Source organism: Saccopteryx bilineata, chromosome 1, assembly GCF_036850765.1.
Source record: "Saccopteryx bilineata isolate mSacBil1 chromosome 1, mSacBil1_pri_phased_curated, whole genome shotgun sequence".
Lineage (NCBI taxonomy): Eukaryota > Metazoa > Chordata > Mammalia > Chiroptera > Emballonuridae > Saccopteryx > Saccopteryx bilineata.
This window is the reverse complement of record NC_089490.1, coordinates 228,766,292-229,016,640: the sequence shown is the minus strand read 5'-3', so window position 1 is coordinate 229,016,640 and position 250,349 is coordinate 228,766,292. Positions and strand designations below refer to the sequence as shown.

The 250,349-nt window shown below is 40.3% G+C and overlaps 2 protein-coding genes across 10 annotated transcripts; one reads left to right on the top strand and one right to left on the bottom strand.

Annotated features, from left to right (window-relative positions):
* Positions 1-30,098: 30,098 nt before the first annotated feature.
* On the top strand, positions 30,099-223,986 carry DISP1 (dispatched RND transporter family member 1). Of its 9 annotated transcripts, XM_066237617.1 has the most exons (10): positions 30,099-30,316; positions 148,505-148,652; positions 153,527-153,618; positions 163,105-163,630; positions 197,149-197,178; positions 209,746-209,869; positions 210,686-210,813; positions 211,151-211,248; positions 212,955-213,052; positions 220,357-223,986. In XM_066237617.1, exons 4-10 carry the CDS (start codon positions 163,122-163,124, stop codon positions 223,969-223,971), a joined length of 4,602 nt encoding a protein of 1,533 aa, XP_066093714.1. In that variant the 5' UTR covers positions 30,099-30,316; positions 148,505-148,652; positions 153,527-153,618; positions 163,105-163,121; the 3' UTR covers positions 223,972-223,986. The 9 variants fall into 9 exon arrangements, with proteins under 9 accessions (XP_066093714.1, XP_066093757.1, XP_066093724.1 ...); XM_066237660.1 differs by lacking the exon at positions 148,505-148,652 and having other exon boundaries at positions 163,105-163,268; XM_066237627.1 differs by lacking the exon at positions 148,505-148,652.
* On the bottom strand, positions 106,552-107,167 carry LOC136320321 (adenylate kinase isoenzyme 6). The gene has a single exon (XM_066253509.1). It carries the CDS (start codon positions 107,127-107,129, stop codon positions 106,632-106,634), a length of 498 nt encoding a protein of 165 aa, XP_066109606.1. The 5' UTR covers positions 107,130-107,167; the 3' UTR covers positions 106,552-106,631.
* Positions 223,987-250,349: the final 26,363 nt, after the last annotated feature.

Below are 250,349 nucleotides of genomic sequence, written 5' to 3'. Positions count from 1 at the left end.
CGTGATGTCCCCAAATAGTTGGGAGTGACTCCTGTTTGGGGTTGGCAGCAAAACAAGATGGAATAGGAGCCTCCAGCCAAAGTTTTCTCTTTCCCCTTGGGGCCTCAGTGAGGGTGGGGGTGGGGTGGGGGTAGGAGGGCTGTAGCGACAGGTGGAGCAGGAAAGAGACAGAGAAATCTTGGGAATGTAAGGAAAGCTAGCAGAGAGGACTAAGCCATCTGGACTCTCACCAGGATAAGTTGCTAAAATGCAGAGAGATCTGATTTGTCACCCCAGGCAGCCTTGGTATCTGGACAGAGAAGGAACTGGCACAAGTCTTCGATCTGATTTGGACAATTTACGAATCTCATAAACTGTCTTCCCAGAGTGTCAGGGATAGGAGGAGGGTTAAGCATCTAATGGCCACACTCGGTGAAGTCTGTACCAGGGTACAAGGCTCCAGATGTCTCCAGAACAGAGGGAGAAAAGGCTGTAAAGCAATACATCAGAATGTTACTGGCTAGATGCTAATTTCCAGATCTTTGCAGAATTCAATGAAGACCAGGGGATGGTTAATTCCTTCCTGCTCTTGAAAATCAAGGGAAGACTCCGTCTCTAGGTTTATAAACCAACAGATTTTTAAAAAAATATATTTCAAATCTCTGTTCTATGATCCTTGAGTGTGTGAAGAGAAAAGGATAGAACCAGAACAAAGATACCTCCTATGGTGATACCTAACAACAGCAGTTGAGAGGAGAGACCAGGAATGCTGATTGATAAACTGGCTCTTGTGAAGTGCCTACTGTACGCAGGCAGAATGGCCCGGAGCCAGGAGCTATCACTGTGGAATCACCACAGTGTCCCACTAGAATCCTTTGCCCTAACCTCGACGGTGCAAACAACATACAAGTGTCCTGTTTCCTTCCATGTCAGCATCTCATTTCTCCATTAGGAGATGCATCTGAAAAGGGAGTTATCAATTTCACAGTTCTTTGGCATCATGGTCAAGACCCATTAAGTTCTGAAATTGATTCCATGAGTCTCAAACATTAATTTTTTAAAAAATGAAGTGGCACAGAAAAGAAAATATAAAAGTCGGGAGTAAAGATAGGTCGTGACATTTTTGTTTCAGTTTTATAGGTGTTTATGGTGGGTCTCCATGGTGAATATATATATTTCTTTCTCCAGGACAAGGTTACAAAGTTTGAAGAACACTGACCTATTTCATTGCACTGGAGTGTGCAATGGTTTCCATCTCATGGATGTATTGAGAGTGAATTATGAATGATAAAATCTCGTTAAAAGAAGGGATTGTTGGCTGTGTTTCTTTAGGCATACTGTCAAACATGCTCACAGAACAAATAGATGGCAGAGGATAAGTAGACTGAGAGGCTTGTGATCAGAGAGTTTTCCTGAATAATCACTTCCATGAACTGGGCATATCACGTGGCAGTTGTTGAAGCTCAGAGTAATCTTTTTTCAAGCGTGTAGCTTCCCATCACTAATTACACCCATCCTCATGTCATTTATTACATTCACCAGCTATAAATCATTTTCTCCCTCTTCTCTCAAGACATCCTCTCTACATTTCTTAAGCCCACATGCAATCATCAGAAAACACATTTTATAAGTCTCTGGAGTAAGGAATGTAGTGGTAACAGATGATGAAGTGGTATTATGAATTATTTAAGGCAGCATACATCATGAGTGCTTGAAATGAGAATTCAATTTTTGAATGGTATAGTTCAGAATCAAAATCCCCAGAAAGGTAAAACCTAAAGTACGATACAATTCCTGTATGTGTATTTTTGAATATAATGCTGACTAGGTTATTTGTATAAATCATTTTCCAACCCAGGAAGGCAACAGAATCTTGCAGTGTGTGCAAAGCAATTTCTTAGTCTTTTGGCATGTGCCATTTGATTTTGAAGAATGATATTTTTATAACTTCAAAGCAGTGTTTCAGATCTGATATACTCTGGGAGCTCAAAGATGCTTAAGTGAAGAGGCCATCCATGTGCAGTGGTAGTCAACCTGGTCCCTACCGCCCACTAGTGGGCATCCCAGCTTTCATGGTGGGCGGTAGCAGAGCAACCAAAATATAAATAAAAAGATAGATTTAACTATAGTAAGTTGTTTTATAAAGACTTATTTTGCCAAATTTAGCGAAAATCCGACATAAAGTATTAGGTAAGTAATTATTATTATTATATGCTTTAACTTGCTGTAACTCTGCTTTATAAATTTTATAAAGTAAAGTTACTTCCCTACTGGCAATTAAGGGCTAAAACTTCATAAGGTAGAGGAGTCACGGATAAGACCTCCCCACTTTCAGTGCCTTTGTGTGAATGAGAGAAAGACGCCCCTTGCAAAGGATGCTGCCCGCGGTGCTTGGCCTGAAGAGCGGAGGCTGCACTTTTGCTTCTGCTTGCCCTGGCTGGATGCTTGTAGCAGGCACAACCTACACACACAGACACAGTAGCCCTGGTCACAGTGAGACAAGAGGAACATAAGAGAGGCACAATGTCAATGGAGTTTGAAGAGGGTGGGGTGAAAAGAACCACTTCTTTTCATGGACCATTTCTGTGACAGAGAGCAAAGGGTATTCAACTCTGCCAACAGCCTAGACCCTCTGTTCTCCATCTGCCTCAATTTCATTCAACAATACTTGTCTCTGTTACCAAATGACACATGGCATAGGAGAGTATTTTGTAAATTATTAAGTACCATACAAATATTAGTCATCATTGTCACTCCCACCAGCGGAACTGGTCCATTTCTATAACTTTCTTTCCTTGCATACCAGACTGCTGTGAAATCCTCACAAAGACACTCATTGAACAATCCCCATGTTGTTGTTGGAACTGATCACTAGGTGTAGCTCTTTGTCAAGATAACATGTTATTAACATTTCCCCTGGCTCCAATATGCTTTTAATTTTTTGTAGAGTGGCTGAGATTGTTTTTTCTCTGTTTGATTTTAAGAATTACCCATTGTGTTTCCAATAACAAACAGTGAGATAATTCAGAGTCAAGAAAGGGAGGTCTCTCCTCAATTCCTATTTCATCCATTCAGCAAATATTTATTTAGTGTTATATCTGAGCCAGGCACTGGATTAGGGACTGCAGATACAACAGTGAAGAAAACAGACAAAGGCGTCATCCGTTATATACCACTTACTCTGATAGCTCTTTCTCGAACAACAGACCTACATTAATAACTTCCGGTTGGGGAATTAGCTAAACAAACTCACTTGTCTTTCTGTTTCCCACATTGAAATTCTCCCAAGGTAGCATCCATGTAGCTCACCTGCTTTTCAACCTCATCATATTTATATTGAGACCCACATCTTGACTTGAATGGAACCATCACTCATTCTCTTGGGTTACCAAATCAAAAGCCTCACGTTCCTTGAACTGCTCTCCGCCCTTTCCTTCCCCTCCCAACTGATTGTCACATTTAAGCTTTCAAACAGGTCTTCCCCATCATCTTCTTCCCCAAAGCCACCACTCTCATTCAGATTTCTTGCCTGGGCCATGGTAAGATTCCTAATTCCCTTTGCTGACTACTTTTCCTCTTGCTTCCAACAAATCCTCTACACGTGTTGACAAAGTGATTCTTTTGAACAGTACATTTCATCATATGACTCCCATCTCTATTCTTTATTCTAAAAATAGTTAAACCTCTCTTTAGCATCTAAAGCTCTTTCCATCATTTGTTCCAACCTTAATAATCTGCATTCTACTTTAAATTAACAAAAAGTGAGTCAAGAAATATTTATGTGTCAGACATTGGGCTGAGGCATGTGGAATAGAAAGATACAAAGTAAACCAGACTTCTTCTCCCATGATAAGCTGAAGAAGGTTATTAAATAAAGTGTTATGAACTGAATTGTGTCCCACCCCCTCACTCCTCCGCTTGGGTACCTTCTAATGTGACTGTATTCAGAGACAGGGTTTTTAAAGAGGCAATTAAAACCCTGGCCAGAGCCCTGTCCCCATATGTCAAGGTTACAGGTTTGATCCCTGGTCAAGGCAACATACAAGAATCTACCAATGAATGCATAAACAAGTGGAACAACAAATTGATGTTTCTCTCTCTCTCTCTCTCTCTTTCTCTCTCTTCCTTTCTTTCTCTCTAAAATAAAATAAAAATTAAAAAAATACGGAGGTTCCCTGGCTGGTTGGCTCAGTGGTAGAGTGTTGGCCTGGTGTGTGGAAGTCCTGGGTTTGATTCCTGGCCAGGGTACACAGGAGAGGCATCCATCAGCTTCTCCACCCTTCCCCCTTCTCCTTTCTCTCTATCTCTCTCTTCCCCTCCCGCAGCCAAGTCTCCATTGGAGCAAAGTGGGCCCGGGCGCTGAGGATGGCTCCATGGCCTCTGCCTCAGGTGCTAGAATGGCTCTGGTTGCAACAGAGCAATGCCCCAGATGGGCAGAGCATTGCCCCCTAGTGGGCTTGCCAGGTGGATCCTGGTTGGGCACATGTGGGAGTCTATCTTTCTGCCTCCCAGCTTCTCACTTCAGAACAATACAAAAAATAAAAATAAAATAAAAATAAAGAGGCAATTAAGGTTAGTTGAGGCATATATAGGTGGGCCCTGATCTAATATGACAGGTGTCTTTATAAGAAGAAGGAGTGACACCAGGGAGGTGCTCATACAAAGAAAAGGCGATGTGAGGACATAGCAAGAAGGCTGCTCTCTGCAAGTCAAGGAGTAGAAAGGACAGAACACAGTAGGCTTTCTTTTTATTAACAGAAAAGAACAAATAATATATTCTTATTAAAAGTTCAAGCAAAAATGTATAATTGCTTTTATTCTAGCAGAATTTCCCCCTTGTTCAAATTAAGTAAATATTTTCCAAGCATCTCCTGTATGCAAGTCCCTGTAATTCGTGCCCAAGGGAATATAAAAATAAGTGAGAGACAGTTCCTTCTATTGAGGTGCTTTCAATTGGAAAAAAAATAGATAACTTAAAAATACAAAGATTCCTAAATGTATCTGGGGGAGAATGGAATATCAGAAAGGCATGTGCCCCCCAAAATGGCATGGGAGCCAAGAGGAAAGATAAATCAAATCAAGTTTGGAACAGAAGTTGGTAATGACATTGGCCTTGGAGAATAGGTAGAATTTTGATACTAGAAATAGGATGAAGAAAAGCAGCAAGGGCAAAGCCATGGAGACTGGACAGAACTGAACACAGTAAGAGAACAATCAATAATACAGCAATAATAATGCACCATCAGGTTCACAAAAGAGAAAGATGTTAACTACCCCCTCCTGTGGCTCCGGTATACAGCCCAGCACCCTTTCTCCAAAATTTTTTTTGTATTTACTTGTTGCATTCATTTGCTAGGGTTGCCATAATAAAATGCCTCAGAATGGGTGTCTTAAACAATAGCAGTTTATTTTCTCACAGTTCTAAGGATTGGAAGTCCAAGATCAAGGTGTTGGCAGGTTTGGTTTCTCCTGCAACCTTGGTGTATCTGGATATCACTCTAACCAACTGAGATACCCAGTCAGGGTCTGAGGACCTTTTCTCTATTTCTTGCTAAATGGGCCTGACCTGTGGTGGCGCAGTGGATCAAGTGTCAACCTGGAGTGCTGACATCGCCGGTTCAAAATCCTGGGCTTGCCCAGTCAAGGTACATGTGGGAGTTGACGCTTCCTGCTCCTCCCCCCCTCCTCTCTCTCTCTCTCTCTCTCTCTTCTCTAACATGAATAAATAAATAAAAATAATTAAAAAAAAAAAAGATCTAGGCTCTGCTTTAAAACTCCAGGGCTTCTAGAGGACAGCTTCAGAATCCCTATACTTCCTCTCCAACACAAACAAGTAATCTTAACCCTAAAAGTTCTTCTTTTCTATTTTTCAGCTAAACCTTAACTTTAAAAGTGTAATTAAAATATCCTTAAAGAACTTTCCAGTATTAACTCCAGCTTCAGTAATTCTGGAATTAAATAGGGGGGAAAAAAGCTACCTGTTTTGCTGTGTTGTCCTGTTAACACAATAGTCTTCACATAAAGCTAAGCTGGGAAATTTTGTTATTAGCTCAATGGAATTCTATGCCACAGTAAAAGAGGATGAACTGCAGTCACTCCCCAACAGTTGAGATAAATCTCACAGATGTAATGTTGAGTTTAAAAAAAACTCCTCAAAAGAGTGCATACTATCTTATTGCATTATCACAAAGTTCAAGAATAGGCAAAATTCTAGTTATTGTTAGGATTAAATGAATAGACACCTGCAAAGTCTTTGGAGGAGTAGATTAATTGAAACTAATCAATAAATGTAAGCCACTTCTTTTATGATAGGGGGCAGTTACTAAAACCCCTTCTGAAATAAATTGGACTCATTAAATGGTCTTAACGAAGAACCCTCGGTGCCCTGAGGAAAGCATGACAAATGAGCCTCTACTAAGGTTGACTCAACCAGAGAAGTAGAGTGCCAGGTCTTGCAGGCAGAGGTGATATTGGAAGTAAAATGAGGCTCCCTGCAGGGCAGGAGGTAGAGAAGGGGTGGGCAATGATGATCAATACTGACTCCAGGAAGGGTGGGAGTTGGGGGAGCCTAGGAAGTTATTTCGGAGAGGAGAATGAATGGCAGGGTAGGAGAAGCAGGAAGGCATGTGTAGTCAATGCTCCAGAGAGGGACTTAGGGGACACCCCCACACCATAGCTCCATCAGTCTTCCTCACATTATCCCAAATAAATAATGCTAGGGCCATCACCTCTTAGAGTTTAAGATAAAAAACTACAGGTTTGCTTTGGAAACAGCTTCAGAAACAGTCCCTTGTCCCATTCTAAGCCCAATCACTGCCAGCATGTTCCTCCTCCCTTATGTGGAATCGGAGCAGTCCCTGGGTCTTTGATCCCTTGTTCCCTAAGGCACTGGCCCCTCCTTTCTGTCTTACTTAGATGCTCTATGAGGCTGATGTGATGGATAGGACTGCATCCCTTCATCTGGTTCCAGAGTTATGTCTCCCAATGCAGCTGTTGGCTGCATTGTACTCAGTCTGGCTGTGTACTGAGACCGCAGATACACTGTGAATGCTTGGGTCTCTTCGTGATCTCTAGTAAGAATGTATGCTCAGAAGTGTTGAATAACAAAAAATATCATTAAAAATAGTTGGATCATTCTTTTCTACTTATGGTTCTCCTTTCCACTACTCTCCTTTTACTCAGGAATTTTTAGATTCAAAGCAACTGAAATAGTTTGGTGGTTTATAATAGATATTATCACGAAGGCTTTGAAAGTGCTTTCTAAAGTACTGTCTTCCTTATACTTATATTTCAACATATAAATGTAAAAATATCCCCATAGAGTGCTAACTGCACTTAAACTGTCATTGTCAAATTAATGGACAATCATCATCCCAAAGTAATTCTAATCCACAGCAATTATAATGGCACCATTAACTTTTTTTTCAAGATTTATTCTACATGAGAAGAATTGTAACTTGATCATACTTCAACAATTTGGCTCATTACATAATCGCACTCTGAAACTCGTGACTGGTGACACCATAGATATTTAACAAATACTATTTGATTTTCTTATCCTGATCATGTTTCCTTCTTCCTCATCTTTAAAATAAAAAAGTACGATGCAGTGAAGATGTGGGCGTGTAAAAGGAAGTATAAACTATGCATTACATTTTATATAGGAAAGGATTAATTCAAAGTATGTTTTGGAATAGAAAAAAATGCAACCTTAGGACAAATTTGGCTGGCATTCTTCTAGCTAAAATAAGCAAGGCCTGACTCTTACACTCTGTAGACCTTGCAAATGGCCTAAGGTGAGAAGACATTTTGAGTTGGCCTGGATAGTGTGGGTTTCGAAGGACTAGTCTCACAAGTTTGCCCATTGATAAACTGATCTATACAGGGTATACAGTAGTCCCCCCTTATCCATGGGGGACTTATTCTAAGACCCTCAGTTGGTGCCTAAAACTGAAGATAGTACCATACCTTACATGTACTGTATATACATACCTATGATAAAGTTTAATTTATAAATTAAATGCAGTAAGAGATTGCCTTCAATAACTAATCATAGAATGAAACAATTATAACAATACCCTGTAATAAAAGTTATATGAATATGGTCTCTCTCTCAAAATACTTTCTTGATGTGAGATGATCAAATGTCAAACCTATTCCTGGATCTGCAGGACCATCCCTTAGTTGCAGATGTCACTGGCCAGATGTCACTCGTTTCAGGGGGTTCTTTACTGAAGCCTTCCTATAGGCTCAATACTTTCTGGCACAACATGTTGCCATCAATTGAAACATATCTTCTGGCCCTGGCCAGTTTGCTCAGTAGTAGAGCATTGGCCCAGTGTCTGAATGTCTCGGGTTCAATTTCTGGTCAGGGCACATAGGAGAAGTGACTATCTGCTTCTTCACCCCTCCTCTTCCCCCTTTTCTCTCTCACTCTTTCTCTCTCCTTCTTCCCCTCCCTCAACCATGGCTTGATTGGTTTGAGCAAATTGGCCCTGGGCTCTGAGGATGGCTCCATGGAACCCCCTCTCAGGTGCTAAAAATAGCTTGGTTGTGAGCACGGCTCCAGATGGGCAGAGCATTGGCTCTAGACTGGTAGTGGATCCCAGTCCAGGCACATGTGGGAATCTGTCTCTTTATCTCCCCTCTTTTCACTTGGAAAAGAATAGAAATTAAAAAAAAAAACATGTCTTCTATCCACAAATTTAATGCCTTTCTGCCTTAACTGAGTACTTATCGTGCACTGTGGCTATAGTTTTTGCGGTCTGAGATGCAACAGCAAAACTAGCATGGACTTCTTTTTGTTTCTTCACAGTTTCCAAGGTAGAAGGTTCATTCTTACCGTAGATCTTCAGAATCTCAGAGAGATTTTTTTTTCTTTCCTAAATCAAGAGCTTTCACCTTTTCATGTAAAGGAAGCCTTTTATGGCTTCTCCTTGGCACATACGAGTTGCCAGCATTGCCACTCTTTCACTTTGGGGCCATTAGTCAGTAAAATAAGGGTGACTTAACACAAGCGCTGAAATATCTCAACAGTCCATCGGATAACCAAGATGGCTAGTGGGTGACTAATGGATAGCATTATACAACATGTAGACATTGGACAGAGGCATTATTTATGTCCCAGGCAGTTTGGAGCAGGACCGTGCGAGATTTCATCATGCTGCTCAGGTTGGCACAGAATTGAAAACTTAGAAGTTTTCCACTTAGTGTTTTTGGACCAGGGTTGACTGCAGGTAACTGAAATTGTGCAAAGTAAAATTGAGGAGAAAGGGTAGAGTATCTCTATGCTTCTCTATTAGGTTAACTTGGTCTATATAGTTAATATTTTCTAAAAAAAAAAAAAAAAAAAGATTCAGGGAGCCAAACCACAGTATTGTCCATAAGCATACCAAAATTGTATGTGAAATTGTGTGTATGTGGTAGTGGTGGGGGGTATGTGCATGTGTGCATGCTTTTTCTTGGGGGAATAGGTATATATTTTTATCATGTGCTCAGAAGGGGCCATAACAGATAAGGGTAAGAATCACTGACCTCTGGATAAGGTCCAGAAAAGACAATGAACTTGAGAGCAAACCCTAATAATGCTTGTTCAAGGACAGCCCAAGGGGACTGGGATGGGGGGACTAACACAATTGTGCGAGAGTATTCAACTAGGAATGCTGCCCAGGAGCAGACTGAGCCTATGTCCCCAAAAGACAGGGTTAGTTTATTACCAATACTCCCAGCTCAATTTGCCAAAATATATTTATATATGTATGTATGATATGTATGTATGTATGTTTGTATGTATTGTCAAGCTCGCACAAATCATTCAGGTTCAGGCTCTCCACCCAAGCCTTTTGGAGAAAGGAAAATGCCTTCTGTGTCCCTTAGGCGGGGAGATGCTTCATCAAACAGCAGAGGGTTGATGAGAGGAAGCAGCCTGGCTGAGCTCACAAGCCGAACTAAGGTGGGATCAGTGGCCCATTGTTTAGAATGATGGTTTCAGCTCTTCTCTGTTTATGATTTGGCCAGAGCTCATTCTTTTCCAAAGTGGCACATCATTTTTTTTTTTAATGCACCCAATTTGGTGACATTGTAGCAGCTGTGGGGACATGGTGGAGTCAGGGACAGAGGGAGAAGGGGAAGTGAACAGAGGGACATTGTAGTTCCCTGGGCTTCAGACCAAGCTTCACGCTTCCCACTGGGAAGGGTGGAAAGGCTGGGCTCTAGCAGTGGCCTGGTAAACTGAGGACCTCCTGTTCCAGTATACCTGTCCACTGTTATGGCTTCATTTAATTAATTCTTGAAGACCATTTTCTTTTAAAAGGAATATTTCTCAGGGAATGAAACCCCCTCCTAGAGGTTCGATGCTAGAGACCTCTTCAGCTAACACTTCCATTATTAGTTAATACTGTAACAAGGCTTGAGAAGGCTGATGATTATGTTTCATAATTTTGCCTGAGGACTCCATTTCTCTCAGAAGACTGTTCCAGCAGCATTACAAGTTATTAGTGGCCTAAATGTCAAAGGTTTGATGATCATATTTTTCGAAATAAAAATGTCCTTAAGTGATCTGACAAGTCTAAGTGTACTTACATGGATAATGGGATAAGCTATTTGAGATCACAGTGAACTTTAGCCAAAGGTGGCTGATTCTCATTTAGTTTACAGGGTTACACCCTTCCCAGCTGCAATTAGATCTGCTGGCTGGATGCCACGTGAACTGTGAGCCAGGACTGATTCTTCCCCTTGAAGAATGTGGAAAAATCGCTGCTTTGAAAATTGGGTATTGTTATACTTTTTATTTGTTGACTTACCTTTTTAAATTAATTTTGTATTTCATTTTCATAAATGTTAATTTCAAGAGAAAGTTATTATTGGCCATGATAAATTCATTGGAGCCATGAGAGATGAACTCTTTAAAAAAAGCTCACAGCAGCCCTGGTCAGATAGCTCAGTTGGTTAGAGCATTGTCCCGATATGCAGAGGTTGCTGGTTTGATCCTTGGTCAGGGCACATATTGGGATAGATTGATGTTTCTCTCTCTCTCTCTCTCTCTCTCTCTCTCTCTCTCTCTCTTCCTTTCTCTCTAAAATCACTCAATGAATTTTAAAAATTATTTTTAAAAAAAGCTCACAGCAGACTGTCCTTGGTGTTTTGGAAGGGCATGTGAGTGCCTGGAATTCTGGAACAGAGTCCAACTTTTCATAGAAATTGATGCTTTCAAAGTTATAGAAATGATGCTATCTACCTCTGCATTTGTGATGTCTTTGGAACCTTAGAAATAAAAGCAAGAAAACTTAGCTTTCTCCGGTAGAGCGTCGGCCTAGCGTGCGGAGGACCCGGGTTCGATTCCCGGCCAGGGCACACAGGAGAAGCGCCCATTTGCTTCTCCACCCCTCCGCCGCGCTTTCCTCTCTGTCTCTCTCTTCCCCTCCCGCAGCCAAGGCTCCATTGGAGCAAAGATGGCCCGGGCGCTGGGGATGGCTCTGTGGCCTCTACCTCAGGCGCTAGAGTGGCTCTGGTCGCAACATGGCGACGCCCAGGATGGGCAGAGCATCGCCCCCTGGTGGGCAGAGTGTCGCCCCTGGTGGGCGTGCCGGGTGGATCCTGGTCGGGCGCATGCGGGAGTCTGTCTGACTGTCTCTCCCCGTTTCCAGCTTCAGAAAAATGAAAAAAAAAAAAAAGAAAACTTAGCTTTCTCTTTAGTCTATGAGTAAGCAGGAAGAGGAAGGTAAAAACCGAGTAAGCCAGGGAACACAATATTTTAATTATTTCAAACTGCTTTGGCAGAACAGTTATTTTTGTTAATTAAAAAATGATATCTAAATAAATAAATAAATAATTTTAAAAAGAAAATGACATTTTGTATCACGAGTGAATGATTTTAATCTTCTAAGCACGGATGTTCTTGTTTTGTTAAGGTGACAAGGAGCAATTTTATTTTGGAGCTCTTTGTTGCATATCTGCTCTGACAAGAAGTTTCACATCCCACTTACATGTGAAAAGAAGAAACTTTTTAATGAAAGGAGGTCATTCTCAAGCTCTGGATGCTGTATAATTTGTAAAACTGCGAGTGTTTTTTTTACTACTTGGCTGTTTTCATTTTATGTATTAGTTAAGTAAACACGTTCATTTGAACTCTGAGACTGTTTGGACAGTGAGCTTTTCCAAGTCAGCTAGAACTACTCACTGTTCATCTTACTGTTGACCATCTAGTCCTTTCTCCTGGTCCAACAGGAACCTCCATCACTCTCTCCTATGGCTCCTCCTGTGTTGTCCTTCTTCTGCTGCTGTACTTGACTTTCTTAAGTAATAAGAGTAGACTAAATTTGCCTTTTTCAGATCTTCCAGCTGGAAGAATGACCCCTCGTGTACAACACAAGTAAACTGAGCTCTTCCTTTTGTGAACTTTCACAAATTCCATTAGCTGCAAAATCAAGTTTTGCTATGTCCTAGGTATATACCCATGTTTTTTTAGTTGAAAAGTTGAAGGGAAGGATGAAACAATAACAATTGGAGTCTGACTTGAGTTCATTTATGTTAAACAAAATATATTAACTCACAGACTATTTTTCTGGATTTAACCTGGAATCACAGAGAAATTAGGTTATTGGACAAAAGCAGCTTTGGAAAAATAACAAAGAGCAATGTGGAATGTGCTTCAGAAGTACTGGTAAGAAGCCCAGACTGGAGGCTATTACAATAATCCAAAAAAAGGGAGTTTGTATTGAGATAGTGGCTGGGATATAAAAGTATATTGTGTCAAAATTTCACCTCTCCTATGCTTGTGAAGGGACCCAAAGCAGTCAGAGTTCTCTATGATGACTTTATAATGATGATAGATGAACTCTGATAAAAGGTGTCAACAGCAGAATTTAACACCAATTTATTACATGTTCACCTCGTACAGGCCCTGAGCCACACTGCTTTACTTTCAGGTACCATTCGCTTCATTTTTTTTTTTTCTTTTTTAAAAAAATTAAAAAAAATTTTTCTTAAGTGAGAATCGGGGAGGCAGAGAGACAAACTCCCACATATGCCCCATGGGATCCACCCTGGCAAGCCCCCTATGGGGTGATGTTCTGCCCATCTAGGGCGTTTTTCGTTGCTTGGCAACTGAGCTATTTTAGCCCTTGAGGCTAGGCCATGAAGCCATCTTCAGTGCCCGGGGGCCAACTTGCTCCAACAGAGCCAGAGCAATGGCTGTGGGAGGAGAAGAGAGATAGAGAAAAAGAAGGGAGAGGGGGAGGGATGAAGAAACAGTTGGTCACTTCTCTTTTGTGCTTTGACCAGTAATTGAAACCAGGACATCCATATGCCAGGCCAACACTCTATCACAGAGCCAGCCAGCAGAGGGCCTCATTTTTAATTACACCTAAATTTCCTTGAAGGAATGCAGCCTAGTACTGAAAAGCAGTGTGGTATTTCCTTAGTACCTGAGTGTCCCCAGAGAGATGTTCTTTTCTATTTTCCAACCAAACTAAACTAAGTTGCTAAGTGTCTTGCTAGAAATCCCCATCATAAGTGGCCAGTGTTCTGGCCAAGTTTTGGTGGGGAGTGGGCCAAATGCTAATGATTTTAGTAAATAAGTCTCACCCAAACAACTCTGGTCTGGTTTCAAAATCTCCATGGTCTGATGGTAGCGTTCTCCATGTGTGCCTCTTCATGCAGCACAAACTCCCTCTGTGTGGTGGGTGGGGGCCAAGGTGGGAGCCACCCATCACATTAAGACCTTGCATGTAGTTTACTGGGACTAGGAACCCAAGGCAGTTTTCTGAATACTTAATGAGAACACTGGGCTTGGGTGTCACACATACAGGCATTGGTCTCGGTTTCCTTTGCCAGTGAGTGGGTGTGATATTTGTCTGTTATTCATCCCACAAACCTTGATTGACACTCTTAGGTTTTCTACTAAGTGCCTGGAGTCAGAATGAATAAAATATGGCTGGTGACAGCAAGAGTTACATGCTAGCTTGCTCATTAGCCGAGTTCTGTCCAGAAAAAAGAAGCCACACTTATTATCTTAGTAGAGAGAATTTAATTTGGGGAACTGGTTAAATGGATAATGGACAGCTGGAAAGACAAAAATAAGGTGACCAACTTTTTTACAATGAAAAGGAGGACAAAAATAAATAGAATAAAACAATATTATAAATAAAAGAAACATTTTATTCATTGCAACAATAATACACTATAATATGATAAATGCATAATAAAACATTTGTAATATTTTATATTGTAATTATGCTTACATGCCTATTAATTTTTAATAATAGTTGTAAGAAAAAAGTACTCATTTAGATACAAATACGTCACATCACACGCAATGGATTGACTCTGCATCAATCAAATATGGACATTTACAGTTTAGTCTTCCAATATCAAAAAGGAGGACACGTAGGAGGATAGTTTTCAAGGGAGGATGGAACTTACAAAAGAATGACTGTCCTCCCTAAAGGAAGACGATTGGTCACCTCAATAGCAAGGCAGGAGGTGCAGGAAGCAGCCTATGCCTTTAGGGCTGTGGAAAGCAGGGAAGCCCAGGGTCTGCAGAAATGGGACCTGGGACTCTGAGGTGAGGCTGCATCTCTGTAGCAGATACTCTGAGGGACCTGATGTGGTTGGTTTCAGGAATAAAAGCCAGTAATTGTCCCCAAGAAGAAGAACCATCTGTAGGTGATACTGACAGGAAACAGGAAGTAGGCAGGAAGGAGTAAGTCCTTTCTCTGCCTCCAGGCTCCCAATCTCCCTCTAACACTCCTGCTGGAGGAGCCTAACAGGGAGCAATGGGCAGAGAAAAAATGTCTGCAAGACTGATATGGGACGTAGAAATGCAAGCAGATCAGTTCTAGCAGGGAGTCCAGTCTGAGCCTAAGCTGGAATCAAGACATGTTAGAGCATTTGCAAGCTTGGAAACTGGGTATGTAGAATCTTATATGCATATTGCTGCCTCAGGGCTATTCCTTCTGTCTTAGAACACTTTTCCCCAGACTTGCCCCTTTTTCACAGTTTTCTCAAGCCTCAGCCCCAGTGTCACTTCCTAATTATTGTAATTGCAACCCCCAGCCCTGCCCCCTGCTCTTCTGTCGTTCCCTATTTTTTTCTAATGTATTTCTCATCAGTTAAATAAACATGTTCCATTATAAACAAACATCGCCATGTTAAACAAATCATAACGTATTTAACATATTTGTCTATTGTTTTGTTTATTTTCTGTCCCCCTCCCCAGCCATTAGACTACAAACTGCAAGATTAAGAATTGTTGTCTCTTTGGCTTACTAGTGGCTTTAGTCACTTCTTACTAACTAATTAGGGGTTTTTGTAGAAAAAGCTCTCTGGATATTTGTTGAGTAAACAGATGAAAAGAGGTTTATGCTTAGTTGAGGGAGAAAAAGCAAGTTGTTTGGGGCAAAAAGCTAATAAGACTAATAAAAAAGACTAATAAAGGATGACGTCAGAGTAATGGCGGGGTAGGAAGTGATACCGATAAATCTCCCCCAAAACTCAACAAGATCTTCAACCAGAAACAGAAAACCTATCCTTGGAGCCTCCAGATGTTTTACAATACACCCGAAGGTATGGTCGAGCAAAAAATTGGCTAAATATATAATCAAACCCCAAAGGAAATAGGGAGTAAGAAATGCTCCGCCTTCCTCACTAACCTAAACAGGGCGGCTTTCACTGGGAACTGAGAATATAGAAACTAAGGCGGGCAAAGGGGGTGAATAGATACAGGCTGCGGCACAAACAGCAGAACCAGGCTGTGGCATGGAGATCGAAGCCAAGGAAAAACTGTTCCTGTGGCAACTCGGGCAATACAAGCTAACACTCGCGCCAAACCCAAACAAAGAAAGACAAGCGGGGCAGCCATTTTCCCCAATCCCCTGGTCGGCGCTCGCAGATAGTGAGCGAGAGATTCCTTCCAAAGCCGCGGGAGTGGGCGCCCGTGTTATCCCACAGAGAGGCAGAGTCAGAGGCCTTTGTGTGTGCCGAAAGTGGAATCTCCAGACCGCCCCAGCGCCCTTAAAAAGCCACGCATGGGGAGGGAGTGAGAACTAATTCCAATGCTGGAACTTTTCCGTGCGGGTGGGGGTTTCACTCAGAGGGTGAGGCGTCTGGCCTGATATCCTGGTCTGCACGCACAGATAGTGAGCGAGAGATTCCTCCGAGTGCCTCGGCAGTGTGCGCCCGTGTTATCCCACAGAGGAGCAGAGTCAGGGGCCTTTGAGTGGGCCAAAAGCGGAATCTCGGGCTGCCCCAGTGCCTTGAAAAAGCTGCGCACCAGGACGGAGCGAGAGCCAATTCCAACGCTGGAACTTTTCCATGCAGGTGGGAGTTTCACTCAGAGTGTGAGACTGCCGGCCTGATATCCTGGTCTGTGCGCACAGATAGTGAGCGAGAGTTTCCTCCAAGCGCCCCGGGAGTGGGAGCCCGCCCGTGTTACCAGACAGAGTGGCAGAGCCAGAGGTCTTTGAGTGGGCGGAAGCCCCGCCTGATTATGCTAGCAGCTCTGACTGACTGAGCCTTACCCAGAGCCCTGTGCTGAGTGGGAATAGAGTGGGGAGTTGCCAGCTCTTTGAGCCTCTTACTATCCAGACAGAGGCAGCACCAACCCCATAGCTGGATTATCAGGCTACTAATTGAGGAAGGAAACACTAGGAGAAAGGCTCCAGGAACACGGACTCTCTCACTGGCGGAGCCTATAAATGCTAATGAGCCTCAACTGGCAACGAGACTAAAGCACAATACATGACATCTCCATAGAGACTTATCAACTGCAAACCTCTACCTGAGCGTGCCAAAGGGGCAGAACCCGGGGTACAGAGTCACTGACCAGGAAGAGGGAGAGAAAAGAAAAAGCAAGAGGATAACCTCTCAAAATCAAGAAAAATCCACAAAGACTTTATAACCTATCCCATTTTATTATATTTGTTCATTTGTTTCTCTTATCTTCATTCTTGATATTTTTTTTTCCTCCTCCAATTTGGTCGATTAACTCTCTGCTGGTCTTACTCTCTCCTCTCCTTGAACTACACTACGTATAAGTGTTACATCTCCCATTATCTTTTCTTTCCTCTTCCTTTCTCTTTATGAGGGTTGCACTCCAAAACCCTTAACTCTCTCTCTCTCTCTCTCCTCTTTTTTCTTTTTTCTTCTTTTAGTGGTTTCCTCTTTTTTTCTCTCTCTCTCTCTTTCTTTTCTCCCTCTATATTAGTTTCTTCCTTTCTCCTTTATGTCTCCTCTCATTCAAACCTCAATAATGAACAAATTATCTTATCTGGGACTCAAACTTATGTTTGTGGCATTTTGGGGTTTTTTTACTTCATCTTTTTAACTCACTAGCAGTGCTCCCATCCCTGGCTCTCCGTTTTATCTAGTTCTTGTTCCACTAAATACAATAGTAATTTTTTAATTTGACCCCCCATTTTCCTGTTTCCCTCTTATTCCTCTCATCATAACTCTTAGTCAACCAACACCTAAAAGCAAATCATTTTATTCTTTTTTTTTTTTAATTTTATTTATTCATTTTTAGAGAAGGGAGAGAGAGAGACAGAGAGAGAGAAGGGGGGAGAGGCTGGAAGCATCAACTCCCATATGTGCTCCGACCAGGCAAGCCCAGGTTTTCGAACCGGCGACCTCAGCATTTCCAGGTTGATGCTTTATCCACTGCGCCACCACAGGTCAGGCAATCATTTTATTCTTGACCCAAATTTTTTCCTTATTTGCTTTTTGTGGGTCCATACCCCCTTCCTTTTTTTTTCTTTTTCTTTTGCCCCTTTATTACTTCTCCCCAATTCAGGCCCTCCATTACAGGCATTGTTTGTTCTATTTAATACAATATAATTCACAGTTCACCACAAGATTTTCTCAAGAAAGAGGGGAGAGGAGAGGAGAGGAAAAAAGGAGAGGGGGGAATAATTTCCTTTTTAAAAAAATTTTTATTTTATTTTTCTTTATTTCATTATTAATTTTTTTTAAAAAAAACAACTCTTCAATTTTTTATTTTTTAACTTTTTATTCTTTATTAAATCTCATTAATACTATCAACAAAACCACCCTCAGATGCCATTAAGGAAGAGAAAATCGAATATCATGGATACAAAAGAAAGAGAGGTAACACAGCTAGATGAGAAAAAATCTATGGAGAAAAAATTTAATATATTGGAAACCTTGGAGCTAAATGACAGAGAATTCAAGATAGAAATCCTAAAAATCCTCCGAGATATACAAGAAAACACAGAAAGGAAATTTAGGGAGCTCAGAAAACAACTCAATAAACACAAAGAATATATTTCCAAGGAAATTGAAACTATAAAAACAAATCAAACAGAGATGAAAAACTCAATTCACGAGCTGAAAAACGAGGTAACAAGCTTAGCTAATAGAGCAGGCCAGATAGAAGAGAGGATTAGTGAAATAGAAGACAAGCAACTTGAGGCACAACAGAGAGAAGAAAGAGACTCAAAAATTAAAAAAAATGAGATAGCCCTACAAGAATTATCTGACTCCATCAGAAAGAATAACATAAGAATAATAGGTATATCAGAGGGAGAAGAGAGAGAAAATGGAATGGAGAACATACTCAAACAAATAATAGATGAGAATTTCCCAAGCCTGTGGAAAGAACTAAAACCTCAAATTCAAGAAGCAAACAGAACTCCAAGTTTTCTTAACCCCAACAAACCTACTCCAAGGCACATCATAATGAAATTGGCACAAACCAATGGCAAAGAAAAAATTCTCAAGGCAGCCAGGGAAAAGAAAAATACAACATATAAAGGAAGGTCCATTAGATTATCATCAGATTTCTCAGCAGAAACTCTACAAGCTAGAAGAGAGTGGACCCCAATATTTAAAGTCCTGAAAGAGAGGAACTTTCAGCCACGAATACTATACCCATCAAATCTATCCTTCAAATATGAAGGAGAAATAAAAACATTCACAGATACAGAAAAGATGAGGGAATTTATCATCAGAAAACCCCCACTCCAGGAATTACTAAAGGGGGTTCTCCAATCAGATACAAAGAACAAAAAAAACCCACAAAGCCACAGTAAAAGCTCCAAGAAGAACACAATAAAACCAAATTTAAACTGTGACAACAAAAAGAAAGGGGGGAAGAGGATGGAGATTAACAGTAGCAAAGGACGATGGAGTGCAAAAGTACTCACAAAATAGTGCACTACAATGAACAGGGTAGGGACCCTTTTCATTACTTAAAGGTAACCACCATTGAAAAAACCACCACAGAAGCACATGAGATAAAAAAGATAGCAACAGAGGAAAGATGTATGGAATACAACCAAATAAAAACAAAAGATAGAAAAGTGAACGAGAAGGATCAAACAAGACACAAAACTAACAGAAAGCAATCTATAAAATGGCAATAGGGAACTCACAAGTGTCAATAATTACACTAAATGTAAACGGATTAAACTCACCAATAAAAAGGCACAAAGTAGCAGAATGGATTTAAAAAGAAAATCCAACTGTATGCTGCCTACAGGAAACTCATCTAAGTAACAAGGATAAAAACAAATTCAAAGTGAAAAGCTGGAAAACAATACTCCAAGCAAATAACATCCAAAAAAAAGCAGGTGTAGCAATACTCATATCTGATAATGCTGACTACAAGACAGTAAAAGTACTCAGAGACAAAAATTGCCATTTCATAATGGCTAAGGGGACACTAAATCAAGAAGACATAACAATTCTTAATATATATGCACCAAACCAAGGAGCACCAAAATATATAAGACAGCTACTTATTGACCTTAAAACAAAAACTGACAAAAATACAATCATACTTGGAGGCCTCAATACACCGCTGATGGCTCTAGATCGGTCATCCAAACAGAGAATCAACAAAGATATAGTGGCCTTAAACAAAACACTAGAGCACCTGGATATGATAGACATCTACAGGACATTTCATCCCAAAGTGACTGAGTATACTTTTTTCTCCAGTGTACATGGATCATTCTCAAGAATTGACCATATGTTGGGCCACAAAAACAACATCAACAAATTCAGAAAAATCAAAGTTGTACCAAGCATATTTTCTGATCATAAAGCCTTGAAACTAGAATTCAACTGCAAAAAAGAGGAAAAAAATCCCACAAAAATGTGGAAACTAAACAACATACTTTTAAAAAATGAATGGGTCAAAGAAGAAATAAGTGCAGAGATCAAAAGATATATACAGACTAATGAAAATGACGATATGACATATCAGAATCTATGGGATGCAGCAAAAGCAGTGATAAGAGGGAAGTTCATATCACTTCAGGCATATATGAACAAACAAGAGAGAGCCCAAGTGAACCACTTAACTTCACACCTTAAGGAACTAGAAAAAGAAGAACAAAGACAACCCAAAACCAGCCGAAGAAAGGAAATAATAAAAATCAGAGCAGAAATAAATGAAATAGAGAACAGAAAAACTATAGAAAAAATTAATAGAACAAGGAGCTGGTTATTTGAAAAGATCAACAAAATTGACAAATCCTTGGCAAGACTTACCAAGGAAAAAAGAAAAAGAACTCATATAAACAAAATCCAAAATGAAAGAGGAGAAATCACCACAGACACCGTAGATATACAAAGAATTATTGTAGAATACTATGAAAAACTTTATGCCACTAAATTCAACAACCTAGAAGAAATGGATAAATTCCTAGAACAATACAACCTTCCTAGACTGAGTCAAGAAGAAGCAGAAAGCCTAACCAGACCTATTAGTAGAGAAGAAATAGATAAAACCATTAAAAACCTCCCCCAAAATAAAAGTCCAGGCCCTGATGGCTATACCAGCGAATTTTATCAAACATCCAAAAAAGACTTGGTTCCTATTCTACTGAATGTCTTCCAAAAAATTGAAGAAGAAGCAATACTTTCAAACACATTTTATGAGGCCAACATAACCCTATACCAAAACCAGGCAAGGATGGCACAAAAAAAGAAAACTACAGACCAATATCTCTAATGAATACAGATGCTAAAATACTAAACAAAATACTAGCAAATCGAATACAACAACATATCAAAAAAATAATACATCATGATCAAGTGGGATTCATCCCAGAATCTCAAGGATGGTTTAACATATGTAAAACAGTTAACGTAATACACCATATCAAGAAAACAAAGAACAAAAACCACATGATCTTATCAATAGATGCAGAAAAGGCTTTTGATAAAATACAACACAATTTTATGTTTAAGACTCTCAACAAAATGGGTATAGAAGGAAAATATCTCAACATGATAAAGGCCATATATGATAAACCATCAGCTAACATCATATTAAATGGCACTAAACTGAAGGCTTTCCCCCTTAAATCAGGAACAAGACAGGGTTGTCCACTCTCTCCACTCTTATTTAATGTGGTACTAGAGGTTCTAGCCAGAGCAATCAGAGAAGACAAAGAAATAAAAGGCATCCATATCGGAAAAGAAGAAGTAAAGGTATCACTTTTTGCAGATGATATGATCCTATACATTGAAGACCCCAAAGAATCCACAAAAAGACTACTAGAAACAATAAGCCAATACAGTAAGGTCGCAGGATACAAAATTAACACACAGAAGTCAATAGCCTTTCTATATGCCAACAATGAAACAATTGAGAATGAACTCAAAAGAATAATCCCCTTCACAATTGCAACAACAACAAAAATAAAATACTTAAGAATAAACATAACAAAGAATGTAAAGGACTTATATAATGAAAACTATAAACCATTGTTAAGGGAAATCGAAAAAGATATAATGAGATGGAAGAATATACCTTGTTCTTGGTTAGGAAGAATAAATATAATCAAGATTTCTATATTACCCAAAGCAATATACAAATTTAATGCAATTCCCATCAAAATTCCAATGACATTTTTTAAAGAAATAGAGCAAAAAATCATCAAATTTATATGGAACTATAAAAAAATCCCAAATAGCCAAAGCAATCCTAAAGAAAAAGAATGAAGCTGGGGGCATTACAATACCTGACTTCAAACTATATTATAGGGCCACGACAATCAAAACAGCATGGTATTGGCAGAAAAATAGACACTCAGACCAATGGAACAGAATAGAAAGTCCAGAAATAAAACCACATATATATAGTCAAATAATTTTTGATAAAGGGGTCAACAACACACAATAGAGAAAATAAAGCCTCTTCAATAAATGGTGCTGGGAAAACTGGAAAGTCACATGCAAAAGAATGAAACTGGACTACAGTTTGTCCCCCTGTACTAAAATTAACTCAAAATGGATCAAAGATCTAAACATAAGACCTGAAACAATAAAGTACATAGAAGAAAACATAGGTACTCAACTCATGGACCTGGGTTTTAAAGAGCATTTTATGAATTTGACTCCAAAGGCAAGAGAAATGAAGGCAAAAATTAATGACTGGGCCTGACCAGGTGGTGGCGCAGTGGATAGAGCGTCGGACTGGGATGCGGAAGGACCCAGGTTCGAGACCCCGAGGTCGCCAGCTTGAGCGTGGGCTCATCTGGCTTGAGCAAAGAGCTCACCAGCTTGGACCCAAGGTCGCTGGCTCCAGCAGGGGGTTACTCGGTCTGCTGAAGGCCCATGGTCAAGGCACATGTGAGAAAGCAATCAATGAACAACTAAGAAGTCGCAACGCGAAACGAGAAACTGATGGTTGATGCTTCTCATCTCTCTCCGTTCCTGTCTGTCTGTCCCTGTCTATCTCTGCCTCTGTAAAAAAATTAAAAAAATTAAAAAAAAAATTAATGACTGGGACTACTACATCAGACTAAGAAGTTTTTGCTCAGCAAGAGAAACTGATAACAAAATAAACAGCCAACTAAACAGGAAATGATATTTTCAAACAACTGCTCAGATAAGGGCCTAATATCCAAAATATACAAAGAACTCATAAAACTCAACAACAAACAAACAAACAAACAAACAATCCAATAAAAAAATGGGAAGAGGACATGAACAGACACTTCTCCCAGGAAGAAATACAAATGGCCAACAGATATATGAAAGATGCTCATCTTCTTTAGTTATTAGAGAAATGCAAATCAAAACTGCAATGAGATACCACCTCACACCTGTTAGATTAGCTATTATTAACAAGACAGGTAATAGCAAATGTTGGAGAGGCTGTGGAGAAAAAGGACAACCCTCATTCACTGTTGGTGGGAATGTAAAGTAGTACAACCATTATGGAAGAAAGTATGGTGGTTCCTCAAAAAACTGAAAATAGAACTACCTTATGACCCAGCAATCCCTCTACTGGGTATATACCCCCAGAACTCAGAAACATTGATACGTAAAGATACTTGCAGCCCCATGTTCATTGCAGCATTGTTCACAGTGGACAGGACATGGAAACAACCAAAAAGCCCGTCAATAGATGACTGGATAAAGAAGATGTGGCACATATACACTATGGAATACTACTCAGCCATAAGAAATGATGACATCGGATCATTTACAGCAAAATGGTGGGATCTTGATAACATGATATGAAGTGAAATAAGTAAATCAGAAAAAACCAGGAACTGCATTATTACATATGTAGGTGGGACATAAAAGTGAAACTAAGAGACATTGATAAGAGTGTGGTGGTTATGGGGGGAGGGGTAAAGGGGGAAGGGGAGGGGCACAAAGAAAACAAGATAGAAGGTGACAGAGGACAATCTGACTTTGGGTGATGGGTATGCAACATAATTGAACGACAAGATAACCTGGACTTGTTATCTTTGAATATATGTATCCTGATTTATTGATGTCGCCCCATTAAAAAAATAAAATTATTAAAAAAAAAGACTAATAAGGACAGTATGGTGTCTTAGATATTACTGATCTCTCTTCCATGTAGTGAGAGGAGCTTCAGGAGGAACCGGAAGGAGGCGGGTTTACAAACAGTATTTGCAAGATGGGTTTTGAATATGCTCCTTTGTGCTAAGGTGAGAAAGCAAGACCTGAGTGGGGGAGAGTATTGACCTGAGATGCTGAGAACCCAGGTTCAAAACCCCAAAGTCACTGGCTTGAGCGTGGAATATTAAACATGACCTCATGTTCGCTGGCTTGAGCCCAAAGGTCATTGGCTTGAGCAAGGGGTCATTGGCTCCGCTGGAGCCCCCTGGTCAAAGCGCATATGAAAAAACAATCAACGAACAACTAAGATGCTGCAACAAAAAATTGATGCTTCTCATCTCTCTCCCTTCCTGTCTGTCTGTCCCTGTTTTTCCCTCTCTCTCTCTCTCTCACTAAATCTATATATAGAACATGACTTAAAAAAAAAAAACTAAGAAAAGTACTTCAACAGTAACTACAGTGAAGAGACTTATCTGATTTGATAGCACTTGCTTAATCTTTTTGGATTGGAAATTTGCTGTATGAAAATTAGATCAATTTCTCTAATTTAGTTTTACATACTTTCCATTTAATTCCTAATAATACTCATCACAGATCTTTGATTTTCTGTTTTTTATTATAAAGTGTTAAGAACATATACAAAAATGGATAGATTTTTATACAGTATATTGACAGTCCAATGTTCAATTCATACTTTTGTGGGAGAAAAGGTATCTAAGGAATCTTTCCTTTAGGAATATTTAAGGAATCTTGTTTGTGTGTAATAGGGTTGCCAGATTTTACAAATCAAAGTACAGAATGCTGAGTTAAATTTGAATTTTAGATAAATAATCAATACTTTTTTGTTATGAGTATGTCCCATGCAATATCCGGGACATACTTATACTAAAACATAATCTGAGATTCAAATTTAACTGGGCATTCTGCATTTTATCTGGAATCTCTGTGTGCAGGCTATTTTTCTGGACAGTGAGTATTTGTAATGTGGAGAAGGTGCATCTCTGGACAAAAATACAGAGAAATCAGAAATAATTGTCTCATATCTATTCTGTCATGTCTACTCAAGGAAGTTATAACCAATCGGTACTGTATTGTTTGATTTTAAAAGTATTCAAGAGACTGCTATAAATATAGGAAGTCACTTCTTACCAACTCATCAGGGTTTTTTGTAGAAAAAGCATATTCCTCTTTAAGGCATACATGCATTGTTTTTACAGGGAAAGTTTTGCCTCAACCTTCCCAGACTGTAGCTCATTTTCTTCTTAGGAAATAAGTTTGTATTATTGAGACTCAAAGCTAAAAATTCATTCTCTCACTTACCTAGTGGTGAGAGTTTTTTCAAGTTAGGAGTAGAGCTGTGTGTCTATTTCAGTTACCAAACCATGGTATGAAATTTTTATTGAAAGGTCTTGGTTTACTAGTTATGTTGGAATTTAGCAGGCAAAGCTTTCTTTGATAGGAGTGTTTCTGCTTAGTTTTGATTTTGTTGAGAACCCTGAAAAATGAGGCTTTTGAATCAATCAGAGATGTGGAATGCCCAATGTTCTTGCAGAAAGACAAACAAAGATCGGAGTTTAAAATTATTAACTTGCATACAAGTCCTTGGGAACACACGCAGCCAAACTTCCAGTTAATGGGTATCATGCCAAGTTTGCCTGCTGCATTTCTCGTTTACATATGGAATTTCCATTGGGGTAGGTCTTAAAGAAGTCTGAAGTAGAAATATCTGATTGTAATACAATGTGTCCCTGTGGAAGTCATGTTTCATTTGGATTCCACAGGAGAAAAGAGGTGAATGAGGCCCTATTTTAGTTCTATTTATAAATATGTTTATTTCAAGAGGATTTGAATTCCTGTTGACAATAGTTTTATAGGATGTTCAAACCTATAAAATTAGACTAAAATTAAACTTAGGGGAGGGGAGAAATGGGAAGTTACTGTTTAAAGGGTACAGAGTTTCAGTTTGGGAAGACGAGAAAACTCTTGAGAGAGAGGTGGTGATAATGGTTACACAACTTTATGAATACATTTAATGCCACTGAAGGGGGCACTTAAAAGTGGCTAAAATGGTCAATTTTTTGTTTTTTATATTTGACTACAATAAAATATAATAAACCAAAATATCAAAAGTCATGTTTTTATTAGAAACATTTCTTTTAGGAAGGAAACACCACTCTAAATGTATTAAGAGTCATCTTCTACTTTAGTCTAAGGGGAACAGTTGAATCACGGAAGACTGAGAGCATCATATAAGATAACTCTACAGTAGAGTTGGGAATTAATAATTCTCAACTAGTTCACCTTAATTATCTCTCTCTCTCTCTCTTTTGTATTTTTTTTGAAGTGAGAAGTGGGGAGTCAGAGAGACAGATTCCCATATGTGCCTGACCAGGTTCCACCCAGCATGCCCACAGGAGGTGATGCTCTGCCCATCTGGGGCATTGCTCTTTTGCAGCTGGAGCCATTCTAGTGCCTGAGGTGGAGGCCAGGGAGCCATCCTCAGCGCCTGGGCCAACTTTGCTCCAATCGAGCCTTGGCTGTGGGAGGGAAAGAAAGAGATAGAGAGAAAGGAGGGGGGTGGAGAAGCACATGGGTGCTTCTCCTGTGTGCCCTGGCTGGTAATCGAACCTGGGACTTCCACATGCCAGGCCAACACTCTACCACTAAGCCAACCAGCCAGGGCTAATTATCTCTTAATTCACAATCTTTAATTAATATAATTTCCAGCAAACTGTTAATATTCCAGGGATTATGCTGTTATGACTGCCTCCAACTATAGACTAGTAATAGTTTATTTTGCCACAAGTCACTAAATTTTAGCACATGCAAAGGGAAGAAAGATAATGTTAGATATAATTGCTGATCATGTTGATGTTTATGTTGGTGAAAAGAATATATAAGGATACATATTGAAAAGAATAAATAAGCATAAATTGAAAGAAATAAATAAGGATAGGCTTGGCTGGGTAGCTCAGTCGGTTAGAGCATTGTTGCTATATGCTAAGGTGTGAGTTCAATCCCCAGTCAGGGCACATAAAAGAATCAACCAATAAATGCATAAATAAGAGAGACAAAAAAATCAATGTTTCTCCATCTCTCCCTTCCTCTCTTTCTACATCAATTAAAAAAATAAGGATAAGAAAACACCCATGTATGAATGAAAGAGGATATAAAAAGTGTAAATAAACTGTTTAAAGAACTAACCTTATTGCCTCTGTTAATTAACCCATCTAGCCGTGTGAGCCAGCTGGTGTGTACTGGACAAAAAATGTAGGAAATTTTCCCTTAAAATGTTCCCTCCTGGTTCAGAGTAACATGCCTATTACCTGTGGTCACTCATAGGCATCTCCTGAATAGTTGTCATGGTCCTGTAGTCAAGCTGATGCCCTTATATAGATATGGGTAAACTCCAAAGGGTGGGGGTAGGTAGAAAACAGATGAGTAGTACACTTTTAAGTGCTTCACAGCAGCTGCCTTGGGGTATTGCATTCTCATCACCAGACTATCAGGTGACTGAATAGACTGAGAGAGAGGGGATTTTGAACTAGTCCTGTCTCTGGGACTATTGAACTGTTTGACCTGAGGAAAACCACTATGTTTAGTTGGACTTTAGTTCCCTCTTCTGTATAATGAAGAATTGACTATACATGGTTTCCAAAGTCTCCCTCCAGACTTAGTACATGTTGATTGTACCATTTGCCCCACACATCAAATCCCATGGTAACTGACAGTTTTTTGGAAGGGACTAGGTCTGGTGAGAGGAGATTTATGCTATAAAGTGAGCCAGCAATATTTCCTATGTCTTGTGAATTGTTGGCTTGGTGTTTCATTGCTAGGAATCTAAACCTACCGAAGACAACCCAAGTAAAATGGGAAATTTACTGGAAAGACACAGAATTTTCATAGAATTTAAGGATAGGAAGTTTAGTTGGTCCTCACAGGGTACTGGGAATCAAAAACTGGGAAAATGGGAGCTAAGATAACCACCTCTCAGTTAATTGTCTTCTCTTTTCCCTTCTTTCTCTCCTCCTAATTCCTTCTTCCTTCTTCCTCCTCTTCCCTTGGGTTCCTTTCCCCCTTTTTCCATTAGCTTTGAACATCTTTCTCATGGCTAATCCAATCTGAGGTTTACATGGGATTTCTATATCAACATGAAAACGGGACAACTTGGGCCCTGGCCGGTTGGCTCAGCGGTAGAGCGTCGGCCTAGCGTGCGGAGGACCCGGGCCAGGGCACACAGGAGAAGCGCCCATTTGCTTCTCCACCCCTCCGCCGCGCTTTCCTCTCTGTCTCTCTCTTCCCCTCCCGCAGCCAAGGCTCCATTGGAGCAGAGATGGCCCGGGCGCTGGGCATGGCTCTGTGGCCTCTGCCTCAGGCGCTAGAGTGGCTCTGGTCGCAATATGGCGACGCCCAGGATGGGCAGAGCATCGCCCCCTGGGGGGCAGAGCACCGCCCCTGGTGGGCGGGCCGGGTGGATCCCGGTCGGGGCGCATGCGGGAGTCTGTCTGACTGTCTCTCCCTGTTTCCAGCTTCAGAAAAATGAAAAAAAAAAAAAAGAAAAAGGGACAAGTTGAAGCTCTGTATGTGAACTCCAAAATCTATGCAGGAGAGACCTCTTAACCTGTTTGGGTAGTGTCAATGTCTACTCCAGTAGGCTGTGACAATGAATATGAATCATTTGGCTCAGTACCCATTTAGCAGGGACTCTGGGAGCAGATTATCTTAAACAAGGTTGTAATGTAGGTATGGTGTACTCCTTAAGATTATTGTGTTGTCAAAAATCAGAAGCCTTCCTTGGCTAGTCAAACAAAAAATGTGTTTTGGAAATACACAGGGATATCGCCTGCAATCAAAGGCAACAGGACAGGTCCTGGATCCTTGGCAAATAGTATCAGTACTTCTTAGGGCACTGCCATTTATATGATTTAGCTAATAGATATCTTCTCTTGATGTTTCCCTATGCCATATTTAAAATTCCTAGGGTTGGGTGGGGGTAGTCTAAGTAGCCAAGTTCAAGATATGTCTGTTTCTGGATTACTGTTATACAGGGAACATGACAGTGTGGCCAACTTGTCCAGTTTTCTCAGTTTAAGCATCAAAAATCCAGTTCCTGAGGTTCCCTTCAATCCTGGGCAAATCAGGATGGTTGGTCATCATAGAACATGATCACTTGTGCATGCGTATATGGTCTGTAAGGGATTTCCCTGTGTATTGGGGCCATTCCTAGAAAAAGTAATGAAGTTTCTGTCTCCTTGGCCCATTTCATGGTTCTCTGTGACTTCAGCTGGCATCTCAGTTGATTGGGGTGGTTTTCCCAATGGAACAACTTGAGGGCTATGAGCTTTGGCGACCCTACTTTTATAGTGTTGTAGTAGTCATCTGATCTGTTGCTTTTACATGTGGGTATAGCAGTTTGAAAATGCACCCTCAAAGGTAAAATGTTCTATCCATGATCTTTCAAGTTCTTATTTTTCCTTGATGACTACTAGGTCAGCCATCCAAGTCAACTCCATAATTCATATTTTGCATATTTCCCTAGAGAATCCTCACCTTCCTGTTGCATGGCATCTACAGTCCAGATTCCTTAGTCTAATGCACAACAGTCTTCATGAGCTGGCCCTGCCTCCTCTCCCTGTGCTTGCTCTTGCCTCTATAACCTCAGATGTTGCTAAATTAACTGGGTGCCCCTCTAGCGCCCTGAGCAAGCTAAGCTCTTGCTCTCTGACAGCACGCCCTTCCCCTTCTTGTCTGACCTTTCACTCTTACTCATCACTTTTGTTTCGACTGAAGAGCATTATCTCTTGAGAGTCTTTCTCGGCCCAATTCCCTACACTCCACCATTCCCCAGAGCACTGCGTAGTTCCTTTAATGCTTGATGTTTTCATTGCCCTTGTCTGTTCACTTATGGGTTTGTCACTGTAGACTGTTTGAATTATTCTATGCCTCAGTTCACTGCTCTGAGGGGTTTTCGTCTGTTTTGGTTTGTTAAAGGAGTGCTAGCATGGTAGGTGATGAAGCAGTATCACTTCACTTGTACTGTGTAGGGTTGTGATTAACTTCTATCTTCACATCAACTTTCAACTAGATCGTGAGGGTGGAAGTCAGGGTCTGAATCACCGTGCTCTTCCACGGCGTGAGCAGACAAGATGCCTGGTCAAGCGATTGCACTGATCCCCTGGAAAGAGAAGAGAGACTGCAGTGTTCCGCAGGCAGGGAGCTGGCAGGGCGGGACTTCCGGTTCTAGTCACTAAAGCCTTCCGGCGTGAGGCGGAAGCCCGGCTCTGGTCCAGATCCGAGCTGGAGCGCTCGAGGCACTTGTGTCCTCAGTGGATGTTCATCCGCCCCGCTGCCGCGCCTGGCACTGCTGGACGGGGAGACCGGGTAGGGACGGGAGAGTCGGGATCCTCCACACCGGTGGAGGAAGAATCGGGACCCCCGATTTCAGGGAGGGGACCATGATTCCAGACCACGGAGAGCCCTAAGGGCAGAGGTAAGGAGCTAGGGAGGGAGGCACCGGGACCCTAAGGCTGAAGAGGCTGGGGGACGGGGAGTTGCGGGCAACACTGGGTAGGGATGCATCTCGGAGGAGAGTCGTCCCGTGTGGGGGAGTGTCCTGGGACTTGGCTGATTGGGAGGGTAGCACGAGATAGCAAAGGTTGGCTTACAAGGGAAGGTTCCAGAGGAGGGGTCAGTCCTCTGATGGTCGTTGATGAGAAGGACGTCTTGACCTAACGGATCAGAAAGATGATCAGCTACCTATTGGATGCTGATCTCCTATTGCTTCCTTTTCAGTTAGTGCTGGCAGTGCATGCGTGGTGTGTATGTGTGTGTGTGTGCAGGCGCGCGCTTGCGCTTGTGCTTCTGCTTCTCCATGTGGATTTCAGGAAAATATTTTACATTCCTCAGGAACCTGAACTCTTCCTCACTCAGGTTCCAACTTATGCTGCATGTATATATTTATTAAACAGATCTAGTTCTTTAAAGTTGTTTCATACAAGCAAGCCAACCAAAATTTTCCCTTTGGAGTCTTCTCTACCCTGCAGAGTTCGGGCTTATGCTTATTTCCTTTGTCGTGGAATGAATTTTCAAGTGCATTAGGATTTATGGTGATAATTACATGGAAAGCCAGCTATCAACATTTGCGTTTACAATTCATTGTTTTCCTGCCTAATTTTCAAACACAAAATATTAGACGTTGCCCTGTTGGGTTTGGTTTTTGAGTTTAACCAGTAAGAGCAATTTAGATTAGGGTACAGTCAATTACTAAATTACAAAGAACTTTTCTTTTTTTTTTAAGTGAGAGAGAGAGACAGACAGGAAGGGAGAAAGATGAGAAGCATCAACCTGGTACTTGCGGCACCCTAGTTGTTCATTGATTGCTTTCTCATACCTGCCTTGATGGGGGGAAGAGGGGCCCTCTAGCGAGCCAGTGACCCCTTGCTCAAGCCAGTAACCTTGGGGCTTCAAGCTAGTGACCTTTGGGTTCAAGCCAGCGACCATGAGATCATGTTAATGATCCCACGCTGAAGCCAGCAACCCTGCGCTCAAGCTGGTGAGCCTGTGCTCAAGCCAGCTACCTCCATGCTTCAAACCTGGGTCCTCTGCACCACCACCTGGTCAGGCTAAATTACTAGGAACTTATGGTTACTTTTTATTTCTGCTACAAGGAAATAAATGTATTTGCCATTGGCAATATTTTGAAAAAAATATTGAAACCCAAGATTTGTTTTGATATACACATGAACACATTTAGTTTTCCTTAATGGCCAATGTGTAATATATCAGTGGTCCCCAACCCCTGGGCCATGGACCGGTACCGGTCCGCAGAGAAAGAATAAATAACTTACATTATTTCCGTTTTATTTATATTTAAGTCTGAACGATGTTTTATTTTTAAAAAATGACCAGATTCCCTCTCTTACATCCGTCTAAGACTCACTCTTGACGCTTGTCTCGGTCACGTGATACATTTATCCGTCCCATCCTAAAGGCCAGTCCGTGAAAATATTTTCTGACATTAAACCAGTCCATGGCCCAAAAAAGGTTGGGGACCACTGTAATATATGGGCTTGTTGTTAATCATTAGTGGAGCTAATTATAAATAGTTATTGTATAGTCTACTTATGTTGATGCAGTGGCTGAAGCATCAACCTGGAATGGTGAGGTTACCTGTTCAAAACCCTGGGCTTGCTGGGTCAAGGCACATATGAGAAATAATGACCAGGAGTTGATATTTCTCAATCCTCTACAGCACCCCTCTCCCTTCGCTCTAAAAATCAATAAAAAAATTAATAAGAAATAGTTACTGTATACATTGTATTTATGTTTTATTGGATGCAATTAATATGTACTTCCTAATCAGCATCATATAGTGTCTCACTTCAGTGTGATAAAGAAAAACTCTCCAGCCCTGACCGGTTGGCTCAGCGGTAGAGCGACGGCCTGGCGTGCAGAAGTCCCGGGTTCGATTCCCAGCCAGCGCACACAGGAGAGGTGCCCATCTGCTTCTCCACCCCTCCCCCTCTCCTTCCTCTCTGTCTCTCTCTTCCCCTACCGCAGCCGAGGCTCCATTGGAGCAAAAGATGGCCCGGGCGCTGGGGATGGCTCCTTGGCCTCTGCCCCAGGCGCTAGAGTGGCTCTGGTCACGACAGAGCGACACCCCGGATGGGCAGGGCATCGCCCCCTGGTGGGCATGCCGGGTAGATCCCGGTCGGGCGCATGCGGAAGTCTGACTGCCTCCCCGTTTCCAGCTTCAGAAAAATACAAAAAAACCCCCAAAAACAAAAAACTCTCATAGCTTTAATTAGATGATAAGTGAATCGTTTGTTGGCCACAAACTGAGCAAAGCAGCTAGGGGAACCATAACATTGTCATTGGTGGAGGGTGATATCTGATGATTCTTTTGCTTGTTTTCGGTGTTTCATGTTTCAAGTGTTAAATTTCATTATTTTAAAAAATTACTCTATTGGTACAGGTAATTTTTAGATCTGATTTGGTGCCCTGACTTTGCACTGATTCACATAAACTAAAACATTTTATGTTTACTGGTGCCTTGGTGTCTTGCTAGCTTATAAATTCTTCTTTTCCCAGCTTTTTGATGTACAATTGACAAATGAGAATTGTATATATTTAACGCATAGAATGTGATGGTTTGATATACATATGAATTGTGAAATGATTACCACAATCAAGCTAATTAACAGATCACAACCTCACATTGCTACCATTTTATTTATTTTTGTGTGGTGAAAATACTTAAGATCTACTTTCTTCCAAATTTCAAATGTACAATATTAACTATAGCTTATAAACTCTTGAAAAAAGATCTGTGTTTGAGATTGAGATGTATAATTTCCTTATGTTTAGTAGCATGGCTGATATTTATCAGTGGAAAGCAGTGTCTAAACAAACAATGCCTTAACATGTAAATGAGTATATTGAATAGTGTTCAAATTAGGAAATGAAAAGATGACATTGGTTTTTAGTTATTGAATTAACTGCTATGTAGATATCTATATATTTCATTTCTATAATTTAATCTTGTCTTTCAATGAGAAAATATTGTTTTTCCGATAAGGTTTGTTCTGAGTTTTCCACATATTGGTTTTAAAAAAATGTAGTCTTCCTCCTCTCCCTTGGTATTTGGGAGATAAAGCTTTATATATGAAGGTCTTTGGTCTAGTTCTTGGTAGAGGACCCGTTTCTCTTTGACACACGAGAACCCTGCCCTTTGTGGCAAGTTTCTAGTTATATGTCTGAATGGTATGTTTGAAATTTGAGTGCCTTGTGTTCTGGATAATCTCTGGGATTTTTATTCTTTGTTCTATCTGTAGCATAAATTTCTTAGCTTTAAATTCTATGTGTTATTCTGTAGGATTTAGATGTATTTTATAGTTTAACCAATTGTGGCAAATTTTTTTATTATGGTGCAGCAAATTACTAGTCATTCTTATAGATGCATTTCTGCTACAGCGAAAGATCTATATCGGTGTTTCCCAACGTGGGGCCCACGCCCCACAGGGGGGCAGTTCGATAGTTAAGGGGGGCAATTTGAAAATGGACTCCACATGATTTTAACTCTTTCGCCCTGGGCCATGTAAATGCAATGCTAGATATTGGTGCCAAATTTAACAAAAAATGCAATTCTTAAATAATTGCGGTAAATAATTTTAAGTATAATTTCGTTTGACGAGACCAAAATATCAGCTGGGTGATTGGCGTCGTCAAGTAAACTTCGTCCTGGGTTCACCGCGGAGCGTGCCGTCTGCCGGGGGGAACCCCGGACGTTTTAAAAACTCGCTAAACAACGCAGTTATTCTCACCTAATTGCCCATCGCAACTTCTGTAGTGTTTCACATCATTCAGTTGGTGTTAATTTGAAATAAGTGTCAGTCAAAACTGTTGTAAAAGCTCGTTGATTTAATAAATATACATATATATATATTGTATAGATATAATTGGTATTTGATTTTATTTTTATCAATATTAAACTCTTTATTAAGTACTTCTTGCATCGGGGCTAGAAAGCAATAATATTTTATAAATATTATTGGGGCTATAATAGTGCATGCACAACAATTTTAATTTTAGAAGCATAACTTTTCAGAAAATTTTGTCAAGTGGAAAAAATATAGACACCTTTTGATTTGCAGTGGTAGTGTAGTAAATGTGTTATATACATTTAAATAAATATGAATTTTTAGTATACATTTACTCTATGTCACATTGAATATATTTTAACACATATTTTAATATTAGTTTTTAATTGATCTTATTTTTATTATAGCCCATAGTAAAATGAGTGGTGCAAGCAAGAAAAAAACTCGTCAATATTCGGAGGAATATTTAAAATTTGGGTTCATACCCGCTGTTCACGATGAGCAGATTCCTTTTTGTCTTTTATGCCAGCAATGCTTGACCAACGAATCAATGAAACGAGGTCGTCTTGAGGCGCATTTGAAGGCGAAACATAGTGCTCATATTAATTCAGATTTGAGTTACTTTAAAACTTTAAAGAAAAATTTTGAAAAAAGAACATTAAAGTCTCTATTTACTGCTCATACTTCAACTAATAATCGTGTTCTTGAGGCTAGTTATCAAATTTCTTTATTCATCGCTAAAACTGGAGAAAATCACTCTATAGGAGAGAATTTAATAAAACCATCAATATCAGCATTTCTTAAAACGGTTCTTGAAAAAGATGACAAAGATGTAAAAGCTATGCCACTCAGTAACAATTCTGTTAGCAGAAGAATAGATTAAATGAATGAGGATATTGAAAAACAACTTATTGAAAAGCTGAAAACAAGAAAATTCTCTTTGCAAATGGATGAATCAACTTTGAGAGACAGTGAGGCAGTATTGATAACTTACGTAAGCTATATTGATAAAGGACATTTTGCTGAAGAAATGTTGTTCTGTAAAAGATTAGAAAGCACCACTACCTCCAAAGATATATATAATAAGCTAAAAAACTACTTAGATGTCAATGATATACCAATGAAAAATATAACAGCTTGTGCTGCAGATGGTGCTCCCAATATGGTGGGCAAGAAAAATGGCTGCTTAAAATTGATGAAAGATGCGAATCCAGAAATGATTCTTGTGCATTGTGTTATTCATAGGGAAAACTTGGTAGCTAAAAACATCTCGCCTGTTCTGAATGAAGTATTACATACAGTAATGAAGTGTGTTAATGCTATTAAAGCTAGTGCCAAATGTGAGCGTCTTTTCAAGCTATTTTGTGAAGAACAAAATGAAGACCATGTGAGACTTTTACTTCATACTGAAGTAAGATGGCTATCTAAAGGAAACAGTTTGAAAAGATTTATGGAACTGTTTGATACTCTTAGTGATTTTTTAAGCAACAAACCTGAAATGAAGTATCTGTTAACAATAGATGGTAAAGCATTTGTGAGTTATTTAGCCGATATCTTTGAAAAACTAAATATATTAAATAAGCAACTTCAAGGAACAAATAAAACTCTTGTCGATGCAAAAGCAAAGATATTTGGTTTCATTACCAATATTGAGTTATGTCAGAAACATATTAACAACAAAAACTTTAAACAGTTTCATTGGCTCCAAAAATGTAAAGTAAGTGATACCGCTTTACTTGTTATTGTCAATCATTTGAATATTCTATATATTCTATTGGCTGATTTAAAAGAAAGATTTTCTGATTTAAAACAAATTGATTTCCCAACATGGATGATGCAGCCAATGTTAGTGGATTTGTCTGATATATCAAATATGCAGTATCAAGAAGAACTCGCAGAATTGCAAAGTGATGAGTCAGTTAAAGCTTTATTTAATATCAAAGGAGCGATGGCATGGCTTTGTGAGGAAACAGAAATCAAATACCCAAATTCAACCAAATGTGCAAGAAAACTATTGCTACCGTTTCCACCTTCATTTTTAGCTGAATGTGGATTTAGTGCTGTAAATGATTTACTGGTAAAATAAAGAAATCGGCTGGATATAACACAACGTGGAGACTTGAGACTAAAGCTAACAAATTGGAACCTAATATAAAATCTCTGTGCAGCAAGCATCAAGCGCAAGGATCACACTAAATTAAAATAATAAATTAATATAGAAAAATCTGTATTAAAATTATTTGGAATTTAAATTTCTGTTTTTCATTATATGTTTTGAAATTTTACTTACTGCGTTTTGTTAACAATTTCATAGTGATTTCTTCCTAGAATCTATCATTTATGTTTATTAAGTGAACAAATCAATTTTTTAATGTTAAAAATTATGTATGTTACATAGGGGGGGACATAAAAATTTTAGAAAGGTTAAGGTGGGGCATGGCACAAAAAAGGTTGGGAAACACTGAATATGCACATTGAAAGAACTATGAAAACAGTGATAACCAAAACTCTCTTCATATGTGCATACTTATACACTGTGTTTTTCTTACTTATCAGTTTGTAATATATGATGTAATTTGAACTTTTTTTTTTGGTTCTATAATGTCTTGTGATCAATTTTATAATATACAGTTCATTCTCAGTTAGCTGCATACCCTGTTAGAAAGTTATTTCCTGTCATTTGTTATGAAAGGGAGAATTTCTTAATAGCTGAGGAACACAGCTTTTGGATAGGGAGATACCAGGTGGAGTGTTTATCTCCTGCTGACTTGCAAGCATGGCCCTCAACAAGATGGGCTGAGACCCAGTGGACATTTCTTTTATTATTATTATTATTATTATTATTATTAAAGAGAGAGGTAAAGAGACAAACTCCTGCAGGCATCTGGACCTGGATCCACCCCAACAAGCCCCCTACAGGACGATGCTCTGCCCTTCTGGGACCGTTGCTCTGTTACTCAGCAATCAAGCTATTTTAGCACCTGAGGTGAGGCCACGGAGCCATCCTCAGTGCCCAGGGCCAACTTGCTCTGAACCAATGACTCATGGCAGCAGGAGGAGAAAGAGAGAAAGAGATAGAGAGGGAAGGAAAGGGGGAGAGGTGGAGAAGTAGATAGTTGCTCCTCCTATGTACCCTGGCTGGGAATTGAACCCAGGACTTCTACATGCTGGGTGACGCTCTACTGCTGAGCCAACCAGCCAGGGCCTGGATCCCTTCTTTGTAAGTTTGGAATTTTTTTTTTATTATTCATTTTAGAGAGGAGAGGGAGAGACAGAGGAGAGACGGAAGGGGGAGAAGAGCTGGAAGCATCAACTCCCATATGTGCCTTGACCAGGCAAGCCCAGGGTTTCGAACCGATGACCTCAGCATTTCCAGGTCAACGCTTTATCCACTGCGCCACCACAGGTCAGGTGTGGATCCCTTCTTTCAGTATCACTCTCTGTCCTGTTTCTTCCGCTAATTTAGACTTTTCTCAAATAGTGACTAAGATGACCTTGGCCTCATAGGAACTAAGGGTGTCAGAGCAGCCCAAATAACTGTGGTCTTATTAGTACAGCCTTGTCCAACCTGCTGAGTCCATAACTCTTGGCTGATTATCCAGCCTCCAGGCAGGTGGTTATGGTTGTGAGCCACTTGTTTACATTATTGTTGTTTGAAAATTGTTTTAAAACTAAATTGTAGTTGGTTGGATTATATAAATGAACTTGACTTAGGATTGTGTAGAGTAAGGCATCCCATGAAATCATACATGAATTTTTCTTTGAAAATGGTATGATATACCTCATAGTTACAAATACTTTAGAAAAGACAATGATTGCCCTTAGTCTTTGTTACTAGGTTTTTAATATTTTAAGGAAAAGAAAAGCTACTGGATAAAAGACTTGGCAGAGGGGAGAGAAGCTAACCAGTTCCAGTGACATATTAGGGAATCATGGTCAGAGCTGTCTGCAGTGTTTGGAAGGAGTTTCTTAGCTCTTAGGTTTTTTAGAATTTTGAATGCTTGGTGATAAGGAAAATCAGAAAGACTTTTAGTTGGTATTATTGTTGTTTTTTAAATACCAGACAGATGGCAGATGGTACAGTCCCTTATTGTCTGCAGGGGGCAGGGAGAGAAATCCCTTCCCCTCCATGAGAATGACATGGTGGAGGCTCTTAAAATTCATGTGGTCGTTAGGATCATGTAGAGAGGTTTGAGCCCAGGGTTGCAATGTGAATTTAAAAAACAACAAATATTGAGGTTTATTTTAGCACTTATCTCAGGCATGGAGATTGATGAAAACATCGCAAATATGAGAAGACCCAGCACTTTATATGAATGAACTTGTCTTAATTTAAGTGGAGGAGGGGCAGGCCCTAGAAGTGATATATAGTCTACTTCCAGACTTTCCCATAAGAACTAATGACCAAGCAGGTAAGAAATATTGTGTCAACTCCTGAAATATTAAACCTAACTGAGGAGTATTTCATAGAAATTGAATAGAGTTGCAAAAATAAAAATAGTACAAGTCACCAGTTATATATTCTTTCTTTAGATTCACCTATTTTTAAGATTTTGCCCTATTTGCTTTGTTATACAGACCACACACACTCACTCGTATGAAATACATTCTTATGATGAATTGCTAACTTTTTTTCCAAATAAACAGTTATTTATTGGCTCTAATTCGCTGAGTGCTCACTAGAAAATACCTTGGGAGAGAATCTGATTCGACTCCAGAATTTTCATAGGAACTCCTGTTAGTCTGGTCCTGTCCTCGTACAACTGATTTTTAAACCGAAACACAGGACTTGACACATTTCTTTCTGTTCAGTTGTATTCTGCCTGTGTTTCAGCAGTTCAGTATTTCACCTCTAGAGATATTTTGGTCTCAATTGTCTACTTGCTTATTTGCTATGCCTTTTGGCTTTGTCTTCTGCATTTGTAATACTTACCTCCTAAAGTTTGTGTTGAGTAGGGGCTGGCTTTGGATTGATCATAGCTAAGTAGCTAATGCTCTTGTTAGGGCGTAAAGGCAGATTGTCTACAGACTCTTTTATACAAAGTTTTCTGCAGAAAAGTATGACAAGTGATAGTTCTCTGGACTTGGTGTTATTACATGGGAGACCCAAGAATTACGTATAGGTCTTCCCAAAGCTTATAGTGAGTTTTCTGTTCCTTGACACTCACTTTTAGATCATGTCTCTGAAGAGTAGGAAAAAATTAATGGAATTAGGTTCTAATATACCTGCCTCTCTCCTAGCCCTCAAAATGAAATGTCACCACTTAAATCTAGAATATTTGAACACTTGGTTTAAAGAAAACATCTGGGACCTGCCATTTCTTATGTTTATGATTTTGCTTTGGAGTTTGGTCTTTGAACTATATATGAACCCTTATCCATACTCTAAAGACTTTTAAAAACTTCCAAGAACTATAAAAAGGCTTAATAAAAAAGACCTGTAGAGAGAAATGATAATTTTTAAAGGTTTATTTTATTGTTTTTAAAGGGGGGGGGGGAGAGAGAGACAAGAACATCATCGATCTGTTCCTATATGTGCCCTGAGTGGGGATTGAACCAGTAACCTCTGTACTTCAGGAGGATGCTCTAACCAACCAGCCTGTCTGGCCAGGGTTGAAATGATAATTAATGTTCCTGGAAACTAGGCTTGCCAATGGCCTTGGTCCATTATTATTATTATATAGATGTATAACTATACATAAATTATATATAAATAGATATAGATTGTATGTAGAAATTATTTCCATTTTTAGCCAGTGTCAAACCTTTAAACCCCAATCCAACAATTTTTATTTAGACACATTTTTCAAAGCTTTGGTTCAAATCTTAGTTCTTTATGTCCATATATATATATTTTTAGTTTATAAAAGTACATCTGTTTACTAATTTTGCTAATTATGTTACAATGTCCAACTCTTTATCTCCCTGTGGTATAATCTGGTTTAGAGGCAGAAGATTTAAAATAAAAGCTTTTGTGTTGAGCAGCCTCTTTTTTTTTAAATTATTAATTTTAATGGGGTGACATTGATAAATCAGGGTACATATGTTCAGAGAAAACATCTCCAGGTTATTTTGACATTTGATTATGTTGCATACCCATCACCCAAAGTCAAATTGCCTTCCATTACCTTCTATCTGCTTTTCTTTGTACCCCGCCCCTCCCCTCTCTTATCCCCCCTGTAACTACCACCCTCTTGTCCATGTCTCTGAGTCTCATTTTTATGTCCCACCTATGTATGGAATCATATAGTCCTTAGTTCTTTCTGATTTACTTATTTCGCTCAGTATAATGTTATCAAGGTCCATCCATGTTGTTGTAAATGATCCGATGTCATCATTTCTTATGGCTGAGTAGTATTCCATAGTATAAATGTACCAAAGCTTTTTAATCCACTCGTCCACTGACAGACACTTGGGCTGTTTCCAGATCTTCAATATTGTGAACAGTGCTGTCATAAACATGGGAGTGCATTTCTTCTTTTGAAACAGTGCTATGGTATTCTTGGGGTATATTCCTAAAAGTGGGATAGCTGGGTCAAAAGGCAGTTCGATTTTTAATTTTTTGAGGAATCTCCATACTGTTTTTCATAGTGGCTGCACCAGTCTGCATTCCCACCAGCAAATCCTTACCAGCACTTATTCTGTGATGTTTTGTTGATGAGTGCCATTCTGACTGGTGTGAGGTGGTATCTATCTCATTGTGGTTTTAATTTGCATTTCTCTAATGATTAGTGATGTTGAGCATTTTTACATATGCCTATTGGCCATCTGTATGTCCTCTTTGGAGAAGTGTCTATTCATTTCTTTTGCCCATTTTTTGATTGGATTGTTTGTCTTCCTGGTGTTGATTTTTACAAGTTTTTTATAAATTTTGGTTATTAACCCCTTATCAGATGTATTGTTGAATATGTTCTCCCATTGTGTAGTTTGTTTTTTTATTCTGTTCTTATTGTCTTTAGCTGTACAAAAGCTTTTTAGTTTGGTATAGTCCCATTTATTTATCCTGTCTTTTATTTTACTTGACTGTGGAGATAAATCGGCAAATATATTGCTGTAATAGATGTCAGAGAGCTTACTACCTATGTTTTCTTCTAAGATGCTTATGGTTTCACGGCTTACATTTAAGTCTTTTATCCATTTTGAGTTTATTTTTGTGAATAGTGTAAGTTGGTGGTCTAGTTTTATTTTTTTGCAGGTAGATGTCCAATTTTCTCAACACCATTTGTTAAAGAGGCTGTCTTTACTCCATTGTATGTTTTTACCTCCTTTGTCAAATATCAGTTGTCCATAAAAGTGTGAGTTTATTTCTGGATTCTCTGTTCTGTTCCATTGATCTAAATGCCTGTTTTTATGCCAGTACCAGGCTGTTTTGAGTACCATGGCCTTGTAATATAACTTGATATCAGGAAGTGTGATACCTCCCACTTTATTCTTCCTTTTCAAGATTGCTGAGGCTATTCATGTTCTTTTTTGGTTCCATAAATGTTTTTGGAATATTTTTTCTATATATTTGAAGTATGTCATTGGTATTTTAATTGGTATTGCATTGAATTTATAGATTGCTTTGGGTAATATAGACATTTTAATGATGTTTATTCTTCCTAATTATGGGCACAGTATATGCTTCCACTTGTTTGAATCTTCCTTGATTTCTTTTATCAGTGTTTTATAATTTTCCGAGTACAATTCTTTAATCTCCTTGATTAAATTTACTCCTAGGTACTTTATTTTTTTGGTTGCAATAGTGAAGGGATTGTTTCCTTAACTTCTCTTTCTGACAGTTCATTGTTGATGTATAAAAATGCCTCTGATTTCTGAGTATTAATTTTATATCCTGCCACCTTGCTGAATTCATTTATCAAGTCTAGTAGTTTTCTGACTGAGACTATAGGGTTTTCTATGTACAATATCATATCATCTGCAAATAATGATAGTTTTACTTCTTCTTTTCCAAATTGGATGCCTTTTATTTCTTCTTCTTGTCTGATTGCTGTGGCTAGCACCTCCAGAACTATGTTGAATAAGAGTGGTGAAAGGGAGCACCCCTGCCTTGTTCCTGATCTTAAGGGGATTGCTTTTAATTTTTGCCCATTGAGTATGATGTTGGCTGCAGGTTTGTCATAGTTGGCCTTTATCATGTTGAGGTATGTTCCCTGTGTTCCCACTTAGCTGAGAGTTTTGATCATGAATGGGTGCTGGATTTTATCAAATGCCTTTTCTGCATCCATTGAAATTATCATGTGGTTTTTCTCCTTCCTTTTGTTTATGTGATGAATCACATTGATTGATTTGCAAATATTGTACCAGCCTTGCCTCCCCAGAATAAATCCTATCTGATGATAAATGATTTTCTTCATATATTGCTGGATCTGGTTTCCTAATATTTTGTTGAGGATTTTAGCATCTAAATTTATCAGGGATATTGGCCTATAATTTTCTTTCTTTGCATTGTCTTTGCCTGGTTTTGGAATCAGAATTATGCTCGCCTCATAAAAGATGCTTGGAAGTCTTCCTTTCTCTTGAATTTTTTGAAATAGCTTGAGAAGGATAGGAGTTAGTTCTTCTTTGAATATTTGGTAGAATTCACTTGAGAAGCCATCAGGCCCAGGACTTTTCTTTGTTGGGAGTTTGATAACTGTTTCGATCTCATTTGTTGTAATTGGTCTGTTTAGGTTTTCTGATTCTCCCAGATTAATTTTTGGAAGATTATATATTTCAAGGAATTTGTCCATTTCATCTAGGTTGTCTAATTTTTTGGCATACAGTTCTTCATAGTATTTTCTTACAATATTTTGTATTTCTGTTGTTTCAGTTGTTATTTCTCCACTCTCTTTTCTAATTTTATTTATTTGAGTCTTCTTTCTTTTTTTCTTGGTGAGTCTGGTTAAAGGTTCATCGATCTTGTTTACCTTTTCAGAGTACCAGCTCCTGGTTTCATTGATCCTCTGTATTGTTTCTTTAGCCTCTGTCATTTATTTCCTCTCTGATCTTTATTATTTCCTTCCTTCTACTACCTCTGGGATTTCCTTGCTGTACTTTTTCTAGTTCTTTTAGATGCAGGGTCAAGTTGTTTATTTGAGCTTTTTCTAGCTTCTTAAGGTATGCCTGTAATGCTATGAACTTCCCTCTCAGAACTGCTTTTGCCGTGTCCCATAAATTTTGAGTTGATGTATCATTTGTTTCTAGGAATTTTTTAAATTTTTTCTTTGATCTTATTATTAACCCATTCATTATTTAATAACATGCTATTTAGTTTCCAAGTGTTTGAGTAGTTTTCAGTTTTCTGTTGTGGTTAATTTCTAGTTTCATGCCATTGTGATCAGAGAAAATGTTTGATATGATTTCAATCTTCTTAAATTTGTTGAGAGCACTTTTGTGCCCTAACATGTGGTCTATCCTAGAGAATGTACCATGAGCACTTGAAAAGAATGTATATTCTGCTGCTTTAGGGTGAAAGGTTCTGGAGATATCTATTAAATCAAGTTGATCTAGTGTGTCCTTTAAGTCTGCTGTTTCTTTATTAATTTTATTTCTTGAGGATCTATCTAGTGATGTTAGTGGGGTATTGAAATCCCCTGCTGTTATAGTATTGCTGTAGATCTCGCCCTTCATATCCATCAAAGTCTGCTTTATATATTTAGGTGCTCCTGTATTAGGTGCGTAGATATTTATAATGGTTATATCTTCCTGTTGGATTGCTCCCTTTATCATTATGTAGTGACCTTCTTTATCTCTTACTATATAGCAGGGGTCCTCAAACTTTTTACACAGGGGGCCAGTTCACTGTCCCTCAGACCGTTGGAGGGCTGCCACATACAGTGCTCCTCTCACTGACCACCAATGAAAGAGGTGCCCCTTCCTGAAGTGCGGCAGGGGCCAGATAAATGGCCTCAGGGGGCTGCATGCAGCCCGCAGGCCGTAGTTTGGGGGTGCCTGCTATATAGTCTTTGTTTTAAAGTCCATTTTGTCTGATATAAGTATTGCTACCCCAGCTTTTATTTCATTTCCATGAAATATTTTTTTCCATCCTTTTACCTTCAGTCTATGTGCATCTTTCGTTTTAAGGTATGTCTCTTGTAGACAGCATATGTATGGGTCCTGTTTTCTTTTCCACACAGCTACCCTATGTCTTTTGATCAGATCATGTAATCCATTTACCTTTAAGGTTATTATCGATATGTAGTTGTTTATTACCATTTTATTCTTTAAAGCTGTATTCCTCTTTTGCTATATTCTTTTTCTTCTTTGATCTGTTTATAACAGGCCCTTAGCATTTCTTGCAGCATTGGTTTGGTTGTAATGAATTCCTTGAGATTTTTTTTTTTGTCTGGGAAGCTTTTTATTTCTCCTTCAATTTTAAACAATAGCCTTGCTGGATAAAGTAGTGTTGGTTGTAGGCTCTTGTTCTGCATTACTTTGAATATTTCTTGCCATTTCCTTCTGGACTCAAGTGTTTCTGTTAAGAAGTCAGATGTTATTTTTATGGGGGCTCCTTTGTAGGTGATAGCCTTTTTTTTTTTCTAGCAGCTTTTAATATTTTTTCTTTATCACTTAACTTTGTTATTTTAATTATGATGTGTCTTGGTGTAGATTTCTTTGGGTTTCTCTTTAATGGAGTTCTCTGTGCTTCTTGAACTTGTGAGAGTTTTTCCTGCATTAATTTAGGGAAGTTTTCAGCTATGATATGATTGAACAAAGTCTCTATCCCTTGTTTTTTCTCTTATTCTTCAGGAACCCCTATGATGCAGTGTTATTTCTCTTCATGTTGTCACAGAGCTCTCTTAGAGTTTCCTCAGACTTTTTGAGTCTCTTTTTTTTCTGCTCTGCTTCTGTGCCTTCGTTTATCTTGTCCTCTAACTCACTGATTCAATCCTCAGCTTCATCCATCCTGCTTTTAATTCCTTCCATTGTGGTCTTCATTTCTGATATTGTATTTGTCATTTCTGACTGATTCTTTTTTATTATTTCAATGTCCTTTTTTATATATGCTATGTCTTTATTTAGGTGTTCATAATAACCATCTATTGTTGTTCTAAGATATTTCAGCATCCTAACAATTGTTATTTTAAACTCTGCATCTGGTAATTTGGTTATATCTGACTCATTCAGGTCCTTTTTCTGGGGATTTCTCTGTCTTCCCATTTTGTCTGTGTATAAGAAGGCTTTGGCCACTGGAATCCAATGAGTGTGGCCTCTGTGTTCCCTAGGTGTGGTCTATCTGCAGGCCCACCACTCCCTCTGCCACTGCTACCTAGGGCATTGGGGTATGGGCGTTGCCTGTACCAGCCCACTGGGCTGTCACTGGGATTTCCGCCTCTCCTCCACAGGAGGAACTATGATCACATGCCTGGGTCTACAAGCCTTGCCGGCTTCAGTCTTTGCCCTGCCCCCGTGTGTGGGGTTATGTGCTGCACCCAGGGGCCGCAACCCTCCGCACCACAGGCAGGGTGAGCACCTTTGCTCAGCTGCTGGTGTCCACCTGTTTCCGGTCTTTCACCCCGCCCCTGCGGGAGGAACTGGCTCCTGCGTTGGTCCGTAAGCCTTGGTTCCGTAGGCTTGAGGAGGCTGCCTGACCATGTGTCCTTGCTTAGCGGTGGGGCTCCCGCCCTTCCCCCACAGGTGGGGTTGCAGGCGGCCTGCAGCTGGGCCTGACCACTTTCGCACATCCCCTCTGCCCCTGCCAGGCAAGACTGAGCTCACACCTGGGCCTCAGTCATGGCCAGTCGGCTTCTGCCCTTGCCAAGGAAACCACTCTGTGTCACCCCCCACTGCCCGCCCTCTGGTGAGCCCTCAGCCGTGTGGGTGGGGGTGCTGCAGCTCAGACCCTAACACTCAATACTGTAGTCCTGGAAGCTCCATTCTTCTAAGCGGCTCTGCTCTGAGTGCTGCAGGAGAGCTTGTTTGGCTAGTGTCCTGCTTCCTTTTGCTGGTATTGCTGTTTCCAGGGGAAATATTTGCTTCAGAATTGGTCAGTGACTCAGCCCAGGGTTAGGATGGCTGTCCCTCAAAATTTTTCTCCCTGTGCCTCCTAGATTACACTCTCTTCCTGCTGCTCCGGTCCTCTCCTCCTGTCCTGGGAGCCCCAGGTGGGTGGTTGTGAGAGGTTTTCTGCGCAGTCCCTTTAAGAAGAATACTGGGTCTGAGAAATCTGTCTCTTTCTCACGAACAGTATCCTGACTTGTTTTGCAGCTAAATACTGTCCATACGTCTCTTCTAGGTTCTGGGGCTACAGGCTGGGGCTTTTTTCCTGGGATTCAGGACCCTCCCCTCTCTGCTAAACTCACTTCCCACCACACAAGTCTCTCCTGGCTGCCATTCGCTCCGGGGAGCTGGGCAGCCCTCTTTGTGTTTCCGCTTTTCCTACCAGTCTCAGTGTGGCTTCTTCGGTGTTCCTTGGTTAAAGAGTCCTCTTAGTTTAGTCCAAAGTTGGTTCTTCCAGATGATGGTTCTTAAAATTAAGTTGTTTATTGATTTTTTTAGAGAGAGAGGAGTGAGAGAGAGAGACAGAGAGAGAGAGAGAAGGGGGAGGAGCAGGAAGCATCAACTCCCATATGTGCCTTGACCAGGCAAGCCCAAGGTTTCGAACTGGCGACCTCAGTGTTCCAGGTCGACGCTTTATCCCACTGCGCCACCACAGGTCAGTTAAAATTAAGTTGTAATCCACTTTGGTTCTGGGAGGTGGAAGTTGGTACGTCAGCCTACTCCATCGCCATCTTTCCCAACCCTATGTTCATTTTTTTTTTTTTTTTTTGGTATTTTTCTGAAGTTGGAAATGGGGAGGCAGTCAGACAGACTCCCACATGCACCCGACCGGGGTCCACCTGGCATGCCCACCAGGGGGTGATGCTCTGCCCATCTGGGGCATTGCTCTGTTGCAACCAGGGCCATTCTAGCGCCTGAGGCAGAGGCCATGGAGCCATCCCCAGCGCCCGGACCAACTTTGCTCCAGTGGAGCCTTGGCTGCGGGAGGGGAAGAGGGAGACAGAGAGGAAGGAGAGGGGGAGGGGTGGAGAAGCAGATGGGCACTTCTCCTGTGTACCCTAGCTGGGAATTGAACCCGGGACTCCTGTACACCAGGCCGACACTCTACCACTGAGCCAACCGGCCAGGGCCGACCTATTTTCATATTTTTAAAGTTAATGTTGTTTATAGCTAAGTCTAGCTTAGAAAAAAAAATCTATTAGTTGGTGAGATTAATTCTATATTTATTATGTAGTGAATGGGAAATTATACATGCAATAATTGGGTTTTCAATCAGTTAGCAACGTACTAGTAGAAAGAGCCCTAAACTGAGTGTCAAGAAACCTGATTCTAGAAATAGTTTTGCTGCTAATGGGCTTTGATTGGATGAGGTGTTGACCTCTCAGCCTCAGCAACTTCCTATGGAAAGGGGGCTGGATTCCATCAGTGTTCTTATTTCTCTGTTTTCCCATTGTTTTGGCAACAGCCCTTCTCTCAGCAGCTGCTTCATAGTTCCAATCTGTGGGAAGTCCTTTTTCTAGACCGAGAATGGCTAAATTATGGCCCCCAGGACCCTATTCCACTCTGATAGTCTACAGCTGTGCTATCTAGTGCAGTAGGTGCAATTCCTGTGTGGCTCTTTTAATTAAAATGAAATAAAAAAATTCAGTTCTTCAGTCACATCAAGCCACATTTCAGATGCTTCAGTGCCACACGTGGTAGTGACTACCACATCAAGACAGTGAAGCTAGCAAACATTTCTGCCCTCTCGGAATGTCCTATTGGATACTGTTCTTTTGGATGCTCTTCTAGAACCTGCTCTGTATAAAGCAGGGGACAGATCTCAATAACATAATTCATGTGGAAAATGGAATCACTCAGGATGGAATATTTGTGTCTGGTGCTTAGTTACCTCACTCGGTGACACTGTTCATCACTGCCAGGTCCCTTCTCAGGAGGGACAAGTAATTGCAGAGACAGATACAATGTGAAGAAGGACTTAGAGCTCCCAAAGACTTGGTGTTCACACAGTCATTTCTTGTATATTTTATACAACAGAGGAAAGGAGATATGGAAACTGAATCTACATTGTGAGATCTAGTATTTATCTGTATAATGCCTTCAGATAGCCAGTTCAAGTTGTGTTCAAACCCTTGAAATGCATTACATTTGTTTTAAAAATGGCCAGGATTGGTGTCTGTGTTAGGGAAATTTGGCCAGAAAGGTGTGATTTGTTTAAACCAGTGGTTTTAGCCTGTTAGCTCCAATGCTCTATTTTTATAACAATATTTTATTATTCCTCCTGTACAATCCTGAAATGAATTCATAGATATACTGAAACTTATAAACCTGATTGCAAAAAAAAATGAACATAAAATTTTCAGTATAATATAAGGGAGAAATAAAAACCAAGTCATTTATAATAATTTTTAAATAAGTGTGTGATCTACACATAACAAATGGTCAACTTCTTGTACCTGTGTTTAGAATGACTGTCAGTGAGACACCTACAAATGCAGACTTAAGCAGGTAAGTTGTATATACACTGAATTATATTGCTTTTTTCTGGTGATTTTCTAAAATGGTGAATGACTTGGTAAAATTCTGGGAAAAGTTAGGTACTGTCTTGCGTTGGGAATATTTGGTGATTGTCTTGAGCATCATGTTAAGCATTCTGAGATAAAGGCCATCCTCAGTAGAAAAGAGTGTTATGATTGATTAGCCATGTCTGCCATAGGTGGAAGGGGGCATGGCTACACATTTTATCTCTGAGATAGTTCAGTGGGTCTTCCACATCCCAGTCCGACGACACTCTATCCACTGCGCCACCACCTGGTCAGGCTTCAGTGGGTCTTCATGACCAACACCCCCACCCCAGAGCAATTACGAAGTTTGTGGTTGTACAGTGATGGGTGTGTTTTTGTAGTTAGCGTTTAGTGTTTGAGAACCAGGGTTTCTAAACAACCCACAGAGTTGTGGAAAGTCCCATACAATGGGGACATATCCTATGAGCAGCTTGGTGTCCTTCATTTAGAAACATTCTCTAGCTTGGAGAAGAGTCCAATTATGGAATCTGTTCTGAACAGAATGCTCGCTGGTCTTAAACAGATACCAGATATCTGTTCATCAGGGATATTATTATAGGTATCTGGGCATTGAGTGGGAGATTATACCATGTGACCTAGAGGGGCTTTTCCAGCTCTGTGATTTCATGAGTATAAGTCAGGGGTCAGCAGACTACAACCCACAGTCCAAATTCGGCCCGTTTTAGTAAATACAGTTTTATTAGAACACAGCTACATTAATTCCTTTATATATCGTTATTGGCTGCTGGGGCTACAGTGTCAGAGTTGGGTAGTTGCTGTGAAGACCTCACATCCTGCAAAGCCTAGACACTACTGGCCCTTTACAGAAAGCATTTACAGGTACCTGGTATCAGTAATACTTTTTGAATGGAAGCAGAGTGTGAGCTGATGTTCCTAAATATGTGATTCTTATGTCCTTAGTTTTCTGTGTATACAACGATTCTATAATCTTTTCTATGTCAGTGTAGCCCTGAAGACTAACCAGTTGATAGATCATTGATAAAACTTAGAGCTGGAGAGTTCTCAGATTGATTCTTCAGATGTCACTAAGTAAAGTAGTACAAAGGTATAATGTAAAGTCTATATTGATTTTGTGTGTCTGGTTCCTCATTCTTTAAAATTGGGCTGATAGCATAACACTCCCATAGTGATATCATACTAACTGGTAGTTATGAAATACTTTGAAAGTCATGAATAAAAAATGTTGAATCTCAGAATCTTCTGAAATCTAAAAGTGAGATGATGGTATTGCTAATTTGTTGGCATTGTCTAATAAACACTAACTTACAAAATAACCTTCTGAGCACTTATTTAAAATACTTTAATACTTTAGAGAGGTTACAAGAAACAGACATCTGTTAATCCTTACTTAAAAAAGAAAATAATACCAGTTTGAACCTCTCAGTGTGTTAGAGTATCAGTGTTCTCCAGAGAAAAAGAACCATTGTCATTTGTGTGTGTGTTTAAAAAGAGATCTATTTTAAGAACTTGGCTCATGGCCCTGGCCGGTTGGCTCAGCGGTAGAGCGTCGGCCTGGCGTGTGGGGGACCCGGGTTCGATTCCCGGCCAGGGCACATAGGAGAAGCGCCCATTTGCTTCTCCACCCCCCCCCCCCTCCTTCCTCTCTGTCTCTCTCTTCCCCTCCCGCAGCCAAGGCTTCATTGGAGCAAAGATGGCTGGGGCGCTGGGGATGGCTCCTTGGCCTCTGCCCCAGGCACTAGAGTGGCTCTGGTCGAGGCAGAGCGACGCCCCGGAGGGGCAGAGCATCACCCCCTGGTGGGCAGAGCGTTACCCCTGGTGGGCGTGCCGGGTGGATCCCGGTCGGGCGCATGCGGGTATCTGTCTGACTGTCTCTCCCCATTTCCAGCTTCAGAAAAATACAAAAAAAAAAAAAAAAAGAACTTGGCTCATGAAATTGTGGAGATTGGCTAGCCCAAAATTTGTAGGGCAGGTCAGCACGCTTGGAAGGTCAGGCAGGAGTTTATGCTGCAGTCTGGAGGCGGAATTCCTTCTTAGGGAAACACAGGTTTTTGTTTTCACAGTCTACAGTTCATTTTAAGTGAGTCCCACATACGCAATTGAGGATAACCTCCTTTACTAAAGTCAACTTATTGTATTTATTAACCACATCTACAAAGTACCTTGACTGCAACACTGAGGTCAATGTTTGATTTAAAAAACTGGGTGCTGTAACCTAGCCAAGTTGACCCATAAAACTATCAAAGTTAGTATTTAAAACACATTTGGTATATTAACTAACCATGTATAAAAAATATTGCATAGACAGTAGTAAATAAGAGAGTGTCTATATTTGCTGTCTTTAAGGGATTAGTTATGTTTTCATTCGTGTGTGAAAGAATGAAAAAATGGATAATTTAATTAACCTTGTCAGCCTTTAAAACTTAAAAGCTATTCTCTTTTTTGTGTTTTTTTTTAATATGTTGTGTGTGTGTGTTTAAACCCTAGGTGCCTTACATAGTTTAAAAATTATCGTTTTATTTTTATAAGTTAATGCTCTCTTGCTGACCTTTTTGCATAAAAATTTCTAGAGCTGGGGGATTAGTTTTAATTTTATTTACTCTAATTTTCATCATTTATGATTGAGAAACTGGTCCCAGAAAGGTAGAGTGAATTGCTCAGGTGATAACAGCAAGTAGATGAACCAGGATTAGAAACAAACTCCATTGCATTCAATTGAAAGGATGCACTTACTGCAGCGCTACTTCCGGTTAATTTTATTACTCCTGCTTTGTATGTGTGTGTGTGTGGTTTTTGTTTCCCTTGGGAATATAACTGTGAAGACGGGGTTGGAAAGGGGAGTGGAAGGTACAAGATTGTGAAGTAACTTTCCTTTTTGAGGAAAACATAAAATATTTCGACAAATGCCAACTCCAAAGTAGTTCAAGACATTTTCTGTGCTAATTGCATCTTAAGATATGACAGCATTTAAGAATGTAGACTCAGGTAATCAAATAACAAACTGTTTTAGTGTATGGGCTCAAGATGACTAGATATGAGGCAGAAAGCATCTTCTTTAACTTTCTAGTGTGATTATTTCTGAACCAGACCTGGAAACCATTTTACTTGGGTTCCAAAGGTAGATAGAATTTGCATTTGCCTCAGTGACTTGGTGTGTTTAGTTATCAGTTTAAAAGACCTCTGTGATGCTTAAAGAGCTTATTAGAGTCTTTCTGGAACACTTAGGTGGAAGAGAACCCCTCTGCACAATTTTGTAAGCTAGGTTGTAAATGGAAACTGAGAAATTTGTGTATGTCTACATTTGCAAGAAAAAGGAGTTAAGAAAAGTTTGTTAGAGTCCGTTAAGGAAAAGAAATAAGTTTGAATGCTTTTTTTTAAAGTAAACTCTAACTGCTTTTTTTAAAAGATGCAATTAAATAGACATTAATATTTGAGTGATAATGATTTTCTATAGTTTGAGTATAAGGTAGAGCAGCTTCATATTTTTAGACCTCAGTGTTTCAAATTATAGAACATCTGTTCCACAATCCTATAGTTTATAAATATTGGTGACCTGTAGTAGCATTTGATTTTCATTGAAGATATAATGGCAATTATTACCTCCCAAAAGGCAGAGTAAGTGTATTGGGAGTCAGTCATTAGTGTTTGTCCTGTTGTCCTTGGTACTCACTCTCCTGCTGTCTCTTCCTTTCCCTGCTAGTCTTTCCTCCACTGGATAAGATGCTGTCTCATCTCACAAGTGCCCCATGCATTCAAATACCCATTTCTCTTTCTTCTGTTATTAAACCTTTTCCCCTAAAATGAAATCTTTATTTCTCTCATAACTGGTAGCAAATCCATTATTCGATTAAGTCAGTTCGATTAAGGTGTGGAATGACTGATAGACCTTGGGATTCTAAGATATATTATAGAAGTTATGTGTGTTGTAAAGTGAAACTTGTAAAACTACACAGAAAACTTGTTGACCTAAAGAATTAGTAGAATTAGTAAGTGGCTTAATATACAGTGTGTCTGTAAAGTCATGGTGTACTTTGACCAGTCACAGGAAAGCAACAAAAGATGATAGAAATGTGAAATCTGCACCAAATAAAAGGAAAACCCTCCAAGTTTCTGTAGGATGATGTGGCAGCATGTGCACATGTGCAGATGATGACGTAACACCGTGGATACAGCGGAGCAGCCCACGGCCATGCCAATCGAGATGTTGACGGTACAGAGGAAAGTTCAGTGTGTTCTGTGGCTCACTAAATTCAAATCCGTCACCAAAGTGCAACGTGAAATATCGGCATGTTTATAACGAAGCGCCACCACATAGGAATAACATTACTCAGTGGGATAAGCAGTTGATGGAAACTGGCAGTTTGGTGGAGAAACCCCATTCTGGTAGGCCATCAGTCAGTGATGAGTCTGTAGAGGCTATACAGGATAGCTACCTAAGGAGCCCTAAAAAATCTGTGCATGAGCCCACATCGCACTGCACTGAATAGGTTTTGAAACTGGGAGAGTTTTTCTTTTATTTGGTGCAGATTTCACATTTCTATCGTCTTTTGTTGCTTTCCTGTGACCAGTCAAAATTGCACCATGACTTTACGGACACACTGTATATAGATTGCTTGTTTACCTTGTTACTTCACACTTTCTTTTTATTTTTAGATTTTTAAAAAAATTATTGATTTTAGGCCCTGGCCGGTTGGCTCAGCGGTAGAGCGTCGGCCTGGCATGCGGGGGACCCGGGTTCGATTCCCGGCCAGGGCACATAGGAGAAGCGCCCATTTGCTTCTCCACCCCCCCTCCTTCCTCTCTGTCTCTCTCTTCCCCTCCTGCAGCCAAGGCTCCATTGGAGCAAAAGATGGCCCGGGCGCTGGGGATGGCTCCTTGGCCTCTGCCTCAGGCACTAGAGTGGCTCTGGTCGCGGCAGAACAATGCCCTGGAGGGGCAGAGCATCGCCTCTTGGTGGGCAGAGCGTTGCCCCTGGTGGCCGTGCCGGGTGGATCCCGGTCGGGCGCATGCGGGAGTCTGTCTGTCTCTCCCCGTTTCCAGCTTCAGAGAAAAAAAAATATATATTGATTTTAGAGAAAGGGAGAGAAGGCAGGGGAGGAGCAGGAAGCATCAACTCATAGTAGTTACTTCTCATGTGTGTCTTGACCAGGCAAGCCCAGGGTTTCAAACTGGCAACCTCAGTGTTCCAGGTAGTTGCTTTATCCACTGCGCCACCACAGGTCAGCCCCCCCCCCCCTCCTTTTTTGTACTTCTAATTTCTAAGAGAACATGTTCCTTCCCTAGAGGAGTTGAGAAGAGGAGAAAATAATGGGAAAGAAGGGACAGGACCTTTTTCTACTTGACAGCAAATAGGCATGGCTACTTCTTGACCTCTCCTCCAGGTCCCTCCTCTATAATTTCACTACACGTTTTTATCCGTCTGTTTGTGTTTGTTTGCATACTCGTCTTATGAAATATAGCCCACCTCTTAGTTACAGGTTCCTATCTCCTGACTTGCTGTTAGCTACATACTCCTAATTGAGGTTGTCAAGTTATGTATTCTTCCATGAAGTCTAATATTTTACTGTTTCTCAGAACAGTAATAAATTCTATTGACAGGATGAATATTTTTCCATCAAGGAGTAAAAGTCACCACTAAATGTTTCTTAAAAATATCTCTAATAATACTGCCTTATTTATTGATCATATACTATGTGCCAGGCACTGCACTGGGCATTTTATATATATTATGTTCAGGCCTTGTGGCAACTCTTATATGAAATATATATTTATATTTCCCTTTTATAGATGAGGAAACTAAAGCTTGCAGTGATTAAAAATTTTATTTAACTTTATGCTGCTTGTAAATGGTGGAGCTAATTCTAGAGCCTGTTTGCTCTTGATTATACGCTGTTTTCCACTCTATTTCAGAAGCACCTTGCATGTTTTGGTACTTACACCTAAATTACTATTTTAGAGAGTGTGAACAGCATGGTGATTCTACTTTTTTGGAGGGAGATATATCTGCATACTCCTAGAGGTGTTTGTTCTATGATCCACTTGTTCCACTTGAAACTTTTATGAAATGCAATCAGTTTATTACTGAATGTCTTTTTCCAGGTACCATATTTAATGGGGCAACTAAGGCAGCAGATGCTTATGATGTTTGCTGCACGGATAAAAAGAGTAACAAAGGGAGGTGGCAGTGGATGTAGGGACCCTTCACATAAAACTTCATTTCTTTTGGAATGTGAAGCAGAACTTTTCTCATATTACAGCTGCAGGGCAGGGCTAGGATCCAAGCTTTGATTAAAAGCACCCACACCCCTTTTTTCCTTCACTTGACAACCATGAGTTCTTTCCAGCTGAATAGGATAATGGAGAAGAATGATGAATGAATTTCCATCTGCCGAAAATATTTTTTAAGACAGTTTCATTCTTTTACACCTCGATAAAAGAGGCCGCTTTGAAATGAAGAGTAGATTATCAGCTACCAAATAGGTAGTTACTAGATCCCTGCTCTAGAAGCCAGTGTAGGTGATGCTGGTGGAGGCAGCTGCCATTCACAGCTTGGTCTGATATACTTTCTCCCCGGGGAGGGGCTTGGGGCTGTAAGAATTCAAGCATTCTTAGAGTCTTTCCTTTTCATCCTCAACTTGTTGGTTTTAGATTGGGGTGTTACTTTCCCTGAGACTTCTTAGGTTATTGGGCTGTCAAGGTCAAATGCAAACCAAACTTTTAGCATGATCTGCAGTAGATCCTTTTAGGAATCGGATCATGAGAGAACTAAGCTGTTTGGAGTAGCCTGCCCTCCTCCCCAGCTGCTTGGGCTGTGCGGGATGGGGTGTGGGGGTCACACTGAATTCCTGTGCTTCCAGAATAGTTCATGGCTCTTGATGCTATTTGACTTTATTATGGCTGCCTCGTAAGATCACTTCAGCAGCAGGATATTATAGAAAAATGTTGTTGGCCCTTTAATACTGTAACCTAGTTATTAGTTACTAGAAAGCCCGGTGGTCATACGAAATGATCGCTGTTCTAGATATTATAAATTGTAATTAAAATGATTTGTGCAAAGGTGTCTGCTAATTCAAACTGAATTACCCAGGGCAGGCGGCGAGGACACCCCTTTGCTTACTGCCCCACGGGGTTTCCCCCTTCTACTTGCTTAATTGCTTAAAGTAGAGTGCAATGAAGGAAACCACTGGTGGTACATTTCTTAAGAGCCACCGCTAGCTCAATAAATAAAGGTGATTTAAATAATAAAATGTTAATTCACATGTCAAAGATCTCTTTGTACACAACATTTCTTGTGTAGATCTTTCCATCATTTTTAAGCTCGCCTTGCAGAGGACCATCAATTATTTTTAATTTTACGTCCGTTCTTTCACGAACTCTTGAACAGGCAACATAAAGTTGACCATGTCCAAATGCAGGCTCAGGTAAAAAAATGCCAACACGCTTAAGCGTTTGGCCCTGAGACTTATTGATGGTCATAGCAAAGGCAAGTTTTACAGGAAATTGTCTACGTCTCAATTGAAACGGCAACCCTGTTTGAGATGGAGCCAAATCAATTCTTGGAATGACATGTATTTCACCTTTAGAGGAGCCAAAGACTTAGCTATTATGACATTTATTTTTCAATTGGAGAACCTCTAGTCTTGTACCATTGCAAAGACCCCTTCTGGTGTTAAGATTTCTTAACAGCATAATAATTGCTCCAATCTTTAACCTCAATTTGTGAGGTGGCATGCCAGAAGGCAGGACTATTTGAATGCCGTGGCAACTTCACCCCATTGGCTAGTACAGTTACGCAAGCAACCAATAAGCTATCGGAGACAAACAGACACTTAAGCCGCATATAATAAAGATTAGAACTCTGGCTCAAGTGTTCAGATTAGTAGTCACCTGTATGCTTTAATACTTTTTATTTATTGATTTTAATTTTAACTTTTTGATTTTAGAGAGATGGGAGGGAAAGAGAGAGAGAGAGAGAAACATTATATGTTACTCCACTTATTTATGTGTTCATTGGTGGATTCTTGTATGTGCCCTGACTGGGGATTAAATCCACAGCCCTGGTGTATCAAGATGACACTCTAACCAGCATGAGCTACTCACCCAGAGCATTTTAAATGAATTTTAATTTGTGTTAGTTTAGTATCAGACCTAGGTTATTGTATTTGCTGAATATTGGTGGGCATTAGGATTATCTACACCCATCAATGAGTAACTAAGATATAATTTATTTAACTGCTGCTTAAGATGCTATTTGACACTTGTGCTACTGTGGTGTTATACAACACTCTTAGAAAGAAGATAATAATTACATGGCTGGCTAACACTTATTAACGATTTACCATGTGCCAATTATTGTGTTAAGTGCTGTACATCTGTTATATATAATTTAATCCTCGCTATAATCCTATGAAGGGTCATTATGCCAACTTCACAGATATAGAAACTAAGGTATATGGAGGCTAAAAGGCTTGTCCAAATGAACAATAATTGGAGTTGGGATTTGAATCCAAGCAATCTGACTTCAGGGCCAGAGCCCTCAACTACTCTGCTATACATCAAACTGCTGCCTTCTGTATTATACATAATACAGCTCTGTTTAATATTTCCACTCATAAAATTCCCCCGTGTCATTTCCTATTAGAGTCTGTGTATACACGCAGGATTTTCCATTTCTATTCTAATAAAACTTTCATCTTTAGGTTTAGTGCTCGCCAATTGGTTTCTTGCAAAACCTTTTCAGCTTTTAGCATTTTTATTTCAGTTAAGAGGATTGTGCCCATTTGCTGACACTTTGGCATCCTGGCTTTACAGCTGGGGGTCATCAGATCTTTTACTGGTAGAAATGAACATTAAAAGCATTCTTTATTTTGGATTATATTCTAATTTGGGGAGGCAGAGTTGTCATTTGAACTTTATTTTAAATGCATATGGAAATTAATTTCTATTTTTTTTTTTTTCTGAAGCTGGAAACGGGGAGAGACAGTCAGACAGACTCCCGCATGCGCCCGACCGGGATCCACCCGGCACGCCCACCATGGGGCGACGCTCTGCCCACCAGGGGGCAATGCTCTGCCCATCCTGGGCGTCGCCATGTTGCGACCAGAGCCACTCCAGCGCCTGGGGCAGAGGCCAAGGAGCCATCCCCAGCGCCCGGGCCATCTTTGCTCCAATGGAGCCTTGGCTGCGGAAGGGGAAGAGAGAGACAGAGAGGAAGGTGCGGCGGAGGGGTGGAGAAGCAAATGGGCGCTTCTCCTGTGTGCCCTGGCCGGGAATCGAACCCGAGTCCTCCGCATGCTAGGCCGATGCTCTACCGCTGAGCCAACCGGCCAGGGCTAATTTCTATTTTATAAACTATGCAGGTGGGAAATTCTGGAAGCAGCCTCTAAAATATCCACTCAGAATTTAAAATTGGCCATGGAGAATTAAAAAGAGGGCTGAAGGTATGGGTAATCCATATGTGCGTTGTTCAATTAAAAGTTTTTCACCTCTTTTCTCCCTAGAGTTTACCTTATAACACTGTTATTGGCAAATAGCTGACTTTCTAAACTTCAACTGAACACTCTAAGTTTGGGAGCACAGTTTCTAAATCAGTGGTTCTCAACCTTTCTAATGCCGTGACCCCGCAGTACAGTTCCTCATGGTGTGGTGACCCCAAACCAAAAAATAATTTTGGTGGCTACTTCATAACTGTAATTTTGCTACAGTTATGATTTGGAATGTAAATACCTGATATGCATTATGTATTCTCATTGCTACAAATCAAACATAATTTAAACATAGTGATTAATCACAAAAACAGTATTTAATTATATATTGAGAAATATTTATTACTAATGGACCTCCTTACCTAGTGTATTGGGGCTACCATTCCGTAAATAGCTGCTTAACTAATGGATCTGTTTTTTCCAGGTTAGTGGCAAGTTTTCCATATAGAACAGTGTGAACTACGTCATAAGATACACTGCAGTTTCTGCACAGCATGGTATCTTTCAGGGCTCTTTCACACTATAAAGCAGCAGTTTCTGCGGTGGAATCCACATCTCATTTACTTCAATGGGAGACCCGTGGATTCCGCAGAAGAGAGATCCCCTGTACGGCAGAAATGCAGTTCCGACACATTTCTTCCTCTCCTATTCAAGTCAATGGGAGGCCGCAGCAGATTCCGCTCAAATATAGAGCATGTTGCTTAATTTTTTCGACGCTAGAACTTTTCCTAGAGCAGAAAAATTCCAAAGGTGGAACCTGCCACCCCCAATAGACTTCTATAGGAGGCAGATCTTTTACACTGCAGAATCCACATAGCAGATTCCTCAGTGTGAGGCCTCTTTCAGTCTATTGGGGGTGGCGGATTCCACCTTTGGAATTTTTCTGCTCTAGGAAAAGTTCTAGCGTCGAAAAAATTAAGCAACATGCTCTATATTTGAGCGGAATCTGCTGCGGCCTCCCATTGACTTGAATAGGAGAGGAAGAAATGTGTCGGAAACTGTCATTTCTCCGCCTCTTATTGAAATCAAAAGGAGGCTGCGGTGTATTGTGTGGTAACCCGAGATTCTCGGGAGCTCTCTTCCACAAAATCCACCGCACTCCCAATGAAATCAATAGGAGGCGGATTCAATGCCCGAAACCGCTAATTTCAGCACTTTCCTCATTCAGAATATGGGAAAATAGTGGGAGATATAGGAGATAATTATACATTGGGAAACAGTGTGAACTACATCTTATAGTGGTCTTATAGTATAAGACCGATGTAGTTCACACTGTGTAAATGTATGGTGCTTTGTGTAGGTGTAAGTTGCTTTGTGTACTGTGTAATGATTACACACAGAGCACCTTACACTTACACAGTATTGTGTGTATGGTGTGTGTACTGTTTTTATATTATTAACCTTTTTTACACCAGCAGGCTGTCTCGCAGGCTCTCTTGGCTCTCCGCCTCTTAGGCTTCTGTCCTCCGGCGCTTGCTGCACCCGCCCACTGATGACGTCAGCAAGCACTGGACACACGTAATGCACTGCTATGGACGAGCATCCGTGCTGCTATGGACTGTGGAGCGCCCCCCTTCCCCCGCCCCTTAGGCCCCGATGGATGATGCAATCACGGCTGCGCATGACCGCAGGCATTCAGTTTGGAACGCAGGTCCATAACAGCGTGCATTCAAGCTGAATAGCGCTGCTGCAGATGGTAGCGCGGCTTCTCAGTGGCTAAAGCCATCGGAAATATGTATTTTCCAATGGCTTTAGGCGACCCCTGTGTTTTGGTCATTCGACCCCCGCCGGGGTTGCGACCCACAGGTTGAGAACTGGTGTTCTAAATCTATGAAATAATCTTCCCGCAGCAAGATTTTATTTTCTTCGTACTTTGGGATTGCATGCTCGTTCCTAAATTTGACAAGTTTGAACTAACTGAAGTGAATTACACATCTTTGAGGTGACATAATTAATAGTCTTTTTCTTCTGTAAAGTTTGAAGGTGGAGGGATAGGCAGCTATCTGATAAAGCAGCAAGCAGGGTTTCTTTATGTTATTTGAGTGTTAACCTTTGCATTTTGCCATGGAAGGTTGTTTATTAAGGACTAAAAAATCTTTTCAATTATATAAATGAAACAGCTAGAAGTAATAAGGAGAAAGAAGAAAAACCCCTGTATACTAAGTATGTAAGGAAAATAGAATGTCCGCGTGATAAGGAAAATATACAAGGTATGAAGGGTGTGTTTTTGTTAGGGCAAAAAGAAAATGATTTATCCTAAAGTAGACTGACTGGCTATTCCAGTATGGGAAAGAGGAACAGAGTAGGACAAAAACTGTGTGTGTGTGTGTGTGTGTGTGTGTGTGTGTGTGTGTGTATTATATACATAAAAGTTTGTAGATTTGAAGAAAAGGGATTTTAAGCATGGTCAAGCTGCTAAGATTGAATAGATCTATTTATAAGTTAGGGAGAAAAAGATGAGCCTTTTTTTAAGTGAGAAGTGGGGAGTCAGAGAGACAGACTCCCGCATGCACCCCAGCTGGATCCACCTGACAAAGCCCCCTACTAGGTAATGCTCTGCCCATCTGGCGCTGTTGCTCCCTTGCTCAGCAACTGAGCTATTTTAGCACCTGAGGTGAGGCCATGGGGCCATCCTCAGCACCCTATGCCAACTTGCTCCAACTGAGCCATGGCTGCAGGAGGGGAAGAGAGAAAGAGAGAGAGAAGCGAGAGAGGGAGGGGTAAAGAAATAGATGGTTGCTTCTCCTGTGTGCCCTGACCGGGAATCAAACCCAGGACATCCATACGCCGGGCTGACACTCTACCACTGAGCCAATCAGACAGGGCCAAGATGAGCCTTAATACCAAAAGTATACGAATGCAAAACTAAAATGACAAGGATTGGTCTATGCTTATTAAGAAATTGTAAAAGGTTTTTCTTTATTGTTTAAGTCATCTGGCTGGGGAACCAACATTTTGTGTTGTATCAGAATGATTTACTGGACTTGATGTTATCTTTGTCACATCTTTGATTACTTAAGAAAACCAAATCTCAATACTAAAAGAGCTAAGGGTTTGTTCACAACTATGGTCACTTTGGTTAAATAGATACTGATTATTTTATAGTGAACTGTGATCCTGTTTAATCAAGTATTCAAAACTTGTGACATTTTTTGTAAACATTCCCTACTTAAATTCTAAATAAAGTCTTTTTTACTTAACTAACTTTGAGATTTCCTAGAACGTTCCTGAAAAATCTCAAAGGATTTTGTGAAGGAGAGATGTTAAATGAATTAGGTTTATTTGATGTATTAAGTTGTGTGGGAAACATGTCAAACAAGGACTGATGATAAACCTTCTTTAGGTTATATTTGTATGGATATATGTTATAGAAACATATAGACAGTTGAAAATTTATAGAAATTTGTCATACCCTTGGCATTCAGCATCATGTTATCAGTCACATGACAGTTATTATGTTAAAATATTGTATGTAACTGAAATAAATTTTCTTGTCAATTACATTATAACGACCCCATCAGATCTTTGACGGGTTGGCCATTTAAAAATCTTTTGTCATCTACAGAGTTGTTTTTACTCCTAATTCTTCTCTGAAAGTGTTTACAGTCACCCACAGGCAAAAATGCCCAATGAAGCCATCCCTGGAATAACCATCATCACTGAGACCATGCAATGGACTGAGTAATTTTCTAAACTAATGAAGTTGATGGATTCCAACAAATGCTCCCCCAAGATCAAACAGAACAAGAATTATACAAACTGATGAGGATGTTTATAATTTTTAATGACTTTTTGGTTGAAACATGGCTGGTTCTTTAATGTTTTGTTTTTCTCTTTTCTCTTACACTATCTGTAATTTATAGCAGTTTAGTAAAGTGCACCTTTGTGAACAAAGACGAAACAATTTTCTCTCTACTTGACTCCTCCAGAATTCAGAAACTCTGAGTATCTTTATTTTCATAACATTATAGTTATTTGCTTATGTCCAATAAGAATTGGTTTTCCTTGTAACAGGACATAATCAAAACCATTGGTTCTATTACCAAGGATTTGACTGGGATGTCCTATTTGAGAATGATGTATAAAATCAGATATGACTAGTTTTAAGGAACTAAGGTGGTCTTTATTGAGCTAACGTTTATAAAAAACTCTCTTGGAAAAAATAAGCTGGCCTGGTACTTGGCTTACAGTGTTCCTGAGTAAGGAAGGTCATTTCCTGGGATACCCAGGCACCTTAAAATATTTTGGGAACCATAAAAGTGAGGAATTCAGCCAAATCTCTAGGTGCCGAAGGCAAAATCTGGTGTCAGGTTTCTGGCTTGGCTTCCCAGTCTCGAGAGGCTTTTAAAACTCTTAATTTGAGATTTTTTATTAAAAGTCCCAGTAAAGAAAACTTAAGACTCTCTATGGTCAGTTCCTGTTCTTGCTGCACTTAGGTAAATAATCAGACCAAATTTAACAAGGTTAGACTAATTTTGCAAACAAATTAGTCTTCCCCTCCTTATCGTTGATAGAAATGGGGGTGCTATAAAAAGAAAAATCATGTTGCAGTAGGAAACTATAGTGCACCCCTGTGGATCTTAAGTTCTCGTCCTGTCTGTGGTATTGAAGGCTTTGTTACCTACCTGTAAATTGGACTAAGTCCTGATTTCTTCTGGTTTCCTCCTACATCTAACAACCTTCTGAATGAACATTCCAGTTTTTCTCCCACTCCTTTGACTTGGAATCATTGAGAACTAAAATCCCTGAATCACTGCAAGATAAGGCAGGATACCTTTATTTACACTTTAGAGAAATCACCACAGCAGATTGTATATGGGTACCCATCATGCCTGTTGCGTGGGCCACTTAGAAAGCTCACCAGACCACCTGGTGGCCGCAGCAGAGACATTCAGACTGCAAACCAGGGAAATCTGTCGCATTGCTGCTGCCCAAATCTTAACTGACTGTTCTCTGGACTCAGAAACTGAGCTTATAGTTTGTTCTAACCACTGACCTTGTTGTTTGTTTGTTTGTTTCTTTAGAAATGCCCCTTGTTAACTGCCTGATTGCACACACCATACAGAGACCTAGCTTAGGTGGGCGTCTGCTCCCACTTGTCCCACCACCTCCTGAAATGAGACACAACTGCTGAAATGGACTGACCCAGTCCAGCACTGAGACTGGTTCGGTGGGTTTTGGGACAGGCTAGCAGCTCAGTTTCTGGACTGTGAAATTTCTTGGGGAATTTTCAGATGGGGGAATGACAAGGGTCAGGACATGCTACCTCCAAAGAACAGCACCTTGAATATTTTAAGCTGAAGGAATTTCAGAAATGGCAGGTGCAGGAAGGACCTTTTGACCTTCCCCTGAAGCTGGTTGAAGACCCTCCTGTGAGGGGTGCCTTCCCTGTGTCTAGGGAGAGGAGCCTCCTTGTCTCCAAAGGTGGAGGACGGAACCCACAGGCCTTGCTGAGTGTCCCCAGTTTCCTACTCTCGGCTTGTAATCCTTTTCTCCGATCCTATTTTCTTATGATTCTTTACTTTCATCAACCTAAAAACACTCAGGTTTAACCATGTCTTTGGTCTTCATTTCCTTGGGAAGTCTCCTGTATCCCATAAAATTTATATTCAATAAATTTGTATGCTTTTCTCTTGTTAATCTGGCATTTGTTATAGAGGTCCTGCTGAGAACTTGGAAGGGTAGAAGGAAAAGATATTTTTCCTCCCCAAGAAGAAGCATCAAATAACTCCCCTCCAAAACTTGAAAACTCCCTTACTGGAGACTGCCCTCTGGAGGAAGAAGACATCTGCATCAGCTCTTCTAATGGGATTTTAAGTGTTGTGTTATCGTGTGTTTTATTCGGAGATAAACAGGGGCCAAGGGCCACTTGATCTGAGCATGGATTGCCATGGGTAAAGCTCAGGTAGAACCAAATACTCCTTACAGCAAGGCTGAAATTACCTTGAACACGTCCACACTCATTTCTATTGGAATTTTGCAAAGTTTGTGCCGAGGACTTCTTCAAGGGCTGTAATCCTCAGAGATGATAAACGGACTTTATCAGTTCCCTTTACATTTTAGGCTCAACAATAGTTTTTCCTTTTTTATTTAAAAAAAAATCTGATTTGCGGAGTTTTCCTTATGTTTGTTTTAATTCATTCATAAGTGCAACATTATGCATTACCAAAAACAGTCTGTGACCTATTTTTTACTTATTCTTCTTATTTAGAGTAAACATTAGGCATCTAGAAGTGGAGAATTACTTTGAGGCAGTGTTTCCTGTATCCTTTCTTTCATGTGATCTTGTCATATGATTCCCTTTGCTCATTAGAGATACACTGTTAAAAATAACATTTTAATTGAAAAGGCGCTTAACTCATATATTTTGTAATGTGTTAAGGTTAATATTTTATCAAGTTATTGTTTCTGTAGCAGGCCCTCTTAATTTAGTGGGCTTTGGCAGTGGTTTTCAGTTTGCTCTAATAAAGAGGATGAGTATCTGATGAAACAATTGCTGACTTTGTGAGTGGCGATGTTGAGTAATGACTAAGTACATTCATTTGCACAGCCAATATAAACTGCAGACAGATTTCCCCTGCCTTCTCCTGAAGTGGGCCATGTGATTGGGTGTTTATGACTGACTCGAATATTTCAAGTCTCACCAACCACACAACTTGACCATGAAATCAAGCAGCTGTTTCAAAGGACTCTTTGCAAGTGGATTTTATTTTTCATTTCTGGGGTCACTGCCGTGAAAAGAAGATTGTGCAATTTGTGTATGCATATTGGAACTTGCCCCCCCCCCCCCCCCGGCCTTCTTTAAAGAACATTCAGTGCAAAGATCTCTATAGGACTTTGGTTCGGTCGCCCCTGAATTGCCCGTCTGGCTGGCACAGTTGGCTTTGTGCTAAGGCTAATAGGCCATTACATTTAAAAAAATCAAATAGTGTGCATGTTATTTGCAACTGTCTTTTGGAGATGACAGTAAATCAGCATCTCTGAGATTGTAACTACTTTATTTAGAGCTGCTTACTCCTTTTGTTTTAGGGTTTAATGGGGCAGGAGAGTAGTCCCTAAAGAATGGTATCTGAGTTTGGGAAGAACCTACAAAGTTGCAAGGTTGGCACTATGACTGATGGGTCTTTTGGATCAAGATACCTGCGTGGTTTTCAACATATGGTTTCTGTTAAAATTGTTCTTGGACCTTTTCTTTTGCAAGATGTGTGTACATATTAGTTGTACAGAACCTTTAATAGGCTGACCTTTGGTTGTGCTAATGTGAAATGCTTCTCTGATGATTCTCCTCTTAAAAACTGGGTTGTTTCAACATTGAGAATTCCAGCGTTATTATCTGGCAAGAGCCACTCTATTTTAACTAAGTTTAGCTTTTGTGTGCCAAATGTGTGCACATGTGGAACTGTGGGTTTAAGTTAGGCAATGGCATTTTAAAAGTGGGGAGATTATTTCAGAGGCAATAAATATATTTTTGGATAATAATTTATCTTAAATTAATTTAACAAATATATGCTAAATGTCCATGATGGATATAGAACTGTGTTTGGTGCTGGAGAGAACTTGCAAAGACCTGTAAGTTTTTATCCCTTATCCTTAAAGATCTTCCATCCTAGAATCACTGATGCAATGTTGTAGTGGTTCAGATGAGAGAGATATTATCACAGGACCGAGGACAGAACACTGTGGACATCACAATCTGGGGTGATGCTTGAAGATAGGAGGCAAAGGTGTAGAGGAGGAAATGTCCAGTAGGGGGAGCCTGAGTGAAGGAGGGAAGTTGCAGGCTGTGTTTGAGGCACCAGCTGGGTTGTAATATGTGGTACAGAGTTTAGGGAGTAGGGGAAGATCAGATTGGGGCTGGGATTCATAGGACATTGAGTGCTATCCTGAGGAGCCTCCACACTTTGTGAAACAGGGAGATCCATTCACTTGTTAACCAACTGAGATGAATGGTGTGCCAGGGGCCAACTAGGTGGAGGGGTATAGTGGGTGAGACTCAGGCCCTGGAGACTCCCACGCTGAGATCCCCATCAACTACTTGATGGCTTAGTGAACCTGTGCAAATTCTCCACCAATGGGTCCAGCGGTCCCCAAACTTTTTACACAGGGGGCTAGTTCACTGTCCCTCAGACTGTTGGAGGGCCACCACATACAGTGCTCCTCTCACTGACCACCAATGAAAGAGGTGCCCCTTCCAGAAGTGTGGCGGGGGGGGGGGGGGCAGATAAATGGCCTCAGGGGGCCGTATGCAGCCCTCAGGCTGTAGTTTGGGAATGCTGGACTCTAGACTGATCAGTGATGATACATTTGTCTAATCACCAAATTCACTGGGCAACAAAATTTTTGTTGCATTCACAAAAACACTTGTTCTTACCTAATTCGAGTGTGCTGATCTCAAATCTGACATTAGTTTTTCTCTGTAGGCCACAGTTTATTTGCAATTCAAGATTTTAGGTTTTCATCTTATTGTAAAATTTTCAACATTTAGTTTAACATAATGAATTAGAATGACTTTTTGGGCATCATCTTTGTGAAAATATAATTTATATAATGCAGTAAATACACTAATACACTAAAAGATATGATTGCATCAGAATTTTCTACAATTTCAAAATAGAACATATTAAAACACATTTTAATCATAAAATTTGCGCAAAACTTATTTAAATTCTATTCAGGCTAACATTTGCGTTTGTAGCTCTTGCGTTTGTGTACTTGTTGAGGAAAATCTCGTTTGATGCTCCAGCAGTAGTCTGCTCATCACTAACAGCTCCAAGATTTTTAGGATACTTATCAAGGTGACTGTTCAGGAAGTGAATCTTAACGCTCATGTTACATCCAATGTTGCGGAAAGCCAACAGCATCCTTTGAACCAGAAGTTCATAGTTTTCTGATCTTTGTTGCCAAGGAAGTTCTTTGTAACTGCCACAAGAGACTGCCATGCTGCTTTCTCCTCCTTATTCATCTTTCTGGCAAATTATTCATCACATGTGAGGGTTCAAATTTAAGGTCCATCGAATACACCTGCTTTTATCTTCTTGAAAGACAAGGCAGGAAAAGCAGAAATAATATGCTGAAAGCATTCACTTTCTCTATTCAAAGCCTGAACAAACTGCTTCATTAAGCCAAGTTTGATGTGAAGTGGGGGAAAAATGATCCTGTCTCGATTAACTACAGGTTCATTCACAATATTTTGCATCCCTACTTCCAGAGCTTTACGTTGTGGCCACTCCTTCTGTGTCTAGTGTTTCTCCTGAGCTCAGCTGTCCCACAAACACAGAAAGCAAGGATACTTCATGAAAACTCTCTGTTGTCCTAGCAGGAAATTTACCATTTTAAGAACCACACAAATGATCCAGTTATGCTCTTCATACTTCAGAAAATCGAGGACAATTTTTATGTCATTATAATCTTTTTGCAGATGAGTTGAATAACCAATTGGAACCACTGCATAAACATTACCGTTGTGTAGGAGAACACATTTCAGACTCTGTTTAGAGCTGTCAAGAAATAGCCACTATTCTGTTGGACTGTAAGTGGTAACACTTAGCTGGCTGAGAAGACTACTGATGTCATGACAGTAAACAAAGTGTTTGTCTTTGGAAAAAAAGTCCACAAAAATTTGTTCATGCTTCCTGAAATGGGATACTTCGGCTGACCAGTGAAGTACATTCTTTTCTTGAAGCCTGGAGGCTAATAACTCAGCTGCTTTCTTTGATAGGCCCAAATCTCTTACTAAGTCATTCAATTTGGGTTGACTAAACTGCTGAGGGGTTAATGACTGCTTGGCATCAGAAGAAGAACCTTCAAATTCTACAACCATTTCCTCATGCATCTTATCAAAATATACTTGATCACCATGTTCACTTTCTTCATCCTTAGAAGAAATAAAACCATTGAAAACTGGAACCGGGAGTGTCTCAGAGTGTGGGATAGGTCGTATTGCTGAAGGAATATTAGGATATGCGATCATGTGCATTTTTTCTTGCCGATGCCCTTTGTATGGATCAGACAGAAATAAGTCACTGCTGCGGTCCTTAGGTTCACGCCAAACCATGGGAATACCTAAAGGCATTCCTTTGCGTTTTCCTTTTGTCCAGTCATGAAGCATTTCCTCACAATTATGACACACAGTATGAGGAGCCCAATTCTTGTCTTGATTGCCAAGGGGAACTTGAAAATAGGCAATATATGCACGTGTCACAAAATGATGAAATATTGCGCCTTTGACGTTGAAGTGTGTAACAGCCACATATATAACAGAAGGTGTCAGGACTATTCTTACATTTATGCCTACTTGAAGAAGCCATGATTCAGTCTTAAAACAAAACAAGAGGGTGTTTTTATCAGATAATAATTTTTTACATTTAAAAACAACTACGATTATGTAAAAGTGATGTTTGTAAAACATTAATTGCCTTGTGGTTATGTTCAATCAAGAGTCGTTGCTCTTTAACTCCAATTTAAAAACCAATGCATGCCATTAATTGTAACAAAAAGAAATTAAAATTGCATAAAAACTAGAGCATGCACCAAAAATCGAATTTTAGATTTGGAATCAGTGATGCAGAAATATATAAAAACAGTTCTAAAACCTCATGCAACAGAAAATGAAAAAAAATTCTTCCCCAGTGTTATTGATTTTTTATCAAATTTTCTAATATTTAAGTTCTTAATAAGAACTTTCATTTTTGGTTACTGATCAGAAACTAGATAGAAACTATTATTAACAAAATTTTAGTATTTTCCTTAGCAGTATTTTAGTTGAGAATCTTTTTTTTTTTTTTTTTTTTTTTTTTTTACAGAGACAGAGAGAGAGTGAGAGAGAGAGGGACAGATAGGGACAGACAGACAGGAATGGAGAGAGGTGAGAAGCATCAATCATTAGTTTTTCGTTGTGACACCTTAGTTGTTCATTGATTGCTTTCTCATATGTGCCTTGACCACGGGGCTCCAGCAGACCTTTAACCCCTTGCTCGAGCCAGCGACCTTAGGTCCAAGCTGGTGAGCTTTGCTCAAACCAGATGAGCCCACGATCAAGCTGGCGACCTCGAGGTCTCAAACCTGGGCCCTCTGCATCCCCAGTCCAGTGCTCTATCTACTGCGCCACCCCCTAGTCAGGCCAGTTGAGAATCTTTTAAGTGAAGGATTGTTTTAGCCAGTTTTTTATTTCTTTTGGATACTGTTGAGTTAACTCTAAGTTAAATTGAAAATGGAATAAAAATGAGATAGATTTAACACTTTAAGTTTAAATTTAAATAAGTTAAAAATAAAACCCAAAAGGACTCCAAAGAAATGTCAGTTAACCAGAACAGTCTTGTACCCATCCTGTGGCTGGGGGCATGGTGTGGGGGCATTAGAGTTCTGTGTATGACAATGCTTCCCACACCACAAAGAGTGGGGAATGATTTTCACAAAGACAAGATGAATGATATTTATTTGTCTGGTCACAACTGTTGTTTCCTTGATCAGAAAATGGAGTTTGGACCCTGGCTGGTTGGCTCAGCAGTAGAGCATCATCCCTTTGTGTGGAAATCCCAGGTTCGATTCCTGGCCATGGCACCCTTCCCCCTCTCCTTTTTCTCTATCTCTCTCTTCCCCTCTCGCAGCCAAGGCTCCATTGGAGCAAAGTTGGCCCAGGCGCTGAGGATGCTCTATGGCCTCCACCTCAGGCGCTAGAATAGCTCTGCTTGCAACGAACAACCCCCCAGATGGGCCGAGCATCACCCCTAGCAGGCTTGCCAGGTGGATCCTGGTCCTGTGCATGTAGGAGTCTGTCTCTTTGCCTCCCCACCTGCTTCTCACGTCAGAAAATACAAAAAGAAAAAAAAAAGAAAAGAAAATGGAGTTTGGAAAGCATGGTGGATACACAGAATTCACTTCCAGGGCCTGTTACAGATGGAGAGTGGGACAGATCCCTGACTCTGAGAGTAGACTTTGAATGGAGTGCTAAGGACAGTTGGTAACTCACAAGGACTACCTCACAGGAACTCACATCAAGGTGGCGGAAGGGTTGATATTAAGTGGGTCCTGCAAGACTTCCTACTTTTAAAAATATATATATTTTATTGCTTGATTTCAGAGAGAGAGAAGGGAGAGAGAAAGCTACAGAAACATTGATCTGTTCCTGTATGTGCCCTGATCGAGGATCGAACCAGCAACCTCTATGTGTTGGGACGATGTTCTAACCAATGGAGCCATCCAAATAGAGCCAGACTGCCTACGTTTTTGTTCAAGGATACTTCATGGGCTCTGTCTGATCTTGGCTTGATGTAATTTGCCATTTGGATATCCCTTGTCTACCCTCTAGTACTCTGCTGATTTCTTACCGTAAACTGCCGTTGGGTCTCTGACACTGTTGGGCAGTTTAGTTACATATTCAAACTGTTTGGTGAGACTTGTAATGGAGAGTGGGAAATGGGCTTGGCCTGAGGAAAAGGGACTAGGAAAGGCTCAGGGCGGCTGCTGTACCTTGTTCTTTAGAATTTATGTCCCTTTCGTTGCTGACCGCTTTCCCCATGTGACCACTGCTTTGCCATGACTGTGTGAAACTTCAATGTGATGTATGGGTTATGAAGCGTGCATTTCAGATGTTAGGAACTCAACTCTAAATTCACTTGACAGAAACCAGACTCATTTTTCCTCAGGGACCCTTGGTGCAGGAGAATCGGAGCCAGAAATTCTGGGCTGGAATCTTGGTTCCTCCCTTATTATTTGTGTCACTTTGAGCAAGAATGTTCTTAATCTGTTTTCTTTTCTAGTAAAGGAATGGATAGTTCTTCCTATTGTTGGTTCTTACAGTGAGACTTAAATAAGAAGCTAAGAGAGCATTTTACAGTATTCTGAAGAACTATTTAAATGTCAAGCGTAACATCTTTGGAGGCAGGCCACATGTCACAATTACCCACATGCTAAGGAAGGCTCAGTTTTAAAGTCGTAAGTTGTTTGAGGGCAGAACCTTGTTTGCTGCCCCAACATCATAGAACTGTGCTTATCTCATTTTCTTCATTTCTGAGTTTAAGAGCTGTTAATCTTTTTTTCTTTTTTTTAAGATGAGAGGAGGGGAGTTAGTGAGACAGACTCCCGCATACACCCTGACGGGGATCCACCCAGCAACCCCATCAGGGGTGAATGCTCAAGTACTGAGGCTGACGTGCTCCAGTGGAACTATTCTCAGTGCCCCAGGGCCACTCTTGTACCAATTGAGCCACTGGCTGTGGCGGGGAAGAGGGAGAGAAGGGCAGGGGGAGAAGCAGATGGTTGCTTCTCCTGTGTGCTCTGACTGGGAATTGAACCCAGGATGTCTATATGCTGGCCCAATGTCTATCTACTGAGCCACCCACCAGGGCCAATCTTTTTTTTTTTTTTTTTTGGTCTATTCATCTGCTTTTCTCAGAAGTTTGATCATCCCTTCCCCACCTCAATAAATGGCATAGCAAAGCATACCACGCTATTCTGTGGCTGGACAGATATGCTAACTCTGGGGGCTAATCCCTGAAAGGAAAGAGGCAAGAGATTTAGCAGCGAGGTTCTCTTTGAGTTCTCTGTCAGCCTCAAATAAAAGGTAACAAGATAGCAGATGGGGATCTGGAGGACACAATGCTGAAAAGAAAGATGTTTGGGCAAAGGCTAGACCAGGGGTCCCCAAACTTTTACACAGGGGGCCAGTTCACTGTCCCTCAAGACTGTTGGAGGGCCAGACTATAAAAAAAAACCTATGAACAAATCCCTATGCACACTGCATATATCTTATTTTAAAGTAAAAAAACAAAACAGGGACAAATACAATATTTAAAATAAAGAACAAGTAAATTTAAATCAACAAACTGACCAGTATTTCAATGGAAACTATGGGCCTGCTTTTGGCTAATGAGATGGTCAATGTCCGGTTCCATATTTGTCACTGCTAGCCGTAACAAGTGATATGACGCGCTTCCGGAGCCATGACGCGTGCATCCCGCGTCACCGGAAGTAGTACTGTACGTGAGCGACGTTGCTACATACAGTACTCCAGGAGCACAGCATATGGATGCTGACCACCAATGAAAGAGGTGCCCCTTCCAGAAGTGTGGCGGGGGCCAGATAAATGACCTCAGGGGGCCGCATGTGGCCAGCGGGCCGTAGTTTGGGGACCCCTGGGCTAGACAGACTCTCAGGAATTCAGGCTTAGAAACTGATGGAGAACCCAGCAGAGGAGTCTGGTGTGGGTCCAGGGAAAGCTAATGGAGCATGTGAGGCCTTAGCTCTGAGACATTCCATCCCAGCCCAGTAAGGTGCCCGAGCTGGCATACCTAGCATAGCATCCAGGCTGCACGCTTTCAAAATGCTACCCTGTTGATATTTCTTATGTATGTAAATCAGCATTCGTTTACTGAGAGATGGTAGTTAAGACTTAAGATATTTTAAGACAATGTCTCTATGATTCTTTGTAGTAAGAGAAATATATCCTTCAAGTTAGTTTTAAAAGTGAAGTGTTTGACTCTTGGTGCTGTTACACATGAGCTATGCAATATTGTGCAAGTTACTCAACCTCTTTTGACTATTCACTTTTTTATTAACTGCAAAATAAAATAGTACCTTGCAGAGTTGCTGGGATGAAAAATATATGTGTAAAGTACCTAGTGTAGGGCCTGGCACACAGTAAGGATCTAGTTAATGATGGGTATTAGTTTTTGATCTAGGCTTAATGTGTAACTGCTTGTATATCATTGACAATAAGTTCTTTTTTAATTTTATGTTTTGTGATAGAGACCGAGCGAGAGACAGCGAGAGGGACAGATAGGGACAAACAGACAGGAAGAGAGAGAGATGAGAAGCATCAATTCTTCATCGTAGCTCCTTAGTTGTTCATTGATTGCTTTCTCATATGTGCCTTGATGAGGAAGGGAGGCCTCCAGCTGAGCCAGTGACCCCTTGTTCAAGCCAGCGACCTTGGGTTCAAGCCAGTGATCTTGGGCTTCAAGCCAATGACCTTTGGGCTCAAGCCGGTGACCATGGGATTCATGTCTATGATCCCATGCTCAAGCCAGTGACCCTGCGCTCAAGCCGGCTGAGCCTGTGCTCAAGCTGGCAACCTTGGGTTTTGAACTTGGGTCTTTTGGGTCCTAGTCCGACACTCTATCCATTGTGCCACCACCTGGTCAGGTGACAATAAGTTCTAGTGATATAATACGATCATTCCAAATATTGTCATTCTTTTTTCCCCTAAATATTGTCATTCTTGTGTGTTTCAGTATTTGTATATTAAAATTATGTTTTTTCATAGATTCCCGAGAGAGCAGATACCATATTCTGTTGAGCTATATGCAGTAACTCAAAAGGCATTTATCAGTTTGTCAGAAACAGCTTCATTGACAAAAAGATAATTTGAAATTTTGAATGGCTCACTTATTTTTTAAATTTATTTGGGTTATATATATATATATATATATATATTTTTTTTTTTTTTTTTTTTTTTTTACAGAGACAGAGAGAGAGAGTCAGAGAGAGGGATAGATAGGGACAGACAGACAGGAACGGAGAGAGGTGAGAAGCATCAATCATTAGTTTTTCGTTTTGACACCTTAGTTGTTCATTGATTGCTTTCTCATATGTGCCTTGACCGTGGGCCTTCAGCAGACCGAGTAACCCCTTGCTCGAGCCAGTAACCTTGGGTCCAAGCTGGTGAGCTTTTTTGCTCAAACCAGATGAGCCTGCACTCAAGCTGGCGACCTTGGGGTCTCGAACCTGGGTTCTTGGCATCCCAGTCTGACGCTCTATCCACTGTGCTACTGCCTGGTCAGGCATATTTGTATTCTTGACACAAAAATTAATCATCTTCTCAAACTACACTAGAGTCAATTTTAGACTGTAGAATATACCAATTATATCATATTCACTCTGTACTGGAGTCGTCACCCTCCCCTCCCCCACACCTTCCCATCCCCCTCCCAGTCCTCTCCCTCCATCTTTGATAATACAGACAAAAATGCTAACTATGCTCCAGGAGCTGTTTCTTCCCTTCTTTGAGAAATACAACTCCTAGTCCCACCCCAAGTGTTAGCTAACCCATGAGCATCCAGCCACAGTGTATTTCCCAGCTACACGCACCTAAACAGAGCCCTGTGACTAAGTTTAGGACCCTGCAGTGGAAAAGGAAGAGATGTGGACAACTCTCTGGGTCATCTTTTTAAGACTAAGTAAGTCATTTGCCCTGATGACCTTGTTTTCTTTTTCTCTTTGACTGGAAAATGACAAGAATTAAAGCAGCAGTCTTGGTTCCAGAGATGGACACTCAGTGATGAAGATGACAGACCAACTAGAACTCTGGGCTCCCTGGACTAGAGCTGTAGATTCCCATTCTAGATTCCTCACTGACCTTTGAACTGTTATGTGAGAGAAAAATAAACTGCTATTTTATTTAAGCCCTTGTACATTTGTATTTCTTTGTTTATGCTGTTACAGTTTGTTGCATTCTACCTAGTGGCCTAAACAAAACACTACTCTAAAGTTGTGGGTTGCCTACTGAATGGGAGAAAATATTTGCAAATCATATACCTGATAAGGGGTTAATAACACAAATATATAAATTATGCATATAAATCAATAGCAAAAAAAAAACCGAATTATAAAAGAGCCAAAGAAGCTGAATAGACATTTTTCCAAAGAAGACACACAGATGGCCCAAAGGTTTGGGAGGCTTAATGTCAAGAATCACCAGATAAGTGTAAATCAAAACCAAATGATACATCACTTTACACCTGTTAGAATAGTTGTTATTCAAAAGACAGGAAATAACAAATGTTGGCGAGAATGTGGAGAAAAGGGAACACTTGTGCATTGTTGGTAGAAACGTAACTTGGTGCAGCTGCTATGAAAATTAAAAATAGAACTACCTTGTGATCTAGTAGGAAAAGTTTCCCAAACTTCTAGACTTCACCATTTTTTGCCAGATTATGCCATCAGAAAAAATTAGTTGCATGTATTTACCTTTAAATTGATTTTTTAAAATTGTGGCAAGAGACACCCATAACCATCTTAACCATTTTTAAAGAGCACAGTTCAGTATTGTTAAGTTCATTCACACTGGGTACAACCAATCTCCAGAACATTTTCATCCTGCCAGACTGAAATTCGACCCATTAACCCATTAAACAATAACCCAAGTTCTCCTTCATCCAGCCACTGGCAATTAACATTTTCTTTTTCTATTAATTTGACTGCTCTAGAAACCTCATATAAGTGGAATTACACAATTTTTGCCATTTTGTGGCTGGCTCATTTCACTTAGCATAATGTCTTCAAGGATTATCCATGTTGTATGTAGCATGTGTCAGAATTGCCTTTCTTTTTTAAGGTTGAATACTATTCCATTGTATGTGCATACCATATTTTGTTTATCCATTTATCCACTGATGGACACTTGGGATGCAACCACCTTTTGGCTGTCATGAATAATACTGCTAGGAACATAAGTGTCAATAAAATGATTCATCAGAAGTTCGTATCACCAGAATTATTCAATGATGCACATGAAAAGTTGGAAAAATACAACACGTCAAGGAAAATAAATGTTATCACTGGTTTTCTAATAAAGCATGCTACTTTCCATTCAGCAAAATAATAGAAAACAACCAAAAGCCCATTTTTTAATTTGAATTGTCACTAAGTACTATTTATTTCACAATTACATTTAAAAGTCTGTCAGTCAGGTCAATTAAACCATAACTAATTTTGATATCTACAATATATATATATATGTCAAGAATCTACCATGCAGGAATTTCCAGAAATATTTTTCTTTAACAAATACTTTTGTAGTTTTATGGGAAAGCTTAAAATAATGCCTAATTTGCTTTTTGTAAATGATCCTAACAATATTATTGACTAGGACACCTTTTCAAGCTCCATATTTCAAAGAGAAAACATACCTGTTTTTGACAAGCACTTAATCACGTAATCAATGAAAGCTACTTAAAGGTTTAAGCTATCAAGAATGGGATCTATTATTAAGTATGGTACCATATTAAGAGAAAGCTTTTCTATTTATTTAATTAATTAATTTAAAAAATTTACTGTGTTTACATAGATTCTAGTGTCTCCTCGAATACATCCTCCCCCCCCCCCGTGTTCCCCAGTACATTCCCCTTGTCCCCCTCCCTGCAACGCCCTCCCCCCTTTCCTCCAGGATTTGCTTTTCTGCTCTCATCCCATCCTATCACCCTATCATCCCCTTTCCCTCTGACCCCTTTTCTTCTGGATCCTTTGATCCCGCCTCTGTCTCTATTCCCCTCCTCAGTTCATATTGTTCGTCGATTCCTCATATGATATTTTTCTTTCTCTGCCTGGCTTATGTCACTTAACATAATAGTTTCCAGGTCCATTCATGTTGTCTTAAAAAGTAATATTTCCTTCTTTTTCATGGCCCCATAGTATTCCATTGTGTATATGTACCAGTGCTTTTTAATCCACTCGTCCACTGTCGGACACTTTGGCTGTTTCCAGATCTTTGCTATTGTAAACAATGCTGCCATATACATGGGGGTGCATTTCTCCTTTTGAATCGTTGATGTGGTGTTCTTGGGATATATTCCTAAAAGTGGGATAGCTGGGTCGAAAGGCAGTTCGATTTTTAATTTTTTGAGGAATCTCCATACTGTTTTCCACAGTGGCTACACCAGTCAGCATTCCCACCAGCAGTGCAGGAGGGTTCCCTTTTCTCCACATCCTCGCCAGCACTTATTCTGTGTTGTTTTGTTAATGAGCTCCATTCTGATTGGTGTGAGGTGATATCTCATTGAGGTTTTAATTTGCATTTCTCTAGTGATTAGTGATGTTGAGCATTTTTTCATATGCCTATTGTTCATCTGTATGTCCTCTTTGGAGAAGTGTCTATTCATTTCTTTTGCCAATTGTTTGATTGGATTGTTTATCTTCCTGGTGTTGATTTTTACAAGTTCTTTATAAATTTTGGTTATTAACCCCTTACCAGACGTATTGTTGAATATGTTCTCCCATTGTGTGGTTTGCCTTTTTATTTTGTTCATATTGTCTTTAGCTGTGCAAAAGCTTTTTAGTTTGATAGAGTCCTATTTGTTTATCCTGTCCTTTATTTCACTTGCACATGGAGATAAATCAGCAAATATATTGCTGCGAGTGATGTTGGAAAGCTTATTGCTTATGTTTTCCTCTAGGATGCTTATGGTTTTATGAGTTACATTTAAGTCTTTTATCCATTTTGAGTTTATTTTTGTGAATGGTGTAAGTTGGTGGTCTAGTTTCATTTTTTTGCAGGTAGCTGTCCAATGTTCCCAACACCGTTTGTTAAAGAGACTGTCTTTACTCCATTGTATGCTGTTATCACGCTTGTCAAAAATCAATTGTTCATAAAGGTACGGGTTTATTTCTGGGTTCTCTGTTCTATTCCATTGATCTGTATGCCTGTTCTTATGCCAGTACCAAGCTGTTTTGTGTACAATGGCCTTGTAGCATAACTTGGTATCAGGAAGTGTGATACCACACACTTTATTCTTGTTTTACAAGATTGCTGAGGCTATTAGTGTTCTTTTTTAGTCCCATATGAATTTTTGTAATATTTGTTCTATATCTTTGAGGTATGTCCTTGGTATTTTCATAGAAATTGCATTGACTTTATAAATTGAAAGCTTTTCTATTTAGGCAAGGTACTCATGAAATGAACCTAATATATATACACAAAGTGTATGTCAGAGCACTTTCTTCATCTTCTAGTTAATGAGGTGTTATTATGTGTTCAGTTCTAAAACCTTAGATTACATGTCAGTTTCCACACCAAGTGGTACTACTGTGTTGCATTAGCTACGCTGCCTTACAGTCTGCTCCTTGTCAGAGAACTGCTCCATGATGCCTTGCAGGCTTGGTCCTCCATCACAGAATAATCTCTTCCTGTAAGAGGGTTCGAGATTATTTACTCTGTTGCCACTGGAGAAATATAGCATGTCCATATGTGCTATATGGGAAGACATCTGAGAGTCATCGTTTCATAAACAGGCAAATTGCAAGACAATTCGCAGGGTTAGACTGGGAAGGTGAGTAAGAAAAAGGACTTCTCATTTTCATTTAATATCCCAAAGGAATTTTTCAAAAAAGATTTTATTTACTGATTTTTTTGAGAGAGAGAGAGAGAGAGAGAGAGAGAGAAGGGGGGAGGGTGGGAAGCATCAACTCATAGTAGTTGCTTCTTGTATGTGCCTTGACTGGATAACCCTGGGGTTTCTAAACTGAGACCTCAGCATTCCAAGTTCACGTGCTATCTACTGTGCCACCACAGGCCAGGCAGGCCCAAATACATTTTTAAAGCAATAAAACTACTGTGTATGGAACTGTAATGATGGATGTATGATATTATGCATTTATCAAAATTCATAGAATTATACAAAGAAAGTATGAAAACTACGGACTTAAGTCAACAATAATATATCAACATGGGTTCACCAATTGTAACAAATGTATACACTAATGCAAGATATTAATAATAAGGGAGAATGGGGAATTTAATAGGAGAATTCTCTGTACTTTCCACTCAGTTTTTCTGTAAACCTAAAATTGCCTTAAAAATAAGTCTATTACAGGCCCTGGCCGGTTGGCTCAGCGGTAGAGCGTCGGCCTAGCGTGCGAAGGACCCAGGTTTGATTCCCGGCCAGGGCACAAAGGAGAAGCGCCCATTTGCTTCTCCACCCCTCCGCCGCGCTTTCCTCTCTGTCTCTCTCGTCCCCTCCCGCAGCCAAGGCTCCATTGGAACAAAGATGGCCCGGGCGCTGGGGATGGCTCCTTGGCCTCTGCCCCAGGCGCTGGAGTGGCTCTGGTCGCAACATGGCGATGCCCAGGATGGGCAGAGCATCGCCCCCTGGTGGGCAGAGCGTCGCCCCATGGGGGGCGTGCCGGGTGGATCCCGGTCGGGCGCATGTGGGAGTCTGTCTGACTGTCTCTCCCTGTTTCCAGCTTCAGAAAAATGGAGAAAAAAAGAAAGTCTATTACATGAAAAAGAAAAGAAGCCTGTAATGATTTATTTTCAAGTGACACGTATAATATGTATCTCGTAATATAGAAAAACAAAATTTTAAGCTATTGAATATTAAGAACTCAAAATGTTCTAATCACACAGTTAATTCAGATTTGGGAGCTGAAACCAATATATGCCATGTCATTTCAGGACTTTCTATTCAGTATCAGATATTCTGCCATTTAAAGTAGGTTAGCACCTGGAATATAAAAATGCACAGTAGATAGGTATTAAGAGGTGATTATAGGTGGGTTTTGCCTTATACTACTTTGTACACATGAGATACCCCACTAGAAGGATCTATACTCTACATTGGTGTTTTTTTGCTGCCGGTCCATGGACTGGTCTGCCAAAAATTTTGTGAGTCTACAAAAGAGTTAAGTACTCTGATGCTGTATGGAGATTATAAACCCAAGGACCTTAGTCAAATGTGCTTATGTTCAGGGTGATTTGTACCTTAGTGGTTTCTGAAATAATTTTTCTATTTTCACTGGTCCCCAAGTATAAAAAGGTTGAAACCACTGCTCCCCAACATTGTTGCTCACCATTTTGTTATGCTGTCCCTCAGGTGCCTTCTTAGATGTTTATTCCCCAACCACACTCACCCATGAAATTTTTATTTATTTATTTATTTTAGAGAAAGAGAGAGAGAGAGAGAGAGAGAGAGAGAGAGAAAGGGGGGAGGAGCACGAAGCATCAACTCCCATATGTGCCTTGACCAGACAAGTGCAGGGTTTTGAACCAGCGACCTCAGCATTCCAGTTTGATGCTTTATCCACTGCGCCACCACAGGTTAGGCTCACCCATGAAATTTTAACACCACCAATATACTCACTATTCCTTTGTATTAGGAATGTCACCCCCTATGTAGAGATCATTTCCTTATCTCTGTCATGGGGATAATACCCCTAGCTGACAAGGATGTTAGAATAAAAAAGAATAACTCTCATAATGTGCTTCTTAGGATAGTGTCCAAAACCTTGTAAGCAATTAGTAAGTGGTACCAAGATAACTGTTGATGACAATAGGATTTTTCTTCTCTAATAATCATATGACAGTAGAAGAAATGAACAGAAACTGTTCTGTTTCTTTTAAAAAGTGAGATATTTCTCTTTATAAAAGTCAAAAACACCTATTATCACTTGGCATATTGTTCTTTCTGGGAGCTGGCTAAATAACATATATGATATATACATATATCATATATGTTATTATATTATACAGTGTGTCCGTAAAGTCATGGTGCACTTTTGACCTGTCACAGGAAAGCAACAAAAGACAATAGAAATGTGAAATCTGCACCAAATAAAAGGAAAACTCTCTCAGTTTCATACCTATTCAGTGTAGTTCGATGTGGGCTCACGCACAGATTTTTTAGGGCTCCTTAGGTAGCTATCCCATATAGCCCCTACAGACTCGTCACTGACTGATTGCCTACCAGAACGGGGTTTCTCCACCAAACTGCCGGTTTCCTTCAATTGCTTATCCCTCCGAGTAATGTTATTCCTATGTGGTGGTGCTTTGTTATAAACACACCAATATTCACATTGCACTTTGGTTACAGATTCGACTATAGCGAGCCACAGAACGCACTGAACTTTCCTCTGTACTGTCCACATCTCGAATGGCATGGCCGTGGGCTGCTCCGCTGTATACACGGTGTTACATCATCATCTGTGCATGCGCACATGCTGCCACATCATCCTACAAAACTGGGAGGGTTTTCCTTTTATTTGGTGCAGATTTCACATTTCTATCGTCTTTTGTTGCTTTCCATGACTTTATGGACACATTGTATTAATGATATATATATATATATATATATATATATATATATATATATGTTATTCCTATTTTGCCACAAAGTCTATTTGAATGAAGTAAATGAATGAATGAATCAAACAAAGAAATAAACCACTGAAATGACTTCACCCATTACTGATTACATCTCTAAAATACTGAAATATATAGTGACCTCATATATGGTTGCTACCTATAGGAGGTGAGGAGTGAGAGAGGAGTTATATTATATCTTCTCTTTGAAATGGGGAGTTTGGAAAAAGTCTCAGTCAATGAAATTATAAGGATGTTTTATAAAAAGAAATTAGGCATTGTTTAAGGGAGAGGATTGTTTTATTAATTATTGTCTGCTCTTTCAAGGATTATAGACTGGAAGCATTTACAAATTTCTGTACAAAAGTTTTCTTTTAAATACAATTTGACCATTCATTTGTATTGATTGAAGTTTTGTGGGCATGGTATATACTTGTAAGCTAGAGATTGTAAGTGGCCAAGTTAGAAAGGAGATACCTATGTTATAATACGAAGATTAGAAAGACTCAGCCTACCCACAACAGAAATTTGAGGTTGTATAAGAGCAACTGTAAATCTGCCTTTGAGAAAGGAGGCAAATTGCATGCTGTTAGTTATGTTCATTTTTCTCAGAGCAAGTTATTTGAGAACACAAAACAGTATTAGTTTCTTTCAAGATTAGTGTCCAAAGCCAGGTGATTGTTTCCAACATTCTTCAATTAGCTACTGAGTTCTGAGACAAGGGGGAAGAACAATGTGATTAGATATGCTTGTCCATCTGTATCACCAGCCGTCAGCTTTTATTTGCAGTATGTTTAGAAGGGTTCTTAATAAAGGGATTACATTGCCCTGGTGTGTAGAGGTTGCCGATTTGATCCCCAGTCAGGGCATACAGGAACAGCTTGATGTTCCTGTCTCTCTCTCTCTCTAAAATCAATCAATTAAAAAGAAGAAGAAGAAGAAAAGGAACCATCAGTTGTATTATTTATAAAGAGCTACAGCCAAAGAATTAAATACACACAGAATTAAATGTAAATATTGTCTTTTCAGGTGTTACTGTTTTAGAGAAAGTGTAACTACTTTTCTTTTTTTACCTTTCTGCTTTTACTCTTTCCCCAAATAACTAGTACTTTTACAAATACAGTGTCTGGCAAAACTTGCTTTATGTTAAAGATTAAAAATAGCAACCAATAGTGACCATATTCTAGACATATTAGTATTTTTCGAAGGATGTTCTGTGAGACTTAAGTTTTGGAAGAGATTTGCTGGAATATGGTTTTTTAATTTATGGTAATTATAATTAAAGAATAATTGTATAAATACCGCCCCTTCCAAAATACACAGACTCATGTGTCAAATACACATGCTTTGAGGAGGTACAGTAAACATTTATATATTAATGACACTAAGAAGTCCTGTAGTAATAAAAACTGGTCTAGCTTTGTGTGTTTAGCTCAACATTCCCCATTATTTGAACTTAGAACCCTTGTCCCTTGTTAATACCAGTTGATTGTCTGATGCCCTTTGTACTCACAGACTACTCTCTGGAAAATAATGCCATGTAGTTCAACAGTGTAAACAGTGTAGTATTTTGATGAGGTTTCAAAATAATGGCCCATCAAAAGCAATCATTAATATTTTCAGAGTTAAATTTATTACTATTATTATTTTTATTCAGTGAGAGGAAGGGAGGCAGAGACTCCTGCATGCACACTGACTGGGATCCACATGTGATGCTCAGCCCATCTGAGGCATTGCTCCATTGCTTAGCGACCGAGCTCTTAATGCCTGAGGTGGAGACCAGGGAGCCATCCTCAATGCCCGGGGCCAACTCACTCCAATTGAGCCATGGCTGCAGGAGATGAAGAGAGAGAGAGAGGAGATAGAGAAGAGAGATAGAGAGAGAAGGAGAGAGAGAAGCGAAAGAGAGACAAGCGAAAGGGGGAGAAGTGGAGAAGCAAATGGTCACTTCTCCTTTGTGCTCTGACTGGGAATCCAACCCGGGACAGCCACACACCAATATGATGCTCTACCACTGAGCCAACCGGCCAGGACCTATTTTCAGAGTTAATAAATGCATTTTAAGGAATAGCATTTAGAAATTGTTAGAAACTGAAGGTACAATGACCCTTTCTTAAATTTATTATATACTATAATACTTTGCATTTATAGACATAGACATATTACTTAAAAATACATTTAATCTCTCTACTTGGTATATAATGAAATAATGATGAACTTCATTAATCCCAACTAATCAATGAAATTATGCAAATCCAAGATAACATTCAAAAGCCAGAATGGTTTTTAAAGAAATGCAGTTTTATCGCTGAAAATACTTCATTTAAAATTACACTAACAGAATAGTTCTAAGTGGAAGATTCTGGGTAGAAATTCTTTAAAGACTATATAACAGTGACTTGTAATTAGTTCAAGTACAAACAAATAGATACTTCTGAACTACTTGAGATTATTTGAAAACATTTCTTTAAAAAGTTTTAGCTTTTTATCACATGAATCTTATTTATATGATTTGCTTTCTAAGCCATTTCTGTATAGATTCATCTATTGCAAATTATTAATATGGCATGCCTCATAAAACCTTATTTAGTGAGCTCTGTCCTAATTGAGACTAGAATTAGACAAAGGCAAAGGACAAATCTTCTCTACTGATGAAGATGAAAAAAGAAATCTCTTTTTAGCAGTGATAAAAATAACAAACAAGAACCAAAGACTTGACTGTTCCAGTTAAAAGGAGTGATTAATACTTGATAAACCAGGCCCTGGCCAGGTGGCTTTGTGGATAAAGCATTGTCCTAGAATGTTGAGGTTGTGGGTTCCATCTTAGGTCAGGGTACATACAAGAAGCAACCAATGAACCAATGAAGGTACAACTAAATGGAACAACTAGGTGGAACAACAATTTGATGCCTCTCTCTCTCTCATCCCTTCCCTCTCTCTTCCTTTCTCCCGTTCTCTCTCTCTCTCTCTCTCTCTCTAAAATCAATGGAAAAATTAAAAAAAAAAACAAAAATATTACAAAATAATGATAAATCAAGGAAAAGCATATGCTTGGTGAGTTCTGTAAGAGTCCAGATTGAAGGCCAAGATCACAATAGCAATAAAAATATGAGAAAAATGAAACAATGCTGGAGGAGATAGATGAGATTATTAGTGGTGGTTGTGGTAACCAAGATGGAGAGACATGGGCATGGTCTGAAAGCAGGTGCTACTCCACAGAGGAGGCAACACCAAAAGCAGAGAAGTAGTGTTACTGTCATGGTTGCCACTGAAGATACTGGTCTATTACACCTTGAGGTGTCGTGTTGGATCTAGGAAAGACACCTCGGGAATTGAAATTGTCCTTAAAGTGCTACCTTTTTACATGCTATGCATTCATCTCAGAATCTATCCCAGATAGCCCATTTTCTATTCTTTGTTTTTGTATCTTTAAAATAGCATGTACAACCTGACCTGTGGTGGCACAGTGGGATAAAGCATCGACCTGTAATACTTGAGGTCACCCGTTTGAATCCCTGGGCTTGCCCGGTCAAGGTACATATGGGGAGTTGATGATTCTTGCCCCTCCCCCCTTCTCTCTGTCTATCCTCTCTAAAAATTGAATAAACTCTTAAAAAATTAATTTAAAATTTTTTTTAAAAATAGCATGTACACATTTGTTTCCTAAAATCTTGTCATATCAGTGATTCTTTCCTGGCCTGGTATGTGGATACTTCCTTTGATACTTTATATTCTTTTGTGGCAGAAGAAAATACAGAAAAGCATAGGAGTATCACTTATTTTATAGGAGTGGAGAAATCAAGGTGAAGGTTAAGTGGCTTATACAAGGAATGAAGGGAAGGAGACTTTCAAATGTCTTTTAGAAACTAGGAGCTTGGTATTTTTATACGGAAAAAATATGATGGCTAATTGAGCAGGGTTTCTGAATTTGACTTTTTTTAATGCTTGATTCTACACTTAAGTATATTAAATCTTTCAAGTAGTATCTATATCGGTACTGACTAATCTACCTTTTCTTATATAATGGATAGCTGATCCAGCCTTTCCTTTTAAGAAAATCCTTGATGTATTAGGTCGTTAAAACAAATTCTAACATTTGGTGTTCATTAGTGTTGTAACCGAAACAAAAACATTTTAATGGTTGATCCCAGAATATTTTGAAGTTAGTGTAACTTTGCTGGAAAGGTATTTAAGCTGCGGTATCAATTGCAAATAGGCCCTGAGCCAATTTTCAAAGCTGTTTCTCAGTAAGACGTTGAGTTTTTCAGAATGCAAAAAAGTACATTATGTGGCACTGTGACATTAGGCAAAGAAACAGAATGAAACAATTAAGATGGGTTTTGTATTGATAATTGTATTTCTAAGTGAGTAGTTTAAGATATTAGGAAACACAGTTGAGAATAACTCCCCCGCGTGTACAACAGTTGCTTTATTTTAATCATAGACGATGAAAGAGGGGTTTTGAATGTAAAGAAGGATGGGAATATCTGGATGACAAAAATTCAAACTCAGTATTTAGGGTTTGTAGCTAATTGACTGGATGAAAAATGGGATGCTTCGGCTTTTTGACAGGACATTCCAAGAAAGCTGCTAACTATCGTTTATCTATTAAGGTCAAATAATGATTTTCTGCAATTTAGCGATTAAGAAGGCAAAATCACTAAGATCCCTGCTGCTTGTTTTTTGGCTGAGCCAAAGAATTTAGCAAAGAGTTTTGTTTTGTTTTTTTCAAAGAAGACTTGACTGGTAAATTCAAAAAGCAAGGCACAGTTAGGTATTACTCATGTTATATATGTGCATTCAAAATTGATTCTGCACTTCATTTGTCATCCTAAAGCAAAAAATATAAAAAGAAACGAATGACAGTAATTAGATTGATAGTAAATATGATCTAATGGTTCATATGTGTGTTTGACATTTAACCTTAAACACAGTTGTTTGCAAAAACAATAAAGATTAAAAAATAAATCTCAGGGTAAGTATGTTTTGTTCAGAGTTGTTTTAATTTGTATACTTTTCCAGTGCAAGATAGGAGACTTAAAAATTACATAAGTATTCTATTTTCAATACGTGTTCTTACAATACAAACATTTGCGGTGTTATTCACATTAACACAACAAACATTTTTTTTTTTTTTGACAGAGACAGAGAGAGAGAATCAGAGAGGGACAGACAGACAGGAAGGGAGAGAGATGAGAAACATCAATTCTTCACTGTTGCACCTAAGTTGTTCACTGATTGCTTTCTCATATTGCCTTGATCATGGGGGGGGGGAGAGGTAGGGGGGCACTACAGCAGAGCAAGTGGCTCCTTGCTCAAGCCAGTGACCTTGGGCTTCAAGCTAGTAACCATAGGGTCACGTCTATGACCCCACGCTCAAGCCAGTGACCCCGCGCTCAAACCAGCAACCTTGGGTTTTGAACCTGGGTCCTCCATGTCCCAGTCCGACACTATCCACTGTGCCACCCCCTGATCAGGCACAACAAACAATTCTTAATAGCCCTTTATGTTATTCTGGTTATTTGAACAATATGTTTAGGTTATTTTGAATGATTTTTATTACAACTGTGAGTTGATTTATTTTGTGTATGTATTTGTGTGTTTTGGCTTTATCTGGATCTTAACTAGATAGTTTAATGACAATTCTAGCACAAGATTACTTTGAAGTCTTACTCTTTTATTTTTTTTTTAATAATTTTATTTTTTTAATGGGGTGACATCAATAAATCAGGATACATATATTCAAAGATAACAAGTCCAGGTTATCTTGTCGTTCAATTATGTTGCATACCCACCACCCAAAGTCAGATTGTCCTCTGTCACCTTCTATCTTGTTTTCTTTGTGCCCCTCCCCACCCCCTATCCCTCTCCCATTCCCCCCTCCCCCCCGTAACCACCACACTCTTATCAATGTCTCTTAGTTTCACTGTTATGTCCCACCTACATATGGAATAATACAGTTCCTGGTTTTTTCTGATTTACTTATTTCGCTTCGTACCATGTTATCAAGATCCCACCATTTTGCTGTAAATGTTCCGATGTCATCATTTCTTATGGCTGAGTAGTATTCCATAGTGTATATGTGCCACATCTTCTTTATCCAGTCATCTATTGATGGGCTTTTTGGTTGTTTCCATGTCCTGGCCACTGTGAACAATGCTGCAATAAACATGGGGGCTGCATGTGTCTTTACGTATCAATGTTTCTGAGTTTTTGGGATATATACCCAGTAGAGGGATTGCTGGGTCATAAGGTAGTTCTATTTTCAGTTTTTTGAGGAACCACCATACTTTCTTCCATAATGGTTGTACTACTTTACATTCCCACCAACAGTGTATGAGGGTTCCTTTTTCTCCACAGCCTCTCCAACATTTGCTATTACCTGTCTTGTTAATAATAGCTAATCTAACAGGTGTGAGGTGGTATCTCATTGCCGTTTTGATTTGCATTTCTCTAATAGCTAAAGAAGATGAGCATCTTTTCATATATCTGTTGGCCATTTGTATTTCTTCCTGAGAGAAGTGTCTATTCATATCCTCTTCCCATTTTTTTATTGGATTGTTTGTTTGTTTGTTGTTGAGTTTTATGAGTTCTTTGTATATTTTGGATATTAGGCCCTTATCTGAGCTGTTGTTTGAAAATATCATTTCCCATTTAGTTGGCTTTCTGTTTATTTTGTTATCAGTTTCTCTTGCTGAGCAAAAACTTCTTAGTCTGATGTAGTCCCATTCATTAATTTTTGCCTTCACTTCTCTTGCCATTAGAGTCAAATTTATAAAATGCTCTTTAAAACCCAGGTCCATGAGTTGAGTACCTATGTCTTCTTCTATGTACTTAATTGTTTCAGGTCTTATGTTTAGATCTTTGATCCATTTTGAGTTAATTTTAGTACAGGGGGACAAACTGTAGTCCAGTTTCATTCTTTTGCATGTGGCTTTCCAGTTTTCCCAGCACCATTTATTGAAGAGGCTTTCTTTTCTCCATTGTGTGTTGTTGGCCCCTTTATCAAAAATTATTTGACTATATATATGTGGTTTTATTTCTGGACTTTCTATTCTGTTCCATTGGTCTGAGTGTCTATTTTTCTGCCAATACCATGTTGTTTTGATTGTCGTGGCCCTATAATATAGTTTGAAGTCAGGTATTGTAATGCCCCCAGCTTCATTCTTTTTCTTTAGGATTGCTTTGGCTATTCGGGGTTTTTTATAGTTCCATATAAATCTGATGATTTTTTGCTCTATTTCTTTAAAAAACGTCATTGGAAGTTTGATGAGAATTGCATTAAATTTGTATATTGCTTTGGGTAATATAGCCATCTTGATTATATTTATTCTTCCTAGCCAAGAACAAGGTATATTCTTCCATCTCATTATATCTTTTTCGATTTCCCTTAACAATGGTTTATAGTTTTCATTATATAAGTCCTTTACATTCTTTGTTATGTTTATTCCTAAGTATTTTATTTTTTTTGTTGCAATCGTGAAGGGGATTATTCTTTTGAGTTCCTTCTCAGTTGTTTCATTGTTGGCATATAGAAAGGCTATTATTGACTTCTGTATGTTAATTTTGTATCCTGCAACCTTACTGTATTGGCTTATTGTTTCTAGTAGTCTTTTTGTGGATTCTTTGGGGTTTTCGATGTATAGGATCATATCATCTGCAAAAAGTGATACCTTTACTTCTTCTTTTCCGATATGGATGCCTTTTATTTCTTTGTCTTCTCTGATTGCTCTGGCTAGAACCTCTAGTACCACATTAAATAGGAGTGGAGAGAGTGGACAACCCTGTCTTGTTCCTGATTTAAGGGGGAAAGCCTTCAGTTTAGTGCCATTTAATATGATGTTAGCTGATGGTTTATCATATATGGCCTTTATCATGTTGAGATATTTTCCTTCTATACCCATTTTGTTGAGAGTCTTAAACATAAAATTGTGTTGTATTTTATCGAAAGCCTTTTCTGCGTCTATTGATAAGATCATGTGGTTTTTGTTCTTTGTTTTGTTGATATGGTGTATTACGTTAACCGTTTTACGTATGTTGAACCATCCTTGAGATTCTGGGATGAATCCCACTTGATCATGATGTATTATTTTTTTAATATGTTGTTGTATTCGATTTGCTAGTATTTTGTTTAGTATTTTAGCATCTGTATTCATTAGAGATATTGGTCTGTAGTTTTCTTTTTTTGTGCCATCCTTGCCTGGTTTTGGTATGAGGGTTGTGTTGGCCTCATAAAATGTGTTTGGAAGTATTGCTTCTTCTTCAATTTTTTGGAAGACTTTGATTACTCTTTATTTTTTTACCCCTCTGTGACATACAACTTTAGGGGTAGAAACAGGTTTTAGACATAGTGTTTGGAAATGTATGAATCACTTGACATGCTTTAATATTCAGAATAATTTATGGTCAAATTGAATTTTCAGCAACTATTCAATGTCTTTGATTGAATATCTACTATTTTTACTTAAGTAAAATTAAATTTGTCAGGTTTAATTCATAGGATCATTTGAAGATATATTTTAAGTGTTGGTTACCTACCAGTTTAATTTTTAATTTGGGGAAAGTTCAATTAAAAGTAAAATTTTAGGCCCTGGCCGGTTGGCTCAGCGGTAGAGCGTCGGCCTAGCGTGCGGAGGACCCGGGTTCGATTTCCGGCCAGGGCACACAGGAGAAGCGCCCATTTGCTTCTCTACCCCTCTGCTGCGCTTTCCTCTCTGTCTCTTTCTTCCCCTCCCGCAGCCAAGGCTCCATTGGAACAAAGATGGCCCGGGCGCTGGGGATGGCTCTGTGGCCTCTACCTCAGGCGCTAGAGTGGCTCTGGTCGCAACATGGCGACGCCCAGGATGGGCAGAGCATTGCCCCTGGTGGGCAGAGCGTCGCCCCTGGTGGGCGTGCCGGGTGAATCCCGGTCGGGCGCATGCGGGAGTCTGTCTGACTGTCTCTCCCTGTTTCCAGCTTCAGAAAAATGAAAAGAAAAAAAAAAAAAGTAAAATTTTAATTTTTAGTCTATTATCTTGTTTTCTGTTTGTTTTGGTTTTTTATTTTGTTCTAGATCCACACTGTAGCATGTTGCTCATAGAATAAACTGTCATTAACTCCAAGTAAGTTCAAGTAATTTTTAAAATCCTCCTAGTAATACCTCTGTCATTTGCTGTTGTTTCTTGGCCCTGTCATTTTGGACGTGTGTTGGCCTCTGATTTTTGCTGACCGTGCTACCCAGGCATGAATGAGAGCTGTGAGTGTTCATCAGGAAGCAGAAAGGTAGGAGGTGGGGGGGGGGGGGTAGATTCATTCAGAAAGCATTTTCTTTTTTTTTTTTTTTTTTATAAATTTTTATTAATGTTGATGGGATGACATTAATAATTCAGGGTACATATATTCAAAGAAAACATGTCTAGGTTATCTTGTCATTAAATTATGTTGCATACCCCTCACCCAGAGTTAGATTGTCCTCCGTCACCCTCTGTCTAGTTTTCTCTGTGTCCCTCCCCCTTCCCCTAACTCTCTCCCTCTCTCCCTCCTGTGTCCTCCCTCCCCCCACCCCTGGTAACCACCACTCTCTTGTCCATGTCTCTTAGTCTCGTTTTTATGTTCCACCCATGTATGGAATCATGTAGTTCTTGTTTTTTTCTGATTTACTTATTTCACTTCATATCATGTTATCAAGATCCCACCATTTTGCTGTAAATGATCTGATGTCATCATTTCTTATGGCTGAGTAGTATTCCATAGTGTATATGTGCCACATCTTCTTTATCCAGTCTTCTATTGAGGGGCTTTTTGGTTGTTTCCATGTCTTGGCCACTGTGAACAGTGCTGCAATGAACATGGGGCTACATGTGTCTTTACGTATCAATGATTCTGAGGTTTTGGGGTATATACCCAGTAGAGGGATTGCTGGGTCATAAGGTAGTTCTATTTGCAGTTTTTTGAGGAACCACCATACTTTCCTCCATAATGGTTGTACTACTTTACATTCCCACCAACAGTGTATGAGGGTTCCTTTTTCTCCACAGCCTCTCCAACATTTGCTATTACCTGTCTTGTTGATATTAGCTAATCTAACAGGGGTGAGGTGGTATCTCATTGTAGTTTTGATTTGCATTTCTCTAATAACTAATGAAGCTGAGCATCTTTTCATATATCTGTTGGCCATTTGTATTTCTTCCTGGGAGAAGTGTCTGTTCATGTCCTCTTCCCATTTTTTTATTGGATTGTTTGTTTGTTTGTTGTTGAGTTTTATGAGTTCTTTGTATATTTTGGATATTAGGCCCTTATCTGAGCTGTTGTTTGAAAATATCATTTCCCATTTAGTTGGCTGTCTGTTTATTTTGTTATCAGTTTCTCTTGCTGAGCAAAAACTTTTTATTCTGATGTAGTCCCATTCATTTATCTTTGCCTTCACTTCTCTTGCCATTGGGGTCAAGTTCATAAAATGTTCTTTAAAACCCAGGTCCATGAGTTTAGTGCCTATGTCTTCTTCTATGTACTTAATTGTTTCAGATCTTATATTTAGGTCTTTGATCCATTTTTGAATTAATTTTAGTACACGGGGACAGGCTGTAGTCAAGTTTCATTCTTTTGCATGTGGCCAGAAAGCATTTTCAATGATGTAAACTGCTATATGATGACTAATAGAATCAAAACATTTTTATGATGATGAAGTATAAGTAACAAGTATATCAATAGGAGAGCTTAAGGGCTAAGTGTCAGTTTCTGACACTGTTCAAAGAGCTGGAAGTCTGTAAAGCTATAGGAGGACATCAACTCTAATTTATTTTCTAATTATGCTAAATATCTGTTTCGTGGGTAATAGCTGATCTCTAGACTAGAAAACTTTTTAGAATAGATGCTATGTGTACAGGGTATAATAACAGAGTATTAGCTTCCACCCTTGCCCTTCAGCCCCAGTACCTCTCCTGGGAGGCAACAGTGGACACTTTTAAATATTATTCCAGCTACAGCCCTGGCCAGATAGTTTGGTTGGTTAGAGCATTGTCCTGATACACAGAGGTTGATGGTTTGATCCCTGGTCAGGGCACATACAGGAGTAAATCAATGTTTCTGTACTCTCTCTCTGTCTCTCAAATCAATAAATAAAATACAGGCATATATGTTATATATGCTTATATTTTATTTTATAGTATATTATCCAAATTAAGTTGTTGCAATTCTTGAATTTTGTGAATATACTACAATAAATTATTTGTTTTCAAATCTTGTTTAAAAAATTAAAAAATAATTCTGAAGGATGTTGAAGCAGGATGACTCTTATAAGGGAGACCAGGATATGCATCCACCCTTAGCACTGCCAGACAGAATTTCCAGAAGGCCAAATACCTTTACATTGAATTGTGCGGGGGCTAGGAAAGTGTTGGAAACATTGTGTGACCTCTGTAGCCAGTGCTGAATGAACATTTTTGCATCTCTCAATTTTATTTTCTTATAAAATTAACTTTATTGAGAGGTAATTTGTGTATAATAAAATGTTTCCACTTAAAGTATATAATTTTAGGTGTTTGACAAATCTATACAGCCAGGTAACCACCAGCACAGTCAAAATTCAGAACATTTCTGTGACCTTAAAGTTCCCTGTGCCTGGTTGGACACGCCTTAGTCTCCCCTCCCCCTCCCAGCCCCAGGCCACCGCTCATCAGCTTCTGCCATTATATATTAGTTTTACCTGTTCTTGAATTTAACACAAATGTTATCACACAGTATGTCCTCTATTTTGTCTGGCTTTTATTGCTCAACATAATGTTTCTGAGACTCATCCAAGTTGTATGTATGAATAGTTTGCTCCTTTTTATTGTTGAGTTGTATTCCATTGTGTGGATAGACCACAACACATTTATTTATTTTCTATTGATGTACATTTAGGTTGCTTCTAATTTTTTTTAAATTTTGGTTATTATGAATAAAGCACCTGTGAACATTTATGTATGTCTTTTTGTTGTAATATTTCTTCATATTTCTCGGGTTAATATTTAGGAGTGGAAATGCAGGATCGTAGAGTAAGGTTATGTTTAACTTTATGAGAAACTGTTCAGCAGTTCTCAGAATTGTGCTGTTTCACATTCCCACCAATATGTGAAAGTTCCCGTTGCTCTAAGATAAACACACACACGATATCATTAGTCTTTTTAGTTTTAGCCATTGATGTGTAGTGGTATCTCATTTGGTTTGAATTTGTGTCTTTTCATGTTCTTATTTTCCATAAATGTAGCTTATTTTGTGAATGTCTATTCAAATCTTTTGCCCATTTTTAAATTGGGTTGTCTTATGATTGAATTTTAAGAGTTCTTTGTGTGTCTGGATATAAGTCCTTTGGTGCATATATGTATTGTGAATGTTTTTTCCAGTCTAATGCTTGCCTTTTCATGTTCTTTTTTTTCCCCATTGATTTTAGAGAGGACAAGAAAGAGAAAAGGAAGAGAGGTGGGGAAAAATGGGGGGAGAGAGAGAGAGAGCACGCAAAGTATCAACTTGTTGTTTCACTTAGTTCCATTTAGTTGTGCACTCATTGGTTGCTTCTTGTAGGTGCTCCGACCAGAGGGTCAAACTCACGACCTCTGGTGCACCAGGTCAATGTTTTATCCACTAAGCCATCCAGCTAGGGCCTCCTTTTCATTTTCTCAGTGGTGTTGTTAGAGGGCATACATTTTTATTTTGATGTTTAGTTTATCAATTATTCTTACATTGTTTGTGCTTTTTGTACCTAAGAAATCTTTGCTCAGCCTAAGGTTTTAAAGATTTCCTTTCAGAAGTTTTATAGTTTTTACCTTTTACTGTTATGTCTGTAATCTATTTTAACTTTTGTGTATATGAACTATGATTTGTATGTGTGTGTGTGTGTGTGTGTGTGTGTGTGGTCAGTAGAAACCCACTGAAAATGTTTGTACATAGAGACAACTTTAGTGACAGGGTCAAGGTTGCAACCCAAGAGCAAAAGACAGTGAGAGTTGAGAATGATCCGAACTAGGACAGCAATCATGCATACGGAGAGAGCAGAGAAGAGGGTAGCTTGGATGGCATTTTAGAGACAGAATAAATTGGATGGGGAGTGAGCATGAATTGCATGGGGATTAAAGATGAGGCTAAGGCTGATGGTTCCAACAGTGTGGTCTGGGCCTGGGACTGAAATACAGAACAATGAAAAGATTGACAGTGAACAGAGATGAGTTCTCTTTTCACACTATTGACTTATGTGATAGCAGGACATTTAGTTCTTGTCCCTATGCACACATGTTGGGGCACAGCCAGATTCTTAGTGAAAACATTTTTTTAATTAACCCATTGTAACCAGTTTTCTTTGTTTTTATATATAGTCTCCATTATGGTATTTTTTTATAGCTTAACAATATTAGAGTTTTGTAATGAAGCTACTATATATCTTCTATATATCTACTATATATCTTCTATGAAAGAATGATCTTCTTAAAAAAAAGATGCCACCAAAATGGTTTTCACCATATTTCTCTTCTGTTCCCATCACAGTGTAACCACTAATGAGCATTTTCTTTAATTTTCTGCCTAGCTATGCAGACATCTTATATCATACTTTTCATGTAAGGAAGATTGTATTATCCTTATTTATTTTGATGCTCAAATGATCTCATGCACGGCCAGTGAAAATTGGCTCTTCAGGCTGAGCCCTGTGTCCTTTTGACAGTGGTTGTTTGAGCACTTTCTCAAATTCTGTCACAGCAGGATAGTCTAAGCTCATCCTGTGCTTTTCCTGCCAAGCCCTGTGATCAGTCCTTTCTCCCAACGAGCTCTGTGTCTCTTTATTGGAGAAGGGTGTTTAGAAACAAAGACCTAGATGCTAGGTGTGTTCGTTGCTGCCCAGGCCTCATTGCTTTTAGGTCCTGTCAGCGGACAGAGCTTGGAAATTATATATATATATATATATATATATATATGTGTGTGTGTGTGTGTGTGTGTGTGTGTGTGTGTATACACACATACATATCAATTCTCTCTCTATAGAAAGATACATGTCTATATCCTTACTCGTAGATATATAAAGATATATCAGAAATACAGATATGTATGCTATGTATAGATATACATGTGCATATATGTATATTTGTATGTGTGTACATATATATGTATGCATGTACACATATGTATATATGTATGGTAGCTATAGATATATATCTATACTTATACATCATACATATTTATATTTACTTCTGTATCTACCTATATAAATAACTATTGGCCCTGGCCAGTAGCTCACTGGATAGAGCATTGGCAGGCATATAATAGCTTGGTATTTGAGCATCGGCCCCAGATGGGGTTGCCGGGTAGATCCTGTTTGGGGTTCATGCGGGAGTCTGCCTCACTATCATTCCTCCTCTCACCTAATAAGTAAGTAAATAAATAAATATAATAAGTTTAGACCTGTACCTCCAATTGTAATCCAATATTGTAAAGATTTATTTTTTTCCTAAGCTCTTCTCTTTTCATGTAAGGAAACCTGCCTCCCATTAACCTCAGTGTATTACTTATTTGCTCAATTACCTTGTATATAACAAACCTTCTGGCTCCAATTGACCATATTGCTGTTCCAGGACACACTGACACCCCTCTCCCCTGCAGCCTCTGCCCAGCCCAGAGGAAAGCAAAAAGGATGGAAAAGAAGGGAGAGGGAGGAAGGTCCTGCTAATGAATTTAGGCCGAATTATTCCATTGGGTGAAAAAAAATGAAGGGAAGAAAGTGCCATAATGAATTTTAAACTTGAGAATAGTCAATTTTGTCAGTATTACTTTAAAAAATTGTTTCTAGCTTTTATGTCACAAGCTAAGTTCATAAAAATATTTTTTGTAGTGCTTATTATGTCTTTGTCTTATTTTTGACATTTTTAATTTTTAGTTCCTCTGAGATTCATTTGCCGTTATTTTAGGAGCTAATTATATTTTGTTTTTCCAAGTGGATTACCAGTTATTTCTTTTCTTTTTTTTTTTTTTTTGTTTTTTTTTTCTTTTTAAAGTTACTAATTTGTTGGGTTTTTTAAATTTTTTATTTTATTTATTCATTTTTTTAGAGAGGAGAGAGAGAGGGAGGGAGAGAGAGAGAGAGAGAGAGAGAGAGACAGACAGAGAGAGAAGGGGGAGGAGCTGGAAGCATCAACTCCCATATGTGCCTTGACCAGGCATGCCTAGGGTTTTGAACCGGCGACCTCAGCATTTCCAGGTTGACGCTTTATCCACTGCGCCACCACAGGTCAGGCCTTACCAGTTATTTCAACATTAACATTGACTAATCCATCTTTTCACTGCTGATTTAAAATGCTGTCTCCATTAGATCTTGTTTTATGTTGTTCTGTTTCCATATTCTTATATTCCTTTCACCCGTTTGTCTCTCTCATTGTCTGCCTGATGGGGGCCGTGTAATATTAGCTCATAGGGTGATTGTGAGCATGAAATGAGAAATGCACATAAAATGATTAGTGCTAGCCATCTACTGTATTCAATGCATGCTATTAGCCGTGGTTAAATTAGTCAAAAAGGAATCAAGTTTTAAAACAGTAGAGAGTAAATTGAAAAAAAAAATGGTAAAAAATCTAGTAAGAAGTATTGGCATCTCTTTTTTTTTTCCATAAAAATGTAGACCTCCTAATGTTTGTACTATGCTGATAGAATGGCAAGAACTGATATTCCTTATTTATATAGATAAGTTATATTAAGTAATGCAGCCAAGATAAGATGAAGTTCAGTTATTTAGAATATTAGGTGTTCTAGATTACAGCCTCTTTACGAGTAGAGATTATGCCTTATTTCATTGAACAAGTGTTTATTGAGCACCTTAATGTCCTGGGCTCTGATCATAGAACAAGACACAACGTCTACCTGGAACACTTGGGCAGCTCACTCTAATGGGGTGACAGCATATATAGAAAGAAATATAAATAATACAAAAAGTGCTTCTCACTAATGTGTTTAGTTGTCTTCTATTGATATGGAAATATTTATATCAGAACCGTACATCATCCACCTAGACATTTTCCTAAACATGTGGATGGGATGATGAGAATATTTAAATAGTGTTTTTATGCTAGCTGTCTATGAACTATCATTCAAATTGCTCACTCATCCCCCTATCCTCTACCCTCAAATCCTTATACAATACCAATCACAAAGAAGACAAAAGGCCACATTTTTGGAATGCTTCTTTTGTACATTTTCTGCTTTTAAAGTGTGTTCCATGTTTAATTGTGACTAGGGAATGCATACGTACTGCACATTAAGAAAATGATGGTAGTTTTAGTACCTTGTACTAATAGTGTTTTCTCTGAATGCTTCCTTCTAGTTCTGTGATTAAACTTGTAATTAATTTGTATTTTTATGAGATCAAATAAATGCATTTAAAAATTCAAGCATCTGCTCTAGATATGTTCCACACCTGGGATGAGATGACTTGAACCATTCACATATTAAAGAGAAACACATTGTCAGGGGGCACCCCGGCTTTGAAGCACATGCTCTAGTTTTGCTTGGTAACCATGTGAAAAATACCAATTACTGAAACTCTGAGAAGAATGAAGTTATTTGTAAACCTAGTATTCATACCAAAAGGGCACACTAAATCAAAACCATACTGGGATGCAGTGGACCAGATATGTATAGCATAAACCTTTCAAGATCAATGTAGCCAGTCCCCCCCCCATATCCATGATTTGGGAAGGCAGCTTTAACAAAACAGAATTGTGAAAAGTCACTAAAGGGAGACAGCTGGCAGCCAGTCTGACAAACACGTGTCATGCCACGAGGCCATGCCCCTTGGTGAGGAGTCAGCGTCCGCATCAGCGGACTGTTATGGGCTGTATTTCTAGTACGGTTTTGCTACAAGTTCAAAGCATCTGAAGTCTTTTGACATGTGAAACTGTGGAATTTCTAGAAATGAAAAACATACCTAAAAGTACCGTTTCAGTTGGAATGAAAAGCACGACACACAAGGTTATATGGCAGTTAAGCTGAAAAAAAAAAATCACGACCATTTCAGCTCTCGATGAGAATAATTTAGATGCTGGTGCAGGGCCTGTAGAGGAAGATAGTGTGTCACTTTTATTAGTAGAAAACTCTTCAGGAGGAGTACAAATCTGAGGTCCAGAGATGCCACTCAGAGTCAGAGAGACAGGGCTGAGAGCTTCCTCAAAGACTCAGATGCTGGCTTTGAGATCAAACAGCAAACAGCGGGTCTTGTTTTTTTTTTCGTTTTTTTTTTCTGAAGCTGGAAATGGGGAGAGACAGTCAGACAGACTCCCGCATGTGCCCCACCGGGATCCACCCAGCACGCCCACCAGGGGCGATGCTCTGCCCACCAGGGGGCGATGCTCTGCCCCTCCAGGGCATCGCTCTGCCGCGACCAGAGCCACTCTAGCACTTGGGGCAGAGGCCAAGGAGCCATCCCCCAGCGCCCGGGCCATCTTTGCTCCAATGGAGCCTTGGCTGCGGGAGGGGAAGAGAGAGACAGAGAGGAAGGAGGGGGGCGGGGGATGGAGAAGCAAATGGGCGCTTCTCCTATGTGCCCTGGCCGGGAATTGAACCCGGGTCCCCCGCACGCCAGGCCGACGCTCTACCGCTGAGCCAACCGGCCAGGGCTGGGTCTTGTTTTAAATCCCAGCTTGGTCACTTACTAGTCTATTGAACAGTAGACATAGTCTTTCTGTGCCTCAGTTTCTTGAGCTGTGAGATGTATAAGATGGGTCTTATACACTTAAGAGGCACAAGCTTTAACTAAGTACTTGAAAAGTGCTTAGCATATCATGAGCACACGGGCAACACTTAGTAACTGCCGGCAGTGAAGGTCAATGTGAGCCCACATTTGTCCTAATGCGTTTTCCCTCTGCCTTTCTGGACTCCTCTGCTTACTCTGATTGTTCCCTTTTCTCTTTGGTTTTCTAATCTTCCCACTTCTATTTTTATTCCACTATCTCCTTTGTTCACTCTTTTCTCTCTCCTTTAACATTCTGTTTTCTCCCACTTTCCTGCACGTTTTTATTATCTTTTAAAAGTCTCAATTCCTATTATTTTGTTTGGCAGGCCCAGTGGTCATACTATCTTCTTCCCTTCATAGGCCTGTATCTCTGCCTCAGGGCCTCTCAACCTGGGATCTTTGAATGCCATTCAGAGGCCTAAATAACCCCCGAAATTATACACAAAATTTTATGATGATGTAGTGTTTTCGAGGGAAATGTTCCATAGTTCTTTATCTGGTTTCAGAGACGTTCACACATTTTCCAATGTTAAGTAAGAGCCATGGTTCAATGGGATGTAACTCCGCCTCACAGATGACTTGTTGGGCCTCTTCGCCAGTTGCCTCATTGGTATTAGGGGACCTTTCTATACATGGGAATGTGCTCACCACTCCACTGTTTATACCCAGAGAGCACATGGGATCTGTACCATTCCTATAAAGGAATTTATTTCCTAGGTAACTCATGAACTGTTGCATCATTGTGTTGTGCTTTAATATTTGCATACAATGGCTTTGTCTTTTCAAAGTTTTAGTGGTTTTGGAGAAAACAACATTATGCATTCCATAAACTTATTTCCCCCACTTTGAATCATCATGACAAATGACTAAGCTCAATTTAAAACAAAGTAAATAGTTCTCATTTTAATTTCTTTTCTATTTCTGTATGATACACCCAAGCCAACTTGGAATCAAAGCATTCAATATTTTAGAGATGAATTGGCTAGTGAAAAAAAAACAATGTATTTGGAATGAGTTATGAATTCGTTAGAAAGAAATTCCAGATTGACAGCATTTTGGGTTTCTTCTAAGCCTTTGAAGGCCAGCATGTCAACGATAACAAAACACTAATGTAGACTTCTGGTGTGTTTTTTTCTACTTGGCCAAAGAGCCAAAGTTATTTTCTTAACTAAAATTGTCATTCACATGAGTCATCATGACAGCCTGAAAAATTTAAAACTCCTCTAGGAAAAGATACCCAAGCAACACATTCTTCACTCATCTTATCATGTGTAAAACTCTAGAGAAGAAAAATATTCCTTTGAAAAGAGCATTTCTTTCATCTCTGCACTGATCATTCTGACCTCAAAAATAAAACGCCCACCACGTGATGATGTGGCTAGAAGTCAGCAGTCTGCAACTGGGAAGAGGGTCCTCACCAGAACCTGACCACTCTGGCACCCTGATCTCAGACTTCAGCCTCCAAACTGTGAGAAATAAATTTCTGTTTAAAAATCTATAAAAATAAATAAATTAATTAAAAAAAATAAAACGCCCATTCCAGACCTGGATTCTACTGGGAGTAATCAAACCAAATTAGCAAACACAAAGCCCTCCTCTCTCACCATACAAACACACACACACTTGAAATATATATATATGTAATTAATCCTGGCTTACTTAGTGTGTGGAGTTTAGCCAACACAGTGCCAGATACATATTTGTCAAAAATAAACAGCCTGGCCGATAGCTCTGTTGGTTGGAGCATCGTCCTGATATGCAAAGGCTGTGGGTTCGATCCCTGGTCAGGGCACATACAGGAACAGGTCAATGTTTCTATTTCTCTCTCTTCTTCTCTCTCTCTAAAAAAGTCAACAAATAAATGAAAAAAACCCTCAGTGCCTAGCACAGAAAACATGGCACTTAAGGTCCTTGCCCTTGAGAAAAACGTATAAATATACACACATATTAAATATACATACACATGTATATAATACATACACATATACATATATATTGTGTATGTTCATATACAAATAGTGGTAAGTACAGTAAAGAAATGAATAGGGCCTGAGGAAGAGTAAATTTTGCTTTAGTATGCCACCTACAACTATTTGGTGGAAAACAGAGCCCTTTATGCAGTCTTGATTAATGTGTTTTCTGTGTGTTAAATATGAAGCTGGTGGCAGCCCATGATCTGTGGCTGTTCCGAAAAGAAGAAGCTCTAGCCATCCAAAGGTTTTTGTACCTTGAAATGTACCATGCGCCTGGAAATGAGAACCTGCAGATGAATGTGCAGGAGGTGCTAGTCATGTTTCCCTGACCCAACGAGGCAGAATCCTAGAAGCTGATGCCCCAGAGTGCCTGTCTTAGAGATGGCTTGGGACACTGACCTCTAAGGGATACAGTTTGGACATGGCCCATCTTGGATGACCCTTTTACTTTCCAGGTGATAGAATGGAGGGCTTCAGTGCCCTTGGTTAGCTGACTAGAGCAGCAGCCTGTGGTCGAGCCTAAATATCTGAGTCTGTGTTTTGCTATTTTATTTTATTGTATTTGGTTAATACTATGCTTACCCAGAAGACTGCTTTGAAACCTTAGTATTAAGGAGATAAATGATGCTACATAGCTGCTTCCGATTATCCAGGTCTGGGTGAATAGGAGGGGCTTCTCTAGAGCACATGCAACTCTGTTTGTGTCCTGGGAAACTGAGGCAGTTAGGCCTAAACCACTTCCAAACTTGTCTAGGAAGCTTTTAGGCTCCCTTGGAGAACCCTCAGGGCCACCAGTAGGTGTAGCTTTTCAAAGAAGGGGTTCTCCACCCACCCCCCCTTTCCCTTAGCTGGAGCTACCAAAAGATTCAAAGCAAAACAAAGAACTAGAAAACAGCAAAAAAATTCTTGCTTCTGTGTCATAGAACCTTCCTGGGTGTTTTGGTACCAATCTGGAGGATTTCCTGGGGAAGGACAAGGAACCTGCTCAGGGCCTTTTCCCCTGGGCTCCCCTATTCTTTTCTCTTTCCATCATTCCTGCTCTGCCCTCTCTGTGTGGAGAGGAAAGTAGGGAAAAGAAATAGAACACAAGTTCCACACCGTGGGAATTACAGAAGACCTGCTAGCTACAACAGATTTAAGCAATTAGTTAATAGTCAAAAGCCCTGAAAGTTATGTTCTTAAATCTTCTAATCCAATGGGCAACTACATTATCCTCATTAAGAAGAATATATGGTAAATGCAAGTAATCAACACATTGAACTATTTAGAAAGCAACATATTTTAGCTTAATCATGAGTCTTAACCTTTGCAAGATTAGCACATGGAAATCGTTACTGTGAACCAGCAGATAGATCTGTGTCACCACACTTCCTAAGTCAAGGACTAAGTCTTCATTGTCCCCAGGCATTCTCATTTTCACCTTTAATCTCATTTGGTTGCTAAATCCTTTCCATGCTTAATGAAACACGTTTAAAGAGAAGACTACTTTAATCTTGCGGTGTGAAATGTTTCCTCCCTTTTATTTCAAAACATATTTTTCCTCCCTGCCTCTTGAAGATACTTTGACTATTTCAAATTTTGTGTACTGTGAAGAGTACCAAAATATTGAAGCTCTTAAAGGTATGTGATTTGAAGGCTCCCTACCTAATGCGACTGGAATTTTTCTCCAATTATAGGAGAGGCAAACCATCACTCTCCAGTTTCAAAATAAAAAAAAACCAAACAAAAAAACCCCACCAACCCAGAATGCAGCTGCTTGCAAGAGAAGGTCTAAACTAACAGGACATTTAATGTTTTGAAAAATATGTCCTGGGGGGAGAATGACTTTTCTGTTCAAGAAGATATTATTAAATTATTTAGCTTGGCAGCTCCAAGATGTGAATATTTTGAGCCCCATTTTTTTTGGAGTTCAAATGGAAAAATCCGAAAACTTTACACTGATGTGTAGCCCTTTATTAGATCTCATATATAAACCTTTGGTTGCAACTGCGTACACATTGTTGTGCTCTGCCTAGGCATGGGCTACTTTCAGCGGATCGGTGTTTCATTTTCAAAATTCTTAGCAGATAGAGCCACAGCCCCAAATCCCTTCACCGAGATTCTTTCCGGCCTAGATGAAACTAATAGTTCCAGGCTGTGCGCTGTCATTCATTACTAATCCAGGTATGGCTGCTTACTGTTTTTAATTTTCTTTCTTGGAACTTAAAGGCTGTGTTTGCCTTTTTTCCCATGAGAAGCCAGTCATAATGGGCCTGAAATTCCAGCAACTGGAGATAGTGGGTCTTTTCATACTGACATAACTAGGCTTTGTTGCAAGGCCAGTAAAGATACAAGCTTGGTGATAGACATGGTACAGTGGGGGGACAGGCATCTAATAGGGTATCAAGGAAAAATAAGGATGTAGTTGGGGTTTGCCCCGAGTTTAAAGTTGGTGTCATGGACAGCAGTTGTTTCATACCACAAGATCTTCATTGATGCCACTTGGCCAATTTGGGTCAGAATGTTGAAGTAGACGGACAATATGTTTTGATGTTGATTATAATTCTTGTTATAAAAATAATACAACAAGACTGGGATGTCCGCAAGGGTAGGAATCTGTGTTCTTCTCATCTTTGTCCGTTGCCTGAGAAGTAACAGAATCTATACTGACTGAAAGAGTGCATTTATCAATGCATGAACTAGAATGTTTTGTTTGTTTATAACTTCTCATACTTACAGAATTTCAAACTTAAAGAAGATTTACACAGTTAGTCCAAGGAAGTTCCACATATGTGTACTGTTTACTGAGATTTACCAATGGCTTACTAGATTTTTAATTTTTTATATCAGCATAATGGTTTTCTGAATCATTGGAGGGTAAGTATTCCACTTGTTGCCCAGTTACCCCTAAACACTTCAGTAGGATTTCCTAAGGAGAGCATTCTCTTATAATAAAATATAGTACACTTATCAAAATCTGGAAACTTAACCTTGATATAATACTATTTTCTAGTTGATATACAAGTTTGTCCATTGTTTCAATAATATCTTTTGTAGCTATTTTTGTCTGTCCAATCCAGGATCACACATTCCCCTGAATTTTTATGTCAAATTAGCCTCATTTAATCTGGAATAGTTCTTTTGTTCTCTGTCTTTTTTTATTTTAACATATTTTGAAGAGTAGAGGCCAATTATTTTGTAGAAGAGCCCTCAATTTGAGTTTGCCCTATTGTTAGATTGTCTGTCTGGTTATTAGATTGTTGTGATTAGGTTGAGGTTTTGTAGTTTTAGAAAGAAAGCCATAGAAGGGAGGCTGTGTCCTTCTCAGTAGCTCATATCAGTAGGCACGTGGTATTATTTTGTACAGATAGCACTGTCTTTGCACTTGGTTAACTTATATCCACCAGGTTTCTCCTCTGTAAAATTACTATTTTTCTTTTGCAATTAATATGTAATTGGTGGGGCAATACTTTGAAACTGTAAATATCTTGTTTTCTCATCAAACTTTTACTCTAGCCCTGGCTGGTGATGCAGTGGATAGAGCATCATCCCAGAGTCCTGAGGGCGCCAGCTCCATCCTGGGGTCACTAGCTCGATCCTGCAGGAGTCGGCTTGACCCCAAGGTCACCAGTTTGAACCCTGTCAGGGCACATATGAGAAGCAATCAATGGCACAACTAAATAGCACACTGAGTTGATGCTTCTCTCTCTCTCTCTCTCTCTCTCTCTTGCTCCCCCCCTCCCTCCTCCTCCTTCTATTTCTCTCTCTCTTCCTCTCTAAAAAAAACAAACAACTTTCACTTCATAGTTATAGCATCCATCATTCCATTCTTTGATTAGTTGGCATCATGCTCTAAGGAAGAGCTTCCTTTTTTATTAACTTTATTTTTAATTTATTAGTTTGAACACAAAGATTCTTGTTTTGTTCAAGGAGTTATATTCCATTCTATCACTAATTATTTTGATTCTTGAATTATTTTAGATTTGTCCTGTGGAATCCCCTATAAACTGCTCCTCTGTCCTTTTGGTATGTTTTCATCATTCTTTGAGGATTTCTTTCTGGTGTAACAAGATGTTCTAGGTCCTTCCTTGTCCCAGCTCTGGACTCAGCCCTTTCAATGGGGATGGTATTTTAAAGCCAAGATCTGGGTTTTTGTAGCTCATTGTTGCTACTGTGTTATTGGTTCTAGACTCTCTCAGGTCTCAGATCTCTCCGACTGAGCTAGGAAGTGTGTGTGTGTGTGTGTGTGTGTGTGTGTGTGTGTGTATCTAGGTCAATGTCTATATCTATGTCTAAATTAAAGTTCTGTATTTAAATTAAGAATTTATAGTAATTATTCCACTTTGAATCCAGCACCCCAGGACTCATTCCAGTCTTTCTCCATGTTTATAACTTCTGTCATGGCCTGACCTGTGGTGGCGCAGTGGATAAAGCCTTGACCTGGAATGCTGAGGTCCCCAGTTGAAATCCCTGGGCTTGCCTGGTCAAGGCACATACAAGAAGCAACTACAATGAGCTGATGCTTTCCCCCTTTCTCTCTCCTTTCTCGAAAATCAATAAATAAAATCTTAAAAATAAATTTAAAAAATAACGCCCGTCTCCAACAGTGAAAAACTTGGCTTTATGATACTGTTTTATTTCCCTCGTATCTTGTCCAAGCCTTGGCATTCAGTGATCAATATTAATGTTTTAAGAATTTAGAAGAATGAGTAAATAAAAACAGTCACAGTATTATCTCTGTAAATATCCTTGCGGCTGTATCCAATACTTAGCCTGAGTTAGATGTTGAATAAAACTTTGTTGAACAAATGGCTCTCTTCCCTCCAATATCTTCATTTTTTGCTCTCAAACTAGATGACACATCACTCCATAGGAGTACTCTTGTTTTTCTCTTTTACCACTGAAAGCATGACTTCAGATAAATTATTCAATGAACAGGAAGTCTTCTTTGCAATACTAAGAAGTTATAAATAAAAACAATCACAATGTAAGAAAAATAGTTCCTTTGTTTCATTTAAAAAAAAACACCCTTGGATATGGGCAGCTCCTTGGAAAGGTTTCAGTGTTTCTAATTACAAAAATTGTAGCTCGCAGAGTTTCTCTGGGACATCTTTCACATTTGTCAGCTCTGGCGATGTGAAATATGTTCCTCATCTGAATTCTTTCCCTATACCCCTGCTGTCAAGGCAAAAAAGAATTTCCACTTCACTGCTGCTTATTATTAAGCTGCTATAAACAAGGATGCTTGAAGATAACTTAAGAGCCAGTAACTAGAAATTTCTGATAACCTTAAGACTCGTTGCCAAATTATATTATTAACTTTGTGAGTAATCTGGGTGAAAACAGTAGGGTTTCATTCACCTATACCTTCAAAGGTTATTGATTTACAATGCAGGACAGCCATTAATGAATGATGTTCCTTCTAGAAGTGGATTTTTTTCCTTAAACCTCAGGAAATGCGGTCTATTTTTCTCTCTGATGTAATTAAAACTAACAGCTTCTTGCTCATAAACTCTTAGTTCATCTCTAGAAACTTACTTAAAAAATTACTCAATTCTTTTCTATTTTTGCTTTTTCTTTTACCGAAAGTATGTTAAATATAGCACATGCATTGTGACTTTCTAATATAGAATTCAAAGAAACAAGGTCTGTGACTAAACATAAAACAAAGCCTTAAGTTCAGTAAGACTTTTCCACAAAATTGCTTGGGAGTTAATTTTTTTAAAGATGTTTTCCTTTAACATACCTTCTTTAATTTTTTTTTTTAATTTTTTTATTCTGCAGCACAATTTTAATAAAATGTTTTACTGCTAATTGGACAATTTACATGATGTGGGCAGAGAAGTATTAAGAGTGATTATAAAGTGGCCAGTCAATGATTATGCTCTTTGATTCACTGCTCAATCCACTTCAATATGTGATTGATATTATCCTCTAGATCTTTTGGATTATTGTTGGGCAGCTGGCGCACTATTTCTTCATTATAGGCTGCTAAAGCTTCTTCATAAAGAACTTGAAAAATTTCACACTCAATATTGTCGTGTAGTTTCTTCTCATTATAACCCCTTGTTTCTAGTCTTTTGTACAATTCACTGTTATCTGTTGTTAGCACAAAAACAATATGAAACCAGCGTTCAGGGAAGAAATCACAACCATGGTAATCAATAATAACTCCACCTTCACTCATTTGGTTTTCTAACTCATCAATTACTCTATCTTCATTTAAAATGGGACAGTCATATTCTGTATCATAGCCATCATATAACTGCCCTTCTCGGGCTAAATCACCCACATTAATGTATTTCAGTCCTGATTTTGATGCAAGTTCTTTGCCTAGCGTGGTTTTTCCAACCCCTGGTGTACCGGTGATCAGAATATTCGGAAGCAACATGGTCCTCAAGGCGATGGCTCTGGAAACCTCCGCACAGGGGTCCTCCTTCTTTAATTTTTTATGGAAGCGTTTCTTTTAAAAAAATTTCCCCCCATGCTTATAAGGAGAGTTCCTGGGCTCTGCATCTTTCAAAGCACACGGAAAAATCAAGACATTTAAAGCATTTTAGTCTTGAAAGCCTTTCCTGTTTAAAGAAAACACTAAGCTTCACTTTAGATAAATCATCTTCTTTTCCATGATTAAATTTTTGAAAGCAAAATTCTGTGGCTTCATATCTTTTAAGTAGAGACATATAAAGCTAAAATCCCAAAATTGTCACTTAAATATACTTTGGGAGTGGTGATGTTGTCATAGTAGATTTCCTGCTGCCTGTTTTGTTTATTGTTCTAGCATCAGCCTAGTATTACTGATTTCACAGACAGACACCCACACGCGTGCATGCGCACATAGTGAACAAGTAGAGGCAAATATACTACTAGCCACATTTCTAAATATGTCTCTGGTACTGTTAGCCAAAGTTGTATTTGGTTTCTGTTTGAATTTTCACTGAAGGACCCCTGTTAGGTTTTTAGGGTAATGCACTATCTTCTTTGAGGAGTACAGACATCTCAGGAGCATAACCCACAGGAGATGTAGTTATCCTTCATATATATATACTTATATATGCATGCATATTTATATATAGTTGAAGGAGCATGGGGGAATAACTAGACTGTTAGCATTAATTATCTCATGGAATGGGATTTAGAAGAACTATTAACTCTTTCTTTTTCTAAGTTTTACTTTTTAATTGTTTTTATTGGGGTAACACTGATTAACATAATTATAGAGGTTTCAGGTGCTCAATTCTACACACATCTCTTTACACTGTATTGTGTGTTCACCCCCCCAAGTCAAGTCTCTGTTCATCATGTTTACTCTCTCAGACCCTCCTCCACCTCGCCCCACCCCACCCCACCCTGGGCAACCAACTTTCTTCATTTATCATTATATTGTTTAATTTGTTATAGGAAGTATCTATCACTTTTGTTATTAAAGAGATGGAATAAATAGAAATTCAGATCTGTGGCTTTGTGTATTTATGGTTCTTTTTAAAGGAACCTAAAATAATGAAGTCAGTTAATAGAATTTTTCATAGACAAATACAGATTATCTGGCTACCGAGTGGCTCAATTCTAGTCATTTCTAATACCTTCAAATTCCTCAGTTATAATATCCATACAGAAAGGAATATCTTAAAGGTAATTTTTAGATGTACTTTCCTTAAGATCAAATGTTTCAAATGCTCATCATCTTGCTTCACATAGTGTTAAGCATTTTTCTTCTAATTTTATTTCAGAAATCTTTTGTATTTAGCAAGAAATGGATTAAACTGGTATATTCCCCAATGAAAGATGAATATTGTTTCCATGTGAAACCAAGGCTAATAAATTCTCCTAATGCCTTTGATTTAATTAAGACTCCAACCTTCCTTTTGCCAAGAAATGAACTGCTTGGTGTAATTAGTTTTCTTTTTAAAAAGGACCAAAATTAATTCTTTGCGTATTTGCGTGTGTCAGCGCCCTTGTAGTTTTCCAACAGCAGGGGCGCCTCAGGCCCTAAGGGGTTGTTTGTTTGTTTGAAGTCTCAGGTACTAATAAAAGAAAAATAGTTTTGAATGTAAATATTTACCGGGAGCCTCTTAATCACAGGTTTCATGTAGCACTAACAAAGTAGCTCTTCACATAAAATACAAAAATGAGTCCATTTAAAATGTAAGAAAAATGCCAGTTACAATCTGAGTGAAAAGGTATTATATATTTAAAATTCCCAGAATAGCATCAGACATAGAACAAATCTGGTTTTGTTTTTTTGTTTTTTGTTTTTTTTTGTTTTTGAGCATGCAATATTTTTGCTTTATTCAGAATGGGAAGATTTCTAGCAGTCCCCACATAAATGTTACTTTCTATTTTATTGGTCAAAACTGGGACACAAGTCCATGCCTAAAGCAATTTTTAAATTGAATTTATTGGGGGTGAGATTGGGTGAAAAAGGTGAAGAGATTAAACTAAACAAAACAAATGAACAAACAAAAAAACTCATAGACACAGATAACAGCATGGTGATTACCAGAGGCAAAGGGGGTTGGGAGGTAGAGGAGGAAAAGGGGGGTGATAATGGTCCTGGAAGGAGACTAGAATAAATCTTTAATAAAATTTTAACTGCTATTCTTCTCTGATTTAGATATTCATTTCGTTTTATAAACATTGATTGCTTGTTCTGTGTATATGGAGAGAGGGATGTGGTTGATCTGTCATGATGGGGACAAAGGAAATAAGATTCAGCTCTGGAATATGTATGTGATATATCTTTAATTTTTAATAAGTAAATTAGACCCTGGATGGTTGGCTCAGTCATATTATAGATTGTCAGCCCAGTGTGTGGATGTCCTGGGTTTGATTCCTGGTCAGGGCACACAGGAGAAGCGACCATCTACCTCTCCCCCACTTCTCCTCCCTCAACCATGGCTTCATGGGTTCAAGCACATTATCCCTGGTGCTGAGGATGTCTCCCTGGAGCCTTTGCCTCAGGTGCTAAAAATAGCTCGGATGCGAGCATGGCCCCAGATGGACAGAACATCATCCCATAGGGGGATTGCTGGGGGATCTTGGTCAGGGCGCATGTGGGAGTCTGTCTCTGTATCTCCCCTACTCTCACTTAAAAAAATAAAATAAAATAAATTAAAAATGAAACGAGTACCAACACTTTGGTAAACAATTTTGCTTTCTCTATGCACAGATAACTTCTTTCCAGCAATTTCACTTTCTAGTTAAATACACTGGTAAGATTCCTACACATGAGCAGGAGACATGTACAAATAAGTTCATCACAGCACTGTCTATAATTGTAACATAACCATCGAAAGATTCCTTAAAAAGGAATAGGTAAATAATAAATTTTAATGTCTTCATGGTGTGGAATAAAATTTAGAAGTTCAAAAGAATGACATAGACCTGTCTGTGAATGTAAATCTAAATAGCATTGAGCAAAATGGCAACTTGCAGAATGATAGATATGAGTGCGTTTATATAAAGTTCAAAAACATGCATAACAGTACGTGTATTTCTTATGGACACATATGTAGTAATATATAAGACATGCATGGGAATGGAAACCCCCATTTCAGGATACTGGTTACCTCTTTGGAGGGGAGAAAGGAAATAGGGTCTAGAACAGTGGCCCTCAACCTTTTTTGGGCCATGGACTGGTTTAATGTCAGAAAATACATATTTTCACGGACTGGCCTTTAGGGTGGGATGGATAAATGCACAAAATAAAATTATGCGACTGGCATAAAAACTGTGGTATTTTTAAATATAATTGTTGAACTTACGATATTTATTGGGCTAAGTTAAAGGAGGAACGAACATGTCCTCATTATTCAGGCTGTATTTAAATTTGTTATTCTGATGTTTCATATCTGACATCAATATGTAATATGATAGGTTCAGGCTCGCTACTAATCATGAACCTACGACAATAAAAATAAACATGAATCCACTGTGTACTCGTATGCAACTTTATTAGAAGCATCCTCTTAACATTGCACCAACAATATAACATAAGTAACATCCTTTCTGCCTCCAAACACTTTCCAGTCGCTATGGTAACGTTTAAACATGCCTTAAAAATAAGATACAAAACAAAAAACAAAAACAAATATAAAGTGCATGAAAAATACAACTCACCATTGTTATGAATATTGTAAGTTAAGGGTTATTATAATGTTAATATAGAATGAGAGATAGTAGCCTATCTCTCAACAACCATAACGCTAAATCAGTGGGAGCCCTGAGCTTGTTTCTCTGCAACGAGATAGTCCCATCTAGGGGTAATGGGAGACAATGACGCCCGAAGTGTGTTGCTTATGTCCAGTCTATTCCGTAATTTTGTTTTGGTTGCTGTCACTGCAGAAAAACCCGCTTCACACAAATAGGATGTTGGAAATGGCAACAGGGGTTTTAGTGCTTTTGTGGCGATCTCGGGGTATTCTTTAATGACTTTAATCCAGAACACCGGCAGAATTGTAGTCTCGAACATATTTTTAAGGCTGCCATCAATTACAATCTCTAGTAGTTGATCCTCTTCTTGCATAGACATCTGGATTCACCTGGTTTGTTGACAAATGGATCGTGGATCCATTCCTTGGCAATTCGTGGGTTTTTTGTGGTTGGGAAGTAGCATTCAAACTCTTTTAAAAGCAAATACAGGTGATCGTGCACCAGCTGGGACAATGAAGGCTTGGGCTCAGTCTCTTCCAAAATTCCCACGAATGTTTGAAACATGTCAATATACCCCTGTTCACGCGTCATCCCCACAAATCCAGTTTGGCTTTAAATGCGGCTACTTTATCTGCCAACTTGAAGACAGTTGTCATTTTCCCCTGAAGTGACCGATTGAGTTCATTGAGGAGGTTAAATATGTCTCACAAGTAACCGAGTTTTTTTTTTTGTTTTTTTTGTTTTTTTTTTTTTTTTCCATTTTTCTGAAGCTGGAAACAGGGAGAGACAGTCAGACAGACTCCCGCATGCGCCCGACCGGGATCCACCCGGCACGCCCACCAGGGACGAAGCTCTGCCCACCAGGGGGCGATGCTCTGCCCATCCTGGGCGTCGCCATGTTGCGACCAGAGCCACTCTAGCGCCTGGGGCAGAGGCCACAGAGCCATCCCCAGCGCCCGGGCCATCTTTGCTCCAATGGAGCCTTGGCTGCGGGAGGGGACGAGAGAGACAGAGAGGAAAGCGCGGCGGAGGGGTGGAGATGCAAATGGGCGCTTCTCCTGTGTGCCCTGGCCGGGAATCAAACCCGGGTCCTCCGCACGCTAGGCCGACGCTCTACCGCTGAGCCAACTGGCCAGGGCAGTAACCGAGTTTTGTGACCCATTCCTTGTCACTGAAATGTGCTGCTAGCGGTGACTTTTTTTCTGAGAGAAATCTCTGCAGCAGCTCTCGTAATTCAAACACTCTGGCCAGGGACCTCCCTCGGGATAACCATCTTATTTCTGTGTATAAGAGAAGGTGTCTGTGCTCCGCATTCATTTCCTCACAAAGCTGCTCGAACAGGCGCGAGTGAAGGGCATGTGCTTTGATGTGGTTGATAACTTTAACGACATCATTCAATACACTGTTAAGCTGTTAAATTCCGGTGGTATATTTTGGCTAGCCAGCATTTCCCTATGAATGACACAATGTGTAGACTCGCATTCAGGTGCAACCTCCTTAATCCGAGTAGTTAAACCAGACATCCTTCCGGTCATGGCACAGGTCCATCTGTGCATATGCTGACACAAAAAGACCATTTCAGTTTTTCTGATATATAGTCAACCAGTGATTTAAATAGTTCTGTGGCTGTGGTTTTGGTTGGCAATGATAGTGCACATAACATATCCTCATGCACATCCTCTTGATAAAGAAAACGCACGTAAACAAGTAGCATTGCCTTGTTGTCAATATCTGTAGATTCGTCAACCTGGAGAGTGTACCACGGTGATTTATTAATCCTTTCCAACAATTGTGATTCAATGTCCTCTGCTATTTCCTCAATGCGCCGTGTGATGGTGGTAGCCAAAAGAGACATCTGTGCTATCTTTTTAGCCGCAGCCTCTCCCAGAAGTTCACGACAAATGTCTTTAGTGGCTGGAAGGATCAATTCTTCACCAATGGTGAATGGCTTCTTAGCCTTAGCAATACCATTAGCCACCAAGTATGATGCTCTCAGTGCACTCGCATTTATTGATGTAGTGGCCACCAGTAATTGTTTCTGTCCTTCTTGTTTGTGCTTTTTTCTTTTGAAATATTCAGAAGGCTTGTCTTTTAAAGTAGGGTGCTTGGTCTCCAAGAGGCGAAGCAGTTTTGAAGGCCTCATTGCCTCATTACTTAGCCGGTTGCCACATATTATGCAGAGTGGCCTTGGTGCGTGAGAATCACCAGTTGCGATAAATCCATACTTCAAGTAGGACTCCTGGTACTGTCTGTTAAATGAAGCCTTCTTTTTCTTTGAGGTCGTAGGTTCTTCTTCTGTCTCCTCACTGGCCCTTTTCCACTTTGCAAAAAACTTTTGATGGAATTTTGTTTTTCACTCATTTTGCTAGTTTATGGGTTTAATTTTAGCGGCAATGTATCACGTGACCGAGACAAGCGTCAAGAGTGAGTCTTAGATGGATGTAACAGAGAGAATCTGGTCATTTTTTAAAAAATAAAACATCGTTCAGACTTAAATATAAATAAAACGGAAATAATATAAATTATTTATTCTTTCTCTGCGGACCGGTACTGGTCTGCGGCCCGGGAGTTGGGGACCACTGGTCTAGAATGTTCCAATTGACTTGTGGAGTCCAGGGGACTCCACTTGACTGGTAATATATTATTTTTTAAAAAGGCAAGTAAGGCAAAATGTAAAGGTTTTTATAAAGCTGAAAAGCAAGTCCACGGATACTCATTATATGCCTCTTTTTTCTCTTATGTTTGCAATATTTCACATGCACACAAATTATGACAGGTACATGGAGATGTTGTAAAATCATTAAGGAGAGAAAGAATGTAGCTTCCAGAATCAGAGAGGCATGGCGTGTCCTCTCTCTGCTTCTTGCCTCTGTGGCCTTGAGCAAGTTACTTTACCTCTCTGAGCTTGTGACCTCATCTCTAAAATAGGGGGTAATGAGCTTGACCAGGTAGTGGCACAGTGGATAGAGTGTTGGACTGGGATGCGGGAGGACCCAAGTTCAAACCCCAAGATTGGCATCTTGTGCTTGGGCTCATCTGATTTGAGCAAGGCTCACTAGCTTGAGCCCAAAGTTGCTGGCTTGAGCAAGGGGTCACTCGGTCTGCTGTAGCTCCCTGGTCAAGGCACATATGAAAAAGCAATCAATGAACAACTTAGGTGCCACAATGAAGAATTGATGCTTCTCATCTCTCTCCCTTCCTGTCTTTCTGTCCCTATCTGTCCCTCTCTTTGTCTCTGTCACAAAAAAATAAATAAAATAAAATAGGGTAATGATGTTCCCATTCCCATTTATTGTGAGGAACAAAAAGCACGCCTAAAGTGCCTTTTATAGTTCTTGAGACTCAGAAGTGCCTGCACGGGATAAATTATGAGCAACAGACATTGTCCCTGTTCTTACATAACTTTAGAGTCTAGTGAGGGAGATAAACAATCATTCACCTAAACAAATGTAAATCACACCTGTAATCAGTCTTGGAATACAAGTGCAAGGCATTATTACACGTCCTTCTAATGGTGGCGGGGGTGTATTATGGACTGCATATTTGTGTTCCCCAAATTCACCTGTTGAAACCCTAATCCTCAGTGAAATTTAATTAACTTGACCCACGACCAGCTGAATAATGAGTGCTGAGGGAACACCAGAGACAGGGCGCCGAGAGGTATTTTGAGGTTTATTAGGTAACACTCCTGATGACAGGAGCGGCTGGCTGCCATAGCTGACAGTTTGCTATTAGATTGAAGTGTTCATGTGTACAGAAATGTTTATAGAGCACCTACTATGTGTTTTAAAATCATGTTGGAAAAGTCAGCAAAGCACCCAAACGTATCTTCAGACAAAGCTCCAGTGTCTGTATGAAGAGATTTAGCTTGCTCTGGTGGATAATACCTGCATTTCTTCCTTAAGGAGGATTAACTTAGTATAGGAGACAATTGAGCGTCATTGTGGCTGGCTGGGGGCCAGCTCTTTGAAGTCCTTACTCGAAGAGAAAAACCCGGTCAATTCCAAAGGTATAGGAAGCCGGAGTGTACTTTGATGTCAGAACCGCTTTGGGCGACCATCTTATGTTGCGTCGCCTTTGAAGCAGGGTTACTCAAGGCAATCTTTGCTTACATAGGGCCAACCGTTTGACCTAGGGAGCCTAGAAAGAAAGAAAAAAACAACCCTTTGCCAAAGGGACTTAAAAATAGCTACAAGTGATTTGAAAGATCACGTTTTCGGAGAGTTTCCAGAGACATCAGTTGGAGTTAATCTGGTTTACCTAAAGGCAGGGGATTAGTTGTTCAAAATGATTCCTTATGGGAATTTGTAGGTTGATGGAAGGTATTGCTCTGAATTCTTAGAGCACAGGCATGTTTAACTGCAGACATTTCTGGGAAGGACCAGTTTATTGCTAAATGCACAACTATCCATAAACACAAAGTGTGTGGTTGAGGTATTTTTAAAAGCCAGCTATAGCCTGACCTGTGGTGGCGCAGTGGATAAAGTGTCGACCTGGAATGCTGAGGTCGCCGGTTCAAAACCCTGGGCTTGCCTGGTCAAGGCACATATGGGAGTTGATGCTTCCTGCTCCTCCCCCTGTTCTCTCTCTATCTCTCCCTCTCTCTCTCTCCCCTCTCTCTCTAATAAAAATGAATAAATAAAAAAAAAAATCTAAAAAAGTAAATAAGTAAAAAAAAAAAAAAAAAAAAAAAGCCAGCTATAAAGGATTGGGGGTGGGGGTGGGGGTGGGGGGATAGTCACAGAAGCCAAAGAATCAGTTTCAGAGATAGCACGTTATCAGGTTTCTTCTGTGATGTCAGGTTAATGGGAAACTGGATGCTTAAAGCTGGTGTGTGTTACCCTCATACACCTTACATTGTTGCTTGTTAAGACAGGCACATTTTTGAAATATTTGTGTGAATACCTGAATTCCAAGCCCATATTTTCCTGGCTGCTTGTCATCCTCTGGATTGACTGTTCTGATCATAGCCAGAACATCTGGGCATTTCTCCGGCCGTTGACATTAAAAGAAGTTTGTCGAGGTGTCTTCTCCCGTGACTCTTAAATTCATAGTTCAAAATACTTGTTGGTTTCAAGCATAATAGTTTCCTGAACTAGGTAATTATTTATAAATATCATATTGTTGTTTTAAAATTTAATTCTTTTAATTTTTAAAATCTATTTATTCCCTTGTATAAACTGAAAAACACAAAATTTGTCCCATTTCACACCCCCTGCCTGTGGCAACCACAAATCTGTTCTCTGTGTTAATTTGCTTGATTTATTTATTTATTTATTTTAGAGTACCATACAAGAGAGATCATATGGTATTTGTCTTTCTCTGTCCAACTTCATTTAGTGCAGTGGTCGGCAAACTCATTAGTCAACAGAGCCAAATATCAAGAGTACAACGATTGAAATTTTGAGAGCTGAATTTTTTAAACTTAAACTATATAGGTAGATACATTTCTTATCGAGGTAGCGCCTGCACGTGGTATTTTGTGGAAGAGCCACACTCAAGGGGCCAAAGAGCCTCATGTGGCTCACGAGCTACGGTTTGCCAACCAGGGATTTAGTGTAATGTTTTCATGGTCCATCCATGTTGTCACAAATAGTAAGATTTTATTATTTTTTATGGCTGAATAATACTCCATTTTATGAATATGTGTGTGTATACATATATACCTCGATTTTTTTATCCATTCACCCATCAATGGACATTTAGGTTGTTTCCATTTCTGACTCTTGTAAATAATGCTGCATTGAACATGGGGATGCCTATTTCTTTTTTAGTTAGTATTTTCATTTTCTTGGATAAATACCCAGAAGTGCAATTGCTGGACCATATGGTAATTCAATTATTAGTTTTTGTGTGTGTGTGTGTTTTTTACAGAGACAGAGAGAGAGTCAGAGAGAGGGATAGATAGGGACAGACAGACAGGAATGGAGAGAGATGAGAAGCATCAATTATCAGTTTTTCATTGCGACACCTTAGTTGTTTATTGATTACTTTCTCATATGTGCCTTGACCGTTGGTCTACAGCAGACTGAGTAACCCCTTGCTCGAGCCAGTGACCTTGGGTCCAAGCTGGTGAGCTTTGCTCAAACCAGATGAACTCGTGCTCAAGCTGGCAACCTCAGGGTCTCGAACCTGGGTCCTCCGCATCCCACTCCGACACTGTGCCACCACCTGGTCAGGCCAATTATTAGTTTTTCAAGCAACCTCTATAATGTTTTTCATAGTGGCTGCATCAATTTACATTCCCATTAGCAGTACAAAAGAGTTCCCCTTTCTCCACATTCTTGCTAATACTTAATATCTCTTTGATAATAACCATTTTAACAAGTGTGAGGTGATACCTGTGATTTTTTTTTTTTACATTTCCTTGATAATTAGTGATGTTGAGCATATTTTCATAGGTTGGCCATCTGTAGTTATTCTTCAGATTGTTTATTTTTTTTGCTGTTGAGTTGAATGAATTCTTTATATACTTTGGATATTAGCCCCTTATCAGATATATGATTTACAAATAACAGGTTGTTTTTTTCATTTTGTTGATGGTTTTCTTTGCTTTATTATTAATAAATATCACATTAGGTTTTGTTTTTTGTTATTTTTATATTCAAAATAATGGTATCTTTAAGAATAGAAGGAGAGCTTTTGTTCTAATGTAGTAGGTTAGAATGGGATTAGAATTCATAATAACAGAGAACTGATGCTGCTGACCTATCACCATCTGATTGTTTAAGTCACTAATGTGAGTCACTAATCATAAGTTCACACTGGGACTCTCCTGGGTCCTTGGCTGCAAATCTCTGAAGTAATGACCATGAAACTTTAAGCAGTTCACCGTTTTGGGTGGATTTGAAAAGTGGATGTTAGGAGCAAGCTGACATTTCATCCCAGTTGCTTCATTTAAGATAATTTCTAGGAGATGGTTTAGCTTTATATAGATCTACCCAAAATAGTCCTAACATGGACCTCTTTGAATTTCCGCCATTCACTTCTAAGTGACGGGTGTGCAATGGAGAGAAAGGCTCTCTAGTCATTTTTTTTAGATATACTAGCCACTTATATATAATAAGTATCCCACATGAAACATAGGCTGGTTACTACCGGGACATGAATGAGACAGAGCATACATTTATACATGTTTATATTGAACAAACTAAAATGTGAGACTTTGGAGCTACTACATGTGTTGGACAAGCTAATCTTAACAAGTAAAGACTTTAAAAAGTAAAATTTTTAGTGGTATTTTTATTGAATGAAAAGAGTTAAAAGTTCTAGAGCATCGGCCTGGCGTGCAGGAGTCCCGGATTCGATTGCTGGCCAGATCACACAGGAAAAGCACCCATCTGCTTCTCCAGCCCCCCTCCTTCCCCTCTCTCTCTTCCCCTCCTGCGGCCAAGACTCCATTGGAGCAAGGTTGGCCCAGGTGCTGAGGATGGCTCCGTGGCCTCTGCCTCAGGCGCTAGAATGGCTCTGGTTGCAACAGAGCAACGCCCCAGATGGGCAGAGCATTGCCCTCCTTGTGGGCATGCTGGGTGGATCCCAGTCGAGCGCATGTGGGAGTCTGTCTGACTGCCTCCCGGTTTCCAGCTTCAGAAAAATACAAAAAAAAAAGTTCTACTTTTGGTTAATTTTATTTTTTTGGAGCAAGGGAATGCTGCAGGTGAGTCGATATAAAAAATGATAAAATAAGAATATTCAACATAATAAGAGTCTGTTTTAAATTTTGGGTTTCTCAGTGTTTTTGTTTTTGTTTTATCAGAGTGCATTCTGATAAAACAAAATAAATTCTGCTGCACAAGAGAGGTAACAGACAAACCAGAAAGTGTTTGAATAATCCTTATTTATTCCCACAAACTGGGAGAGGATAACTAAATCTTCCTAAACATCAACAGTGTGAATTTTTTTTTTTTTTTTTTTTTACATAGGCAGAGATAGACAGGGACAGACAGACAGGAACGGAGAGAGATGAGAAGCATCAATCATCAGTTTCTCGTTGCGCATTGCGACTTCTTAGTTGTTCATTGATTGCTTTCTCACATGTGCCTTGACCGTGGGCCTTCAGCAGACCTAGTAACCCACTGCTGGAGCCAGTGACCTTGGGTCCAAGCTGGTGAGCTCTTTGCTCAAGCCAGATGAGCCCGCCTCAAGCTGGCGACCTCGGGGTCTCGAACCTGGGTCCTTCCACATCCCAGTCCGACGCTCTATCCACTGCGCCATCACCTGGTCAGGCAACAGTGTGAATTTTTATTAGAACTAGGACAACTTCGGGGTTTCTTTTGTTATTGTTATTTTTGTGACAGCTTTAACTTGTAATGTTCAGTTTCCTGTGTTTGTTTTTTTTTTTTCCTGTTTGAAAAACCTTTATGAGATTTCTTATTTAGAAATTTCTACTTGTTTTTAACTCAAAACATTTAAGATCAGTACTTTTTTCTGAGATGCTAATTCATTAAAAATATATTTCATACTTTGAGTAGTGTAGGTTGTGTATTTCTGATTATAGTATAGTTTGGGAAAGTGTGGTGGCATCTACTCCCCAGTCAAGAATTTATTTTCCCAGTCAAGAATTTTTAAGTTAGGAATGAGGGAAGAAAATATCCTTAAAGTCGAAGTCCGCTAGTATTAAACAAATTGATGTTTAATCTCTTGAAAGCCAGGGTTTTGTTTGGTATCTAGTTACCTCATATGTCTTATCTTTGAACTGATTGATGATTGGGAATGTTTTCCCCAAATAGATGCTTTTCTGCAGTTCCTAAAGGAACTCATTCTAGAGACTTTCTGATTAAAGGTGAAGGAATGCCAACGACAGCACTTGGGATCTCATCTCATTTGTGATTCTGTTTTGCATCCAAATGTAAGCTTTTTGTTGGTTTATCATTTCTCCCATGTGACTACTTTTCTCCTAGACACAGCCATATATTATTACAACTATGTGAAATATCTATGCTTTGGGGTGAAAGCGACCAGAAAGGGAGAAAAAGGAAAATATCTGGTATGTTAAAGACATGGGTTAATGGGTGAAGATAATGTTTAAAAATTTTCCTGATGTTGCTTTGTCTGGATAGCTCAGTTGGTTAGAGCATTGTCCTGAAGTGCGAAGGTTGCTGGTTTGATCCCTCCCTGGTCAGGGCACATACAAAAATAAGTCAGTGTTTCTGTCTGTCTGTCCCTCTCTCACCCCTCCCCTTCCTTCTCTCTAAAATCAATAAATAAAACTTTTGAAAAATTTCTTGATGTTACTGTTATTACTTTAGCAATAATGAACAGTCAAAACAAAACAATTTTCATTTTTGACAACCTTGAAAGAAACTTTTTTGAGGCCTTTTTCATTTTGCTGGTACAGAGCAGGAACCTTCAGAGGAAAGTAACGAAAAGTTGTGTTATCTTTGTTGAAGTCATTCTGAGATCATCCTAGCTGAAAGCGGTTGCTTTTTCAGTACTTTAACTGGTAGAAAAATCAGTGGGGTTGGGGAAGGGAGATAAACATACCAATAGAAGTGTTTCCATGTGGGATTTGCTTCCTTTTCCAGATCCCAAATGATGGAGAAACAGGGAAAACTGGGAAAGTACTTTAACTTGCCTGCATTCAAGTTTAGCAATCAAGGCAGAGATCGCTGATTTGCAGCAATCCATGGATAGCAAACCCAGAGCCAGAGCAGGAAACATTGACATGGAGTTGCTGGTTCAGATGGATTATTTCTGGAAACCTGGATGGGAGCATGTGGGAGAGACTGCTTCACAATCTGTCTTGCCTGGGGCTATTGCCATATGTTAGGGTGTATTCCCTAGCCCTGTCTACTGCTAGTAGTGATTTATTCTTGCAAAAAAAAAAAGCATTAATAAATTTATTCACATAGTATACTTTGTATGGTTCCAAGGAGTGGTGTTTCAAGAAATAACAAGTTTTGACAGCAGAATGAATTCTTAAATTGGGGATTTGGACATGGATTCTGTGTAATGCTATTAATCTTGCTAGGAGATCTAAATGTTACATTACTTGAATACTACCTAATAATGTTCACTCATGGTTTGCAGTTTTTGATATTTGCTGCAGATTACAATTATTTGTACCTACCATATTTATCTATTTATATTTTTCTTAAGTGAGAAGCGGGGAGGCAGATCCTGCATGCACCCAACTGGGATCCACCCAGCATGCCCACTGGGGGGCGTTGCTCTGTTGCAACTGGAGCCATTCTAGCGCCTGAGGAGGAGGCCATGGAGCCATCCTTCAGAGCCTGGGGCAACTTTGCTTCAATGGAGCCTTGACTGTGGGAGGGGAAGAGAGACAGAGAGACAGAAAGAAAGGAGAGGGGGAAGGGTAGAGAAGCAGTTGGGCGCTTGTGTGCCCTGGCCAGGAATCAAACCTGGGACCTTCATATGCCAGGCCGATGCTCTACCACTGAGCCACCTGGTCAGGGCCTGTACCTACTTTTTTAAAAATAAAGATTTTACTTATTGGTTTTTAGAGAGAAGATATATATATAGAGAAAGGCAGGGAGTGGAGCAGGAAACATCAACTCATAGTAGTTGCTTCTCATGTGTGCCTTGACGGGGCAAGCCCAGGGTTTTTGAATCAGTGAGGGCCCTCTTCCTGTTGGAAGAATTCTCATTGTATACTCATATGGCAGAAGGGGCTAGGGATCTCTCTGGTGCTTCTTTTATAAGGGCACTAATCCCATTCATGAGAGCTCCACCCACATGATTTAGCCCCTCCTTTTAACGTCATCAGATTGGACATTAGTATCTAACACAAATTTTGGGGAGACAAACATTCAGATCATAGCAATTTCTTAGGACAAAAAAAAACTACTCAAAAGATAAAATAATGTTATGATAAATTGGACTTCAAAATAATAATACATTTTTTCTCTTCAAAAGATACTATTTAAAAGCAAGACACCAAATAGGACAAAATATTTGTAACAATGTCTGACAAAGGACTTATATCTAGAATGGTTAAAGAACTTTTACTACACAATGATAAGATAAACAATTTTTAAAAATATGGGCCAAGACATTTCCATTATTTAAAGCCTCTAATGTGATACCACTTACAACTGCCAGAATGACTAAAAATTATACTGCTCACAAAAATTAGGGGATATTTAAAAATGAATATGAAGCAATAAAATATCCCCTAATTTTTTTGAGCAGTATAAAAAACAGAATGACAAGTGTTGGCAAGAAAGCAGAACAAGTGGATTATTACTAATGAAAGTGTAAAATCGTGTAAAGTTTCCTAGTAAACATGCATTTACTTTACAATCCAACAATTCTATTCCTATATATACTGCTCACAAAAATTAAGGGATTACAGGGTAAGTGCAGATAGATAGATACTCCAGTATTTTCAGCCCTTTGTATAGTGCATTTTCACCAATGAAATAAAAGCTGGATTTGTATCTCATTTGCATAACCAACTTTCTTTGATTTGTTGTTGGCTTTTCTGATGTTCTTGTTTAATGAAAAAAAATCAAATGCTTTTTTTTTATCACTTCATATTTATTTTGAAATATCCCCTAATTTTTGTGAGCAGTATATACAATGAAAACAACCTAAATATCCATCTGTAAGAGAATGAATAAACAAATTGTGGTGTAGTCATTCAATGTAGTATTTACTCAGCAATAAAAATGAGTGAAAGACTGATACACCCAATAAAAATGAGAAAGACTGATACAACTGTGGATGAATCTCATAGACATGTTGATTAATAGAGACTCAGCACAAAAGAATACGTGTTATATGGTTCCATTTACAAAGTTCTGGAACAGATAAAACTAATCTGTAAATATGATAGAAATTAGATCAGCAGTTATGTGGAGTGGAGTACAGTGGGGAGATTGTCTACAAGGGGTACAAGAAAACCTTATATGGTGGTAGAAAGAGTCTCTATCTTGACTGGGATGCATCCACCCATTAGTCAAAACTCATTGAACTGTAAGGTTGAAATCTGTACATTTTATTGTATGTAAATTACACTTCGATAAAGTTTAAAAATAAGAACATGATGAAAATTTAAAACTCTAATTAAAATATTGTTAGTATCTAGTTTTGTATATTTTTTTAAAAAAGCATTTTCCAGTTAAATTTATGGGGAGTTGTTCTATATTTCTAGGGTGGTTTATTAAATTTTCTAGGAGGCAAGTCAGTGAACCTGTCATGAATAATTTAATTTTGCACTTAATAGTCTGGTTAAATCCAGAAATAATGAGGTAGGCCTCATTCCCTCAGGGAAACATTTCTTAAAATCTACAGCTTTCACTTTCACTTGAGTGTTTTATATTTTTAAAATAAGTACCAGTTTTATTATATTTACATTTCTGTATTTTCAGAGGCTCAATTGCTTGGTGTCTTAATTAACTTACACGTGACTTAAAAAACACGACTGTGTTCATTTTGGATTTACTTTCAAAAAAACATTCCATATCTAATCTGAATCGTAAGAATGTATCTTCTTCCATGCAAGTCTTAAATCTTCACAGTGGAGTAGTGCATTTTTCCTCTCATTTTTTTCCTTCTGGTTTGTGTCTTGATGTCTCGCAGATGAATTGTTGCCTTCTGATTTTCACTAGCCATGTTCTTTGAGAAAAACCATAAGCTTTCTTTAAATCTTATTTGGATATTCTGGTCACTTTCTCAGCGATTATCACTTAGAGTATATGGAAGAAATTTAACTGCAGGGATATAAACATTATTTTGAGTGGGAAAAGTCTGCAATAGCTGATGTCTTATACAAAGTTTAAGCCGGTATCAGAATGTCTTTAACAGAGGTGGACAGGAGAATTTTTTTTTTAAAGATGAGGTCATGTAGCAGGCTGTGGGGGAAGGGAACACAATTATTGAAGTATCAACTTTGTTTTTTGTGGCCTAGAGTATTCTTGAAAGAGCAAAAGTGATTCTGTTGAAAAACAAATAGAAACTCTTAGCTAATTTGTTCCTCTTTGAAACACTTCTTGCTGAGTTTTTAGTTTAATAATAACAAGAATATTCTTTTTTCAATTAAAGAAATACCTAATGGTTTAAAATATTTTTAAATGTGGTGGGATTGTTTCCATTTTTTAATAGATAATGTGATTAGGGCCTTTAATGCTTGGTTCTGTTACATGAGTTTTCATTCTCTTGTCTCTCCTGTATAGCTGAGCTGAGCTTTTTAACTAAGAGGAATTAAATGATCTAGTTAATATTTAGGCCCTGATCTGGTTTATCTAAGCATATGACTAAAATTGAGTTAGACTTTTGTGATGTTTAATCTTTAATGTTTTTGGAGAAAATACTTAAATATCTTTTTAGAAAATAAATTGTAGATCCCAGCTGGTTAGCTCAATCAGTAGAGCATCATCCCCAAACACCAAGGTTGTGAGTTTGATCCCCAGTCAGGGCACACATGGGAAGTGACCAATGAGTACACAACTAAATGGAACAACAAATGAATGCTTCTCTCTCCCTCCCTCCCTCACCCCCTCCCTCCCTCCCTCCCTCTCCCCCTCCCTCCCTTCCTTTTTCTTTCTTCCTTCCTTTCTTCTTTCCTTCCTCCCTCCCTCTCACTCTTTTTCTCTCTCTCTTCCCCTTCCTCTCTAGATCTCTCTGAGATCAATCAATTTTAAAAAAAGAAAAGAAATTGTAAATACGTTTACAAGTTGCTTCCATTTGAAATAACATTTATATGAATACAGTCCTTTGCTTTTTTGAGTTGATTCCTACAACAAGGCCTTGAGAAAACCAAAGTTCACAAAAATTGTGTTTAATCTAGTCTTTCCATAGCATGTCAGTGTGCTATGTTCCTGAAATTTGCAATCTGTTGGTTTTCTGGGTGGGGGGGCAAATCAAGAAAAGAAGAGTCTGAGATTCTAATGCTTTCAAAATGTTTGAAGCAGTTTTAAAAGTAATTTGCTTAGAGTATCTGCCTGCGAAAGTTAGAACATGCCTTCTGAGTGAGTGAATTATCATTTGATATTTCCAAGGTGGTGAATGGTTAAAAGTTATGAAATAATATGGGATTGAATCCCAACTTTTATGTGGATCAAGTATTCAAAATGAAATCTTTATTGTAATTATGTCCTCATTGCAATGCATGATGGTCATATTTTACATTGTCTATTTAAAGGAATAAGATAATTTAACTGGAGCAAGAGGAAATTTAATGTTGAGCAAGTACTATATAGAGCTGTCTGTTGCCTTAATACAGTTTTACAAAAAATAATTATTCGTTTTTAGCACCCCAAAAGGTTTCTGACTTGAAGAGTCCAAATAATTTTACTAAAAAGTTAAATCAAAGTTATATTTGTATATGCTATATAATTAGGTAAAATAGTAAGAAAAATTAAAGCAAGTAATATTCAGGTAGTTCAGTTCTTATAATCCTAACAGGTTCGTGTGTAACATTTCCTCATTAACATTAACTGTTAGAATTGGGATTGGTGCTCTTGACTGAGCAGGTACCTAGGTTTAAATGTAATTTTGGCAGTTTTCTCATGGTGTAACTTGGGACAACTTTTGTAAGCCTTTGTTTTCCAGTTGATACAATAACAATAATCATTGCATTTGCCTCTTTGTGTAAGAATGAACACTAAATGAAGTGATACATGTGAAGCATTATATACGTCATACATGCACAAGCACATAATACAGTTAGATTGGATCGTCAAGTATCAGTCAGCAGATGAGAGCCAGGAGAGAGAAAAGCCAATTAATTGGTGGGTGGCTTTTGTTTCCCCCACACTTCAGTTGTTGGTTTTCAGTGCTTCTGTTTTCTTTCTTCTATGGGACTTCCTACTAAGCAACCAAGTCATCAGAATATGGAAACGTGAGGTCCCTCAACAAATGTGCTCTCTTGATAATATACAATATATAATATTGGATAGTCTGAAACACTGAAACTTGGTTCTAGTTATGCTTTAAATTAAAGCAGCAACAACCAAAATAACCCAAAACATTAAAAAAACCTATATTTTTCTAGAGCAGTTTTAAGTTTACAGCGAAAGTGAGAGGAAGGTACAGAGATTTCCCATATACCCTGGGACACCGCACATGCACAGCCTTCCTTCCCCACCACCAACTTTCAGTACAGTCGATGAGCCTACAATGACCATCATCACCACCCCGGCTCCGTAGGTTATGTTACGGTTCACTCTCCTGTTACATATGCTGCGGTTTGGACAAATGTAGAATGACCTGTATCCACCATTCCAGCATCATACAGAGTGTTTTCACTGCCCTGACATCCTCTGTGCTCCACCTGTGTATCCTCCCTACCCCCTGGGCTCCTTCTGTGCAACCACAGGGCTTTTTACTGTCTCCATAGTGTCACCTTTTCATATTGGCTTCTTTCACTTAGTAATATGTATTTAAAGTTCCTTCGCATCTTTTCATGATAGCTTATTTCTTTGCAGTGCCAAATAATATTACATTGTCTGCGTGTTCTAAAGTTTATTTATCCATCTATCTACTACAAGACATCTCGGTTCTTTCCAGAACATACTTTTGAGGCAGAATAATAACTCACCTGAAAAAATAAAATAGGTCAATATGAAAGTACTGAACTATGATCTCAGTTGATTACAGTATGATCCCAATTAAGTTCACTGTGATCTCACCATAAATAAACTATGACCTCAACTAATATTATATGAACAGAGTGATGAATGAGAGCTAAAATTTGGTGCTTTGTCTGGAAATCTGGTCAGTAGTTCAAGGGAGATGTAGGAGCAAAGGGGATTTATATTTGATTCTGTCTAATTGTCATTTTTAAATGGGAAAAAGAAGAGCATATTTGTAAACTGACGGGAATGATCCATTTGGCAGGACTGGTGGGATTTTGTGAGAAGAATTGTTTGACAGTGTTCTTCAGTAGGTGAGATGGAATGGTCTCGAAGTGATGAGTGTAGTGGTTAGCCTTACAAGTGAGAACAGTTTATTTCTAGAAACAAGCCCAATGGCAGAAAATGAATCTGTGTACAGACGCTGGTATATAAGTAGCTGTGATGGCGACTAGTTGTGGAAATTCTTGTTCTAATTGTTTGTGTATTTTCCATGAAATAGACACCCAGGTCATTAGCCCAGCATGAGGATGGAGAAGGATTTGTCAGAAGTTGAAGAGTTAGAAAAAGGTATGGAATAGTCATTTAAAAGAAAAAAGAGAAAATACTAACAGTCACTAGAGACAAAAGTAGGTCTCCAACCAAGAATGAAAATTAAAACTGGCAGCAGACTTACCACTTGCCACAAAGCTGTGAAATAATATCTTCAAAGTACTGAGGGAAATAGTTGAAGAGTAAGAGTGGAAAGAAGACGTTTTGGAACCTGCAGAGACTGAGGATGTATGCTAGTATAGATTCTTGCAGAAAGAACTACAAAAGCATGTGCTTCCCCTAGAAGACAATTGAACCCAGATACAAAGTATGAGATGTAAGAATCAGGATAATCAAAGAAATGGATAAATATTTTGCTATATTAAATAAGCATTCACTGTAAAAAGTAAATATTGAAATGTAAAGTTATATATTTAAATATATCTACTAATATAATAATGGGAAGAATTTGAAATACATGCTTTAAGACAATACATTGCTTAAGTTATTGTGTTCTTCCCCCTAAGATGGTGAGAAAACCAATTGTTTAAGTGCCTTTGTGAATACTGTGACTTTATACTAAACTGGAAGATAGCAGAGATTTACTTTTTTATTTGTTTGCCAAAGGAGAAAATTTAGAAAGTCACAGAGATAGAAATAAGTGAGTCATGGCTGCGAGAACTCGGGAAGCAAGTTACAGAAACAAAGGAAGGGCCCTTGGGCTTAGGAGAAAGGCAAAGAGAACACACCTGGGGGTAAGAGTGGGGAAAAGGCATTGGCATGCTTGGGGAGTGGGAAGCATGCCCTGGGTCTCTTGCTTTATGGATTTTTAAAGGTAAGAATTTTAGGGGAGGCCTTAGAGGAGGATCTCAACAGAATATCCATTAGCTTTCCAGGTGTGTCCTTTGAAGGTCATGGTCTCTACCTGGAAAGACTGCTGTGAACCATGCCAATAAGCAAGGTACCAGGCTGTTATTCCAAGGGTTTTATTGACTTCCAAAATTGATCTTAATTTCTTAAAGCTTTCTGGTGACATCCAGAGTCTAGGCATGTCTACTTTTTTTATTTTTTATTTTTTTGCATTTTTCTGAAGTGAGAAGCAGGGAAGCAGAGAGACCAGACTCTCTCATGTACCTGACTGAGATCTACCTGGCAAGCCCACTAGGAGGCAATGCTCTGCCCATCTGGCATGTTGCTCCATTGCAACCAGAGCCGTTCTAGCACCTGAGGCAGAGGCCATGGAGCCATCCTCAGTGCCCAGGCCAACTTTGCTCCAATGAAGCCTTGGCTGTGGGAGGGGAAGAGAGAAATAGAGAGAAAGGAGAGGGGAGTGGTGGAGCAGATGGGCACTTCTCCTGTGTGCCCTGACTGGGAATCAAACCTGGGACTTCCACACAACGCCCTACCACTGAGCCAAATGGCCAAGACCTAGGCATGTCTCTTTTAAACATGACATTCCTGTCAATGTCTTGATACCAGAGACATTTGACATTACCTTCCATATATACTAAACATTATTACTTTAAATCTTTGACTTATCAGATCCCAAAGACATTCCCAGGCTCTGAGATGTTTGCTCAGAAGCTAAGGAGGAGATCTCCTGTGTGTTAATGTCTTGTGTTTGGGCGGTCCTTCAGAAAGAGACAGTTGAATGAACAAACACTGAATACTTTTTTATTACCCTTGTCTACTTCAGTGTTTGAATTTAGATCTAATAAAACCTAGTGTATAAGCTGTATACTTGTACAATTCAGACCCCTTTTATAGAAAAGAAAGAAAATTAGTCTGCTTATTCCTTTCCCTAATCAGGCAGGATGAGGCTACTAGGTGTTGACAACACTGAAAAACATTCTCATGTCTTTTATATAAAGATTTAGACATCTTCAGAAATCACTTGGAACATAGAAGGTATTTGATTACTTGCCAGTGTGAGGTTTTTAATCTATTTTATTCTTTTAAAACTAAAAAGTAATCTCCAAGACTGAAGTCTGAGTTATTTGTTGCATAGAAAATGTACTGGTGTGAGCTTCCTAAACCTCTGCTCTTAAGTGCTAATCCGCCTTCGATCTATTACATCATAAGTCATTACTAAGCCATTTGCTCTGAACTGTACTATAGATGCTAATTATATACTAACAGATTTATAGACTTTTGCAATATCATTTAGCACATTACTATTATTGATGTTCAAAAGAGGCCAAAAGTTTATTTCTGAAATCTTTTCTCTAATATACTTTATACTAAATTTAGAAAGGATAATTTATCTTTAGGTTATTCAGGGACTTGTGTTCTGCCTAATAAAGTGATTTCCAATCATTTGATTATGCTATTGGAATATTTTACCTTTCTAAGCTATATTTTACTATGTTACTAGAAAAACATAAAATACAGTCATGCTGCAAGTTATGTGTGCTGGTAAATGCAAGTCATATAATTTATTTTGAGACTGATTTTATTGGCTTTTTAGATGAATATTTTATTATTAATATATCTTAAAATAAAAAAGGAATTAAGAAGTTACCATAAACTGTTTTTAGGTACAAGTTGGTGCATAAAAATGCAAAAATAAGATGGATTATGACATATTAAGTGTTCTGTTGGGTTAACATTTTATTTTACAAGTAGTTAAATAATTGAAGAAATATTTCTTCCCTTCAGTGTTGATACTAAATCAAGCTAGTCTGAGATACATATTTGTAATGCTCAGAATGGAAAGTATACACCTGTGGTAGAAGACTATGTCATGGTAAATATGTTTATACAGCTGTGTGCTAATGTTAGTTATTACGGAGTGCATTTACGGAATCATGTAATGAGCCTCATTTTCAAACAACCATTAACTTTGGCTTAGAAATGGCTAATTAAAGAATAACTTCATTTTTCAAATGCAGACTGTATAAACAATATATAGCATCAGCCCAGCTATCTGCAAACTCCGAATGCATAAATTTGATCATAAGTATATGTTGGCTAATTTCAGAGGAAATGTGAGACTTCTTGTGAGATTATTTCTTATTTATAATTTATGCTTTCACTGCATATAATGCCTACTCTTAGGAGCAGGCTTAGTTTCCATTAAAATTTATTGCACTTACATGGACTCTTCTGTCATGCTTTAATAAAATTATAAAATTACTTAATTGGGTCCGTGTGAAAGCTTCCTTTATCATTAATAATTCCATTTATTCCGTGGGGTTATTAGTTTTGGATAACTTGTATGACTTTATTCAGACTTGTACTAGAATATGAGTAAATATTATTTAAAAATTAACTAAGCATGAGAAAAAGCACATTTTTACAAAGTACTTATAGGACTTTTGAGGATTTAAAAAATATTTGATTCAAAGTTGTAAAGTGTTATCACTAAACATGGATTGCTGTGGTGTTTATCTGTAAATATATTTTATTTGAAAACTTTCTCAGTTAATGAGTGGTTTCATCTCTTTCTTTAAACTTTTGAGCACCTATTGTATATTCTGTTAAACCCCTGAAATACCAAGGTAGGAGGGTTATTTCCTGTCCTCAAATATTTTTGTTTTCTTCTATGTGGAGAGAATATCAAGCATCAACCTGAATTGCTAGCAATTACTTTTTAAAAACCAGCTGCATGATAGAAAGATAATGCACATCTATTCTACATATACATTGTGGTATCTTTATTATACCCTTAACTCTTTTTAGAACTCTCTATAATGGACAGTAAGTTTTATATGGGGCCTGGGAAAGAGACAATAGCTATTCTCTACATCTCCATTTCTCCTCCTGGAAAAACCAGTTCCACATGCTTTGGGGGGGTCAGTCATTGTTTTTGCTTGTTGAATCTCATTTCTTTCTTTCTTTTTTTTTTTTTTTTTTGCATTTTTCTGAAGCTGGAAACAGGGAGAGACAGTCAGACAGACTCCCGCATGCGCCCGACCGGGATCCACCCGGCACGCCCACCAGGGGCGACGCTCTGCCCATCCTGGGCATCGCCATGTTGCGACCAGAACCACTCTAGCGCCTGAGGCAGAGGCCACAGAGCCATCCCCAGCGCCCGGGCCATCTTTGCTCCAATGGAGCCTTGGCTGCTGAGAGGAAGGCATGGCGGAGGGATGGAGAAGCAAATGGGCGCTTCTCCTGTGTGCCCTGGCCGGGAATCGAACCCGGGTCCTCCGCACGCTAGGCCGACGCTCTACCGCTGAGCCCAGTTGAATCTCATTTCTAAGATGAATACAGAGTCATGGGGTGTTTGGAGTTGATTTGAGGTTAATTATGGAAGGTTTTGACCTCAGTCTTTTTCATAGCATTAACACGATGACTAACATATTACAAGTACTTCACAAATATTTATTGAATTAATGGATGAATACATAAGGATTAATAAAATAGTGGCCATTTGTTGGCAGATAGGAAGGAATGCCTTTTAGCAGTGAGAGAGGAGAACTGAAGTGGTAAGAACTGTGAACAGATTTGCTTGTTTGGCCAAGAGATGAGGTCCAAATAAATGAGGAATCTAGCGAAGTGGCTTACGTATTAAACTGAGGAGTTTTAGCTTTAGTATGAGAGCCCTAAATTGTTACTAACTTTCTGGTCTCAGGAGGATTAATTCAATGAGCTTTGTAGGATATAGGAAAAGGGAAAAGAAGCTAGAACAGTGGTCCTCAAAATGTGGTTCCCCAAACTAGCAGTTTGTACATCATCTGGAAGCTTATTAGAAATGCAAATACCAGGGCTCTACCCCAGAACTACTGAATCAAGAGTCTTCTGCTGAGGAATCTGAGGAATGGGGAGGGGAGAGACCCAGCCACCTGTTTTAAGGGGTCTTCCACGGTTTCTGATATCAGCAGGCTCATTAGGCAATACGTGGAAGATAAGGGGTTCTTTAAAAGAGATGCCCACTAAAGTCATATTAAACTGTAAATGAATGACTGAAAGGTTTGATAATTTTAGGACAGCTGTGCAGAAATTATTAATCATTGAATGTACAGAAATAGAGTTGTTTGTACTTTGGTGGAGTAACTTCAGGCTCTTTGCTTTGTAGATGGTAAACACCCTGGCTATATAGCTCAGTTTGGTTAGAATAGTGATTTTCAACTGCTGGTCCAGCAACCCATGCTGGTCTTCCAGAAATTTTGTGCCAGTCTGCAAATGAGTTAACCACCCTGATATTGTGTGAAGATTATAGAGTCTATTGAAAATCACGGGATTAGAGCATCGTCCCAATATGCTGAAGTTGCAGGTTCAATCCCTCATCAGGCCAAATCCAATAATCAACCAATGATAGCATGAATGAGTAGAACAACAAATTGATGGTTCTGTCTCTGTCTCTTTCCCTCCCTTTATCTCTAAAAAATTTTTAAAAAAAAATTGACCAGGAGAAAACGACTTTACTTAAAGAAATGACATGAAACCTATAATGGATATCTCATTTGCAACATAGATGCCAAAGATGGTGAAATGATAACTTCAAAGTGGTGAGAAAAAATAGTGCATACATAGAATTTTATAGCTTGCTCAACTATTATTCCAGGATGAGAGTAAAATTATGAAAATTTCAAATATATAAAATAAGAGTCCTTACCATTTACATAACCTTCATAGAATAAATACTAAAAGAAAAAAAATGCACTCTACAAGAACAAACATTGTCCTAGAGGGAAATTGTAGGAGAAATTGGAAATTAATACTGAAATGGATTAAATATGTCAGAGAAGTATAGGAGTCAGTCACTTCTTGTCTTTGAGAATGTGTGAATATGGTATGTGAGACAATAGCATTAGTTTAATTACTCCAAGTACAAAATTACAAGTTCTAAGACACTGCAAATATCCTACACAGTGTTGAAGCTAGTTGTTTGGTGATCAAAAGAGAATGATCTCTGAGCCAGAGTAGTCTAAGAAGAGAAAAGTTAATTTAGCTGTACCTTGATTTAGCTTTGCCAATCTCATAGGAGCGGTGTGAGCAAATTACATGTATGTGATAAAGTTCAAGGCGCATTTTGAAGGTAGTTTGGCCAGACTTGAGGTTTTACAGAAGCGAGTGAATGTGGAGGTTGTTTTGAACCGTTTGGAACTCTGTAGGCATGGGGTATCACTGTATTGAGAGAAATGGGATAGCATCCTTCTTTAGAAGGCTGTTTTTGTTGGCAAACTCTTGTCATTTGTCTTCTATAAATGAGCAATATACATTTCTTTAAAGAGTAATTGATTTAGGGATTCTTTTTTTTTTTCTTTTCTTTTTGTAAAATTCTTTGTTCTCGGTTGTGTTTTCTTTTTGTCCTGATGATTCGTTTACATAATTTGAAAGGTTTCATCTCCTTGTGTTATTTTAACTAATGGTGAAAATCTATTTTTCACTTTGTCTCTTAGTTGATCTTTGAATAAAAGCTGATTAGGTATTAGTATAAAGTAAGGGCAGTGGTGGGATTCAGTGGTTCACATTGATTTGGCAGAACCAATACCTAATTTTTGAGTTTGGCAAAACAGTTGTTAAAATGGCACTTGTAATCAGGATTTTCTCTAAGGTGGGCATCTGGGCAGCCATGCAATGTAGAGGTCACAAATTTACATTCTTCACTCCTTTTTAATGTTCATCTGTGCAACAGCATACTCTAATTGCCTGTAGTAATGTTCATTCCGTCCATATATGAAAACAATTGCAAATGAGGACACTAATCAAGAGCAATATGGAAATATCTTAAATAACAGTTTTATTTTTTTCAGGTATTATTTAATATTTTTCATTAATAGTTTAAAACTTTCTTATAATCTAGTTTTGTGTACCTCTTTTATTCTTATTTAAGTATTAAATACATGAAATCACAAATTACCTTTTGGTAGATTGTTTTTTTATACTTAAAATGGTCATTGGGGCAGAGAACCAGTTAAATTATTTGAATTCCACCACTGAGTAAGGGTATCATAGTATCGACAACATATTCTCTAAACCCAAGTTTCCACTTTGAATTTCTAGGAGACAAAGGTATCCTTGCAACAAAGGGACTGGGAGAACTTGGGTTTACTTTGCTTCAAGGGGGAAAAAAAATACTGTGTAGGGCAAGGGTAAAGGAACTTGTAAAAGGAGGAGTGCCAGTATCTGGTGCCTTTTTATCTCTTTTACAGATAGATTATTCCAGTGAGAGCTTAGGGTAGTGGGTCCCCACACCTAAGAGTAGCAAGGAATGGATTCATAGGCTAGAGGAAGCCTATTTGTCTCTGGGATTTCCAACAGTCCCTTGTTTCTCACAAGTCCTTACTAATGTGCTTTAACCAAGTTCCTGTGTCCAGAACTATAACGGATGCTGTGGGGTTATAATAAAAAACTAAGTTGGAACCCCAGGAACTGCCTTGTCCAAGAGTGCTTAATCATACTTTTGCAATACTCTAGGTGTGCGTGGTATTGCAACAGTCTCCATTTCTTTTTCTCCCAATAAGTTGTTTTAGAAACCAAGATGACTACTCTGTTAGATTACCGCATAAACCACCTAAATTTTCTTCTTTCCTACCTATTTTGGTGTGATTTTGTCCTCTCCCTTTTGTTTCCTCTCCACCCTGCCCAGACTTCTTTATTTTCTATTTTGCTTCTTTTCTTCCCCCTTATTTGATCTGTATGCCTTACATGTATCAAAATGATATTGATATTATGGCTGTTTTCCCTTTCCCATATTCCTTTTAACATCTGCCTATCACTTCCTTTTTCTCATTCTCTCCTCTTTTATCCCTGTTTGCCTTCGTTTCCTCCTACATTGAACTCTTTTTTTTTTCCTACAAGGGATTTCTTATAGTTAATTATAGGGGGGGTTGATTCATGATTCATCAAATTGTTCTTTTTAACTTGGATGTATTCTCTGGGCTTCTTGGACAGCAGAAACATAAAAGCCAATCACACTATATTCATAGGCTTCGGTAAACTTTTGTTGAACTTACTTGATTATTTTAGGTTTCACTAAAGAATGTGAGCTAGAAAAATAGCAGAGTGATAGGCACGTGCTTTCATGTCTGGGCACTGACATATGAGGTAGTGGGAACAGGAACGGAGCAGAGCCGCCATATGCAGCAATGTGACCTTGAGATGCGGAACAATTTGCAGGACTCAACCAGAGCAACTGTATTTTTACAGCAGGAATGTTTAAAAAAAAAGTACTTAAAAAGACTTTTAACTGTACTTTAAAGTTTTGGAACAAAGTAAAAAACAGTGATAGGAACTTAGTACATGAAAAAGATTTATTTTGATGTTGTGAAAGTATTGCCTTCATCCTGTTTTTTGGTTATTGGTAGTCACTTGTATTCTATCTCTATTTTTTTTTTATTGATTTCAGAGAGAGACAGAAACACCGATTTGTTTCTGTATGTACCCTGACTGGGGATCAAACCAGCAACCTCTGCATATCAGAACAATGCTCTAACCAATTGAGCCATCTGGCCAGGGCTACGTGTATTCTCTTAAATGGTTTACCTATGAAATGGTTAGAATGGAAATATAAAATGAAGACTGAATCATTTTATAAAATATTAAAGAATTAAGCAAATAAGTTAATGGACTAAGTTTATTTCTGTGGGTAAAATAGTTTTCACAGATCAAAATATTAGCTTATGTGTGTAAACAGAGTGGGGATGTTACTGTTAGATGCATATTATTGAAAATACAAACTTCCAAGTTACTTTATTTGAAAGGAAATGGGTTCCTAACATATTAAATCACTCAATTTATATTCTTTTGTTTAGCAAGATGTTGCCCTTAAAAGCTTCCTTTTTCTCTTTTAATATTTAGCTTTTAGTCTTAAAAATAATAGTCACAAAATATTAGCATTTGAACCTCCAGCAAAAGAATAGATCAAAAATAAAATAGGGGCTCTGGCCGGTTGGCTCAGCAGTGGAGTGTCGGCCTGGCATGCGGGGTACCCGGGTTCGATTCCCGGCCAGGGCACATAGGAGACGCGCCGAATTGCTTCTCCACCCCCCCCCCCCCTTCCTCTCTGTCTCTCTCTTCCCCTCCTACAGCTGAGGCTCCATTGGGGCAAGGATGGCCTGGGCGCTGGGGATGGTTCCTTGGCCGCTGCCCCAGGCGCTAGAGTGGCTCTGGTCTCCGCAGAGCGACTCCCCAGAGGGGCAGAGCATTGCCCCCTGGTGGGCAGAGCTTCGCCCCTGGTGGGCGTGCCGGATGGATCCCGGTCGGGCGCATGCGGGAGTCTGTCTGACTGTCTCTCCCGTTTCCAGCTTCGGAAAAATACATAAATAAATAAATAAATAAATAGGAACCTCTTAGTGGCATTTATCTTTAGGATAAAAATTTGAGATTTAAATAACCTTTTTTTCTGTATAATTGGAATAGTCCAAAGCTAAGTGGGGATAGATTGCTCCCAAATTTGTTCTTGAAAGTGGGAATAGTTCATTTCTTTAAAAACATTTTTAAGCCTGACCAGGCGGTGGCGCAGTGGATAGAGCGTCAGACTGGAATGCAGAGGACCCAGGTTCGAGACCCCAAGGTCGGCAGCTTGAGCGCAGGTTCACCTGGTTTGAGCAAAAGCTCACCAGCTTGGACCCAAGGCTCGAGCAAGGAGTTACTTGGTCTGCTGAAGGCCCGCGGTCAAGGCACATATGAGAAAGCAATCAATGAACAACTAAGGTCTCGCAACGAAAAACTGATAATTGATGCTTCTCATCTCTCTCCGTTACTGTCTGTCTGTCCCTGTCTATCCCTCTCTCTGACTCTCTCTCTGTCCCTGTAAGAAAAAAAAAAAAACATTTTTAAAAAATTGGTTGGTTCTACTTGTATAAATAATGCTATTCTATGTTTCTTTTCCCTGAGCTAGTATAGGCTTACCCCGATGCCAGCAAGCCGAAGAAATCATTAAAATCTTTGGCTGTTATAAAATTCCTTGCTCCTCTATTTGGTTAGTCTTGATCAAAGGGACTAAGATTTAAAATTTTTAAAAGGAACCTTTAAAAAATAAAAACTCTTTTAGGGGAGACTTGTGCAACTCCACCGTTGAATTTTCCAAGTATAGCACCAGAATCCAGAATCCCGCCTATCACCAGATACAAATTTAATTGCCTTTCAAAATATAGTATACCAATGGGATATTAGTTTTATGCTTTGAAGTTAGGAATCAGAAAAAAAAACTTTCTTGTGACCTGGTGAGGTCTGCACATTATTATTAATTTGGATTCAAGGTTTTTGTGTGTGTGTGTGTTGTTTTTTTTACCAGCTCAAGGGGCTGTGCCCTCAGGGACATGTTATCATGGACACCAGGATCTTATGTTTTTTTTCTACCTTCTCTCCTACCCTGCCTTGTTTTCACTTGCCCTCTTGAGAAAGGTATAGAGTTATTTGTCACTACAAATAAGATGATAAATACTGTCCCCATCTTTGTATTGATAGATAGGCTGAGAGATCTCATGTAATTTAGTCTTTGACAGTGGCAAGATTTATGTAAGTAGGTTAAGAACATAGTAGCAAAGTACCATCTTTCTTCTCCCAGCTTTGGAAAACCCAAGCTCAGCTGTAGCTGTTCCGGACACTGTCATTGGGTACCAATTGTCCATGTGTCAGTATCAACAGTAACCACTGTGCCAAATATAATCACAGGTTAGAAAAAGCAGTTATTACCAAAAGGTATGCTTCTTTAATCTGTGTCAAAGGTACATTTTTGGCTTTATGCAAAATCAGGGATTATTTTAGAGGCTTGTGACAGTTCTGCTTTTTTCTATATATGAGTTCAGAGCTTGATCCCTGATGATGGGTTTGACTCCCTGCAAAGCCAGCAGGGTGTGGATGCATGTTATTGCTAAGGCATTCCACTCACTCAGCAGGGGAAGGAATGAACACTGCATTGCTTAATATCCCATAGGGATGGCAAAGGGGAGTGCATCATGTTCCTTTGCTGTGACTGAAGTTTGTGCCATCTGTGTACTATGCAAGGGAATGTGACTTGAGGATATTAAGTAGAGTACATAGGAATTCCAGGTCATTGACTGAGATGCCCAGGAAAGCAAAGACTGTTGGGTGACTAAACAAAGCAGATGCTTTAACTTAGGAACAGAACAAAGAGCTTACTATGTAGTTTCCTTTCTCCATTTCTGTTTTTTCATCTCTTATTGTCCTGTAATATCAGGCACTTTCCGGGACAGACCTTGGCAGCGTCTAAATACTGGATATTACTAATAGCATTGTGATACACATCTCTTTTTGGTTTCCTTTGAAGACAGAGGTTGTCTTGGTGATATCCTTTTGTTAATGTAACTTGGAATATTGAGTCTGTGACCTGCTTAATAAATAATTGTGTAAGCTTATTTTGTTGTCCTGGCTTTGGATTCAAAGTTACCAAATGCCCATCCTTTGCCAAAGCTGTGCTTGAACCATTGCTTGTTAGGCATTAGTCATGGTAATCTTCATTATACAATTTTTTTGTTATATAGGAATAGAAATGTTTAAATTCAATTTAAATATTTCTCCCTATATTTTTGCGATCTTAAGTCATTTGAGTTCCTGGGAACAGGTTAACAAAGTAGGTTGTGGATTTTCCTTCTCTAAAGATGTTAAAAGCTAAGGATGCCTCTAAAGGCTGGGGCAGGTTTTCTCTAGCCCCTGGTATAGCATTCTGAGTCTTTTGGGAATGCCAAAATCTAGTAGCATACATGTAGCACATGCATGGTGGCTTGGTATGGGTCTCGGGACAGCTGCCTTGTCATATCAGTTCCCAGCCTTGGAGCTGAAGTGTCTACCAGTCCATTGCCAGGAGGTCCGTCCTGGCTGCCAGCCCAGAAAGGTCTACCATTCAGAGATGGTAATAACCAACTAGAACTTGCTTAGGCTTTCAGCATCAGGGTTTGAGGTAAATGTGCTGAAGGTGCCTTGTAGTTGGGAGGCGTGATTATGGAGCATTGCAGTCATTGTGATGATTTTTGTGACCATGTATTTGAAGTGGCATTTGCTGAGCTTTGTGACATGCTGTCTTTAAAGATGTTAAGATAGCCTTTACCTTCCATGCCCTAATCTTAGTTTCTAATATACCCCATTTATAAGTGTATTCTCTCAGCCACACCTATGGCTTAAGTCTAGGTTGGGATATTTTAAAAATATTTTTGAGAAGTCTAAGTCAAGTAGTCTTACTTAGCCTAAGTCAAGTTAGGTCTTACAGTCTTAAATTCTGATATAAATATCCTTATTCCTTTCCCATTTGTTATTTCATTATTTATCTCTTAACAGCCATCTCACAGAATTTTATTTCATATAAACAACTTTCTGAAGTCAGACATAGCATGAATTTCATACCTTTGAACTGCTTGAACTTCTGAATAACTAATAAGTATGTTTTCAGTGTATGAAATAACTCCCGCCACATTTGAACTATATACTACCTAACCCTAATAATGCCATCTGTCTTAGAGTTTGGGTAATTTAAGGTTCTTTCCTTGCCAAAAATAGTATGACCACATATTTTAAAAAGTATAAACAAATAAAATCAGATTAGAATATTCATTTACTTTCTTCCATATAACTTCATTTACTATCAAAGAATGTGATGTATCCCAGTATTATTTTATCTAAACCTTTAGCTATGGTGACATGTGTTTGTATGCAAGTGACACATGTATTTTCCTGTGAAGACTGACTTTTGGGAAATTAACTTGCAGTTACTTTTATTTCACGACATAAAGAAAGGGCAACTTTCTCCATAAATATTGGAAGTCTGACTTACAGAAAGTTTCAGTTTATTGGCCATAATCCCTCTGAACATAGGCATGCCACATTTATCTAGATTTGTTTAAGGTTTGGTAACAATGCAACTGAAGGTGTTAAAATAATGCTTTAATTAGGTTAGAGCTAAGGCACAATGTTCTACATGTTAGGAGTGGAGCTCATGCCGGGAGTTATCTGTTGTAAAAGTAAAACATCTTGTTTTGAAATCCTAGATTGCAAACCAGAAATATTTTGGAAACTCTCCAGAGCCCATGGGTGTATTATGTTTTGCTTTTAAATCTTCATGCCTCACAAGATCATATTCTTAGATGATCTACAATCTGGTTTTGTTATGGCTAAAATGATTCAACTTGTTTTTGATATAAAACTATCAAATCTGAGCCTCTTCTCTACACTAAAACCTAACACATTCTATCTACTTTGTGTGGGAGAAAGGCTCTCATGTAGCAAGCTGTTGATGTTGCTCATTGCAAGACAGAATGTTCACTGGAATTCCAGTGTGAGACCTATATCATAAACTAACCTGCTTAAGTTATTTGTGCATTTGAAGAAGTTTCCTTTCAATAGTAATTTTCAGTTCAGTTAAAGAGGACTCAAGTTTTGGTCTACTTTTTGTATTGCCTAGTGAGATTTTTTTTGTTGTTGTTAAAACAAACAAAAAAAAGACTACCTCTTGTCTGAAAATTACTAATCTCTGTGTTTTTTGCTTTAGTATATACCCCTGCTTTTGATCTTCATTAAAATTTTTGGTGTGTATAGATTAATAAGTAAAGTTCATTCTGGATGACTGAAATGCTTTCTGGATTACAGTTGACCCTTGAAAAACACGGATTGGAATGGTGCGGGTCCACTTATATGTGGATTTTTAAAAATAAATATATACAGTACTAGATATGTATTTTCTCTTTTCTTAAGGGTGTTTAAAAATTGTTTTTTGCTTATTGATCTTGGAGAGAAAGGAAGGGGGCGGAGAGAAACATCAGTTTGCTGTTCGTTGGTCGCTTCCTGTGCCCTGAGCAGGCTGAACCTCAGCCTGGCGCACTGGGAGGGAGCTCCGGCCAACTGAGCCGCAGTTTTCCTTCTTATGATTTTTAAAAATAACATTTTATTTTCTCTAGCTTACTTTATTATAAGAACACAGTTATGTAATACATCTAACAGACAAAATATATGCTAGTCCACACTATGTTTTCAGTATTCTGATCAGCCGTAGCCTATTAGTAGTTAACTTTTGGGAGAATTAAAAGTTATTAGTGGATTTTCATTGGCACAGAAGTTGGCACCCTTAACCCCTGCATTGCTTAAGGCTCAACTATGTTGATAGTTTTTAATCAAAATCAAGCACAGGATGGCAATAAATAAAAATGAAGTTTCCCAAATTCACCTATTTCCAAGATACTTTATTGCAGAAATCATAATTGCTACAATAAAATCAATTGGCAATTAAGAAGAAAGTCTATTAAATTTAATGGCTCACTGTAGAGAAACCTCTTTTGTTTTCATTGTTTAAAAACATTTCTGCTAACGCCAAGGACAATGCTACCTTCGAAAAAAAACAAAAAGAAAATTTAAAAACTGCCCAAGAGTAGCTCACTTATTAGCTTCTGGAGTGACCTCTACTGGTTTGGAGAAAAGTGAGAAAAGCCAATAGCTGACATCTCTTATGACTTAGCAGCAGTCTAATATTCAGAATTTAAAAGCAGAGAATAGTGTAGCATTGCAGTCATACTTAAAATATATTGAATTTTGGCTGCTGTTTCTTTCCCACAACCATGCAGCAGTCCTTGGAGCCCATATAAATCAGCAGGAAAATAGGATTTTATATACTGAATTTTATTTGGATCACATTCCAATGCTACATTTATTCTGTTTAACAAAGGACATATGCAATTATAACAAATTATAAAACAGCATTTTTTAAAGTTGATATTTGTCAAGTACCTGTCAGGTTCTAGATCTTCCTGAGGGGATATAAAAATGATAATAATAGAGCTTGTGTGGTCAAGTGTAGATTAAGAGAGTAAGATAGGTATACAGATGCCCAGGATGAAAAATTAATACGTGCTAGGGGCCATAAGGCAGATTTCAGGGTCATATGACTTAGAATCGGATGAAAGAATTTTTGGCTTGGGGAAGGCTTCACAGAAGATACGTTACTTGTCATATGTTGTAAAGAGTGGATGGAATTGTGGCTGTTGGAAATGTGAACAGAGGCCATTGCAGGTAGAAGGAACAGCATAAGTGTGGAGGGGTGTATACACACACTTGTTGTAGAAGAGCATGTTGTTTGGCAAAGGCACTGAGTAGGAGGAAGGGGAAGGCCCAGACACCAGAAGTTCTTGCCAACTCAGGTGTTGAAACTTCCTTTGGTAGGTATAGGAGCACAGCTTGATGATGTGATGTTATGTTGATGTGTCTGGAATCTCTATGTTGCTTAGATTGGAAATGTCGGAGACCATAGATTAGGTCCCACCATTAGGCTGTTGCAGTGATCTTCGGGAAAGTAGCACTTAGAACATGGGAGAAGGAATGGAAATGAGAGGATGGGAACACGTGACAATGGCTGGTCTGGAAAGCAGATGAACCAGGGTTGGTGGGGGAATAAAGGTAAAAAATGACTGTCATTCTAGATCGTGTGTCCAGTAAATAAATGTTTAAGTGAAGACTTGGGGCTTAAGTGACAAAGAGTAAATAAAAAGAAGAAAATCAAGAATTTATTTGAGACCCTGGCTGGGTAGCTCAGTTGGCTGGACCATCGTCCTGATGCGCCAGGGTTGTGGGTTTAATCCCCAGCCAGGGTACATATGGGAATCAACTGGTGGGCACATGAATGAGTGGAACAGCAAGTTGATGGTTCTCTCTCTCTTTCCCTCCTTTTCTCTCTAAAGTCAATAGAAAATTTAAAAATCATAATAAAGGTCCTTGTTAAAAAAAAAAAGGAGTTACATGAGGATGATAGGATTATTTCTATTTTAGATTACTGAGTCTGAGCTGCTGGCGGGACATATATATTGAAATGTCCCTTAGAGAGCTGAAGGGTCCAAAGATTTGCCCTCTGCAGCTGCCTGTTTGGGATATTGATTTAAGTTGTTTATTGAGATGACTCGGAGCCTTCCACCCTTCCCCCTTTTCCTGCTTAAGAGATTCAGACAGAGAAACCTGCTTCAGGAAGGCAATCTTAGGATGGATGCTGCCTCAGCCTCATTTGAATTAAGCATGGTAAACAAGAGGGTATCAGGCAGGGACCTGTTGGCTGAATACCTCCTGTGTCCCATTGTTTCTGAGTCACCTAGCAAGAATTTACCTGCCATGATGTTCCCCTCTTTGTTAACTACCTATAAATCGCCATTCTCACTCCTTAGATCTAACACCCCATCATGCCACCCATTCTGCCTCACTGTCTTCAGAATTTTTGGAATTTTCATGCCTATGTGGAGTCCCTGTACACATGGATTAGTACTTTCATTCTTTCTCTCTGTTCATTTTATTATTAGCCTAGCCAGAAATTAGAAGGCGGGAGGAAAAGTATTAATTATTTTTAATCCTTGCTGAGCAAATGTTGCAGAAATGGGATGTAGAAGAAAGTTGAATGTGATAACATAGGGAGGAGACATGGTAGGAAAGGACAAGGGACAACAACCTTGGATATTAGCGCCTGAGATTTAGAAGAGGATAATTTAGAGGATCTGCCATGAAAACAGGATAGAGGTTAAGAGGCAGAGAATTTTTCAACTTATGGAAGGAAACAGCAAGGAGAAAAGAGTACTATATGCCAGTGACGTTGGGAAATGAAGAGATGTGAAGAACGTGAGTATTGAGAAAGGACCATTGAGTTGCATTTTGAAGGACAGTTTTATTGGTGGGTAAGATTGTAAGAGAACGGAGAGGAGATAAGGTTTGAGTATTGGATGATGGAAGGAAAGGGAAAGGTAGACCAGTAGCCTGAGCACTAGTGGGCCATGGGATCCCCTTTTTTAGGTTGGGGAAATGAAACTTTTTTGGTGTCAGTAAAGAAGGAGCTGGAAAAGGGGAAAAGGTGAATATGGACTTGGGGAGGGAGAATGGGATGGAGCAAGGAAACCTAATCTCAAAGGCGCTTCCCAATCAGACTTGTTGCAGAAATGAAAATACCCTCTACTCCCTGTCTACGCCTGCAGCCGGTGAGCTGTTGAGCACCTGCAAGGCAGCTGGTGCAGCTGGAGGCTCAACATTCCATTTTAATTTATTTAAATAGAATTCATTACATGGCTAGTGGCTATCTCTTTGGGTAACACAGACCTGTGTAAGTAAGTTAATTTAGGAAGGAGGGTTGGAGATTGTGAGAGATAAGGGCTGAGTTCCAGGAAAAGTTTTAGGGAGAGATGCTAATATTGGAAAGAACACATGGTCCCATAGTTTCATTATTTTCCAAAAAATAGGTGGCATTATTTGTGGAGATGGGTAAGGTAAGGAGCATGAGAAAGATTTTCAGGAGCCACTGTGGGGATTTCTGGTGAGAATCTATGACAGACGACCTGAATCTCAGCCGCCTTCAGAACCCTCAGAAGTGAGGCCACGCATTTGGTTCAACTCTTCACTTTCCTGTCTGGTGACTTTTTTCAGTAGCATTCCCAAACGTGGAGGGAGAGAAAGAAAGAAGAAGAGGAGCAGGAGAGCAAGTTGAGGGGAAATCTTTGGAAGGTGGGAGCCATGGAAGGCTAGAAAAGTGAATAAATGCTGAGCACAGTTTCTGCATGAATTAAGTACAAACTAAGTGAGATTGAAAGGCTGTGGTAAGGGCTGGAAGTCACTATAGGGGAAGAGCAGATTCTATAGATGTCAGACTGTGGAAAATAAGCAAGATCATTTGTAAGAATTGTAGATTTTGGCCCTGGCTGGGTAGTTCAGTTGGTTAGAGTATCATCCCGATACGCCAAGGTTGGGGGTTCAATCCCTAGTCAGGACACATACAAGAATCAACCATTGAATGCATAAGTAAGTGGGACAACACATGGATGGTTTTTGCTCTTTCTCTTCTTCTCTTTCTAAAACCAATCAATAAAATTTTTTTAAATAGATTTTGAAGGTAATGTTTTCAACACGAAATGCAATTTAAAAAGAAGCATGAATTGTCTGTCGGGAGAGAGGAATTTACAAGACTGATGGAGATATTTCCAAAGGGATGGAAAGGAATCCCAGCATCCCACAATTATTTTGTTTTTGCTCCAGTTTGCTTACCATATGGTTGGTCTCCTCTCCAAACTCGTTAACTCAACGTTGAATATATCGTCTTTTCTTAGTCCAAATTTGAATTGTAAAAATGGCATTTATTTTATCTGTTTGCAGAGATAGCCAAATTAATAAAAACTGAATTCTGAGTCAGGAGGGACCTGTGAGATCATCTCATCTAATGCAACAGTTTTGTAACTAAATGACTATAACCTCTGGATTAAGGGACTAGTTCAAGGTTACAGCACTCATAAGTGGCATGAGAGTGGGCTTCAGGGGTCCGTGGATTCTCGAGCAGCATCATGTTCTGGGCCAAAGTCTTTACTGCATACCCAACAATTTGTATTCCAGAAACAATGACGTCCCACGTAGAAGAACATCACCTGCAAAGCTTGCCTATGATTACTTTCTCTAAACTTGTACTTTCAAAGGGCTAAACTACTGACTTGACCATACTGAGAGGATCATCTTGCCGAGTTTTAAGGGACTCTCCTGTCTTTCTTAGACCACAGTTTACTCATTCATAACTGTTTTGACACTTGATACACAATACATAAAGATTAATAGGTGGGACTTCTAAATGTTAATACATATAGCTAAACCTCAAGTTACATTTTGGACTAAATTCAGATGTGAAAGAGTTTGTTAATCAGCAGGTGGGATTTTTGTTTTATTTCATTTCAGATTTTGAAAAGTACCAAGTGTTGTATCTCTCCTGCTAGGTCTTGTCACTCTTTTTCGCTCCCTTATTTTATTTCTAATAACAAAGAAAGAGATACCACCTGACCTGTGGTGGCACAGTGTATTAAAGTGTAGATCTGGCACACTGAGGTTGCCTGTTCAAAACCCTGGGCTTGCCGGTCAAGGCACATATTGGAGTTGATGCTTCCTGCTCCTCCCTTGCTCTTCTCTCTCTCTCTTTTTCTCCTCTCTAAAATGAATAAAAGAAAGAAAAAAGAAAGGAAGGAAGGGGGGGAGGGACCTAAATAATGTGATCTAAGAAAAAAGGGGATATTGTTTTTGGAGAACATTAGAACTTTGATAAAGTCACTGGCATCTTCCTTTTCACTCTAAATATTATATTGAGAAATACACTGAAGTGATTGGAAATAATCCTATTATTTATAAAATAATAATGTGTTTCATGTGACAATACCTAAAGTGCACTTTAAATTGTCTATTTTTACACAAACCCAACAGTTTTAAATAATTTGATGAAATGTACAAACCAGTAACCTATCCGAAAAGGTCAGTTAGAATTTGCAGAGTTTCTGAGTTGGAGAATTTAGGTCTTTGGTACCATTGTCAAGGTCATCCATGTTGTGGAACATATTGGTGGTTCGTTTTTTCATGGCTGAATCGTATACCATTGTATGGGTAGGCACATTTGGTTTATTCATTCTTCTATTGATGGACATTTGAGTTGTTTCCTTGGCTGTTTTGAATAATGCTGCCATAAACATCTGTATATACAGTATTTTATGAACATATGTTTTCAATTCTCTTGGGTGTATCCAGTTGATTCTCTTTATTTGTGGTAGTTATGTTTCATAAAGCCTGAGTTGGTAAGGACTGAGTTGTTGCTTCACAGGAAAATACAGGATTAGGTTACTTTGAGTTTCTGGTTACATTTTTGACAACCAGTCAATACATGACCTTGTGTTGTGTGTGGCTCTGTGTAACACATGCCTTTCTCCATAAGGCACATCACAGCCTTCTTAAGCTTAGGAACACTAGAAAGCATCACACTTTGGGGTCATTTTAAACAGTGAAATTACCAACAAAAAGCACATAATGTGGGGGGAAAGTGTCAGTAAATAAGATGGAGAAAAGAGCACTTATTTACAGTCTGAGAGCCGAAACAGGAAGACAGAGTCACGTGTTCATCCTCACCTGGGCACGTGCGCGTGGGAGGATTCAAAGTGCACCACTCTGTGCACGGGCATGTCTGATGACTGCGAAAGCACCGAGAGGATTATTTTGGGGTTACGAGTACATTTGAGCAAATTTGCAACTATAGAATGCACAAGTAATGAAGATCAGCTGTACTTAGGAGTGAAATTGCTGTGTCACACGGTAACTGTATTATGTTTCACTTTTTGAGGAATTACTAGATGTTTTCTGTACATGCCCACCAGTGGTGTAGGAGTGTTCCAATCTCTCCACATACTTGCCAAAACGTGTTCTTTTCTTTCCTTTTCTCTTCCGGTTTAGCTATCACAGTGGATGTGAAGTGGTATCTCACTGTGGCTTTTTTTTTTTTTTTTTGCTTAAAATTTTTTTTTATTGATTGATTGATTTTAGAGAGAGAGGGAAACATTGATTTGTTGTTGCACTTATGCATTCATTGGTTTATTCTTGTATGTGCCCTGACTAGGTATCGAACCTGCAACCTTGGTGTATAAGAACGGTGCTCCAACCAACTGAGCTACCCAGCCAGGGCCTCACTGTGGTTTCAACTTGCATTTCCTTAATGATTAGTGCTGTTGAGCATCTTTTCATGAGCATATTAGCCATTTATATATTTTCTTTAGCAAAATATTTATTTCAAAACTTTGATTTCTTTTACTAGATTGAACTATTGGTCTTTTTACTATTGAATTGTAACTTCATATATACATATTATGGATGCTAGCTAGCTTCTTAGATATATGATTTGCAAATATTTTCCCATTCTGTGAGTTGTCTTTTCACTTTCTTAATGTTCTTTGATATACATGAGCTTTTTATTTTAACGAAGTTCAATTTTATCTACTTTTTTTTCTTTGATTGTTTGTGCTTTTGGTGTTATTTTCTTTAATTCTAAAAGTGCTATCTTTATACGATTAATCAGTACAGCCTGTTAAAGAGTTGTTTACATGTTTTTATTAAAGAAGTCACAAAGAGTTAGATTTCTTGGTTTCAGTAAATTATCGCTTACTTGCCAACTGATATCATATGTAAATTTAGAGCATTTGTTTGCAGGTATTTACAAGGTTTTTTATGTTGTGGTTGTGGCAGCATGCAGGCCACACATTTGTGACACATCAAGTGTCACATTCATTTAACAAACTGCTGTTTTTGTTTGGGAAAAGTGAAGAGAAGCACTTATAACTTTTAAACAATACTTTCCTCTTTAATAAAGAAGATTCTCCCCCTCTTTGGGAAACTAGGCATTTTCTGCCCTAAAAAGGGGGGGGGGGTGTCTCAAAAGCCATTTGTGAAAGTACACAAGAATCCCCGGAACTTGGAAATAAACACAGATTGGTGTTTATTTGTGTTAGGTTAAATGCAGTAGTAGCCCCTCATGTCAGAAAACCGAATTTGTGACACTTAAGTTAGTCTAAGCAAGCAAATAATATCAGCTAACATGGCTTTAATCTACTAAGTAACTTTAAATCCAAAAGATCAAAGGAACTTATAACTAAAAACAGTCTTTGGTGCAATTTCTCTGTAGATGCCGGAAAAGGCTAGAAATTACATGTCACCTTCATATCCTGGCTTGCTGACCTTGTGCTCAGATCACAGTCCCTCTGTGTGCCAGCTGTTACCATTATTAAGACCTTGCCCCTAGGGGTTAAGTACGAGAAAAACTCCTGCCCTATCGCAGAGCAAACACTGCAAGTCCCAGCCCCTAAAATGCCTAACTCAAAGCAATCTGCATGTTCTTGTCATTCAGTCTGTCTTGCCGCTCTGGGGAGCCACTCCTGCCGACTGTTGGTCGCCTTCTGTTGTTGGGCTGTGTTCTGCAGCCTGTTAGGACTTTTGCTGTTGGGATTGTTTGCTGACCCAGCTGAGCCAGGGAGCTTTCTTCTTTCAACATTAAGGTAATACCTTTGCTCGTGCATCTGTCTGGATATGCGAATTTGTTATTTGGGGAGAATTTTGTTCTGTGCTGCTAGATAAATTTAAAATTCCACCTCATAACTTTTTTTATTTTTAGTGTAAGCTTGGAACGGCTTCTCTATGCATTAAAACCTAATGTTTATTTGACTGGTAGTGTAGTATAAGAAGGTAAGGCAAGTTGTTTCTTAGGACGGTTTATTAAAATAGGCTTTCTTTATGAAGTTGGAAGGAAACCTCAGATTTAAAGCAGTTTGCATTTTTTCCTGCTTTGAGGTTTTTCTTTAACCACTATCTAAATCAGAGAATTTTACAAATGTGTGTTTCTTTTATTGCCAATTGGCAGCAAACGAGATGCAGAATTGTAGGGAACACTTGAATCACTTTTGTGAATCAAATATTGTAAGAAAGTAGTAAAATATTAGCATCTTCCCACCTATAAAAACAGAAATTTCATGAAGATAACAACTGGGGAACTAAGCTTCCAAAGCAAATTTTATTCTTATTAGTGTTCATTTTGAATACTCCCCTTGGTATCCAACTTCTAGTTGTATTTGGGTTGATTAAATGTCTCAGGATAGACTGTGTGCATTTCATTGTAACAATGGTAACTACAGTATAATTGCATTTCCTACTTAAAGTAGAAGTCAGACTATACTTGCCATGTTTACTTTTGCTTAAAATGAGAGTGGATGATTTATCTGTGACTGGTAGAAAATTTCAAACTAGTTTAACTGGTGAAATATTTGTGTATCTGACAGTAAAATGTACATTTTCAAAAACTAGACAAACATTTCATAAAACTGAGGTATTTCTTGCAAATTGTTGCCTGACCATAATGACTTTCTTCAGTGAAAATGCAAGAAACAGAGAACATATGTCACAAAATTTGCTAAAATTGTATTTGACAGATATTCCTATTGAAAGAAAAAGAATGAAATACATTTTGTTGTGTTTTTTTTACCCACAAGAGGGGTATTGTAGATGATAGTATTTATGATTTTAAAAACTGCCAGTTCCCTTTGATGGCTAGGAAGCTACCAAACTATCTAAATAAGCTCTAAACTTGTATTTCACTTGTAGACAGTGGGTTCACTATTTCCCATGGTTTTAGTGTCTGCTGACACATTTCTGCTTTTTAAAATACTCAAATAAGCAGTCTTTTTATTTATTTAAAAATTTTGCATTTCTAAAAAAACTATCTTAGACTGCTTTTATTGCCAAAATCTTGAATAGTAGATTATTTTATTGGATGGTACTTCATTTGTAACTTTCTGATTCAGTATAGAAAAATAAGGCAGAGTATTATTTAGTTTCCCTTGCTTCATATAGCTTACATTATTAGACATGAATTACAAAGCTGTGAGCAGGAGCTATTTACGACTGATTATGAAAACGTGTAATATTTAAGAATCTGAAATGATTGCCTTACAAAGCAGTTTAGAAAATACATGTGACTGGGTGGAAAAGGTGAAGGGATTAAGCAAGGGAAAGAAAGATCCTAGACACAGACAACAGTGTGGTGATTAAGGGAGAGAAAGGGGGTGGGGGGAGGAAGAAGAGGTGAATGGGGGGATAAATGGCGATGGAAGAAGACTTGGCTTTGGGCGGTGCAGTGTGCAGATGCTGTGTTACATAACAGGACACCTGAAAGCTACATAATGTTATTAACCAATGTCACTCCAATAAAGTCAACTGGAGAAAAAGAAAGATTCAGCCAATATTTTAATCTAATCCCTATCAGCTTTATAATTTATACAGAGCCAATCAATCAACCCTTTTGGCAACTGTGGGGGATTCTGCTTTTCAGTGTTTTCTGTATACCAGTTCCTCACCTTTCATTCTAACTGCTTTGCTCTCTGGGGCTGGGTCAGAACACTCTCATTGTACAACTCTTCTCTTATAACAGTGTGGGTGATGGAGAGGCTTGGCCCATGGACTATATGAACAATTCCTATTTCTTTTTAATTGTACTTTCTGATCATATTCTTACCCAGGAAATAGATAAATGAACTGCTTAGCCTGTCAGCCTTTTGGAAAAACAGAAAACAAAGCAAGTGTAGTAAGTTAGAAAAGCGAGACTTGGAAAAGATGGCGTCTTTGTTCTATCTTAACTCCTATTCTTTTATCATTTTAACCTCTATTAAACAGGTCCGCTTATTATAGACACACATATTAGATTGCAAGAAAATTATTCACAGAGAACACTGTAGGTGCTTATTATATACTTACTAAATAAGGACGTTCACCTAGTGAACAGAAAAATGTGATCTATTGTAGTTACCTTTGTGAGCGAAACAGGAATTCCACACAGATAGTAAATACAATTTCCATTCATCTAATCTGTACAAAAAAGCAAATAGCAGGAATCCCAAGCATTTATCGTGCTAATTTAAAAAATAGAATAAGATTTCTGAAAGGTTCTTAACTACCAGGCTCATACTAAGTTAGTTTACTGACTCAATGCAAGTAAGAAAAAGAGTCAAAATTTGATGTGTTCCTAAGCTTAAAATCTCAGAGTCCTCTAAAGTAAGAGGATGTTTCTAATTGTGTTGCATACAGAAACTTTGAGAGCCATTTCCCAAGTGGCTCAGTAGACTGAAGGATACTCTTGAGATGCTATCTGGTGGGTCCTGCAGGGAAGACCCTATCTGGGAAGCTGCCCTGGGAAATCTGACTTGCTGTTTCTCAGACTTCCCCAAACAGCAGGGAGTGGAGCCTGGTGGTATCAGATACTTAACATTTGTGGGAAAAGCTGACATAATACCAAATGTAGCATTAAAAAAAATTCCCTCCCATTTAAGTCAAATGACTTTCAAGTCCTTTATGGTGAATGATCTCAATTTTTGACTTTATGGAAGACAAACATTTTCTCATAGACTTTTGCTTCTCAGGATGTGGAAAGAGAATTTTCTTAACTTGATTGACCTAAGTGATGTTCTTTTTTGTTTTTGTTTTTCCTTTGAGCTGCTAAGTGTTGAGATTTTGAGATGTGTGAAGTATTAAACATGCATGGTGACTTTAGGCATACTTGTGATCTGTTTATCACCATTAGTTAAGCTTAGTAATATGATCCTGTTTCTGAGGAGGAGCAGTGGTGATACCCATAAGGTTGCTCTCTTGTAAACTTGCCTCGTTTGTGATTTGAGTTGCGCCAAAATAGTTTGAGATGAAATACGATGGGCCTGACGATAGACCTATCACATCTTGAAGGGCCTGTTTATTACCAAAGCAGCTTGTAATTCTTCTTTGGCAGGAATGGGAGGCGGTATAGCAGGTCTGGTGTCTGGAGACTGTCTGATCCCAGAGTTGGAACATTTAAGATGCTTGAAATGCAATCCAATATCTTTTTCTTTTCTGTCTTGCTGTGTGTGTGTGTGTGTGTGTGTGTGTGTGTGTGTGCGCGCGCGCGCACACACACACACACAAAATGCATGCACAAAATTTTAGGAAACATGCTTTTCTAATAGAGGGCCTTGGGACTTCGTATTTTTGGAAATTGGCAGGGGTAGAGGATATAATTTTTCTTGAGGGTTAAATAAACTCATTAGGCAAATTGGCTATATCCTAAACTTTATTCAAATGATTGATATGTAATTGAGGCTGTGTGACAGCTTGTTTATAGTTCTACAACATTGTTCCACATGGATTCTGCACTGTTGTCTCTCAAATTTAAGTCTTATTAAGGGTTTCTCTTTGCTGCACCATTGTCCCCACTGTTATAACTTCAAAAGTACTGGAGATGAAACCTCTTCATTATAATCAGAAAAACAAAAACAAAAAGTGAAGATAATCCAAATACTACAAAGCATATCAAACATGAAACAATACCAGGTTCAATTTTTCAAAATACACAGCAATAGTCTTCATTTCAAGCAATAATTTTTAGAAGGTGAATATTTTGAGTGGCAGTTGTTTGCTCTAATGAATTGATCAGCATTCATTTTGCAAACTATAAATCATTGGTTCTCAACTCTAGCTGCACATCATCTGGGGAGCATTTTTTAAAAATGGTAATGCTCACACCCATTACAATATGAATTAAATTATTATCCCAGGGGCAAGGCTGTGTGTCTGTAATTATTTATTTATTAATGGCATGATTATAATGTAGAAAGAACTGAGACTGCTGTGATAGACTTGTAACTTTGTGAATATTTATTATGTTGACTGCATTTCCTTCTAGATTTGCAGCAGATTGTAAATTAATGTTTTGGCTGGTTCTTGGGTTCATTAACAACTCATCAGAGGGCTTTCTAGAATTATTTTGAATGACTATTGATAGACATTTTTTATTGTAATAAACTCTAGTTTTATTTTGTATATTCTTTTAAAAATGTTTTTTATTGATTGATTTCAGAGAGAAGGTGAGAGAGAGATAGAAACATCAATCTGTTTTCGTAAGTGCCCTGACTAGGGCTCGAACTGGCAACCTTTATTTATCAGGACAATGCTCTAACCAACCCAGCTACCTGACCAGGGTTGTATATTCTTAATTATACAAATGAACATGAGTCTCCAGACTTAGGATTCAGTAGAAATTAGTTCAGCTTAATAGGATGCCTAGAACAGAATAGTGTAAGTAGAATTTAAATTCATCTGAAATAGAAACTCAAAGAAATAAGAAGCCTCCCCAACCCCTTCTCTCTCTCCATCAAGAACACTGATGTTTATGGGTGTAAGTCTTATAAGTGTATATGGAGAAGTGGTGAAGAATATAATTATCTGTGGAATGATAAAGGAAGATAGTGATAGTGTTTATGCTAAAAAGAGGTGTTCTTATCTCAGACTGTAAAAGATAAGCTTTATTTATATATATATTTTATATTTTTTTATTTATATTTTTCTCCCCACATAGACCTGTTACCAGAGGCACATTGGACAGAAAATCAATGAGAAATGAGATTCATATTTCCACAGCCCTGAAATGCCTATTGCACAGGCCCACAGGTATAACAGTCTCTGCTTTGATGACCTAAGGCAGGGGTCCCCAAACTACGCCCGCGGGCCACATGCGGCCCCCTGAGGCCATTTATCCAGCCCCCGCTGCACTTCTGGAAGGGTACCTCTTTCATTGGTGGTCAGTGAGAGGAGCATAGTTCCCATTGAAATATTGGTCAGTTTGTTGATTTAAATTTACTTGTTCTTTATTTTAAATATTGTATTTGTTCCCGTTTTGTTTTTTTACTTTAAAATAAGATATGTGCAGTGTGCATAGGAATTTGTTCATAGTTTTTTTTATAGTCTGGCCCTCCAACGGTCTGAGGGACAGTGAACTGGCCCCTTGTGTAAAAAGTTTGGGGACCCCTGACCTAAGGCATGGTTGGCAGGAAGAATGCTTCCTAAAATCAGGGTCTTCAGATTTGCTATGGCCCATACCTTCCTAAGGTTATTTAACTTTTTTTTTTTAATTTTTAATTTTCTTCCTCCTTCTCCAAGTGAGAGGAGAGGATATGATAGAGAGACAGACTCCTGCATGCACCCCAACCAGAATCCACCCAGCAATCTCTGCCTGGGGCTGATGCTTTGCTTATCTGGGACCATGCTCACAACTGAGCTATTTTTAGTGCCCGAGGTGAAGGCTCCACAGAGCCATCCTCAGCACCCAGGCTGATGTGCTTGAACCAATCGAGCCATGGCTGTGGGAAAGGAAGGAGGGGAGGAGTGGGGAAGCAGACGATCACTCCTGTGTGCCCTGACCCAGACTCAAACCCAGGACAACCACACCCCGGGCCGACGCTCTACCACTGAGCCACTGGCCAGGGCCAACTTTTGTTTTTGATGTTGTTGCAGATCTGGGTGGGGATACTTTATCTGTCAAAAAAAAATCAATTTTGATTTTTTTTATGTCTCATTAAGTTCCTTCTAAATATTATGAACATTTTTTTGTAATAATGAAACATGAAACATTTACAGTTTATCTTTATTGATGCCTTTATCAATATGTATCTTATATTAAACGAGGTTATATAAAAGCATTAGGTATATTTCTATTTTCAAAGATGTTATCATAAGTTTAACCTACCTTCTTGATAATTAAATTTAATAGGAAAACAGTAAGTTTTCATTGTAAAAGAATAGTAATTGTTATTTTCTAAAAATTTTTTTGCTTTTTCATGGTGTGATAGAAAGCATACTAATACCTAGAAGGTTCTTATGAAATGTATATTTAGTGGTATAGATTCTCAAATGTATAACTGCGTCTTTGGGAAAATGGCTTCTAATGCATTGTGATTTATGCTTAAAGGCATTAGTAACCATAATACCTTATTTTTGTGTAGTTCTTTGTAAGATATAAAATGTTTATAGGTGATTAAGTAAAGATATTTATGTGTTCTTATTGAAGGAGAGTTTAATGTAGAAAGTTCATGAACTCGAAGAAAAATAAGAAAACAATGTGTCTCAGAAGAGGAGAAGATATTTATTTACCATCGTTCTTTTCAGTTCCTCAAAAGTGCCTAATTCTTTGATTAAAGATACAGATTTGTTGTTGGGTCACAATTACATCATTTCGGAATAGTCTAAATGCTACAGGACTGTGAAGGCCCATCCATTGCCTTGCTTTTCTGATCTGCATAATGTGACAATTGGGTGGATGACACCTCTTCTTAACTCAGTGAAATATGTCTCTCTCTTAAATGCTGGATTGCATCTTTTAAAACTATAATGGGAAATCTTGAATTCAGAGGCTATTTTTCACATGGACCTTTAGAGTGAATTTTATGTCAGTTGCCTCTCATAGTCCAATAAAAACTAGTTGAACTTGGCAATGCCGTGGAGGCATCTTGAGGTCGTGGAATAGCCTCACTTTTCGAGACATAACTGGTCTGAGATAGAAATGCAATCGTGTGATTTGGATAAATTATACTTTAATATTTTGGACCCTTGGTTTTACTCTATAGTGGTTTCACAATATCTTCATAGAGGTATTATAAAGAAAGTGTTTCTCAGAGTGAGATATTTAAAAAAGCATTTTTAGTAGTTCTTGGACGGCAAAAACATTCCTCGAGACAAAACCTGGTTGATGTCCTTTTAGCAGGTGTCTTTAATAGCCCCATGACAGAAAATGCCTAAAATACAATTCTTTGTCAGTTTCCCTGGTGCACATAGAGAAGCTATTTATTCTCTGGCTATGGCACTAAGTGTTAATAAGTCAGCTTAGTACCAGCGATCAGAAATGAGATAATCATTTTAGGCTAAGCATCAAGCAGTTTAAGAGGAACTGTTTTATATTAAAATGGGTTTGGTAAATAGCGGGCATCATACTCCCCAGACTGCATGTGAACAAAAAACTTCAGGTATCTTTATAGCCCCATCTTCTACCATGTACAACCACCTGAGAGAAAAAAATCATCTCATCCAGTTAACTGGGCCAGCTGCTTCCATCTATGTATGTATTGCACTAAAATGATTTAAGATTTCATTGGTTGTTTTCCTATGCACACAACAGTTTGAGTCATAAAATAAGCCAGGATTGAACCTGGTTATCATTTAGAACCTCTGTTGTTAAAATCTGTTACTTTTCTCTGTTGTAATCAGAAAATGGGCCTCTTTTCTCCATCACGTGTTGTCCTCCCGCCATCTTTGTTTCATCCATTCTGCTTTAATTGTGTGTCATTCTGCCATGACTTAGGCCTGATTTCCTTGTTGCCTTGCTGCCTAGTTTGTGGTTGAGCCTTGTGTTCCAGGGACCAGCAGTGTGGCCATGCTGTTGGCAGCTTGTCACCCCCTCTCTAGGTGGATTATATGAGAATCTGCATTTTAACAATGCCCCAAGTGGTCCTTAATGTTTGAGAAGTACTGGGTTAGTGTGTTCTGTCTTATCTGGTGAAATTGTACTATTAGGAGCATCGCTCTATGAAAAAGCTGACTGGCTACAACATGGGTCCTTTTTGGGGATCCAGTCTTGCCATTTAGTAAGTCGGGCGCTATGAACCTGATGAAGCGTTACTGCAGAATACATCATCTGAGCTTATAAATGTGGTTCAGCAGAAAGCTCTCCAAACCTTGGCATCAGACTTTCTAGCCTTACCATTTCAGACTGTGTCTCAGGCGTTTTGTTGCAAAATGGAACGGTAATGCCTGCCACACCTGTTTTTCTGAGGGCCATTAGGAGGATCAACTCTAGAGAGCTCACGCGTGTGAAAGTGTTCGGAAATATCAAAGAGGTGTACCATTGTGACTGTTGATGGGGATGAAGATGATGTTCCTTCGGGCTAGATGAGCCCTGTGTTGTTAAGGACAGTGATGGCTTTGCTACATGGTTACTGTAGTAATTGGAACAGGTCTATGTAGCCTCTTCAACATTGCATTTAGATTTTAACTTGACAGTTTTCTGGCCACACCAGAAGTTCTGACTTGCAATTCCAAGTAGTCACAATGAGGTTTTCATAACACTCTTTGTTAGATGTTGAGTTACCTAAACAGTTTGCATCCTTTGGGAAAATTATGTGTCACTAGCATATTTTGGTATGGAATATGTTGACAAAATTTCCATAATTCAAGCAGACCCTACTAGGATTATATGACAGCATTTTCAGTGAGATACTATTTTTTATCTTCAAAGCTTGGGAATTTCCTTATATCTTATAGTTGCTAAGTTTCCTGAGTCCCAAACGAGAGCTGGCTGGATGTACCATATTTTTTGCTCCATAAGACTCACTTGACCATGAGACACGCCTACGGTTTTAAGGAGAAAAATAAGAAAAAAATATTCTGAACCAAATGGTGTGTGAAAATATTTAATAAAACACTGTATTTTTCGCTTCATAAGATGCACGGGAATTTCGCCCTCCACTTATTTTTGGGGGGGAGTGTGGCGTATGGAGAGAAAAATATGGTAATTGTTTGACCCTTCTAATCACATGAACTCTGATGACTTTTCTGTGTACAATTCAACGTGATTGAAATGTGTCATATTTCTTCTCTGTGGTGTCTGCTTAATGCTTACTGAACAGAACTGGTCATGGGTATTTTGGTTTATGGATAGATAGCTTTGGTCCAACAAATTATAATTATGTTTTTAAAAATTTGGAAGCTATAAGATATATTTTTGCATATATATTTATTTTTCTGAATAGTTTGTATTTATCTTTTCTTTCTTCTTAGCCCATTTTTCATTTCCTGCTTTCTCCAACTATATGATATATTGTGTAGGGTGTTATTATAAGAGAATGGATATATCGCAGAAGATAAACAATTTAAAATGCAGCCAGTGAATAGGTGTGTCTAGTTATCCTTTAAGCTAAAAAATAAGTTTGTTTCTGTTTTTATATATTAATACTAATTACCTTTTGTTCATTATCAGTTACTGTGTTAGAAACTTTATATGGTGTTTTATTAAAATCCTGTGTAGAAGATACATTTATAGTAAAAGTTGCAAGTGATACAGACAGTAAATTCAAAAGCCTTCTCCACCCTTCCAAATGGTCCAGTCCAACTCTCCCGCAGGAAACAATGTTCTTAGGTCCTTCTAGACATTCTCTGTGACTGTACTAACCATATATGTGTATCTCCCTGGCATTTTTCACAAAATGGTTTATACACAAAGATGTGCTTTGGACTCCTTGCCATAGCAGTAACCCTGATCCAACCAATTCTTTTTTTGTTGTACAGACTACCCAATGTAAGGATATGATGGAACTTAGTTCTCCTGTTGAAAATTTAGATTGTTTCCAGTTTTCACTGGTACAAACAGTGATGCAGTAGACAACTTTATCCGTGCATTTATCTTTACACATTGTCAAAGTATGCCCAAAGGATAAATGCCTAGTAGAACTGTTGATAATTCTCCCACTATAGATACATAGCCCTTTATAGTTTTCAGAACATGTTTACACTCTCACAGTAATCCTAGGAGGAGGACATTGATCATTAACCTGATTTATACATGTAAAGAACTGAAACTCAAAGGAAAAAAAAAAAGACTTGAATTTTATAATATAATCAAAAGATGGGCCATGGCCAAAGTACTGCGTGAGCTCTCAGGACATGAAAACGCTAGTACAAAAGGTGAGGCAGAGAGAGCAAGATGAGTGGCTCTGAATGTATCGCTATTGGCATATTATATTCATAAACAACAGGAAATACACTAAAGTACCTGGCGGAGGGCCCCATCACACCTCCGCCAGCATCTCAAGAATAGCTTTCTCTGCCAGCCCCTGCGTATTATGGCCCTGGGGAAAACAGCGATTTTGACATAGCTCTCTTTTGAAGTTGTTCATTATATTTGATCCAAAACTGAACTTAAACTTCCACCATAAACACTGCGATCACTGCATTGATAATCAAATGGCATTACATTTACTACAATAGTTCCTTTTTAGGATGTTGACTTTTCCTCTAGCTCATCTCCTTTCCTGTTCTAGTCTTAGGCTCGGATCACATTTCCTCCCCCCCCCCCCCCTACTTATACCAGTTTTGAAGAGGTAAGATCTTTCTTTGGGTCAACTCCTGACTTCAGACTGAAACTTCTTTCTTCTCCTGGTCACCTGAATTCTGTGCACAAATATACCCACTGAATTTATGAATCCATAGATATTTCTTAGAACAATTATTCTTTCTGGCTTTGTTTTTTATTATTTTTTCTTACTTAGAGAATTATAAGTAAGAAATATTATGAATAACTTATTTATAAAATCGATTTGATTTTTCTCATTTTTATGATTAAAGACATAATTTTAGAAAGCTCATGTGACTTACTTCAACTACAAGCCAAAGTCAGAGTTCAAATTATTCTTTACTATCCACTAGTTCCTTCTCCATTGCAAGAAGTCTCCAAGTTACGAAACAGGTTTTGTTCCAGAAACTCATTTGTAAGTCAGCCATTTGGCATTTGTACCGAATTTTACCACAGTGGGGGAAAAATGTTATAAATGGTGATTAAATCCCTTGGCTGGCCTGCAAAAATCTATTTAACTCTTATGTAACTACAAAATGATGCATTTGTAATAAAAAGGAAGAGGGAATGGTAGATGTAATTCTGGTTACAAAGAAAAATTTTTTTTTCCTGAGAAAAAGCATATTCAGTTAAAAGACGGGGAAACAAATGAAATGGACAAGAGTCCAGAGGGTGTTTCAGGGCACCTGGAAGGGTGTTAGGTTGATTACACTCTGTTGTAAGCCCAGTTTCACTTGAAAACTTTGAGGATTTTGTTGTTAGATACTTCTCACTAGCATAATTCACTCTACAGCTGTGGTTAATAAAGTCAATAGAATAGATTGAATTAAATTATTAAAACAAACAAAAAAGGACTCTCTGAGTTATTAACCAACCGGGCTGATAGAACCAAACCATCAAACCAGAAAAAAAGTCTTCCTTCTCTCTCCTGATGGAGAGGTGAAAGGTTATTGCTTTTCCCATTTGTTCCTGCAGATCCCATCACCTGGGGTAGCTTGGCTTAGGTCAGGAGAGAGGTCTTAGGAGTGAGTCATGGGTGGAGGTGAGAGAAATCACGTGCCTTCAGTAACTCATTGGAGAGTTTGGACAATGACGGTTCCTGCATCCGGGAAAAGGCTGCATTCACCTCGTCTAGCCTTTGCTTCTTACATTATCGAGACTGCAAACATCCTAAATTTCAGTTAACTTTTAAAGAAGTCTAGTGCCTTTTAAATGGCTTTTATGTCTGTTTTATTGTTTTCAGAGCATTTGAATATAGCTTTTTTTCTTTTGTTGACAACAAAAGGGAGGAAATATTCTTTAGTAAATGAAAGCTTAAGTGAGCAGATCTGCTGAGATGGCGCATTAAGAAAGTGATGGAAGAAAAAAGTTTGTGTCTCCTGGGTCAGATAAGGGTTCTTATCTGCTCCCCACCCTGACTTCCTACTAGTTGTCTAATATAATACATTTACCTACCATTGCTTTGCTTTGGGTATGTTATTTGCATGTTTTATAAAATATATATATATATATATATTTTTTTTTTTTTTGTATTTTTCTGAAGTTAGAAATGGGGAGGCAGTCAGACAGACTCTCGCATGCGCCCAACCAGGATCCACCCGGCATGCCCACCTGGGGGTGATGCTCTGCCCATCTGGGGCGTTGCTCTATTGCAACCAGAGCCATTCTAGCACCTGAGGCAGAGGCCATAGAGCCATCCTCAGCGCCCAGGCCAACTTTGCTCCAATGGAGCCTTGGCTGCGGGAGGGGAAGAGAGAGACGGAAAGGAAGGAGAGGGGGAGGGGTGGAGAAGCAGATGGGCACTTCTCCTGTGTGCCCTGGCCGGGAATCGGACCCGGGACTCCTGCATGCCAGGCTGATGCTCTACCACTGAGCCAACCGGCCAGGACCTATAAAACTATATATTTATAGTATATATTTATACCCAGAAGTGAGTCAGTGAAGGAGAGAGCAACTATATTCATTACAATTCAAAATCCTTCTCAGTAGTCATTATCAAAGGCAGCAGGAACTGGCAGACCTTCGAAAGTGGCAACACCTCCTTGATTTGATACAGGTTTTGATATTTACCAAGGCTTTGTGTTTTCACTAAAACAATTTGTAAAATTTCATTTGATATTTATATAACAGAATGTGTGTGTGTGTGTTTGAGGAACTTTATCTAAAGGATAAATTTTAAAATGCTACATTTTATTCCAATGGTACTCATTCATCCCAAGTGTAATGAGTATCTTCCCTGTGTGAGGATTCAAGTGGAAACTTCTGCATCATTCTGGCATGTTCTGCTCAGAAGTGCCCTGTATTGCGTAGTTTTTATATCTGGTGGAAACAGGCGTGTGCTCAGGCTGGAAAGAATGATGTCTTTGGTACCTGTGCATCTGCTGGAAGTGGGGAAGGCTGGAGAGAGGTGTCTCCAGAAGCTGTTTTGTCTTAGAAGAAAGCCATGTGAAAAGGTTTAGGGAGCCCAATGGTGCATTTCTTTTTTTCCTTGTTGACTTCCATGTAAGGTTAAGTAGATCAATAATGGCATCGGATGACCCATTTATTTAACTGCAGATTTCCAGATTTTGTGTGTATGTTGGTCAAAGGATGGTGAGTGGGTGAGGGAAGAGGGAGGAGGTTGTCTGTTTTTGCTTTTGTTTGTTGAGTGGGCAGAAACATCCTACTGGTGATTTGAGCATTAATTTTTATTATTATTATTTTATTCACACTGAAGGCCTAGGCCCTTTGGTGAAGGAAAAAATTAAGAACGAAAATCTCATTTGAAGCAAATTCCATCAATGCTATTATTGTTCTCACCGGCAAGCAACACAGGGGGCGGTGAACACACAACACAGCATAGAGAAGATGTGTTGTAGAATCGGGCACCTGAAACCTGTACAATTGTATTAACCAAAGTCACCCCAATTAATTTAATTTAAAAAACAGTAAGTTACTGGCAACTTATATAAAATGTTTGTTCATTTTTTTAGCATTATATTGATTGGTTTAGGGCAGTGGTCGGCAAATGCATTAGTCAATAGAGCCAAATATCAACAGTACGATTGAAATTTCTTTTGAGAGCCAAATTTTTTAAACTGTATAGGTAGGTACATTCCTTATTGAGGTAGTGCCTGCATGTGCTATTTTGTGGAAGAGCTGCACTCAAGGGGCCAAAGAGCCGCATGTGGCTCACTAGCCACAGTTTGCCAGCCAGAGGTAGGGGATAAAACTTTTGTGTCTGATATCTTGGTTGCCACAATTCTTTGCATAGCTGATTAGGTTTTTTTTTCTCTTTTCTTTTGTTTGTTCTTATTCTGGGACCTGAGTGACATTGAGGAATATCATATTTTCTTGACATTTTTCTAAGACAGAAGATATTCTTAAGATTATTCACATTATTTCCACTTACACAGATTATTGCCCTCAGCATGGCCTTTCATACTACCCATTATTCATATGTTGAGCACCCCAAGCTTGATCTTGTTGAAAAGTTGAAAGATGGTATTGGTATTCTCTCTCTCTCTTCTTCATCCTCCCCACATACCCGGCAATGTTCCAATTTGTTTTTTTGTTTTTTTTAATTTATTGATTGAGACAGCAAGAGAGAGAGACAGAGAGAAACATTAATTTGTTGTTTCACTTATTTATGCATTCATTGATTGATTCTATTATGTGCCCTGACCGGGGATCAAATCCACAACCTTGGCATATTGGGATGATACTCTAAACAGATGAGCTGTGTAGCCAGGTCCATGTTCTAATTCATAACTGACACCTGCGTCTCCGGGACAGAGAGAGAAGAAAGGCATTGGGAGTGGGCATGGGGTCGTCAGTGAGGGTAGGAGAGGGCTCCGGGTACAAGCTGTAGCTGGAGGAAAGGTAGGAAGGCTGAGGTGTTGGCTGGCTCTGATGCACCAGCCAGCCTCAGGAGTTGGCTCACAGCTCCTGCAAGAACCTTGTTTTCAAAGAGATGTTTTTAAGTATCTTTCCTGCTGTTTCCCTGGATTTGCCTGCCTGACCATAACTGGATGCGTTTATGCCACTGTCTTCCTTAGGGCCAAGAGACTAGAGCATGGCTCTGAGCAATGGGAACAACGATTTTGTCGTTCTGAGTAATGGCAGTATCACAGCCAGTGCCACCAACCCCGGTCCCCTCCCCGCCAGCAACGGAGACCTCGCAGCACAACAGCTCACACCCAAAGAGGCGCAAACAGCAAAAGTGAGTCCCAATGGCTGCCTGCAAGCGAACGGCACGGCTAAGTCACCCTTCCTGCCTCTAGACAACCAAAGAACGACTCAGATGCTACCCCCGTGCTGCCAGCCTTGTCCATACCATCATCCGCTAACTAGCCATAGCAGTCACCCAGAGTGCCACCCCGAGGCTGGCTCTGCACCCCGTTCGGCCCTGGCCGCGTGCTGCATGCAGCCCCACTCAGAGTATTCCACGTCGCTGTGTCCGCACCATGCACCCATGTATCAGGCCACATGCTGCCTTCAGCCCTCTCCATCCTTCTGTCTGCACCCCCCGTGGCCTGACCATTTCCAGCACCAGCCCGTGCAGCAGCACATCGCCAGCATCAGGTGAGTGGTCCCAAACTTCTGCTAGTTGCTCGCATGCCGAATCCCCCTGCTTGTATTGATGTCCCAGAAGGAGAGGAGAACGTGGCAGAGAAAGAAAGCCAATGAAAGTGCATGTTTTGAGGACTGTGCAAAGCCTACTAAAATGCAAATGAAATAATGTAATATCTTTTTTATCCAAAAACTTAGTCAATTCAATCCTCTCTCCCTTTTCCCTGTCTGCTAGGCTAGCAGTCCCTGCGAGGACTTGCTATAAAGTTCAGCAAAATGTTTTATTAGTAGTAATTTCTGTTATTAAACATGATGAGGCTGCCTAAACAGGAGTCTTTTTATTTTGTTATTAATAGCAATCAACCTTTGTGGGGGGGAAAAAAGTACAAACGGATGTTTCCTTACAGCTATACTCACGGTTTCTTCTGTTCATGGGGTGTGGTTGACTGTGTCATACAGAGCAGTGGTCCCCAACCCCCGGGCCACAGACCAGTACCGGTCCATGGGCTATTTGGTACCGGTCCACAGAGAAAGAATAAATAACTTACATTATTTTCGTTTTATTTATATTTAAGTCTGAACGATGTTTTATTTTTAAAAAATGACCAGATTCCCTCTGTTACATCCGTCTAAGACTCACTCTTGACGCTTGTCTCAGTCACGTGATACATTTATCCATCCCACCCTAAAGTCTGGTCCGTGAAAATATTTTCTGACATTAAACTGGTCCGTGGCCCCAAAAATGTTGGGGACCACTGATATAGAGATCAGACAACAGCAACAATTCCTTTCATAGCAGACGTAAACATGTAGCATAGGACTTCAAAACATATTTTTTGTAAAGTATTTGCAGATTATCTACACTAACTTCAAAAGAAAGGAAGAGAACGATGGGGAAAGGGGCAGGAGTTGGGGGAAGTCTTCTGCTATGTGTTTCTCCATTTTCTGAACACATTTCCATGTCTGATGTGAGAGTCTCTCAGTTACAGAACTGTGGGAAGAGCAGGCACCAAAGTCATTTCTTAGGTTTGACTTGACAGCCTGGTATCACATGACCAGTTTTAGACTCAACTTTAAATTAACTGTGTAAGTAGCCGATTTTGAAATTATATGGTCATAATATTGATGTTTATGAGTCATAAATTATATGGTTGCAGAGTGTGAGCTGAAGATAGATCAACATTTTGAAGCTGATCTCGCCTTTAAAAAACTTCATGAAATATTAAAATTATGGGCAAGTGGTTAGTTATTCCAGCACGGTAGGCGTGTCAGTATTTTCAAGACTTTGGCTTAGCATTTCTCCAAGAACTGAATTTAAAGCAATGAGTGTCGTGTGTACCTACAACCTTAAACAGAATGGCATTAAAAAAACAGCTGATAAAATGCATATTTGTCCACCACAAAAATTTGTAGAAGAACCTAGAATATTATGTCAGAAATTTTTCACATTTAATATTTTAATCTCAAATTTGAGCCCTCTGGTTAACTATTTGTGATGAGCATAGAATCTTTCAAAAATGGCTGCAAAGGGATGCTTTGTACCCAGTCGTGGGCATTCCCTATTTTATTGTGAAGTATGTGCTTCCAGAATCACTTTCCAATTTTCTATTTGTATTGATTTATATAATCAACATGCCTACTTTATTGTGAAGTGTGTGCTTCTAGAATCACTTTCCAATTTTTTATGTATGTTGATTTATATAATCAACAATCTACTGAAATATGTGTATGGCCCAGGAGATGTCATTCTAAATAAGCAGAGACATATTTTTGCCTTTAGAGAGCTATAAGCTAGTAGGAAGGAAGACAGAAAAGTAAACAGACAGCTACAGTATTGTAATGAGTGCTACCAAGAAGAGCCAAAACCAAGCTGAAGATGAAGGGAAGTGACAGGTGGAGAGGGGGTTACCTAGCAGAGAGCGGGAACAGGTTGTGCAAAGATACACAAAGCAGTGTGAGCCCGGTCCAGCGCCAGTCAGCATGGCCTGACCCTAGAGAAGACGGGAGCAGTGAAGAGGAGAAGTATGCTTGGACCTGACCCTAAAGGGCATCATCAGTCACATTAAGGAGATCGCTAAACTTTATCCTGGAACCAGTGGGGAGGCATTATGGATTTTTGTGTATGCATGGTTTTTTTTATTATAGAAAAATATATAACAAAATTTATCATTTAACTATTTTTAAGTGTACAGTTCAGCAGCATTAAGTACGTTCACACTGCTGGGCAATCATCCCCACCATCGGTCTCCAGAACATTCTTCATCTTCCCAAACTGAAACTCTGTACCTACTAAACAACAACTCCCCATTTACCCCAACCCCGGCCCCTGCCACCACCAGTGTACCATGTCACCATGAATTTCACCATGAATTTAGCTACTCTAGGTGCCTCATATAAGTGGAATCATGCAGTATTTGCCCTTTTGTGAATGGCTGATTTCACTTGGCAAGGTTCATTCGAGGTTTATTCAAGTCATAGAACATGTCAGAATTCCCTCCCTTTTTAAGGCTGAATGAGATCCCGTTGTACATATTATATACCACACTGTGTCAATGCATTCATTAGTCTGTGGACAGTTGGGTTTCCTCCCCTTGTGGCTATTGTGAATGATGCCACTGTGAACATGGGTGTACCAGTACCTGTTTGAGTTCCTGCTTTCACTTCTTTCAGGTGTCTACCCAGAACTACAATGGTGGCATCATATGGTAATTTTATGGATTACCTTTTTGGGGAACCACCAAACTGTTTCCATTACTGCTGTATGGTTTTACATTCCCACCAGCAGTGCACATCCTTGCTAACACTTGTTGGTTAGTGTGTCTTTTTTTTTTTTTACATAACAGTGATATTAATGGCTGTGACATTACAGATTTTTAAGCAAAAAAGAAAGCATGTCAGAGTTGCATTTTAGAGAGGCCCATAATCTGCATTGTGGAGAGTAGACTGGACCGAATCAGGACTACTGGGAGAGAGGAAGCCCTTTAGAAAGCTTGTTGCAGTAACTCAGGTGTGAAATGATGGCAACGTGAACCAGGATGTGGCAATAATTTTATGCCAGAGAGTTACAAGGTGGAATCTACTAGCTCTGGTGAACAATTAGCTATTGGAGGTGGGGGGAGAAGAGTCACAACTGATTGTTTCCTGGCTGAGCTGCTGGGTAGGTACATGGTCATGGCAATCACTAAAATGGGGAAGATGGGAGACGAGCTCTAAGCTGGCCGGGCCACAGTGTTGAGCTCCCTTGTGGGCACTAACAGTGAAGTAGTTGTACCCTATGAGCTTTCTTGAAAGAATGAGGATGCTGGGTAGCACATGACAATGCCATTAGGATAACAATAATGTTGGAGGTTATTTTAGAATGAAAACTGAGGCACTGAGACTCAGCCTTGCATGTACTGACTTGCAAAATTGTGCTACAGGCAAGCGCAGGGCTAGGAACTGTGTCTCTTTCTCAAACCAGTAAGATCCACAGCAGCACACATGGACGTGGGTATAGCTGCTGGGGCCAGAGCAGTTTGGGATTGCCCACGCAGATGTCATTGCTAAGGAATTCTGAAAATGAGGATGTCATAGGACGCCTCCCTGCCTTTTGTTAGTTCCTCTACCCAACACTTCTCGGAAAGTTAACTAGAATAAAGGGACTAGAAGCTGATCTCTACCAGGAACTTTACCTAAGTTTCCTTTTTGTTTCTTTTTGTGATTTACCACATGTTGCTTTTTTATCAACAACCCCAATAAGGAAGTATTATTCAATTAACGTTTAAGAGACACTCCTGACTTGGTAAAGGTATACGGTGTGCATGTTGCCTTAGGAGCCCTTGAAGGTGGACGGCCTTTAAGCACAGCTGTGTATAGATTCTGAGTGCTTTCAACTGCTTTGCTTTGTGCCTCTACCACAAGTGAACCTAGATGGTTGGTTTTTTGTTTTGTTTTTTTTTTTAAGTTTTTATTTGTTTGCAAAGCACTTAAACCATAGAGACTGCTTTCAAGAGTCAAGTAGAAAGTGTAATTTTATCCCAGCTCATTTGCCTCTCATGTGCATGTTCCCATCTCCTTTTCCCGCCTCTGTGATATGGTCATTCGCTTTCATCTCTACCTGAATCTTCTGTAAGGACCCTGTCTGAAAGAGGCATGTTGGCAATCACCTCTGTGTTTTGCATTTTAAAATTTCTAGTGATCTTCTGGGTTGATAGGAATGAAGATCACATTTAATATACCCTGTTTCAATTGCACTTGTCACCGAATATTAAGTAGTTTAAATAGATCTTGTTTTAAGGCCACTGGCTTTCTCATTTGTAGCATCCCATCCTCAGACCCATGACCAGCCATTCATCAACATGACTGATTAGGACACTAAGGAATTCAAACTAGCTGACAGCAGTGTTTCCCCACCATGAGACAGGGACCCCGCCCACAAGTCCTAAATCAAGCTGATCACGAGACTCACCTGGAGGGTTAAAAAAATAAGTATAAGAAATTTCTTTTGCAATAGAAACAGGAGCACAGAGATGAGAAGGATTCCTGTAGATGAATGAAGGAGGTCACGGACAGGCTGACCAAGAAGAAAGGACTTGAATAACCCTTGAGGATGACCAAGACGTGGTAAAGGACAGGAGGAAGCAGAACTTGGAAGGTGGGGAGAAGTTGTAAGATTTAAGGAAAGGAAAGAGAACTGGACAGCCAGAGCAAAGGCATCATTTGGACGGTCACAAGAGATGATAGCTTTCCCCACCCTCCATCCTGAGCACAGCCGAGCTGTCAGGAAGGCTGGAAGGGGTCGGCCCTGCTCTTTATCCTGCAGAGATCTGGACAATGTCTCTCAGGAGCCAGTCACGTTCCATGTGTGCTGGTTGAAGCAAACTATTCATTTGGGATCTCCTTATTGCCACAGTAAATGCAAAGGGTAATGGTTTATGACGATTAATAAGGAGTTCTGCATCCAAAAATAGCATACAAAATTTCTAATCCAAACTATGCTTACTTTTTAATTTGGTGTTGCAAAGAAATGTGCTTGATTGTACCAGAGAACTTCATAAATGACACTTGGCAATGCCACAGACTCATTATCATGGTAGGGAACTTGTGATAGTTTTGGGCACCTGCCAGATGCATTTTTATTTCCCTGTAGGTGATTTCGTAGACAGATGGTCAGTGTGAAAGTTCCCTGTGGCACCCTGGAGGAATTACAGCTATACAGAGTGAAGAAGGCTTGGCACGGAGTGTCCATGCAACCCCAGCATTAGCTCAGCCCTTTAAAGGTTAAGTCAACATTGTCCCCGCCTCCCCATACATTGTGACTGTATAATTTTTTTGTAATGTATGTTTCCTTTCTCCTTTGGTTCTTTTATTAATTTTCCAATTTCTGACTCACTTTCCTCAGGGGTTTCCTCCCTCATTCCCCCATTTTCCTTAGGACATTACTTTCTGGGAAGGGAACTCTATAGAAATAAGGATTCTTGTCTTATGTTAAAAGATACAGAAACTACCACTTGATATCTTGTTCTTTTGTATATGTTGTATCCTAATATCTAGGGGTAAAGTGATAGCTTTGAGCCTCATTTTCCAAAACATCATACTGTTGCTACACTTGGTCTTCATGGTCCACTGTTCCCCAGATCCTGAGCCCTGGTGTTTGTGTTATTGTAGTTAGCTAGAAAATTTGAACCAAAGATCACTTTGAACACTTCATTAGCAGTATAGCATAAACCTAGGCACTGATATAGATCCCAGGGTCCCCAATTTGCCCAAATCACCAGACTCAACCCAAATGGCTTTTCTGAGATGTTAGAGCAATGAATGGAGAAATTCAAGGTTAGTTACTCACTCATTTAGCAAGTATTTAATGAGTACTTACTACATGTTAAGTGCTAGGGACAGAGTTATGAAATTGAAATCTTGGTCACCAACTTCAAAGATGTGGCAATAATGTGAGAAGTAAGAGCCAGCATGGGCCTTCCATAGGTAGATTCTTTTTTGATCAACAAATATTGACTGATTAGCAACTGTTCCCTGGAGTATAGAAGTTAAAAATCAATGCTTTTGCAGGGGCACAGATGGGTTATCTACTAATACAAGAAGAGAGCCAGACATTTCCCTCTTTTCCTTTTTTATTTATTTTTTAGCAGAGACAGAGAGAGAAGAGAAGGACAGACAGACAGGAACGGAGAGAGATGAGAAGCATCAGTCATCGGTTTCTCGTTGTGGCACTTTAGTAGTTCATTGATTGCTTTCTCATAAGTGCCTTGACCATGGGGCTACAGCAGACCAAGTAACCCCTTGCTCAAGCCAGCGACCTTGGGTCCAAGCTGGTGAGCTTTGCTCAAACCAGATGAGCCCGTGCTCAAGCTGGCGACCTTGGGGTCTCGAACCTGGGTCCTCCACATTTCAGTCCGATGCTCTATCCACTGCACTACCGCCTGGTCGGGCCCTCTTTTCCTTTCTTAGCACTGAAAGGTTAGTTACTAAGAGCTAAACAATCACCTGTCTTTATTTATTGATATAAATTGTAACCTGTCCAGGACTGTGCAACAGGTGTCTTTTGCAAGAAGAAATGGTCCAACTGCATTCTTCAGACCTGTGCTGTCCCACAGTGTCCAACAAAATTAAAAATTTAGTTCCTGGCCCTGGCAGGTTGGCTCAGCGGTAGAGCATCGGCCTGGCGTGCGGGGGACCCGGGTTCGATTCCCGGCCAGGGCACATAGGAGAAGCGCCCATTTGCTTCTCCACCCCCCCCCCTCCTTCCTCTCTGTCTCTCTCTTCCCCGCCTGCAGCCAAGGCTCCATTGGAGCAAAGATGGCCTGGGCACTGGGGATGGCTCCTTGGCCTCTGCCCCAGGCGCTAGAGTGGCTCTGGTCGTGGCAAAGCATCGCCCCTGGTGGGCGTGCCGGGTGGATCCTGGTCGGGCACATGCGGGAGTCTGTCTGACTGTCTCTCCCCGTTTCCAGCTTCAGAAAAATACCAAAAAAAAAAAAAAAATTAGTTCCTTATTCAAACTAGGCACATTTTAAGTGCTCGATAGCCATGCAGGACTGGTGGCCTCCATGTTGGACAGCACAGATATAGGACACTTCCATCATCCCAGGAAGTTTTGCTGGACAGAGCTGTCTTTTTTGGCTGTTACAACAACCTCCATGGCAAATGGAACACAGATGATATGCAGTAACAGCAGTATTTGACAGTGAACACCATTTTTTATCAACATAACTGTAGTTAATTGGGGTCTGATTGCTTGTGTTTTGTGTAACATATAACAAAGAAACTTGAAGCCCTACATTATAAAGAACTGTAGAAGGTAGGCAAGAACCTTCAACAAGAGGCCACATCACTATCTATATCAATCTGAAGGCAAAGTATCTGCTGATTTAATTTGTAGTTGCCTGGGATTTTTGGGAGCAAACCTGAAACAGCAACACAAAAATAAAGAGTTTCTCAAAGGCAGAAGAGAACAGCTAGCCTCCAGGAGCAGTCGCGGGTGTGCTAGGATACCCTCACCTTTCTTTTTTTTTTTTTTTTTTTTTTTTTAATAAATTTTTATTAATGGTAATGGGATGACATTAATAAATCAGGGTACATATATTCAAAGAAAACATGTCTAGGTTATTTTGTCATCAAATTATGTTGCAAACCCCTCGCCCAAAGTCAGATTGTCCTCTGTCACCCTCCATCTAGTTCTCTGTGCCCCTCCCCCTCCCCCTAACTCTCTCCCTCCCTCCCTCCCATGTCCTCCCTCCCCCCCCACCCTTGGTAACCACCACACTCTTGTCCATGTCTCTTAGTCTCATTTTTATGTTCCACCAATGTATGGAATCATGTAGTTCTTGTTTTTTTCTGATTTGCTTATTTCACTCCTTATAATGTTATCAAGATCCCACCATTTTGCTGTAAATGATCTGATGTCATCATTTCTTATGGCTGAGTAGTATTCCATAGTGTATATGTGCCACATCTTCTTTATCCAGTCTTCTATTGAAGGGCTTTTTGGTTGTTTCCATGTCTTGGCCACTGTGAACAGTGCTGCAATGAACATGGGGCTACATGTGTCTTCACGTATCAATGTTTCTGAGGTTTTGGGGTATATACCCAGTAGAGGGATTGCTGGGTCATAAGGTAGTTCTATTTGCAGTTTTTTGAGGAACCACCATACTTTCCTCCATAATGGTTGTACTACTTTACAGTCCCACCAACAGTGAATGACCCTCACCTTTCTTAATCCTGTCTTCGCGACACCAGCTCCTGAGAGCCTGGTTTCGGAGGACTTACCTTGCCTTGGAACCTGGGCTCGGCCCTTTGCTTGCTTTGTGGTCTGGGGTAGATGTTCCAGTTCTCTCAGCCTTGGTTTCTGTGTCTGTAAAAATGGGAGTAACAGTGGCTGTTTTGCACACAGCACAGTGCCCAGAACACACCAACTGTCTCTTTTCTCTTCTTTGTCCCTTTCATTTTTCTCTTTTTTGTTGTTGTTGCTGTTCTTTGCTGCCATTGCTCATTCTGGTGTTTTGGAAGCCAAGCTCTTCCCAACTCCTGATTTAAGTAAGTACGGCTTTCCATTTCTAATTACCAAGTGCACAGTTCACCCCATCAGCCTCCAGGAAAGAACAAGTGGAAAAGGTCCCCAAGTTGCCTCCCGGAAGAGGAAACAGGAGCTGCTGGGAATAAATGGGCTTCTCCAGCCTCCACAACTCACAGCCTTTCTGCTTTCTACTAATTATATAATCTTATTATGATAGTTAATTTTAGAGGTCTGGTAAGATTAAATCTTGATTTCACTAAAACTAAGGTTTATTTTTACTTTCCTTAAAGTACTCCAAATTAACCTTTTTAAAACAGGATAATGTTTGTAAAATTTAAAATGTTCCAAGCTTGCTTGCCAAAGTAATTGAGTTTGGCAGGGAGATGGAGTGAAGGCCTATTTTATTAGTAGGACTTCTTTGAATTTTTTATGTTCTAAATGAACAGATTTTTTTGAGTGTGCTATGCCCCATAGAATGCATTGCACAGCCTGTAATACATTTCAGAATATGAGCCTTGGTCATCTTTTATTTTAACAATAAATGTTGAGAATCAATGCCCTTTTTATTTTATAAAATTAATTCACATAATGTTTTGCAATAAAGTAATATGTTCTTTACCTCCTATTTTCATATTATTGCTAGTGTTTTGCAAGGACTAGAGTCTAGCGAAGAATAAAAATGAAATGGTTCAGATTTTCTCTTTTTTCGTGTTGGTTAAAAATAAAGTTCAAAAAAGTAAAATATTTGGCAAACAATGAAACATAAGAGATATTGTTCTGGGTCAGCTTCGTCTCTAATTCCAGGAAAAAAGCAATTATTTACTGTATCATCTTTCCAAACTTAAGTGGATTAAGTGTAATTTAAAAGAATTTATGTGAACATTTCTAGGAGAATTTTGATTGATGTACTATTTTGTGTTCTTTTCAGCAAAATTGATTCTACAAAATTATCTTTTTTTTTTTTTTAATATACAAACCAGATAATCAACTAATTGCTTGGTATTTTGGAGTTTGAACTACAGCTTGTCTACTGGGGCACATTTGAAATGCATTTATTTGTTGAATGAATGATTACCAAAAAACAAAAACCCTTCAGGATTTTTTGGTGTGTGTTGGGGGGAGGGTGATTCACAAAGCTTAAAATTTTTAGAAAACCTCATGAAGTTAGGCCCTGGCCGGTCAGCCTGGCGTGCAGGGGTCCCAGGTTCCATTCCCGGCCAGGGCACACAGGAGAAGCGCCCATCTGCTTCTCTACCCCTCCCCCTCCCGCAGCTGAGGCTCCATTGGAGCAAAGATGGCCCGGGCGCTGGGGATGGCTCCTTGGCCTCTGCCCCAGGCGCTAGAGTGGCTCTGGTTGCGGCAGAGCAACACCCCGGAGGGGCAGAGCGTCGCCCCCTGGTGGGCGTGCCGGGTGGATCCTGGTCGGGCACATGCGGGAGTCTGTCTGACTGTCTCTCCCCATTTCTAGCTTCAGAAAAATACAAAAAAAAAAAAAAACCCTCATGAAGTTAGACTGGTCACTACCATGAAGCAGCTTATAGTCTAGTCAGAGAGGAATGATGGCAACAAAAGTAACCATACTCTCTGAGGACCAAAGTCAGAGTTTAGGTTATGTGAATCCCAGAGGGAGACGGAGTCATAGGAGAGCTTAGAGAAGGCATCATGGGAGATGGGAGGTTCTTTCAAAAAACAAAGGGAGTCCAACTGCCTGAAGTATGGGGACAGGAGGCTTGGGGAACATGAGAGTGGGAACAAGTGGGAGGCAGCCTGGCAAGCAGCGTCTTTTGGAGAAGGGACCAGAGGAGGTCTCACAGGGCATTGCGCCCATTGGGTTCATGTCATTTGACCTTGAAGATCAATCTGCTACAGTTAGTCAAAGAAGACTGCTCCCCTAGAAACAGTGGGTTCCAAATTTGTGTTTTCATTCATTCATTTATTAAGAATCTAATTAAGTATCTAAGTACTTTATATGCAAGAATTATACAGTTCTCTAACATCTTCAATTCTTGGATCCTTCTCTAGGCTTGTTGAACCACTTTTACTTGTGTCCATCTTCAGGGCCTAGCAAGGTGCCGGGCATTTAGTGACCACTCGAAAATTAATTGTTGAACGACCAGGAGAAATAATTGAGCATCAGCCATGTCCTCCTTCTGCAGAGCTTGATTTTCTGATGTTCTAATTTAATAATGAAAATCAGGCACCACCGGTCCTATGTAGTGAGAGATTTGCCAAACAGCAGGGGAAGGTTCCAAGGGCTTTGTTTCCTCCGACAGCTGTTTTATTCTTGTTGTTGGAGTTTATTTTGGAGATATCCCATCCTGTCCTTTAAGTATCCCCCCCTCTTGCCAAATACATGTTTCTGAATTTTAAAAAAATTATAGCCTTTCTCACGAAGAAGGAAGAAAAGCTAGAGGCGCAGTTCACTATCACAGTTCCTAAGCTGTTTTTTCTATCTGATTCTGGGGTTCCTTTGAGCAATCCTGGGCTAGTCAGCCCCAAAGAACCAAATAACCACCGTTCTGTTTGCTCAGTTCTGGCCACCCCAGGATATTTACCAATCTAGGATACGTGGCTTTATAAGCAATCAGCAAATTATAGAACTGGCAGATGAAACAGATTCCTGAGTAAGAGTCTGGGCTTATCTTGGTTCACATGTACTTTGTGAATTTAGAAGGTAGAGTCAAATGAGAGGCACCAAGGCCAGATGTGATGTCTTCTACTGCATGAGTCTGCTGAGTTGTTAAATCAGTTTGTTTTCTCCACTGGAGTGGTATGGGACTCTGTTGGTCACCAAAGCGTTTGAGATTGAAATGTGATGGTTTCTAAAGGAATGCGAGCAATTTACCGTTCCTCAGCACTGTTTTGTGCTAGAAGGAAGTAGCACGGGTGGACAGTTAGCACTTTCATTCCTTCAGATCCTATTTCTGCACCTGTGGTCACTTGGGCTCTGCCCACCACCCCCTTCCTAACACACTGCTCCCTTTATGTCACTGTCCTCCCTGCTCGGAATCTCCTATGTCCCATGGCTTCCCCAAACTCCTGGACCTGGCACTGAAGGTCCTTTAAGGCAGTGGTCCCCAACCCCCAGGCCGTGGACCTGTACCGGTCCGCAGAGAAAGAATAAATAACTTACATTATTTCCATTTTATTTATATTTAAGTCTGAACGATGTTTTATTTTTTTTAAATGACCAGATTCCCTCTGTTACATCCGTCTAAGCCTCACTCTTGACGCTTGTCTTGTAAGTTCAACAATTATATTTAAAAATACCATAGTTTTTACGCCCGTCGCATAATTTTATTTTGTGCATTTATCTGCCCCACCCTAAAGGCCTGTCTGTGAAAATATTTTCTGACATTAAACCGGTCCGTGGCCCAAAAAAAGTTGGGGACCACTGCTTCAAGGGATGGTGTGTGTCTTGGGGAAGGAAGGGTGTTCAGGAGAAGGGATCTTCTAGCCCTGGGTAGGAACAAGGTCAAGATCACAGTGACTAACATTGCGGTAACACATTTCTTTCCTATGCATTTTGGAAGTTTAAACAAATCTGATTGGTGACTGTGTCTTCACTTCCACTTACATTTAATGGACAGTAGTAGGACTGAGTTAATTTTTTTGGTCGCGGCCGACACTAAATATTGTGGGTCTTTGTTTTTCTGGGATGAGCGTGGGACTTTGTTTCTTAGCTGCCAACCATTGACTGGTCTATCATGTTGGCCACCGGAAACTGAAATTACTTCATTGTAAAACTGTTCCAAGGAGAGATTTAATTAAATGTATTATCTGGTTGTCATAATGTCCCCTTTAATGCAGAGTTAAACGTTACATTAAGCTTTAAGTTATATGCATTTTTTTTTCTTTTTACTTCCTTAACCTGACCTTCTCCCAAAGCTTAAAATTCTAGTGCCTTGGTATTTTGGCTTGAGAATTTTAGATTTCACTCCAGCCTTCCATGCTCTCAAGTTAGTTAAGTTTAATGAGATTTTTCTGGCTTTTCTTGGATCTCTTATTAGTGGTTATTTGTCTTATTAAGAGGAGTATAATCCCTCCTCTCATTTAGCACGTTTTGTACAGGGCTCACAGCAACAGCCTGGCACCGGAAGGCTCAAGTTTAAGGGCAAGTGCTCTATAGCTGAGCCTGCCTCTCAAATGTCACACGGGGCTGCCTGCTCTCCAGCCTCCAACCAGACCAGCCTGGTGAATTTCATGGGCTGAGGAAGAACGCTTGGAGGAAGAACGCTTTGTTTTAATCCAAGCTACTTTTCAGCCATTTCAAACTATTTTTAATTAACCAGTTGTCCTTTTCAGGAGTCTAATTGCTTTAAACCGTTTCTTTAAAGAAAAAGGTACTCTTAGCCGCCTGTTTGGGGGTGTGCATGCACAGGACCAGAGCCATGTGGTGTTTTGACCTTTGTTGCTGCCCCTCCTTTCTCCCCCTTGTAAGTGGCAGAGACGAAATATGTTTGAAAATGAATTTCCCATGACCTGATTCCTTCACCTCACTGACCAGCAGAATGGCTAGCTACCCTTTAACTAGCGGTCTTGGAACACTATCACTTTAAGAAGAAATAACTAATAGTAGAGGGGAAGTGCTGCCCCTCCCCCACTCTTGCCTGTTTTGAATAATACAATTCCTTTCTTGTTTACTGAAATAACTGGGGGGGGGGGGAACAGCATCTTTTTTTTTTTTTTTAAATGCCTGCTTCTTAGGACCAGGCTCTACTAACAACTAACAAGAGAAAATGTAATTTTTTAAAAAACTTAAATTGGAGCTCAAGTCTTATTTGTTCCAGCTTTATAGGGTTTTGAGTCTAAGTGGGACAGACAGCGACTCACATACATTATATGCAAAACATTTTTCTTTCGAAGTCGGGTATTTTTCTTTTGCCCACATATTTGGTTCAGTTGGCGTGAGCTCTATCAATATGTGTGAAATGCACACTTTTATCATTGGGCCCTGTGGTCTTTTATCACATCCTTGCAGTGTTCCTACAGTCTCTAGGGGAGATGTTGCACATTATTTAACAGCTAGATTGTGGGTGAGCTTTCGTAGCTGCTCGGGAGCCACTGACCGCGGGAGCGAGCTTTCAGTACATGGGCGTGAAGGACAGCGCTGTGAACGTGTTCCTTGCACGAGCCAAAAATGACGAGGACAGCCTAAGGCAAGTCATCTGTGCTTCTGACGCTGTGATTAGTAATACACTTGCACAGGGCTTACTCCATACCAAGCACTCAGTAATTGTTTCCTGAACTACTGCAAAAACGTTAAAAAAGAAGTTTTAGCCAAGAAAAGACTAATTCATCTTTTATGTTGGAACAGCACAGAGATGTGCGCCTAAGAGGAAGGGCTTCAAAATCAGACAGAGCAGGACCAGATTCTAGGCTCTCCTGCTTATTATTAACCATTTGATTTAACTTTTTCAAATGATAGTTTCTTCACTCAGTAAATGATGAATTCCTTGGATTACATTAGAGACAGTGTGTAAAATATAGCACTGTCTGTTGTGTAGTAAGGACTCAATAAAATCATTAATGCTGTATTATACCATATTTCCCCGTGGATAAGATGCTCCCATGTAAAGACCCACCTTAATTTTGGGGCCCGAAATTTGAAAAAAGAATGTGTTATATAAGGTTATTGAACTTGTTTTATTCATCAAAAAATTCATACAACTCCTCATCCCTGTCAAAACTTCCACCCATTAGCTGGTCCTCATCTGTGTCTGATGACAAATCACTGTCTTCATATATTGCCTCATCCTCAGTTCCATCTATGGCATTTGAAATGCCACAACCACTGTATAAGACGCACCCACTTTTTAGACCCCATATTTTTCGAAAAAGGGTGCATCTTATACATAAGGAAATATGGTAAATTGGAGACTTTAATGGCATAATGTCCATTCTCTTCACCAAAGATATAAGTACAAGGCAAACCGAGTTCCATTTCATAATTTTAAAACATTTTTACACTTGGAGACTATTAATATTTTGGAGTATTTTAGGATATTTTTAGTAATTTTAAATATCTAAATGGTACAACAGCATTAAAATTTTAGGTTATTTTGTTATTTTAAAAAAATCATGTGCTAGCAGATTAGGAAATAATTTACCCTCTCTCAAGTGTTAAAAATTAATTTCAGATCTTCATTTTCTGCCTGTATCTTTCACTGTAACGATGTCTCTGTATTCACAAGAGCATGGAGGACATCTTCATGTAAATAAATGTTCTGCCCAAATACCAGAGGAGAGCACGTTGTAATCCTGCAACTAAAGCATGTGCATGCCTGACCAGGAGGTGGCGCAGTGGATAAAGTGTTGGACTGGGACGCAGAGGACCCAGGTTTGAAACCCCGAGGTTGCTGGCTTGAGTGCAGGCTCGCCAGCTTGAGCATGGGATCATAGACATGACCCCATGGTCGCTGGCTTGAGCCCAAAGGTCGCTGGCTTTAGCAAGGGGTCGCTCGCTCAGTTGCAACCCTCCCCCATCAAGGAACATATAAGAAAGCAATCAATGAACAACTAAGGCAGTGGTTCTCATACTTTTTGAAGTCGGGGCACATTTAAAATTCTACAAATAATTTGTATAAACTATATACAAATTTCTGAGAAATATAATTAAGTCAAATATTAAAGAAAAAATATATAAAGTCCAAGCGTGTTGCTTTTATGGTAATTAAATGAAATAAATATGACAAAATTAAATTTATTCTAACATTAAAAAACATTTTAATTTTTTTTTAATTTATTTATTTATTTTTACAGAGGCAGAGATAGACAGGGACAGACAGACAGGAACGGAGAGAGATGAGAAGCATCAATCATCAGTTTCTCGTTGCGCGTTGCGACTTCTTAGTTGTTCATTGATTGCTTTCTCACATGTGCCTTGACTGCGGGCCTTCAGCAGACCGAGTAACCCCTTGCTGGAGCCAGGGGGTCCAAGCTGGTGAGCTCTTTGCTCAAGCCATATGAGCCCGTGCTCAAGCTGGCCACCTCGGGGTCTCGAACCTGGGTCCTTCCGCATCCCAGTCCGACGCTCTATCCACTGCGCCACCACCTGGTCAGGCCATTTTAATTTTTTAAAAATTAAAAACTCTCATTGACTTTCATTTCCTCGTCAATACATTGAAGAATTCCTCTCTTTTTACTCTTAATTGTGTTGAGTGCAGGAAACCCCCACCATACATATCATCTTAACTTTACACCAAACAAAGGATAGAAGAAACTTGCCTCCAGTCTTCCCAGGGAACATGGGGAGTAGTGTAAACAATCCAGTACCACAGTTTAACAGCCTTTTGCAACCTAATCAGGCAAGTGAGGTGGGGGATTGGGCAGACTGTCAGCTTACAGCCAATTCCCCACACCTCTGTCCCCCAAAAATCTAAACTCCAAAAACTTTGTTGTCTTTTTGGCCCAAACAGGCACATATTTCTCTAGAATACCATAGGGCGCACCTGGAAATTTTGGGGGTGCACCAGTGCATCCTGGCGCACACTTTGAGAACCATTGAACTAAGGAGACTAAGGAGCCCCAACAAAGAATTGATGCTTCTCATCTCTCTCCTTCCTATCTATCTGTCTCTCTCTCTGTCTCTGTCACACACAAAAAAACATGTGCACCTTTGTTAATTACACTTAAGTTAGCATAACCACTTACTGCTGAGTCAGGTAAGATCTTGAACTTTGGAAAAAAACTAAAATATAAAGCAGAACAATATGGACTTTTAAATAATCTATTCAAAAATAACATAACGATAGATAACAGTGCCAAGAGTTGCTTTGCTATTGATTTATGATGTTCTGTTGCTCACCAAAGGCCCTTTGTGGGTAATCTAAGATATCTACGTCATTTGCACAGATATTTCTAAAACTGAAAAGACGAATTAACACTCATCTAAGAGTCACCTGTAATGCCGAATCCAGGCAGGTCCACATTGGATTCAGGCAGACAGTCGAAGAACTGCGGAGCCGGAAAAGCATTGGGCCATTCTGTTTAATAAAGCCTCACAGCAGCAAACAAGCACACAGGCAGGGGAAACTGCCTCTCAGGCAAACAAACAGCAAAATGGCCCCTCACAGTGGCAGGTCAACTCCCTCGAGCTCAAGCACCCTTAGCCTTATATAGGCCATGCGCACGTGCCTCTGCCACGTCCTCACACAATAATCCGGCAAAGTGCTTGCAGCTGGTAACCCCGCGAGCAAGTCTAACATAGCTGCCCCACATCACCCATTTAAAGTGTTACCAGTACTTGGTTTTTATCTGTTTTCCTAAGCTTAAGCTAACTTCAGTTTAAACCAGCTAAGGTTCTGCTTAAACTTAAGGTGATTCTCTAGGCAAAACTACGTTATCAAGACTGATTATTGGTTACCTCTGGGGGTAGGATATGATTATTGATTAGAAAGGGGTACAAGTGAGCTTGTGGGCAGCCAGGAAATGTCTTCCATCTTGATCTGCTCAGTGGTTACAGGGATATTTACATCTACAAAACTCAACAAGCTGAAAACGTCAATGTTGTGCCTCTTACTCTACAAAGAGTTGGTGAAATAGGAATAGTTTAAAAGAATGACATAAGGCAGTGGTCCCCAACCTTTTTTGGGCCACGGACCGGTTTAATGTCAGAAAATATTTTCACGGACCGGCCTTTAGGGTGGGACGCATAAATGTATCACGTGACCGAGACAAGCGTCAAGAGTGAGTCTTAGACGGATGTAACAGGGAATCTGGTCATTTTTTAAAAATAAAACATTGTTCAGACTTAAATGTAAATAAAACAGAAATAATGTCAGTTATTTATTCTTTCTCTGCGGACCTGTACCAAATGGCCCACGGACCGGTGCTGGTCTGCGACCCGGGGGTTGAGGACCACTGACATAAGGGATTAAAGAATCTCTCCCTTTTAATTCTTTCAACCTTCTTGGCCAGTCCACTTGGAAGGCAGGGACGATATTTTATTAATTTTTATATTTCTGGTTATTTAGTGGGAGGGGAGTTGGAGGCAGGAGGAAGGCTTAAGGGCTGATATACACTCCCCTCCTCCTAGGAGAGTTTCTTAAAAAACCCAACTCCACTCGGACCTGCCACGGTGATGTTTATATCAGGGGTCTCAAACTTGTGGCCCGCGGGCCCGCCGAACAATTTTGTGCGGCCCGCAGACTAATCCACGAAGTTCAAAATATTTTGGATAAAATTAAGTGAGCCTAGGGGCCTACTTGTATTTTTCATTTCTCTAGCATCCTAGCTAGATATTAGCTTAGTTAACAGCAGTTGTGATGCGAACTACAGTTTCTGGTCGTTTTGTGACACTGAGTAAACTGCATGTACGATTGTGCTTGTTGTACTGATTTTTTTTTGTTTTCAACTGCAGTGAGAAAAGTGTTGCGCAACAGTTACCTTTTGTAGACCTAGTGCGGCCCGCCAAACGGCTGTGATCTTGCTCTGCGGCCCACATGCTGAGTTGAGTTTGAGACCCCTGGTTTATATTGATATGTTTATGTGTTTTCCTTGATTTGAAGATAGCTGAGTTGCATTTTTTCCCAGAATTTAAGAAGTAGAAGCATTTTGTGACATGATCACATGTGGGCATGTATCCTAGCTTTTTTGCCTTCCCCTTGTATCCCTGTCAGCCTCTCTTCCTATGTTGGTACTTAAGAAGAGACACTGTGTCTTTACTTCTTCCTGTTCAACAAGCACGGGGTGAACTGGAATGTTCAGGATGGAGACGAGATGAGGAAGGAATGATTTAATGATTCCTTTATTAAATAGGAAATAAAGGGCTGTCCTTAGGCAGCCTTCCTTAGGGGAAAGTAGCACATCTTTTCTGTCCCTCTGCCAAAGGTTTTTTTTTTTTCATAGAAGTGAAGATTATAAAAAGATTTAAGTTTTCCATATGGAAGAGCCAGGTTTAGGGCCAGGAAGAAAATGGAGAGGTGTTTTTAACATTTATGACAAGACTGGGTCCTGGGATTCTACGTGTGTAAGCCTTTTCCTCCAAAATACCTCAATATAAGTGAGAGTCTGGGAAAACTTACTGTGCTGAGTAACTTAGAATTGAATGTGCGTTTACTTTGTGAGAAACAGTCTACGCACCAGGAAAGCATGGGGGGAGTGTCGCTGCGATACTACTGCCCTTGAGGGGCATGCAGTTGTTCTATGAGGTTGTTCTGAATAGGCTGAGAGGCTTTTTGAAACTTCCTTTAGGATTTTTGTTCTAGACTGTAATTTTACCATGTGCATGTCTTCAGAGAATGAACGTTCTCATATTTGATGTTGGGGATCCATTTAATAATCTCTTCTGATCTTTCATTAACTGGAATTGTTTTCAAGTAACAGATGCAAGAATAACCCTCTACACCCATTAGTTTTCTAAAGGGAATTAGGATCTCCTATGTAGTCTGTCGTGGGTCTTGCCTATCTAGAAGTCAAAATAACTGAAACAGTGTGATTCTGTGAGAGGAGCTGGATTACTGGGTTCACGAGGACAGACGAAACAGACCTCAGGAGGTGTGAAACCTTAATGAATGAGTCCCTTTGATGACTCTGTGGGCTCCATTCTCAAAATGCAACCAGACTAACATTCTTATCTTCTGATGAGGCAGGAAATCATAGGCAACCCCATGCAGTAAGTAGGGTGGCAGAAAGTGGGTCTCCATAGTCCCAGTCCTCCTTCCCCAGCCTGGCTAGCAAAATGGGCACCAACTAACAGAGAGATATCTGTTTCCACTGTTGTAGTCCCTGAAGGACCAGTCAGTCTCAGAATCCACACTTGTCCCCATTGATAACTAAACTAAAGGGAGGAGCTATGACTGGATGGTGTCCAACCGCAGCCTGTACCAGGATGGTTTGCATCGTTCAGCCAGACCGTGGAAATTAGTGTCTTTTGCTTAGAGACATATACTTTTCCTATTTTTTTTAATGAGGTCTGTTGAAAGCTATAAAACATCACAATTGTGGCAAATACTTTTTTCCCTAGTTTGTGAAATGTTTTTAACATGACTTTGTTGGACATGCATTTTAAATTTCTTTTGTAAATTTCTATGACTTTTACAATTAAAGAGCCATCTTGATCCAGACATCAGGGTTTTTCCCCAGTTCCACTTACTTATGACTTTGAGATGCTTAGTAATCATCTTCTGTGAAGCCCTGTTTTGAGGAGAAAAATAGAGTTCAAAAATTCATTTTCATAAAATACAAGGCATCTAATATTGTGACAATGATGAGTGGATTGTGGTGCAGCTGGGAGACTGAAAGAAATATATTAGTGTGAGCACAGTTGTGTTTATATAGAAATAAGGAATGGTAAAGAGAACAGAACATTATACAGCCATGAACAATCGTGTTTTCAGAAGATTTTAATTACGTGGGAAAACACTTATCCAAATGGATAATACTTTAGACCAGTATTTCCCAACCTTTTTTGTGCCATGCCCCACCTTAACCTTTCTAAAATTTTTATGTCCCCCCCATGTAACATACATAATTTTTAACATTAAAAAATTGATTTGTTCACTTAATAAACATAAATGATAGGTTCTAGGAAGAAATCACCATGAAATTGTTAACAAAACACAGTAAATAAAATTTCAAAACATATAATGAAAAACAGAAATTTAAATTCCAAATAATTTTAATACAGATTTTTTATATTAATTTATTATTTTAATTTAGTGTGATCCTTGTGCTTGATGCTTGCTGCACAGAGATTTTATATTAGGTTCCAATTTGGTTAGCTTTAGTCTCAAGTCTCCACGTTGTGTTATATCTAGCCGATTTCTTTTTTTTACCAGTAAATCATTTACAGCACTAAATCCTCATTCAGCTAAAAATGAAGATGGAAACGGTAGCAATAGTTTTCTTGCACATTTGGTTGAATTTGGGTATTTGATTTCTGTTTCCTCACAAAGCCATGCCATCGCTCCTTTGATATTAAATAAAGCTTTAACTGACTCATCATTTTGCAATTCTGCGAGTTCTTCTTGATACTGCATATTTGATATATCAGACAAATCCACTAACATTGGCTGCATCATCCATGTTGGGAAATCAATTTGTTTTAAATCAGAAAATCTTTCTTTTCAATCAGCTGATAGAATATATAGAATATTCAAATGATTGACAATAACAAGTAAAGCGGTATCAGTTACTTCCCATTTTTGGAGCCAATGAAACTGTTTAAAGTTTTTGTTGTTAATATGTTTCTGACATAACTCAATATTGGTAATGAAACCAAATATCTTTGCTTTTGCATCGACAAGAGTTTTATTTGTTCCTTGAAGTTGCTTATTTAATATATTTAGTTTTTCAAAGATATCGGCTAAATAACTCACAAATGCTTTACCATCTATTGTTAACAGATACTTCATTTCAGGTTTGTCGCTTAAAAAATCACTAAGAGTATCAAACAGTTCCATAAACCTTTTCAAACTGTTTCCTTTAGATAGCCATCTTACTTCAGTATGAAGTAAAAGTCTCACATGGTCTTCATTTTGTTCTTCACAAAATAGCTTGAAAAGACGCTCACATTTGGCACTAGCTTTAATAGCATTAACACACTTTATTACTGTATGTAATACTTCTCTCAGAACAGGCAAGATGTTTTTAGCTACCAAATTTTCCCTATGAATAACACAATGCACAAGAATCATTTCTGGATTCGCATCTTTCATCAATTTTAAGCAGCCATTTTTCTTGCCCATCATATTGGGAGCACCATCTGCAGCACAAGATGTTATATTTTTCATTGGTATATCATTGACATCTAAGTAGTTTTTTAGCTTATTATATATATCTTTGGAGGTAGTGGTGCTTTCTAATCTTTTACAGAACAACATTTCTTCAGCAAAATGTCCTTTATCAATATAGTTACATAAGTTATCAATACTGCCTCACTGTCTCTCGAAGTTGATTCATCCATTTGCAAGGAGAATTTTCTTGTTTTCAGCTTTTCAATAAGTTGTTTTTCAATATCCTCACTCATTTCGTCTATTCTTCTGCTAACAGAATTGTTACTGAGTGGCATAGCTTTTACATCTTTGTCATCTTTTTCAAGAACCATTTTAAAAAATGCTGATATTGATGGTTTTATTAAATTCTCTCCTATAGTGTGATTTTCTCCAGTTTTAGTGATGAATAAAGAAATTTGATAACTAGCCTCAAGAACACGATTATTAGTTGAAGTATGAGCAGTAGAGACTTTAATGTTCTTTTTTCAAAATTTTTCTTTAAAGTTTTAAAGTAACTCAAATCTGAATTAATATGAGCACTATGTTTCGCCTTCAAATGCGCCACAAGACGACCTCGTTTCATTGATTCGTTGGTCAAGCATTGCTGGCATAAAAGACAAAAAGGAATCCGCTCATCGTGAACAGCGGGTATGAACCCAAATTTTAAATATTCCTCCGAATATTGACGAGTTTTTTTCTTGCTTGCACCACTCATTTTACTATGGGCTATAATAAAAATAAGATCAATTAAAAACTAATATTAAAATATGTGTTAAAATATATTCAGTGTGACATAGAGTAAATGTATACTAAAAATTCATATTTATTTAAATGTATATAACACATTTACTACACTACCACTGCAAATCAAAAGGTATCTATATTTTTTCCACTTGACAAAATTTTCTGGAAAGTTATGCTTCTAAAATTAAAATTGTTGTGCATGCACTATTATAGCCCCAATAATATTTATAAAATATTATTGCTTTCTAGCCCCGATGCAAGAAGTACTTAATAAAGAGTTTAATATTGATAAAAATAAAATCAAATACCAATTATATCTATACAATATATATATGTATATTTATTAAATCAACGAGCTTTTACAACAGTTTTGACTGACACTTATTTCAAATTAACATCAACTGAATGATGTGAAACACTACAGAAGTTGCGATGGGCAATTAGGTGAGAATAACTGCGTTGTTTAGCGAGTTTTTAAAACGTCCGGGTTCCCCGCGGCAGACGGCATGCTCCGCAGTGAACCCAGGAGAAGTTTACTTGACGACGCCAATCACCCAACTGATATTTTGGTCTTGTCAAACGAAATTATACTTAATAATTATTTACCGCAATTATTTAAGAATTGCATTTTTTGTTAAATTTGACACCAATATCTAGCATTGCATTTAAATGGCCCGGGCGAAAGAGTTAAAGTCGTGTGGTGTCCATTTTCAAATTGCCCCCCTTAACTATCGAATTGCCCCCCTGTGGGGCGTGGGCCCCACGTTGGGAAACACCGCTTTAGACATTAAGTATGATCCTAATTATGCATATTTAATGTGTATATTTAGTTAAAAACAGGAAATAAATCAAAAAATTACAGAAATTAGATCTGTGTAGTGAGACTTAGGGTATTTTTTTATTTTCTTTATAATTTTCAGCATTTTTAAGCTAAAAAATGAATATGTGTTAGAATCAGGAAACAAAACCAACACTAAAACAAAATTGATCTCATTAAAGCTTGACTCCTCCTTTAAACATTAAAGTTCATGTCATAGAATGGGCAAAATATTAAGCAGAAAGGACTATTGTTTTTAAAATGGGAAACTCAGTAAAGAGGCTTCTGGAAATTGAAAGATAACTCTTTGAACTTGAGCCCTCTCTCCTGTTGGCTCTTCTGGTAAAACCCCCAAGGTTGGTGGATGAGATGATTCCTGACACTTCTTACCACAAGTCTTTGGTAACCAGGCACCATTTCCTATAGTGTTCCCCCACCTTTGACACCTGCTGGTACAGATGTGTTCTTGGCATCACAGTGTATCAGTCTGCCTGTTCATCTAGGTAACAGGGAATTCTGCCCCCTCCTCCCACCAAGCACTTTCTCATTAAGCCATTTATCAGTCTATGTGAAACGCCTCTCTCTCTAGCTGTTCACATAAAGAGCCAGCATTATTTTCAAAGCATTTTAAGACACTGGTTCTCACCTCCCTTGCAGGAGGACTACTTTTATCAATTATTCACACGAATTATTTCAACATAGAATTTTAATTAGGAGAACCTGGGTTTTTAGCCTTTACAATGGCAGAGTGTTAAAATTCTGATGTGGTGACTTAAGTGACATGTAATTCCACAGAAGACAGTAGAATTTCACAGCAGGGAAAGACCTTAGAAATAATTTAATCCAACTCTCTTTATTCTACAGATGAGGATTGAAGTCAGAGAGGTTAAAACCCAAGATGACCACCCATTTAGTATTAGGTCTTCTTGCTTCTCACTGTGGTCTTTTTAATACAGTCTCCCTAGGATAAGTTTTTAAACTCTGTGTTGTATTTGGACATCATTGGCATATATCATTGGTATTGGGTTGCACAGAATCCATGCCCTAATGGAGTGAATATATTGAATTTAAGGTTTTAGCTGAGCTGTCCTAGTACCAGAGTGTCAAGAGGACCCCAGTACAGCTTGGGAACATGTGGTCCCATCCTAGTGAGGTTGTCTTCATTTTTTCTTCAGAAATTTCTCAGTTGTCCTCAGTCTCATTGCTTTAAGCTTAGTTGATTTTTTTTAAACCTCATACTTTTGGCTGAGAAGGAAACTCATTATTTTATAAAATCTGTGTTCAAGTTTTGCTTTGGTCTTTATTAAAGCTTTTGACAGTTATTTGACTTCCTTAAATTTAATTTTTAAGCTAAAGGATGAAATGAGAAAATGTAGGTAAGGAAGAAAAATGAATTCACTATATTGTTCTGAAAAATGTAACTATTCTCCTGGCTGGTCCAAGGAAGATATCACAACAGCTGCCAGGTATTGGTTACACTGTTGGAATTCATTTTGCTACAGTGGATTTTTATTATTTTTTAATCCCCTCCCAAGATTTTTTTAAATAGCAGGTGTGACTCTTAACCTTCCAAACTGAAACTTGTACAATACTGAGTAATTTTGGAGGGCAAAATAATCTAAAATATGTGGGAAATGAATCTAAGAAAGATGAATAATCTTCCCTTGTAAATTTGAGCTCAAATAATGGCTCTAACTTACACTGAACACAATATAGACATGTTACACTAAAAATTGAGGACCAGCAAATGTTGGAGGAGAAGCTAATTGGCAAGTTTATGAATTATGATTGTTTATACTTTTGTAATGTAATACCTTCTATTGATTTTAGAGAGAGAGAGGAAGGAAGAGAACTTCAATTTGTTGTTCCACTTATTTATGCAATCATTGGTTGACTCTTGTATGTGCCTTGACCGGGGATCAAACCTGCAACCTGGGTGTGTCAGGGTGATGCTCTATCCAACTGAGCCACCCGGCCAGGGTGATTGCTTATACATTTGATCTCTGGCCTAATTGATGAAGGCCTTGTCTTATTAATAAAATAGATACACTTATTTTCAGAATTGTGCAAATTTATCTTCACTGAGGTTATAATTAATATGTAAACTTATTTATATGATTTGTACAGTTTGTAATGAAAATGCAAACCACTGGATTATTTTACAGGTAAGAGCCATAAAATTTTAAAAGTGGAGAAATGTGTTTCTTTCTTATTTTAATAAAATGAATGAAATATATTTGTTGATTCTACTTTGTTCATCCAAGTTCAAGGGCTACACTTTGGACTGCTCTGTCCCAATATTACTTTCCTATTCCCCATTCACTTAATGTTTGTATTACAACTTTAAATTCTGGTTATCTTCTTGTATCTCCCTGAGGTCATGTCCTCTTGGCAGATTGTCCCAGGCAGGCTCTGACCATGTCCAGGGGTCTCCAAACTTTTTACACAGGGGGCCAGTTCACTGTCCCTCAGACCATTGGAGGGCTGCCAAATACAGTGGTCCTCTCACTGACCACCAATGAAAGAGGTGCCCCTTCCAGAAGTGCAGTAGGGGCTGGATAAATGGCCTCAGGGGGCCGCAGTTTGGGGACGCCTGATAGGCTCTCCTCCAAGACCTACTGAACCAGCCCCTGAGGAGGGGCCTGGAAATCCCTGTTTTTAATAAGCTACCCAGGTGATTCCAATGCTGATCAAGTTACCTGGTTTCTCCTGAACTGTGAAGTAAATATTTGGTTGAACAGAATGTACTATAGGTTCTGTAGTAAGTGTATTTTTTAAGTTCTTTGAAAACTTAGGATCTGTGTATGATTTTTTTTTTCTCTAGTTTGGTTTCCCATTCTCCTCAAATTCACAATAAGAGTTTTCAAATTATATTCAATATATTCCAGCCACGTATACATAAATGAATACATAAGCAATTTCCCTTTTAAAAAAATTCTTTCATTTCTTAATTATACAACTAATTCATGGACACATTCTCATAAAAAATACCCACAAAGATATAAAACTCACTCTTGATTTCTTTTCCTGTGGCTATCGATTTGCTATATTCCCTTCTGAATTTCTAAAATACATTTACATATTTGGTATTTGGTATTTCCCATAAACAGTATGAATTGTTCTGAAACGTCTCATTTTGTCTGGGCATTCTTTTCATGTCAGGTCGTGTGTGTGCGTGTTTATGTATTCATTCCATTTAGCATTCCATACATAGTATGGAGAACCAACATTAATTTCAGCATCCTTCTATTAATAGAGGGACCTTTTTCTCTGTTGTAGACCTCAGTGAACATCCTTGCATGTGCCCTCCTGTGAACATGTACCACATGCTCTTGAATAAGTTCTTCCTACTCTCCCTGCCTTTCGATTTTGAGTTTACAAGCAACACCTCCTTGCCTGCACCTGGTTTTCAGGTTGTGGCAAATCAGCATGGGATCCAGTCAGGAAATTTGCATTCTAGATCTCACTCTCAGTCGACTTACTCTGTGATGGATCTTAGATCTTTTTCTCCTTCATTGCATGAAGGTATAAGATTGGATGACTTTTAGGGTTTTTCACATAAAGTTCTAACAATCTCTTATTCAATGAAGCAGTTTGCATTATGCCGTTCATTTATTATATTCAGCCAGTTGCAAATGCCATTGGAGTCTTGTAAATGAATCTTCATTTCACAGTGCTCTGAGTAAGGGGGGCATTATGCTTTATTCTACATTAGTCTTCTGTGTTACCTCTTAAACTGATACTTGAATGCCATTTCTACATCAACTAATAGTAATGGTGGTGGTAGGCAGTAGTTACACTTTTTTTCTTTTAAATAATGTTCAATGGTTTACAGAAACCTGTTATTCATACCAGCTCATTTTAGGTATTATCTATTTCTCACAAATCCTGAGAAGTTTGCATTCTAGACATCTAGACCATTCAACTGTTTCAGAGCTCAGACGCGTCCTCATATCTTTAGATTCAGTAATTTTACTATTTTCCTCAAGAAAGTTTCTGCACACTCAACTATTTATTTAATACATGCTAAATGTCCTTTTTTTTAATCCTAGATTTTTTTTTAACATTTAAAAAGTGTTTGATATTTATTGGATGATCTTTAAACATTAGTCCTCCACTCCCAACCTTTTCCTCCTGCCTCCTAGGTTATCTTATATTTTGTGTAGTCATTGGGACTCTGCTCAAATAAACAGTTTTTGACATCGACATGACCAATCCTGGCTCCTGGCAGTTGGCATCCCCTTGAGCATTCAGGAAATGCATTGTGCAAGCAGTCTTGGTTCTTGTTATTCTTCAAATGACTTGACAAGACCATAACCATTTAGCTCTGGTGCATGAAAGATGAATTAGAGGCCAGGCTTCGCATGTCGACAGGGTTTCTGTTTCATCCTCGCGGCAGAACCCAAGTGTGCCAGGGGTGATTCATGGAAACACTTCATGGTGAAGAACGGTGGTGTTTTTGTTGGGGATCTTGTGAAGAATGCTCATCAAAGTGTGGGTTCTTTATTTTCAGACACTGTCTTCATAAGGTACCAACCAGCACTGAACAGAAGTTATTACTTGGAGAATATTTATGAAAATGCAACATGGCGCAAGCCAGTGGGATGACTGAGACAAAAATGTGCCACCTGAGGCACTGTTTGACTTCATCTTGGTTACTGCCATCAAGTGCAAAGTGTATTTCCATCGTAGGACTGTAGTTGTTCAGAACTATACAAAGCTGTTTTTTTCCAGAGCGTTGATTTCTCTGAGTGCTAGGAAGAGCTCTTTGGGATTGGTGAAAGCTGATACTGTTTCTCTGTGAGTTGTGGTATTAATCCTACAGCAATGTCAACAATAGAGTTCTCTAGACAGGTGACAGGGTTTCATGTTTTAGCATTCCCATTTTCCTCACTCTGCCATCTCCTGCTCTCCCCAGAAAATACTAAAAGAGAGAGAAATGGTGAAGGAAACAGACCATTTATAGCTTTTCCATTTTTTTCTGTTTCTTGTTAACTTTTCCCCTCTTATACTACTACCTTTTTTTCTATTACCCTTAAAAAAAATTCCCTTGCCTCTGTTTCTGTGCCCCAGTACCCCATCCTGATCATCCTGCTCGTCCCTCTCACCTTCCCTCCTTCCGAGAACGTTCCAGTCTCATGAGCAGTCCCCTTGACCTGTGCGTGCACACATGCCGCAGCTCACTGGTCACTAGGTAGTGGGGACCAGCGTTCTCACTTGCTGTTACAGTTCTGAAGCGTGAAGTGCCAGGGGCCATTTATTACTAATTATGAATACCCATGTTTTTAAGTGCTTTTTAAATTTTTTTTAGAGCAGAGTTGAGCTTGGCCTTATAACAATGTCACTTCACCCACTTTCATTACAGAAATGCTTTCTTGAGTGGGAGAGAAAAAGTGACACTCCACCTAGTCTTCTGGGACTTGGGCACAACCCAAGCTTATCTACGCCCTAGCCTGTAGGATGTGTCCTGGAACATGCCAATGTCATCTGCCTTGGGGTTTTTTCTCATCAGAAAAAAAGGCTGAAAACCAAACTAAAGCACAGGCAGTGGTTCCCAGCTAAGGTTATTATTGTTTGGGTTTTTTGCTGTGTGTTTTGACCATATGGAATTAAAAGGTAAAAAAGACTCTGGAAAAGCCTTGTTTCTTGCTATAATAGAAGTCAGATGTGTTTGTATATTTTTACTAATTGTTATTTATCAACATAAGTCGGAAGTTAGTATGAAAACTCATCCTTCAGGTTTTACTAGATAGATAGTACAGTGTGTCCATAAAGTTATGGTGCACTTTTGACCGGTCACAGGAAAGCAACAAAAGATGATAGAAATGTGAAATCTGCACCAAATAAAAGGAAAACCCTCCCAGTTTCTGTAGGATGATGTGGCAGCATGTGCGCATACACAGATGATGATGTACCACAGTGTATACAGCGGAGCATCCCACGGCCATGCCAGTCGAGATGTGGACGGTACAGAGGAAAGTTCAGTGTGTTCTGTGGCTTGCTAAATTCAAATCCATGACCAAAGTACAACATGAATATCGGCACGTTTATAACGAAGCGCCACCACATAGGAATAACATTACTCGGTGGGATAAGCAGTTGAAGGAAACCGGCAGTTTGGTGGAGAAACCCCGTTCTGGTAGGCCATCAGTCAGTGACGAGTCTGTAGAGGCTATATGGGATAGCTACCTAAGGAGCCCTAAAAAATCTGTGCGTGAGCCCACATCAAACTGCACTGAATAGGTATGAAACTGGGAGAGTTTTCCTTTTATTTGGTGCAGATTTCACATTTCTATTGTCTTTTGTTGCTTTCCTGTGACAGGTCAAAAGTGCACCATGACTTTACGGACACACTGTATTTTAAAAGTAGCAAATCAGAAAGATTTTACACATGCAGGAAGACTACTCTGGTGAAGGAAGGTATGGAGTGGATTCTCTACCTGCCTCCTTTCTCAGATATTTTCTGGTAAGATGGTGAATCAGAGAGTTCATGTCTTACCTGTAGTTGTGGTTTGGGTGTTTCAAACATCTGTTGGTCATGTCCATTAGTGTAAAAACTTCAAAGGGATCTCATGTTTTCCCAGGAGGTATCTTTGTGGTAGCCTCAATTTTTCTTTTTCAATTGATGTTGACAATCTCTACTTACGGTCTCAAGTTTAATGTAAAATGAAGTCTTTACTCAAGCAGAAAGAATGCGATGACTCTACAGTTGTTTCTGTCTTTAGGGAGTAAACTAGTTACAGATCCATGAATTTCTCAGTAAAAAAAGTTAGAGGGAGTAAGTAGGAAGAGAATATTTACATCTGTTACAACCCAAAATGTGTATAAGAAAATATCATTTCTCTGCAATGGCTTAGTATGATCAATCCCAGTGGCTCTGAGGATCACTTAATTTATTATTATTTTTAAAATTTATTGAATGATTTTAGAGAGAGAGGAAGGGAGAGAGAGAAAGACAGAGACAGAAACGTCGATCTTGCCTGACCTGTGGTGGCGCAGTGGATAAAGCGTCGACCTGGAAATGCTGAGGTTGCCGGTTCAAAACCCTGGGCTTGCCTGGTCAAGGCACATATGGGAGTTGATGCTTCCAGCTCCTCCCCCCTGTCTCTCTCTCTTCTGTCTCTCTCTCTCTCTCCCTCTCTCTCCTCTCTAAAATGAAAAAAAAAACAAAACAACAACAACAAAAAAACCGTCAATCTGTTCTTGCATGGGGATCGAACTGGCAACCTTTGTGTATTGGGACAATGCTCTCTCTAACCAACCGAACTATCTGGCCAGGGCCTGAGTATCACTTTAGACCTAATGACAGCAAAATGTATTAGTGTACGGAAATTCCAGAGGTGGTTTTGAGAATGTAACTTGAAAACTAGGAGTGAAAAATCAAGGTTTTGTGTACTAGTCATTTGCTTCTTTGCTCATTGCCTTACTCCTATTGCTCTGTAAAAATGAATTTTCTCCCACAGATCATTAATAGCTTTATCATTGGTGTTCAGATAGCATATTCTTTAAAAATCAATGGACGGCATGGTAATAAATGTTCAACTCTGTGAAAGTCCTTAAAACCACTAACTTGCACACTGAAAATGGGTTATTATATGGTCTGTGAATTATATCTCAATAAAACTGTCATATTTTTAAAAAAGCAATATGTAATTATATTTCAAAATATTATGGGGTGTGTTATTTTTTGGCAGATTTACCTAAAAAATTAAATGTCCTTTATGACTTCTTCTGTAGTGAGCCTTTGTAGTAAAAGCCCCTTTTGTTCACAACTTGGGGGGCGTCACTGGTCACTCCTTCCCTCTGAGTCGGGTGGCCCAGCTGGCCACCTGCTGGAGGGTAGAGACTGTGCCCCACCCCCTCCACACACTTCCACTCCTAGCAACTGACAGGTGTGCATACCAGCTGGGCTTATTTTTGTAACTGTGTCACTTAATTAAATTTATGAAATAATCCATTGATGTATACATTCTAAAAGAAAGAGTTATTTAAAAATATATAAAATTATAGGCTTTGGAAAGACTAGCTAAGGATAAATTGCTATGAATACACTGATACTGGATTAGGCATGAGAGAGACTGTTGTAAAAGATTTGGGGGGAAAAATCATCAAAATTGGGATGTGTATTGTAGGCAGTACTTGGGACACTGGCAGTACCCTAAGTCCTCCCAGCGACTGGAATTCAGAGACCAGGCAGTGTGGTGTGGTTTGTATAAGAAAGATTGGCAGCAGAGAATGCATTTATGTTACAATTAGATATTTAAGGAATGTGTATGGCACTTTTTTTTAAAGAATGTTTCCCTTGAATAAAGCTTTCTGATTCATTATAAAATTAATGGTTCATGCAGCATTGAATAAGAGGTCCTCTACTATCAAATTTAGAGACAAACAAAAGTTTACAAAATGTAGTCAAGTGGTGGAGGACTTTAGAATTGACAGATGAGACTGGGCTGAAGTTACAAAGCGTGTGTGTGTGTGTGTGTGTGTGTGTGTGTGTGTGTGTGTGTCAGAGAGAGAAACAAAACTAAATTTACCTATGTAGATATTTATGTTCCCGTATTTTTGCTATCCAGTGACTGCTGGCTTCAATACTGTTGGCCTGAGGAAAGTAACAAAAGATGCTCATTCATTAATCCAACAAATTCTGATCTGACATTCACAAAGGACCATACATTAGCCTAGGTTATAGAGGTGGGAAAACAATCAAGATATGGTCCCTCCTTATGGCTTTACTGGCTTTTAGAAATGAATTCTCCTTACAATGCATATATAAAAAGAGTGCACTTTTGGTGTTCTTTCATAATACAGTGAATATTCAGTCCCATACTTGTTCAAGAAAAGAAATTGTTTTCCTGTGTGACAGATGAAAGCTTTGTGATTATCCCTATGTTGTTTGTTTTACAGACAGAAACACACAAAACAGAGCAGTAAATTAGGCATCAAGAGATAATAAGCCTCTTTCTACAGCTCTGCTTGCTCTTAAGATCCTGAATGACCAAAAGCAGACTAAGGCCCATCTCAAAAATGGATCTGGGAAGGAGTTGGAATCTATATTTTGTAAGATTCTTTCCACTGTTTAACAATCTCTGAGCTTGTCCCTTCTGGATTTTAATATTATTAATGGACTTTTAAGTCTCTAATGAGGACTTATAAGTAAAACATGAAATTTAGAATGTATGCTTTTTTTATATAGACAGATTAATACAAAGTACATTCTGGGATGTGAGCTCCGTGATGTTTGGGACTGTGTTGGCTATCCCAGGAGTTATATAAAAAAACCCTTTTATTAAAGAATGAATACATATATCATGGAATTCTTGGAAGAGTAAGTGCTTTAAGTAGAAAGATTAGAAGACAGATATTTGCATATTGTTTCTATTTGTTTTCTCAAAGCTGAGACACACTGGGTGGGAGATTTCAGGGTAGGAGATTGTATACAGGTAGGTAATTTATTTATTCAGCAAATATTTCAGTAACATCTCTCTAGCAGTGTAATGGCACAAACCTTTTGTTCTCACGACCCCTTTACACTCTCAAAACTTACTAGGGATCCAGAGGTTTCTCTTTATATGGATTGTGTCTGAAATGTACTATGTCGGAATTGAAACTGAGAAATTCAAAATTTTTAATTTGTTAACTCACTCGAAAATAGTAACAAGCCCTTCACATATTAACCTCAATAACATTGGATGAAAAAGAATATCTTTTCAAAAACAGAAACAAATAAGTGAGATGATTAGCATGTTTCACATTTTTGCAGTTCCCGTTAGTGTGGGGCTTAGACAGCAAGACTCTCATACTGTTTCTACACTCAGCCTATTGCAATATACTGTCTGCTTAGAATATATGACATTGCATAGAAAACCATAAAGTAAAAGTATGAATGTATATAGGAAATCCAGCCTTACACAAGGATGGAATCAGCCCGTGGGGAGGGCCTCAGGAGCTCCCCAGGGTCTTCAGCTCGTGCTGTGAAAACACTGTACCTGGGACCAGGGAAACAGGAATGGTGGATTCTGTTTCTTCACCAAATATTTATTAACTCCTTACCATGTGCCAGTCAATTGGGGGGTGGGGGGAGGGTTAATCTGGTTGGAAAAAAAGAGTTTGAAGGTTGAGGCTGAGTTGGATGTGGGTTTTTTTTTTCCAATGACTTATCTACTCTATGGACAGTGATGGGGTACAAAGGACAAGAGGGAACAATGACACAGTGTAGGGAAGAGCTGATTGGCATGCATGTTGACGCTCGTTAAAATGGTTGTGGAGTCAGATCTAAGACATTGATCTAAGAAAGATGGAGGAGCAGTTCTCCCATCTCAGAGAAGGAATAGATTATTTCTAGTGCAAGAAGATATCAGTGTCATTTATTTTTATAGGTGTTGGAGGATCCTTGATAAGTAAGAAACAGCTTATACTGGAGACAGGGCTGTGGATTCTTTTAAGAGAGAGGAGTAGTGCATCTGTAGCTGCAGATTTGGAGAGTGTTGCACAGTGTGACTGATCCCATTAGGAGCGTGTGCAGGTGCTACCTGCTGACCAGCCACGCCAGCACTCACCCACCTAGCAGACAAGATGGACAACACTCATTGTTAAATACATGTGTGCTTAAAATCTTGCGTGTCTTTTTTTTTTAACCCTTTCAGGATTCTTCTAAATGGAGACATAAGTAGAACGTTGACTGCATGTATTAAGCTTTTAGTTTATGGTGCTTTGTTTCTGATGGTTTTTTCCCTTTGCTTTTTTCCAGACCATCGAGACCTTTCAAGTTACCAAAAAGGTAAAGTCACCTGGGTCATCTTATTAAATAACAATCTTAACGTGCATGCCTTTCCCCTTCTGGCATTTTCTCCACATTGTGCTGTAGTTGCTGTCTTCCTCTTTCATATTTTTAAGAAGGAATGATCAATTTTCCCTGAGGAATCCTATATCTCCAAAAGTGGTTTTAATCTCCAGGTGGATTTATAGCCTTGGAATTCTCTTTGAGTTTATTCATTTGCATTTGCCGAATGAGTCCGTGTTTCTTTCTGCAGCGGACTGGCTTGTCCATGTCCTCCTTGTTGAGAAGGGAGAGAAAATTCTGCCAACCCCCATGGCTTGAATTCATGGCACTTTTCCCCAATTCAGTTGGCTGTGTTTTTTGCTAAAAATTCTGATATCATGTATGTGGAAATTTTTAAAATTTACCTTTTCAGTGGAAGCGTAAAATTTTAAGTGGATAGAGTTTCGGGGGGTGGGGGAGAATTATAATGATCTCATCACGTGTCCTTGTTTATTGTGGTTCCAGGTATAGTATTATTATACCTTAAGAAACTCTTAAGTGATCTTTGAAATGTAGTTGCTGCCCTGGCTGGTTGGCTCAGCAGTAGAGCGTCCGCCTGGCCTCGGTACGGTGTGTGGAAGTCCCGGGTTCAATTCCTGGTCAGGGCACACCGGAGAAGCACCCATCTGCTTCTCCACCCTTTCCCTTCTTCTTTCTCTCTGTCTCTCTCTTCCCCTCCTGCAGCCAAGGCTCCATGGGAAAGTTGGCCCAGGTGCTGAGGATGGCTCCATGGCCTCCACCTCAGGCACTAGAATGGCTCCAGTGCAACGAAGAAATGCCTCAGATGGGCAGAGCATCGCCCCCTGGTGGGCGTGCTGGGTGAATCTCGGTTGGGTGCATGCAGGAGTCTGTCTCTCCGCCTCCCCGCTTCTCACTTCAGAAAAATATAAAAATAAAAAAATGCACTTGCTAATGCAGCTTAGCTGTGGTAACTCTGAATGAAGCCTGCCTTGGGAGAATTATCTGTCTTTGGACTAACATTACAACATAAATTTCAATATGAGTAAATTCCCCTTCCCATTTAAAAAATATTTATTATTTTTATAATTTGAATAAAATATACATGGCATAAAATTTAGTAGTTTAACCATTTTTTAAGTGTACAGTTCCGTGTCATTAAGTACAGTCACATAATTATGCAGCCCTCACCACCATCCATCTCTAGAACTTTTTTCATCTTGCAAAACTGTAATCTCAGACTCATTAAACAGTAACTGTTGACCCTCCCTCTGTCCATCCCCTGGCAACCAGCGCTCTACTTTCCATCTCTATAAATTTGATTCTCTAATACCTCGCGCAAGTGGAATCATCTAGTATTTTGTATGATTTTGTGACAAGCTGATTTTACTCAGCATGATGTCCTCAAGGTTCACCAGTGTTGTAGCAGGTGTCAGAATTCCCTTCCTTTTTAAAGCTGAATGATATTCTATACATATACTACCTTGTGTTTTTTTACTTCTACCAAAAAAGAAACAAAGAAAAGGGAGAGATAATGTTAGTAAATAGGGCATATCAAGAAAATGAATTTGCATTTTTTTAGAAGTAAGAGTTCTTTCTCAAATGACTTTTTTGGAAAAAAGTCATTTGGAAAAATTTGTACATAGTTTTTCTGTTATTAGATGGCATTTTTTTTTATATAATTTTATTTTTTTAATGAGGTGACATCAATAAATCAGGATACATATGTTCAAAGATAACAAGTCCAGGTTATCTTGTCGTTCAATTATGTTGCATTCCCACCACCCAAAGTCAGATTGTCCTCTGTCACCTTCTATCTTGTTTTCTTTGTGCCCCTCCCCACCCCTTTTCCCTCTCCCTTTCCCCCCTCCCCCCCATAACCACCACACTCTTATCAATGTCTCTTAGTTTCACTATTACATCCCACCTACGTATGGAATAATATAGTTCCTGGTTTTTTCTGATTTACTTATTTCGCTTCGTATCATGTTATCAAGATCCCACCATTTTGCTGTTAAATGTTCCAATGTCATCATTTCTTATGGCTGAGTAGTATTCCATAGTGTATATGTGCCACATCTTCTTTATCCAGTCATCTATTGATGGGCTTTTTGGTTGTTTCCATGTCCTGGCCACTGTGAACAATGCTGCAATAAACATGGGGCTGCATGTGTCTTTACGTATCAATGTTTCTGAGTTTTTGGGATATATACCCAGTAGAGGGATTGCTGGGTCATAAGGTAGTTCTATTTTCAGTTTTTTGAGGAACCACCATACTTTCTTCCATAATGGTTGTACTACTTTACATTCCCACCAACAGTGTATGAAGGTTCCTTTTTCTCCACAGCCTCTCCAACATTTGCTATTACCTGTCTTGCTAATAACAGCTAATCTGACAGGTGTGAGGTGGTATCTCATTGCCGTTTTGATTTGCATTTCTCTAATAGCTAAAGAAGATGAGCATCTTTTCATATATCTGTTGGCCATTTGTATTTCTTCCTGGGAGAAGTGTCTATTCATATCCTCTTCCCATTTTTTTATTGGATTGTTTGTTTGTTTGTTGTTGAGTTTTATGAGTTCTTTGTATATTTTGGATATTAGGCCCTTATCTGAGCTGTTGTTTGAAAAAATCATTTCCCATTTAGTTGGCTTTCTGTTTATTTTGTTATCAGTTTCTCTTGCTGAGCAAAAACTTCTTAGTCTGATGTAGTCCCATTCATTAATTTTTGCCTTCACTTCTCTTGCCTGTGGAGTCAAATTCATAAAATGCTCTTTAAAACCCAGGTCCATGAGTTGAGTACCTATGTCTTCTTCTATGTACTTAATTGTTTCAGGTCTTATGTTTAGATCTTTGATCCATTTTGAGTTAATTTTTGTACAGGGGGATAGACTGTAGTCCAGTTTCATTCTTTTGCATGTGGCTTTCCAGTTTTCCCAGCACCATTTATTGAAGAGGCTTTCTTTTCTCCATTATGTGTTGTTGGCCCCTTTATCAAAAATTATTTGACTATATATATGTGGTTTTATTTCTGGACTTTCTATTCTGTTCCATTGGTCTGAGTGTCTATTTTTCTGCCAATACCATGCTGTTTTGATTGTCGTGGCCCTATAATATAGTTTGAAGTCAGGTATTGTAATGCCCCCAGCTTCATTCTTTTTCTTTAGGATTGCTTTGGCTATTCGGGGTTTTTTATAGTTCCATATAAATCTGATGATTTTTTGCTCTATTTCTTTAAAAAACGTCATTGGAAGTTTGGTGGGAATTGCATTAAATTTGTATATTGCTTTGGGTAATATAGCCATCTTGATTATATTTATTCTTCCTAGCCAAGAACAAGGTATATTCTTCCATCTCATTATATCTTTTTCGATTTCCCTTAACAATGGTTTATAGTTTTCATTATATAAGTCCTTTACATTCTTTGTTATGTTTATTCCTAAGTATTTTATTTTTTTTGTTGCAATTGTGAAGGGGATTATTCTTTTGAGTTCGTTCTCAGTTGTTTCATTGTTGGCATATAGAAAGGCTATTGACTTCTGTATGTTAATTTTGTATCCTGCGACCTTACTGTATTGGCTTATTGTTTCTAGTAGTCTTTTTGTGGATTCTTTGGGATTTTCGATGTATAGGATCATATCATCTGCAAAAAGTGATACCTTTACTTCTTCTTTTCTGATATGGATGCCTTTTATTTCTTTGTCTTGTCTGATTGCTCTGGCTGATTGCTCTAGTACCACATTAAATAAGAGTGGAGAGAGTGGACAACCCTGTCTTGTTCCTGATTTAAGGGGTAAAGCCTTCAGTTTAGTGCCATTTAATATGATGTTAGCTGATGGTTTATCATATATGGCCTTTATCATGTTGAAATATTTTTCTTCTATACCCATTTTGTTGAGAGTCTTAAACATAAAATTGTGTTGTATTTTATCGAAAGCCTTTTCTGCGTCTATTGATAAGATCATGTGGTTTTTGTTCTTTGTTTTGTTGATATGGTGTATTACGTTAACCGTTTTACGTATGTTGAACCATCCTTGAGATTCTGAGATGAATCCCACTTGATCATGATGTATTATTTTTTTAATATGTTGTTGTATTCGATTTGCTAGTATTTTGTTTAGTATTTTAGCATCTGTATTCATTAGAGATATTGGTCTGTAGTTTTCTTTTTTTGTGCCATCCTTGCCTGGTTTTGGTATGAGGGTTATGTTGGCCTCATAAAATGTGTTTGGAAGTATTGCTTCTTCTTCAATTTTTTGGAAGACTTTGTGTAGAATAGGAATCAAGTCTTCTTTGAATGTTTGATAAAATTCACTGGTATAGCCGTCAGGGCCTGGACTTTTATTTTTGGGGAGGTTTTTAATGGTTTTTTCTATTTCTTCTCTACTGATAGGTCTGTTTAGGCTTTCTGCTTCTTCTTGACTCAGTCTAGGAAGGCTGTATTGTTCTAGGAATTTATCCATTTCTTCTAGGTTGTTGAATTTAGTGGCATAAAGTTTTTCATAGTATTCTATAATAATTCTTTGTATATCTACGGTGTCCGTGGTGATTTCTCCTCTTTCATTTTGGATTTTGTTTATATGAGTTCTTTCTCTTTTTTCCTTGGTAAGTCTTGCCAAGGGTTTGTCAATTTTGTTGATCTTTTCAAAGAACCAGCTCCTTGTTCTATTAATTTTTTCTATAGTTTTTCTGTTCTCTAATTCATTTATTTCTGCTCTGATTTTTATTATCTCCTTTCTTCGGCTGGTTTTGGGTTGTCTTTGTTCTTCTTTTTCTAGTTCCTTAAGGTGGGAAGTTAAGTGGTTCACTTGGTCTCTCTCTTGTTTGTTCATATATGCCTGAAGTGATATGAACTTCCCTCTTATCACTGCTTTTGCTGCATCCCATAGATTCTGATATGTCGTATTGTCATTTTCATTAGTCTGTATATATCTTTTGATCTCTGCACTTATTTCTTCTTTGACCTATTCATTTTTTAGAAGTATGTTGTTTAGTTTCCACATTTTTGTGGGATTTTTTTCCTCTTTTTTGCAGTTGAATTCTAGTTTCAAGGCTTTATGATCAGAAAATATGCTTGGTACAACTTCAATTTTTCTGAATTTGCTGATGTTGTTTTTGTGGCCCAACATATGGTCAATTCTTGAGAATGATCCATGTACACTGGAGAAAAATGTATACTCAGTCACTTTGGGATGAAATGTCCTGTAGATGTCTATCATATCCAGGTGCTCTAGTGTTTTGTTTAAGGCCACTATGTCTTTGTTGATTCTCTGTTTGGATGACCGATCTAGAGCCGTCAGCGGTGTATTGAGGTCTCCAAGTATGATTGTGTTTTTGTCAGTTTTTGTTTTAAGATCAATAAGTAGCTGTCTTATATATTTTGGTGCTCCTTGGTTTGGTGCATATATATTAAGAATTGTTATGTCTTCTTGATTCAGTGTCCCCTTAGCCATTATGAAATGGCCATTTTTGTCTCTGAGTACTTTTCCTGTCTTGTAGTCAGCATTATCAGATATGAGTATTGCTACACCTGCTTTTTTTTGGATGTTATTTGCTTGGAGTACTGTTTTCCAGCCTTTCACTTTGAATTTGTTTTTATCCTTGTTACTTAGATGAGTTTCCTGTAGGCAGCATACAGTTGGATTTTCTTTTTTAATCCATTCTGCTACTCTGTGCCTTTTTATTGGTGAGTTTAATCCGTTTACATTTAGTGTAATTATTGATACTTGTGAGTTCCCTATTGCCATTTTATATCTTGCTTTCTGTTAGTTTTGTGTCTTGTTTGATCCTTCTCTTTCGTTTTTCTATCTTTTGTTTTTATTTGGTTGTATTCCATACATCTTTCCTCTGTTGCTATCTTTTTTATCTCATGTGCTTCTGTGGTGGTTTTTTCAATGGTGGTTACCTTTGAGTAATGAAAAGGGTCCCTACCCTGTTCATTGTAGCGAACTATTTTGTGAGTACTTTTGCACTCCATCGTCCTTTGCTACTGTTAATCTCCATCTTCTCCCCCTCTTTCTTTTTGTTGTTGTCACAGTTTAAATTTGGTTTTATTGTCTTCTTCTTGGAGCTTTTACTTGTGGCTCTGTTTTTTTTTTGTTCTTTGTATCTGATTGGAGAACCCCCTTTAATAATTCCTGGAGTGGGGGTTTTCTGATGATAAATTCCCTCATCTTTTCTGTATCTGTGAATGTTTTTATTTCTCCTTCATATTTGAAGGATAGCTTTGATGGGTATAGTATTCGTGGCTGAAAGTTCCTCTCTTTCAGGACTTTAAATATTGGGGTCCACTCTCTTCTAGCTTGTAGAGTTTCTGCTGAGAAATCTGATGATAATCTAATGGGCCTTCCTTTATATGTTGTATTCTTCTTTTCCCTGGCTGCCTTGAGAATTTTTTCTTTGCTGTTGGTTTGTGTCAATTTCATTATGATATGCCTTGGAGTAGGTTTGTTGGGGTTAAGAAAACTCGGAGTTCTGTTTGCTTCTTGAACTTGAGGCTTTAGTTCTTTCCACAGGCTTGGGAAGTTCTCATCTATTATTTGTTTGAGTATGTTCTCCATTCCATTTTCTCTCTCTTCTCCCTCTGATATACCTATTATTCTTAAGTTATTCTTTTTGATGCAGTCAGATAATTCTTGTAGGGCTATCTCATTTTTTTTAATTTTTGAGTCTCTTTCTTCTTCTCTCTGTTGTGCCTCAAGTTGCTTGTCTTCTATTTCACTAATCCTCTCTTCTATCTGACCTGTTCTATTAGCTAAGCTTGTTACTTCGTTTTTCAGCTCGTGAATTGAGTTTTTCATCTCTGTTTGATTTGTTTTTATAGTTTCAATTTCCTTGGACATATATTCTTTGTGTTCATTGAGTTGTTTTCTGAGCTCCCTAAATTTCCTTTCTGTGTTTTCTTGTATATCTCGGAGGATTTTTAGGATTTCTATCTTGAATTCTCTGTCATTTAGCTCCAAGGTTTCCAATATATTAAATTTTTTCTCCATAGATTTTTCCTCATCTAGCTGTGTTACCTCTCTTTCTTTTGCATCCATGATATTCGATTTTCTCTTCCTTAATGGCATCTGAGGGTGGTTTTGTTGATAGTATTAATGAGATTTAATAAAGAATAAAAAGTTAAAAAAAATAAAAAATAATAAAAAAATAAAAAATCGAAGAGTTGTTTTTTTTAAAAAAAATTAATAATGAAGTAAAGAAAAATAAAATAAAATAAAAATTTTAAAAAAAAGGAAATTATCCCCCCCCTCCTTTTTTTCTCTCCTCTCCTCTCCCCTCTTTCTTGAGAAAATCTTGTGGTGAACTGTGAATTATAACAAACAATGAGATGGCATTTTTTTTAATCCCAATTTCTTTTCAATATTTATCCATATAAATGCAACTTCTTCCAGAAAGCCTTTTCTGGTTACCATTTTCCAACCTAGGTGTTGAAGGAAGTAATCTCTTGTATTGTTGAAGTCACAAAACATTTTATCCCTCTAAATACAGTCTCCTGTTCCCTGGCTTTGCAGGCGCTTGTGTGCCTGTCTGATTTTCTGTATTTATTAGGCTCTTAGTTCGTGAGGACGAGACCCATGTCAGCCCATTTTGTGTTCTCCAAAGTCCCAGCATCCTTACTCTGCAGATCTAATTGTTGAATGACTTTATTGCTTCAAGAAAGAAAGAATTTTGTATCTCCTGGTTTCTTTTGTGAAATTTCATAAGTTTCGGTCATTCCTCCCCGTAAATTCATAGTCAATGCCACCGGACTTGCAGATAAAAATCCGTAACTCCTGGTTCATTTGAAAGAAAATTGATCCATTTCAAATAAAGTAGGAGCAATGTTATAACTGGGACACTTGTGATTACTAGCATTCTGAAATGCTTGGCTTTAAAGGACTAGAGGAGTAAGGAAAAGCTGTTGAGGGAAGTGGAAAGGGAGGAACTGAAGGTGAAGTTTTTAGGAAGAAAAGGGTCGCTAAGGTGGTAAATATTGCTCAGGTCAAGAAAGATGAAAACCAAGACTAGTTCATTGATTCTGGCAGTTTCAGAAGTCAGGACAGCAGAAAGCCAGCCAGAGGGGGTTAAGGATCAGGTTGGGAGAAGAAGGCTTCCTGAAGTCCAAGGCATTTAACACGGTCGCATGGCAGTCTGCTCAGAAAGGAAGGAGAGAAAGAAGAGTGTTTCTAGAAAGGCCTCAAAGGGCAAAGAGAAAAATCTTTGTCAGCTAAGAGACTGTACTATAGAGGGCCTTACTGTAATACAAATAGCCCATTAGGCCCGCATGTGATGTCCCTTGAGCATAAATTCACCCTGTAAGACACTTGGTTTATTTACTTTAACAGTTATTTCTGATCTGGTTTCAATATAAATACAATGAATTGATGAGTAGGTATCTGACAACTACCCCATTGGCTGCCCATGACAACGCCCACATGGTAGTAACCACCTGGGCCGGGGCCAGGCAGGAGCCCCTGGCTCAGGTCCGCGGTTTGCCCATGGACACATCTCGTTCCCTCTACCCCTTTTGTTCCTTCATCCTGTAAAGGGCAGGGAGTCCTTCAGATCTGTGTACTATCTGAGACTTTACCTGTCGGGACAACAACGTGAACTTGTATATAGCAGTGCTCTGGGGGTAGCCACTGGTACCCCAGGAGGGCGTTGGGGAAAACAGTCACCTAGCCATTCGTTTGAAAATGACTGCTTGCTGTAGCCCAGGTGTTACAGAGGTGGACTGAATTTACAATTACAGCTGTGTTGTCTGAGGACTTCCAAAATTAGAACAGGCAGATGAAAGATGAGTATGTATGATCTGCAGAACATTTTGCAGTAAAAGGAATGGCCCTTTTGAAAATTCATCTGATGGCTATGTGGTCAACTTTCCAAAGAAAATAATGTTCAAGTACTTTATTTTTTTTTTTTAATTTTTTATTTATTCATTTTAGAGAGGAGAGGGAGAGACAGAGAGGAGAGACAGAGAGAGAGAGAAGGGGGGAGGAGCAGGAAGCATCAACTCCCATATGTGCCTTGACCAGGCAAGCCCAGGGTTTCGAACCGGCGACCTCAGCATTTCCAGGTCGACGCTTTATCCACTGCGCCACCACAGGTCAGGCTCTACTTTATTCTTTAAACTTTGTTAGAATATATATCTTGAACCCAGGCTCACCTGGAATGGAATTAGCGGTGGGGTTTTATAAGCCATTTTAATTTCCTTTCCATCCCCAATTTTCTTGCTTTACTAGATTTATTTATTTATTTATTTATTTATTTATTTATTTATTTTGTATTTTTCTGAAGCTGGAAACAGGGAGGCAGTCAGACTCCTGCATGCGCCCGACCGGGTTCCACCCAGCACACCCACCAGGGGGCGATGTTCTGCCCATCCGGGGCATCGCTCTGCTATGATCAGAGCCATTCTAGCGCCTGGGGCAGAGGCCATGGAGCCATCCCCAGTGCCCCAGCCATCTTTTGCTCCAATTGAGCCTCAGCTGCGGGAGGGGAAGAGAGAGACAGAGAGGAAGGAGAGGGGGAGGGGTGGAGAAGCAGATGGGCGCTTCTCCTGTGTGCCCTGGCCAGGAATCGAACCCGGGACTTCCGCACGCCTGGCCTACGCTCTACCACTGAGCCAACCGGCCAGGGCCTTATCTTAATATTACAACCATTGTCTGAGTTTCATATTGTGAATGGAACTTCTGTGTCCCACATGGCACCCCTAGCTATACGATTGATGTCTTAGCAGAGATAACGGGAAGAGCAGAAACGCCCTCAGCGATCTTGTGGTATTTGGAGCAGTTGGGGCTTTCCCCCACGTTGCTTTTCTGATTTCACTTCTTCGGTGTGAACAGTCTTCTTAGGCAGGGCTAGCCCATGAAGCATCTGTGTGAGGAGGTGGGGATGTACTATAGTGAGGATAAACGTGTGGGGAAGAATTGTGCTGAAATTGCCAACACTGTCAAGTCTCCATATATAGTCAATGCACATAGAACGTATATAGCAGTGCTGTAAAATCAAATCCACATGTTTTCAAAGGGAAGAAAAGCAATGACTGCAGCAGGTTTTTAATATGTGTGTATATTTTTTAAGAACACAAAACAACAAGTCATTATATGGGTACATTAAATCATGGCACAAAAACTAAGCGAATTGGGACCCACTGCCCTCTGTTGAGAGCATGTTTGTAGGTTAAAATTTTAAAAAAGAGTAATTTGGGGTTCATTTGAAAGAAAATCGATCCATTTAAAATAAAGTATAATGAGTAGTTGTATAAGCCTGGGGCCATTTTCATTTCCCAGGGCTGATATTTTAATGGTCTAAAATGTAAAGGACTCTTTTTAAGTCTGAAGCAATGAAGAGAAATTCTCAAGTGTACTGTTGACAAAGGATTTGATTGCTTCAAAACCAGTTGCTTTCATCTTAGTTTGCATTTGGTGGAGGAGGAAATAAAGTCTAAAGAATTATAAGCGTGGGGTGTGTTCTAGAAATTTGAAAAGCTTCTGACCACTTGGTATTTACATTTGAACAATCACAATCAGCAGATTGTGGTTTATATGTCTTCAATGCATTCAGAATCATTCTTAAAAGGTTATTGCATCTTACCTAGCATAATTTGTCCTTGATGAGTTTTTAAATCCAGAATTTATAGTCTAGCAAATAATATTCAGACTCAGAAGTCCTATGGATCTAGGTGGTTTTGCTAGAGAAATTAACTATTAGTGTAGCTTTGGAATTTAATTTTAAAATGTGAATTTGGGGAAGTCTACATTTGTGGCATGCCAACTTATTCCTGAAGTCTTTGTTTCTTTTGTGTTTGAAACAAGAGATGGTACCATAGTGATGAAGAGGCCAGATTGCAGAACCAGACCATCTGGATTCCCAGTTTGAGACTTTTTGTTAATTGAGATGTAATCGAGATAACATTATATTAATTTTAGGTGCGTAACATAAATGAATTAACATTGTATGTATTGCAAAAACAATTATCGCAATAAATTTAGCTAACAATCTATTGCCACACAAATTCTTTTCTTGTAATGCAAACTTTTAAGATTACTATGTTAGCAACTATACAAGAGAAACTATAGTCACCATCTTGTGCATTGCATCCCCATGACTTACTTATTTTATGGCTGGGCTGGCTTTGTGACTTTGAACAAGTAATCTTACCTGTCTGTGCCTCGATTTCATCTCATAAAGTTTTTGGGAGAATCCAATGAACTCCTTGTAAGTGCAAGATATCATGCTTTATTTTTCTAAGATTACTTTTAAAAGAACAACAATGAAAAATGCCTGTGCAAGTGCTCTCTTGAAGCATAATTATGTCATGTTTTAATTTCCTTACTAAAATTTAATTTGAAGGAAATATCCCTACTAAGCCAGATCTGTGCAGTTGCTAGATTAGAATATAAACATCAACAATCTATTCTTAGAGACATGTAGTAGCTTTTTTCAGAATGGTATTTAGAGCCACCGGCTTTATTTAAACTGCTAACATCTAGCGTCACGTTGAAGAAATCACTCACAAATATATGAGTAAGAAACTGGTTTCAAATGAGGCAGAAATAGCCATTACAGCAGCCAAATGAGCTAACATTGATGGGAATTTGAGTGTAATTGTCCACAAGTTAAACGTTTCTTTTTTACTGTAATAAAACTTGGCAAGATAGAGTTTGAATTTCAGAAAATGTTCAATGTAGTCAAGTTCTATTGAGCACTAGGTTCATATCAAGATCTGGAAGTGTCAATATAGTAAGGCACAGTCCAGGATCTAGCGGAAGGGACACAGAGATGGGTCTTTGAGTCAGAGGTGGTGAACGAGAGTATGGGAAGGGTGTCTAGGGAAAATGGCTTGAGGGTGGGATTTGGTAACAGGGGTTTCCGAGGTGTATGTAGTAAGAGACTAAAGCCAGGCTGCAGTGTTTGGACAGTGAAGAGAAAGGAAGACATGGGTGCTTGTTCATCTAATCAAGAGATAGTTATCGAGCATCTTTTAAAAAAATATTGTTGTAGGTTCTGATACTGCACTAAATAAAGACATACAACAGAAATCTCTGCTTCATGGAATGCACTGTCTAATGGATATGTTCATTATAATTTTAGCTCGAAGGAAAGTTACAGGTTTATGAGACTTTTTGGTTTGGTTCAGTTATTCTTAGTATTTACGCTACATCAGCGTGTTTGTGGGCTCAGTTCTCTTTCCAGCACTTACAGAGTAAAAGTATGGAGACAGGAATAAACCAGACAACCAAACTTCTGGAGGAAATGACCAAGAGTTCAAATCCTCTGTTAGAAACAGATTCTTTCCACTTAGGAAGTATAGATTTTAGAGTCTCTCTTTCCCAGACACAGATGTGGCTATAACATGTTATGTGTCAAAAACAGACAGTATCTGACTGTCAAAAGCCTCTGGTACATGACCATTGCTACTTTATCACAGAAATGAGAGGATAATGATCATGTAATTTCCTACTGCAATTTTTTATTAATAAATGTCTGTGCTGGGTCAGTACAGTATTGCACAAATTGCTCTCTTAGGTAACCAGAACTCTGTTGCATCTAAAGGCCTTTGTGATTTTTCTCTGCCCCTGCAGTTACGCAGCCCTGATCGCTGACTGGCCCGTGGTGGTCCTGGGCATGTGCACGGTGTTCATCGTGGTTTGTGCCTTGGTTGGAGTATTAGTGCCGGAGCTCCCTGACTTCTCTAACCCACTGCTGGTAAGGGGGACCGAGCCAGGAGAATTTGTTTATTTTCTTGAGACCTAAAACCATCTCCAGACAATTATGTTTCTACAAACTGCAGTGTGCTATTCAGGACCCCATATGTTAAGAAACCATCACAGGTCATTAGTGAGTATACAATTATCTTTCTGCATTCAGAGCTCTGTATTCTCGGGTTCTTAAAAGGTCAAAAAAACGTGCTCACCATGAGAAATCTGGAAATTTTGCTTCTTGGTCCTTATGTTTAAGCTAAAAAGCAAGACATTAGAGAATCTTCACAGTATAAAAATTTTTCATAAAGTCTTTAAACTGTCTCTTTTTTCCCCTCAAAGAAGTTAGAAGAATTTTAGTATCACTAAGAGATAACAGAGTCTGTTTTTAAGCAAATGTTCCTCTGGAGTGGAATAATAGGGAAATATGAACAAGGATAATGACATATTCTTTGTAAAACATTGTAATATGCACAATATAATTTACTTTGACCATACTATTTTATAACCTAAAAGTATTTACTAAATGCCTAGGTATAAATTTGAAAGAGAAGCTTCAAATAAGTTTTTTTTTTTTCCTTCTTTCTTAAAACATGTAACCCCCCAAAGGATCAAAATATATTTTTTTTCAGAGTAAATAGGTGATCATTATCATATCAAGTCATCCTGTTTTAATGTCTGTCACATCTGGAGTTGCTGTGAGGCGCATCTGTATTTTCGGTTGAAAGCTGTTCATCACCTTGACATTGCTTTCCCAAACTGCTATAACCACCCTTAGCCTGAAATGAAGTACACTAATGGGAATTGTAATTTTTTGCCTTAGGGTTTTGAACCAAGAGGGACTACAATAGGTCAGAGATTGGTCACGTGGAATAACATGGTGAAAAATACAGGATACAAAGCAACGTTAGCCAATTATCCCTTTAAATATGCAGATGAGCAAGCCAAAAGGTAATCATTTATTAACTTCCAGACAAAAACATTGCTGAATGAATCCCACTTTTAAACACTGCCTAAGCAAAAAGATTCAATGTCAAATGTGTGGCTCAAAATCTTATTTAAATTGTCATTGTTTAGAAAGATGTTGTATTAGGATGAAAAAAAATGAGGGTTTAGGGGCTTTTATTTTTCATATTTGAGACAATTAATATTGGTTGCTTAGAATAATCCTCTCAACTTAATTTCAAGTGCTAAAAAGGCCATGACTTTGAGGATGTACTGTTATGGGTATGCTTATTGGTGTTGAAATGGCTAGTGCTCTATTGAAGATCAACCTATTCTGTTTCAGCCATCGGGATGACAGATGGTCAGATGACCACTATGAAAGAGAAAAAAGAGAAGTTGACTGGAACTTCCACAAAGACAGCTTTTTCTGCGATGTTCCAAGTGAGTGGCATTCGTAGATGATCAAACCCCTCAGCAGGTCCCTAGCCCTCTGCAGATGGAACTGACATGATGAATATCTGGACTGACAGAAGTGTATGGCCAGCCACACAGCTCCACTGTTTCTGTCTTTACTTAAAGAGATTTCAGCCTAATTTACTTGTCATTTTACTTCTCTGGGTCAGTCAACCACTAATCTGAATTTATGTACCCGTAACAAGAATGAATGAGAAAGAAATGACTGAGTTATATTCAGTTTTAAGGCTGAATAGGCTCTTCGATGTTTCTAGATCTCACCAAACCTCTGGGTCTTTAATTTGAACCCTGTTTCACTATATAGGAATAGAGAGAGGGAAAGTAGGAGATTAGGAAGAATTTTGTACTGATCCCAGGAAGCAAGACAAGTTTCTTGTTCTGTCTCTTATTAGAAAAGTTCAGCTCTGGTTAGTTCTGTGTTCTGGCTAGTTTATTTCTCTCCAAGTGTTACTATATATTGCTTACCAGCATTTATCTAGTAACTAATATCTTAACGAGGAAGACCATTAGCAAATTCATGAAATATAGTCTTGTTTATATTTCAGTGATCAACACTAAATATTTGTCTCATTAAGTAGTAGGTTTTGCCCTGATAAAGCCATTTCTGACTCTACTAGTATAAAATGTTCCACAAGGCTTATTTTGATCTGTAAAATCAATCAACCTAAGATAACAGCCATTTGATGAAGATGAGAATTTACTAACAAAACCTTCATAATCGGGAACAAAGTTTATGTAATAAAGCTTTATTCACAAATTTGCAAGTTGATTTTCTTTGTTACCATGATTAGGCATTTTAGATCACATAAAACTATATATATATATTTATATATATATTAATATATATATAAATATATTTATATATATTTTTTACTTGGTTCAGCTTTTTTATTGTGGCCAAGGAAGCAGAAACAGTACTTACCGCGCACCTTTTTTTCATGATCTCCTTTAATTCTCACAACTATTTGAGGCAGGTGTTGCTGTCTCCATTTTACCAATGAGGAGTCAAGGCTCAGAGAAGTTGTCGGTTGACATGACCTGGTTACACCCAGTTCTAACCCCAAAGACCATGCCCTTTCCAGAACCTTATTCATAAATATATTTTACATTAATATGATTTTCAAAATAGTTTTTCTAGTCTGTAGCAGAGACCCGTGTACTCAGCCAGAACGTGGAAGGTGTCTGTGATCTAGTCCAGCAGCCTGTACTTAGTTGACTGTGTTTAGTGCTTTTAAATTGATCACCTATCATCTTTCCTCTGTAACTAGCTGCCAAAGAGAACATCCTTCTAATCCATTCTCAATACTCCCCAGAGTCAGTCTTTGATTTCATATACCATTATCGTGATATGCTCTGAAATTAAGAGGGAGGCATTCAATTAACTGCCTGCTGAAAGTTCCTATGGACTGTTTTTCCTAATGATAGTCTGGTCCCAAATACATTTGTTATGTCACTCCTATGATTTTTAAGATGTAGGGAATAGACAAAGGCTTTGAGCGAAGACAGTATATATTTTTTTACAACTTCTCCTGGAATTTGTCAAAGGAGAGACTCCCCCGCTGCTAATGAATGGTCCATATGGTTTCCCGATTTGAAGTGCTTCTAAATGCCAAGTCTTATGAAAAACGTGACTCATTTATAACCCTCTGTCTTTCCTTTCTTCCTACCACCAGGTGACCGGTATTCCCGAGTCGTGTTTACGTCAGCTGGAGGGGAGACATTATGGAACTTACCCGCAATTAAGTCAATGTGCAGTGTAGATAACTCAAGGGTACGTAGAGGGAAACTGAAACACGTTTAGCACAAATAAGGCGATGTTTTGCAACTCCTCTTGCAGCTGAGCCGGGTGTCTGACGGATGACAGTGCTTCGGTGGCTTGCCTGCCGAGGAGTCCAGCTCTGCACCGCTTACTCGGATCGCAGGATCGGAGTGTCTCTGTCTCCCTCCCTTTAACAGACCATCTTCCTTTAATAAAGCACTTGTTTTTCTTTCGCTCTCCTGTTCTTTGTCCACGACAGTCTCTCATATGCTTTCACAGTGGATTTCCTTTCAGGATAATAGCGGAGGCTTTTTCTATTTTTTCTTCTTTTGTCATATTTTCTTCCCTAATCTGCTTTCATTGTTCACTACGCTTCCCCGCTTCCCCCGAGGCAACTGTCAGCATCATCTTAATTACCCAGTCAAATGCCTGCCTTCTCAGCAATCAGTGGGTCAACTGGGCCTGTGACCTCAAAGGAAAATTTAGGGCACGAGCTGGGGAAAGGGATATCAAAGGACACAAAGATAGTATCTATGTAAATGGCTGGAGTAATCCAATCCAGTTTGTCCTGGACTCTAAGTACCTTGCTGCTTGTGAAGATGGAAAGTGGCAGGAGGACAGCACTTCCTATCTTCATCTTCTCTACTTCCTGTCTTCATCTTCTCTGGAGCCCAAGAGACGTCAGCCCAGAACCTGCAAAGGCAGCCCTGGGGCTGGGGGGAGCTGTCAGTTTCCTGAGTTCCCAGGTGGTTTCTCCAGGTAGAGACTGCTGTCTGGTGTCACTAATGGACCTGCCCAAGCACAGTAATCTGGCAGAAAAGGAGCTCATTGTATTCCTGGTATACCTCTGAGATGCAAAATCACTGTTTAGTTGAAAATATAATCACATGCAATGCTAAGAGCTACCAGGGGTCCCCAAACTTTTTTACACAGGGGGCCAGTTCACTGTCCCTCAGACCATTGGAGGGCTCCCACATACAGTGCTCCTCTCACTGACCACCATTGAGAGAGTTGCCCCTTCTGAAGTGCGGCGGGAGCTGGATAAATGGCCTTAGGGGGCCAAATTGCAGCCCACGGGCCGTAGTTTGGGGACTCCTGATAGTCACCTGTTCTAGCAACAGCCTTTCTTAATGGACTACAGGACAGGAAGGACTGTTTGAGGTCACCCAGACCAGCAGTCTTCATTGTGCAGATGGATATAAGTCCCTTCTGAGAACGAACTGGCTTACCCAGGTTAGTTAGTGATCTCCCTACTTCTTCATTCTGAGAGGCAGTTTACACATTGATACAATTTTCCCCCTTGATTGACCCTATCAGGATTTTCTGCAAGTGCCGTTTCTCAGTCCCTTTCCAAATAGACCAGCGATTTTCTCCTGGTGTGCCCCAGGTATTTTTTTTTTTAAGATTTATTTATCAGTTTTACACAGAGAGGAGGGCGGTGGTGGAGTGAGAAGTATCAATTCATAGTTGCTTCACTTGAGCTGTTCATTGATTGCTTTCGTATGTGCCTTGACTGGGCAAGCCCAGGGTTTCGAACCAGCGACCTCAGCATTCCAATTTGATGCTCTATCCACTGTGCCACCCCAGGTCAGGTGCCCTAGGCATTTTTAAGACAAGCAATATCTGACTATTTATATTTAGTTAGCCGCAGTGACCTCTTTTCCCTTAGATTGTCAAATAAAAAAATGACAACAGCCATCTAGTATGAATGAATCAAAATTAATACATATTTTTGTCAGATCAGCAAAAAAAAATTTTTCTTGGTGTATCACAGAATGTTAGTAATTAGTGTATGTGTGCCATGAGATGATAAAGGTTGCAAATCACTGAAATAGACCCAAGACACAAACCATCTATAAACAGTCAACAGCTTCTTCCTCAATGGTCAGTTTTTATTTGCTCTATTTTCTTCTCTTTCATGGCAATCAGCTCATTGGAAGCTGTGCACATTATAGTTCCCTGTCATGGGCTACCAACCTTCTCATGAAGGAAGATAACTGTAGAGCAGTAGATATGCAGAGTATTTGCTACGGGTAAGTAAGACTGTGAGCACCATATTTTATATTGCTCACACTGCGCCTGTGACCTTGGAATTCGTAACACCTGCGTAAGCAGGTTACTGGATAATCAGACCTTGGCTGAGAACAATTCATTAACTTTCATGCCTCCCAGGTCTCTTTAGCCTTCCTTCACAGTTGATCTTTACACCTTCCCTCCCCTGAAGACTGTGGAGTGACTGAATTCACACAATTGATTGATAGCCTATGTTTATTGAGTGTTGCTATCTGTCAGGAAGTGTTCTAAACACCTGAATGAATTATTTCATTACTCACTGAATCACTATTCAACCGCAAAATGGTGTTATGAATTAAGGACTATTATTTTGCCCGTTTTATAGATGAGGGAATTTCACATGAGTGGGAAGTGGCGAATGTAGGATTCGAACCCAGCCAAGCCTAACTCCAGCCTGCGCCTTTACCCACTGTGCGTATGCTCCCAGAATGCAGAAATAATACCCATTTTTGCTTAGTTTTACTATAGATGCCATTCCCCCACTTAAGTGACCCTCAAAGAGTCCTCATGGCCTACACTAAGTATCTTTTTTTTTTTTTTTTTTTTGTATTTTTCTGAAATTGGAAACGGGGAGGCAGTCAGACTCCCGCATGCGCCCAACTGGGATCCACCCAGCACACCCACCAGGGGGCAATGCTCTGCCCATCTGGGGCGTTGCTCTGTTGCAACCAGAGCCACTCTAGCACCCAAAGCAGAGGCCACAGAGCCACCCTCAGTGCCTGGGCCAACTTTGCTCCAATGGAGCCTTGGCTGCGGGAGGGGAAGAGAGAAACAGAGAGGAAGGAGAGGGGGAGGGGTGGAGAAGCAGATGGGCGCCTCTCCTGTGTGCCCTGGCCAGGAATCGAATCCAGGACTCCTGCATACCAGGCCGATGCTCTACCACTGAGCCAACTGGCCAGGGCACTAAGTATCTTTTTTTAAAAAAAGATTGTATTTATTGATTTGAGAGAAAGAGAAAGTCAGGGAATGGGGAAGGAGCAGGAAGCATCAACTCATGGTAATTGCTTCCCGTATGTGTCTTGACCCGGTAAGCCTGGTGTTTCGAACGGGCAACCTTAGCATTCCATGTTGATGCTTTATCCACTGTACCACTGCAGGCCCAGCTAATAAGTATTATTTTTAAAGAGTTAGCAGTTTATTCTGTGATGGACTCAAAGACTCAAGCCAGGAAGCAGTACTGTGCCTTTGTAGCTTTCATTAGTGAAAGCAACATACTGTTTCATATAGAACATCCTACTCAATAGATAGCTTACAAAAAGGCATACACAGAACAGATATGAAAAATAAGCTGAATGCATTGCATGATGGGAAATAATGGGAGGAAAGTCATGAAGCTAAGAATGCGATGTAACACACCCTGGAATCCTGTATACTTACTGGTCGTGATTGGCAAACTTGTCTGTATCCTCCCTGACAGCCAAAACAAAAAGGAATTAAACATCAGTGACAAAAGTCATAAATAGGGTAACCAAGTTGTTTCTTTAGGAGAAGTCCAGCTTCCCCTAATACTAACAGGAGAGAACTGTTCTTCACAGGCTTCATTTAAAAAGCCTGATGTTGTATATAAGGGTTTGGAAGAGGACCCTGTTTTCTAGGGTCACTTCTGTGGACAGCTGGAACCCCCTGAAGCTTAGAGGACCCAGAAATACCTTTCCTAATTCTTGTTTTAAGAAAGACTATGGAACTCTTGCCTTTTCTTTTCTCCCTCAGTCCCTTAAACTTTTCATACAAAAGATGCTTCGTCACATGGAGAAGGGGAGTCCAGCAGTTACTAAAACCTGGTATTAGGGGTTAATTTTCTTCCTTTTAGTTTTTTTCTCAGCCTCTTAAAATATCTCCAACTTAGCCACTAGTTTTAAAAGTTAAGATATTATTTTAAACTGCTGGTTTCTTCTTTTTCTCTCCTCTTCCCTTACCCTCTATTTTAGGCCAACTCCACCCCTGTGCCTATCTAACTAGGAAGTATACAGAGACATGTTATAACCACACAAGCAGCACTACTTTCTGAAATGTCCAATTTGTGAGTGCCTAGAATTAAGAATTCTATTGCTCACGAGAGTTCCAAGAAATTGCGCTAACTCCATTCTTGTTTTTGTAAACGTCAAAGAATTTGAAATCGTTCCCATGAATTCCTTTTCCCAAAACATGGCAAAAATGTAGTTGCTTCCTGCATGAAGATATACCAATCTCTAAAAGCCCCACAGGGTAACATGTAAGTGTGTATTTCGCTGTCTCGGTCACAAACAGCTGAGTCAGGGCCACTCCCCTCCCCCTCTTAATTCTGTCTGGCTTTCCCTCCTCAGGTTCCCATAGACCCTTTCATACAATATGGTACTTCTCATATTGAATAACTGATTTTCTTGTCTGATTTCCCTGCCGAACTTGTGAATGATTGGAGGGCAAGAACCACAGTGCTTTATTCATCTTGTATAGGTGTCAGTAAATATTTTTTTCTTTTGAACAGATGGATGGATGAGAACACGTGGCCTGACTCCTAAAAGCCTAGACAATTCCTTGTACTCCATTCCTGACTCAGGGCATCAGGGCAGGGGTTCCACATCTGGGTAAAGTGTATACCAGTCACGATATCTGTTCTTCTCTGTCCTTTATTTTATTTTATTTTTTTAAAGATTTTATTTATTGATTTTACAGAGAGAGGAGGGTGGGCAACAAGAAGTAATTGCTTCACTCTAGCTGTTCATTGGTCGCTTACGGTATGTGCCTTGACCAGGCAAGCCCAGGGTTTGAACTGGCGACCTCAGTGTCCCAGGTCGACAGTTTATCCACTGCACCACCACAGGCCAGGCTCTGTCCTTATTTCTTAACCTGTAAGAGTTCCCGAAACCTGGGTCTCAAAGATTGCCCATTACTCAGCACCACCTTTGAATGTGAGGATTGGTTCTCCAGAGGCTTACTAGCATTTATTTTTGATAGCAGCCATCAAGGTGGTAGTTGGTTTGTATTTATCATGTCCAACTTTTTAATCTTTGGTCAAATGCATATGTGGACAGAAAAAAAAAGCCGTATTAGTATTTGTGAAGGTTATTCAAGGGCAGGATTCTGTGTTTTCTTTCCGGGTTTCAGTTGGCAATCCTGTCTGTCTCCTTTGTCTTTCCACTGGATTCTTTCATCAACTGCAAATAGGTTCCTTCCAGCTGATCCTGGGTTTCACAATGAATACAATTTGTTTCTTTTCCCATCTGAAAGCTGGCAGGCATTAGGGTTGTTTTACCTCTCTCTCAATTCCCCAGGCTGACTGCAGGGTCTTGTGTGTTATTTCTTTGTGGGGATAAAGCTGGTTATCTGCCCTGAACACCACAGAGGTGCTCTTCGCCAGACGCTTCTGTCTCCCTGACTTCATGTGAATGCTTTAACCTGAACACAGTTAAATGTGAATGATCCTATTTTGTGAAATATCAAGTAATTATCGCTCTTTAAAGTGAGCTTAAAATTAAGGCTTTGTTAAACTAAACATTAATTTAGTACTCTTGAAAAATAATCCTTTTGGCTCTCTCTCTCTTTTTTTTTTTTACCCCTAACAGAGCGTCTTTAAAAGCAACAACCTTTTATTATGGAAACTTCCAAACAGATACAGAGATAGAATAATAGAAGAATTCCTCATGTGTAGGTCTCCCAACTTCAACAGTTCCCAATACACGACCAATCTTATTTTACACCGTTTTCCCAGGATTAGTCCCAATAAAGTACAGTTGAATAACAATGGGGGTTAGGGGTGCCAACTGGCTGTGCTGTCAAAAATCCACATATAACTTTGACTCCCCAAGAACTTAATTATGGATCTGATAGCCAGGGCTTAGGGGATTATAAATCATTTGGTTCGTCAATAAGTCCAAGTTCCAAAGAGGTGATTTGTGCCAACACCTCCTCTACTTTGAGATGGTACTTCAATGCATGATTGATAAACCCCACTTTAATAAAGACCAAAGGTGGTTTTAATCCTACAGAAAAAAATATATTCACACCTTTCTTGAACTTCAAATTCCTTCCCAGAACAGCCTTTGACAAACAGAGATGAGAGACTATGATAAAAGTGGACCTTTAGCTCTGGTGCTTACTTCTGAAGAGAAGTCTCTGGACAGGCTCAAGAGAAGGGAGATATTTCTAATTCTTCCTCTTAGGGAAGAGGAGCCACTCGTGTAATTTACAGATTTGGAAGGCAATGGAATTGTACAGGCTTCCGTATAAATTAGCAATGCCAGATTTGGCACTGGAACAATTTCTCAATTTTCTAAACAAGACAGCCATCAGCAGAAAAACCTTCTCCAGGAATAACGTCACAAATGAAACACTGTCCACATGAAATCCGGGATTGTCACACCTGCTGATATGTGTCAGAGCCCTGTTTACCAAAAGAGAAAGTTCCCAAAAGGCTTTTAGCCATTTTGAATAAACTTTCAAGAATGTGGAAGATGTAATCAAACTCCTACTTATTTATATTATTGTATATATTTATTGAAAGTCAGATCTATACAGGGGTAGGCAAAAGTAGGTGTATAGTTGTAAAAATAAATAACAGTAATGAATAAATAATACAGGAATAAACTCAGTTTTGCATACTCACAACTGTAAACCTGCTTTTGCCCACCCCTTATATATGTATGTTTTAGGAAACAATTTTATTCCGGGGTCTTTCATGTGTCTTTGACATCAGCACTTCTGATATCACCAGTAACTTTTTTTGAGTTGCTGACGGTTTGCTGGGAATAGCATGTTGCTTCCAACTAAGTTGATTAAGCTGTAATACCTTCGTCACTCAAAATTTCACGCTGATAACCAGAAGTCTTAGGCAAAGCCACAAATCGCCCATAAATCAACTGTATGATTGTTCTCTTAATGAACCCTGGAAATGTACAAACAGAAGCCTCACCTATGTATTTTATTGCTTTTTAAGGTGACTTTGAAAAGGCTTATTTACAAAAGAGGCATTAATTCTGTCTCCTTTTTTAAAACCAAGCTAGTGTTAGTTGAAGTTGTTTTGCGCCTGGATGTCATCCCCAAACAGTATTGTGCTGTTCAGGGATATAGTAACCCAGCTCCCAGTCTGTCATAGCAGAGCTTTGGGGGACAGTGGGGAGTCTTACCTTGTATTCAGACCGATGGCTGACTCCCCAGGATGGCTGTGTAACTCCTGGGACTCCCTGTCTTTTAAGGCCACCTTCATCCAGACCTCTGAATGACCCGGTTTTAAACGCCAGCCCTCCCGCCTGTCTCTGTCTCTGCAGATACGGTCTCACCCTCAGTTCGGCGACCTCTGCCAGCGGACCACAGCCGCCTCCTGCTGCCCGAGCTGGACGCTGGGGAACTACATCGCCATCCTAAACAACCGGTCATCCTGCCAGAAGATTGTGGAACGGGACGTGTCTCACACCCTAAAACTGCTGCGGACGTGTGCCAAGCACTACCAGAATGGCACCCTGGAGCCAGACTGCTGGGACATGGCGGCCCGCAGGAAGGACCAGCTTAAGTGCACCAACGTGCCACGGAAGTGCACCAAGTACAACGCCGTGTACCAGATCCTGCACTACTTGGTGGACAAGGACTTCCTGGCCCCCAAGGAAGCGGACTACTCCGCACCGGCCCTGAAGTACAGCATGCTCTTCTCCCCCACCGAGAAAGGAGAGAGCATGATGAAAATCTACCAGGACAACTTCGAAAACTGGAACTCGTCCGACGGGGTCACCACCATCACGGGGATCGAGTTTGGCATCAAGCACAGCTTGTTTCAGGACTACCTGCTGATGGATACTGTGTATCCCGCCATCGCCATTGTCATCGTGCTGCTGGTCATGTGCGTCTACACCCGGTCCATGTTCATCACCCTGATGACCATGTTCGCCATCATCAGCTCCCTGACCATCTCCTACTTCCTCTACCGCGTTGTCTTCAACTTCGAGTTCTTCCCTTTCATGAACCTCACCGCGCTCATCATTCTGGTGGGCATCGGGGCGGACGATGCGTTTGTCCTGTGCGACGTCTGGAACTACACCAAGTGTGACAAGCCGCAGGCGGAGACAGCGGAGACGGTGGGCACCACCCTGCAGCACGCCGCCCTGTCCATGTTTGTCACCAGCTTCACCACAGCAGCCGCCTTCTATGCCAACTACGTGAGCAACATCACGGCCATCCGCTGCTTCGGGGTGTACGCGGGGACCGCCATCCTGGTCAATTACCTGCTGATGGTCACGTGGCTCCCGGCCGTGGTCGTGCTGCACGAGCGCTACCTGCTCAACATCTTCACTTGCTTCAGGAAGCCCGCGCAACCCCTGTACGAGAGCAAGGGCTGCTGGACCGCGGCGTGCCAGGGCTGCCACAAGGTCCTGTTTGCCATTTCGGAAGCGTCCCGCATCTTCTTCGAGAAGGTGCTGCCCTGCATCGTCATCAAGTTCCGCTACCTGTGGCTGGTCTGGTTCCTGGCCCTCACCGTGGGCGGGGCCTACATCGTGTGCGTCAACCCCAAGATGAAGCTGCCCTCGCTGGAGCTGTCCGAGTTCCAGGTCTTCCGCGCCTCGCACCCCTTCGAGCGGTATGACGCCGAGTACAAGAAGCTGTTCATGTTCGAGCGTGTGCGCCACGGAGAGGAGCTGCACATGCCCATCACGGTCATCTGGGGCGTGTCCCCGCAGGACAACGGCAACCCCCTGAACCCCAAAAGTAAAGGGAAGCTAACGCTAGACAGCACTTTTAACATTGCCAGCCCGGCTTCTCAGGTATGGATTTTGCACTTCTGTCAAAAGCTGAGAAACCAAACTTTCTTTTACCAGACGGATGACCAGGACTTTACCAGCTGCTTCATTGAGACCTTCAAGCGCTGGATGGAGAACCAAGACTGCGACGAGCCAGCCCTCTACCCATGCTGCAGCCGCTGGAGCTTCCCCTACAAGCAAGAAATTTTTGAGCTGTGCATGAAGAGGGCTATCATGGAGCTGGAAAGGAGTACCGGGTACCATTTGGACAGCAAGACCCCAGGGCCAAGGTTTGATATCAATGATACCATCAGGGCGGTAGTTCTAGAGTTCCAAAGCACCTACCTCTTCACACTGGCTTACGAGAAGATGCACCAGTTTTACAGAGAGGTGGACTCGTGGATTTCCAATGAGCTGAGTTCTGCACCCGAGGGCCTCAGCAATGGCTGGTTCGTCAGCAACCTGGAGTTCTACGACCTCCAGGACAGCCTCTCGGATGGCACCCTCATCGCCATGGGACTCTCCGTGGCCGTTGCCTTTAGCGTGATGCTGCTTACGACCTGGAACATCATCATAAGCCTGTATGCCATCATTTCTATCGCGGGCACTATATTTGTTACCGTTGGTTCTCTCGTCCTGCTGGGCTGGGAGCTAAATGTTCTGGAGTCTGTCACCATTTCGGTGGCGGTAGGCTTGTCTGTGGACTTTGCCGTACATTATGGGGTCGCCTACCGCTTGGCCCCGGATGCTGACCGAGAAGGGAAGGTGGTCTTCTCCCTGAGCCGCATGGGTTCAGCAATTGCCATGGCCGCCCTGACCACCTTCGTGGCTGGCGCCATGATGATGCCCTCCACGGTGCTGGCGTACACCCAGCTGGGCACCTTCATGATGCTCATCATGTGCATCAGCTGGGCTTTCGCCACCTTCTTTTTCCAGTGCATGTGCCGGTGCCTTGGACCACAGGGTTCTTGTGGTCAGATTCCTTTACCTAAGAAACTCCAGTGCAGTGCCTTTTCCCACACATTATCTCCAAGTCCTGGTGACAAGGAACAAAGCAAAACACACACCCTGAATGCTTATCACGTAGATCCTAGGGGCCAAAAATCTGAACTGGAGCCTGAGTTTTATGAATTAGAGCCTCTGGCAACCCAGACTTGCACTGCCTCTGAGAAGACCACTTACGAAGAGACCCACATCTGCTCGGAATTTCTCAACAGCCAGGCAAGGAGCGTGGGGATGCCCAGGCACGGCGCAGCCTACAACAGCGAACTCAGCAAAAGCCCCAGAAGTAACCCGAGCTCCGCCTTGCTGCAGCCCTCTCTTGACCAGCACGCCATGCACCACTTCTTCTCTATGAACCCCACGTGTAGCTGCCCAAATGCCTACAAGCATTTGAAATATGGCCCGCACTCTTGCCAACAGATGGAAGACTGCTTGTGCCACGAGTGTGCCCATTCTGCGGGCAGCTTCATGCACATCCAGAATGGCATGGCGCCTCTGAAGGCCGCACACCAAGCCCCCAAGGGCTTCGTGCATCCCATCCCCCATATCCACCACTGTCCCTGCCTCCAAGGCAGAATGAAACCACCTGGAATGCAAAACTCTCTGCCTCGGAGTTTTTTCCTCCACTCAGTGCAGCCAATCCAGCCCCAGGACAAAACTGGTAAGACCAGTGTGCACAGTCTGCAGTACACGGAAGAGCATCTCCCAAAGGTGGCAGAGCCATCAGCTATCTGCAGAAGCACGGAATCTTTACAAAAAGCATGTTGTGATGCTGAGAATAACCAAAGGGGACCCTGTAAAAGTAGGGACATTGGGAATGTGGTAGGCAGCGGAGGGGCTGAAAACAGAGACTTGGGTTCCGTGAATCCCACCAACAGAGCAGAAAGGGGAGTTGAACCAAACTTGTCCCAGACTGATGCCATTGTGAACTCAGAATGTTTAAATCAGAGTGAACCAAAATTTATATTGAACCATGTCATGGGGGAGGCTGGTTATGAGTCCTTCCCCAACAACCCACCCAGTTGTGGTAGGATTGTGAGAGTGAGGTGCAGTTCTGTGGACTGTCAGATGCCAAACTTTGAAGCCAATGTGCCTGCTGTATTAACACACTCGGAACTTTCTGGTGAAAGTTTGTTAATAAAAACACTTTAATAAATCTGGTATTAAACTCAGAACCCGTGCCTTGATTGTTTCTTGAAATCAGAATAAAATCCGAAAGTTTAGAAATAGAACCCCAAAATGCAGAAATGAGAAGGTTTCGCTTTGTTAAAAATCGTGCAGTACTTTGTATTCCGTGTGAACACTCAAACACATAGCTAATGAGTGTTGGCTGATTCTTGGGTTTTGTATTTTCAAAAAGTCCAGTTGTTTTATATTTATACCAAGCTTGAAAAACAATGGTCTCTCATAACAGTGAGTCAGAGATTTAGAGTTTGCGTTGCCTAAAAGTTTCAGTTCTCCCTGGTATCCTTATTCTGGTGCATTTGGTTGTCAGTAATTAGGACATTTAGATTGCACAACATAAATATGCATTTTAGTAGAGCCACTTCCATTGGGATCTAGAAAGTAAACGACATTAAAATTTATATTTTTTTGGTGAGGCCTCATTTAAAAATTAGTTGCCAAGTATTTTAACAGTGCATTCCACTTGTCTACATGAGTAGACTTTACATGATGCCAGGGACACGTCTATAGCCAAATTAGTGCTTTTTCCCACATGCGCCAAAAAAGTACAGTTCTTCAGCTATTACCTTTGTGAACCCAGCAGTCACAGGCATCAATTATGTTAGTGCCACAAGACAAGCATAAAGGAAGAGATGGGATCACCTAAAATAGTGCCACACTTCTTAGAAGGTAATGTTGACAGAGACAGACCCAGGCTATGTGAATCCTAGCCCTTTGAAGCAGTCAGAGTAAGGCAGCTGCTCCCATTCAGCTGTGTTCTCATCTCAAGATGTGCAAGGCTGGCCCTGGCTAGTTGGCTAAGTGGTAGTGTATCGGCCTAGCATGTGGATGTCCCGGGTTTGATTCTCAGGGCACACAGGACAAGTGACCATCTGCTTCTCCTCCCCTCACCATCTCCCTTCTCTCTCTCTCTTCCCCTCCTGCAGCCATGGCTCATTTGAAGCAACTTGGCCCCAGACACTGAGGATGGCTCCATGGCCTCCACCTCAGGCATTAAAATAGTTCGGTTTCCGACCAACGATGCAACAGCCTCAGATGGGCAGAGCATTGTTTCAATAGGGGGCTTGCTGGTTGGATCCCGATCGGTGCACATGCGGGAGTCTGTCTCTCTGTCTTCCTGCTTCTTACTTAAGAAAAAGAAAAAGATATGCAAGTCAACTAACAGCTGGAAGTGCTAAGCCTTCAGGCAGCATCTTAAATGACACCATATCTTGTGTTAGATCATTCTCCAGCAACTGAACTGTTGGAGCATGCTTTCTGGGTACTGCTTTGGAGGATACATCTCTCCTTACACGGTGTCTCCTAATCTGTGCATTCCTGCCCCGTCCAGGGACAGTTCCCTCTGCATGCTGCCTCCAGTTTGGCCCTCTGAAGAAAACTGGTGGGAATATTTCTAACTACCATATTCTTTCCAAAAGTTGTATTTGTTTAGGATTATTTTTCCAGATTAGATCTGCCTATTTATTCAGGGCCTGAAAAAAGCTTTCAAGGGTTGGAAGGAATCCCATGGTTCAGAATCCAGGCCACCTCCACCAAAGCACACTTCTAAGTAGCTTTCCAGATTTTGCTTGAATACTTCTGTGACAAGGAACTCACTACATGATGCCCCTGGTTGAACCCAGATCTGATGTCCTGTAGTTATTCTACTGTTTTGGTCTTCATTCTGCTCTGTGAAGTGGAAATGAACATTTCTAATCTTTCTGTTACATGGCATTCAGAAAGATATTTGAAAACAGTAATCACACCTTCCCACTAACATCCTCCCATTCACTCAACCATTTTTCCCGTGACGGGGTTTTAAGCAATTAAAACACTAATTAGGCAGTTATGGTCTCTGGATAAGGAAGGTTGTGGAACTTCCTACCCACACATGGTACCCAAATCAGACTCGGACACTGTGCAGGAAGGAGGACCAGCCCCAGGGAAACTGGATGGGACCCCTGTTAGTTCACTTCAAGATGGAAATACCTTTTGGCTCCAGCATCACAGCTGATTCTCGTGCAGCTTAGAGGAAACTAAACCCACAACATCTCTCTCACCTGTGTCTCTGCTAAGCTGCCTCTCCAAACCCCCTAAATTGGACTCAACCCCCCTAAATTAGATTCTTTTTTTCTTCTGAAATGTGTAGCCATAAAGTTGGCTAGTGACAATTCAGTGACCGAAAAACACTTTTTTCTCCCCCTGGCATGGACACAGATTGACGTTGTGATAGGAGAAGCAAACTTCTTCTTAGAAAGGCTTTCATGTGCGCTTCATTTAGAACAGAAAAACGTGGGAATGAAGCCATCCTGAACCTTGAATGTCATGGGAACCTTTTCGCATTGATTTTGTCAAGACTTTGGATGTTGAATCAAGTATTAATATTGTTCATGCTGGGATTTCTAAAAAGAATTTGTTGGCTGGGACTAGAAAAAGGTTTTTGTAATTCTTCACTAGTGGACAGCAAAAGATCACTATTTCCAGTTCTGTCTCACAAAGAAATTTTACCCGTCTTAGAGAATTGCAAAGCAGATAAAAGGTTAAATTGTAAGAGAAAGGAGCCGTTGCACTGTGAAATATTTGTCACATGGGGGTATTTGCTTACAGAAAGGATTTACAGACTGTTCCTACAACAGGACATACCTTTGAGGTTTGGGTCCATGTGACCAAAATTGTTCCTGACTTCCCTGCAAGGTCACTTTTTCAGCCCCTACCTGCCTGAAAAGTGGAATGGGCCAGGAGTGTGACCTTTTTCACAGAGAAGAACTGTATCATTGGAAATAAACTACACAGTTTCCTCTGTGTAGGTTTATTTCTTGCATGTAATTGCTGTAAAAGGCCCATCCTCCTAAAATAATATTCTTTAAAGTAATGCCAAGCAGCTATTGTATTAAATTTCATTGCAATAATTTCTGTGCCTGGCCCTCATCGTTCTAAATTGTGAAACTTTTGTAACGGGTAATATGAAGAGTAGTTTTACAACTGTGGTCTTACGGTCGATTAAGAAATGTTCCTGATTCACGTTGCTTCACATGGAAACCATCTTTCCACCAACAGTTAGGATGGTTTCTGAATGAAATATGAGGAAACAATGACTTTGAAAACAGCTGTGGCTTTTCTGTTTAAAGAGGATGGTCATTTTAGAAGAAAAAACTAAGCCTGTGTTAAAAAAAAAATTCAAAGACTCAATTGGGATTCTCATTGGAGTCAGACATGTCCATGAAAAAAATTCATAGAAATTAGGAAGTTTTTTTTTTTTAATTCAGAGGGAACTATGATGTTCAAATATCCTTTACACCATAGTGAATCTTCCAAAATGTGTGCTGACATGTAGTTTGTTTCTCTCCAATTGTTATACTAATTCTATGATGTTATTTTTTTTCTTGAAACAGCTACTTTTATTAGTGTTTGATTTTGTTTACTAAGAGGTTTCATATCTGCATTAAATAGAAAAGGAGTTGTTATGCATACCTGTAGTTGACCAGTAGAATACGGTACATTTTGCTCTTTTTTTTTTTTTTAATTTTTTTATTTTAGGGAGAGGAGAGAGAGAAAGGCAGAGGGGAGGGAGGAACAGGAATCTCATATGTGACTTGACCAGGCAAGCCCAGGGTTTCTAACTGGCGACCTCAGCGTTCCAGGTCGACACTTTATCGCCACAGGGCAGGCTGGTGCCTTTTGCTCTTAACAGTGTTGGAACTCCCCTAATTTTGGATTTTTTTTTCTGGAAAAAAATAAGTTAATTTCCCTTTTCACTAGCTTTAGAAACTAGTGTGTACACTCAAGAACTACTCATCAAGTAACTAGGACCCACACAGTTTCCATCGACTCCCTGAACCCCTCAGTTAGAGCATGAACTTGACAACCACAGTGGACTAACTCAGCAAAGCCTGATGGGTATCTGTGGCCTTAGATGGACCTTCCCGAGAGTTGGGGTCTGAGAGTGCTGTTCTAAGATTTAGGGAGGTAGTATGGGATAGAGCAATGATGTTCTTTCTGTATTCAGCAGTCATAGTACCCAAAAAAAAGGATTCTTCCTAGAATGGACATTCAAGGGTTTCTTTTAGGCAACCTCGAGAATCATATACTTTTAATTTTGAATAAGAAGCTAAGTCAATGGTAGCACGTCTTCCTCTTTGTGGATTTAAGCCAAAATTTGCGACACCAATCAGCACTTCCACTGTCCTTGCCAGACACCTAAATAAAATGCGGTACATTTCTCGACTTTATGCTTATTATTAATGACTCTGCGATATCCTTGAGCCTGTGACTATCACAGTGAAACAAGTAATACTTCATATATTCAAATCAACTGGACTAGCCAAACTTTGATGTTTATAATCATTTTTTTTTACATAACTCTCTGTAATGTAATCTACATCTTCCTTAAAAAAAAAAAAACAATGAAGAAGGGCAGAATAGTTTCTTTTTATTGAGTAAGATTCTTAGAAGAAGAGCCTATTTTAATTTGAGACAAAGTGGCAATAAGGAAAATTTGCTCAACCTCTGTCCACTAATTGGACACTTTTGGTCAGTGAACTAGACTTGAGCTTTCCACTCTTTAAAGGAGAAAGGATTTGCTAAGTAAATCAATAACCTAAATGAGATCACAAGGAGCCCATTTGCCTGCCTAAGAAAACAAAGCTCTAGAGTCGCAAACACTATTTCAGTGTAGTTTTTTGTAACTTAATACGATCATTACAAGTCTCACTGATAAAAGAAGGTCCAGTAGGAGCATCTTGAGGCAAATCTTTACCAGATGTTTAAAAACTAGTTAAGAATAATAAAATAGCATCTATTTTTGCTCACTTTTTTTTTTAGATTTTTTTTTATCTATTCATTGTAATTAGAGAGGGGGGGGGAGAGAGAGAGGGAGAGATAGAGAGAGAACAGGAAGCATCAACTCCCATATGTGCCTTGACCAGGCAAGCCCAGGGTTTTGAACCGGCGACCTCAGCATTCCAGGTCGACGCTTTATCCACTGCGCCACCACAGGTCAGGCAAATAGCATCTATTTTTAAATAGACTTCAATGTGATCTTTGTTGCATGCTCTGCACACCCACCAGAGCCATTACTCTACCTGGAGAAGCTCTCTGGTCTGCAGGTGACTTCTGACTCTGCCTTTTCGCAGCTGTCAAGCACTTAGTTCAATGCAGCCTTAAAGGATGGGGTGTGTAGTAAAACCTCAGGTTTTAGCATTCCTCCAGCACAATTTCTCTTTGTGCGGAGATCTGAGAAAAGGCTTTGGGAAACAAGCAGATCCCTGACAACATCCTCACTCAGGTTGAAGCTCACCAGTGTCTGTTCTTTTCTGTAGTTTGATCTCTTTACCTTCAGTTTCCTGAGTAGTATCCCCCTATATACAGAATGGGACAAAAGTTGGTTTATAGCTATATGGAAAATAATACAATAATTAATAATGATACAAAAATGAATTCTGTGTTTTACATACTCACAACCGTAAACCTAGTTTTGCCCCACCCTGTACAGATGTTAAAATTGAGGGACTTCACTTGATCATTCAATTGACATATGCCAAGTTTGGAGTCCAGGTTTTGTTTTTTTTTCCCCTCATATATAAACCTACCATAATTATGTCATTTAAAAAATTATTTATGATTTCTTGCTATTACCTTGATTTAACAGTCTATATGACCACTCTTACAAGTATTCATCAGTTTGTTAATCCTTTATTTACTGTATTTTTTGCTCCATAAGATGCACTTTTTTCCCCAAAAAGTGGAGGGGAAAATACCCATGTATCTTACGGAGCAAATGTTCATTTTTTTTTAGCGGCTGTGGGTTCCCGAACAACTAGAAGAGTATTTAAACATTACAGTCTCTTCTCATTTGTTAATAACAGTGCTAATGGTTATTAATACTGCTATTGAGTTTACATTGTTGAAATATTATTGTGGTATATTTTATTAAATATTTTAACACACCATTTGGTTCAGAATATTTTTTTTCTTATTTTCCTCCTTAAAACCCTAGGTGTGTCTTATGGTCAGGTGCGTCTTAGGAAGGGGAAAAATACGGTAGTTCTTATTCAAGGTAGATACACATTTTTCCAGTTTTTTACTTGCTTTTTATACCTATGAATACTGCCACATAATATTTGTTTCATATTCATTTTAAGGTTCTTATAATACTCAGGAACTGAAAAGCAAAACCCAATCTCCACCAGTGGTTTTTTCTGAAATGAACTGAACCAAAGATGAAACTTTCAGAAAACAGACACGGCTACCAGCTTCCAGAATATACATCTTATTTTAAAGTCTGCTCACATAGAGTGATTTTAACTTTATTTGCTTTAAACACTTTTAAAGGAAGAGAATCATTAAATGTCCAAATGGCACAGTTTAGCCTAAGTGCTGTCGCTGAGGTGTGGACAAGACGTCATGAGAAGCAGAGGGAGGGAAGGCAGACAGGACCCTGAGTGTTTACTATTGATCTGTGTAATTAGCCCCGAGTCATCTATTAGCCATTTAATCCCTTCACAATCTTAGGAAGTCAGTGATAGTATCCCTATTTTATAGATGTGCAAATTGAGAATAAAAAAAAATCAGGAAACATTCATTAGGTCACAATGCTATGTAGCAACAGAGCTAGTTTTCTACCCAAGTCTATCTTCAGGCTCCCAGACCCACACATGAACGTCTGGTCTAGGTATTGTGCAGGTGACCAGGGGTGACAGTTTAGCCCATGGTGCCCATGGGAGACCAGTCTTGTGGACTGATGATGTTCTGGGTTTGCTATCTTTGGAGCTAGAGGCAGAATTATTTTTCCTTTGAGCAAAGTTTTGTTAAAGCAAAAATAAAGACTAAGAAGCCAACGATGGATTGAATGTTAAGTGGGATAGTTTCACTGGTAGGAAAACCGACTTAGCAAGTGAAGCTCTGGAAGATGAGGCCGGAGGAAGAGAAAAGAGGGGGGTCTTCTAAGCCAACAGGGGTGACCTGTCTCGGTGCCACATTCAAAAAGCAAAGACTGAGAGTACGAACTGTCTGGTGACATCAATTTGCAGCGGGGGTGGCACTGGGCTGGCCGCAGAAGGCTTGCTGGGCCTACCTGGGGTCACGGTGGGATCAGCCTCATCGCATCCAATAGGAGCCAACCTGCATGGCACCCTCTGGTGGGCAGGTCTGCCTAGGGTCAGCTGGCGGGGTGGCCAAGAAGGTTGGTCAGCTTCTTGTTTGGGTTCCCATCAAGTCCAGAGGCTACAGGGCCATGGAAGGAGACAAGGGGCCTGTCTTCTGTGGAAAGCAAAGTGGCTTTCTGTGTGGTCTTAGAGGATGCACGGACAAGGGGTTGCCCATCTTTGGGGGGCCTAAGGCCCTTCTCGCCAGCATCCTGCCTGCTGGTATTTCTCCTGGGACTCCTCTTCTTGGCCTTCTCCCAAGCTGAAGGTCCTGTGGCATCCACCACCACCCCCTGGGACAAGTCCAGTAGGAAGTGGCTGCCTGGAGCAGGCGGAAGCAGGCTCAGGGTGGGGAGAGAAGGGCCCGCCCCCGCATCTGCTGCCAGAGCAGGTGGGGGAGTAAACAGGAGGTCGTCCAGTCCTGGAAATTCCTGAGTGAGGTATTTCTTTTTAACTGGGAGGAAGGGATATCCTGACATTGATCAGTGAGATGGTCCCACTCAGCATCTTTCCCAGACCCACAATAGGAAGGGCTGGGCTGACGGCTCTGTCCTGCAAACCGACGGCCAGGACACTCCCAGGCCTGGAGAGAGGGCCCAAGTCCAGGCTGGGAGGGTCAAAGCAGAGGGAAATTAAGGTCCTGGGAGCCCTCGCTGAGGGGACACAAATCCAGCCCAGCCCCTCTCTAGTACAACCTGACGCTGATCCCTTTGCATATCTGTACTGGGCTGTAGGGGTGAATGGTCCTGCTTTCTTGCCTGTCGGGGGTACCAGGTACACACCCATCACACACTGCACTTGACCCTGGGTGGATATTCTATGGGAGATGGCACAGGCTTCTTGCTCCCTGGCCATTCAGAAGCTATAGCTTGCCCGTGAGGGTGGGAATATAAATGGAGGCAACTGTCCCATGGCACTCAGTCTTCTGACACTGGCCCCTCTTCTGCAGAGACCTGAGGGGACATAGTGGCCACTTGATGACTTGTGGTCCCCATAGGTGAGGATTCAGTGGCACACAGTGAAATCCAATATGGCGAGTTCCTATCTGCGTTCCTCGGTCCCTCACTGTCTTCTGTTCCTGTCCAGTAAACTGGTTAGTACCCAGCACTGGGGCCTGCAAATTAATTACCTCGCTTCATGTCTTCGCTGGGATCACAGACCCACCATCCTACAATCCCTTTTACCCTGTTGTAAGAACCACTTCTCTTTGTTCCTCAACATCTTTGAATTCTGAACTTTTGAGTTTTTCCTAAGAAAGTGCTTAGCAGGTAAACTGAGTCTTGGGCTAGGAAAAGTCCCGACTAGGGCTTTTCCAGGAGGTTGGGGAGCATGTACCCACCATGGGAGATCAAGGGAGTTGAAATATCTTGAAGCCATCAGGAGGCCTGGTTGGCTCCAGCAATTGAGGAGGGTATCTAGGTAAAGTCAGGAATGATAAGGGTCCTCAGAACCCACCAGCTGACACCTAGAACTCTAGGACCTCAGAAATGACCACTGCATCTCAGAAGCAGTTGGGACCCAGGTGACGGGAACAGAATTGGCAAAGTCTGCAGTCATCCAGCCCCTGCTCTGGGTCCCTCCTCTGCCCACATTCTCTGAGAGAGAATCACTTTGAGGTGGGGAGATGACTCTTTAATCCCAGCCCCGCCCCCTCCCCGGGACACTGCCCAAGGCTGCTGATTTGTCTGCCAAGCTTGTCTCAAGTAAATTATGGGCTTCTCCTCTTTCTTAGACTGATTTTATTTACCTCTGGTGTTTCAGGTTCAAATAACGCAGCTCACCTTTCCTGGAAGCTAGATCTTGGGCTGTTCCTGGGCCAAAGCGCAATTGTTCCCTGATGTTGGGACGGAGCCAGGGGTGGGAGGTGGTGGCAGGCCTCCTCTCTCTGATTGCGGGGAGCGGTGCTGAGGTCAGGGGGCTGAAGCAAAGGAAGGATTCCTGAGGGAGGGGGCAGCCTGTAGGCCTCTTGGTATCCAGACACCCCCTTTACTGCCCCCAAGTCAGGGCCAAAGTTGAGGCCAGCTTGTGATGCCTGGGTCCCCCTCGGCCAGAACAGAAACCATCTGACCTAGCTTCCTTACAGTGGGAAGGTTTTTGTGAGAGGAGCCGGTGTGCCTGGTGGAACCCTAAGAAAGGCTCCCAAAGGGGCTGGAGCCAAGAAAACTGCTTCCCCACCCCAGTCTCATCTCTGTCTCTCTGTGAACTCGCTTCCCTGCTCTGTGCATGTGGCCATCAGGGCTGCTCCAAACAACGCCTTCCCCCTCAGCGTACTCCTCCATCTCCAGCAGATAACCGACCCAGGCTCTCAGAGTCCCAGTGGTCAGTTGCAAAGTCAACCTTCTGAATGGCCCAGCCTGCTCTGGCCAGAGGCTCTCCTGTGCAGTCAGCAACGGGAGGAGTAGGATCATATGGAACATTGCTCTGGCTTTTCCCAGGGGCAGGGAAGGCAACCCAAAATGGGTCCCAAGTGACCCAGACCCTTTGAGCTCTAAAACCACACGACGCCCATCTGCAGTTACTTGTCAGTGCACAGGGCTAGGCCTTGACAGGGTGGAGAGAAATTGGGGGAAGGGGAGGTAGGTGGTCCTTGTCTCTCTTGACAAGCAGCAGAAAGCCTCCCAGTCCTGGGCTCTGGCCCCCTGACCCCCAGCAGGCCCCTATTCCAGTCATGGAAGTTCCGTCCTCACACCACCAGGTTCTCAGGGTCCCAAGCACTTCCTCCCGGAGGGCAATTAGGTCCGGGGTAAGGGAGGGCTCCTCGAATGAGCTGGAGAATCACCCTGTGCTGTCCCCTCTCCCTAATCCAGCCACAGCAGCTGAGCTCCCCCAGCGCCCTGGCCCATGGCCTGGCCTGGCTGGGGTCTGCGTCCTGGCTCGCAGTGGTGGGGCTGGCAGTCTCCCTGGGGTCTCCAGTTCTTAGGAAGGCAGCTGCTCCTGTCCATTCTCCATCCCCGGCCTGCCTGGTCTGCGTCCCAGAGGTCCCGGGAAACTCACAAGGGCAGGAAGGAAGGCATAAAACTGGGGGTACCTGGGGACAATGGGGAGGAGGAGGAGAGAGAGAAAGAAAAAGAGAGAGAGAGAGAGAGAGAGAGAGAGAGAGAGAGAGAGAGAGAGACATGTGGCAGCCCAGCTGAAGAGACCAGGCCTGGGGTGGGGTATCCCACCTCCTATCCGCAGCGGTGAGGCCACAGTGCCCCAGCGGCATCTCACATCTCAGGGTTGCACCCTCAGAGTGGGGCTTTGCTGTGACAGGCTGGACCAGGCTTGATATGAAAAACAGCTGGAGCCCGAGTGGAGTCGTTCACACTTGCTCAGATTTCACACTGTTGTGATTGAGGATTAGCAGGAAGGAGAGGCAGATCAGATGTTGTGGACATTAGAGGCCTTTCCTCCCACAGCCAGCCCTCGCCCTGCCCTTTCCTCCTTCCCTTCTCTCCCCGCCCCCAGGGGCTGGGCCCACCCTTCCTTAGGAAGCTCCAGAAAGCCACATCTGGTGTGGGTTCAGCCTGCAGGATGAGCCTTCCTGACTTTTATTGGCCTCCAAGCTCCTGGCCCAATGTGGCCCGGGACCCAAGAACCAGCTCAGTGGGCTCTGGATTGTCCCATGGAGAGAATTTGGGTGCTGTCAATAGGCACTTGTGTCCATCTGAGGTGAGAACATTGGAAGGACCATATATTCAAGCACTTCAAATTTATTTCACTCATTCAGTCATTTTATTTGTTCATGCACACGCGCAACAATCAAACAGTACCTTGTGCCTTCCCTAGGGGACACAGCAGTGAGTGAGACAGTGACCTTGCCCTCAGGGTCCAGCAAGAAGGGGTCAGCAGTCACAGAAAGCACAAGAGGGTCATGTTCCGTGGTTATGTGGGGCAGTCCCAAAAAGTTCCAACGTAATATAGTGCCTTGTTGTTTTTAAATGTGGCAATAATTTGAGGTAATTTATCTCATACACACGTCATTTATCTCTTTGTCTATTTTCCAATTACATTTGCTATTTAATACTATATTAGTTTTAGGTGTGGCATGGTGGTTAAACATATAACTTCCAAAGTCCTCCCCCCATAAGTCTGGTATTCACCTGGCACCATATGTAGTTACTGCAATATTATTGACTCTATTCTCTGTGCTGGACTTCACAGCCCTGTGACTGTCTGTAACTGCCAGTTTGCAAAGTGAGGTGTGTGAAATGCAGGCTCTCAGGCCCCATTTCCTTCCTACAGAATCAGAATCTTCCTTTTAACAAGGTCTGATGCACTGTAATGGTTGAGAAGTACTGGCCAGGTACACGGATTCTCCATCTTGCCTGGGAAGCTGGGAGATGCACCCACCCATGCCTGGGCCCTCCCTCACAGATTCTTATTTACTTGGTCAGGATGTGGCCTGGGCATCAGGGTGTCCCAGACACTCTAGGGTGAGTCTAACATGGAACCACTGGTCTGGAAGAAGCAGCTTCTGGAGGAAACAACATCCAAGCTCACTGACCCTCGTGACTCATACACTCTCATGCCTTTGTTCAAACAATACCATTGATTCAACCTTCCGAGGGTCTAGAGAGAGCAGGACACTCCAACCCTTTACAACTCCGGTGTACAACACAAGCATGGCCCGGAACAAGTAGATAACAGAAGCAAGTGACAGATTTCATGGCACAATTCACAGAAATGTTAAAGTCCCCAAAACCATGCTTTGAGGGGTGTCAGGAGGGAGGTCAGGGTGGATTGGATCTTGAAGCAAGGTCACGGGCGTGGAGGGAGGTGGGGCAGCGTGGGCACAGCTGTGGGTTTGAGGTCTGGGAAACTGGGGGCTGGGGAGGGGAATATGTAGCTGCTTCTCCCAGGCTTGAGTGGCTAGGGGCTGGGAAGTAGAGAGAACCGCCCAGTGGGAAATGTCTGGAGACTGGGCCTGGACTAGTGGGAACATGGGATCCTGGACTGGACTTCCGGGCTCGTTACTTTGGGCAGAGTTGGGTCAAGCAGTCTCCTTTCCACCCCCAAGATATTCTGTCTGGCTGGTAAGGAGCAACAGGGAGGGGTTCAGAACAACCCCCTCCTACTAACCATCTCCCCAGCCCCCAACTGCAAGTCCCAGGTGTGGTTCTTAGTCAGTGCCGGTGCCAGTGTGGGCTTCGGGTTATGGAAGTGGTCACTCTGCAGCCTGCCTCTCTGCTCCTCACTGCACAGTCACCCTGACCTGGGACAGGTGCTCAGAGCACAGCCAACTCCAGCCCAGCCCCTGGTGGCCCCAAGGCACCAGCTAGCCCTGTCTTGGACAGCTGTTGACAAAATTCAAGTGACTAACAGGGTCTGACTACCTTCCTTCCTGTCACTTCCTTGGGTTTCCTTCCTCCCAGGGGACAGGAGAAAAGTTGTATTTTTATACCTCACATCCCAGGAGCCCTTCCTTCCTGGAAGGAAACACTCTCATTCCATTGTAGAAAGTGAAAGTTGAGGTCAGCACTGTGGTTGGGAGGGCGGCGGGGGAGGGGGGCGGGAGGGAGGCGGCTGTGAGCTCTGTGCTGTCAGGGAGCAGGGACACACACCCAGACGACACGTGTTTCTGGGACAGCAGAAGTGAAGGCAGAAGGTGACCCTGAGAGCAGCCCTCTGGCATGTCAGCCTGCCTGTGACTTCCTAGCAGGTGGCCAGGTCTCCCAGGTAGAGTCCTTGGCTGAACACTTGGGGGCCCCACTTGGATTTTCTGGGATCCAAGTTCATGACACTGATTGCTGGTCTCTCCTCTGTCCTTCTGGGGAACTGGTTCAGATGGCTGGAAAGATTCCCTTCCATAGTGCAGAAGAACATATCAATTAAGCATTTTGAGGGAGGATACTTGTATAAGTTCAAATTAGATGCTATATTGGGAAATTATAGCAGTTTCTGGGGGAAAAAAGAGCCAGCAGACAGGCTGTTAGCAAGGAAAGTTGTGCTCAAATGAAATATGAATGAAACCGCTTTGGGTCACAGGGCCCGTGGGCAGCCATTTCTCCACACTGTTGTAAATTTTACATTTGGTCTCATGCAGAAAGCATCCAAGGGCTCCGGGAACCTCCTCGCTGACAATGCTCGGAAGTCCTGGGCTTCTCACACGGCAGACAGGGGTGGGGAGTCCGGCCTGACCATCCCCCACCATGGCCAGCCCCCCACACCAGAATGGGGCCAGTACACTGCAGTGACACCACAGAGAGAGTCACAATGCTTTCCCCTCATCCTCCCTGATGTGCCAGACCATGGAATTGCCTTCCCTAGGAACTTGGGGCTGGGAGAGGCACACACGGGACAGCTGTGGCCCAAGAAGACTCTGTCCAGGCGTCCAGGGCTGGCTTCCAGGGCCTGATAGGAGTTCCTGCAGTTCTGGGATTCTCCAGTGACCAGACCAACACTGGGGGTCAGGGAGAATGGGCTGTGAGCTCCCTTCTCTCTTCTCATCCCTGCCTGAGGCTGAGTGGCAGGCACCTGTCACACTGAGAGTATGGAAGAATAATTGAGTAAGATTTCCACACCCTCCAGGCTCTCTAGGGAAGTCACAGTGGCTCTAGGTTGCTTCCCACACCTGGCCAGCCCTGTCTCCAAGGCAGGATCAGGGCCATTATATAGTGTGTGCTTGCTGTCTCTTCTCCCCATCAAAGCAACAGTGCTGGGTCTTTAACACCTCGTTCATCACAAGGCAGCTGATCAATTGCCAGCTGACAGTGACCATGGTTGTAGCTACTGTTTTTCTGGTGTCTACCCAGACATTTGCCTGTGATACACATTGCTTCTAATTATTCACCCAGGCAATAGGAATTCCATCTCCATATAGGATATGGAGGCTCAGAGTGGTTAAGTGACTTCCTTAAAGAAAAAGACACTGAGGGTCAGAGCTGGGCTTTGGACCTAGACTTGTCTGTCTGCACAGTCCACCTGGTGTCCACTTACTCTGTCCCATGTTAAAGCTGTTAGGTGCTCCTCTTCCTGTCCCCGCCCTCTGTCGCCTCCCCAGTCTCACCCCCATTGCCCATGCTCACCTCGTCTTCTGAAAAAGCACCTGGATAAGGTGAGCGGCCTTGGAGGGGCCACTGGGGGACAAACATGGCCCATTGCCTCTGTCACCAGGCACCTGGCAGGAGGGGAACCTGGGTTCCTCACTGGTGGCCCCCACCAGTCCTCATGGGTGGGGTTGCCACACTAAACAAATAGAAGGTGGACCACCCTTGTCCCAACAAAAATCTGTTGTTTATCTGACATTTAAATTTAGCTGGGAGTCCTGCACTTTACCTGGCTACCTGGCCCAGGCCCCCACCAGACTACTGTTCTTGTGGGGAGGTGAGCCCGAGGGGTAGGCAGGAAAGGACAAATAAATCTGGCACGAGAGAAAGGGTAGAGGTGAGGAAGGGTGGGATGAGTCCTGGCTCCCTGTGTCCAGCCTGGTCCCAGTTCCTTCATCTGGGGACAGTCCTTCTTTGTCTGTCCCACAGGTAAAGAGAGCTGGGACTCAGACCCCAAGCTGGGCAGGGCTGATGGTGGAAAGGAAATACCTCTTCCTCGTCCTGTGGCCCTGAGAAAGGCCCCTTCTAGAATAGGGGACAGAGAAGGGGTGATGCCAACTCTGCGTGAGCCCAGGGAATTTGTGCCTCCCAAAAAGAGGAACCAGGACTGTGTTTGCCTCACACATCCTGACCAGAGAAGCAATTCTGGGGACAGAGAGGTGCCCAAGTGAAGGAGGGCCGAGCATGTGCAATGACATCTCATCACTTCTGGACCAGGGACACTGGACCCTGGTGACTTCCCTGCCACCTGAGCCAGGTCATACTCCAAGGGGCACAGCAGCTCTGTGGGACCCAGTGCAGTGCCAAGCCATCCCTGCCCAGAGGGTTTCTGCGCTTTGCACCCAAATCTTCCTAAAGCTCCCACTCGTTCAACTCCTTCAACTGAACACATGGTCTCAGAGTTTCTTTTTATTATTATTATTTATTTATTTATTTATTTAAAGGAGCAATTACAGGTTTTGCTCTGTGGCTTTTCAACTGGATGTTTCTCTTTTCAAACAAAATTTGAAGGCTTCTGAACCCGAGGCCCCGCCTGCTGCTGTGTGGCTGTTTGTGGGATTTCTGTAACCAGGCATACCTATTTTCAGATTCATGAAAGGAGGCAACCCGCCTGTGTAAATGCCATCTTTGTGTGACGTGGCCGGGCGTTACCGTGACACTCACAGAACGGCCCTTGTATGGCCAACAGCCTTCACAGAGCTCACTGGTGCCCATGGTCACTGGCAGAGGCCCCAGGAGTGCCATGAGGCCGGTCAGTGGAGAATAGAAGAGGGTGTGGCATCCAGTAGAAATCAGTGACACCCAGGTTGCTTAGTAAACACCAGACAGATGGACACAGGAACCCAGACAACAAGACCTACTAGCATCAGAAGAAATTGGCCACTAGAGAGGTAGCAGTGAGGATGTCTGATGGTGAAGGCCAGGTCACTCTCTGGCCCTCCCACCAGACAGGGGGTCCCGGAGGGGCTGCCGCTGATACGGGCAGGTAGAAAATGGGGCTCACAGGGCCCCTAGGGAGAGTATCTCAGGCCCATCCTGTTCTAGTTGTCAGGACTGGGATCAGGGTGAGGCGAGTGAGTGCGAAGTCACAGAATGTAAGGAGGCCTCACTCCCAGGGTGGAGTGAACCCTCCTGACACCTTGCCACACTCCTGTGACCCTGCCTCTAGGCAGGGTCTTTGAGTCCACACACAGCACAGGTGGGTGAATTCCTGGCCTCTGGGCTTACGTGGGGTCTCAGCCCTGGTTTTATGCCCCTGTTCAGCTTCATGGGACTGCTCCACCAGTCTATAGTGGTTACTTCCTCATGTCCCCATCTCAGGGGAGGGCCTAGCCATTCACCTACTTGCTCATAACTGATCTTTACATGACCTCTCCCTTCCACCTCTCCGGAGAGTGGTGTCAGGTCCCTAACTGGTCTCCTTGTCCCTAGTCCTGCCCACTTCGATCCCTCCGCCACACTCGCCAGAGAGGTCTCCCTCTATTCCACATCTCATGCACGTCCCTGACACAGGTCTTCTGTCTGACAACTAAAGGGAAGGATGGGTCTCCATATTTGGGGTGGGGGGGCACAATTCGTTGTCCAATGTAGCTTTGTTTCCTGAATGAAAAAGGAATAAACAGAGGACACAAGAAAGAACAGAAAACCAGAAAGAAGAGGATGACATCTTGGCTCCACGAAGCTCGGGCACAGCCCCGTGACTTACTTTGACCAATGACCCGCCAGTGGAGGCGATTTCCTGCTTCTAGGTTCCCACTCTGAGACCATCTGTGTGTCTAATATAGGCTTGACTTCTTGATGAAAAACCGGCTTGGACGGTGGGGAATGAGGCCACACCCCCCGACTGGCCTCCTGCCCTGGCCGGTTGGCTTTGGACTCAGGTGTTCCCATCCAGTCCCGGGCACACACCCCTCCTGACTCTGCAGCAAAATCCTGTGGGTGGCTCTCTCCATACCATTTCCCCTCTGAAAAGACAAATCATTCATGTTCATTGAGCAAATGTCGACTGTGCTACCTGGCACCATCCCGGCTTTGGAGGACACAGCGGTGAACACAACACGCCAGGTTAGGTTCCCACGTTGTGGACCTTACTTTCTGTGGGGACAGAGAACACAGGTAAGTAAAATTATTAGAGCTGCAGACAGTTCTAAGAACTTTGAAGAAGATAAAACTGGGCAGTGGGTGTATAGGGGTAACAGGAGACTAGACAGGGTGGCCAGGGAAAACCTTTGAGAAGGTGACTTGAGCTCAGACTGGAATCAGGACAAGACGCCAGTCATGGAAGGAGGCCGGGAAGAAAAGCCCAAACCCCAGGACACATTTGGCTTAAGAAACAGAAAGGGGCCCATTGTGTTGCTAGAGAGTCATGAGCAAGTGCCAGGTGGGACGATGATGTCGGGTCAAGGTTGGATGGAGGCAGCAAGGGTGGACGAGGGGCATGTGCACAGTCGGGATTTGACACTAAGTGTCTTTGGGGAGGTCTGACTTACCCACTTTAAAACCTACTTCAGCTATTGGTGGAGACTTGATTGTTGGAAAAGAGATTGTTGACTTTGACCAGGACGGTGGCAGTGGGACATACGTGCACTTGGGAAACACTTTGGACATAGAGCTGATGAGACCTGTAAATGAACTGGACGTAGAATGTGAGACTAAGAGACAGGAAGGATGACTCCTGCATTTGTACCTTGAGAAGGGCTAAACTCCACAAAGGAAATAACTAAAAATTAAAAAAAAATTTTTTCCTTAACAATTTTCCTGAGAGATGCCTCTTAATGAAGTGAGGTGGAGGCACAGGGAGCCTGAGGGTTGGTCCCCTGTACACTCTTGTCTTTCACCTGGAGGAGTGAAGCAGGGCCCAGGGTGAGGTGCAGAGGGGTTATCTACCTGCTTGTCACCATGGCCCAGAGGCTGTGCTTTTTATTCCACTGGTTTTTGACATGAGCCTTGCTGGCATCTGATCAAGCCTGAGAAGGTCAGGGGTTAATTTTGCCCTGAAGGCAGGCATTGTGCCTGGTATCCATGCAGGAATTTAGGGTATGTTGAGAGCTCTCTGAAGTCCAGCTCTGAGTGGAGGGATGCCTATGACTACAATGGAAATAGGACGTGCCCAGCTCTCCAAGACAAGGGACACCCCTAAGTTGACTAGCAAGGCACAGGTCCTAGTTCTGTTTCCGTTTCCCACCAATACCTGCTTTCTGGCCACCCCTTGTGAGAGACAGGTCCAGGAGAGAGTCCCCTGCAGGTTCTGGAAGCAGCTCAGGGCCATTTGGGGAGAGAATTTGGGGGTCCTGTGTCCATCGAGCAAGAAGAGTATTCTATAAGGCAGGTCACATGCTCCAGGCTGGGACATCCCATTGGTCTTATCAGTTCTACCCCGTGGGAAGGACTGTGGCCAGAGGATGCTTAGCCAGGGGCCTAACTCAACTCTCAGGGAAGAACCCCTGTCCTCTAAGGTGGTAGGGTCTCTAGGCCTCATTTGTCACAAAGAGAAAGTGGTTGTGATGTGAACAGTGGCTGACATCCCCGCAGAGGGTCTCAGTCAGGGGACAGGACAGAGTCACTTGTTGGGGATCCATGCCACTCATCAAACTCTTCCACTTCCACTTCAACCTCATACCACTTGGCTCAACACCTCCCTGAGTTACCTGCTGCCATGCTTTGTGACGGGAGCAGGAGCGACAGAAGGAAGAGGGGGTTCTTCCTCCCTTCTCTCCTCCCTCGTGTTCCCCTTTCAATCTGTTGACGTGACTGCCTTACGAGTCTTCTTCCTTGCCCGGGCCAGGCAGATCTATTTTTGAGGACCAAGGCTGGGTGAGGACAGCCATGTCAAACCAAAGTCTATCTTCCTGCCCCGGCCTCCTTACTGTCCCAGAGAACGGATCCTGCCTTCCTGCCCTGGGCGCCTCCCCAGGAAACCGAGAGGAGAGGTATCCCATCTCCTAAAATGGAACCATTGGCCCTGGCCTCCCTCTTTGGGAATGCTGACATGTAGGATTCATTTATGACTAGAGTGCTAACGAAAACAGTCCCTAAGCCCAACACCCAGTAAAGTCCCTATTCTGTTTCTCCTCAGGTCTTCCCCGCCCTGGCTGGCCCAGGCACGCTGGCTCCTGGGGGAGTTTTCCTGAACGTTCTGTAGACAGATGTCCTCTGGGTCTCTGCCATGCTGTGTGTCTGGCCTTCTCTTCTGCGCAGGCCTCCCCTATGTGAGTCAACACGGCAGCTGGTGTCCACAAACATTCGTTTGTTCCCTGCTCCAATTTGATCAACGAAGTATTAGCACTTGTTGGATGTGGGCTTTGCCTGTGGCTGGGAGGTTGGGGGGGGGGGGCTCTGAGGAGCCCTGGTGGCCTTCCTGGTGTGGCAGCCCCCACAGAGGAGAGAGACCTAAGGAATTCAGGCTTAGTTGATGCAGGCTGGGTGAACAACTGGTAGACTCAGTGACCTGGAATGTCAGAACCAAAAGGACCCTGGAAATCACCTAATCAAAGTTTCTCAGCTGAGAGGGAGACTGAGAGCAGGGAGTTGCCCAAGGCCACACTCCCAGTATTTCCTCCTACGTCAGGTCTATTTCTCACTGTCCCTTCTGAAAGACTCATATGTACTACTTTCTTCTTAACATTTAGGAGTAGGAGAGGAAAAGCGACAAAAACAAAAATAAACTTAGGGGACGACACCAAGCTTCTGTGTGGCAAAGGAAACTGTCCACAAAACTGACAGGCAGGTTGCTGAATGAGAGAGAATATGTTTGCAAGTCATATGTCAGACAAAGGGCTCATATCCAAAGGACATGAAGAACTCATACCACTCAATAGCAAAAAACAATTCGGTTGAAAAGTGAGCAGAAGATCTGAAAAGATATTCTTCCAAAAAAGACATACAGATAGCCAATGCGTCCATGAAATGATGCTCAATATCACTGATTATAAGAAAAATGCTAATCAAAATCACAATGAGACACCTCCTCCCACCTGAATGTGTGAATGGGTGGCAGTGGCTATTAACAAAGGCTGGGATTAACAAAGGTTGGCGAGGAATGCCAAGAAAAGGGAAACCTTGTGCAGTGTCAGTGGGACTGTAAATTGGTGCAGCCACCATGGAAGGGTCCTCAAAATTTTTTTAAAAAATTCAAATTAAAAATAATTTTTTTAATTAAAAATACCATACTATGTGGCAGTTCTCCTTCTAGGATTAGATCTAAAGGAGGTGAGATCAGTGTCTTAAAAAATAAAACAACCCTCCACTCCCTTGTTCATTACAGTATTATTTACAATAGCCAAGATATGAAAACACCTAAGTAGTCTACCAATGGATGAATGGACAAAGCAAGAGGGGTATATAATAACTGCACTTGGCCCCACACAACCCTGTCTGTTTTGTACTGTGGCAGCAGCTGAGTTAGCATTGTTAGTTCCTGCTGAAGCCTGTGTTCGTGTCTTGGATGTAGCTACGGGCTTCCTCTCCCAGCGAAGGAAAGGAAAGATACCGTCACTACCGTATGAATGTGGAAACTGGGTCACAGCTTGCACTCAAAGCACAACTAGGGCCAGAACCCAAATATCCTGCCTGTTGACCCACTTCACAGACCCCCAGGCCAGGCTATGCTGAGACCCTGTCTGGACCCTGAGACCCCTGGGTGGGGACTGTGCTTGAATTCCGGCCTAAAAGTCAGTTTTGTGACTACAACTTTTGAATTGAAAGGGTCTTGTTTTTTCTGTGACACTCACCATTTCAGAGACTCTTGAAACAGCAGCACAAGGAAGAATGCAGACACCATTCTGCCCTTCTGACCTCATTTGCAGGATGGGGACATCAATCTCTGGCTGGTGTCCTTTACAGGAATTCTGGCCTTCAGATATGTGAGATGCTTGTAGTTACTGGTCCTTGGCTGAACTCAGAACATGAATTAATTTGTACCATAACAGTACCTCTACCTTTGTCTGTGCCATAATTTAATAGCTTGTTTAGGCAACTTAATAAAAATCAGACATCACCTTATTGGTATCTTTCCAAAGCATCACCATTGGCTGCAACTGGTGGCTGATTTTGCACTAGCAAGTGGGACTCAGAGAGACTAAGCCTGCTCTTTATGTCTTCTGTCCCTTTCCAGACTAAACTGAGAGTGTGTTTGAGTCATTCATCTTATCTGGTGGCTGCACCTTTGACATCTCTTTGATATAATCCCACTGCTCAAACCCAAGTACTAGCCTCAGCCTCCACTCCTGAAATTCCTCCACAGCCTCCCAACTTTGATGTCATTTCCTCTCCACACAGCCAGTGTGAATGCCAACACTAAACATCAGACAGTGGCCTTCCATTGCACACAAAGTAAGGGAGCAAAATTCCTTACCGGAGCCCACCAGGCCCTGCAGGAGGGCGCCCGCCCCATGCCAGGCCACACTGGCCCCCTCGCCCCGGTTCCCCAAATACTCCACGCCTGCTCCTTCCTCCATTGCGCCCTCGCTGACTTACCTGCCTGACTCAACGCTCTTCCCGGACACTTCCCAGCAGGGCACACTCTTCCACATTCTCAGGTCTCAGGGCCTGCTGGCCTTTGCCATTGCCAAGTGGACAGTGTGGAGCCATCACCTGAACCCGATGGTGGGCATGGTCTTCTGCTGCTGACAGCCACGGCCGCTGATACCAGTGCTGCGCACACTGGTGCTTTTATACTTGGACTGCCCAGTATTTGGGAAACAGTCTGGTGTGATTCAGTGGGGCAGAGACAGAGCCCAGTGAGTGTCAGATAGTCTGTTGACGAAAAACTTGCATATCTCCTCCCATACTGGGTCATGGATATTCTTTATCAGTTATTTTTACTTTGTTCTTGTTTGGAAATATGACATGTAAAGCTAACATTCTTCTTGGACCCCCAGCCACCCATCCCACCTTCTTCCCAGAGATGCACATGCGGTCAGATCTTTCTCTGTGCACACACACCACTTATAGACATACGCAGTTTCACTTGACACAATTTTTTTTATACAAATGGGATACTATTTTTTTTGTAATTGGCTTTTTGTTGCTTAAACTACACTGGAGAGATCTTTTCATGTCAGTGAAGTGGAAAACCACCTCGTTCTTTCTTGCTGCTGCATACTATCTTTAGCTTGGATGGAGCGTGATTTAACCATCTCCTTATCCGTGAAAATATCATTATCGCTACTAGTATCAATTATTATTCCTGGTTTCCAGTTTTTCTATATCCTCCCATTGCAAACATTGTTTCAGGAAACATCCTTGAACATATGACTTCAGGTACACATGTGAATATTTCTCTAAGATGTCAAACCTTCAAGTGAAGTTTCTGGGTCTATGGCAGTGCGGTGCACTAGAATTTTATACAATGATAAAACTATTTCATTCTGCTCTCCAGTATGGTAGCCCCTCACCACCAGGTGACTTCAGAGCACTTGAAATGTAGCTAGTGCAACTGAGAGACTGAAATGGTCATTGTGTTTAATTTTAATTAAGTTACTTTTAAATTTAAACAACCACACATAGCCAGTGGCTATTACATATTGGACAGCATGGGTCTAAGCAAACATATATTTTATATTTTAATAAATTAGAGCTAAAATGTATTCCAAAACATCTGTATGAGCATGTATTCTCACAAATAGTACCTGCTTTCCTAGCTCCTCACCAATAATTTTTTATTTTTGCCAGCCAATGAATAATGGTATCTAATTGTTTGGTTACATTTGCTTTGTGTGGGTCAAGCTGACCACATTTCATGGACTTGGTGTTTCCTCCTCCGTGACTTGCCTACTCCTATGCCTTGTTTTCATTTCGCTGGGTTGGCTCTCTCTGTTGATTTCTCACAGTACTTTCTGTCTTCTGGGTGTTTGCACAATCCCATTACACATGTTGTAGAGAGTTTCTCCATCCACTGAGGGGGCTGGTGTGCCCTTCAGTCCCCATCCTTGCGAAGAGCCCGACAGTAGGCAGTCTTGATCTGGAAGCACATCTGGGCAGCCTCAGCGTGACTCTTCCGTAGGAGCCAATGCAGCCTGTTCAGCAGAGCCACTGGTGGCCTGTCCTCCCGGAGGCTTCTCCCCCGATTGGGGAAGAGAACCTGTTGAGTGACAGTCACCTTAGACCAGTGGTCCCCAACCCCTGGGCCACGAACCGGTATCGGTCCATGGGCCATTTGGTACTGGTCCGCAGAGAAAGAATAAATAACTTACATTACTTCCGTTTTATTTATATTTAAGTCTGAACGATGTTTTATTTTTAAAAAATGACCAGATTCCCTCTGTTACATCCATCTAAGACTCACTCTTGACGCTTGTCTCGGTCACGTGATACATTTATCCATCCCACCCTAAAGGCTGGTCCGTGAAAATATTTTCTGACATTAAACAGGTCCGTGGCCCAAAAAAGGTTGGGGACCACCGCCTTACACTCAAGTGAATGAGGACAAGCATTGTAAAGATGAGTGCCATCCAGAAGGGATTGGGTTGTTGTGTTGGCCAATGATTGTGCAGGTCTAGAATGCTTCAGCAGGGATGGTTAGGTGGTGTGTGTGGGTCCAGTGCCCAGGGGACCCCTGCATGGGTGAGGCTGCATTAGATGGCCTCAAAGAACCTTGTCAGTGCCATCACTGAGCCCACAACCTTCCTTGTTTTGTCCCAGAAGAGCACGGGGTGACTGGTGGGCTAGGATTTGTGTCCAGAGATGAGCAGTGTGACCTTGGGAAGTTCTCTGAGTCAGATTTTCCTCATCGGTAACATTGGGATACAAATATATGGATGACCTGACCTTGCAGGGTTGTTGTGTGGCATGTGTGGAATAATGGAAAGACTCTGGCTCACCCCTCGGAGCTGTCATGAGCTGTAGGTCTCTCTGTCCTCGGCCTGGCCCACGTGCCAGTAGTTTGGCTGGGTCACCGTGTAGAGTTAAGATGAGCAACAGGCCCACCTTGCACGTGGGTTATTTTCTTTTTATCTTTACAAGGGGTTTCCAAGAACTAACATTCCTCTTTTTTTGAGCTCCCCCGAGATGGCTGACTCCCCCATTTACAAGGCTGGGGCACAGGGCAATGTGAGACCCAGGGCGTTGCCATTCCCTGCCTTTCTAGGGACATAGTGGTCTTCTATGAAGGTCAAGGGCAACTTTGTGGCTTCGCAGAGGGTCATGCGTGACTCAGCCCAGGCAGTTCTGGAGGAAACCTGACATCTCATTGTTCAATGCCACATCCAGATAGTTCTCAAAGCAGGATGATGCCTGTATTCAGACTTGCAGACAGCCTGGGTTCTCATCCTAGTGCCCAAGGTTGGTGAAAAGATTCCTTTGCTGGGTAAGTCCCAGTTTCCTGGGGAACAGATTTGGTTTAAAGCCAGCTTCTGCCACTTCCCAGCCGGAGGACTCAGGCAACTTACTTAACCCCTGTGCCCCTCAATTTCCTCATCTTTGGAGATGTTGACTTCTCCGGCCTCAGACTGTTCTGAGAATCCGATGTGATCATTAACATGAAAAGGGAGCATCTCGCGAAGTGCCTGGCACTTGAGAGATTGTTCATCTTTTTCTTTTCATTAATGCAATTACTGTAATTATTATTGGACAACAACATTTGTTGAGTGGTTGGCATTAAGATGAATAAAACATGTTCTCTGCTGCTCAGAGGCTCATGATATCGTTGGGGATGAAATACAGGCATTGATAATTTTAATGTGAGCAGAAGGGAAGCAGAGCTTCGTTTTGGCTTCCCAGGGAGCAGGGCAGTTGTGGGAAAAAGCCCACTGCTGGGCTTATGTCATTATGGGCTACTTCTGACCTGGGAAATAAAACAGGAGGACCAGGTTCAGTGCCCATTCTGCTCATCTTTGCATGAAGTCCCCAATATTGCCTTGAGGGGCTTCTGGACTCCCACCCCCTCTCCTGACAGCGCCTCCTCCAGAGCTGGCTGGCTGGGTTCAGACCCTCTCTCTGGAGCTGTCTTCAGCCCTGGGCTAAAGCTGAACCTTGAATCAAGTTGCTCTTGGGCTCTTCACCCTAAGTCCAGCCAGCCCTGTGGCCCCCCAGGTCAGCTAAGCCCGGCCAGCCCTGTGGCCCCCCCAGGTCAGCTAAGCCCGGCCAGCCCTGTGGCCCCCCAGGTCAGCTAAGCCCGGCCAGCCCTGTGGCCCCCCAGGTCAGCTAAGCCCGGCCAGCCCTGTGGCCCCCCAGGTCAGCTAAGCCCGGCCAGCCCTGTGGCCCCCCAGGTCAGCTAAGCCCGGCCAGCCCTGTGGCTCCCCAGGTCAGTGCCACCTCACCTGCTCCTTGGTTTGGGCAGAAGTAGAGTCCGCTTGTCTGGAGTGGGAGTCCAGCTAGCAATGTCCCCGTCCTGGGGCAGGGTGCTGAACTCACATTGGATGGGATGCACACTCTGGTCCCAGCCATCTTCTTGGGGACATATGAGAATGCGGACAGGTTGTGGATAGAAGAGGCCCTCAGCCTTGCTCCTGTCATGCAAACAAAGACCGTTCAGTCCTGCCACTGTAAAATATTCCATTCTGAAAATAAGCAGTGCCCACAGGTAGCCAGCACCATGATCCAGCCCTGTGCCCTCCTCTGGCATCTTTACCTGTTTGTTGGTGGAGAAGAATCTGTGATGTGGGAGTGAATTTGACTGGGCTGAGAGGAGAGTTTGTGGGGAAGATGGGGTTCCAAAGAGCTGGAGAAGGGGACAATACTAAGTGTTAGAGGAGCACTGAAGACTTTGTATAAGAAACAGAATTTGGCCCTGGCTGGTTGGCTCAGCAGTAGAGTATTGGCCTGGCATGTGGAAGTTCTAGGTTTAATTCCTGGTCAGGGCACACAACTATCTGCTTCTCCATCCCTCTCCTTCAACCCCCACCTCTTCCCCTCCCACAGTCATGGTTTAAATGGTTTGAGCAACTGGGCCCTGGGCACTGAGGATGGCTCCTAAATAGCTTGGTTGCTGAGCAATGGAGCAGCGTCCCCAGATGGGCAGGGCCTATGCAGGAGCCTGTATGTCTGCCTCCCGCCTCTTACTTAATATTAAAAAGAAAAGAAAAGAAATAAATAGAATTTCCATAGATGATGATTAAAAAAAATCATTTATATCTAGAGAGTCTGACTCAGGTCCAAGCACTGGTTGAAGTGAACACCCATTAATGAGCAGAATTGGAGGAACAAACAGAAAATTGTGACCCTGTTGTCCCTGAATCGGCATCACAGGACTTCTGCACATTACTGAGTCTGTGGACGAGCCAGCTCTGAGTATGGCCAGTGTAGAAACTCTCTGCATATCCCCCTGAGATTTACCTTTCTTTGGCTCAGGCATTGGCTGACATTTTATTTTTTTCAACAAATTAGTTATTGTACAACTCTCTATTGAGTCAATAGATAGAAAATTATAAGTAATTGAATTAAAAATACTTTTATTGAGTATAAAAACAAGGAGACTGATTAACATAATTGTCTTGTACTCACTGTTTTCAAGTCATTGGAAGCATGTGTTCCTTTTAATTAACCTCCTGGGTTTTTTAAAGCCCTCAATCAGGCACTTATCAGTGCTTTGCTCAAGAAAAAAAAAGCATGATGGAGTCCCTGCAGGGCAGAGTCCAGATGATATCCGAGCAGGTCCATCCACCAGAGCATGAGTGCTCTGGGTCTCTGTGCATATTAATGCAGATGCCCACAGAGCTCTGTGTGCTCTCTACACGTCTTCACAATCGCGACACTACAA

Coding starts and splice junctions, on each gene's coding strand:
- LOC136320321 (XM_066253509.1), bottom strand. CDS start 107,129: ATGTTGCTTCCGAATATTCTGATCACCGGTACACCAGGGGTTGGAAAA.
- DISP1 (XM_066237607.1), top strand. CDS start 163,122: ATGGCTCTGAGCAATGGGAACAACGATTTTGTCGTTCTGAGTAATGGC. Junction 210,814..211,150: donor GCAGATGAGCAAGCCAAAAG/GTAATCATTTAT, acceptor ATTCTGTTTCAG/CCATCGGGATGACAGATGGT. Junction 213,053..220,356: donor GCAGTGTAGATAACTCAAGG/GTACGTAGAGGG, acceptor CTGTCTCTGCAG/ATACGGTCTCACCCTCAGTT.